Source organism: Paramormyrops kingsleyae, chromosome 24, assembly GCF_048594095.1.
Source record: "Paramormyrops kingsleyae isolate MSU_618 chromosome 24, PKINGS_0.4, whole genome shotgun sequence".
NCBI classification, from domain to species: domain Eukaryota; kingdom Metazoa; phylum Chordata; class Actinopteri; order Osteoglossiformes; family Mormyridae; genus Paramormyrops; species Paramormyrops kingsleyae.
The window spans coordinates 8187183-8426726 of NC_132820.1; the positions used below are offsets into that span (position 1 = coordinate 8187183).

General features: G+C 46.9%; 17 protein-coding genes, 2 long non-coding RNA genes and 2 other non-coding genes across 29 annotated transcripts; 11 read left to right on the forward strand and 10 right to left on the reverse strand.

Moving 5' to 3' along the window:
• Positions 1-239: 239 nt before the first annotated feature.
• On the forward strand, positions 240-3915 carry her7 (hairy and enhancer of split related-7). Its single transcript, XM_023803521.1, has 4 exons — positions 240-366; positions 585-680; positions 782-1207; positions 3739-3915. Exons 1-4 carry the CDS (start codon positions 316-318, stop codon positions 3913-3915), a joined length of 750 nt encoding a protein of 249 aa, XP_023659289.1. The 5' UTR covers positions 240-315.
• Positions 3916-8268: 4353 nt separating this feature from the next.
• On the reverse strand, positions 8269-11315 carry pfdn6 (prefoldin subunit 6). Its single transcript, XM_023803471.2, has 4 exons — positions 11115-11315; positions 10714-10784; positions 10499-10623; positions 8269-8596 (listed from the first exon to the last, which is right to left on the reverse strand). The coding sequence occupies exons 1-4, from the start codon at positions 11176-11178 to the stop codon at positions 8476-8478; spliced, it is 381 nt and encodes a 126-aa protein (XP_023659239.1). The 5' UTR covers positions 11179-11315; the 3' UTR covers positions 8269-8475.
• A 1152-nt stretch (positions 11316-12467) lies between these two features.
• mrps12 (mitochondrial ribosomal protein S12) lies at positions 12468-15191 on the reverse strand. Its single transcript, XM_023803638.2, has 3 exons — positions 15015-15191; positions 14489-14542; positions 12468-13466 (listed from the first exon to the last, which is right to left on the reverse strand). Exons 2-3 carry the CDS (start codon positions 14535-14537, stop codon positions 13084-13086), a joined length of 432 nt encoding a protein of 143 aa, XP_023659406.1. The 5' UTR covers positions 14538-14542; positions 15015-15191; the 3' UTR covers positions 12468-13083.
• A 37-nt stretch (positions 15192-15228) lies between these two features.
• Positions 15229-18329, forward strand: LOC111839577 (uncharacterized). Its single transcript, XR_002837125.2, has 3 exons — positions 15229-15427; positions 15689-15736; positions 18240-18329. It is a non-coding gene; the product is annotated as an uncharacterized lncRNA (long non-coding RNA).
• LOC111839575 (neuronal PAS domain-containing protein 4A-like) lies at positions 17706-24541 on the reverse strand. 3 transcript variants are annotated; one of them, XM_023803637.2, is made up of 8 exons: positions 23918-24538; positions 23160-23323; positions 22786-22888; positions 22384-22675; positions 22162-22271; positions 21796-21931; positions 20017-21692; positions 17706-19525 (listed from the first exon to the last, which is right to left on the reverse strand). In XM_023803637.2, exons 1-8 carry the CDS (start codon positions 24090-24092, stop codon positions 19503-19505), a joined length of 2679 nt encoding a protein of 892 aa, XP_023659405.1. In that variant the 5' UTR covers positions 24093-24538; the 3' UTR covers positions 17706-19502. The 3 variants fall into 3 exon arrangements, with proteins under 3 accessions (XP_023659405.1, XP_072562690.1, XP_023659404.1); XM_072706589.1 differs by having other exon boundaries at positions 17706-21692; positions 23160-23320; positions 23918-24541; XM_023803636.2 differs by having other exon boundaries at positions 17706-21692; positions 23918-24540.
• Positions 24542-33693: 9152 nt separating this feature from the next.
• trnar-ucu (transfer RNA arginine (anticodon UCU)) lies at positions 33694-33787 on the forward strand. The gene is made up of 2 exons: positions 33694-33730; positions 33752-33787. It is a non-coding gene; the product is annotated as a tRNA-Arg (tRNA).
• A 6635-nt stretch (positions 33788-40422) lies between these two features.
• On the reverse strand, positions 40423-49466 carry LOC111839506 (EGF-containing fibulin-like extracellular matrix protein 2). 2 transcript variants are annotated; one of them, XM_023803469.2, is made up of 11 exons: positions 49309-49466; positions 46557-46859; positions 45949-45997; positions 45384-45686; positions 45175-45297; positions 44757-44873; positions 44128-44247; positions 43857-43976; positions 43283-43409; positions 42415-42610; positions 40423-41642 (listed from the first exon to the last, which is right to left on the reverse strand). In XM_023803469.2, the coding sequence occupies exons 1-11, from the start codon at positions 49414-49416 to the stop codon at positions 41481-41483; spliced, it is 1728 nt and encodes a 575-aa protein (XP_023659237.1). In that variant the 5' UTR covers positions 49417-49466; the 3' UTR covers positions 40423-41480. The 2 variants fall into 2 exon arrangements, with proteins under 2 accessions (XP_023659237.1, XP_023659236.1); XM_023803468.2 differs by having other exon boundaries at positions 49273-49466.
• A 16231-nt stretch (positions 49467-65697) lies between these two features.
• LOC111839539 (fos-related antigen 1-like) lies at positions 65698-71649 on the reverse strand. Its single transcript, XM_023803534.2, has 4 exons — positions 70254-71649; positions 69310-69507; positions 67426-67533; positions 65698-66849 (listed from the first exon to the last, which is right to left on the reverse strand). The coding sequence occupies exons 1-4, from the start codon at positions 70365-70367 to the stop codon at positions 66280-66282; spliced, it is 990 nt and encodes a 329-aa protein (XP_023659302.2). The 5' UTR covers positions 70368-71649; the 3' UTR covers positions 65698-66279.
• A 138-nt stretch (positions 71650-71787) lies between these two features.
• On the reverse strand, positions 71788-73422 carry tmem223 (transmembrane protein 223). Its single transcript, XM_023803535.2, has 2 exons — positions 72567-73422; positions 71788-72210 (listed from the first exon to the last, which is right to left on the reverse strand). Exons 1-2 carry the CDS (start codon positions 73246-73248, stop codon positions 71912-71914), a joined length of 981 nt encoding a protein of 326 aa, XP_023659303.1. The 5' UTR covers positions 73249-73422; the 3' UTR covers positions 71788-71911.
• Positions 73423-77864: 4442 nt separating this feature from the next.
• LOC111839541 (cofilin-2-like) lies at positions 77865-83975 on the forward strand. The gene is made up of 4 exons (XM_023803538.2): positions 77865-78004; positions 82181-82491; positions 82602-82678; positions 83023-83975. Exons 1-4 carry the CDS (start codon positions 78002-78004, stop codon positions 83139-83141), a joined length of 510 nt encoding a protein of 169 aa, XP_023659306.1. The 5' UTR covers positions 77865-78001; the 3' UTR covers positions 83142-83975.
• Positions 83976-88908: 4933 nt separating this feature from the next.
• ovol1b (ovo-like zinc finger 1b) lies at positions 88909-94793 on the forward strand. The gene is made up of 5 exons (XM_023803475.2): positions 88909-89034; positions 89342-89482; positions 91561-91766; positions 92029-92269; positions 93003-94793. The coding sequence occupies exons 2-5, from the start codon at positions 89383-89385 to the stop codon at positions 93311-93313; spliced, it is 858 nt and encodes a 285-aa protein (XP_023659243.1). The 5' UTR covers positions 88909-89034; positions 89342-89382; the 3' UTR covers positions 93314-94793.
• Positions 94794-95626: 833 nt separating this feature from the next.
• Positions 95627-108114, forward strand: tmem151a (transmembrane protein 151A). Of its 2 annotated transcripts, none has more exons than XM_023803440.2 (2): positions 95627-96147; positions 104269-108114. In XM_023803440.2, the coding sequence occupies exons 1-2, from the start codon at positions 96088-96090 to the stop codon at positions 105874-105876; spliced, it is 1668 nt and encodes a 555-aa protein (XP_023659208.2). In that variant the 5' UTR covers positions 95627-96087; the 3' UTR covers positions 105877-108114. The 2 variants fall into 2 exon arrangements, with proteins under 2 accessions (XP_023659208.2, XP_023659207.2); XM_023803439.2 differs by having other exon boundaries at positions 95630-96147; positions 104266-108114.
• A 6831-nt stretch (positions 108115-114945) lies between these two features.
• tmem179bb (transmembrane protein 179Bb) lies at positions 114946-126955 on the reverse strand. Of its 2 annotated transcripts, none has more exons than XM_023803502.2 (5): positions 126818-126955; positions 116484-116680; positions 115850-115987; positions 115451-115529; positions 114946-115248 (listed from the first exon to the last, which is right to left on the reverse strand). In XM_023803502.2, the coding sequence occupies exons 1-5, from the start codon at positions 126821-126823 to the stop codon at positions 115099-115101; spliced, it is 570 nt and encodes a 189-aa protein (XP_023659270.1). In that variant the 5' UTR covers positions 126824-126955; the 3' UTR covers positions 114946-115098. The 2 variants fall into 2 exon arrangements, with proteins under 2 accessions (XP_023659270.1, XP_023659269.1); XM_023803501.2 differs by lacking the exon at positions 126818-126955 and adding an exon at positions 118391-118579.
• slc3a2b (solute carrier family 3 member 2b) lies at positions 126834-132486 on the forward strand. Its single transcript, XM_023803500.2, has 9 exons — positions 126834-126959; positions 127698-127953; positions 128246-128436; positions 129110-129283; positions 130159-130253; positions 130570-130697; positions 130902-131238; positions 131363-131419; positions 131718-132486. Exons 2-9 carry the CDS (start codon positions 127733-127735, stop codon positions 132048-132050), a joined length of 1536 nt encoding a protein of 511 aa, XP_023659268.2. The 5' UTR covers positions 126834-126959; positions 127698-127732; the 3' UTR covers positions 132051-132486.
• LOC140582157 (uncharacterized) lies at positions 129788-133985 on the reverse strand. The gene is made up of 2 exons (XR_011985077.1): positions 133646-133985; positions 129788-133225 (listed from the first exon to the last, which is right to left on the reverse strand). It is a non-coding gene; the product is annotated as an uncharacterized lncRNA (long non-coding RNA).
• A 335-nt stretch (positions 133986-134320) lies between these two features.
• Positions 134321-138957, forward strand: calm3b (calmodulin 3b (phosphorylase kinase, delta)). The gene is made up of 6 exons (XM_023803503.2): positions 134321-134478; positions 135755-135785; positions 136145-136288; positions 136427-136533; positions 136755-136890; positions 137129-138957. Exons 1-6 carry the CDS (start codon positions 134476-134478, stop codon positions 137155-137157), a joined length of 450 nt encoding a protein of 149 aa, XP_023659271.1. The 5' UTR covers positions 134321-134475; the 3' UTR covers positions 137158-138957.
• A 795-nt stretch (positions 138958-139752) lies between these two features.
• Positions 139753-225204, forward strand: pcxa (pyruvate carboxylase a). Of its 4 annotated transcripts, none has more exons than XM_072706500.1 (22): positions 139753-139905; positions 149313-149457; positions 151440-151624; positions 153457-153622; positions 154096-154241; positions 154687-154804; positions 155960-156111; positions 163624-163742; positions 166747-166909; positions 176041-176223; positions 192455-192599; positions 193219-193308; positions 194188-194409; positions 194533-194689; positions 195601-195841; positions 196007-196256; positions 198968-199212; positions 199316-199495; positions 200860-201108; positions 201195-201335; positions 201953-202200; positions 225043-225204. In XM_072706500.1, exons 2-22 carry the CDS (start codon positions 149316-149318, stop codon positions 225164-225166), a joined length of 3666 nt encoding a protein of 1221 aa, XP_072562601.1. In that variant the 5' UTR covers positions 139753-139905; positions 149313-149315; the 3' UTR covers positions 225167-225204. The 4 variants fall into 4 exon arrangements, with proteins under 4 accessions (XP_072562601.1, XP_072562602.1, XP_072562603.1 ...); XM_072706501.1 differs by lacking the exon at positions 139753-139905 and adding an exon at positions 140429-140717; XM_072706502.1 differs by lacking the exons at positions 139753-139905; positions 225043-225204 and adding exons at positions 144011-144315; positions 210565-214201.
• lrfn4a (leucine rich repeat and fibronectin type III domain containing 4a) lies at positions 182642-190798 on the reverse strand. The gene is made up of 4 exons (XM_023803512.2): positions 190451-190798; positions 189001-190320; positions 185346-187077; positions 182642-184387 (listed from the first exon to the last, which is right to left on the reverse strand). Exons 3-4 carry the CDS (start codon positions 187052-187054, stop codon positions 183388-183390), a joined length of 2709 nt encoding a protein of 902 aa, XP_023659280.2. The 5' UTR covers positions 187055-187077; positions 189001-190320; positions 190451-190798; the 3' UTR covers positions 182642-183387.
• Positions 215897-221333, forward strand: fkbp2 (FKBP prolyl isomerase 2). The gene is made up of 6 exons (XM_023803514.2): positions 215897-216055; positions 216779-216942; positions 217075-217187; positions 217298-217344; positions 220489-220524; positions 220841-221333. The coding sequence occupies exons 2-6, from the start codon at positions 216781-216783 to the stop codon at positions 220900-220902; spliced, it is 420 nt and encodes a 139-aa protein (XP_023659282.1). The 5' UTR covers positions 215897-216055; positions 216779-216780; the 3' UTR covers positions 220903-221333.
• Positions 221099-232280, reverse strand: ppp1r14ba (protein phosphatase 1, regulatory (inhibitor) subunit 14Ba). The gene is made up of 4 exons (XM_072706504.1): positions 231348-232280; positions 223841-223924; positions 223627-223659; positions 221099-223431 (listed from the first exon to the last, which is right to left on the reverse strand). Exons 1-4 carry the CDS (start codon positions 231543-231545, stop codon positions 223363-223365), a joined length of 384 nt encoding a protein of 127 aa, XP_072562605.1. The 5' UTR covers positions 231546-232280; the 3' UTR covers positions 221099-223362.
• A 4962-nt stretch (positions 232281-237242) lies between these two features.
• On the forward strand, positions 237243-237335 carry trnar-ucu (transfer RNA arginine (anticodon UCU)). The gene is made up of 2 exons: positions 237243-237279; positions 237300-237335. It is a non-coding gene; the product is annotated as a tRNA-Arg (tRNA).
• Positions 237336-239544: the final 2209 nt, after the last annotated feature.

Genomic DNA, 239544 nt, shown 5'->3' on the forward strand with positions numbered 1-239544 from the left:
TAATTATAGGCATATTTCTAGCAAATTATTAAGTCTTGACGCAGTCTTGCAAAGAACTAGTTACTGTTTTCAGCAAAAAAAGAAAAAAGGACTGTTAACTGGTTGATATGCAAATTTTAGAGGTTGTGCCTCTTGTGGGTGGAGCCACATTTCGACACCTGAGCTGTTTAAAAGGACGCCGGCAGGACTTTCTCTCTCAGGAAGGTGCTGTATGCCTATAGCCAGCGTTCGCTGTCAAGATCTGCAAATACGAAGGGCCCTTTTTAAGGTCACGAATTATCAACCAACACCGAAGACACGCTGCTGAATTTCAGAATGAGACTGCCGGGAGGAACTCAAGACGAAGACTTAAAAACCACCAGAAAGGTAACTTATATAAATATTTCCGCAACATATCAAATTAGAAAACGAAAACATGCTTGGCCCATATACTTTATCCGTGGACTACATGAAATCTTAGCAGCCACTATCACTCATGTGTATAAGTAGCCTGGTTTTTAAAATCTTTTATTTTGGCTGACCATTAAAAATATGTCGAGTCACTGTCATCTCACCCCTGCTCATCAACTTTTACCCACTTACAGCTACTCAAACCTCAGGTGGAAAAACAGAGACGGGAGAGGATGAACCGCAGTCTGGAGGCTCTGAGAGTCCTGCTGTTGAAGGACTCCCAACACCAGGTCTGTCCCGCTTGTATCGCCCCTCCTGTCCAGCACATGAGCCAGAGCGCACTTACCAGAGTAACTTACACCACTCGCTGACTCATTACTTCTTGTTACAGGGCAAAATAAGTCGTAGGATCGAGAAAGCTGAGATCCTGGAGGAGACCGTTCTGTTCCTGAAGAAATCCAGTGGGAAGGGAAGCAAAGTTGGCGAACAGCAGCAAGTCCAGGACGGATTCTCCGCGTGCCTGCAGCGAGCTGCCCGGTTCCTGCACGGCAGTGGGGCGGCGCTGCACGTGGATGCGACCCTGCAATCCAAGTTCTTCCACTGGCGCGTGTGCGCCGGCGCCAAAGCTCCGGTCGTCGCTCGGTGCCCCCCCGTCGACTCTACAGAACTGTCTGCGCAGACGTGGCAGCGCCGCATCGCGTTCAGAAGCAGCGCCCCCCTCCACCACAGAGTTGCTCTGGCGTATGGAGACTCCAACGTCCTTCAGCGCCCCCAAAGAGATTCTCCTCGGTCCCCTCACTCTCCCCCAGTCAGCCAGGTTATGTGGAGACCGTGGCCATAAAAACTCTTTAAATTAGGACACTTCTCCGTTTTTACAAATATAATATATAGAATATTTATATTCTGCTTTCCTTAGCAACAAAACTCTGGTCCATAATAAAATATATGTATATATGTAGGATGTGTTTGAAACACCGCTGTATTCCTAAAAATAGATTTAGTTCAAAACTGTTGTATATGTAAATATTCTAAATATGTATTTTAATAGATTATTTTCACCATAATGATTTCCGTTTGACTGCGCAAATGTACATCTCATCCAAGTCTTCGTTTAAATGTATTGGTTAATTGCGAAAAAATGTTTAACTTTGGATGTGTATCATCACTGTCACATAAAATAACTAACAAATGTGTATAATGCTAGATCTGTCAGTGCATGACTTTCCGCATAAATGGTACTCTGCATTTTTACTTCAGTAGTTATATACATACATCTTCTATTTTTGCACAACTATTTATTTTAATATTTTCTATTTGTCCCTCAGCTTATATTTTGTACAATAAAATGTTAAAATTAGCAACTTGTCAGTTCTTCAGATTTGTTCCGCATGTACATTTAGTTTCACCTGGATAGACCTCATGAACGTGACACCTCGCGCGCAGCTTAAATCGGAGGTGCGTAAAAGCCACGCGCCGCGCCAGGTCTGTGGCACCGTTTGATGTTGCAGTTCAAAGGATCAAAGGATCAGGCCGCCATGGGAACGATTCAGAAAAGCAGAATAGCAGAAGATAGACAGTAGGCTACGGGGCGCACTATGGATCGGTATGCCCAGCCAAAAAGTTCAGAGACAAAAAGCTCAGAGCCAAAATGCTGCAATTATTTTACTTATATCGAGAATCATCGTAAAAAGTAGTGGTTTGTGGAAAATGTTGCCTAAGGCCAGATTTTGTGTTTGAGTCTCCCTTGATGAGTTTGTCAAGTTCTCGTTTTTAATCTATATACACGGCTTCCTCTTTGTAACTGGAATTCAACATTAAATAGGTTTATTAAGCTGCTTATGTTTTACATAACATTCTAATAAGCAGGACTGATTAAGTCCCTAAAGAATATATATAAAAATATGATTCGTGTCGTAATGTGAAAATATATGTTCTGGCATTAAGGTCTTTCTGTATACCATTGCGCTTTCCCTTCACTAAACCTACCCTTTTTGAGTGAGTAATATGTACATATAGTGTTTATAATAAAATAACTACTTTGCTGTAAAGGTTCCCCACCTAGAAAATGCCCAATCCGATCAGACTCGTGGAAAACACAATGGGAGGATGCTTTGAGGTGTTAATGCCCGTGTAAGGATGTTTGATCCTCGTCGGGAGACCGAACGTCACGTTTTGGAAACACGTTTTCACAGCCGGGCGCCAGAGTAAGGTGTCAACAAAGTCGTCTGAAAGCGTGAAAAAAGTAAACCCCCGCCGATTTGGGCGAATGAAGCGCATGTCCCGCACACAGTTGGGAGGACTTCCGCAGTCATTTAACAGGTAAATAAAAAGCAAAAATAAATAAATAAATCCACAGGAGTGAACGGAGCCCAACACGCTATCCCACGCTCCCACTTCAGTTCTGGGCTTCTAGCGAAGTGCAATTCTTACTGGTGATCATTCAAGATTAACAGCACTTTTCAAAGTAGGTCGCATAAATTTGCGCAATTTACTAGCGACCGTTTCCTAAAAGCTATCATTGACATTTATGTGTGCGGCTCCTTTACCACATTGCCTCCATTAAAATGAACTGAACCGAGGCTTTATTTGCCATTTGCACTGGCACAGAAGTACGAGTACACTGGAATTCTTGCACGGTTCCCTTAGTCAATATTTAAAAACAGCAAGAAGACTATTCGGGTTTTACTATATAACAGTAAATAATTTAATAGATACAAAGGTTGAACGGTAGATGAATAAGGTGCATTAATTATCATTGGTAGTTAGGGGGGGGCGGTAGAACTGGAAGATTTGGCCATCTCTGTGGGGGGGGACTTGCCCATCTCTGGGGCTGAGGTCACTGAAGTGGTCACTGGTCGAACAACTGCTCGGTGGTAAGGCTCCGGAGGTGAATGAGATTCGCCCTGAGTTCCTTGAAAGCTCTTCATGTTGTTGGGCTGTCTTGGCTGACGCGCCTCTTCAACGTTGCATGAAGGTTGGGGACAGTGCGTTAGGATTGTGGGCCTTAGGGCGGTGGTCCCAGTCTTTAAGAAAGGGGACCAGAGGTTCCAACTATAGTGGGATCACACTGCTCAGCCTCCCTGGGGAGGTCTATGCCGGGATACTGGAGAGGAGGGTCCTTTGGTCGAGTCCCTGCGGGGGCTGCTCCAGGAGTATGGGGTCAGGTCCCTGTACAGATGGAGCTTGGTTTGCGTTGCCAACAGTAACTCAGATTCATTCCAGTTGGATGTAGGTCTGTCAAGGCTGCCCCTCGTCACTGATTCTGTTCAGTTTTGGGGGCCCAGGAACGCATATTGGATTTTTGCGGATGACTTGGTCCTGTCGGCGTTGCGGGTTGGTAACCTGCAGCATGCACTGGAGCGGTTTGCAGCTGAGTGTGAGGAGGCCGGGATGGGGATCAACACTTCCGAGTCTGAGGCCGTGGTTCTCGACCGGAAAATGGTGGATTACCCTCTCCTGGATGGAGATGAGTCGCTGCCTCAAGCAGAGGAGATTAAGTATCTCAGGTTCATGTTCAAGCTGTGAGCTGAGCCAGAAGGCAGAGCTCTCAATTTACTGGTCGATCTACGTTCCCTCCCTCACCTATGCTCATGAGCTCTGGGTTGTGACTGAAAGGATGAGATCGCGGATACGAGCAGCAGAAATGAGCTTCTTCCGCAGGGTGGCTGGGCTCAGCCTTTGGGATAGAGTGATGAGATCAGACATTCAGGAGGGGCTGCTCCTCTGCATCGAAAGGAGCCAATTGAGGTGGTTCAGGCAACTATCTAGGATGCCTCCTGGGCGGCTCCCTGGGGAGGCATGTCCAACCAGGAAGAGACCATGGGGCAGAACCCAGGACGTGCTGGGTCTCGGCTGGCCTGGGGGCACCTTCGTATCCCGCTAGAGGAGGTGGCTGGGGAGAGGGAGGTCTGGGCATTCCTGCTTAGACTGCTGCTCCTGCAACCCGACCCCAGATGGGTGGATGGAGTTGTGGGGGGGGGGTTCAGAGATTTGTGGGGGTGGCAGCTGAGGTATTTCTCTCCATCCTGAACATCCTTTAGCAACTGATTGCTACTGGAAATAAATTGACAGGAAAATGTGTTTTGTGTTAGATGCAGCTCTCAGGTCTTTGGAGCCTAAGGTGAGTGTCATGGATGTGGGGACAAGGGATTAGGACTGTGGGTAATGGGGGACCTGACGACTAGCCAGGTTGCAAACTACTGTGTCCAAGGCACAAGTTTTGTTGCCAAGCCCTGGATGGGGGTCTTTGGCGATGGTCTGTGCCAGAAAAATAACCAAATGGACCCTGACATGCAAAGGAGTCTCTCAAACCTCTCTTCTCACCTCCATCTGTTTCCCACGGCGGCGAGTCCTTTAATCTCGGACATTTTGTAAAGGTGTCACCGCGGGAAAGGCGCTATGTACATTAAACCTTCCCTTCAGCACGTGCGAATGGACCATCGACGTGCATTTCACAGGAGCGCACGCGTATGTCTCCCCCAACAGCAAGTAAGATGACCCGAGCAAAGAAATGATTTAACATGATATGCATTTAGCGAAAATACGGAGAGTTTTAAACTCTGGCCACAGACCCTTTTTTTTTGCAATCGCTCCGCGCGTGTTAATACCCTGCAATATAGGTAAATGCATTACAAAAACGCTTTATATTTGATATTCCACCGGCACGTGGATTACAAGTCAGACTCAGAGGGTGTCTACAACTGCGGAGTGATACGGAGGTGTAAACGCGTGCAGAAGCCCCCCTCCCCCCCCCACACCCCGATCCAAACCGGTTCCCATGACCTGGCGCTACATTTCGCAGCCGAAAATCGGAAGCACGGAGGTGAGAGAAAGGCTGACAGCTGCCGACGCATCCTCTTGAGTCCCCGTTCCCATGACTCAGGAGTCAAAGATGACAGGTAAGACGAGCGGACACCAGGAATAAAGGTTCTCATGCTTTCCCACGTTAACAGTGAATACACTGTCAAGAACAATTCGCATTATATCTTTGTAGGACTAAATCAAATGTGGAATTACTCATTTATGCTACATAAACAGAGTTTTTAAAATATAATTCTTTTTTATTGAAATTTAAATTACTATTAAAAGTACATCTATTATACAAACAGAGAATTTTAAGGGTTTTGTATCATTTTTAGCTCTACGTGTTTCCACAAAGTTTGAAATGCTCAACTGGTCATTTGTGAATGGTAACAGCCTCCAGACCTGCACCCATGAAGCTGAAGTTAAAAATTTCTATGCTGTTAAGACCCAGTCTAGGATTGGGCCGTAACAGAATGAGAGGATGGGTGAAAGAGAGAAACAGCGGAGAACAGATTGTGGTTTGGAGGTGGTTTTATAATGTATATGGCAAACAGACACAGCAGCAAACAGATGAATTGCCAATGCAGCACATGGTGATAGACTTTGAGAGTGACCAGGGGGTTTGGGGTCAGCAGTGATCGATTACGCTTCATTAATCCACGTGGAAAATTTAACTCTATCTTTTTGTTGTTTTTACTCCATCTTGTTCCCCTTACAGATGAGAGCAAGCTGGGGGCCACAGCAAAGGGGAGCGGGGGATTAAGGGCCTCGCTCAAGGGCCCGCAGACATGTGACCATCCGGGCAAGACCGGGTTTGAACGGTGACCCCACATGGAACATAAAATTATAAAATAATACAATAATAATATCAAAGTAAGAATTTTCTCTTTCAGGACATGAACAATCATTGTAAATAGTATTCAGAGTCACAGTGACAGTAGCCAATACTTTCATATTGACAAGTCAGCATAATTACCAGTATTTGACATAGTGGGTGGGGGGGGGGGCAAGCTATTCTGTCCTGGGCCCAAGTTTTGTTGCCACGCCCTGGATGGGGGTCTTTGGCGATGGTCTGTGCTGTAGACCAGCAGCGGCGTGTGTACATAGTCTCAGTGGAGGGCAGAATCAGTAATCCTCTTGCAGTCTTTATGACTTTGGAGAGTTTTCATTTCCTGGTTCCAAACCACACAGTGATGCCTCTGGTGAGGATTATCTCTGAGACCTCTGAAGACACGCGGGAGGCACTATGCGTTAATCTAATTAAATGTAAAATCATCCTCATACGTTACGTTCATTACGCCATTGTTTATTAACATCTATTAATATTTTACGAATTCCAGAAAAATAACCAAATGGACCCTGACATGCAAAGGAGTCTCTCAAACCTCTCTTCTCACCTCCATCTGTTTCCCACGGCGGCGAGTCCTTTAATCTCGGACATTTTGTAAAGGTGTCACCGCAGGAAAGGCGCTATGTACACTAAACCTTCCCTTCAGCACGTGCGAATGGACCATCGACGTGCATTTCACAGGAGCGCACGCGTATTTCTCCCCCAACAGCAAGTAAGATGACCCGAGCAAAGAAATGATTTAACATGATATGCATTTAGCGAAAATACGGAGAGTTTTAAACTCTGGCCACAGACACGTTATTTTCTTTTGCAATCGCTCTGCGCGTGTTAATCTCCTGCAATATAGGTAAATGCATTACAAAAACGCTTGATATTTGATATTCTACCGGCACGTGGAATGCAAGTGAGACTCAGAGGGTGTCCACAACTGCGGAGTGATACGGAGGTGTAAACGCGTGCAGAAGCCCCCCTCCCCCCCCACACCCCGATCCAAACCGGTTCCCATGACCTGGCGCTACATTTCGCAGCCGAAAATCGGAAGCACGGAAGTGAGAGAAAGGCTGACGGCTGCCGACGCATACTCTTGAGTCCCCGTTCCCATGACTCAGGAGTCAAAAATGACAGGTAAGACGAGCGGACACCAGAATAAAGGTTCTCATGCTTTCCCACGTTAACAGTGAATACACTGTCAAGAACAATTCGCATTATATCTTTGTAGGACTAAATCAAATGTGGAATTACTCATTTATGCTACATAAACAGAGTTTTTAAATATAATTCTTTTTTGTTAAAATTTAAATTACTATTGCAATATAAATCCATCCAAATGCTGAAGTAAAAGATAATTTCTATGCTGTTAAGACCCAGTCTAGGACTGACACAGCTGCAAACAGACGAATTGCAAACACAGCACATGGTGATAGACTTTGAGAGTGAGCAGGGGGTTTGGGGTCAGTAGCGATCGATCGGAACTTCTGCAGCCCGTCATTGCGATGGGCTTTGCCCTTTTTTTGTAATTTTTTGTTTGTATTTTGACGATCTTGCTTCCCACGCAGGTAAGATCAGCCTCAGGGGTCCCAGCAAAGGGGCATCCACCTTGTGACCCCCAGGGAGCTGGGGGTTAAGGGCCTCGCTCAAGGGCCCACAGACATGTGAGCGTGCTGGCGAGGCCAAACTCAAACCAGTAACCTTCTGATCACGGGCAGCGAGGTTTTATAAAATTATAAAATAATGTAATTATTCTATCAAAATTGGGGAAATATGCATCACAGAAAACAGGTACTTAGCTGATCTGACAGCTGACATTACAACCCGAGTTACCTGCCGAGTACCTGAGATGTATGAGGATTGTACACAGGAGCAGTGGGGGAACAACCGTACCCCCCCCCCCCCCCTTAATGATGAAATCTAAGTAGCCTCCAAGTATCATTCCCATCATGCACTGCAGCAGTTAGGTTACTCATAGTAACGTCGTAGTAAAATCCCCTCAGCGCAAATTGTGACGGTGAACTCCGGATTCCAGGCGCTGTTATGCATGATCAGAACCACACTGATCTCCCACTTTTCGCAAACCAGCATGGCACCAAAGACACAGGGGATCAGTGTCAGATCAGCGAACAGACCACACCGCTAAGTCAGAGACTACCATGGATCAGTGTCAGATCAGCGAACAGACCACACCGCTAAGTCAGAGAATACCATGGAGCAAAGATGGTGACACATAAGCAAATAAATTACAACTTTATTCATCATAGTAACAAAAAACCTTTCAGAGCATTTTTATTATTTGATGCAGCAGGTCTGCAGTATTATGAAAATTAGCCGCAGTGAACAAAACAAAGATTAATCCCCCCTCCCACTCCCATCAGTCTGACCGCCCTTCCTCTTGCTAATTTTGACTTTGCCCAGCTTTAGGTGTGCACCCCCCACACCTAAACCTTCCCTGCCGCTCGGCCCTGGGCCCGCTGGTACTCCTGCTGCAGGCTCGTCAGAACTTCCCGGTGCTGATCCGACTTGCGCTCCAGATCCTTCAGCAGGGTCTCATAGCGCTGGCTGAATGAGGGAGAAAAAGGAGCCGAAGTGATTGGCCAAAATCTCCCAGAGCCCCGCCCCACCCGAAAAAGGAACTTGCTGCATTACCAAGACACACCAACAGGGGGCAGAAAGAATGGAACTGCTCAGAGGTTTTAATCAATGATTGGAAAGACCAGCTTTTTAAAACCGGGGTCTTCAGTTTGCCGATTGGTTCACAGCTAAGAGCACAGATACGTCGGGGGTAACATGCCCCCCAATGAAGCTACGAAAGGTGAGAAGATGCTGATCAGGTATCTGCATAATCTATAAACCTGTCCTGTATATTAATTTTGTTATGAATGACACACCTGTTTAGTTTAGCTTATAGTACTCTAGTTCTAGTTCTAGCTCTAGCTAACTCCTCACCCCCAGTTAGACCTATAGTGTGAGGTGTACAGCTGGGTGGGGATCGGTGCCATTGGCTTTGGATAAACTGAATTGACAGTGCTGTCACTCTAGCTTCACAATCGCTTGTGGGATTGGAGTGCTGACATTTCAGGGACCCCCCATGCCTGCATTCCCACCTGCCTCTCCCTCCTACTTATGCTGCCATAGCCATATCTGCCGGAGTTTGCACATTGCACTTCATTTTGCACTCATCTAACTTTTAGCACTGCCTATAGTCTCCCTTACTTTGACTAATTGCATATTTTATTTCCCCTACTCCTCCTGGTGGTGTTGCCTGGAGACCTCAGTCTATCAAGATGTCCAGCACACCCTGCAACATGTGACGTCGCCACTACCAATGACGACCGTGCATCCATCCTCCATGTATGACCCGCTGCCTGCCTTCTGGTTGCCTGGCGATTGGAGGGAGCGTTGGCACTGGCTTGTCATCTCCCCCCTACTCCCGGTTGAGACTAATATTTTATGACTTAGACAGTGTGACTTAGCCATCTCTCCGATTTGACTCTCCCTGCTGCCCCCTGGAGGATGGGCTCCCCCTTTGAGTCTGGTCCCTCCCAAGGTTTCTTCCTATGCCTATGGCTTACTCACTGGGGGCTTTGGGTGGGGAAGCGCTTTGACGCAATGTAATATTGTCATAACGCGCTATACAAAAATAAATTTGTTGTTTTGTTTGTTGGAATAATTTTAAATCCTGTCCATCAAAACGACAGACAACGAGAAAGTCTAACGCAACCTCTGCTCCAGACAAAATCATAATTCTGAAATGTAGGAATATCCATACAACAAAATGATGCAATAAGATATTCTGTATCAAATCACCCAGAGGGTCCCAGGTCACCCTCTCAGATTCCCCTGAAAAATTCCACAGGTGCATTTTTATTGATTCCCAAAACCACGTCGAAGCACTATCACCAGTAATGGGTAAACCACAGAAAGAACTTTTTCTTTTCAGGACATAAACTATCATTGTAAATGGTATTAGGAATCACAGTGACAGCAGTCAATACTTCCATAGTAAGAAGTCAGCATTTCACCAAATAGCTTTTAATATTACAATGTTACAGATTTTTGGTAATATCCTATTTCAATAGTTTATCATTTTGAATACCTTCAGGCTATGCATCACAATTAAGACCTTGACTTCCATAATTTTGCAAAAGCGTACTTAACTGGACATGGCGATGCTCAAGAGTTATTAATTCTGCATAAATTTTGGGAAGAGAATGTGAATTTTGTTCAGGTCACAGGAAGGAGCACGACCACCCTTTGAACTAGGTGCACTGATAACAAACGCCTTTTCGAGACCTTGCAGTCCAAAAGGGTACTTTGTTTTGGTGAAACGTTGATTTGTCACTATGAAAGTATTGCCTACTGTCACTGTGACGATTTGATATGGAACAACAAAGTGGCAGGTCTGTGAATTCAGAATATACGTTTCAATTTGCAGGGTATCGAATTTCCCCTGGAACTCACATCTCTCCATTGATGTACTCCAGTCTCTTGGAAACAGTTGCCTTGGCTTCGTCCAAGTCCTGCTTCACCAGAACTGGACCGATGAGCTTGAACACAGTGTTCTCGCTGTCCAGCAGATTCAGCTCCTGCGGCACCCAGCGCAATGGCACAAACATGACACAGCTCGCAAAGGCCCACTAAGCTTATTTTCGTAACACACCGCGTGCAGGACGTACCTCTTTCACGATGTTGTTCTCTGTCAGCTGGGCTTCTAATTTTTGTCTGGCTGACATGCTTTTACTTACATCTAGGAAAGATAAACTGGCCATTACACATTAAGCAACAACGAATTTAATTTTTCCATGATTTTCCCCCAAAAATTCTTCAATACATAATCTCAAGCAGTAGGTACCCGACGAACGTGTTCCTTCCATTAATATGTTTTATCATCATCATCACATATCATGCAATATTCAAATATAATATGAACTACAGCAACAAAAACAATACTGCATGCAACGTTTTACGTTAGACCGTGTAATTTCGTGCTAAAAACATGACGTGTAACAGTTAGCCGTTACACAGTACAGTATAGTCGAGGTTATGAATCCACGACAGTCTCTCTCTCTCTCAGTACCTTTCTGTAGCTGTTGATATTTTTCCAGCTCGGACTGCAGTTTCTTTTGAATGGCTTCAGCCATTATTATCCTTCTGTCAACCTTCTAGTTTGTTAAATACACTCAAATCACAACCACACCACGTATATTACGCAGCGAAGCCGATTAAACATGTAAAGGAAACGTGCCCGTCTCTTACCGGAAATGACGCAGTTTAGCTGCGTCTAATGGTGCTACACTGTCTGTTGCTCGGGTAGCAAAAACCATTCTGTCCTAACCCATTGAAATTGTTCCATGTTACACTGAAAGCTTTAATTTGATATACCGTAAGCGATTCATTTAATTTTCATATATATTTATGCGTAAACTATAGGGACTAGCCCCGTCCTCCATCTCCCCTTCATAGTAACATTAGTTATGTGAAATAGGAACTAATTTCAGAATTACTTTTATTTCAATTCCTGCATGTGCTGTTGAAGCTTTCAGATGAACAATAAGATACCAAAAACACCCCAACTGCATTAAACAGCAGCAATTTAAAGGTATAGTTAATTTCATCCACAATATAATTTGAAAAGCATTATTTAATGGTGAAAGGCCCAGATTTCCTGTCACTTTGATGAGTATCGTCAGAAACGAAAAGTTTAGGTTCAGGAAGTACAAGTCCAGACCAAGATTTTGTTTCAACTAACCAGTTGAAACATCCTTCTAAAGCTGCATTCAAAGACTGAATGCATTACAAATCTGTCCCATTTCGAAAGGTCCTACAAATGCGGTCTAAGAATGCATTCTTCCAGCCCAACATAACCCAGGATTCATTGCAGGGCCCTTCGAAGGATGCAGCCCATGAATTCGAACACAGCCGGAGTACTCAACTGGTTGGTTGAAACAAAATCTTGGTCTGGATTTGTCCTTTCTGGACCTGAACTATCCACCTCTGTGTGTCCCATACACTGCATTTATAGTGACTAGCTAAAGTTGGCCATTATAGTTAAATTCTTTTTGATATATATTAACTTCACTGACTTGTTGCCTTCTCCACCAACAGTGGGAGGATTTGTTACATTTGTATGTAGGATTTGTAAATACAACAGGACATTAGTAACTCCATTAAATTAGCGTAAAAGTATGGCTCCAAAGTAACTAGATACTCGATCAGCAGAACACAACACATTTGAGTGAGTGGCACAGGAAGAGCATGAACAGAGCTTTAAGCTGTGACATTTGCTTTCGGTAAACCTCAGTAACTGCTTGTTGTGCTGTGCCTTTGTACTCTCTTAGTGTCCCTTTAAATAAATCAGTGTTGTGTGCACACTGGGCCGCCGTCTGCTTGTCAGGGTCCCCAGCTCCAACACAAAGCACATGCAAAAATGTGAGTTACAACACATCATGTAATAATACTGCATTTTGTCAAAACGTAACAGAATCTCACATCATTATGTAATAGCACACGCATTCTGTAATAGTCTGTCGCATTTTGTAATAGACAGCTTGAAAGCAGCGTTATACATTTCTGTGCGTTTTGTAATAAATTATTACATATTGCCGTAGTTATTTAAAAAATGTGGGAGTTACAGTTTTTAATGAGAAAAACGTAATATTGTGCATTATGTAATAAACAACCAAAAATTGTAACATTGTAATATTAAAATCTCCATTAAAAGTTTTTAAATAGCTCTAAAGAGCTGTGAAGCAACAGATGCTTGACTAATTTTCATGAACAGGTATGACTGCAAAGAAAAATTCATAATATCATTCTTAAGGATTCTTAAAAATTAACAACCTCCATGCCATAATTAATCAGCAAGAGGCAGAAAACAGCATAACTACAACCACGCACATAGTTCCACGCAAAACAATATTTATTTTCAGGGGGAAAAAAAAAATAGCTGGACACAAATGAACCACCGTCTGTTGTCACGACTCAGTCTGTTCATCCTCACAAGCGGGATGCAAATCAAACCCCATCCGGGAAGCTCTTCTCCATCTTCACTGCTTCTTCTTCACGACATGCGCACAGTCATACTTGCCCCGCACCACTTTCAGCTTCACCCCCGGTAAGTCCTGCGTCCTGCCCCCCTCCACGAGCACCACGTTGTGCTCCTGGAGATTATGTCCCTCCCCGGGAATGAACGCCACCGCCTCCTGGCCGTTGGAGAGCCGCACCCTTGCACACTTGCGGTTCGCAGAGTTCGGCTTTTTCGGCTTCCGGATGAGCGTCTTCAGGACCACCGCCTTCAGCTGGGGGCGGCCGAACGTGGCTCCAATGCGGGGCTGCGGCGGCGGGGGTCGGCCCTTCCGGTGCATCTGATTGAGCGTCGCCATGGCCCTCGACAGGAGGGGGCGGGACCAAGGGGAGATGAAGCCCGGCACTGAAGAGCCAGGAAGGAAGGTTTTAATCAAGACTTACATGTCAAAGGCTGGTCCAAACCCCATGTGATTACAACTTCATCTGCTTGCAATTTGACACTTTATTATGTTTTTAGTGATCCATGCTTGTTTATTTCACAATTATTTTCCATCCATCCATCTTCTGTAACCACACAGCAGAGGCTGTGACCTATCCCAGAGGCTACGGGTGCAAGGCAGGGAACAACCCAGGATAGGGTGCCAACCCATCACAGGGCACAGTCACACACCAGTGGGCAGTTCAGTAACCCCAGTTATCCTCAGCATGCTTTTGGACTGTGGGGGGAAACCAGAGTACCCAGAGGAAACCCCATGAAGACACGGGGAGAACATGCAAACTCCACACACATGGAACCCAGGTCCCAGAGTGTGAGGCGATAGTGCTAACTACCGCACCACCATGCTGTCCCTCAGAATTATTTTACAAAATTAATAATAATTATAAAAATAAAAAAAAGATTACATTGCACACTGTGTGCAACTGGCAGTTCTGGCAGCGGCAGAGCCAGGTTAGAGTAAAAAAAATAAACAGCCTAAATTATTTACTATATCATAAAGTTACATTTCAGGAACATATTTAACATGTCGGCTGATTCATTGTTAGCAGATCAAATAAAACCAGATCAAATCATTTGCTATAATATTAGGCTACAGAGAACTACACTGGACTCACAAGGCATCTGATTTACTACCTACGTAAGACTTTCAAACAGCGTACTGATAATGGCTGCCAGGTAATTCACAGCAATATTATTCTGTATTCCAAGTCAAATTTTTAAACAAAAACATGCCAAGGAGTAAATGTAAACGTATTATTCCAGATGGCTGGTGAATGTTCGCTGCCAAGCTCGCTCGCACCTATATACGCGTCTGAGTGCCATGGAGAGCAAGATTGGGTAGGTGCAAAGAGAATTTCACCACGGGGATCAATAAAGTGTCATTGTCATTTATTATTATTATTATGTAATTTTACTGAAACACCCACCCTGCAATAGAGATGACAACAGAGGTCTGATGCTCCAGAAGGTAGTCATCTCTTCTGCCAAACAGAAAAAAGGGATAAAGATATTTAAAAAGCATTCGTTACAAATAAATGTTGAACGTCTGACAGCATAAAACGAGAGCCATGTGACGTCACCAAGCCGAGAAACTAATGAATTTAACACGGACTTTTAAGAAACGCATCTCCAATAGCATTAATGGTTAGGTGTTAAAAGCTTTAAAACAAAAATGTGAGAAAGTGTTTAAAATCGAGTCAGGCGTTTTTACTGCATGATCCTTCTATATATATGCACAAATCCAAATTTTAACTAATCGAATCTGCAGTTTAACAAAATAAAAATAAATGATTTAAATGCGTCCGTTTGGTTAAAATCAAGTCATGCGAGCCGTCGCGATAGCACATAATCTCTGGTATTTATAAGCACCGGGCCGCACTGGAAAAATTTGACACGTTTTCCCGGTCACCTTGCATGCACTAACCAAAGTATCACCATGCCCTTTGGGGTTACCTTTTAATCCAGAATTTCAGCAAAGACGTCCCTTATTGTATATATTTATATCTATATGAGATACATCTACAAAGAAACAATCCAGCAAAATTAAGGAATAAAATTTCTGGCTGGACCCTTTCCGCAGTCCCTTTAAGAACAGCCGGAAGTACCCTGATGTTCACTATATTTTTCCCGGGTAGATATAGTCAATTGTAAAATGATTCCGGGTATAAAGCTGTGGGACACGTGAAATAACCCACACCATCTATTTGATATGTTGCCTATTCAGACATTATGTAATTGATAAACAAAAGCACGTTCTCATTTTTCTCTTTAAACGAATTTCCTTATCGTCTCTCTAACGGTAATTTTCTCTTCCAACCGCTTATTCAGCACGGGATCGCTGTGCTGGTGCAAAGGTCACGAAGCAGGTAATGCAGAGTATGGCCTGAGTGGTTAATTATAATAGTAAGCGGTGCACGATTTATATCTATAGTATATGATGGCGTAGATACCGTTAGATACAGAGATGACGTTTGAGCTTCACCGTACGCACAATTCTTTGACCATTATTTTTTTTAATATGCTGTTCATGTCCACTCCCCATAAAATGCTTTTGATGTAACATTAATTGACAGTCCAGATCAGAACTGCTTCGCACAACTAATGTTTTAATTTGTGCATCAATCCAGACGTAGAAAAGGACAGCCAGACAGCGTTGCCCGTCCGTCATCAACCACGTGAGTTTGATCGGATGCAGTTTCTCTGCTTGAACACATGGAGGCAGTGTTTGACCCTTTTTTGTAAAGCGCTCTAATTGATAACATCCTAAGCGTTAATGAAGTGTGATAATGTAATGCAATTTAGACTTATTTTGTTTGTTTTATTAATCATGGTGATTTTCGGCGTTTCAGAATCTGTATTTTGGGGTAGAAATACACGGAAACAGTCATCAGGGCATTATTATAGCCTACCAAAAATATTATCCATTTATTTGCTGGCCACCTATCATGGTCAGGGTTGCAGGCCCAAAAGCATCGTGTTCTGTTGAAATGTTTAAATGAAATTACTTTGAGAATGAGACTCAGGGACATTTAAGGTACCGTTTTCAGCCTACTCGGCTGAGTCTTCATATTGAGTACTGCTGTCCGAGGAGGGCAATGGAATGAGATGAGATGTGATGTAATGGGTTGGACAGGATGCTGGATGAAGGGGATTTGGCAAGGGAGGAAGGAGGTGTCTTGTGCATACCTTTGCATCTTGCCAGGGAATTGGGCAGTGGTGGCTTGATGGTTAGGGTAGCGCACTTGTAATTGAAAGATTGCAGGTTCGAATCCTCCACCAGTAAGTCACCACTGAGGTACCCTGAGCAAGGTACTGTCCCCAAGGACTGCTCCCTGGGCGCTGAATTAGCTGCCCCCTGCTATGTCACGAAAGTCACATATGGGTCAAATGCAGAGGTCACATTTCATTGTTGCACAATGTGTGCTGTGGTGTGTTGACACTGATCACTTAATTCTAAATTTTGAATTTGGGGATTGGATTGGGAGGGGGTGGGGGTCAGGGTTGGTGTGGATGTGAGAGAATGAGGCCACAGTCGAGGGAGGGGAGGACGGCCGTGACACCGAGCCGGAGCACCGATGACAGGGAGAGAGGAGAGCGGTGAGAGAATTCTGCCTGAGAGGGAGTGTGGGAGGTACAGGAGTACGGAGGGGAGAGCAGGTACCTGGGGGGGGGGGAGGCTGTGCATCCAGAGTCCTTGTGAGAGTACAAGCACCCCCTCACCATACAGCATAGCCCCCCTGTATTCACTCTTTTCAGACCAGTTTATTTTTAGTTCTGTACAACACTGGACAGCTGCGGGGGGGGGGGGCACAAATCTCATTCAGATGGCTGCTAGAACGAAAGGAAAGACGGCACGTGGGAGAGAGAGCAAGGACATGTGTTAGCTCACAGCTTATACCAGGAGAGGAGGGAGAGAGAGAGAGAGAGAGAGAGAGAGAGAGTTGCACAATAGACTGAGGTAAGAAGATAACAGCTGAAGGAGAGAGAGGGCGAAGCTATTTTTGGCAGGAAGTGGGGGTGTGTGTATGTATTGGGTGATGTGGGGTGGGGGGGCAAAGAAGAATGGATGGGGATGAGAGCTGAGCAGAGAGGGAGGGGGAATATTTTGTTGAATGAGAGGGAGCTACTTTGTTGAATGGTGAGGGGGCGGAGCTTGTAAGGGGAGAAATTGACTGCACAGCAACAGACTCATTTATGTGTTCCTGGCTACCAATCAGATCGAATGCTGGGGTTGTGGGCGGGACATGGGCCGCAGACTCCACCCCTCAAACAGGAAAGCCTATATATGGAAGAAATCCAGCCCTTCGGCGGGGGAGGCGCGCGTGTGCCCACCGACAGCCGCCGTGTGCCCGTATGCCCAGATCCGAGTCCGCCAACAGGAAGGCTGCCCATCCCCATGCCAGAGCCTCTGAGTCAAGGCTGCGTCAGCCAGAGTCAGACGGCCTGCGCCTTCCCGTCTGCGTCAGCGCCACCGCGAACGCAAATGCCGCACGGCAGATGGAGAGGGAGGAGGCGCAGAGGCAGGGAGCCAGGGGCATGTGTGCGTGAAGAGCGAGGAGGCTGCGGCAGGGGTGGGACTTAGGGTAGGAGGGGGGGGGGAGCCGGAGGGAGGGAGGGAGGAAGAAAGTGACGTGGAGACATGAGTCAGTCTTAAGTGCACTTTAATATAAATGCATTTGATTGACATCCAAATACACTTATGAACAACACAAAGAGAACACTGTTCCACAATGTCCATCTTGAGAAATAACATATCTTATGCATATGCATATATAATCGTTATATAATAAAAATCTTATATACACAGATATATTCGTAATACAAATTCATACAATCTTCTTTTTGAGCGACCATACAGTTTATTTACATATCCTGTGAGATATGTTCAAACATTCAACAACCTCCTTTCTAAAACTGTCAGATGGAGAACGTCATACAAATAAACGTTTTTTTTTTGTTTTTTTAATCTGGTAAAGATAGCAGTTAAGTAGCTAGAACGTAGGAATCAATCCTTTACTTTGCCGTAGACAACTCTACGTTAGCGTGTCGACACAACAGGAGAAACGAGGTCATTCTTAATGATTGGTTCGGAGAGATAACCAATCAGAATATAGAGAAGGTGGGTCCAAGCAACTAGAGGAGGTGGGACCAACCAATCAGCTATCTTTGTCTTTTCAGGTCGTGCTTAAGACTGAACAGAAGTACCGCGGAAATAAAGCCAAGCATCTAGTAAATTCATCCCATCTCCAAAAAAGAAGAAACAGTGGTCCGACAGTCACCTGTGCTGTCTGAGCGACGCCCCTCAGGCAAGGTGTCACACACGCAACTGGCAACCCGTGACACAACCGGACACAATCAGCGTCGTCACACCTATGAGGTGGAGTCATTTTGCCACTTTTGCACACACAAAGCAGGTCACCGTGACGACAGGGCAAGGCAGAGTTCATAAACAGGCAAAGTGAACTCGCAACAAAATAAAGAAGCAAACAACTGACGTGCATTTGTAAATACCGGCATCACGGGATCCTGCTCACGTCACTAATACGACATTTTCGCCCGTGATGCATCGCGGCCTGTGACGTCCCACCGTTGGTGGTTGGAGATAGACATGACCAGAGAAATAGTGACACCACATGACAGGAAGTTCGTCGACAAATTAACACCATAAAAAATCCCATCGATGGATTTCCATAAAGGATTGTAGAAGTCCTTGCAGGCACAAACTCAAAACACAAAATCGCCAGCAGTTGAAAAGTGACCGTAACTGTAAATCGTACGTGTTATAAAAGTTATGGCCGCATGATATGTCTCAGATAGTGTTTCCCTAATATTAGAGCTTAACAAACTCTACGGATCTTCAGATCTTGAAGATTTTAGCTTTGTTTGATTGTCCGGTGTCACCTCGTGCCGCTGAGATGTGGCCACCTTTGCCTCTTTAGTGTTTTCAGTTTGCGCCGCGCCACGAGAAAAAGCAGATAAACTGCAGATTGCTTTCTTCTTTAAATAGCAAGGAGAAGCGTTAACAAAGAAATGTCTGTGTTACGATTGTTTTCCCCATACCTTTACAACAGGGAATACTCACTACAAGTGAATACAGATAATATAAGTAATCCATTAGTAAAAAAAAATATCTTTTACAAGGTTACTGATTAAACAAAAGCTAGTGCAATAGAATAGTGTGATGATTAGACCCAAACTCTGTTCAGGTCCGTACAAGCGTTACGTCACACCCCTATTCTAATAGCGATATTAGATAATGAGTAAAGTTAGGAGACAATTTCTGATAGCATTGTAAATGCATATACAGAAGTGACTGTACGTTTGGCTATATGTACAATTTTGTATATATCTATACATTCGATATTGTTCACTTTTCAGGAAAAGTAGCTCCACAAAATATAACAATATGCCATACTTAATGAAGTAAGTCACAGACTTATTTTAGAACGTATGATCACTTCCATCTGAGGAGAAAGAAAGAGACAGAGATGAGAAAAGGTTAGTATGTCATGGTCAATAGACATCAACACTAATTGCATACAGGAATGTGCAAAGCAGATGTATGAATATATGTATTATTAGATTAGTGACAGGAGTGGTTGGTTATCACATGCAGTGTAGATATATGCTCGTCGGAATTAGACTTGCAAAACAATGTTCTGAGGACAGAAGGAAAAATGATTGGTTCACAGAGATAACCAATCAGATTGTAGATGAGGTGGGTCCAAGTAACTGGAGGAGATGAGACAAAGATAGCTGATTGGTTGGTCCCGCCTCCTCTAGTTGCTTGGACCCACCTTCTCTATATTCTGATTGGTTATCTCTCCGAACCAATCATTTTTTACTTCTGCCCTCAGAACATTTTTGTGTAAGTAAAACTCCCATGACCTATATATAGTTGAAGTGTAAGAATCGGATGGTGCTGGCATGGCAGCAGAAGTGCTCCCCTTCTCACCTGCTTGGAAGTCCCGTGGTGGAGAGCGACAGTGGAGTTGATACAACTCAGGTTGTTGCCCCAGGGCAGGGGCAATTGAGGCTCCCGCCCCAAACACGGGTTCCACGGCGGCCAACTCCTCTGGGAGGGGCTGGGCGCGGAGCAGGCTGGGGGAGGCGACGGGCACAGCAGGGGCAATCAGCGGGGATGCTAATACTGAGGAGGTGGCAGAGGGGTAGCAAGGTGGTGAGGGAGAAGCCTCTACCTCCATAGCTCCTTCCTGGATTTCTCCCTCGCCATTGGCTGCCTCTGCATCAGTGCCCGCCGTTGCTCCGCCCCCAGCTGCCAAATTACAGTGCGCCGATTGGACGCTACAGATGTGGCCAAGGCCGACCAGAGACGCCCCCTCGAACTGAGGGGGTGGGCACCAGCACTCTGGCATTGGTGGAGAGGGCGGTGGTGAGGAATGGCAGGGGGAGGGGGACGGGGATGAGGAGGAGAGGTCCTGGAGGAGAGCCTCTATGATGCACTCCTCGATAAGAGCGATGTCATCTGGGCTGAGAGAAAGTTCTGAACTCCTCCAGCATTTGACAGGGTAGAGTTCGAACATTGGAGGGATGAAATCCTGGGCTGGGGTGGGAGGTCTAGGGGACGTCGGGGAGGAGGTCATGAGCTTGTGAAAGATGCCTTCGGGGTAGAATCTTTCAGCCAGAGAGCTGATGTGCTGGGCCAGCAGTGAAATCTCTATCCTCTCCTTGTCCTGCTGGCCATCTAGTGAGAAGAGTGGCTGGCATGTCTGCTCTCCCGGAGAAGCTTCTGGGGTTAGAAGACCTTCGTGTGGGTAAGGGAATGGCCGGCTGGGGACGTCGACAAAAAGAGGCCCCCGGACCTCAGGGAGGGTCATGATGGTACAGTCGCCATCTCCGGGAGTGTCTGGGGTGGGGGGTAGCTTCTCATAGAAGGGCCCGGCGCAGGTCTCCTTGGAAAAAAGCAGGTCTGTGGTGGCCGCTGAGATGGAGAGAGTATGAGGGGTAGTCAACGGTGTCGGCATGGCGACGGGGGGAGCGACCGTGGAAGTTTCACCGATGTTGGTGTCCATGGAGAAAAGCTGGTCGCCAAAGACAAAGCCTCCACCCCCCAGCTGTGGGGTGTAAGGGGGCGTGCAGACGGACTCCTTTCCTTGGTGGGGGTGGGATGCCGGCTGAGGGGGCGGGGAGAGGGGTATCACTGGGAGACGCGGTCCTGTCTGGAGGGGTGGGGAGAGAAAAATGCTCTGGGCCAGGAAGTTGAAGTCGGACATGGGGTCAGAAGAGCCCCCCTGAGCTGGGGAGGAGGCAGGGGGAGGGGGGGTGGCGGCGTCACCAGGACGCGGCGGCTGCTGCTGTTGTGAGGGAGGCTGACTTTGCTGGGGGAAGCTCTCCTCCTCCAATGAGGAGAGGCTGGAACGCGGGTGTCCGCCTTCGGGCTGTGCAAGCTCCGCCCCTCCGCCGGGGGCCTGCTCGGCGCCGGAGCTGAAGTCAAAGGACTGGGCGGAGAGGCCGCTGCTGCTCGGCGTGAAGACTTGGTCCGGGCTGGACAACGTGTCTGGGGACTGCAGTCCCAGGCTGTGCTGGTAGGAGGCGCTAGCGCTCAGCACCAGGGCCAGCTGGTTCTGCTCCGTGCACAGCTGCTGGCGCACAGACCATGCCTCCGACTCACTGCAAAGGGGGCAGAGACGGAGCGATAGTTTGTCAAACACTGTCTCTATCCAGACCTTGACATTCCAAATGTGACTGACTACAAAAAGCACCCTGTTAATACCTGATGACGTAGTTATGGCAGCTAATCGGGCTGTCACCGCCCTCCAGAGTGAGGACCATGTACAGCCACACCCATGTATGATCTGCAGCCTCCATCCGCACCACCATCTCCACCCGTCCTTCTCCGCCTTCGCTGACTTTAAGGAAAAAAATCGACAAACGTTAGCGCGATTTTAGCAGTGACAGCTGTTGGTTATATTACAGTGAGCTCCTGTGGGGGTGTTTTGGCGGCTTGGTTAGCTGCCTGGTAGCTAAAGTCTTCCCACACACGGAGCCATGCTGTGTGGGGAAGCTGGCAGGGAGTCGGCGGGTGGTGGGCTGGGGGGGGGGGGGCGGGGGTGGCAAGAGTCGTGCTGGGCATACTCACGCAGGCGGCAGTGTTGCGCAGAGGCATGCGACAGGTCCTCCGGGTGCAGTAGGCTGTACCAGGAGTGTGTGCGCAGGGTCTCGACGTCGTAGCCCAGGTAAACGTTAATGCTGTGATAAAAGAATAGCCACAGTGAGTTGTGCTGCTCCGTGACGCTCTTGGTTACTGAAAAAGAACAAGAAATCACTCAGGACATAGCGCCAGAGTTCGGTTAGTCCTTACCTGTCCTGCGCCTCCTGTAGCCTCATGTCCCGGCCATGCTGGGAGTGGAAGCAGGCCAGGAAGAAGGCGTGGTCAGCTGGGGGGGTTAGGGTGGGGCTTCGGGAGGGACACGGCTGCAGCGGCTGCGCCTCCAGAGGTGAACAGAAGCACATCCAAACCGGATTGGACGTCCAGTAAGAGGAGGCGGGGCTTGGGGGTGACAGGCAGCGCGCCCTAATTAGCGCAAGTTTGGTGCCGGCGCTCTGCCGACGGACCGACTTGGAGGTGTTGAAACGGCAGCGAAACAGGCGGTCTGTGAAAGAAAAGAATGAAGGCGTTTCATATCTGATTTTAATATTAATCTTAAAAACGAAATTTGTACGTCTGTTTATTAAGGAAGTGATGATAATGTGTTTTTCTTACCTGTGTCAGGTGCAGTTGTAGGCACGAGGTTGCTTCTCATGACAAAGTGGTCGCTCGGGTCAATGATGTCATACACGCTGTCACCCTGAGCAACCAGATCCACCTTAACAAGCCATGAACAACAGAATCCCGCGTTAACCACCGTTTACAATAAAAACGTGAACAAGCACTAGCACTCGGCATAGTTTTACGGATGATGTTTCTAAATCATATGGGTAACGTGTCGTTTTAGGCCCTACTACCATCTGACTGTGAGTTTAAAGTCACTTACTGTATGATATGCGTTTTGGGGAAAATATGTGGTATTGATTTTGTTATATGTGAAAGAAATAGAACCTTTATTTTCTTCTGCAAATCGTGTGAATTTCACTCACCATGGAGTGTCCGAGGTGCTCGGCGACGCTGTCAGACAGATAGAGGAGTTTTCCTTCACTTGTTAACAGCAGGAGAAAGCCCGGGAGTCCGTGGACCAGCTCCGACAGCTCCTCAAATGACATGAAGCTTGCGGTTCCTTCGTAGCCGCCAGCCGCGGCTGCTTCTGCCCAGGGAAGACGTGGGGGGAACGTTAAGTTATGGCCCTTTACTGCACTCTCCGTGCTTTAGGTCACCAAAACGTTTCCAGTTAAACTGCATTTCTATGAAGCGCATCCGTACTATTTTTGCTGCATAGTAATACTTCTAGTATTTCAGCACCACGGACAGCGACACAATCGTCTACCGTTACGGTAGCGTGAGAGTGCAATCAAATCCATAAGAAATTTAAAGTTATTCTTCTTTACAGATCAGATGAGGTGCAGTGTGAACTAAAAAATATGCAACATGACCCTTTTCCGTCATGCCTGGTCCTATTCCAGACCTGTTGATTCCTATTAATCCCCAACGCGACAGCACGAAGACTACAGCAATTTAGAAAGCTTCGATGCGATGTTTTAAACTAATGTAAAGATTTATGAATGAAGCCATAATTTACAGTGTTTATAATTTACAAAGAATTAATATACGGTCTTAGATATTTAAAGAGAGTTACGAGAGGACAGATGAAGTAGAAGATCGAGATGTATATCACCCAATGAGAAGTCATGCGAATACTTTATTATTTAAATAACGAATACGTTATTTTTCTTTCACTTACCCTCAGAGAAGAAGACGGACTTTCTTGTGTACATGCAAGCCAACGACATGATGTGAAGGTATGAGAGTCGAGCCTTATCCGCATCGGATATCGGCAGGAGCTCCTTCAGGCTCCGGATCTCCGCATTGATCTGGTCCCTGCGAGCCTTGGACGCTCCTTTCGTGGACCGGTACATCTCAGCCAGAGCAGCCGGTAAATCAAAGAGCCGGCTTCCGATCTTTTTAAGAGGCTGCCTGGATGCAGAGCAACTCACTTTTCTCCTTTTCCCCTATTCGCGATGAACAGTAGAAAGTTTCGGTCCGTCGGATTTCGCGAATAGTTGTTATTTTGTCGGCGCTAACATCCTCGGACTATTCTCTCTTTTTCGTGAATATATCGATTTCCCGTCCCGGTTCCGCTGGCGAAACGCTCGTTTAATGCCTCCTTCCCCCGACGACAATGAGTCAAACCGCCGCTGCTAGATCCGTTCTTGCCGTGGTATTTAGGTCTCGTTTCTGGTGGAGGGCTTCGCTCGTCCGCAACTTATATAGGCTGAGGCAGTGCTGGCAAAGGGGGGTCCCGGTGAGCTATCACTGACGTAAGGGAGGGGGGTAACAGACTCCTCATCAGTATAGGTAAAGCACATTTTCCCCCTCCCTACTCTATTCAACGTCACCCCCACTTTCTCCTCGCCGGTGACGTTGGGGAGCTCCGTCGACGCAAAAATCCCAATTTGGACAAAACCGAGGACAGGGCGGAGACTTTAGACGGAGTCACCGAGCCCCCGGTGTAGCCGGGAGGGGGGGGGGATCATTATCACAGCACCGGAGCTGCGCAGCATACAAACCAGACACCCACATCTCTCCGCATCTGTTTCGAAATCTATCCTGCATTGTCTCTATTGACAATCTATTTATACATTTAAATAGTCTTCGTGTAAGTGTTGTATTCCAGGATTAATGTCAACTTAAATATCTTTAATCGATATACCAAGGGAGCGTTTTACAGTTGCTTTTAATTCTTGTTATTTAGAATGAATGTTAACGTTTTCCTTCTGGTAAAATGCAGACGATTTTTTTTGAAAGAGGATGGGCTCTGAATCTTTTATTGATGCTGGGATGGTTTCTCCCTCTGCGTTTTTTGTAAAATGCATTAGTGGCAAGTGTATGCCCTCGTTATTCAGCCTGACCAGGCGTATGAACGTGAGCAGTAAATCCGAGCTGCAACGCGTAATTCATAAGGGGCAGTTTTGTGAATGGAATGGATTAGCTGTCGACTCCAATCAGTTTCGCGATTAAAACAAGAGTACAGAGAAAACATGTAATTATAGTATTTCCCCACATATTTTTTTTTATCTAATACGTTTCGATAAAATGCTTCTCATTGTGCGTTTTTTTTTTCGAAATATCCACCACTTTAATCAGTCTTGAAGTGTCTTATAGTTGCGCGTATAGAATAACTCAGTTTTTAAAACACGCTTTTTATTTGCGGTATAGAAATGAATACCGGTAAGTGTAAATGTAATTCAAGTTCATATAATTACAAATCTATGTGGAAGTGGATGTGGCACGAGATACAGTTAGCAATTTCTGAATTTTCTTTTTTAAAAGGATCGAAGTGATATAGCGTGGAAGTATACTGTTGATCGCGTTTTGTTTTATATATAAACTATTAAAATGAGATTACGGAGAAACCCGGACAGAGGCGCACAGATTGGTGTGTTTCTGTTTTTGATATTGGCTCTCTGGTTACCTTAGATTATGCTAATATTAATATTTTGTGACCTTTCCTTTCTAACTCGCTAATATGATTCAGAGGAGAGCATGACACTATTGTGTACGCTGCTTATCTACGCAAGTTATTAAGGTAGCTACAGTGAATTAATTATAATTTATAATCCAGGTTGCCTTTTTTCTTACGACAGGTTTCTTTAAGACCTGGATTATACAAGTTTGCGTAATTACGCACAGCTAGACTTCTGACCAATTTCATTATCAGCCTTGTCAAATTGCTATGATAAATGCGCGCATCTTTCTTTAGAAGGTCGTCATTAAGAAGACTTTTTCGTGTTTTTATTAACCATATACATTTTATACCAGTTAATAATAACGTAAAGTGAAAATGATTTTCGAAGTCTTTTCTGATCGAAACAACTTTGACGTGCATATTAACCACGCCGTGAATTAATATCACTTAGCGAATTCAGAGGCGGAGTCCGTAGGAGGGCAGCGATCAGTGTCTGTTTAACAGGGTTTGAAATGTGCTCCCTCTCTCACACCTCATTCTCTTTCTTCGTGTTTGCGTTTAAACCCGTAGCGTTAACGCTTAGTCGAATCCCGCAGTCTTCTTCTTATGAATGAGTGGTGTAGCCCAGACATCAGTAGGATGAGTGCGCGAAAGCCAAATGTTCATTGTTTTGTGTGTCTACATATTACTTGACATATTAGGTTTATGATGACATATTATAGGTCTGTCATCACGACTGGCAACACAGAGACCTAGTTGCACTCTTTAAGTCCAGACACAGTTGTGCAAGTTTTATTAAGCGAGTTTTAACACAATGTAGCCTAGCTGGTCCCCTACATGAGACTAACTTGCAAAACCACTTGGGACTTCCGAAGGAGATGCAATGGGTAAAATAAACTTACATTTCTTAATATAACGCTTATTATAACGCTTGACCTAATTACAGATTTTGATTTAAAGGTGAAAAGGGTGATTTAAAAGTGACTTTAATTCTAAATGCAGCTGTTTACTAATAAAAATGCTTGGAGCTTGGAAGCGCAGTGAGCGCGTGCGGTGGCGGCGCCGTTCCCCGTCTGCTTCGTGCGCGCGCCGGCGCGTGCCGCGGTGAGACTGTCGCCCGGTGCCGGTGGGTGTGAGATGATGGCCGCTAGCAGGTGGGAGCTGCCGGCTCACGATGCTGACTCTTAGCCGTGTTTATACTGACATGTGGCGGGAAAAAAACAGCGAACTGAACTAAGGACGAAGTTGCCGATACTTAAAATCATGAAAAACAATTAAGGGCGCTAAATAAAGCACGAAATTGAGGTGGGATTTTAGGCAATTTCATGTCAATAATCACTGCCATATTTAAACTGTGACTCAGAAGCAGAAAAGTCATAAAGAATAAATTTTGAAAAATCGATATAATTAAATGTGACTGAAAAGCACATAGGCTAGATTATAATTAGTTCTCAGTAAACAGAAATAGTATACATTCCGCCTGAATTAAGTAAATAACATTGTTGTTGGGACATGTTAATGCATACATTTTACGTCAGGCTGATAATTTTATCCCATTACTAATTATAAAACTGTAATTCTTCTAAGGATTTTCTTAGCAGACACGTGCACCCAAATACTATCTCGATCCAATCTGGTTATTCAATTGACAAAACGTAATCAATAAACCACATCCCTTGTTTGGCAGGAGGGAAACAAGCTGTAATGATCAGTTCTGCATGTTTATCTTGCAGGAGACGTGAACAAAGGATATAGTTTTATGCAGTGTGTGTTGTTTATCTAAGCAACGTCGATTGGAGATGAAGCCGTATGAAATGTACGTCACTTCCCGCCGCGTGTTTAAGTGAACAGTGACGTGGAGGAATGTGAAGTGTCACCTTACACGTCACAGTTAAATGATACTTTTATCTAAAGCAGCCTGCCAGCTGTACGAATTTACTGAGTAGATGGGTTGTACCCAGGTCAACTATCTCTCTAAAGAAAATCGGAGCAGAATATCTCCAGAGGTTCTGAACCAGCGGTACTCAGAATCACTATTTATCGATTCTGGATGGAAAATTGGAGAAACTGTGTAGCTTTGAGGACCAGTATCCCAGATGAGGTGAGAGGCTTCATACATTCTTAAACCGAAGTGTGCATTGACATTGTTAGGTCTTCGTGATCAGTGGGGTAGGTTGTTCTGCTGGCTGGATCAGATACCTGTTATTACGTAATGGTGGGTAGGATGAGCTGGGATTTGAAGGGTAATAATTTACAAAATATTTCCAATTAATCCAGGACCATCTGCCATGCAATATGAAAGGATCTGTTGGAGGCGAGTTGAGCTGTGAAGACACATCATTAATGTTTATTTTGTCCAATGTTTAATGCCCTCTTTTTTCAGTGGTTAAGTGCTGTTGCCTCACACCTCTGGGTCCAGGGTTCGAGTCTCCACCAGGGTTCCATGGGTGTGGAGCTTGTGTGCTGTTGTGGGAGTTTCCTGCAACTACTCCAGTTTGCCCCCCACGATCCAAAAACAGACTTAGGCTCATTGGAGTTACCAAATTGGTAATTGGTGTGAGTGTGCCCTGTGATGGGTTGGGGCGCCATCCTGGGTTGTCCCCTGTCACCTCCCATAGTCCAAAATAGGACACGTGGTTACAGAAAATGGATGGATGGATTTAATGCATGGGTGCAGTTAGCATTTGTGCGTTAGTGTCATTTAAAGACCGATAATGAAAAACATGCCAGTGTATTTCATTCACGTTGACATGTTCCTCAGTTCCTCGTCAGATAAGAAACATACCAGGAAGGAACAACATATGGAGTTAATGAGTCTGTGCTTTCCATTCTGGAGTATCATGCAAACATGCACTAATAGTCAATAAACACAAAGTGACAATTTTACATTTCATGCATAGCTTTGGATGAAGTCCTCTGGAAAGGCAAAATAAAATCTAGCTCCTTGCATAGGTAATAAATGTGCACTTCAGGATCTTTCCTCACTGCACCAGTCATCACAAAAACGACTGAAGCATCTTCGGCCTATTGGACGGCCTGTTCCCGTCTAGTGAGATGCGGAAGATTGTTTGTGTCCTTGAAGAATATTTCAGGCGCAATGCAGACCGCTTCCACAAATGTTCCGCAAAAAGGAGTAGTGTGTGTGTGTGTGTGTGTGTTTGCCACAGGCTTCTTGTGTGCTTTTTTCCTTCAGTTTTAGCAAGGATTGCAAAATTACTGAACTATATGAGCCACGTGTAACTCCAGGCTTGTGAGTAAACAATAACAACAAGATCTATAATCATTTTCATTCATAATGCGAACAAACAATGTTTCAGTAGCATATCATATTCTCAGTTGCAGTCCTTGTATAATCTACAAACGTTCCCTCGGCCCGGTAGTATGTTTATTGTCCTTCATATAGGTCATGCTTTCAAGAGGAAAAATACTGTATATGTTTGTACTGCGTCAAACTCGACTGGCGTGCATGGTTTCAAGTTAACCATAAAACACATCCTGGTACTACCTGGATGTGTCCGATTACAGTATGTTTATTGTGCGTAATAGTGCCAGTCAATGCCCCACTTTTTAAAAAGAAAGGATCAAATGGCACGATAATATTAGATACGCGATTGATTTCTGATATCCACCACCAGAGCGTAATAGTTTGTGGATTCTTTTTATGTGTTTTGGGGGTCATTTTCCATGCGGTCGTCTGGTGCGGGTGATACGGCAGGGCCCGGTGGAGAAAGGACATGCCCGTCTTGTACTGGAGCAGGAAAGGCGGGCCGGCGCAGGGGGCTGCAGAGAGACTCGCTCTCCATCGGGTTGAGGACGGGCGTGTGTTTTCATCTCTGCATCGACGCGCCTGTATTTTTACTCCGGCGAGAGGCCAAGTCTCCGGGCCCGCTTCTTTGAAAAGAATGTAGCGGTCCCGTTGCCTAGCAACCCCGGGCCCCGTCTCCGGCAGAGGAGCGAGAGGAGGAAACAGAGGAGAGGAGGGACGGGGAACGCAACAGAGTCGGATGCAGTGAAGGGATGGAGGCAGGGGGTTCGGACCAAGTTGTGGGGAGAACAGGCGCAGAAACTCTGCTGGAGAAAGTGTGCGATGGACGGAATGGGAGGAGAGAGAGGCCACGCCCTCGTCCCTCGTCTGCATCACGTGGACGGGGCGCCATTGCCGATGTAGTGCTGTTGTAATGCTAGCAGAAATAAAAAGCTTATCCGTTCTGTTAACTAGATGACGACTGGTCAGCTACTCGTCCGCTGTTGCGTGTTCGTGTATGGGGCTTCTGGAGACACGTGGCAACAGCCGGGAGGGTCGGGGAGGGGAGGGGGCATGGGCACTTTCCGAAGGGCCCGGCGTTAACGGCGTCGGCACGCGCCGACACGCGTGGACCCATATATGGAAGCTCAGTAAGACGTGGTCGGCCATGTGACTCTGGGCAATCTAGCGGTGTGACTCTGCTTGTGTTGTGACCCCCCCCAGCCCGTAGCCCCGTGCTTTTATTCATTAATTTACCCATCTTTCCCTTCCAGATTCACGGTATTTTTAGAAGCGGAGCAAACAGCTGCAGGCTCGCTGCTGTTGGCGCTCTCACCCTCCGCGTGTCTCTCCCCCCTGGGTCGTTCGCCGTCGCGCCGTCGCTCGGACCCGGACGGAGCCCCCCCCCCTGCCCAAGAGGGACCTGGAGGGCCTCTGATGGCGGAAGGCACCGGAAACTGTCTTCCCCCGGTTTTCAGCTGTAAGATCTGTGATTCAGATAAGCAGCCTCAAGCCTCAGATTGGCCACACCCTTTACATGGAATTCGAAGCCATTAAGTAAATGTAGGTAAATACAAATCCAGATACTGCGCTTGTGATCGGAAGGTTGTCGGTTCAAATCTTGGAGCTGGCAAACTGATACCACTGTTGAATGCTTGAGCAGGGGCCTCAACCCCCCGCCCCGGCTGACTCTGTACTATGACCCCCATCCTTGCTTCCTCTTGTCTGCGTGTCTCATGCAGAACAAGCCGGAATAAGACAAATAGCCTCTCTATTAATGAAAATATTTGAATATAAAGTTGCATTTATACCTGTTAATAATAATATGTATTTTATTGTAATCTGTTTCATAAATATTTGTGGATTTCCCTGCAGAAGGCTGATTGTCAGACATATTAACTGTAAAGTGTTAAAAGTGGTTAAAGAAGATTTGCATTCCTGTGTGCTCAGCCCTCTCAGGTCTGGTCAAACGTCAGGCCCTGGGAGGAGCGTCTCCGATCCGGCACCGAATGCAGACTGGTTCCACATACTTGCCTTATCTTAGTCTTCACTCTCCTTCAGCAAGCTGGTACTGATGAATTGTTGCTATGGTGATGCGATGTCGTAGAGTTTGGTGACATCACAACGGCCTTGGAGGACAATATTTTGAAAAAAAAAAAACACTTGGTACAGCTGCATCTCTTTCTATGGCTCTACTTTTAAAACATGGTTCAAGGGCCACATGAATTGCATCATGCTGCCATTTATCAACTTCTGCAAGTTTTTCAAGGTGAAAATACTGCTTTATTGACACCTCTGTCATAAGTTCTCCGGTTCTATCACAAAAGTTAAAAATGTAAGTCGATCTTTGTGCCACAGAATGCCAACCTCACGAATGATGAATTGCTCTGCTGACAGTAGGAAGCGAATGCAGATCTTTCTTCTTTTGAAAGACTCTCAGACCGACGCTGACATTTTTTCAAGCTACTCTCACGACGGACTAGCAACTAATGAAGCAAAGCAAAGCGAATGACCAACAAGAAGGGCCATTTCCGACGCAAAAGCATGTAGGAAGTCCAGGTATCATGAGGAGGAGTTTTAGTACCAGTGGTACCAACATGACCATCTGTTTCATGAAAATAGCCATGAACACTGAGTGAGGGAGAGGGTAATTAAAACAGAGAGGGTGCATAAAACTTTAAAATATATATATTTATTATATTCTTCTAGCAATGTCATGATTAAACATAATAATGGTCTTTGAACTGCACTTGAGTTGGTGGTGGTTGCTGGTGTTTGGCTCTGCAGGTTAGGAAGTGTGTCTGAGGTCAGAAGGTTGCTGGTTCAAATCCCCCAGATAGTTGTATGACTATGGACCAATCGGGGGTTAAAGGCCTGAATCAGGGACCTGAGGGAGCAGTCATGCAACTGTCTGGAGGGTTTGAACCAGCAACCTTCTGACCCCAATTGGCCCGCTGTCTGTGAATGGGTGCTCGTTAAAACTGAATGACATATTTTGCAGAAGGCAGGTTCACTGTCCCTGTGAGTTCTCTGCCTCCCTGTCACGTTCTAAGAGTAAAAAGTGTTTTTATTCTGCTCTGTATGGCTGTTTACTTCATGTAGACATCAGAGGTTGAGATTTTGGATCCAGTACAAATGCGGACCAAGATTTTGTTTCAACTAACCAGTTGAGTATGAATAGTCACAGTCACAGAGTACTCAACTCGCTCGTTGAAACAAAATCTTGGTCCGGATTTGTACTCGATCCAAAATCTCCACCTCTGGTAGACATGTATGTAGATGAGGACAAGCCCAGGTATCATTTGGTACCTCTTGTATTCGGCACATACTCATGACATAATGCATGATCTGGTGAGACACTGATTTGACACATCGGTTCAGTTTTAATCCAGCGGATCCACATTCATGTGTTACTTACAGGTAAGACCCACCGATGGCCCCATAACCCAGACAGATGTGACCTACAGTAGCTACTGCATGTCAGATGCATTATGGGATTTGGGTTCAGCAGTGGTCTCAGCCTAAACCACGAACACGATAGCCGGTCTTCTTGCTGTTAACCATGGCTTCCTCCCTCACCTCTGCAGATGCGTCGTGCACAAGCCGGCCAGTTACACAACGTTTCCGTGTCTTGCGACGCACATGTGTGTCATTCTCCCCCGGGGGTGTGGCTGTGTGGGGGCCACACTGGGAAATTCTTAGATGGGGAAAATAGCACCAGGCCGGGCTGTTATGTCAATGGGGAAAGAAAGAAGAGAAGATGAAAGAGGGGGAGTCAGTGAGAGATGCATCCCACCCCCACCCTGTTAACCGTAAAGTATGTGACGCAGTAGGTTTGTATCCCGTCTGTGTGACCTGAAGGTCATTGGTTCAGATCCCTGGGTCAGCAGAATAATTTCACCACTGAGCCCTTCAGCAAGGCCTTTTACCTCCAATTACTCCAGGGACCGTCTGACTTTACTTTCTCAATCGTACATCACCTTGGATTAAAGCTTCTGTTAAACTAAAAATGCAGGGATATTATTGTTTCCTTCTCACATCCTGATTCACTTTTAACGTTCCCGTTTTCTCCTCGCTCTGCCAGCCTTCCTCTGTTGCAGTACTTCAGGCACCAAAGAGACGGGCTGTAATAATAATAATAATACTAATAATAATTATAATAACATCCCAAGATGGCGGTAATATGGACGATAACAATAAGCAGGAAGTGTGAGTGTGAGTGCAAAGGTGATTCAGAAGAAAGGAAGAAAAGATGATGGAGAGAGGTTGCAGAGAAGGCGTGCGGCCGATTTTACCTCAGCATCCGCCCGTTCGTGACAGACAAAGCAGGCGGAGGTGTGCCACAAAGGGTGGGGGGGGGGGCAGTAGGTTTTAAACAAATAAATTGCATTTTTTAAATAATAGAAGAAAGCACTAAATAAAAAGCAGCAAATAAGGAGCAGGGACCCGTCATGCTTTGAGGAGGCTTCCTGCTGCTCTCCTGCATCCACCCAGCTGACCTGACTCGGGAAAACGGCCAATAAGGGGCCAGATGGGCCTCATTAACTGAAGGGTCTGTGTTTGTGATGCTGGCATTCCGTTTCCATAGAAATGCTAATGAACCACCATCCTCAGGCTCCCATTGGCTCGCGGCTTTCAGAGCTGCAGCACTGGTCACTCGTCGGTACTGGTGTCACGACTGAGGAGGCTCAGTGTCCCTTTCATCTTCCGAAATGCTGTCATTCTAAGATGCTGTGTCTTCCTTTGTTTCAGGCCTAATACGTTAACAAGGATGCCACCAGGTAGTTCCAATGGCCCTCTGTCTGTTGGCTCTGTGGCACAATGGATCGCGCATTGGATTTCTAGTTTCATCACTGTGAGAAGTGATTCAAAGGTTGTGGGTTCGAGTCCCACCAGAGTCAGAATTTTGGCAAGAGGGTGGCCCAACTGGTTAGGCCTCTATGCCTATAATCGAAAGGTCGCTGGATGCTTGTGGGACTTTTACTTGCACAAAAAGGTTCTGAGGGCAGAATGAAAAATGATTGGTTTAGAAAGATAACCAATCAGATTGTACAGGTCGTGGGACCAAGACCTCTGATTGGTTCGTCCCGCCTCATCTAGTTTTTGTGCACTTTCACCCCGCCCACTCCTCTCTCCCCAAGCTCGCTGTGCCACTGCTCCCCAAGGAACTCAACATGGACCTTGAGTGAGGCCCTTAACCTCCAAAATGTTCCAGGGTCACCAGGTAAATAGCCTGACCCTGTGCTCGGACCCCATGACGACAGCAGCATAATGGAAAGTAGAGTGCACTCTACAGCATCCACACAATAATGTAACAAAAGAAGTATTGTCCCGCTGCCGTGAGACAAAAAGGAAAAAAAATGACAGGCAACTAATTTAAATATATGATTAAACATCCCTTTTACTCGTTTAAGTGGAAATGAGGAGTTGTTGAAAAACTATTTATTGTGCTGGAGTAAAGCCTGTGTGTGTTGTGGCGACAGTATATGCCTCTCTCGGGGGCCTCGAACCCACAACCACCTGGGCACAAGTCCATCTGCACCCTAAACTCTTATTTTAGCTCTGCCTTTTCCCGCTCGGTCACCAAACTACGGAGCACCTTCTAAAAACAGCCACTTCACATCTGTTTCGATCTGTTGGCACTGCTGCCCGTGTGCGTCAATGCACGTGACGGCCTGCGGTTTCGGACGCCATCTTCGCAACCACCCTCTCTTCCGGAATGATACTTGGGCTGACCTTAAAGCTGCTGGCTAATGTTAGCTAAACAAACAAACTGTGCTGAATTCGAACGTGACTCCAGGTAACTGAACCACGTCTGTTTGATCTGAGCGCCCTGTACTGCCCGCGTCGTCCTGTTGGTGGTGCCACCATGAAGGCTTTTCTGTAATAAGTATGTCACCTTGTCTCATAATGAGAGTTTTTTTGTTTTAATTGTAAATGTACTGTATGTGCATCTATCCTTGAACACATTTGCACAATTATTCTCCAGAGACCATAGCAATTTGCAAAGGAACACTCTTTAATCATATTTCTACTTTAATTATATTTCTACTGAAAAGGGCTTTAGAGCAAAGATGCCGGTGAAATTTGCACTCTTTCATTCTCTGTTTTCATCTCACGTCACATGGCTCAGTCTCACGCTTGGGCCTATTGTGAACTTCTCTTTCTTGAAATCTTCCTTTGTTGGGGGGGGGGCATGCATTCTCTCAGCACAAGCTCTGTGCATCCGTCCACCCACGCGTCCACAGCAACATTGCCGCGGTAGCCTAGTAACCACGGTTACGCACTCGGGGAGGGAGAGAGAGAGAGTGCGAGATGGGGAGGGAGAGCGTGCTTCTGAGTAACATAAGAATAAAGACGGAGGTGAAGAATATTAGTGCCATTCATTTGCATTACAGGAGGGAGTCTGAAATGGAGAGAATCATTTCAGGCCTGAAATCTTATTATTTCAGTCAGTCCCCACCCCCTGCAGAACTAGGCCAGTATGGGGTCTGTCATGAGTAGATCTGCATCTTCAATGGAGTATGCATTCCATATTTCTGCTACTGTAATAATGTAAGCAGTTTACATAACCATAGATGTGTGTTATGGAATGACGTGGTGTAGAGGATTATGGGAAACAGGAACAGGAACACTACTATGTGAAGGATGTGGCCTCCTAGCTTTAGAGATACTCATTGATTCTTTAGAGATTCTCATTGATTCTTTAGAGATACTCATTGATTCTTTAGAGATTCTCATTGATTCTTTAGAGATACTCATTGATTCTTTAGAGATACTCATTGATTCTTTAGAGATTCTCATTGATTCTTTAGAGATTCTTGAGATCCTTCAGTCAGTCTTATGCAGCAGGTTTCCGGGGCTGTTCCCAGTTCTGTAAGTCTTCTTTTGTAGCCATTATTTCGTCTTGATTGGCCGACGAGGAGCAGCTTTCCACATTCGGCAGTGCGTCAGGTCTGGTCTCCTCCGTGGATTCCTGCCCCGGAGCAGCTGCATGTGCCGCCCGTCCCATGTGGCCCGTCCCATGTGGCCCGTCCCATGCCGCCCGTCCCATGCCGCCCGTCCCATGCCGCCCATCCCATGTCACCCGTCCCATGCCGCCCGTCCCATGCCGCCCGTCCCATATCGCGGAGCCGCGCGCCGGTTAGTGGAGCGACGAGACCTTCCCGCTAGCAGCTCATGACTCACCGTCTCCTGACCTCCAGGTGGAGCCGCTCATCTCTTCCTCCATTGGAGGAACGGCTCTGCTCTCCTTCCCGCCAAGAGTGGTCCCCAGTGATGGAGAACGGAGCGGTTCAGGTTGGATCTAAAACCGGGTCGCAGGAGTGCCTGGGGAACAGGCATGGACTGTTTACTTCATTTTCCCTCAACTGGTTTCAAGATGATGGTCATTGAACTCACACAGAAAATGCTTTTACTGGCAACATTCATAATATGTCAAGAATGTGGCGAGAAACGTAGAGTTTTTGTTTTATTCCGTTTTGTATTTGGTGCCTTACTGGCCTCCCGCCGGTGCTGTAGCACAGTCTTGTGCTCCCATGTCCTGGACAAAGTGACTGGAAGTCGGATAGATGGATGGATTCTCCAGCATATTTCTGGTTCTATCTTTTAATTGTATCACGCACACATGGCAATAAACTACCTTTATCCTTGAACCCTGCGGTGGAGAAGCCATAGCAAGGACTGTATAGGAGATATTACTTGTTATCGAAATGCACTCAGCATCAACACGAATATTAGTCATGAATTACAACTTAATATTAGCTAAAATAAATTAAACAAAGCTGGAAGGTAGAGAGCTGGAGGCGGGGGGAGGGGGGGTATGTTTGTTAGAACACTGGTAGACAGCAAATCAGTCCCCCACACTGCCCCACGAAACATACAAGGTCCACCCCCCATACCCAAATCTACGCCCTTACCTGCCGGTGCCTGACCAATCTATTTCTAAGAAGGCATAGTTAATTCAGATTCATCGCTGGATTATATTATAATTAGTACTGACAGCTCGAATTTTGTGAACAAATGTGTAATGATCCATTTTCTACAAAAAAAAAAGACAGATGGAGGAAATGGTGAAAACATTAACGCATATTAATTTGTTGCTATCCTTGTCTGAATATTTCATTTTCAAAACCTATTAAAAAAAAAAGGTGAACTGGCATCCCATCCATGGTGTACCCCTGCCTGGTGCCCTATGTCGGCTTGGATATGCTCTGACTGTATACCAGGGGTGGCCAATCTTATCCAGAAAGGATCACAGTATTATCGCTGCAACTCCCTAATTAGTTTACTAATTAAAGCACTGATTGCCTGAAGAGTTTTCACCTCTGAGTTTGAACAGCTGACATAAAGGTTATCCCATAAACCCACACACACACTGGCCCTTTGCCGATAAGATTGGCAAAGGCGGATAAATTAATTATTATATGTTGACTGCTTAACTGCCTCTAATAACTTCTGCTTAATTTTAGCATGAACTCATCAAGTGGTTTGTTCCTGTCCAACTTTCCTTTCACTGGACGTGCGATATAGTAAATCGCGGCGGTATTAATACACTTCATCCAAAAATAGCGCGCCAACAACACAGCGCGCGTCCCCGTTCGAGCGTCCCCTTTCATCCCCACCTTCGTCCGTTCCGGCCCTGATGAGTCCGCGCGTTCACGCCCTCATTCGTTCACGCGCTCATTTCGCTACACCTCCCGCCCGCCGCGCTTTGATGTGCGGAGAGGGAGGGGGCGGACCGGGCCAGCACTCCAGCTGGGCACGAGCTTCTCGGGCAGGATGTACGAAAATACCCGTGCCCACGGTTATAAACATAAATGGTAAATTTAGAACCGAAAGGGTGAAAATAAAAATAAATTAATTAAAGACGAGGCTATTAGATGTGTAATTGGTGAGGGGTGGCCGTCCAGTGCGTGGAAGGTACAGGTGCATGTAAATCAGTTTGTTTAGGGCAGGGGGGTGGGGGGCTGTTTTCCAAACCTCCACCAGAATCTGATGCAAGATATGTATCAAAATCGTCTCAAGAGACATAAAATTTAGGTCGTTGCAAAATACAGTAGTCTTGTTTACCCGTTAATTGTGTTACATAATTAATTACTATATCTCAAAGAAGTGCTTGATCTTCTTAAGAAGTTGCCCCATTCCTATCCATACCTACACCTATGCACCAACCCTACCCTACCCGTCCTCACCGCCCCCAACGCGTGCCATCAGATCAGCGCCCCCTCAACTGGAAAGTACATGCACAGCACTTTCACCCCGCCCACTCCTCTCTCCCCAGGCCCGCTGTGCCACTGCAGTGAGGTCATTCCCTGTCCAGCCGCCAACGGGAAATGCCCGACGCTCCGGCAGCATCTTCTGAGCAGCACAAACAGCCACCATTACTGTCAATAAGGAGGGGACCTTTGCCGATGTGTGTCCCGCTATCATGGGCCAAAATCGGGAGCGGCTGGCTGACGTCACGCCCGCCCCTACGAGCGGAAAGGCAGGGAGAGCCTTCCAGAAAAAGTTGGTTTTAGGCAGGTTTTCACACAGCTTAGCTGGTGTGAATGAATCACCTGATAAAGTAATAGATATAGAAAGACAGAATAAAATCAGTAGCTGTATTACAGAAGGGGGCAAAGTATCCATCCAACCATCCATCCATCATCGATCCCTCCATTCATCCATCCTGCCATCAATCCCTCTTTCCCTCACCCACCCACCCATCCATCCAGCCAGCCATCAATGCAGGAGTCTCCAACTCCGGTCCTGGAGAGCTACTTTCCAGTAGGTTTTCTGTCCCACTTGGTTTCTGATGAGCCACACCTGCTCCTGGTATTTACCTGAGAACAGGTGTGGCTCATCAGAAGCTGGGTATGATAGAAAACCTACGGGACGGTAGCTCTCCAGGACCGGAGTTGGAGATCCCTGCATCAATCCCTCCATCCATTCATCATCCTTTCTTCCACCAATCCCTCCACCCCCCCCCCACCCATCCAGCCAGCCAACCATCAATCGCTCCATTCATCATCCATCCATCCATCCATACATCCATCCATCCCTTCTCCATAATTCCTGATCTGGGATTGCCTACCCCGGGCACGATCAGAGTCCAAAAAAATGCTAATGAGAATTCGATCAATTAATGTCATTGTGGGTTTGAGAAACATAGGTGTGTCACGTTCATGTTAATCAGTGGTGACGGTTGTAGATGGACTATTACCTTTTTTAGCTTGGTTTACAATGGGCTGTTTTATAGCCATGTGACCGGTCTGCGCCAATCATGTGTAGGTCTACTGATGTGATTTAGAAATAGCAGTTGTACTGTACCAATAGCTGCAGCAGCAGGTCTGCTAATGAGTGCTGGAGACCAGTTCAGCTGTCAGAAAACCTGTTTGAAGCCAATAGAAAACTTATGAAACTTGTGAAAAAGTAGCCTGGGGAAAGAGATGGAACTCACCGACAGAGGCCGATTAACGAACAGGAAGCAGTCTGGAAGTGCCGGTGTTATTAAAACCGTGATGTAACCTTCTTTGGAGTAGAGACCCTGGAGGAACTGGGATGGAGACTGGGATTGCCAGGAGGACAGTGATACACCTTAAGACATCAAGACCAGTTGGGAAAAGCAGGGGGACGTGGGGGGGCTGACTGCGGCTAACACAGGATCGGCGTTATTTATAAGATGTTGATCGGTGGGGGGCGATAGCGAGCTGTCCTCGAGTCTTTTATATGTTTTATATGGTCATTTTTCATTTAGCCACCTTGAGTATAAATATATCAATGTGTGAGAATTTGTGAGATGAGTCCGTCTTCCATAAGCACTTACTAGCCTGGAGACTATACCAGGAAAAGTTAGAAAGCTAGCCAATCCATTCTTGCGTCGGTTATATCTTACATCCTTTTCAAGATAAGTACAATACGACATGGTTTTGCTCGATAGGCGATGATAAAAGTGGCCGCAGTTCCACCCGTCCAGGGAAGACAGCCACTGGGTTCAGTAGTTAATTGGGTTAGAAAACCAGCCGCTAAATCTCTCCGCTGAGCTATTTTTAGCGCGGCGTTAATCTCGAACTCAGTGTGGGCCTGCACCCCAGTGGACACTCGGTGGTACTGCAAGGCAGACAGCCTCCATGCTGGTTATGTAAAACACCATAGTGAATGACTCATCAGGCATATACGCCCCCGTCTGCCCCCCCCCCCCCCCCCAACGCGAAAGGATGAACAGAAGCTGGCTGCAGTGAGTAAGACAGTGAGTGAAATTGTTTTTTTTTTTTTTTCCTTATGCAATTTTTAGCTTAGGGACTGTCATCTGGCATGATCTACAATGACACAGACACGTACGCACGCACACGCACTGTCAAAAGCACAGCGTGCACTTTTTTATCGCGGTCGCAGGAGAACAGAGTGTCCCAATCTCTAAAGACGGAGGGCAGCAGGAAGGTTAGCGGTGAGAAGGTGGGTGGATGGATGGGGGGGGGGGGGGGGGGTTAATAAGCGGATCACAGTGATCGTAAAAAGGGACGAAAAAAAGAAGAAGCATATACCCCTTTTTTCCAAATCCTTTAATTTCATCACTAATTTCTAACAAAAGTACAAAATCTTTAACAGATACACCGCAATTACAAACAATACATAGAACTAAAAAATTAAACTGCAAATTCGATTTGGAGTAATTTGAGAAGGTGGGAATGGGGCTTTTTGCCAGCATAAAGCATAATGCCCATTTTGAACATGGCCGCCCTGTTGATGATTTCATCTCCTGCCTGATCCAGAGGACCCCTTTGCTGATGGATCCCTGTGTAATATATACATTTAATTCAGTTTGGATTTAGCCCTTTATGTCTTTTTGAACGGTCACATCTCCAAAGTGACATACTTTGTGTTATAAATTGTACAAAGGTGTATTTTTCCTGGGTTATTAATGAGAGGGCGTGAAAAAATGGCGGGCCTCTGTTTCTCAACAGCCATTGCTGTCCAACTCTCTATGCCTCTGCAAATGGGGCACTAGTTACCAGAAGGTTATTAGGTCCATGGATGGGTGAGAGAGGGGCCCATTATGTAAACCACAGAGAGCCACAAAAGAGGCTAGAAAAAGGGAATAGGATGGGGATGGAGCGACCATAGTCCTGTCAGAGACTGTGTTCCATTCTCTAAGGGGAATCGGCAGTGGGTTGAGTTGGGGGCTGGTTTTGGTCTTCATCAGGACTGGATGCTAGTCCTGGGTCACCTGCCTAATGTTTTTCCGTCTCTCAAATGGCTTGACTCACCGACGGAGTCTTCGGTGCGTCGCAACGAGCGAGTTTCTGGATTTGACAAGGCCAAACGAGGACGCTGACCACACAGCGCTTATTCGGTTTGAAGCCCACAGTTAGCAGATCTGTGAATTTCACTTTCTTTTGCCTTTTAACCGAAATACAATCTTTTATCTGTACATCAGAACATCTCGCTAAAAAAGTCTGAGCTTGCATTTCTCTCCAGTTCCTACTTTATAATAATTATTAGTACAGCTTGTACTCTGATGCGAAGTCGGTTCTTCTTCCTCCTCCATCATTTGTCCCAACTTGCCGGGAATCCTCCCGATTATCTCACATCCCCCCCCCACCCACGTCTTCAGAAGGCGTGGGGCCCCACGAACACGGTCAAGCGCAGGACGGAGCTGCTCTGGTAGCTCATCAGGGGATTGACGGACACCATCTCCAAATCCAGGACGTACTCCTTGGGTCCGGTGACTGACCGAGCCAGAACCAGCATGGCGCTGATGTTGTTGATTTGCTGTCATGAGGGATGACGCAGAAGAGATAGCAAGTCACTGGTTTTGTAGATACCCATGTTATTAAATTATACTAAGCAGTGTGCGGGATCTTAATACCTTACCACCAGGGGGCAGTGATCACCATATTCTTACTGTGGTGTCATAGCTCACTGACTTTAATGACAGGAATATTAAATTTAAGCAGCTGATGTACAGATACAAAAGGAATAATCATTATCAAGACCTCATGCACCTTAAAATACTGATGTTTTCTGGAAGTTCAGTGAGCAAAATTCTATAACAAGCCAAAGCCTGACAGTTTCTATATCTGACATTACTGACCCAGGAAAATCATACAGCATGTCTGCAAATGTAGAGAACTTGTTTAGAGACTTAACAGCATTGATCTATGTTTTGTTGGTCTCTCCTCTCTTTCTCTGGGCCCATTGTAGGCTCCTTATTCGCACCTGACCTCTGTGTTCCAGAACCTCCGTGTTTGTTACATTTGAGACATTCCTTTGCCATTGTGACATCACAAAGCGCCAATTTCCCAAACCCTGTCTGCCAATCAGAGCCAGCAGTCTGAGCTGAGCCCGGCATACGGGGTGTCAAGGAATATCGGCTTTTGACTCGGAGCCTGGAGTGCGAAAGCACATTCCCGTCGGATCAGGACGGAGAGCCGGAGACTGTCTGGACTTAGCAAAAATGGGATTGGTGGAGCGATGGAAGAAAGAAACCCAGAGGAGTCAAAATGGAGAGATTAGGGTTAAGGGCTGGCAGGGCTGGACTCACCCGGATGTAGAAGTTGTCATTAGCGTCCCCAGAGCGGATGCGGAAGGTGTTGTAGGCCCCGGGGTAGACGCTGGTGGCCTGGACATGGAAGATGTCCGACGGGACCGAGCGCTCAGACACCACGCTCATGTAGCGATGCACGATGGAGAATGGCAGCTCCCGGCAACCGGGCTTGACGACGGGGCAGACACAGCGGCTGCGGTGGGACCAGAGTATCCGGAATCAACCATGCGATATCAGCCAGCCTGGCAGCAAGGGTGCAGGGGAACCAAACTCTTCAGAGGGCCTAGTTCCCTCCCCCCGCCCCCATGACCTTCTCTCAAGGAAGACTGCCTCAATATGCCCGGCTTGGTGTCTTTTACCGGAAGATTCTGCAAAATCTGTTCATGTTCAGCACGTGCCTCTGTGGCACAATCAGTCACTCTGCTGTGAGCCCGTTCCCCGTGAGAAGGCCAGCGGCTCTCCCGACATTTACACCAGCCCACGGCCCACACAATCCTTTCCCTAGTGGTCATGGGAGCCCAAACATCATTTTATAACCAAATATGGAGGCTTTTCTAAAATCCTCAGGACAAGTGGTGCTGGTGACAGAACCCACCGTGTCAAACTTAGAAAAGAGAGCAAGAGGGAAATGAGTGGATTTAATTTCCAATAACAGATGCATTATGGTGGTTTTAAAATGTTCATTTTTACTGGATGGGAGACAAACAGGAAGTATTGCGCACCTGAGCCTCCCGTACATGTGTGCCTGGACCTTAGGTGTGTTTTTGCGTGTGTGCTGCTGCACGTGTGTCTGTGCATGGCTACGTGCGTGTGCATGCATTCTCGCACACCGGTGCGCGTGAATCTCTGTTCTCTGGCTGCTCACTTGTCAGTGACTTGCACGTAGGGCTCCTGGCAACGGTTGGTGTCCACACAGTGGTAGCCCCCGTGGACGTTCACGCAGGTATGCCCGTCGGCACAGTCGTGCGAGCCTGTCTCACACTCGTCCACGTCTGAAAGAAGGCGAGAAGCGGGTGCGATGAATGACACGAGGGGCTGTCGCGGGAGGAACAGGGCTGAAGAATTCTAGAATTCCCCTCTGGGATCAGTAAAGTTCTAATTCTATGATGGCGATGTGGTGTGATAGTATGGATTCACTGGCCAGCAGGGGGCGTGGGGGTTAAGGCACCAACATGTAGCAAAAAATCCCAGGAAACCCTTTAATCTGATGCACAATGTGGTGCCGCATGAGACCAAAATACACAATGCAGAGGTGAAAAGTGTAAGCCACTTAAAAAGTAAATGACAGTCCTGTAAGTATTCACATCTGACAATTAGTACATTAAGTTTGCTTTGAAAAGGGATCACTAATTATTAGAATGATTTCTGCATGTGAGACATCCAAACACAGCAGTGGGCGACGATGACGGGGACGATGACGAATGAAATGTCCCCGCTACCTTGGCAGAGACGCGTCCCCAGTAGCTGGTAGCCTTCGGGACACACGCAGGAGAACTTTCCGGGCTCATTCATGCACCGGTACTGGCAGAGGTAGGTGGAGTAACTGCACTCATCGATGTCTGCCAAGGGAAGGGGAAACGGAAAAGTCCCATGCAGAGAGCATGATTAGGGCCGTGTACATACCGTCTCTCTCCCTCCCTCTCTCTCTCTCTCTCACACCGGTGGGAGTGCCTGTCGTCACAGCCGGACGGGAGGCGACGCCTTGCTTACCGTTACAGGAAATACCGTCTGGCCCCAGCTCATAACCCTGCTCGCAGCGGCACAGGAAAGAGCCGTACGTGTTGTAGCACCTTTGCTGGCAGGGGGTGCCCATCTCACACTCATTTACATCTGGAGGATGAAAAAAAGTGCACGTCCTTAACCATTGCGCCACCTGTTGGTGAATTTCATTTTTGTTTTTTTTGTTTTTTTCTGGCAAATTTAAATATATTTATATATATACGTTACGGGTAAGAGAACATTAGAAGAGCAACATTAGCTTTTAGGTTACAGCTAGGCTGATGACCTAATCCCTACCAGGAGGGACACTATGAGTGAGTTCTTGCTGTGTGCTGATTGGTTGGTCTCATATAGTCATGCATGTGTCACTAATGTTAATGCGAAACAGCTGGATGAGACTTTCAATCAAGCAAACAAACCAGTCAAGACAAACCACACAATTTAGCTCAGTACAGAAGTCTTTTAGTTTTAAATTAGTTTGTAAAGCTTGAAGTAGCTCATAGTATCCATCCTGACATGGATTAGGTGGTCACCCTAGTTACATCTCAGGCTGACAGGCAGGTGAGGGGGCGGGTCCTGACAGATGGGGGCGGGTCCTGACAGATGGGGGCGGGTCCTACCTGTACAGGACCGGTTGTTGCCTGCCAGCTGAAAGCCAGGCTCACACTGACAGGCGAAGGATCCAGGCATGTTGATGCATCCATGCTGGCAGTATCTGTAGCGGCATTCATCGATGTCTGGGGGGGGAGGGGTAGAGGAGAGAAAAAGAGAATAGAAGGAAAGAGAGGAAGAGTGAAAGGGAGAGGAGGATGGCAAAAACAAAAGGAAGGCAGAAAAAGAGGTAGAGAGGTGAAAATGAGAAAGGGGATGAATAACAAGCAAAGGGAAGTGAAGGAGAAGAAAAGAGAAGGAGACGGAGAAGAGGGGGGTGATGGCCAGCACAGGGGATAAACAGAATGAGAGATGACATGAGGATTCCAGGGCATGAAACGTGTCAGAGCATTAGGAGCACCACGTGGTCATGGGATCGCGTCCCACCGACACATTCGACGCCGATCTTGCTGTAGCCGTCGGGACAGTGACAGTTGTAGGTGCCATGGGTGTTGACGCACTCCTGGCTGGGCAGGCAGGTGTGGAGGCCAGTCTCACACTCGTCCACATCTGCGGGGGGGGTGTGGGGGGGTGGATGAATCAGTGGGGGCGTGGCTTGTCGGATGGTGTGGCCCAAACAGAAAGGTGTGACTCACCAACACAGCTTTCCCCTTGAGCCATGTACCCCACAGGGCAGGGATTGAAGGCCTCACTGGGGTGCATAGGAAGGCTTGCTTGTGATTGGTTTGCCTCCGGTCGACTGGACTGGGATTGGCCGAGCTCAGAATGCCCACGCTCTGATTGGCCGAGCTCCGCCTGGTTAAGCTCCAGCAGGCCGGGATGCTCAGGGGCGGTGATGACAGAGGCGGAGCGAGGGAGGCACAGGTAGCCACCATGGTGATTGAAGCACTTCATCTCGCCTTTGCAGGCTTCCGGAAAGGTCTCACACTCATTAATGTCTGATGGAGAAAAATCAGTGAAGGAGAGAGATAGGGGCTTCTATTAATATGGGAAAATAAATACTGTATAATAAAATACAGGAAAGATACGGAATTACGGTAATAATGGGAACTCAAAATCAATAATATGAGATTAAAGTAGCATATGTTAACGATTTAATTTTATTCGTTTAAGTTCTGCTGTACCGGCGCAGTAACACTGACTAAACTCGAGTCTCTGTCATTTTCAGTTTGTGTTTAGCGATGACGTGGCCACACCCACCTCGACAATGTCGAGCCTGTGCGTCCCACTGGTATCCATCTGTGCATTCCTGGGCAAGGTGAGACACACATACACACACCGGGGTCTTGAGGCTTATGTGCAGCACATTTCAAAGCTACATTTACTCACCACTGATTAGCAAAACGTAAGTACACTTTGGTCACATGGAATTCGAAGGGAACGTTTCTGCAAAACGCAAAGACTTAAATGGGTTTCGGCTTTTCTTTGTTTTCTTTATATTCGGCATTTCTTTATATTTATTTCTATTCATATCTTATTTTTATTCTGTTCATTGTTTTTTTTTTGTACTTTTTTGTACGTTTTGTTATATTTCACGCCACCACCTGCACCGAAACAAACTGGTTGTACAGTACTTGTTGTACTTGCCGAATAAAAGAATTTGGATTCTGATTCTGATTTATGGGGATGTAAGAAACGGAGTTGCAGAGTGAGAGGGAGAGAGAGATGGGGAGAATCATAGATAAGAGGCTGAGTGAACAGGGTGGGAAAAGATGATGAAAAACAAGTGGAGGAGCAGATGAGGGAAAAGAGGGAGAGAGACGGGGGGCGGGCGCGGGGATGGAGCGAGCGTCCCCCCTTTCTCTTACCGTGTAGTTGTCAGTTTCCACAGACAGCTGAGAAATAGCACAGGGGGGGAGGAGGAGGAGGAGGAGGGTCACGCGCACGCAGCACCGCATGCGTGCGCTTCTCATGCTCACGGAGACGCGGACAGGTACGCGGACACGTCCGCACGCTCTCTGCCAGACCGGGGGGGGGGGGCTGTGTTTGGCGCGATTGAAGCCTGTCAGCCACTCATACGGTGACACATGCGAATCACACACAGAGTAGGCTGACAGGTAAACAGATGCTGCAGTATTCCTGCTGTTGTGATCGCCGTGGGGGTGTCGAATCTGTAGGAGGGAGAGAAAGAAACAGGTTGGCATTAACTCCAGAATAGCATTGTATGCGGCACTGTATGCGGAGTTCGCCCCCTAGCGGCCGCGATATTTCTACAACACATTGTTCTAAAATCTTGCACGTGCCCTGCGAGGTTCTGGGCTGGCATCCCATCCAGGATGTACTCCAGTCAGGGGCGTGACTAGAAATCCCGGGCCCCCCTGACAAAATGTCACCTTGAGCCCTTCCATCCAAGATAGTCAAAATTTACATGATATAAGTTTAGAATTTTATGTATTCCCTCCCTCCGACCAGGAAAAGCAGTTATATGATTGACGGAAATAAGACAAGTAGAAAATGAGTCACTTGGAAGTACTAGGGGCCCTCACTCTGCATATTATCTCACAAGTTCAGCCTCTTAATGGCCGTGCTACGCTCAGTGCTAGCAAACAGATTGCTTGCATGTTAATGGAAAGATATACCATAAGTGACATCATTCTGAGGGAGACTGGAGATGAATCCTGTATATTGACAGCAGCTGGTAACCAGGGTGGCATGTTGGGCAACAGATGGTGTGTTTATGTCACTTCTCCATGGGTGTGGGTTCAAATCCCGCCTTGGCCGTGCATATGCACGCATGTCGCGTGTCTTCACTGTGTTTGTGGGGGTGTCTCCTGTGGTCTCCAACCTGATCCAGGTATGTTCTTACGTCTGCTTGTCAGCATGGACCCTATCAACCGCCCCCGAGGTTCTCGGTCAGGATCTGAGTCTCCGTGACCCAATCCGGATCAGCGGTTAGTGTAACCGAAATGACGTCGGCTTCCCTGCTACGCCAGTGACTTAGTCATGTGACCGGGCGGTTGAAGAAGTCCGGTAACGAATCCCCCAAATTATTAGTCCGTGAAATTTGGAGTGGGGCGGCCCTGCCATCTATCTAGAGATCGGGCCTGAACTGAACAAGGAGCCTCTGTTTAAGCTTTACAGTACCACTGGTCCAAAGAAAACAGCACACGTCTATGGGCAACAGAACCTGGGTATCATCCTGTCATTCCTTTAGATTCTCCCAGTGGTACGGAGATTAAATAAAAACTTTTTAACCTGGCTAAGTTAAACATCGATGCATCCTCACAGCTGCTTAGCCAATCCAGGGTCGGGGAGGGCAGCGGCAGCGGGGTAGAGGCGGAGCTTATCCCAGGCAGTACATGGCACAGGGCACACAGGATAGGATAGTAATTAAAGATTCCCAATGCAGGATAGGAGAGCGATACAGACTGGGTCAACTCCGAGGAAGCAGATTACGGCTGTAAATTAAATTGGCGTACTGACTACGCAGTGCTGATTCCATGGTTATCCTGACCTGTTTCCCTTTTATTTACACCACAGGTGTGTCGTTCAGAATGTCCTTCAAGGGACGAACAGGAATCCACCACAGAAATCCGCATGACCTCAGCACGTTTGGAAAAGAAATCATTAAAGGCCATTAGGCATGTGGTAAGACACCTCAACACATGGCCTCTTCCCCCAGCAGGAGACAAAAGGGGGGGGGGGAGGGGGGCAGATGGGGAGATAATAAAGGAGAGATGATTAAAGTGACCCCCCCCCCTGGGGAGGAGCCAGAATTGTTGTTGCTGAGGTATTTCATTAGCATAACAAGTATCCGGTCGTTGTGTCGCTTGTGCGCATAGCTAATAAAGGGAAACACTTTTTGTTGAACAACCAAAACCTACCCTGAGTGAGGTACATTTACATTCTAACAGCTGGATATTTTAGTGGGGCAAAAAAAAAACTCACAGGTACAACACTAACTTTCCTTCCAGATTTTGAAATTTTTTTAGATCAGAAATCTATGTACGTTGCTCTATATTACGCATCTTTCACCTAAAGGGCAATAAATGATATTTATTGTCTGCCTCTGTTTACCCAGCATGCCCTCTCATTTCCTGTGATGCATAGTGCAGATGGAACCCCATCGCAGGTACTGATTGACCGCGAGCTCAGCGCCTGAATGATGATTGGCTCAGTCACAGCCAATCGTAACGGGGCACGCAGAGGATTTAGACAGTGTCAGACACTACATGACAAGAGGTGTAATTGTTCAGGGTGCTGGAAATCTCAGGAATTCCTGAATAAAAAGCATAATCAGTTTTGTCATTCGAGGTGGACAGAAGGCCTTTTATGGCACAGGGCCTCGATCGATTTTCAAAGTAACTTTGGTAAATAAATAAAGTGGTTCATAAACACAGCGGCTGAATGCTGCAGCCAGACTGTGATTTTAAGTGATGCACAGTGTGACCGTATTTTAGTAACTTCACAAAAGCGATAACGACGGCTCTTTTCCCCACTACGAAAACTTTCCTGGCACGCTCAAAGCAAACGTTTGTTCAGAGGAGCGGAGAAGATGCACAGAATCGTAGACGGCACACTCACGTCTGCGCGCTGCCGGCCGGAACGTCGCTCCCTTACCCCTCGGTCCGGAGTAAACCGTTCCCTTCTGTTTGCACGGCGATGGCCAAGTGCGCTGCTCCGGGTCTCCGCGCGCTTGTCCTCCGGCGTCAGCGGATGGTGACGCATCCAGGGGGCCTCAGAGCGCAAAGTGTGAGACGGAGGGTTGTGCTGCCTGGAAAAGAGAGGGAGCGGGACGGCCCACCCTGAGCTCCCTCCCCCTCCCCTGACCCCCACTGCCCCATCCTCCACCCTGGCTCCCCGGAGATCCGAGATGCTGATCCTGGGCCCAAATGTCCAGGCTTCTGCATTCCTGATTAATCACCTTCCCGGGTGAGAGAGCCTGCAACTGAAACAAGGAGATCCAGCCCCCCCCACCACCACCTGAATGCAATTGCTCTCAGACAACCCCCCCCCCCCCCCCATTGCCGCCCAGAAACATGCTATCGCAAACACCTCCTTCTGTCCAAACACCCGACAAACTCATCACCCATGGGCCTAATTCCCCACCACCACCCATAATTCTTGCCCCCCCCCCCCACTAAAAGACTTGCCCCCCTCCTTTAACTGCCCCACCCACATTTGCTCCGCCGTAGCCAAATATTTATAGCATGAGAAGAAGAGTGGAGGAATGCGGTGAGATAGGAGGGGAGAGATGGGCAGACCGGGTGTCATTTTGGGCCGATTCTTTATTCCTTTGATGAATATTTAAACTGGACGTGGTTATTGGGCCGCTGAGCGGTGCCGGTGCGGGGGGGGGGGCACGAGCGTGGGAGACCGGGGAACCGAACACGAGAGGTGATCGGCACGGAGGCAGATTCCCACGGAGACACACGTCGACACAGAGCGTCTCCCCCCCCACCCACCCACCCACAAACAGTCGTGGAATACCTGCAGGTAACGGAGGAGGTGCCCCCCACATGTGCAGCAGGTTTCACGCACAGCAGTAGCGAGCTGGCGGGCTTTTCACATGCCGGAAACTTCTGAGACCATTTGTAGTGACCGGGGGGGGGGGGGAGTCACCTCTCTCGTAATAAAAGGGTTTTATTGGGCAATAAAAGCTTCGGCTCAGCTGCCACCCTCCCTTGCTGTACCGTGCCCCCCCCCCCCCCAAAGACCAGCACCACCCACTTCAGACTTTCACCTCTCCGTCCTTGGTGTGCAAACACCACATAAACACCATTATGTTTGTACTTATATCTTTGTGGGGACTCTCCATTAATTTCTATGGGCAAAACCCTAATCCCAATAATGACAACATTAACCCCCACCCAGCCCTAACCTTAACCATAAGTAAACAGACAAAATGCAAGACTTTTGGCTATTTTAGTGTTTTGATTGCAGTCACAGATATTTATAAAATTGAGTTGCACCTTGTGTGGATCAGAAGAATTAGTCCATAACATCAAAATAACAGGTTTTTATCACACTGTGGGGACATTTAGAATAAACTGTTATAACTTGCACAGAGATGGGCCAAAAAAAAAAAGATTTTCTACCGAAATGAAGCACGAAACAGAGGATGGAGTTTGCATGCTGGGAAGCGGGCAAGTAGAGACAGACGCGCACGTACACACACTCGTAAAATAGTCATGGCAAATGTGAGCATCTGCGCGTATGATCCCCACCCACAAGACAAATGAATACACCTCCACAAAGCCAGCCACACCTTCACAAGCGCCCAGGAAGGACACAGAGGTCACAGAGCGGCAAAGACTTTTAATGCTGAGATTATTTAAACAATATCATGGAACTCTGCTTATATTTCATCCACAAGGAAAATTAGATCCCATGTATGAGATGAGACGTAAGGCAAAGCAGGCAGGGATTCCAGTGAAGACTCCTGAAGAGAGATTGGATGGACAGATTCATCCATGGGCTTGGTGTCAAACATGACTGCAGGCTTCTCTCCAGAACACTCTCTCTCTCACACACACACACACACACACACACAGACACACAGGTTTGTAATTATAGCTTTGTGGAGACTCTCCATTCATTTCTATGGGGAAAACATTAATCCCAACAAGATGTCTTTAACCCTGTACCCAGCCCTAACCTTAACCATAAATAACCAAACAAAACGCAAGACTTTTGGCATTTTTACTTTTTTGATTGATTCCCACAGCATCAAACAAAAGGGTTGTATTACATTGTGGGGGACATTTGGTCCCCACAATGTAATATAAACATAATCCACACACACACACACACACACACACACACACAAACCAGCACGGATTAACTTGAAGGAGTCCAGAGTGTGGGGTTAGGGTTAGATGCAGTATATAAGGAGGGGGGGGGGGGGGTCCCTGGCTGTCCATCTGTCAATCCAGCAGGGCTCAATGAACTGTACAGCAGGAGTAAAGCAGGATGGGGGGGGGGGTGTTTAGGGAGGCATTTTTTTAAGGATGAAAAAACTAATTGGAAAGCAGAAGTCCCTCCAAAGCCTGCTACCCAAGACTAGTCTTGGGTAACAGAGTGTTGCAGAGACCATAATGGAAGTAAAATTGGACTTCATACAGGGACTAGAGTCATTTCTGGTTGATGTAACCATCCAGCGTAAACTGAAATCAGCTCCAAGGTCGAGGGGAGTCAGCATGACACACTCTGCAGTCAGGAAAATCCCCCAGATCCCACAGTCGCCCTCTGTACCAGATCGGCGAACGGCTCTGACGTCTTTGGAGAGTCTGGAGAGGTTCTGGAAACCAGAGTTGCGGCAATTAAGGAGGCGACGTCACCGGTGGATGGCGGGATTAGGAGGCTTTTACAGACATGTATGACGGGGCAGCAGATTTCCGTGCGATGCCTGTACTCCGATGGTTGAGTAGGCTCCTGTTTCTTGCTTTAAAGTTCTCCATCTCTTTAACACCTTGATCATACTTCTCATGGCCGCACACACAAGACTGGGACAGGTGAAGGGAAAGGAAATAGCACAGAGGGGCATTTTTGCATCGAATTATCTGACACTTTAATCCAAGGCAATTTAGAGCAGAGGAAAGGATTATAATCCGTGTGCATTCTTCAGGACTTGGGCCCATAACCTTTGTTAGCACAATGCATTATTCATTGAGCTACAGGAGCAGAGGTAGAGAGATCATGGAACAGTACAAGAAGAATAAGATGTGGAATCTTATTGCTAAGCAGGAACTCTGTTCAGGGTGTTGCCATAGATACCATCTCTTCCTTACATTCTCAGAACAGCGAGACACTGCAGGGTGACATCATCCTGTATAGTTTTATTCCGGGTTTCTTACTGTTTCGTGTTTTTTAATTAAAAAACGCCTGGACGATAGTCATTCTTAAGAAAGACTGAACACAACCAGATAGCCATCTACCAAAAAATATTTTTTCAAACCACTTATAAAGGTGAGAGTCACACTAAAATGAATAATAATAATAATAATAATAGTTGCTGTTGTTGTTGTGGGGACCCAAAGCTTCTGACCATACCTACTGCACTCCTGCACACCTCAGGAACACCTACATGTACGTCCAGACCTCTTTTCTTGGTCCAGCATGTCCTTATCCAAAACTAAAACATTGAGGTCCTTTAGACCATGCAAGAACTTCTCCAGGTCCACATCCATGTCCTCTGCCACATCAACTGATGGTCCCAGAGAGTCTGGGGCTGGAGAAGCAGAAGAACAGTAAACGAAAGCTTCTGAGGTCAAAGGTCAGAGCTGCAGATTTTTATCAGCTAAACTGGAGCTGAACTGTCAATATGGTGATGTTTTATATATGAAAGGAATTCACAGGGTGTTTCCCAATATGCATATTTGACGGTACTTGTGTTGCCGCGTACCTGTTTTGTGTCATCTTCCATTGCCAAAGACCCCGGATGTTGTTCTTGTCCCAACCCAAATACCAAGAATGCATCGATTGCATCCTCGCCAAACGAGATCAATCCCATGATTCATTGTGTCCCAAGTTCGTTCTTGGACGGTGAGTTAGCAAGACAGGTCACGCCAAGACCACAAGTACGATCTTTGCGTCCTTAGTATTGTGAGACACCCATTGTTCCATAACTGCTTCTAATTCACAAAAGTTCCAAGCATAATAAAAGCCGTCCGGTAAAAAAGGGCAGGAAATCAGTGGGTGTGGCTACCCAGAATTCCCCTTACCCACGGCTCCCGCTCAATCAGCTGACCACACAGAAGGCAAAACCCTGGAAGGAGAGGTACCGCAGCCTTCTATTGCCGGTCTTAAAACACGTGTTGGCGAAAAAAAACGATATGGCGGCAAAGTCCCAGAGGGAAGACAGAATGCAGAAAAGGAGCGCGGGAAGAGGGGAAGGAGGCAAGAAAGGAGAAGAAAGAGAGAAACGGGGCAGCAAGCACTGCCCTCTCCCCCCCTCTCTGTTAGAAGGTTCTGGATCAATCTAATCTAATTTTACCACAGTGTAGTTTTTGACCAGTCCTATTATGTTGGATAGGGTACTCTCACCTGGTCAGTGCATGAGAGCAGGATGTGTTGATATATATTCTCCACTAGGGGGCCTTTGAGCTCCTCTGCGACTCTGAACACAGGTTTAAAGCCAACGAACTGAAAGAGGGCACCATCGAAAATAAAAGGTGAAACGTACACTAGACTATTAACACAGTATTAATGATTAATGATGGTGCTGGTCGCTCCGCCAAAGGGCGCCTGCAGCTCTCCAGCGCCACCGTGGTCTTGGCAGTGATGTCATCCAGCTCCCCTAGACAGCCCCCTCCCCTGCACCTCCCTCGCAAAAGCATCACTGAGCGTGTTATACCTGCAGGGCGCACGCACGCACACACGTGCACACACGCACACGTGCACACACACAGACACACACACACGCACACACACGCACACACACACACAGACACACACACACACAGGCACATTTCAGGTTACTTTACATGTATCTTCCGAAGTGAACAACAGGGGGCGCACACCGTTATCCTGGGAGATGAGTCATCGCATACCTTTTCTTCCTGTTCCCCGCGTGATCTTTGTTGTATATACAAGTGCACCCCCCGGTAAGAATTCCCAGACCCTGACTCCCCTCCCAGACAACAATTAAAATGACAGACTTTTGTTTTCACTCCCCCCCACCGTTTCTGTTACGCCTGTCTCCACTCTCACCCCCCCCATTGTCCCTTCTGCCCATCCCCGGATTGCATGACTGTCACCACCGGTGTTACAGGGACAAATGGCAGGGAAACTCAACTTGAAACAACAGGTCCAAATCCCAGTCAATCCCCTCTGCATTACTTACCAAGCAACTCCTATAAATGGGGAGAAACTGGAATGTGTCACATAGGCCAACTGTATATAAATCATATAAGAACATAAGAAATTTACAAACGAGAGGAGGCCATTCTGCACATCAAGCTTGTTTGGGGAGAACTTAACTAATATCTCAGAGTTGATAAAATCTTATCTAACTCTGATTTTAAGGAACCCAGGGTTTTAGCTTCCACTACACTAGCAGGAAGACTATTCCATACTCTAACTACACGCTGTGTAAAGAAGTGCTTCCTCAAATTCATTTTTAAAATGTTCTCCCGCTAAGTTCTACCTATGGTCAGGAGTTCTAGTATTTAAACTAATATTGAAGTAGCCATTTTGGCTGAACAGCGTCCAAGCCTGTTAGAATCTTATATACCTGGATCATGTCCCCCCTTAGTCTCCTTTGCTCGAGGCTGAACAGATTCAGCTCAGCTTCATCATAAGACATTCCTCTAAGACCAGGGATCATTCTTGTAGCCCTCCGTTGAACCTTTTCCAAGGCAGCAATGTCCTTTTTAAGGTATGGTGACCAAACCTGAACACAAGAATCTGGGGAAATAACAGAGAAATTTTATATAATTGTCTCCCTAGAAGCTCATGTGCAAATTCTTACAAAATCAGTTTATTTATACAGCTGTTTTTTTGTTTTACCAAACCAGCTCACTAAAATTCCACTCTAATTCCCAGCACCCCCTGCTCCCCCCACCAGCGTATAGTGACCAAATGGCAGCAAATAACATTGTCCACACTGCCATATGCAGATGTGGTCCATGACATCCCCCTTTAAAGCCTGTGTTTACACATCGAATGATGCGTCTGAGGGTGAATCACACAATGTCATGTTAACACTTTGTATTTTATAAGAAGGAAGCGAGGACGAGAGACTGGGAGCGTATACGTCTGCATTTAAGTGTCAGAAACTAAACGCGTGTCAGAAACAAGGTGGGGGGGCACATGCGGGGGTGGATAGGGGCCCCTAGGCCACTATTAGCCTGGACACAAGTGGCCGATTTAACTGACCGTTTCATTTTGCCCTGAACTGGGGGGGGGGGGGGGGGTGGATGTGGTGTTAGCCAAGGCCCTGGGCTAGATCCGGGGATAGGCTATGATTTAATCCAGCCCTGGGGGGATGTGCTGGCAAGCATGGGGGCGGTGACAGTGTAAGAAGAGAGAAAGAAAATACTGAGTGAAACAAAGGAGAAATAAAGCATTGTGAAAGAACAATAATAAGTAATAAGAAAACAATTAATAAGAAAATCAGACAGAGGGAGGGAGATGTAAATAGACAGGAAAGAGTGATGTCAAGAAAGAGAAAATGGGGGGGGGGGGGATTGGCAGAACTGGGGGGCACCGCTCTGCCAGCATGGGCTGCCGCCCGGGCGGGATCTGGAACAGCAGCTTGGCGGGGATTCTGTAGGAGCCGCTCACACATCTGGAAGGCGCGGAATTGGCCCGAGCAGAGTCGCGAGGCGTCGCTGGCTGGCGGGGAGACGCGGGGGGGGCTAACCAGGACGACACAGTGACGGAGAAAGACAGACGTGCCCAGCAAAAGTTGCTAAAACATTCTAATATTAAAAGATCAATTTACCTGGACACAGTTATTTTTTTGCAGTGCTACATGGGAGAGATTCTAGCCTGAAAAGATCACCCCCAACTGTATGTCTTTGGATCTACATCTCCCACAGCCATAAAACAAACCCATCCTCATTTCTGAAAAAGAAAATAACTAGCTATATTAACAAGCAAAGTTATATCTATTTTTTTCTGGACAATGATAATAATTGAAACAATAATTTATAGTAATAACAACACTATGTACTGGAATCCAGTGCTGGGTGTAACTGCTTCGTGCCCAGTAGTCACTGGGATAGGCTCCAGGCCCACTGTCTGCCTGTACTGGATAAGTGACCATAGAACAGATGGATAGATTATTTTCATTCTATTTTCCCAGCTAACAATTTTTCATTCTAGGAAGGGTTTCAAGGCTGGATGGTGTATTTGCAGTGTATACAGAATACAGTATCATTATAAAACGTTTTTCAACATTGTGTTAAAAAGATGTTCAGGTAATAATGTTACCATGATAACACTGACAGAACTTTTGTTAGAAAGTGAAACATGGAAATAACGTTGCATTAACTTTATAGTAAGGATGTTCTCTGCAAACTTTGAAAAGACCGTTACATGACCTTGGCTGAAGGTCTGGGGAGGTTCCCTATTAGCTGATTTAACAAACTCCTTGGCAGAGCCAAACAGGTCTATACCCAGTACTCTGAACATTATTAGAATCTTATAATTCTCATAAAATAATGTGGGCTGCTCCAGGACACTTGAGGTCCTTCAGACTTTGCAAGAACTCCTTCTCCAGCTCCACCATACTGACCGTTCAACTCCAGTTTAACTGATAAAAACCTTTGAAATAGGACAGGATTTGTAAACTATCATTTCAATTAAAAGGAGCGGGAATTCTTGCTGTGTGCCGATTGGTTAGTCTCCTATTGTTACGGTGGGGCATGACGAAGGAGAGATGTAGCAACTCTCAACAATAGGGGTTTATTAAAACAGAACACAAAGGGACAACAAGAAAAGGCACCACGAGGAGTTAAAACAAAACAGGTAAATCGAGACCTAACCACAAGGAAATAACTGAACGCAAGGAAAACTAACATTAAAAATACAACTAAAAATGTGGGGACCAAACAGGAAGCAGAACATTAACAAGACAAATCCTAAGACACACTAACAACTACAATGACCAACTGAGGTACACAACAAAGGCAGGCACTTATATACACTGATAATACTAAATGAGGGGCAGGTGGGAACCATAACCAACTGACCAATCACGAAGGACATGGAGCGAGTGGGCTACATTTACAGTCAACAGGCACAAATAGGTCCATACACCAATGGAAACTAGAACAGGAAAACAGAACATACAGACCACAAGGTCTGTTAAGCCACATAGCAGCCAAGGGAGCAGGAAAACATGTTAGGGTAACACCAAACGGGATGGCCAGCGAGAACGGCTGGCCAAACGCAAAGACACGATGGACAGGGCCAGATGGGCACTGATCCTGACACGTAGAATTGCGTCGCTAATGTTAATGTGAAACAGCTTGATGAGTCTTCCAATCAAGGAAACAAACTAGTCAAGGCACAAGAAGAAGTAACCTACTTAGCCAAACACAGGAGCCTCAGTTTTAAAGTAGTCTTTAAAACCTGAAGTAGCTCAAAGTCTCCTCCCTGACATGGATTATCTGGTCACCCTAGTACTGGGGTCTCCAACTCTGGTCCTGGAGAACTACTGTCCAGTAGGTTTTCTATGCTACCTGGCTAATGATAAGCAACACATGTTCTCAGGTAAATACCAGGAACAGGTGTGGTTCATCAGAAGTCATGGTAGAATGAAAAACTGTCACGAACTCGGATGGATTTAGTGCGCGGGCGTGGTTGCGGCATGGTGTAGGCAGAAATGGTGGACGACCCACGTGCGGCTCACAATCCAAAAACGGGGTTTATTAAATGAACTAAAAGACACAAGAAAACATTAACAAAACAAAGGACCACAAGAGGTCAAAAGTAAATGGGAATAAACAGGACTAATAACAAAAACAGGGCAGGTAAGCAGAATACACATCTAACACTGAGAATCTCAAACACAATGAACCAGTAGGGAACGGAACAGAAACAGGGACTAAAATACTAAGGGGTAACGAGACTAACACTGGACAAGTGAGGCTAATTAACAAAGACTGGGAAAACAGGGCACAGATGAAACTAATTAACTCAAAGGAAGTAAAACAGGGGAACTAAGAACTAAGCAAGAAACAGGGAAACAGAATCTAACACTGGGGAATTACAGACAGGTAAAAACACAAGCAGGGGTACAAGGAACAAAACCAGAACCAAATACAAAATCACCAGACACAGGAACTAGAACAACTTATACAAATGAAACACTAGGGAAGTAAACAGAGGAAACAAGATTCAAATACATGACAGAGGGGTACAGATAACCACATGCTGAACAAGTTGAGCCATGTGGCTGATAGGGACCAGAGGAAACGCTACAGACTGACAACAGGGGAAGACAGGAAAGACTGAGAACACGTGGGACGGGATGACCAACGACGCCTGCTGGCCAAACGGGGAAGGGACACAGAATGGGACAACATGGGCTGACCCGGACAAAAACGTATTGGAGAGTAGCTCTTGAGGACAAGAGTTAGAGACCCCTGCCCTGGTAAATGTTCAGGTTGACCAGAATTTACAACAAAGCAGGGTGTTGACATAGGCGCTGATTCAGATACATTCACTCACATGTAAATCTCGCGATTTAGTCACCAGTAAGCATTGCAGCAGTCGATCAGAAACGCACCCGTTTGGTCTTGGAGAAAAACGCATATATATTTAAAGACATCATGGAAATTTCTTCTTATCACCAGTATATACCAAATTAGTAGGTTTTCCCCACGGTCAATTAAAATATCTTTAAAATATCAGAACAGACAAATAAAAAGAACTGAATTGGAACGCTTCACTCTTTTTACCAACGGAGTTACAGCACCTTTCCCCTCTCTTCCCCCTAAGTAAGCGTCTAACAAGCGGTTCTCACGGTGCAAGATATCGTTTTACCATAATTTATTCTAGTTGCGTAATTAAGCACAAGAAAATATCGCTTGCGTCATTAGCTAATTCATCTCGCTGTTATGAACTAAGTATGAGTTATGCGGGCATTCCTGGAAAGGCAGGAAATTATGAAACAACGTCTCTGTCAACCGTTATCCACTAGATAAACACAATAAAAAAAACGTGTATGTTATTAATAAGATGATCCTATACAAATTTTAAAAATCAGATCTCCAAAACTTTTGAAGTGTTTCAAAAATAACTTTTGAAACACACCAGAAGTTTTACAGACCGTTGAGGTTTTAAATACAATGCCACTGATTCCATTTTGATTTCACCGTCACTGTGGGCACGTTGGCGACACCTTCTGGAAGGCATCCACGCACGGCAGTTGCATTTTTTTAAATGGTCATCTCAGTTTGGACATCAGACTGGAGAGGAAAAGGGGCTGCAGGAAGCCTGGTTCTATGTGAGGTCTTTCTGAAAGATGGATGGATGGATGGATGGATGTTAAAATACTTCAGGGGCTGCTGGGACAGATATGGAGAAGGTTGATCAGCTAAACTTCACAGAACTGTTATTCCTATTGCATTGAGGACTATGGTTCATGTGTTTTGTTATTAAATATTTATACTTAAACGTTTAGGCCTATTCATAATTACATAGCAGCTCCATAATACGAGCCCATCAAGCAACGAGGGAAGGAAGTTAATCAAATTCCTGGTTAACACAGAAATACACTAACCATTGTAATGGTGTGGGTCTCACTATCTAAGCACTTGCATTTTATATGCAAATAATTGATATGCAGAAACACACAAAATATGAGCTGTATGCATACACAAATATCTTAGAGACACTGCCCCATTACTAACAGTAATAAAAGATGAGCTTACAAAATCCATATTGTTATTCACTTATCTCTTAATAAGGACCTTTTTGAAAATCTATAAGGTACACAAAGGTTTTCCAGACTATTGTTAGTATTGTTCTTCTACCTCCAGTCCAAGCCAACATCATCACATAGGAAGTGGCCTCCATGAATCATAAGTGTAGCCAGTGCTGCAAAATTACTTCAGCTACGGTTACGATCCCGACCACCAAATGGCAAATTACGGATCGGTTACTCTAGATGCCTCCCTTCTGTCTCCCAGGAAGCTTAATAGTGGGGAATTTGGTAATCCTGCTCCTAACCATTCCCCCATGAATGTTAAAATGTCGGACCGAAATAGGTGATCCATACAGCACTGTAACTACCTCTCTGGCACTGCCAGCATGGTTGTTACTGTTTAACCCAATTTTGAACAGCCTGGATGGTGTCCAGTAATATTTATGGCATCATTTATGCTGAGTAAATTTCACAGTAATTCCTGGTTAAGCAGCTTTCCAGAGAACTATATATTTTCTCCCATCCACACATCGAGTCCTGCTGTTCAGAGTGCAGTTCTCTTACCTGTTTTGGCACTTATTGTAACCATAATAATAATTCTCGTAGTATTTAAGAATCAAGTATGGGGTTTAATGAACTATAAACCTGCAAAATGGAGGGTGCCGAAATGGCTGTCTTTGGTCCTGTCCAGCTCTCCCATCTTAATTACGTTTCACAATCATCACGAGTGATATCTTCTTGCCCTGTTAATAAAAGATTACAGCACAGTGTATTTGGCAAAATCCATACACATCAGTATTTATTTTATCCATCTGAAACTCATTTAGCCATGTGATGCAGTGCGGAGATAAGGGCAGGGCAACCTTCTCTTCCCCTCGTTTACGGAAGCGGCAAAAACTTGGCGGGATGTAATTATTAACTAAAAATCATATTGTAGCAGGTTGGAATTTGTGACTATGCCACCCTAATTTTGTCAGAGGCTAAGGGAAGTTTCCCATAAACAATACGCTTAAATCACAGATGGAAAAATACATAACTTTTATTAAATAATCAAATTCACATATTATGGGCCTATTCAATAGGCATTAACGCATACGATACACCAAGTTACACTCCAACATTGCCAACGAGTGAATATATTGCCCAGAGTTTGTTCACATAAAGACATCGGAGTACACCAAAGCACAACCTTAAAATACATATTACCCAGCACAGATCACACTACTGGATTACACAGCAACAGGAATATTCATTTGCAATCTAGAACCCGGACTGTATGGGCAAGCTGGTACACACTGCCTAACAAATAACCCAGTATTTTAATATAAAACAAAAAATAAACAAAACCAAGATTAAAAAACAGAACGCTAGGGAGTTATTTATACCTCAAGTATTGTTTACACTCATACCTTTCCGTTGTATTTGACTTGCATGATTGCTACCATTTGCACTGTATTGTTCACCATTTACATAACTACCTTAATATTATTACCATTTACACAATCGCCTCTTCTACTCTTTCCATTTGCACAACTGCCTCTTAAACTGCTATCATTTGCACAACTGACCATATATTTATTGTTACCATTTGCACTTTGTACTATCTGCACTTGCCGATTTGTCTCTGGCCTTGTCAGTTTGTCCTGTGTCTTGTTATCTGTCTTTTTGTATAGTATGTCTATAATTTTTATAATTGGACGGTACGCACACCAGTGAGCGAGAAACGGCATTTCGGTTCTCCTGTATGTCATGCACATATAATGTGAATTGACAATAAAATATCTTCGACTTCGACTTTGACATTTATCCCCGAACTCAACACATCCTACGCCAACTCCGCCAGCTAGCCCACATGTCAGGACCCCCCCCCCCCGCTGTTTTTCCTGCCTGCTCCTTTTATTTTTTTACCTTGCCATCGGAGCATGCGCAGCTATATCATACCGGCTACACATGTCAGGACCCCAGCTGCCTTTCCTATGCCTGTCAACAATCCACCGGCTACAAATTGATCGCCTGTAAAGTTTTATGAAAGCAAATTATAAGACGCTGCATTTAACTTTCGTCGCAGCTGGTGAGAGGATTTCGATACGATTTATATTTTAGGTTATATTAGAATCGTGTGCTGTTGATTTAAAAACGAATGCAATATCTCAACTACATTTAAAATCACAGTGGTGTTGAGTGTACTCGTGGTTTAAGGGGTAGCAGTATAAACGCAGGTTCCTCAGACGAGCAGTGAACTCAGAGCAAATACTTTACGATGGAGCTGCCGGAGCAGTTTAGGCAAAAAGTTGTAGAGAGGCACAAATCAGGAGAAGGATATAAAAAAATTTCAAAGACCCTGAATATCCCTCTGAGTACAGTTGCATCCATCATCAAGAAGTGGAAAGTGTACCACACCACCCAGACTCTGCCAAGGTCGGGTCGTCCCTCCAAACTGAGCAGCCGGGCAAGAAGAAAGTTAGTCAGATATGCTTCCATAAGGCCCATGGCGACTATGAAGCAGCTGAAGGAATTGTTGGCTGAGACTGGTGAAAATGTCCATGAGTCGACGATATCCCGGTCACTCCGGAAAGCTAAGCTGGGCAAAGTGGCACAAAGGAAGCCAATGCAAAAAGGTGCCCATCTGAAGTCCCGTGTGGAGTTTGCGAAGAAGCATTTAACTGATCCCGTTAACGTGTGGCAAAGGGTTTTGTGGTCAGATGAGACAAAACTGGAACTTTCTGTTTCTGGCACAGCACATCCCTCAGGTAGCATCACTGCCTCCGAGCCTGAAGGGGGCAGCATCGTGTTATGGGGCTGCTTCTCATGGGCAGGGATCGGGAGGCTAGTCAAGATCGAGGGAAAAATGGATGGTGCCAAGTACACACAGATCCTGCAGGAAAACCTGCTGCAGTCTGCTAAGCAGCTAAAACTGGGACGGAAATTCATCTTCCAACATGACAATGACTCAAAACACAAGGCCAAAGCCACACTAGAGTGGCTAAATAAGAACAGGGTGACCGTTCTTGACTGGCCCAAGAAGAGTCCTGACTTGAATCTCATAAAAAGTCTATGGAAAGATCTGAAGATTGCTGTCCAGCAAAGGTCGCCAAGCAACCTGAGGGAGCTTGAATGGTTTTGCCAAGAAGAATGGGCCAAAATTTCACCCTCCCAGTGTGCAAAGCTGGTTGACTCCTATCCAGAAAGGCTTGCTGCTATAATCACTGCAAAGGGTGCAGCAACCAAGTATTGACTGACAGGGTGAATAAAGGATAAAAAGGAAAGCGATTCAGGGTTTTTAAATGGATTCCTAGTCAGGTTCAGAAAGTAAAAATCTAGACCAAGATTTTGTTTCAACCAATCAGCTGAATACTGGTTGGCTGAACCAAAATTTTGGTGAGGATTTTGACTTTCTGAACCTGAACTATCCACCTCTGATTCCTGATGAACTCAGCGGTTGCTTTTCAGTTGGGTTTATCATTAATCTAGGAGAGCAGTAATAGACTATTGTCAGTTATTTGGGACATTTTCAGAGATGCCTAACAAACTAGATCCAATCAGATAGAAACGCTACATATTTCAGTGGACATTAACTTGTCCTTTCCAGTGTGAATTGTGAGGACTCACAATATCGGTGTTGAAGTTGCAGTAAATTGACTAATTACTTTCACATGTTTTGATTGGCCAGTGTTTGTTGATACGGTCACATGACATTTCAATTTACTAAATATGGTGCACAAGGCCAGTGAATAGAACAGGTTTACATACAAGCCCCCTGGTCCCTAGTTTTGAAACGCAGCACTGGAGATTTGCTGATCACTGCGTTTATGTTGATCTCTGAGACAAATCAGAGACACCGTTATCCCTGCTGTGAAGAAATTTATGAGAAAACTAATAATTCTTGAGTAATATTCAAAATATCTCAGCTCCTGCTTCAGATTCGGGTTGGTTTTGACTCGCTTATGCTTCTAAGCCTGTTTAGTTGGTCAAGTATGCAAATATGTCTATTTTCAGCTTAGCCATATCGCATAACAGTCCTCTGCTTTTCTACTGACTGTCAAATTAAAAGTCCCAACATACACATGAGGTATGCAATTACTTGCCATGTTCTAAACTAAAGCGTTAAACCCTGTTTAAACTGCACCATCGAGATTTTTACTGCTAAAACTGACATGTGCTCTGAGCCAGTGTGAATCTTCAGTGTCAGTGTTGTTTCGTCATTGTCCATTGCTGATGTCCTGGATACATTCCGTTTTTTTGCCAATTTGCAGATGTATCTGAGTGAAGGCATTTATTAAGCAAATTAAATGATATGTTAAATGTAAAATAATGTAAAATAAAATTATATTAATACTGGAATGGTCTTCTATTCACTTATAGATACTAGGAAATTAGACAGTGGAGGAATTAAATTAAAACATTACTTTGGACAGAAATTTGCACATTTTTCCATTTATTGCATAAACTGCAGATTTTTATTCTTGTTAATGAAAGGCAAATAAAACAAGTTGTAAAACACCCTCTTAACTGGTTGTGTGGTGATGGCATAGTTATAACTGCTAGAGGAAGTTACTTAGATGACTCAAACATATGACGTTTTCTTGCTAATAAAGGCACTCAAACGGTGAACATAATGTACATTTATTTGTTAGCAAAGAATATTGCGTGTATTCTTAGTAAATCTTAAGTGAGTAACATTTAAATGTAGAAAATTGGAGTGTGTGCAAAAACTTTTGACTGGTAGTGTAAGTCAAATCAAACATCTAACCCAATCTAATATTTTTTCATAATTTTTGCATATTAGACATAGGAGATATAAGGTAGGGCTGAATTTACCTGCAGTCTTCGTCACTTATACACCCAGTGGTAACCATAGGAACGGAAGCCTTGATTCTTCAAACTCTACTTACTTTACTAGTGCGTTTGATATGGAGTAACTTACAACATCGAAATTTTTAGCTTTCGGATTTGAAAACAACGCAGAAGAAATCCCAGGAGATTGGCAATAAGTTAATCTGAATGTATGCATTTGGATTGACCTGGATTCAAATACAGACTAAGGTTATTTAATGTAGCAGACGCTTTCGTCCCAAGTGATGTTCAAGCGAGGCAAAACTGCACTTCACAAACATACGGCTGTCGAGGAGTCGACTAGGCAAAAGCGCAGCTAGGCTGAGCTTCCAGTGAAAGTCCAGGTACAAGTGTCAGCAGCACTGGAGCAGGAGCTATACAGCATCTTCTAAAGAAAGCCAGAAGCTAAAAAGACTATTCAAGGAGTAGAAATGCAACATTAAGAATGTTCAGGGAATATGGTGTGGTGTCAGGTTAGTGGAGGTAAATACCAGGAATGGGAGTGGCTTATCAGAAGCCAGGTAAAACTAAAAACCTACTGGATAGTAGCTCTACAGGGTTGGAGTTGGAGACCCCTGTCCTAAGGAATCTCTTCCAGCCTGTTCATTGATGGACCTTTTGCCCACCTAGCACCAAGGACCCAAACCTCTTGTAATTACCGATAAAATTGCAGTTCTTCTTTGTGGTTGAGGTTTAGGAAAGTATTACATCAGTTCATTCATCTCATTTCTCCATCCTCCGCTTGCGTTTTCTTCATTTGTCTTTATTGTTGATCAAAGGCTCCACCAACAGCTCTCTGACTTTCTCGCTCTTTATTGCTGATTGTTCAAAGAAAAGACCTGCTGTTTACACCTGCCTTCTTTATATTTGCATAGCAGAGCAGGAATTCCGAAGTTACGTAAATTACAGGTTTTTATGCATAAATACATATCAATGTTAAAAGTAGGAAAACTGTTAATTTCTCTTATAAAAATAAATAATTTAAAAGCATTTACATATACAGTATATATCTGCATTAGCAAGATTTGATGTTCACAGTACAGTTGTTTAAATATTTTAAATATTCTTGTCACCCATAACTTTGTAAGTCCACTTTTACTCAGGCACAACAGTGCATTATTACAGATTCAATAAATATTATCAGTTAACTTAATATTGTTACTTTAACATAATAAATATAATGGAAATGTAACTTTCTATAGCAAGAAATTCTGAATAAAGTATTCAGCTAGATGCTGGTGATTTTGGGCCCCCAGTCCAAACCAGTCCAATTATGTTCTGAATTTTTTTAGGACCCTTATCAGTTAAGGACATTTGGGATTCTCCTAACTTTGCCCCCCCCCCTTATGCATCATTGTGTTCGGAAGCTTCCGGGGTCTTCACAAGCCAAGGAGGGTGGGGGAGTTGAGCGAGTGATCTGACCACTGGTCCCCGCTGCTGCTGGCACGGCGGTGAGCGACACCGCAGGTCTGGGAGGACATGCCAAGAGGGGCTGAGGATGAGGAGGCCGTTTGGCTCTGTTGGGAGGGAGCTGGCAGTTTGCAATCCAGCGGGGACGTGGGGTAGGTGAAGACCATACTCAGTGACAACGGTGTTGGAGAAGGAGAAAAGAAGAAGAGAGGAGTATAGAGAGACTCAGCCTTTGGGGTCAGAAGCAGAGCAGAAGAGGAAGTGCAGGCGGCAGGAAGGGCTAGTGGGGAAACTTTACTTCTAGGTTTTTCAGGCTGGGAGACACTTGTACTGGACATACAATCACTCAGGCCAGAACTGACGGGCTCAGCCTTGATGTTCTCCAGGGAAACCGGCTTGAGGGCCTCCGGAGCGGCACGGCGCATCTTGCACACGGGTTGGTGGGCCAACAGGATGAGCTCCATCTGGTCCTTCAGCTTCTCCAGCTCGGCGATCGCTTCCTGCAGCTGAGACTTCTCCTTCTCCAACTGCTCAGTCTCCTGAAACATGCCAGCGCGCACCTTAGTACAGATCCCATAACTTACGTATGAAGTATGAGGACGCTTCTAACCAAAGCGGTGTACAGTAGAGAGAGCTGGGTCAGGCGGTCTTTGGAGCAAGTGGGGGTTAGAGCCCTTGCTCAGGGGCCCGATGGTTTCAGCACTAAGCTGACTGGAATCTGAACCATTATGAGTCACAAACTAACATCCTCAACATGCCAAGATGAATGATTCAAAAGTAGTTCTGTGGGATTCCAGTTTTTCGCTGATGACAGCAAATAGCATATATTGTCCAATTCTCCATTTCCTATTGGCCGAGAAGCCAATGCACATATACAAAAATTACACATGCATTATATCTGAATGTGTCACGCAGGTGGGATCAGTTTTACACCCGCAAAAGCATATCCAACCTAGACAAGTCTATACACCAGACAGCTGTAGCTATGCCTACCCGCCATACATGTTACCACAATGATCAGCCTTGAGATTGTTCGGGATCTTCGTAAACCCCTGATTCAGCTAAAAAAAACACCTGCGAATCGGCCGTCATGTATTGAAATCCCTAAAACTCACGTTTTGCAGCTGTTCCGTTAGTTCCTGCCGGCGGCTGCGACACCTGGCGGCCGCCATTCTGTTGCGCTCCCTACGCACTCTCTTCTTCTCCATCTCCTCCGTGAGCAGCTGCAAAGACAAGAGCCAGGGGAACGGAAATGAGGGCGACAGGCAAAAATGTAAGATCCTCCGAAACAGTAGAAAGTAGACGGAGGATATTGTTCTAATCCAACAGGAACCTTTGAATCCTCATTTCCGCCAATCGTCGCTCGCATTCAGTGCTTTTGAGCTGTTAATCACATTTCATTGGAAATGTAACATCAACTTTGGTCCGGAATTAAAGGATAAGGGATGTTTTATTGTCATTTAAAAACATGTTGTACATGAAAGGAACAAAATGAGGTACTCTGGTACTGGTATACATAGTGATTAAGTCCAGTAATTCAATCAATAAAATAAGGTAAAAAATACAGAATAGAAATAACATTAGGATAATGTTCAAGGATTGATTGTATATCAAAGATATACATTGTATATATTGTACATCAAAGATAAATCCTATAATCAAGGATACATTGATGGTTACATTGGTTCCGTATTTGTTTAACAGATTACGTGTTTGAAAGGTCTTCAAAGGGGTTTCACAGCTGGTAAACTGTCAAAGTTACCAAATCCCAGCATAACTGTTGTCTTTAGAAAGCTAACATAACACTATTCTCTTAATCTTTAATGAATGGTCATTGTGCACTGTGTGTTTTATAATCACTATTTTTGTTTTAGCTGAATTTAATATCCATTAAGCAACCTAATAAAATTAAATGGACAGGTCTGCACCAGCATGTGGCTCAGAAACATCGAGCCAAGTAAAATGAAAAAACATGCTCAGTGGAAATTTTAACTCAGGCCAAAATGCCCAGTTACCACCTTCTGGCTTCTGTAAACATTTTTTTTTACTGTGCACTAAGAAAAAATACCTTGGGACACAGCTACATCAGTAAGAATGTAGCATTCATCTAAAAAACATTAAATTCCCATTTAAATTAATCACTGTACATTCGTCATTCTTGATTTTCTTAGTAGAAAAAAAACAATCGGTATGGAGACCCCATATGTGACTAAGCCGGTATTTGACCTCAGTGAGTCCCTGTGTATTTCTTTCTCTTTAGGGTGACATTAATATATTGTCATAACAGCGTCACATTTTTATGCTTCATATTACTTTTCCTCCAACTGAACCGGTTTTTATCAAACCAGATCAAAAGCATTTTCATACTGCCAAGTACTTCCTTGCTCTGCATAAGTTGTGAACCTTAACAAGGTTCATGCGAATTTTATAGTGAAAATTTATGGGGGTGATTACTCACGACAGGCAGGAAGTAAGTTGCATATTTTAATCAGTAAATGCGACTATTTCCTGTTTTTCCAGTAACGGTACTGAGCCCGAGATAATCCGTGTATGTTTCGGTTTTTCCCTGGAATTCTCTTAACGCTTAGGGATCGAGACTTCCTCTCTGTAAATGTTACCCATTATATATATAGTCCACTGTGTTCACATACAAACTGCTCCCACTACGACAATTTGCATATGCGTACGAATAAAACAACTACCGTAAATGTATGCAAAAACAAATTACAGGCGCGGTACGCCCAGCAGTGATACACGCCACATATTACGCGCTGCTCGCCGTGCAATACTAACCGTGGTAATGTACTGTACTGTACTGCGCCACCATCAAAGTCTCATTCTCACGCGTAAATCAGTGCGATTATCATATCCCGACATACGTCAATTTTGACGTACGATGGAACGGAATCCAGTCGTGAGTCAGTAGCAGAATGTTCCTGTGTTTGTGGAGCGTAATGTCAAATGCACTGACAAAGCCAATGTCCACCAGCGGAACTTACTTGTTCATTACGTTGTCTTTTCCTGTCGTTGCTAAATGCCCCAGGTTCGTTCATCATTAACTTCTGCACCGGTACACTGGGAGACCAGGGCGTGCCCGCTTGGCCCAGATGTGAGGGCTGTGGCATCCAGCGAAGGAATGGACTCCGGTTTGATGTCATGCTGGGCTCGAGGCCGCCTGAACAAGCACCTGGCGTCGCCTAAATTAAGGACACACACCGGAGGAACGGGTGAATTATGTATAAAATCTGTGCTGCGATGTACATTACCCAATATCGGGCATCTTCACATGGACAACACAGCCCTGTACTGTATAAGCAGTATAATGATGGATGGACAACTAAGCACTAGATAGATCCGGACACTCAAAGTAAAATTTAAAAGCAAATAAGCCGAACAAGAGGAATAATTCGATGTGGATGTGAACAAAGCAAGGGGAGAGTCATTATGAAGCGGGAATGAACAGGGATGGACACAGATTGAGCGCATTACAGCACAGGAGAAAAAAACATTATTTCATCCATCGTCCTACTGCTTATTTTTTCCCCTCTATTGTACAACACGTATTCATATAGGCCTACCTTTATTTTTCTATTCCCCGCATCTGTTACTACTAAAATAGTACTACAAGTATTAATTCATCAACACATCGGGAAAATACTGATAGTGTTAGTGATATATTTTTTAAGATGTAGGGTGTGATATCATCATCATCATCATCATTATTATTATTATTATTATTAATAATAATAATAATAATAATAATAATAATAATAGTGAGTTTTGGCTACTATTCTAAAAGTTATGACATGCTCTAAACCTGTACCGCGAAACCTGTACCGCGAAAGTTATGACATGCTCTAAGCCAAAACCGTCAGATACAGGGCAAAAAAGTATAGTAGTGAAACATACAATGAGCAATTAAAAATACGAAAACTTCACAAACCTTATGCTGAACTGAGGATACAGTGCACACGTCAAACGCTTTGGAAATTTCATTTCCAAGTGTCCTATTATCGTCCCGGCTATCCCTATTTCTTCTGATGTCGCGATGGTACATATTTTTAAAAGAATAGCCTTTGACAAAACAGTCCCTCTAGACTGGTTACCTATACAATTTGGTACGATGTCAAAAGTTACTTCAGGATACCTCAAGTACGAAACTCTTAAATCATGAGCGAAAACCTCTTTTGTCGCGACAAGGCAAAAACCAATGTATCGAATTCGGAGGATATAAATAATAATATTTTGTACATTCGTTCATGGATTACACTTCAGCTTTCATAATAAATCAACACTTACATTAAACATTAATTTATAAAGCTTCTTATGTTTTATAATGTACTGGCTTTCAAATAATAATATTTATCCCTATATTGACAATTTGGTGCCCCCCATTAAATTTTATAAAATGGTCTCGTCTGTCACGTGCAAAGTAACAGGTCAACGTCAATGCCCAAATTTGGTAAATCATTTCCCACTTCCTCGGGGATTCCTGCTTTGACTGTGTACCTGAGCGCAACTACCATTTCCGTTTCTCTCGTATTCTCATTTTCATTCCAGTAATTTTTTTTCCAGAGAACCCAGTTAATAGTCAAATTTTTAAGAAATATTTACCACTCCATAAACATTATATATATCGTTTGAAATTGTATACGGCGTCAATGCTTCTAAACCAGGTAATCGACAAAGTATGAAGCAATCTCTGGAAACATTACGTGGGAATCGTGAATGAATTCCATTGCGATAAAACGCCGCATTACGCCATACCCACACCGGAGGCTACAATAGGCAGTAACCATTTTAGTGAGCTATTCCGGTAAATAGTGGTGGTTCCAAGTTTACTTTATGACATAAGTCAGATGCGCAGGTGTGTCAGAAAATCAGACAATGTGAATTACGAGAATTTGATGTGTCTTTAACTTCTAATTAAGTAATCTAATTAACTTCTAATGTGCCCGGTCTAGTTTTAATAGTTACGCAACTGAAACAGAATTCGATGAGAAGTGAACATACATTTTTTCTTTTATTGTTAGCATGTGCTAATTTATTATCCGAATGAACACATTCAGTTTCGTAATCCATCATTTATAAAAGTGTGTTAATATGTGTAAATCGTATGTAAAACCTAGGGTACCCCACGTGTTCGTCATTAGAAAGTTTAAAGATTACTTAAATTTGCTGACAACTGAAAGATTATACTGGTTCAGCACCCAGGACAGGTCGTGTAAGGGTAGTTTTCAGGTTACTTGTGTTATGACAAACATGTATTTCTTTATATGAGACATTTGCAAGCACTGCATTGTGGATATCATATAAAGTCAAAATCAAATGTCTCATATATGTGCCTGTGTGTCATAGAGAGCAAGAGGGGGTAAGTGAAATGAAAATTTGCCCCTGGGGAATCAATAAAGTGCCATTAATTATTATGATGATTATTATTGATTTATACACTGGGACTGGATGAAAGTGAATTCAAATCAAATCACAAAAACCTTTATTTTGGATTGAAATTCCATACAGAGTTTTTGCTGTTTTCTGATTTGAAACTGAAGTAGGTGAAGTTAAAATATAATTCCACATGCTAAGGGGTTTCCACGCGCCTCAGAGTGGCCTATATGCCCCCACAGTGATGTCAAACAGTTTGGTGTTGTTCAACTTTCCATCCTTGTCCAAAAGGAAATAGAATCTGTGACCTTTGACCCGAAGGGGGATGAAAGAAGGAGACTCCATCCTATGTGCATGACAGGTCACATGAGACAGAGGTACTGTAATGCATCGGGCCATGTCAACCCCAAACGGTGACTGTGTTTTCACAGTAACTGTACCCCCACCCTTATGCAAAACCACTCGGCTGACAGATCGACGACTGAACAGCACTCCAAGTCCAACTATGGCTCCTCCTGCAAGGACAATGAACAGTCTAATGTCAATGACATTTTATTTCCGGCAGGAACGTTGAAGAGTAGAGAACATTTTTGAGAACAGCCCGCTGAGCGACATGCTCCAATCATACTTGTCTGTGCCTAGTATGTCAATAAAATATTGAGCTGTGTAAAAATATTAAGGTCAACTTGCGTGATTTGACTATTGATTCAAGCATCTACTAAGTATACATAAAGTACAACATTTGAATGGGTACAATGGGAGAATGAATTCCCACTGGAATGGACATATATTGACAGAACCATCCCTTTTGTGCTACTAAGGTAAGTGGTACGGAAGTATTGCAGGAGGCAGCAGGTATAATTGTACTTACCCAGAGCAAGACAGCCGAGGGTGAATCCGAACCTCCAAGTATTAGTACCTAAGGACACGCCGAAAACCGGAAGTCCTTCCTCGCCCCCTGGTTCCACGTCCTTGGTGGCTTTTTTGTTGCCAGTCTTGGTCTTTCGCAGACTGGTAAAAGCGAAGTGAGCCAAGTACGTCCAGAAAAGCACCTGACATGCACAAAACGCTGTCAGCAGGCGAAAAAAACCGGTTCTGTCGTGCTCGAACAGAACCACGTCTCTCGCTACTGCAGTAGAGGTGGAGTACCACCGTGGAAACGCTGCGTTTGCGTTCACGGAAACGTAAAAGCATCTTTTCTGCATCTGCGAAATGGTACTAGCTGGCTTTAAGCCTCTCAGACAGATGTGTTTCCGGGCGATCTCCAATATGCTCGCATCCTCCTGCATACATAATCTTTTCAAAGAGTCCCGCCACACAGAAGCTGAATTTAATCCCAAAGACAGTTTTTGTGACAATCCGTTTGTGATAAGGTTAACTCCCCTAGTAATGTTTGAAACCTTGCTCAATGTTAAATTCCGCGTTGCGTTAGTGTCAAAAGTTCGTATTTGAAGCGAATGAAGTACATGGTAACCAAAAAATTTCCTGCAGCACGGCGTGACTGAACAGGGGCGACAACCTACAAAGGCAAAAAACAAATACCGAGCCCCCATTCTAATTTGTTTGTCTGTCTTTTAAAAAAATATTTCCCACTGCAACTGACTATCTGTTACAATTTAAAGTAGCTAACTTTCTGCAAGGATAGTCTCACTTTTAGCGTGGACATTTGCCAGCCGCCATGTGCAACCGATGTACGGAGAACATGAAGGTCCATAAAGCTTAAACCTGTACCGCGAAAGCAAAAGTCAAAACCATCTACATTTTTATTTGCTATTTTGGTTTATGTGGAACTAATGGTCATAGTGTTTGTGCACAGCGGTGATGATGTATAGTCATTAGTGAAAACCAAAATTGGGAGCCTATACTATAATCGAATTTGTTTACTTTGCTAATATAAAGGCACAAGAATTTAATCATCTGGGCCCGGTTGTTCAAAAAGTTTAATCTGGATCAAAATGACCGTGATATGGAAATACCATGTTTTGCTATCAAGGATCACGTAATACATCTTACTTTTGTGCCAGTTTTGGATTGGATTACCCTGATCCAGATCCATACTTTTCACGATTGCCAAATCTGGATTACCAGTGTTCTAAATGGGACAGCATATCACAATGCAGGCTACTAGCTATGTAAAGAACAACTGCTGGAATAGCCAGCGTGGGGGGGTCACTTAAAGTGTTATGATTGGAAGAGACAGCAAATAGCACAAAAAAATTATGCAAATATCCCCTTCTAGTCAGACCCCTCGTTACACCAAACAAATAAATAAAGACAAATAAACATTATTCATAAATATGAATGAATATTTTGAACACGTATTTCAGATCATAAAAAGGCTAAATGTCCAGTAGTTATTAACAGAAAGGGATGTAATTGTAAGAAAATACTTTTGTCTGGTTCATCTCTGATGATGGTGTCCATGTAATCAATACAGAGGAATGAGTAACAGTTACAATTAAATTATTTTGGTCTGATGCTGGCAGTTATTTGGTGGATTCATTTATGGGAACAAAATCTTTTTCTTAACTTTACCGAATGGATTAATGTAACATAATATCTACTTGATCTACTTTATCACTGTAACGGTTGAACAAATCAAGTGCAAAATGTATTACTTGACCAGTTTTGAAGATATATTATATTTTGTTCCTGAAATCCACCCTGACACACAAACACATATGGGATCAGGGTAATCCTTAATTGTTTTTTTGGATCAAAGGTATCCAAATTCTACTAAAAAGGTTTGATGGTCAGATCAAAACCAAGACTGGATCAAATTATCTAAACCGATTTCAGAATCCTTTTTTGTAACAATCCATTTTCAAAATTTAATCCAATCCCACAACTGAAATCCAATCATATTTACTTTAGAACAACCATGTTGTGTTTTTCGTAATTCTTAATGATTATGCTTACATAGATCTTATAATGGTGGAATAGAGTCTTTCACATGAAGGACACAAAAGCGAGAGTGCTATCATGTGTTGAATCCTGTTTATTCAAATTACAACGGGATCATTATAGTACTTCTGCGGAATAGGAATGCAACCTCCCCTAGTAATGTTTGAAACCTTGCTCAATGGGGTGGAACGGGAACGATCGCAGTGATGTAACGTGGCATCACGTCACGGTAGCTCATACTGCACAAGGCTTTGCCATAATGGGGTCAGGTGCGGGTACAAATTTAAATATAACTTTTCTAAACATGTAGCATCCTATCAGAAAACCACCAATCTCATCAAATCACAAAAGACTGACGGGAATATGATTACAAATGTCTGCAGCGGTTACGTAACCATAATCTCTAGATTGACCATTTACGTAAAACCAAAACCACAAGTATTTCATCACGACTTTTCAGCGAGAATGCATAGTTTACGGGTTTCGTCTGAAAAGTCTAGGACATTTCCCCCCGTGCTACCTACTGTACTGCAAACTGATGGAACAGAAACCTCTCCTTGTATATCCCCCTCCTGCACACCATTGGGGTTAGATATTTTTCCAAACACCGCAAGAGGAGAAGGGCAAGATGCCTGCAAGAGATAGACTTCCAGAGATAAACCTCTGCTGTGAATTTTACCCTGTTATGTAAGCTTCTAGCCTACGGTCTCATCCTTCAGATTATCTTTTATCACGAATGTTTATTCTGTGCACTTTCTAAAGACAACGGGAATTTTCGATTATTCTAACACACCCTTTTTCATTCCAATCTTTTCGTAACATCCGTTGTAAATGCATTCTACGTTGGGCATATAACCAATTCATCATAAATTTCAAGATGAAATTCACCCCGATGAACACTAGGTGGAAGCATTTAATCAACAATATATATATATTTAATTATCGGGGTAGCACGGGGGACTCAGTGGGTAACACTCTTGCTTTACATCTTCAGAGTTGGGGGTTCAAATTCCACTTCCATTCTATGTGTGGAGTTTGCATGTTCTTCACGTGTGACGTAGGTTTCCTCTCGCAGTCCAAAGACAAGTAGCAAAGCTCTAAATTTCCCATAGTGTGTGAGTGGATGGATTTCGGCATATCGTTTACATACAACAAAATTCCCATAATCGAATCGCTGCATTTCACAGCAAATCAGAATAGCTTACACAATAATTGCAGCGTTTAATACAGCAGTACATTTGCATGATATCACCTAAATATTTCCCAATTATTAAATGTGTCAAACCATCAGCAGCAACATTTAAACGACAGGCAGGAAATAACTAATAATATTCCAGAATAAATACCATTATTATTAAGCAATTCAATGGTATGGTCTGAAAATGCAGCATCATCTTCTCTGCATAGGTTGTTTATAGCCCGCCTACTTTTTTCTTTGTCTCAGCCCCTTTCTTGGTCACTCGCTAATCCCAGCTTCCCTGCTCACAGTCTCCTTAGTTCTCCTTCCCCAGCTTGCAGGGCTTGATCCGCGCCTTCCATCATGTTGGGTTTTGCAGTGGAAATGGTTTTGCCCTTATTGCCTTATATGGCGATCGGCGCCGCGAGCCGCCTTAACATGCGTGAAGTGGGGTGAGGCGCGTGCACCGCCACCAACATTCGCTTCCTTATATGGAAGCATGCGCGGCTAACCTTAACGGAGGGAGAGAGGGAGAACAGAAGGAAAGAGAGAGAGAGCGAAAGAAAGGATTCAGTTTTTTATCATGATGATGTTGACGACTTCAGCAATAAAGGTGGTAATAGAAATAAAATAGAACAGGCGACGAACAGGATTGCAGACAGGATTTGAAATGTATGTAGGGATGGATGCGGTTTAGCTTAACTGGATTCTCTGGTTGGCTCCTCCGGCGCCTGACGGCTTCCTGTCCTTTCCACCTTGCACGTCACCTCTTCATTTTTCTCTGAAATTTCCTTGTCACATTGAAAGTTATCTGCTGCTCAGCGCATTTTCGATATAATTATTCTGTTTATACAAGTTATTTATTTATGTTTCAATAAACAGAGTTAAAAAATGCAAAATATATTACAGAGAATGTATTTAAAGCACACTAATAAAATATGAATACAAATTAATGTCGTTTACTCCAGCACATTCACATTTCCAACTGTACAAGCACTTTTTGTGATTTTGTTATTGGGTATTGGTTTTTAAATGATCTTCGGTTACAGTACGGTGGCTGAGTAATTTTCCAATCGGCCCTGTGTCTGCTGGTACACTTTTGGGAGCCAACATAGCTTATAAATTGATTTGCCATTTATCTTCGCATCAATAATAGCTACTTTATATATACACAACAGCTATAATACTAAAACCTGAGTTATAGGTTTAAATATATCCGGCCATCTTGCCAGGTCCACTTATCTAGTGCAAGGTTTTGGCTAACCTGTAGCGTCACCAGGGAAACGCGCCAGGCACAAGGCAGAATATCCCCCGGATATTCTACACACATGCACAGCACACGACGGGAAACCAGCGCATCTAAACCACGCATCGATTGTGGCGAGAAAACCAGGGGAAACCCACAATTCAAACTAAACTGGAACTTTCTATTTAAGAAACGTGTAACCTGTGTCTTGCATTGCTATCATGCTTTCAACAATCTGACAAGCCTGTTCAGTATGAGTTACACATGCCGAATTTCTGAGTCGTATTTAAAGACAATGCAGACGGCTGGTTACTGTTAACGTCCTGTCACGGGTTTAAGTAAATTATCCCTATAGCTTCATTTACCGATGAAAGTGTTTAGTATTCCGGTAAACAGAACGCATGCCTCACATTTTATTCCTGGTACCGGTCTGGTACAAGTCTCCACCCACACAGAAATGTTACAATGGTGTTTTGTAGTAGACCAGGCTGGTTGGAAGTAAATGAATTTTCTACTTTTTTAAATTTAGTAGATGCTGGGTTACACAAAGTTGAGTTAAGCTTGTCAGTTTACTTAAGATATGCAATTTAACTTAATGCTAAACCAAAAGACATATCCAGAGAATATTCTTGGTGTCCAGCTAAAAATTTAAAAGACAAATTCACAATACAGCAATGCATTGCTTTTAACAAACGGTAAATCCGGAAGTATATGCGTTTCAAAAATAGCTAAATCATAGAAAATTAGGCACTTGTAGTTAATTGTCTCTGTTAATTGCTAACATTTTGCACCTTGACAGTGTGACCAAAAACTCCATTACCCATAATGCCCCATGCACGCCCATGCCCCTTTTCAGTGGCTGCCCGGTGTACCGTCATTGCACAGGCGCGCGTCCGTCTCTGTGTCAGTTGTCTGTGCGAGAACGGGACCGCATCGCCTTCCATTCAATTCCGATTAAGACGCCGACACAGAGACAACCATGGTATGTCTGTATTTTTTGCGCAAATGTCTCATTTCTGTGCCTTTAAGGGGTCGAAAAAAATCCACATTCGTCTATTACGAATTGTCAGGAATGGCCGTATTGCGTCCGTTTGGCTTATTTCGTCTCGTTTACTTATCTAATGGTTCCTTGTGTGTTAATTTCGGATGAAATCGCCACCACGGAACTCGCATACTGCATTTTCGCAATTTAAAATAATGCAATTTTAGCGGAAACCAACAGCATTTTTAGGAGGTTCTAATCTGAAGCGACGGATGCACATTTGGGTTTTTTTGGGGGGGGTCTGGTTCTATATCTAATGGTAATGCCGGGATACTGGAAGGAGAGGAAAAAATCCAAGGGGGGGGGGGCACTGGCGCCATTTCCTCCATCATCCTTTTTGTGAGTCCGGGCCTGTCCTCCGTCTAGCGAGCCCGTGATCGCCCCTGTGTCTCCGGGGCTTTCTCCTGCCGGGTAGACGTACTCCAGCCGCCGCACGCACGCCATCTGCTCTATGGCGAACGCATGTAGTAAGGGAATACGAGTCGGCGTCGTAATTTTAAAGTGCTCCTGCTGGATCGGATCCCCTTTGTCGTCTGTGTAGGTTGACAGGGTGAAGGGGGAGTGAAAAAATCCTATAAATGCCATTTAATGGATCGGATGGCAGGTACTCCGTATAGGTGCCGCATCGCGGCTGCGAGCCGCTGTCGTGGCCTTGGGCGAGCAGTTCTAGTTGCATCTTTAATCTTTTTTATTTTTTTTTCCTATCTCAATGCACGACCAGACACCTTCGTAATGGCTATTTGAGCCCCACCCTAGATGAGGCAAGGTTTTATTATTGGATTTTTTTTCACTCGCCCACAAACACTTAAAAATTAACCCTAATAATTTGCAGACTTGGGGGTGACTCCTTACTGCCGCATTTTTTGATAAATAGCCGGCTACGTGACACGGCCGTGGTGCTTAGTCTTTTTTCCCTTTACCGTAATATTTAGTAGCTATTTCCTCCTCCTGCTCACGTCTTTTCCTTGTATCCTAATTACCAGTTCATGCCGAGATGGGCGCACGTACTGCAAAATGCCAGCCATGTACGGGGGGGGGCATTCAGCGAGGCATTATTTATGCGGTCTAAAATGGCGCTTTGGGTCGCTCTCGGGAAAAGATCACCGCCCGGTACGCAGAATCAGGTCGGGTGCCTCCGATGGCTGGGCGGCTGGCCGAGGCTTCCCCGCTGCGGGCGTGATTTCTGCTCTGCGGCGGCCGCGTTACGCACTTTCGCCGGTGGCCATGTTATTCCGCCGCACTCCTCCCTCTTTCTTTGTTCCACACCTTATCTTGAAAGGGGGGGGGTGGAGAAAGACGTTGCACCCAAGCGTACAGAAAACGTGGCTTGCGGGGAACAAGCCCTGCTTTGCCGGGTTTTTAATGGATCTGCCCGGATCTCACTTCTCACTGCTTAAAAAAAAAATAATAATAATAATCAAATTTTCCATTAGAATAAAATGCACGTCCGACAGTCGATCGGGGGTGTCTGCATGGCGGTATGGTGAAGCTGAGTGAGTCGGCCATCGCCTGGCAAGCCTCGGCAGGCGTTTGAAGGGGCAGTCGGCTTGTCACGGGGCTGCGCAGCGGGGTGTGGTTGCTCCGCTCCCGCACATGCGGCCGCATTGATCGGGTCGCTTGGCGTAGCAGCGGCCCTCGCTAGCGAATATAAATTAGGCTCGATCCACCATTTTGTTCCCAGTGTTAATTTTGAACCGGTCCAGTTAGCCACCCCCGTGTTATATTATGTCTTCTGGCGTTCTCGTCCCCTTTGGGCGTATTTCGGCCTTTTGCAGCTACAGCCGCGCTGCCCCGTTACAACCTGCGCCCCCCACTATGCGATTAAAGTTCAGCCCTTATCCGCATATCATAAACCCTTCTTACGTGATTTAAAATCTGAACTGGAAACTGATAAGATCTCATTAGCTTCTCCCTGGGTGTAACGAATTGTTGGTGACTAGTAACTGGTTTTATTGTTAAGTGTCTGTTATGGGCAATGCTGGTGATTAATTTTCCCCACGTTTTTCAGTATTGTAAGTGGCCGCTGTTTAGTGCAGTGCAACTGCAAAGCACCTTGTAGATAGAGGTGCCTTTTGAACATGGGGGATTCTACCCACCAGAGACCGACCCCTGTGCCAAGTACCGTCTTGTTTGACGGATCACTTATTGGTTGCTTTGCTGACTAATTTGCAGGCCACCTGACAGTCTTACAATGCTGAGTATTTCTTGCAGTGTCACTCTTGGTGATTTCAGATTATAGGCCTGTGTTGAACCCGCTCATGCCTAATTAGCAGTGCACTTTAAAGGGTTGTCACCTGGAACTAAAAGCTTTGGGCCTTGTGTTTGACAGTTATGCGACACGTCACCCTGCATGAAATGGCGTACCTTTCCGTTATGCTTCCCATAGAATTCTGTTGTATTTTAAAGGCAAGAATGTGCACCGTAAACACAATTGTAATGATTTTTTTTGGGGAAGGAACATTACCATGTCAAGCCTGGGTTGTTCTTGTATCTTGCAAACCAAGTTGTAGTACTTAAACTGTATGAGTATCATCTGTTAATGCCTAGTCCAGTAACTGTGGTTTGCTGTTCATCTCAGTTTTATTGAGGTTCATTTCTTAATGGCATGCAAGTTCCTTGTGGAAAATTTAGATTCGCAGTTTCCCACAGCCCTGTCAGATGTTTGGCTTTAACGTTGTAACATTTTGGGGCTGTAGCCCACCCGCATTTCTAGTGGCTGTACTCTAATCGCCTTGCCCTGATTCCCACTTACTGCATTTTGAATGAGTGTCTAGCAGAGAAGCGCAGCAATGAACTTGGTGCTAGAACTTTAGCCTTTGGGCCACCTAGTGGCCAGGGCTGATTATTGCACAGATTACTTGTCTGCCACATCAGTTTAGTTTGCTGAGTTTATGTGCTTGAGGATCAGGAGATGGCCAAACTGACTGTTGGTTCTCTGTGTCCTCCCCCCGTGGACATGTTTGTTTGGGGGGGGGGGGGGGGTTGCCAAGTGATGTTCCAGCTGGTGTGTCCGCTGTACCACACACTCCTCGGCAGTTGAACAATTCCAGAAGTTCCGGTGGAAGGAAATCCTTATCTCTGCTTACCCTTGCTGTGACGGTGGTCTTATCCTGGTCAACACGCAGGGTGCGTTTTTGGTGTTGAGTGTGCATCTAATTTTCGACAACATTTTGGCATTGAATTAATTTGACACGTTAGTTGGTCTTCTACAGATTAGTCCTAGTGCAAGCTGTGTGACTAGAAAACTGTCCACACCAGCAAGCTCTTAAATTTGTCTGCATTCTTCCCACTCCCTTCCTGTCTGACCCCACCCTTCCTCTGTAGAAAACACCTTGGGGGGGGGCACTGCTTGCCTGCCTGCCTGCCTTTCACGTCCTGTCAGTCTGCTTTAAGCTGCAGGCTGTTTTTGCTTAAACTTTGATATCAAACTCGAGGATAGGCGGATGTCTGGTCCAGATGACGACTCTTTGCTTAATGCGCAGCGGGTGTTCGGCGCGTTCCGGAAATGCCCAAAGGTCGAAATGGTTACATTGGCACAGGCATCATAAACAAATTTTGCCTCGTTAAGTTTTGGTTTGGCTGTCGTGATTGGGCTCCCATTGCCGTTAAAACTGGCACTGAAATGTGCTGTTGAACGATCACCATAACTAGTTGTCAGCGTGTACAAGCCTGACTCCGCCAAGTGAGTAGGGGGGGGGGGGAATCAAAAGCTTACCACTACATTTTAAGGTATCAGTAAGACTGGTGATATTAGTGTCTTCTGAGTGCAGTGTTTTGTTCATGGGAATATTTTTGACGTCTCCAGTTTTAATACTTGCTTTCTCCAGTCCACATCAGCATGCTTGTTCCAACTGTAGAAACTAAGCCCTTGGAATTGTGGGAAATGGGCAGGATTGTCCATTCCACTTGTAGTTAGACTTGTTTGTCTCTTAATAATAAATGTGTACAAATATTACAAGAAACAGCGTTTGTTCACTGATGTTCCGAAGCTTGTTTGGGGGCACACAAGTGTGAATTTTCTTTCTTTTGCCTGTGGGGGGGGGGTTCTAGTCCTTGCTCTTAGTCGATTTAAGAAATACCCCCTTTTCCTGACCTTTTGCATTCCTCCCATGTCAGGCCTCCGGAGTAACAGTCACCGACGACGTGATCACAGTCTTCAATGACATGAAGGTGCGCAAGGCGCAGGCGGGCGAGGAGGAGAAGAGGAAGCGGAAGAAGGCGGTGCTGTTCTGCTTGAGTGACGACAAGAGGAACATCATTCTGGAGGAGGGCCGTGAGATTCTGATGGGCGAGGTGGGGGAGACCATCCAGGACCCTTACCTGCACTTTGTCAAGATGCTACCGCCCGACGACTGCCGCTACGCCCTCTATGACGCTACCTATGAGACTAAGGAGACGAAGAAGGAGGACCTGGTCTTTATCTTCTGGTGAGGAGGGTGGGCTTCAGCTTAGGCGCTGAGGTATATGGAGAAGTGGTTTCTGTATATGCTGTGTTCTGGATTGAAACCCCCCCCCCCCCCCCAACCTCTTTTCCCAGGGCTCCTGAGAACGCTCCACTGAAAAGCAAGATGATCTATGCCAGCTCCAAGGACGCCATCAAGAAGAAGTTCACAGGTGAGTGCTGGAGCTCCAGGCTAGAGTAGGGTGCACTAGGACCCTGGGGGGGGATAGCTTGTATGAACATGGCTTCTGCTAGTAGACGGCAGTCCCGTGGATGACCGTGTATGTAACTACATTTATGGCTGGTCATTTATTGGGAACACAGAAAAGCTACCCTGCGCGATCTGAGGAATCCTTGACGACCGTTCTTTCAGAATTACTGTGCCAGATCTTTTAACCAATAAACACAATACCCAAGTGTTCTACCTCATTACAGAAGATCTACAGTACTACAGCCACTGTTGTCCTTTCAGAGTCATGGAAACTGATGGATTTTCTTTTCCTCCCCTCTCTTTTAGGTATAAAACATGAGTGGCAAGTCAACGGTTTGGACGACATCAAAGACCGACGCACCCTGGCAGAGAAGCTGGGCGGCCAGTCAGTGGTCACTCTTGAAGGGAGCCCTGTATCAGTCTAGTCCCAGGCTTCAATCGAGGCCTGTAGGGGGTGGGGAAACACTACTATATCACATAGGGTTTGGCTGTTCATTCCAGTTTGGGACATAACGGGGACTGGGAAAACAAGCAGGAGGTGGGCAGGGTTGATGGGGTGGGGATGTGTGTTGGGTTAAACATTTCAATTTCTGAAATTTGAGGCTGTCATTTCAATTCAGATACATAATGGAGGACGACAAAATACAAAAGCGATTTAATGAAGGATGGTAAACTAAGAAATTGCAGTTCTGAAGGGTTGTGGATGACGTGCAGTTCGATGGGCTATAGGATCTGCTACAAAATGAAGGTGAAGAGGGAACTGGGGCAATGAGCTCGTTCTTGAATATTGCTGAACACTGTTTCTTCTTAATTATCTACCTTTTTATTTTGCCAAACTTCTAGTTTTTACATAATTGTTTAGCTGAGATTAGGTATAATTCAAGGACCATTTGCGTAAAGTTTTGTTTTGGTGGGGACATTTTCAGTGGGAGGCTGTATCGCACTTCCATGATTTTATTATTTTTTTTTCCATTAGTTTAACTTTGTGATTTAAACATAATTCCAGTTAAATATTACTTGAATATCATGTGATTCAAACCAAACAAATTGTGTGTTGGGGTGGGTGGGTGGGCGGCAAATGCATTCCTTTTACGAAGACGAATAATGGGTATCAACTGACGACGACTGAAATCTGCTACAGGTAGTGATGATTAGCGGCAAGGGTGCAGAGATGAAACGGCCTGCGACTGAGGTCAGAGAGGAGTGGATGGAAGATTTTGTTTCATCTCCTTATCTCTAATAAAAAAGCACTAAACTAACTTTCGTCTTTTTCTTTGCACCATGCTGTCTGTGACCGTTACCCTTGCTTACACATTCTCTCCTGACTGATTAATGCCAAAATTTTATATCTTTTGGAAGTAGCATAGTAACCTCACACTGTGTTTAGAGTTGATATGTTCTTTTTGGTGTTGTACAGCTGTCCCCTGGGTGCTCCTCCAGACACCACCCCCACCTAGAGCCCAAAAAAATATATAATTCTACTGAAATTGAAGTGTAAATGTTGGAAGGTCGCAGTTTTCCTATGTGATTTTGGCGGCCCCTGGTGGATAGTGGTGGTATTCACTCGTTCAAGGAAAGATGTCGTATGACCTAACTTAACTATGACTCAGGCCGTTTGAATGACCCCAGGAATACTGACAATGAATTCAATGTGCACCAGCGCGAGTGATGGAATAGCTTCCAAATGCAGCTGGTTACCTCGTGATTTGACTTGATTTGATTCTCCGACAAAAGGAGAATGAAGGGCAAGGGAAGAAATGCAATTGGAGTAACGTATAGGTGTGTTGTTAAAAAGAGTTTGTCATACTTTGTGGGAATGTTTTTAATTAGCCGGAAAGGCAATTCCTTTAGCTCGTAATGTATGATATAGAGTTAGGATGGAGTTTCCTTGATGAAACAAGTAAAGATAAGTAGTAGAGACAGATATCAGTTTTATTCCAAAGATCTCTTCTCTATCTGCAAACGCTGATTCTGTTCTGCTCTTTATCCCGATCTGAGCTCCAACTCTATGATAAGCGATGAAAGGTTTGATTAATCACCTTTTAAGATTAGATTCTGTGCTACTTTTGTCCACTGGGTGGCGCCACACTCTTTCCCCCTTTGCAGCAGAAGGAACAGCCACAGTATGGCATAAAAGGGATGCAGACTCACGTATGAGAGTTGTACGTCTCAGTTTTACTTTGCGACTACTATAAATATTTGGCCTAGGCTCATAAGTAGTAGTATCGAGTGTGTCTCGTGTTCAATAAATGGATTGTATACGATGATGCAATCATGACGTAGAATTTTTAAGATACACTGTGTTATTGCACGCATGGATGTCTTCCCTGCACACATGAATTTCAATCTTCCACCCCCCTGTTTTTTTTTTTAATTTTTCTCATTTTCAATATCCCCGCCCCAATTTAAACCATTTACATTTTAATCTTAAGCTGGTGTAATAGCATATTCATGCTTTTTAAGGACTATAATTGTGATGAATACAGTAGGCAAACATAAGTCATGCCCTTGAATAAGGCACGTAAGCAAAATTGCTTCAGTTAATGTATGAAACTGCAAGCTGTGTAAGTCACTTTGACCATAAGAAAAAAAAATCTGTTACGCAAATAAATCACTAGAACTGCTTTCTCAAAAACCTCTACGTGGCAAACAGGAACGATGATGAGGCAGAAAAAGCACTGCATCCGTACCCCAGCTATCACTGGCTGATGTAATTTATTCCGGTCTTTCTTTCCATAGAACCTAACACCGTCTTTGTTGCTTTTCTCTCTGTTACCCGCGTGCCCCGACACGCCTACAATTCATGCTATGAATGGGTGGGAATAGCGAAAACGGCAAGCAGGTGGTTGTGTCCGACCACTGTCCGGTAGAGGGCGCCACATCTCCCATTCCGCGGCATCACAGGTGGGTCCAAAGACTGGAACGTACCTTCAAGTCCAGTCAAATTCAATATGCACATGACGTGTGAAATTCACCGAAAGATACTAGGTTCAAAGTGATGTATTTAAGCTGATGCTATGAGAAATCACAACTTGTTAGCCAATCCAAAGGAAATTCTGGGGTGAACCACTTTTGCTGCAACACCAATTAAATCATTCAAGCGCCAACATACATGGTAGTTTCAAATTACTCACAGCATACTTCCTAAAAGCCACGTCAGTTCTCTGTGATGTACTATACCATGGCAGGAATTCGGATGTTTACTTTGTCAGGCTAATCGTGTCTCTGGCTAAAAGATTGTATCTGGTAAGAGACAAAAACAGCCGTAAATGTTGCAACTACAAAAAGTGAAATTCCAACCGGCTTTTCTCGTTGTTCGGGTTCCACGTCGTCTTTGCGTGAAAATGACAGAGACGATGCCTGCAGGTCGTACCACTGACCATAAGCGGCAATCTGAATGACCTCTGCTGTACAGAAGCGTGACATTAAGAAATTGTAGACTAGGTGTGCTGATGGCAATCATAAATACATGCATTAACATACTATGCTGATGCTCTCTGATAACTGTTAAAACATTTCAAGCGGATATAAAGAATGGATGTGTATAATACTCTTAATGTTATCTTACCTGAAGGCAAACTTAATATTTTAGATTTCTCCATGGGACATAATAACAGAGACAGTGAGAGAGGTAACTGCTGTACAGACACCGATTCCAAACCGATTAGCATACTTTTAACAACATCGAAGGAACACTCACCACTTCCACTCCCTGCTTATTCTTTCGAGAGAATTGTTTTTTAATCCAATTTATCCAACTTCGGTGACAATGTACTCGGTAAAATTATGTAGTAGTGCACTCTCACTTAATGTATTTAACCAGAAATTAAGTGTTAGTTACGTACTGAGCCCACGCTCGTTCATCATTATTCAACATGACGGTTCGTGTATTTTTTTACGATCAGTAGTCATTGTGGACACAGCACAATGTGACATAGCAGGGGGCAACTAATTCGGTGCCCAGGAATCAGTGCTTGGGGGCAGCACCTTACTCAGGGTACCTCAGTGGTGCCTTGTTGGTGAGGGATTCAGACCTACAATCTTTCAATTACAAGTGCACTTCCCTAACCATTAAGCCACCACTGCCCACCATTGCATACTCTTACTATTGATTTGTACTCCAGTAGTAACTGAGTTATTAAGTTACTTGTGCCCCCTCAAGTAATGTGTTAGCCCATCTCCCAGCGTTTCAAGCATATACAAATGCCGCTTGACATAAACTAGTCAGTGGTCGTCCAGTCTGTAAATCCAGCGCAGTGTGTCTCTGCAGATATTTGTATAGTTCAGGGCAAAACTCGTGCACCATCAAATCATTCTCCCTGGAGGAAAATCAGGAGCACATGCAGGACATACACAAAGAAAAATTGGTAAAAATTTGTACCTTTGCTTGTAACTGGGCCTGTATCCTCAAGGGTCTGCTAATTGTACCCTGAGGTGTAGGGAACATTTTGAATGTACAGAAATGGACTCTGGGGAACATTTCTGTACTATTGATGGTACATTAATGTTGTTTGTACCTTTGGATGTTCTCCAGAGTCCAATTCTGTACCAAAGTACAATTCTTGTACTTGTACCTTAAAAGGTACAAGTACAAGTGTACAGCCCCAGTGACATGCAAAGGTACAAAATTTTACCCTTATTTCTGAGAGGGTATAGACAAGACAGACACTGCACAGTGGTGAATAAAATAGCGATTCACAAAGCACTTCGCGAGAATGTTTATTTCCAGGTGAAGACACAAACACAGGTTTTAGACTGAAATTAAAAACGCAAAGTGACGTGAATATGTGTGAAATATTATATGAGAGGAAATGGAAGAAAGATGAAAAACAGTAAGGGGGATGTTAAAAAGGCAAGAATACGGCCAAAAATAAAGTCAAATTCCTGTGATCTTGGGTAAGAAATGTATGCAATAGTTTTAAATCCTGAGAAACAACGACTAATAAAAACAGTGTGTTTTTTAAACAGTACATCTGAATGTTTTCTCTCTTTACATTTACCCTCTTTGGTTTTGTCCTCTTCCCAAAATCCTCATTACTGCAGTAGTATTTTGTCGTGTAAGGAGTAGGCTTAGTGTGTGAGTCTCATTTTGAAGATATTATCACAGCTATTGAAGATATCATCATGCTTTATACACAGTAGTCTCATTCATAAGTCCACCAGTACACTTAAAATTGTGAATTTTTTCCTGCAGTTTGTAGAAACCTTCATAAGTCTTTTGACCCCCTGGTGTTTGGCGTTTACTCCCCCCCCCCCCCAACACCACCCACCATCACAATGCCCCTTGTCTCATTAATTACCCCAAACAAACCCACGCCCTGCTCGCATACACACGCCTAGAAACTGAAACGCCAGAAACAATATCCAACCATTCACGAGTCACAACGGTGCAGATAAGAGACAACAACACAACGCGACGATATGGGTCGGCCATTTTAAAGATGCTGATATGACACGTGGATAAATTATTCAGGAGGGTAGATGTTTGGCATGAGGCAGGAATGATATGGGAAAGTGACGTGACAATTACAAAAAAATAAGGTGATTGCGAGAGAAAAAAATGCATGGATGCTGTAAGGAGTTATGTAGAGCTGTGATGACATTTGTGAATGTGACAAAACACTAAATGGTAAGCATGACAGGTAATCACTTTATCGGATATCACAATAAGAAGTAAACTTTATATAAAAAGAAAAGCATTATTATGTATCTTTCACATTTTCAACCTTGGATGCATTCATTTTCTACTCTTAATTGCGCCAGTAAAGTCTGCTCCATTCAGCTACGTTGCAAAAAATATCAAAGTTTGCACGACTTCAAAATATATTTGTTTTGTTAATTGCAAAATTCAACCAATTATGCAACGATAAAGTATACTAGGCCTATCAAAACCTTCAACACGAAAATATTCCTATTTAAAATATTCCATTCTTATAAAATTTAGTGGCCAAGATTTAAAAGCTCCTAGAAATGAAGGGTTCCCAGAATTAAGCATCTCCGGATGGTGGAGACGCCAAAGCTTTTACCTACCAGCCCAAGTCGTTCCCTTTGACGACTGATTATATCGTCTGTCGCGACTATGTTAGTCTCTAAACATTGTCACCAGCTCCCTCTCCTCGTTTCCAGTAAACTACCCAGAAGAAAAAAAAAACCGGTCGGACAGGTAGAGCTGCAGCAGCCGCCTTGGTCAGGTTGTCACCGTTATTTCCACACGCATGCGCCATGTTACCCTCTTTCCTGCCCGAAGGTGCCTTCGTCTTGCTGGGCTTTAATACCTGTTAGAATGGCGATCTAACTAACGGGATTTCTGCGTTTCAGGTAAACCAAAGACCGCAAATGTGAGGGGGCACAGGAAGGCGGTTTTAAGTTCCCAGCTGAGACAAGTTTGTATTAACCGAGTAAATGGTAGAGAGAGAGAGAAGGATCAGAGAAAGAGGAGAGGAAAACCTTAGAACTTCGCTGATGAATGAAAAAAGGGGGGAGGAGTGTATGAACTAAAGTAACCTAACCTGTGCCGTTTTATTGTACAAAGGAGTTGCGCGCCTCACCTATAAAAGCTGAAAGTAGTTGCTGCGTGTTTTTTCTTTTGCCGATTGCACTTTTCCTGTTCTGGAAAATTGGAAAGCGGGAGAGAGAAGTTAGGTTAGCGGAGCGGGAGATTGAAGGATGCCCCGGGCCTTTATGGTGAAGAAGGTGAGCGTTTCACCTGGAAAGCGGAACTGGAGCCAGCTGCCGGACCACGAACGGGGAGAGATCTACGTGCCGGGTGAGATGTGCAAATAAATGCGTCAGATGTTAAAGTAACCAGCGCAGAAGTCACAAAAAAGTCACATAAAAATTTGTGGAAAATGAGAGAAGGAATAATGTTTTTATTCTGGAGCTAGTTGAAAGACTCGTGTCTTTTATTTTGAAATAAATTCTTGGTAAAAAAAAAAAAAAAGAGCCTAGATAAATCAGATAACGGTGAATACAAAGGGTGCAAATCGCTTTGTGTTGACACTAGGAAAGGTTACCGCTACAGACAACCCTGAAGCGGTTTGAGACTGTAGTTAGTTGCTTAAAACGCAAGAAAATACTCGGGTAACTTATTTACAACTAATGTTGAAAAAACGTTTTACTTATCTGTCCATCTTTAGTTCTGAGAAAGGTGGGAAATGTAATAAATATTGTGTATTTAACAAGGTTAGTGGTAATATGACCTGAGTATTTAGAGAATTTAGTAAAAGACTCGTTTTAAAAGATTTTGGCGTTTTGGATCCAGTTCAGTGGTTCTTGGCTTTGATAACGGCTTCTTCAGACCTGTTGACCTTTTTGGGGAAAATGCCACCTGCACTGTCTTTTGGTTTTGATTTTGAGGGCTAGTTAGGCTTTTTGTGGGAGGTAATTCTCACAGCTGAAGTATGAGACGCGACCTGCAGGTCTGATTCATTCTGTGATGAATGTCTGCGCTGGTTACTTGACGGGTTAATATTTACTGTGCCGAAGGAAATAACGGATCGCTAGCGGTGAGCTCTGACCCAGTTAACCTGCCCTAGTCTTCGGTGTCAGTAATTCTGCAGCGCACTCCTTAAGTAAAATAATGTGTTTTTTTGCTTCACTTAAGTATTACGTAATTAGAATACAGTTCTTTCATTATAACCAGAGTTGTGTCCATTATCCTTTATTTAAGTTTGTGGATGTGAAACGTTTTCTTCCGAATCAGGTCCTGTGTGTGAACAGTGTTAACCATTTACCCATCGCATGATTATCTCGGCAACCCCGGATGGAAAGCAGGAAAACGAATTATCCGTTTCACGACGCCAGAACAGTTTTGCATAGGCCTACATATTTAAATTTCACTCTTCTATTGCGTTCACGTTCACACCCCATTTAAATAAACACTATAATTAAGATGTTGGCTTACGACCATTAACAATCAAACCGCGTTGTGATGAAGTCAGCAGATGATTTCAGTTATGGCAGATTGAAAGCAGGTTTGAGAGCACATTGTGATAGTATTTGTAGTCTTGGAGATAGTAAACAAGACGAGTCTCTTCTGTTAGACCGTTATTTGCAAACTTGTCTGCAATTTAATCTGGTATTTAACAAAGCTGGTTATTGTTTCGCTGCACGAGAATAAATGGCGTGCAGGGGAATTGCTTTTGGAACCTTAGCAATAACTCCATTTCGGTACATGCGATCTTATTTTAAGCATCCCCTTAAAATATTCATTAGTCAAACAGTACAAACAATCATTGGCACAGGCTTTAGATTTGCAGAACAGCGGACTGCGGTGAATGGATAACGTTGGATTATTTTGAACAAATATTTGTACATATTTTAACATTTACGAGGTGGGCACACCCGGATAAGTACACATGAACGGTTTCTGGTGGCATAAATGGTTCTTCTTTCTGTGTTTCGCGTTCATTTGGTTTGCTTGCTCGTACTTCTGATGGTGGCAAACGGGTCCATAGGTTCCTTTACTGCAGCCCAGTCAAATGAAAATTATGTCAAAGTCTAGGAACTTTTCACCGCGTTGTACTTGCACTTGTGACGTCAGCTGCAACACTCACAGACGCCACAAGAGGGAGACAGTGATGCAGTCTGTTTATATCAATTCTGTTTGAACCAGCTAGATGTCGGCTGCATTGAAAATGGGGAATGAATAGATATATATAAATGGCGTTGTGATAAATATTCCAATTTGACTCTATTGACCAGCCATTAAGATAATCTTGTGTAACTGCTTCAATAATAATCATGCTGTACAGAGATTATTGGTCTTTCTGGGTAGCAGAATTCCAGGAGACCAGTAATGGTGTACTGAACCGTTTCTGTTCCTCCTTTGCGTTTCATCTCAAGGTCTGCCCCATGGCATCGAACAATCTGAGGCCAGTCCGGCGGAGTCGACGTGGCGCGAGAGCCACGACAAGCACACGCAGATACGCGAATGCGACCTGCGCTTGCAGGCGGCCGAGTTACCCGCGTGCAGCGCCCTCGGTCAGCGAGCTCCGGGGCACGAGGATGGCACTGGCAGCCAAGAAGTCTTCCTCCGTACCAAGATCAAGGTGAGAGACTGCAAATTATTTGTGTGCCGGAAACGGCACCCCCTAGGGGCTGGTGGGTGCAGCAGAAGTTGTGTGGAAAGAAGTGCAGCATATTTTGAGTGTGTGTGTGTGTGTGTGTGTGTGTGTGTGTGTGTGTGTGTGAAGGAAGATCAAGTGACATACGTGAGCGTGAATCACTCCTTTTAACGTGAAAGGGCTACCAAGAAAAACACTTTTGCCTTCCGTCTATCTCTGACTCGATCTCCTTCCCACGTTTGACCAGGTCACCACGGGCAAGCTGCCCGTCACAGAGACGCCGTCTCCCGCCCCGGCCGCCTTGGCTTCATCTCCAGCCGGGACGCCTGCGCTCGTCTGTCAGGTGTGCCACAAGGGCTTCCAGCAACAGCGTATGCTGAAGCGGCACCTCAAATGCCACAGCGACATCAAGAGGCACCCGTGCAGTTATTGCGGCAAGGGTTTCAATGACACCTTTGACCTGAAGAGGCACATCCGCACGCATACCGGTGAGCGTTTGACCGTCACGTTCCGGAACACGCATCTTTCATGCCCGCCTTCCCACACACAAAGGTATTCCTCTCTAACATCTGCTCGTACACTGATTCGGCACGCGCCTCTCTTCATGTCCGCAGAGTCGCACGAATCGCTGGGCGATGCCGGACGTAAACTAGTGAACCGGTTAGGATGTCAACAGAGAACTGACATTTTAAGCATCTGTAACCAATACCTGTCTTTACCTAGTTTGACCTACACTGCACTGCAGGCCTGTAGCCTGAAATAAATTTCATGGGGGGGGGGGGGGGGAGGTTCCAAGATGAATTTTATCAACCAGGGACCTGAAGCAAATTTTGGGGGGGGGGTGAAATTATGTCAAATCCATAATTTCACTACACGCATACGAGCCTGCTATACAGTTACATTCAGGGCAAAAAGTACCTTTCTGTTTCCACTTAAGTTACCTGAATTACATGTGAAATTGTATTTATTATTGTTAATAATAATAATAATTTATTGATTGTATTATATAATTAATTATAATAAATAATATTGGTGAGAATATGATTCTGCGCCGATTATTCTTAAGGGACATGACAGTATTCACTTTACACGCTTCTTGCTCTCTCGCTTAGCAGCTTGGATGTTCTCCCTCTCCTACCGTCGATGCTCTACTTGCCCCCGCACCCCTCCTCCCCGGAGTCTGCCCCGCTGAGCTGTCCCCCCACCCCCCTCTCTCCCCAGGCGTGAGGCCCTACAAATGCAGCCAGTGTGAGAAGGGCTTCACCCAGCGCTGCTCGCTGGAGTCCCACATGAAGAAGATCCACGGCGTGGCGCAGCCGTACGCTTACAAGGAGCGCCGTAGCAAGCTGTACGTCTGCGAGGAATGCGGCCATACCGCCAACGCGCGGGAGGCTCTGCGGCGCCATCTGGAAACCACGCACTCTAGCGCCGCCCTACTGGCGAAACCAGGTGCCCCTGCAGTTTCTGGTAGGGAAGACGAGGAGGAGAGGGGTCTTTCTTGGCTCCCTGAACTCCCTAAATGGCCGTGCTAAGGTCCAGAAGGAAAGAAAGGGTTAAATGAAGAAAAAAAATGACAATATGGTAACAAGCTGTTACTGAAGAAACCCAGGGAAGAGGAGCGTTTGGCGATGTGCCGAGGAACACCTGTGACGATGTGAACTCAATGTGACACTTGTTAAGCATGAACCAGTAAGGACTGTAGATATGCTCAGAAAGATCTGGAAGCTCAGAAATGTCTGCAAGTCATAAAATCCCTCAAAGTGCCCTCGATACTCTATTACAGTTTGGTTCTGCTGAGTTGTTATTGCAGCACAAATGCAGCTTCCCTTGGGAGCACGGGGCCTGCTCTGCTCTGCCTGCACTGGTGCATCCTGTTAACTGGCCCCTGACCAATATTTGGTCACTATATGAACACCTATATGATTCGGTTACCCTGTAGCCTGGATCTATCTGAAGTGAGGGATTAGATGCCGTGGAAATGTTAGACCAGCATATCATTTGCTTAGGACAAGGAGGGAATCGCTGGCCGGATGAAATCCAAGGTCGCGTGTCTCATAACAAGCACGTGTCCCAACTGATTAATAAAACCCATTAACGGCGACGGCAAGGATTCTGGCTATTTTAATGTTCGTTAATAAAGTCTTGAACTGGATTAAGCTGCGATCAGACACAGTGTGTCTCACACTTCGGGAAGCCTGTATTGTGCGTTGCGTTTAATTTCCTGTTTTCGTAATTGACCCGTTCCGTAAAAAAATATCCAGCTCTATAGAGAGTCAAACTGTGGGCAAAAGTCGAGCTGCTTTGAATAAATTGAGTTTTTACTTTGAAGAGACAACAACCAACCCGTTTCTGGGGGGTCATGCAGCTTCTGGGTGTGTGTAACTGAGATGGCTTTTTTGGGGAAAGTTAGCCGGCCCAGATTAACGGCGATCCTGCTGATTGCATTAAATATACCAAGGGCCGAGAAATTAATTTTTGATTATGCTGGTGTAACTGTATTCTACGATTTTTTTTTTTTAATCTTTGAAGGAAACATGGCAATTAAGCCCCGTTAGCTTTTGAATATACCTCAGTCCGTTACTGTGTCTTTCCTGCTGACAGCCTTAACCTAAAATGACTGTGTGTACTTCAGACAAACAAAAACTGTATACATGTATATGAATGATTTTTTTTTTGTATCCCAATGTTTAGTACTATATGATTCTTTTTTATAGATGAATATATCTTCTTTCGTAAAGGCGTTATGGCCTCGATATCTTATTTTGGTATTTTAGCCCAACGGGAGGTTTTTGATGTAACACTAAGTGGAAATAGCTGGCATTTTCTTAATGTTCAGTCTCGGTACCTCGCACGGTTTGTCTTTTCCTGGTTCATCCCAGCACTTTCTCCACATGTAAGATGTCGATGATGTATAACACTTTTTATTATCGTAATATTTGTGATTCAACATACTGAAAATACGGTGATCCATGCATTTTCTACGGAAAATAAATTTCGGATACTAATGTGTTTGTGTTTTATTTGCACTGGTTGGGCTTAATCATGAATTTATTTGAATTTTATTTTTCAATTTTATTAAAATTGTTCTGGTACCGTCACTGGTACACCTACATCTACTCGTATTCGTAGGTACCCTGTTTATATTGCGCATTGTACATGAAATGATAGATGTATTTTTAAATATTTTAATATTTTGTATAAAGTTAATACTAGTTAATAGTATTTTTAAAATGCATGTCTTTTTACGCTGGTACCAAACTTTAAAAAAAACTTATTAAAATAGCCACGCAGTTTTTTAACTGTATGCATGTAGACAAATTTCCAAAAAAAAATAGCCATTTAAATGAAAAATGATCAGAATAAAATCCAAGACTTTAATGAGATGCAGGATGAGAAACCTCGCGGCGCCATGCATATGCAGCGTAAGGTAATGTGCAGAGTCACCTGTGTAGAAATAACATGAGGTATTATTATGAGGTGGGAAGTTCGGCCACTTGGTCCAGGGTGCTGTGAGATAATGTGAGGTCGATGCTCGCATCGGCACTGCTATTACGGATTTTGCGTATTCTCTCCGTGTTTCCTCCCGAGGTTTGGGGTCCCTGGCGTAATTTTGGTGTGTATTTGTTTATAAGATCTGTGTACTCGAAAATGTGATCTACCGTTGAACATTTATTACTCTGTCGCGTTTCGCACGCGCGTAAAACAATTTTACCCAAATTAATTAGACTAATTAAAACGAAAGGTATTGTTGGCCCGGATACTGATTAAATATTTTCGAGCAGATATCACTCGGGAGACAAGGATTTGTGTAAAGTCCGCGTGTGCTCAGGGAAAGTCGCCTGCCGATAATTTTCTAATTTAACAGTCAATGTGATGTCATTGTGAGGGGGAGACGCCAGGGAGCGTCTTAATTCGCCATCTATTGCGCTCACTCCATCTTCAGTCCATCCCTCCCCCGGCTCCCGTCGGACAGAGCGGCAGACGCACGCACTACCGTCCCTGGACCATTCAGTGGGTCACCACTATCCAAGAAAAACAACTACAGGTGAAAGTAATAACCGTAATAAATAAAGCGGCTGTCGGAGAGGATCGCGGAAAGGGCGACGGAAGAAGGTGGGATATTATTTACGGAGGATAATGCGTGAAAGTCGCCTTCGCTGCTGTCGGAGAATCGGAATAGAGCAAGCGGTGGATGGGGTGACATACCCCACAAGGAGGTGCCGAAGCTGGCCCGCCGGGTGGTGCGCGTCCTGGACCGGTCTCCGGTGCTGACGGGCGAGATCCGGAGAGGGGGGAAGGAGACAGGATGCAGGGGGTGACGGTGACCGGAGAGGCGCCCATTCTGAATGGTGGCGGGAGGGAGGAGGTAAGGGAAATAAGTGTATTTTTGTTGGTTTGTAGATATAGATGTTTATTTGGGTTTGTGTGTGTTTCTCTGTGTGTAATGGGGGAGGGGAATTTGTTTATCTTTGTCCCTGGAATTTTAATCGTCACGTCTGTTTTTGTTGTTGTTGCTGCGGAATATTAAAAATGTATTTGAAATACACTGTGCTATTGTAATCGGAATATTTATTTGGTATCTAGTATGATAATATCGATTACGTTACGAGGTTCCTTCATGTCGTCACAGAAAATGTGCTGCATAGAAATTAGGTGAAGGGGAAATGAATGATGGGGAATGACTTCAAGAGTTTTGAACCGCTGCGATTTTTCTACCTTATTGCGTGCATGTTTCCATATATACGCGATTATCGTTTATCAAATTATTGACATTGCATGTTTGACAATATACATAAATAGGTATATTTTTCACGCGGAGTTAATGCACCTGTTTATGTCATCACTCGTCTATACTTTTTCTAAAAATTATTTCGAGTGGTAGTGGTTGTGGGGTATGGGAGAAGACGGGAGCGCGCTTCTCATCAAACTGTGAACACCGGCTGTATGGGGACGAAGAATCGGGGTCAGCTTTTTCCCATACGAGGTTAATTCGCATGGTCAGAGCAGCTCGCTCTGTCGTCTGTAGGTACCCATAATAATATCTCAGGGGCGCACTTATCGCCTTGGTGCGTCGCTATTGCATCAGAATCACTACGCCGAATGACGGCTGTTCTTTAATCAGCTCCGCCGGCGCTTTGCTGGCTGTTCCCTGTCCTCTTCTCGTACCATCACGCTCCCGGTGTTTCCCCCTCTCATCCACTGCTCCTGCATTGCAGTCGACGACGGTACCCCATCACCGCTACTTCCATTACCGACCCAACGCCCCAATCGCTTTTTCAAACCATAAAAAAATATTCCATGTTTATGTATTGCCTATCATCCTCCTTCACACTGGGACATGGCCGCTGAATGTTTATGTCTGGCTGGCACGAAAATTTTATGTTCCAAAACTACCAATCGAGTAAAAAACAACGCAAATGGAATCGGTCTGAATAATAATAATAATAATAATAATACGCCAGAATGTTGTTATGAGTGGACGTCTGTGGTCTTGGTGAGGACTAGGAGGGGGTGAAAGAATTACAATAAAGATTCTGCAAATATAAATATTAGACAACATAGGCCTAATATTATAACATTGTATAATAACTGTATTTATATTTAGGCATACAGTTAGTACGTTTTTTGGTGCTACCCAGAAATATCTAGTAAACTATAGAGCAGAGCCCAAACATAACTTTTTTTCATAATAACTAGATAGAATTACCAAATGCACATTTTTAGGTGGCTTGTTGCCATTTTTCATCTTGTTTTAGTGATAACAGCACACAAAAGTCCCCTCCCCCAATTTGCCTGTGATTGATGTACATAGGAACCTTTTGTAAATTAGCATAAGAACCTAATCAATATGAATTAAAGAAACCCAGTTCCTTTTGAACCTATGTGACAATTACCACAAGCAACTAGAAGAGTCTCGACCAACCAATCAGATGTTAGCCCTTCCTCATCTAGTTGCTTTGACCCACCTCCTCTACAATCTGATTGGTTTAGAACTTGTCTGACAACTACCACAGGATCTATGAAGCACACTGCTCTGTATCGTGCTTAAGTCCTATTGATCCAATTATGTAAATACAGTGCAGGGAGTAAATGTAGTTCAAAGACTCTGCCAGTATTTGTAGACAGGAATCCACATTAGTTGCTTTTGTCATCACATAATCTGGATTTTTTTTTTGTTCTACAAACTAATGACAGAGGGGATGTGACACAATGGACTTGGTATCAATTGTCAGTCTTTAAAAAGGAACAAAACTGACAGTAACTCCGCATGACGGAAAACACTAGCACTTCTCCCTCAGATCAGGCTTATATTTCCAGAACAGAATCCTTTTTTTTTTTCCTTCTTGTGAAACATTCATCCATTGGACGGAAGCCTCCAGACCGTGCCCGCGTATGTCAGGCGTGCCTCACCGAGAGGTTTAATGTTGCTGGAGTGACTGCATTTGTCTTTGGCCTGGAGCCCAGCAGTGGGGGGATTGAGCTTGACCGTTATGTTAATAACAGGAAATACAAGTGGAGACGAGCTGGAGAGGAGGGACGTGTGAGTCTGCGGTGCAGGACAGAAGGATGTGGGGAAGCGTGCGGCTGATGCGTATGCTGAGTATTATAGGATGTATATATGCTGAAAGCCGTAAGATCTCTAGGAGAGTTTAGTAGTCATGGGAACGGCCAAAGTCACACTCAGAGGTGCCACCGGTGGTGACCTACCTTTCTGGCACAGGTCACACGGTACAGTGACACTGAAAGCGGGGTGCTAAATGAGAAAGGTGGCATTATTGTCACGTCGTTTTCCCTCCAATTAAGCTCCTAGTGCCTCAAGTCAAAGTATCTTCATTGTCATCTTCAGCCACGTCATCCACGGGTCATAGGCTGAGAAGAAATGGAGATGTGTATAGGAGACGGATAAAAGACAGAAAAAATACAGTTGCACAAAAGGGGAATGAAATTGAATGGACAGGGACGTACAATGAATAGAATCAAACTGAATTCTATGTATAATAAATATAATTACAATTTGTGGTCATTGAAACATACACAACTGAAAGCCAAACATGAGTCTCCCTCATACCACATGCTAGTAGGATGATGCTGAAGATCATTTGATGCAGACGAGAGGCCAACATGGAATGGGAATTTTCCATGGCACAGGCTGGATTCAGGAATGGTGGACGAACAAGTGGGTCCAAGCAACCAGAGGAGGCAGGACCAACCAATCAGACGTCTTGGTCCCACCTCATCTAGTCGCTTTAACCCACCTCCTCTACAATGCTTATTAGGGAAGTTAAGGAGGAATGAAAAGATGCTGGCTAATTTTGGGCAGCATAGGACTGGCTAACACTTTGGGTTGTAGACCGCTTTTGTCTTGGAACAATCATCGATAACAAAGGATCCAGCTGTCAAGGAAAATGCTACAGAATGGGACACAGCTGAGCTGACAAGCCTCCAAGAACCTAGAAAGAGAGTCTCTGACAGTACTGACGTGTCTAAAAACAAAGACGAGAATTATTCAGAAAGTGGTATTTTCTGTCATTATTTAAGGATGTGAAAACCGGACAATGAAGGAACAGGGCAGGAGTATTGATGCCTTTGAACTTTGGTTCTGGCTGTAATGGACATTAAGGAAGGCAGATAAGTATATTCCTGACTCTACTCAAAGCACAAAATTACCAGATTGTTCTTATTTTGGGCACAGAATTGGACTATTTATTTGACGAGTTCAAACTAGAATGGTACAATCAGCAACATGACTCAGGCTTTGGACTGGTGATAGAAACTTCCGGAATAATGCTGAGGAGTGTTGTCTGCACAATCACGAGGTGTTGGCTTTGACTTGACAGCAAATGTTTTTTATTAACAGATAAAAATCGAGAGCTGTGACGCTCTGTCAAGGAGATGCAGCATTTACTCTAAATTCCATGCACTGCATTCGTGTGTCGCTTTTTGTAAGTGCGCTGTGATTGGTTGGTTTTAAGTCTTCTTGCAAGCGCCCTATCAATAAAGGTGGATGACCGGTCAGACACGCCCTGCGGGACAGATGAGCGTGCTTCTGATTGATTGGCAGTTCGACTAACAAATCATGCGACAGCTTGGACATAAACAGTTTGAAAAGGTGATAAATGACAGGAAAAATAATGTTCGTCCCCGCTGCACGACGCCACCAGACGCTGTCAGTATGGAAGCAAATAATTAATTATCCAAGATGCATATAAAGTTAAAGAAAGGTTTAAATGAGTCGTCCCTGTGATGCATAGCTGCATGATGTAATGTGCTAAACTATTAGCTAGGGTGTGTTACATATATGCATGCCACTGTATTTTCTCATTATAACCAAGTCTTTCAGGATCGTTCTGAAGTCATGCCACACTATTCCTTAAAATAGATTTCTCTGAGATGGATGAAGGAATGAGAGCAGGGAGGGGATTTGATACAGTGGCAAACAAAGTAGAAAAGCCTTTTTTTTTTATTCTTCATTCCAATTCTCCTCCCCGGAGACACACTTCCTTGACTCATCTCTCCCTCCCTCCTTCCCTCTCTTTCATCCTCTCCTCCGGAGCCTCGAGCTCTGCTTTCTCACTCTCTCGTCTTCCGCCCATGCGCACCCCTGCTCCTCCCCGGCTGCTTCTCGCACCTTCTGGAAAGTCACGTCTCCCGTTTCGTAACGGGAAAGTGGGATCCAGAGGTGCGGCGATGAGAGTTGAAAGTCGGCCATCTTCGCCCTGAAGTAGCCGCATGCCCCCGAACACAAGGTCGACCACCTTGGCCGTGTCTGTCTCTTTAAAACTCTAGACGAGTATTACTCATCATAAACAGAGACATTATACAGCCAAGGCATCATTTCCAAGTAGCTAAAAGAATGCACGTGGGCGTCCTCTGGATTGCACCACCGTCATATTGTATCATGGATGCACAACGTTGGAAATGCAGCGAACCCCAAGCCCTGTTCCCTGTCTGTTACCCAGGGTCACTAAGCTAACTTCGCAGCTTCTGTTACAGCTTGATCAATAGCCAGGGAGACAGAAGGAGAGAGAGAGAGACGGGAGAATGAGGTTCGGAACGTATGATGCTGGGTTTTGCTGCTAATGGTGTGCGGATGCTGCGATTCCCGTCACGCCTCGTCGAGCGCCTTTCCTGCGACCTCTTCCTGCGGCCCGCCGCACCTCTGGGCATGACGCTCGTTTCAGTCCCTGTGGCCCGGGTTTCTGTCAGCTTCCCAGATCTGCCGTCCGCAGGTAAGGCGGTGATTTGCGGACGGTAGAGAGAGGGCACTCGCATCCCGCGAGGGTGCCTCCTGTTGTATCATCCACCAAAACACTCGACCTGAATTGCCCCGGTCATCTATCCGGGTGGCTCAAATCGTCGCTTTTGGCTAAAAGTGTTTTGTTGTGAAGCAGCCGTGCGATGGTAAAATTACAAGCGCGTGGGCGTGAGTTGTTTTGGCGTGGATCGAGGTTCGTTCTTAGCTTCCCCTTCATGGGGAGATTGCTGACTGGCCATTTAGCAGGCGTCCGCCGCTAATCGCTCTCCCTCGCACGCTCGTTTGGCCTCGCACGCTCGTTTGCCCTTCGCTCGTCACCTTGCTTCTGCAGAAGCCATATTTTTGGAGGTCTTTTCCAGGACAGTCAAAATAGGTTGACTCAAAGTAATAGCCTCTTTAACCCCCCCTCCCCCCCCAACCACCAAAAGCTATCTGCACTCTGCCTGTTGTCATAATGTAAATACGGAATATTACGGTTGCTGTGGTGATCAGCGGTAACGCCAAGCATGGATGCAATAGCTAAGAATGCACACAGACGTTCCCCAGCTAGTGAATATATATAATTTTATATATATATATAAAATGTGTGTTTGTGTGTGTGTTTTTTTATCCAAAGTTATTTCTGTTGCCCGCGGATACGCAGGCTCTCTCCAAACAACTTCAGGGAATTACAGGAGAGAGTCGACTTCCACCCTCCAGGAAACTTGAGCCTGTCCTTGATGGTAGAGATGTGGGGCAGAGGCCCTCCCAGGTAGTTGGTGCGCCACCTCTAGGTCGGATGCTCCCATCCTGACCCTTGTATCTGCTCCCGCATGGGGGTACTAATCTTTTCACCCCCCACCACCTCTAAAATAACGCTGCCGAATCTCACAATCCCATCCCAGTGTCTTTGTACCCCCTTCAGGGGTGGTGACCCCTATTTTAGGAACCCCTCTGCTATGGCATGTCAGCCGTATCCTTCATCATCTTCATCAGGAGTTGAAAGCAAGCTGGAAGTCCTCTCCCAGAATGCATTTCTTCTGACCACACCTCTGAGTCTGCCCATATCCACTCTCTTTTAGGAAGGACAAGCCCTCTTAGTCGGATATTGGTGCACACACACACACACGCGTTCGCACTAATGCACCTCTCGCATTTCCTCTCCCTCACATATCTGGCTTATCTCTGCCGTCGGGGGGATTCCGCCACGCAGGATCGACGGAGCCAAGGATCCATCCTAAAAGCAGCTAAATAATTTATCTGCCCGCGGGGCTCCAGTGGCACCCGGCGGCGTGCCCGTCTGCTGCCCGCTGCGGCCAAACCTCAGCCTCGCTCTCGCCCAGACGCCACGGGCTGGAAGCTATAAACCCTGGACCTGCTCTCGTTCTGCTCTCCCAATTCAGATGGGGGCCGTTCACGTTTCTGCCGCGGTTTGGCAAAATCCATAAATGCTATGACTGTGGGTTTGGCACTTTTCACAGTCCGGTAAAAGCCAGGAATCTCCCAGCATGCTTTGGGAAATTCTCTCACCTGTGTGTGTGTGTGTGTGTGTTATTGGCCAGTAGTATCACTAGAGATTTATGAAAAGGGGGGGCTAAGCCTTACCTGGGGGGGGGTATGAATGAGAACGCGCTATTTGAACTAATTGGGGTGGATTTATTCGGGCGGGCCTAAAGCCTCCCTACAACAGGCCTAGCAACACCCCTGTGATTGGCTAGTCTAGGCGTAAGATACGCTGACCCCTCAGGACCAGGGCTGAGGATCACCTGGCGTCGGCAAAGGTGCAGACCGGGGTGGCACAGCCGTCTAACAGCAGAGAGGTTCAGGAGCATGACGTGTGGCTGTTACCTTTGAATTCGGGGGACGGTCTGACTCATGTAAAGGATCTTGAGAAAGGTGGTGGCCACTATTTTTTTTTGGGGGGGGGGGGCATTTTTTCGAGTGTCTCTGGCGTACGGATGCCCATCTCGCTGTGAGGCTGTCATTAAGCCAGACTCTTAATGTCGTCTCGATTAATAATTGATCGACGATAATGTATCCCGCTCTGTTGCGCTTGTGGGGGCGGGCGGGGTTTAGCTGCGACTTTCAGCCACCCTCTGAATAGTACAGCCCGTGTCACTACCTGAATCCTTATACCTCACACCCCTGTTTAGTGACAGCCTAAGGTGTGAAACTGTCCCATAGGGCGGCGATAGAGAGACCCAGCGAGGGGTTCTGTCTTGCTCGCTCTTCATGAAACGCACATTAAGCTGATAGCTGGATGCATCTGAGCCACTGTTTCCGACTCCATGGCTACTTTTACTTTCGTCTTCTGGATTTTTATCTGCTATTTTGAAATTGAGCTCTATTGTCTAAATTGCCTTATAAGGTATCGTCCAATTAAACAGCATACAGGCCACTCAGTTTATCATACATAATGTCAGATTTGGGTTCTGTTTTATCTTGCTTCGTTCGCCCTCCTCCTCCCTCCTTCCATCTTGTTCTCTCTCTCTACCCATAATCCACTTAATTTCATTGATTCACTTTCCCTTTAATAGTCCTGTAGCTGAGCTGCTTCCAGTAATTGCCCGTCATTATAAACATACATGCAAATAGCAAATCAGCATTCAGTTCGAACACACGCAGGCAGAATTAACCTCCCAAATCCGTTCTTTATAGAGTACCTGACAACTCAACCAAGGGCATGCCTCACCCTGGGTGGGGGGGTGGGGGAGGGGTGCCGTTGCCCCTGTGTTATCCTGCATTTCACTGATTGCCGTGGTTTGGGTTACACCGGAGAAGGAAAGTCTTCCATCCTCTGGAAACCGCCCACTGGGGAGTAGTCTGCTTTTCACAACTTCATTTTTCCCTTCCTGTTATCTTTCACAGTTTAGAACATTGGCTGCATGCAAAAGTTTTTCATTTGCATAAAATGTAGCTAAATCACACTGGATTAACACCTTCCCTTTCTCTCTCCCTCTCTTTCTCTTCCTTGTTATCCTGTCTTTTTTTCCCCTGGTCCCTCTTCCTCCTACATAATGACTAACCCTAACCCTACCTATGCCCTCCATGCCCGCATTTATCCATCTTCTTACAAACCCTGCTCACCCTAACCCTAACCCTAACCCTACTTCCTATCCCCTTCCTCGACTTCTCTTGTTTTGCTCCTCCCCATAACTAACCCCACCCAAACCCCGCCCACTCATGTAACCCCACCCCAAACCCCGCCCACTCATGTAACTCCACCCAAACCCCGCCCCTCCCCTACAGCAGCGCCCCCTGAAGCAGTCCCTGAGCGGCTCCTTGTGTCGAGAGTCCCACTGGAAGTGCCTGCTGCTCACTCTGCTCATGTACGGCTGCTTCGGCACGCTGGGCTGGTGCTCCTTCTACCGCGTCACCGTCATGGCAGACGACCACGGCTCCGCCTTCTACTACGGCAGCCGCGCCCGCCTCTACCATGACAGCCCCTGCTCCAACGGCTATGTCTATATCCCGCTGGCCTTCCTGGTGATGCTCTACGCCGTCTACCTGGTGGAGTGTTGGTACTGTTACTCCAAGACAGCCACCCTGGCCAAGGTGGAGATCAGCGACGTCTACGAGCGCGTGCAGCGCCTACAGCGGGCCACGCCCTGCATCTGGTGGAAGGCCATTAGCTACCACTACGTACGGCGCACACGGCAGGTGACACGCTACCGCAACGGCGACGCCTACACCACCACGCAGGTCTACCACGAGCGCGTCAACACACATGCCGCCAGCTCCGAGTTCGACTACATCCGGCACGGCGTCAAGGACGTCTCCAAGGAGCTGCTGGGCCTGCTGGACCACCCGGCGACTCGGCTCCGCTTCACCAAGTGCTTCAGTTTTGCTAGTGCCCGCGCCGAGACCGCCTACCTCACCCAGCGTGCCCGCTTCTTTGGAGACAACGAGGGCCTGGACGACTACATGGAGGCCCGCGAGGGCATGCATCTGAAGAACGTGGACTTCCGCGAGCACATGCTGGCCTTTCCCGACCCATCTCGCCAGCCCTGGTACTCGCGGCGCCACGTCTTCTGGTTGGCGTCCATCTTCCTGCTCTCCTGGCCCCTGCGTGTGGTCTCTGAGTACCGGACAGCCTATGTGCACTACCATGTGGAAAAGCTGTTCGGGGAGGGTGAGGATGCCAACGACAACACACCCGAGGATGGGGGCTTCCGGCCCGGTGGGGAGAGCGGGGGACCTAACTACCGCATGATCTCACGGGTCAACACCGTAGACATGACCGAGCTAGAGTGGCACATCCGCTGCAACCAGCAGATGGTGCCCAGCTACTCCGAGGCCTTACTCATGGACCCGGACCCCAACGCGAACCCTGCTTTACCCACTAGGGGGAGCTCCCTGGCCAGGTTGGGGCCCCACAGTGGTGGCTACTTCCTCCAGAACTGCCCCCGCTGCAGGAGATCCCCCAGTAGCACTTCGCTGCCCTCGAGGGTGAGGGGTAGTGTCTCCATTGCGACGGCAGGGCGACCAGGGGGCCGCGGGGCCACGAGGCTGGCACCAAGCCGCAGCGGCTTCTCCCTGGGCCGCCTGCAGACGTCGCGCCACGCCTGCCTGTTCCACTCCAGGAGCTTGGGAGGCCTAGGAGCCAGGGGGGAGGACGGGGGCGGGGGGTTCCTGGGATTCGGGGCCCGACGGGATGAGGAAAGCCAGGGTGTGCTGGGGAGAGGGGGGTACGGTGATGAGGAGGAGGAGGAGGAAGAGAGGGCGTCCGAGCAGGATGTGGAGAGGGAGACGGACACTAATCGGCAAGGAGACAGACCCCCCGACTACCGCGATGCTCTGTTCTTCCCCTTGCTGATCGTCCACGGGGAGGAGAGTTGCCATGGCGAGGGAGCGCTGTGATGGAGCAGCCGCTGACAAGAACGGGCGTCCGTACCCGGAGAGAGGGACAGGGGAGGGCGAGGGCGGGTCAGGGAGACAGACACGGAGAGGAGAAACATATCGAGCCTGAGAGGAGAGAGACAGGCGGAGGAACGGGACGCGAATGTCAGGGGAGGAGGGAGGAGGAGCTTTCAGAGCTCGGGGGACAAGTAATAACCGTGACAGGCTGTCTTCCGAAGATGGACGAACAGGAGGGGCTTTGCACTAAAGGGAATCACGCGGGTGAGCTAATGGTGAATGCAGAGTGGCTCGGTAAAGCTGCCTGTGAATGTAAACCTCACACCAGAGCAGAAGATGACAGGTCTGACACCAGCTAGTTCTGCAGGTGGAGACTGTCGTCTGGTGACGCTTGAGGTGTAAACGTGAGGATCGCTAATGCAGGACTGCTTCGGCCTACCGTCCGCTGGCATTCGGGCACTTCCCCGGTGGTGACCTTTGACCTTTCGCGTTTAATCTACGCCAAAATGAATGGATTCCACCCCATTCATCTCTGGACAACATCGCCTTAAATCGGCGTCATCTTCAGAACGATCCTGGCCCTTTACGTCACGCTAGACGACTTTTTCGGTTCTGGGGGGAACAAAAGCAGAAAAGTCGTACGATTTGTCGCCAGTGGTGACTATGGTTCGCCCAGAAACTGCTCTCTTTGTGGGGTCGGGAGTGAGCAGAATGAGCTCGGCCCCGAACACATGCACTGTCCAAGACTGACACGTTCACGCAGACAGATTGTACACACATTACTCTGTTTCGAAACGAGGCAACAAGGACTTTAGTGTCTCCTGGATACAGCACAAAGCGTCTGTGGAATAGCACCCATAAAATGAAACGTACAGACTCTGTGCGGAGCAAGTGTAGTATGTGCCTGCAGTGAACTGCTTGGGGACAGGCACCCCCTCCCCCAATCACCACCCCCGGGATCATCACCAGGTGCACAGGGGACGGCTTTTAGGGTTATGGGTTCTCGTTCTCATGCTATGATTTTTTTTTTTCCCCCTGCATTTAAATTGAAATGGTAAACAAGACTGAGCACAGGTAAACGAAACAGACTCTCAGAGGGATAGGAGGATCTGGAATGGCGAAGGAGGGAGAGAGACGTGGGGAGGGAGGGGGGGGGATGAAACATTCTACCCGCTGCCTTGCATAAGCTTGTCACTGCTTTCTTCCGATCTTTTTTAAAAGCGTTCTTTTGTACGTTCCTTTGCTATGCCGTTCAGCTATAAATGTTGTCCGCTCGCCAGGGCTGTAGAATGTTGTGATACTCATGAATGTGGTGAAGCACATGGCTTCGAACCTGCAACCCCACGCACACAACCGCCACCCCCTGTGCCGCACAGTCACCAGTCGCTCGGCCTGCTGGGAAGGCAAGTCCCTCCGGAGCGCCGTGGGGTTCCTTCATACATCAGGTGGTTTTTAGGTCTGGCCCTCGTCCTGAATGCACACGTGATTTTTATACCAGCCAGATGTAGAGATCACTGCTGGTGGTGGGGCGGGGGGGGCATACACCCAGAGCGCCCCCTGGTGGAACACACAGGAATGTCTCGCAGTGGGAGGGGCAGTCCTGTAAGCCCCTCCCTCCAGGAACATCATTCACCATCTCCCAGATCTGTGTTCAGTTAAGACCTTAACACGCTAAGGCATGTTTGTGAATTCGCGCACACACACGTATGGTTAAGAAGCACGAGATGGAGGCTTCCTGTCTCCCTAAGCATGGAGATTAGCCTACAAAACGTATGCAAGCACATGCAAATGCAGCAAAACAGACACAAACAAAGCACAAATAAGCACGCAGGAGGAGTGAGAGTGGGGGCAGTGCCTCTGTGAGCTGCACCAGAAGCTGCGTTCAGAACCTTAGGCGTCGCTGAAGGCCCTCGTACCATGATCACATCACTGCTTCTCTGAACACCGGTAGAGGCCATTAGACCACTTAACATAACACAGATGTTGTCATCTGCCTCCACACATTCTGGAACCTTCCGTGGCCTCTTTTCGGGTTCAGAGTCACCGCGCGTAAAAGTCTCCTCCTCCGAATGCCCATCGGTCCTGTCGGGTCGGCCGACATGGGGTGCGGAGCGGTCGACTGCGAGCGGGCCTTGTGACCCGTGTCACGACCCAGTGTCCTGATCATTCCCAGGATGGGTCCGGTGTGTTTATTGGAAGGGTGTCTTATGGAACGTCCGAAAGTCACTGTAGATCTGGAACAAGACAAAGGAAGGGGGGGGGGGGCAGTGTTTGTGTGTGTGTGTGTGGGGGGGGGGTAGCTTTATAGCTCAGGATCAATACTGTTACAGAGACAGTCACTGGATGTTTTTGCGAGGGAGGGCGAGTTTATTTTTGGGAATGTACTTACAGCTGGACTATAAATTCTCTTTTTCTGGTTGAGTATGAGGTTGGCCCAGTAGCTCGGGGGGGGGGGGGGTAGAGCTGTTGCCTCACGCCTCCAGAGTTCAGGGTTTGAGTCCCATCTCTGTGTATAAGGGGTTTGAATGTTTCATCCATGTTGTTTGTGTTTCATCATGCAGTCCAAAGACACACCCCTAAGTTGTCTGCAGCGTTTATATGTGCCCTGTCTAGGACAGCGTTTCTGAACCCAGTCCGTGGGAATCGCCAGCAGTCCACATCTTATCTGCCTCCTAACTCTCAACCAATCAAGAACTAAAAATACCTGGTAAAGGTGCATCGGGGCTTGGGAGGGAGCAAAAACGTGGACCGGCTGTGGGTCGGTCCACAAGCACGGCTGAGAAACACTGGCACAGGCTATTCCTCAGCCAGGTTCCTTGCATTGCCTGGGACAGACTCCCCTGTCACCCTGAGAATGATAAGCGTTTCCCAGATGGTGGAATTGGGTCTCTGTACATCTCATGGAATGGAAGTTTCTGTAACTATATTAAATTCATAAAACACTACGTTATATGAGAGAGATATTATGTCATTAATTCTCTGCACAGTCACTGACAAAGACAAGATGAGTAACTGTAACAGGTCAGCGATGTTAAAATACCTTTGGCAGTTCTATAAAGCTCTATGGCTCCCCCAGATGGCAATTATGTGAAGCACAGTATATGAATTTGGGATACATCACTCCACCTTCTAGCTGCTGATTTTGGTCTGGGTTGTGTGTTGGGGGGGCATTGCAGGGGGCACAAAGCCAGAGTACCTGGATGGGGTGCCAGGTGTGTGAATTATTAATTATATGAATCATAATCCAATAGTAAAGTGGGTTAATGATAGCATTTTCTGTCAGCGGTTCCCATTAGCAGTGATTGACAGGGTGCAGTAATCCCGCCCACATCCGTAACCACACTCTCGATTGGTTCCCATTAACGGTGATGGACAGGATGCAGTAATCCCGCCCACATCCGTATTCGCACCCATTTCTTCCATCTCACTGCTGGACTCTTAATCACCCTCGACTGAGCTTTTGTTAATTGAATAACACAGTTAATATCTATTTAAACTGAACGCCTTATTCATCCATTTATCCACCTTGTGGTTATTCCAGACAGGGTCACTGAGGGCTTGTATGTCAAGTAGGCGGGCAACTCATCCTGGCTGGTTAGGGCACGAGTACAAGCACATCTGCCATTTAGCAATGCTAGTTAGTCTAACTCTATCATTGGACTGCATGAAGAAACCAGAAGGTTTAAAAATTTCCCCTGGGATCAATAAAGTTTCTCTTATCTTATTAGAACCCCAACACTACTGGTGTGAGGCTATAGTGTTATCTGCACTCATGGGAGTTATACTTACCAAAAATGCTCTGAGGGTGGGAGGAAAAATGATTGGTTCAGAGAATAACCAATCAGATCTAATTGGTTGGTCCCGCCTACTCTAGTTGCTTGGACCCACCTCCTCTACAATCTGATTGGTTATCTCTTTGAACCAGTCATTTTCCCTTCTGCCCCCAGAACATTTCTGCATAAGTAAAACTCCCACAAGCGTTATTCACTCTGTGATGGTACCGCCTGGATGCCTTATTCAGCTTTATTTAAGGACAATTAATAATCAACTCACTGAAATAAACACCACAGTGATATCAATAGTAAATATACATAGCTAAGGTATTCTATTAATAGGATCTTTATAATATTCATTCAAATGGTCAGTGAACCCTGCATGATCTGGAGCTAATGTGAGGGTATACAGACCGCTACTTCAAATTAGTCCTGCCTTGACTGAACAGAGTCCAAGTAGCTTTTCGGGATCTACGTGATGAGACTCAGAGTTCACCCTCTGTGCCTGTGATCAGAAGGGTGTTGGTTCAAGTCTGGCCTTGGCAGGTCCTTGACCCTCAGCTCCCTGGATGCTGTGATAGGTGGCTACCTTTCGTTGCTAACTCGCTTTCACCTACTGAGGTATGAAAGGAATTTTCCCATGGGAATCTATGAAGTTTCAATTATTATCGAAATAAGGCTGTTTGACTGAAACATTATAGGTGCAGCAACTTTCACTAGGAGCTGCTGATCTGTGTGTGTGTGTGTGTGTGTTAGCATATAATACATTATGAACATTTAGTTAAAGTGACCTTGTGAGTATACAGCTGATGTCCATTACAAACTGGCCATAAACAACCCAGAGGAACAAAGGAATCAGGACCGTCGTGGTTAGAATTACGCGTGACCTTGCTGAAGGGTGCAAGCTGTCTGTATAATCGATGTGTAAGGGTAACCTTTCCGTCGAGCCTATTTTAATTTGTAGGTTCCCCTCCAATAGCTCCGCCATGGTTACCGGGCGGCACTGCCCTTGTAGATGGACCGGGACATGAAGTGAGCTCCGCGTGGCTTTCGCGATTTAAACTCGGATTAGCCTTTAACAGCCGTGTCGGGAGACGGCAGCGGACGGCCGATCTGGGAGCTGGCCGGAAGCCACGTTTGACAGTCGGTGATGTGACGCATCGTCACGTGACTCTGCCACATGGACGCACTTCAGCATATAAGGGATTAACATGACGGCAAAAGTAACAACCACCACTGTTATTGTACAATCAATTTATGACAGGTTCTCTTGGCATAAAGAAAAACGCTCATTATTTTTAAATCAAGCAAATGAGTTGAATATTTTAAAAGCTTATAAAGAATTCGTTATTCTAATGAATATCATAATAGCAAGTTGACACCATTAATATTAGTAGTAGTAACATAACTGGTAATAACACTTCAACATATGTATTAAACAAAATTATCCGGGGTCATAGTGTGATTGTAAATTAATGAAGGAAATAAATTATTTTGTGTGGATTTTATGTGTGCTGCTGCTGCTTTCCTATCGGCCGCGACAGATCATGACTGAAATGTGGGAACCGTTTGACCTTTTTTGTACTCCTCTCTCTATAACTCCGTTCCTCCACCTGCTCGCTGAACGAGGGATTGTAGATCGTCCCCGTTTTCCCTCGCCTTCTTTTCTCTCTCTCTCTCTCTCTCTTGCATCCGACTCTGTAATCCGGGTTTAGCGGATGGCCTGGTTTAAGGTTACGTTTCCTGAAGGAGGGAGAAAAAGAGAGAGAGAAGGGGAAGGAGAACGAGCGGCATAAAATTGTACCTGTGCTTCCTTTGATGAATGAGAAACCCCCTGCAACTTTGAGAAGACCACAGAAAGTAAAGCGATAGGACAGAAAAAATACGTACGGGATATAAAGAGGAGAGAGTATCGAGTGTTAATTCTTAAGCTCATTGACATTTTAATATCAGGTTCTGGTAAGTTGAGGAAGCTTTATTGTTAGAAATGCCCAGGTATTTAATATCATCTGCTAGCATCTTATAGCGTATTCTTACATGCTATGTAATAGTCCGTAGCTCTGAGCACCTGCTGTTTGTGTGCATAGTCTCTGTTTGTACGCGGTAGGCTGAATGTGGCAGCCGTCGGCGGTGGAGAGGGTTAAGGCTCAGTAAGCAGCTTGTGGGCGTCTCGGGAAGACCGGATGAGCTGGGCTGGTAGCAGGCGCGCTGCCCGTAGGCAGCAGGGCGCGTGATTAAGGACGAGCCCCAAAGTGCCCCGCTCATGTTCTCGCAGCGGCCTGGGGTTGGACTCCGACCCGATAGGAATGAATGGGAGAAATTGTTCTGGGTCACGCTGAGTCGATATACTGAGAAGTTTTGTTTCACTCGTTTATTACTGACCTCAGACCAAATGAACAGACTGCATGTTTTGGGGGGTGTGGTCATCTTTTATAACATCATATTAATACACACTGCCCTACCTCTGCTGTCTGGGATAGACGCCAGCCCCCCCACGACCCTGACCAGGATAAAAGGTTTGAAGATGGATGGATAGACAGATGGATAGACAGATGGATGGGATAATTTATATATTTATTTTTCATCTCGTCTCTCCTCCACGTCTCACTGCTTGTTGCATTATATTTTGCATTACCCTAATAGTTATGTATTTATTTAAATATTTAAACAACTAGATGTTATCACTGAATCACAGTCCACTCCTCAAAAGTACAACAGTAGGATTTGAGCAGATGGCCTTTGAACTGTGTGGCCTAATGTTTAGGGAAGTGCACTTGTCACCAAAAGATTGCTGTTTCAAATCCCTGACCAGCGAGGTTCCCTGAGCAAGGTACTGCCCCCAGTCGCTGCTACCCAGGGGCTGAATTAGCTGCCCCCTGCTATGTCACATATGGGATAAATGCAGACGACACTTTTCGTTGTTGTGCAGTGGTGTGTCAACAACTGAATTTGGTTTCCATGACGACACCTCTTGGGTTTTTCTATTGGCTGATAGTATGATTGTCTATCTTCCTGTCTCTGCTCTGCCCTGTTGTATTATAACTTTGGTCCAACACTTAATACCCCACTGACCCCATGCTTCAGCAGGGCCACCCTACTCACAGCTTTACTCACAGCCCCACCCTCCCGGCAGCTTGCGGGCGCCATGGCGACAGAGCAGCCGGATGCACTGGTGCTCGGCGCGGAGGTCCTGCTTGCGGAGGCTGCACAGGTGCAGATGCGATGCTGGGAGCAGAGCACGCAGCTGTCTGCTGCGGCCGCCCAGCTGCAGCACGAGAGCCAGGTGCTGCAGGAGCAGTGTGGCGCCGCCCTGGTGGACATGGCTGAGCTGCGCGGGAAGCTGGAGGAGCTGCTGGACACCAAGGCGGCATTTGAAGCCCGGGAGAGGCAGGCACGCAAGCTCAGCAAGCAGCTTTGAGGGGGTGGGGGTGGAGAGGAGGGTGGAGGATATGACAGGCATGCCCTGAGAGGGGGAGAGGTGGGTGACAAGCAAACTCTGAGAGGGAGAGAGGGTAACAGGGAAGCTCTGGGGGGCGGGGGGAGAGATGAGGTAGCAGGCAGGATCTGAGGTGTTGGGGGGGTGGGGGGTAGCGGGCAGGCTCTGAGGGGGTGAGAGGGAGCAAAGGGCGGGGAGGGGGGTAATTGGCAAGAAGATGGCAGGGGACAGAGGGGGTAACAGGAAAGTAGGGGGGGCAGAGGGGTAAGAGGGTCGGGAGGGAGAGGAGGGGGGGTAACAGGTAAAATTAAATGAAGATATATTTACTGGACTAGATTGGTTCAAAGTAAAATAAAGTTTCTATTTACTGAATAATGTGTAGTTTTATTGGGAAATAAACCACCTTTCCATTCGTCGCCAGATTATCAGGTTGTAAAAATAATTTCTCGGAAAAGGTCAACTTTAAAAAGCAAGAAGCTTTCTTTCTATAAACGTCAGTTATCTTGATGGAGTTTACAAGCTGTGATTAATCGCGGTAATTATTGACATTATGGATCAGTTGCCAGTTAACTATTGCAGTTCGCAGTTTTACTCGTTGACGAAGATGCAGTGATTCCTTTGCCTGAAATTCAGGTTTTGAAATGTGAAACTCTAAGATGGCCGACAGTCCTGAGGAGTAATAGCCAGCGGATTTTCTCCCACCCTCACAGGAACTAAGCCAACTTTACAGACCATCTGCGGCTTTCTGTGGCTACTGGCTACTGGCACGATTCAGGTTTCGACTGTCATGTGGGCTGTAGGATTTACTTTGTGTGTTGAGAAATAACTGAATTCATTGTGTCACCCAAGAGTCTTAGGCAACCTTTAAACGAATAATGAGCCATGTAAAACAAAGGGCTATTATATAAATAATAGAAAACAAGCACACAAAGGTTATATATAAACAGAGAAAAACAGATGGAGGACTGAAGTATTGCGCTTACTGAATACGCCTCATCACAGACAGTGATAAGAACAGAATAGCCAATATGTAAATATGCGGGCCATTTTCTGATGTCGTTTACTCAAGTGCACGTATATCCCAAATTCATCGGTAACTCTCTGCTGCCCCCTAGCTGCAAGTTTCCAAACCTCAAGAACAAGATGCTACAGAAACAGTGGCCTGTACTACGAAGCGGGGCTACTGGCTTATCGGGGTAACTTGTCGGATTTAAGGTACCACAGTTTAAATGGATTCATATTCGTTCATTTACATTTTGCACAGACTACCTTAAATCCGATAAGCCAGTAACCCTGCTTCGTAGTACAGCCTCCCGATTTTAGTTTATTCAAAATAAAAACAATAATAAAAAAATAATTACTTTTTTATTTTATGTAGACATTCACATGAATTACTTTCTGCAGTTATTTTGCCTTGTGTCTTTATTCTTAACATGTTGTTAATATTCATTATATATTGTAATTAATTTCTGGCACAATACTTAATGAGATTATATGCACATACTGGACATAATGCTTATAAGTTTTAAATAATATACAAATTTTACATTAAAAAAACATTATAAATAATTTGTTTTAAAGATGCACTTGTGTTTGGGGTTCAGACATTTCCTTGATTTTGCAATATTTTGCACATTTCAAATATTTCCATTCAGCCTTAAGTGCCATGGATAAAAGCGCCATTAGGGTTCGAGAGTCGCTACTAATGGAATTCCTACTAATGTATTGATTAGAAAGTAATGCCGGCTTCTCTGGCTGTTCTATGAACAGTGTAAGGCCTTCAGCTTGAAACAGAAGGGGAGAGGGCTTCCTGTGGCTTCCTTCCACACCATCTACAAGACAAACTACAGCCAGAAGCAGACACAGTGCAGCCAGTGGTCTGGTTTATTCCCAAGTCTCAACAGGTACCCACAGGGGCTGAGATTTAAAAGCACAGTGAAAGAAAAACACAGCTTCCCCAGGAACGAGGGACAAACAGCGCTCAAGGCAGGAGCAGGAGAGGCTCACTGTGGTCGACTAGGTCCTGCTTGACGTGTGGAAGAAGGGCTCGGCTTCGGCCGGGTTCCAATCGGCGCCGCCCTGCCTGTACTCTGAGGTACTGCGCCTCTGCACGGACACCACCACCACCACCAGCATCCAGAAGAAGAAGTTGACCCAAACGGATTTCTGTGGGAGACGGAGGTGAGAGCGGGAATGAGGGCTTGATGGTGCTGGGTGAAAGGATGGAGAGATGGAGGATGAGGAAGATATAAACGGATCTACTGGTGCAATATGGTAGTAATGTTCACTGGGGTGAATTTGGGATGTGGATTTGTGTGATCGCTGACCACAGCCATCAGCTGGGCAGTGACGCGTTGGCAGGACTGACCTCGGCGCTCTCGAAGCCCTGGTAGAACTGCTGCCCATTCACAGGGCTGGTCCATGTCTTATTCTGTGCTACTTCGCAACTGGAAAACAAAGTGTGATGATGGGTTGGTCACATGGTGTCATTCTCAGTACACTAGGGCTGCCGTAAGAGGCTTGGACGGTTGTCAGAGGGCTGAGATCAATTTCGTAAGTCTCAGTGCTCCTGTTTCTGGTATTTCCAGCAGAATGAATATTAAGAAAGAATAAATAGTGAAAGAGAGGATGAAAAATAGATAAATAGGCAAAATATATTAAAATCGACTACGATGAAAATCGGCTTCAATGAGAGTGATGTGGTATAGTGTGGTGAGCTCCGACATGCATGGGTAAGGACCTAATGTCCTGCGGTCGCTCACCTCACCTGTTCACTGCCGGGACGCTGTGCAGGAGAGACTGGCACAGGTGGTCCCTCCCGATCCTCAAGATGCAGCCGGACAGCAGCAGGAAGAAGGAGACGACGCCGCAGGAACCGAGGGACACGCTCATCCAGACGCTGCCCCTAGTGGCCATGAGCGACAAGCGCAGGGAGGTTAAGGCCCATTTACAGAGGGCATCAAATAGTAACGCTGACAGCATTATAAATTAGCAGGCACTTCGATCCAAAGTGACATATATTTGAGAGAGCAGGGTCAGCCAGCCCCTGGAGATATTGTAGGTTAAGGGCCTTGCTCAGGGGGCCAATGGTGACATCACTCTGACGACCCTGGGATTTGAACTGACAACCTTCCGATCACGTCCTCACTCGCCCAGCCACACACTGTCTCATGCATCCCATAACACCCTATTAACACCCTGTATACTATTTACATAATTCCTATTTGTTTTGATTGGTCGATCTGTGCATTTTGTCACATCTTACCCATCAATGTGTCAGAATTTCAATGTCTAACAAACTACAGTTTTTGGGGTTAAAGCAGGAGTGCCAGGCTCAAACTCCGCTCTCCATTGTATCATTCTCCTCCAGCCCCCCGTTATGCAAGGATTCCAACACTAACCGCTTGAACTCTCCGTCGACACAGCTGCTGTAGATCCAGTAGAGGATGAGGGACAGGCAGTAGACTGACACGCAGATGGAGATGGCCGAGACGAAGTAGCAAAGGGAGGGGGAGCTGGCGCTTTCGATGCCGATGGACTGCGTTGACTTGTTGTAGTAGACGCTGCCGTAGAGGACGCACTGCCCGGCGAACTGACCCTGCAAAACAGCGCGCTCGGAATGTTATTACTACACCCGGCCACTAGGGGTTGCCACGGGGCCGCGGAACGCTGCGGGTTTTGCTAAGGGACTGATGATTGTCCAAAAATAAACTGCATATTTTCAGTTTTTTTTACAATCCCGCACATTTGAGCGTCGAACATCAAAAGACTGGGAATCACCGCTCTCCACCAGGTCCGGCGCAAAGGTGTGGTTAGGACGGATTTAGCCCACCCCGAGATTACCTCAAGCCCCGCCCCTCGCCACTGCACCTTGCCTGTCACGTGGCAAGTTTCCTAAAATAAATAAATTCGTAAATATTGTATTCACTGTAAACATAAATTACTAAAAAGCCAAATTAATTCCATGTTGATATTAAAAGTAGCTAGTTTAATACTGAACCGTGAACGAAACAATCAAAATACTTCACTGCTAAAAACGTTAATTTGGAAATGAGCGGCAATAGAAAACTATTTAAACGTGATATACAGATTTAACTTCAGTCAGCGACGTAGATTTAGGGATTATTATTAATAACAGTCTTATTATTATTAGCAGCCGTTGACTTTGTATTATATGCATGTGGTCTTGTGCAAACTAAAATACGATGTACTACATAGAAACAAACTTCACGTTGGTTGTGCTGCCCATGGTTTGCCACTTATAAATGGTAATAATTCATTAATGAGAAGAAAACTGTGATATAACTTGTGTATAATTGTCTAGTAATGATTTACAACGTGTTATAACCTAATTAATAACCTGCTTATAAACCATTTATAATCCCTTTATAAGGGTAGTCTTAATGTAAAGTGGCACCATTAAAACTAATGTTAACCCCCCCCCCCACGTACAATGCATAGGCCGTGTCCCCACTCTTCAAACATAACATAATGCATTCTTTTATCTCGGATTACAATCGCATCCAGAGCATCGCATGCTCTGTGCCTCATCAACTTTGATAATCATCGCTAGATGTGTGTTGGCTTTTCAATGCTTCACTAACTATGATAACATTTTACAATAATAATAATCTGTTCCAGCACAGCCAGCCTGTTCTGGATAATCGTTTTGGCAGAGGGAAATTCATCCTAATCTCGCTCTCGTGGCGATGATGTTAGCATAATGTGTATTACTGCTTTTGCTGTGACGACGGCTCTAAGTTAAATGCATCTCTGCAATGACAGTCACGCCGCTCTGTCTTCTGTGTGCGGCTCATCTGACTCTAATAAACTGCCTGACTTAACTGGAAGCTACGAGCCAGGCGGTCACGTGGCACAGCGCAAATAATGCGCTCTACTGTGGAGAAACTTAAAAACTTCAAGGGGTCTAGGTTTGTCGCTTTATATATTGATTTAAATGTCTGATATTTCACTGGAAGAGAACGCGCACCCCATCCTGTCAGTACATTGAAAGTCACAAGACCATTAATATAACTATTTTAAAAGCAGGCCTTTGTGACTTTTATATACGTCTTGCCTTTTCAATTTCACGTAAAGCCTTGATTTACACTATTATCGTAGCTGGACAAAGTTACAGGTAACGCAAAATACTTAAGATCTTAGTCTTTTTCAATCATTACTATAATTTATGTATCTCCAGTATATTACAGTGACTTTATCGAGGTGCCATGTAACAAAAAGAAGCGTGCTGTTTAAAACGCACGTGCAACATAACCGACTGCACGCGTTTTTTCTTCGTCTGCTTTACCTGAGTCATCGTGAGGGATGCAGCAGAGATAATTCCGCAGATAAAGCAGCCGGAGTAAAGCACGATTTCCAGGGCCAGCAGCCACGGCAGCGCCATCTCCAGCATCGCTCCGCTACGTCCTTTCGGGCGTCTGACCTCCGCACGGCTCGCGCCTTACGTGTGTATAGTTTGGCCCCCTGAAACGGTCTTAAGTATCGCAGGCTTGGGCTTTGCGTGACAATGTCGCCATTCAGCAGCGCCGATGCAGCGCAGTTTTATTGAATGAGTATTGTTAGGGGAACGCATTGCAAACGGAGGGGATTAAGCGGTGTATGGCATAATTGCTGCAGAAATATATTCGGTTGCCTATATATATAACTGCCTTTGTAAATTATGCCATAATCGACTGTACAAGACATATATTAAAGATAATTCCAGCATGGTTTAATGTACTATAAAATGAGTTTTCTGCATCCTTATTACAAAAATCCACTTTGCATTGCTTTGTCAGAAGTTGTCAGTAATACAGCTTGTTACAGCGATTTGCGTGTTTTGGAGCACATGTTAATCTGTATAGGAAATGTGTTTGTTGTAATTTTAAGGGAGCAGGAACAGAAGTATGGTAGCTTCGGCCTGTGTGGGTGTGCAGTTTGCATTGCTGTGCCTGTGATCAGAAGGTTGTAGGTTCAAATCCCAGAGCCGGCAGAGTGATGTCACCAGTGGGGCCTTGAGCACGACCTTTAACCCCAGTTGCTCCTAGGACTGGCTGAACATGCTTTCTCAAAACGGTGTGTTACTTTGGATGAAAGCATCTGCTAAAATAAATAAAACATAAGTGTCATTATCTTAGATTACATACAAGCTTGTGATCTGTCTAGCTACCTGTTGAATGACTGATATTTCAGCTTTAATACTGTTATGGTTTTATTTTCATAAATTATTACTTTAACTTTTTTATCACTATATAAACACCCTAAAACAGAAGTCAGTTATTCAAATTATGGCTGGAATAAACATTAAGATGGATGGTCCTGGCTTGTACTGGACTGTTGGTCTGAGCAGTTTTCTCACCAGAAAGCAGGCAATCGTGTGACTAATCTGCTCTGTAATTTGTCAGAAGGCCAGCTTATGGCGTTGCACAATTTTGCGTACATTCTGCCATTGTTTAAGCGGATGGTCTCACACTGTGCCGATGTTATCAAACTAGAGTTATCCTGGATTTTGTGGGGTCTGGCTTGGGTCTGGCTATGCATCAGCCTTGAGGTTCTTGGCTTAATTGCTACAGCACATGAATTACTGTGACACCTGGAACTTGTTTGCCTTGCTTGTAAACACAAAACAGCACAATATGCAGACCTAACTATAATTAAAATACAAGCCTGGTTTTAATACCACAAGATCAAGTGATGTGGACAATATGAAAACTAAGACTTTAGCTAAATGAACACTATTTTCTGTCCTTCCACTTTAGTAATGATCAGAAACTAGTATTGAAGTGGGAGAAGCATATTCTCCATTTAATTACTCCTACCTATCTGACATTGACGTCAGAGCGTGTTTTAGGGGCATAATTTCTCATTTTTATGTGGCAATTTATGCCTGCAATGTGGACACGGAATGCGGTATGATTCCATAATGTAATGATGTATTTCTCATAAGAACACAGGCATCGGTAAGTAATGGAGGGCAACTCATCAGAATTCCGGTTGTTGACGGCACACCCCTAAATGAGCTTCCTCTTTTCGGTAATGCACTAGAATCAATCTCCGCAGGATTACTTCTCATTTTCATCCCGTCCTCATCACGGTTACAGCCAAATTATGTCTAATAACGATAATAACGAAAATGGATGGCACGATGGCGCATGATGGCTCACAACTAGAGTGCTGAGCATATGAAGAATCCTAGCCTGTTTCGTCTGTGTGTGTGTGGTGGATTCGGATTTTCTCTATAGCAAATCGATTTAACTGCATGTTTTGAAACTGCAGTAGGCAATCCGCATATGGCAGGGGGAGAACGTGCAAATTCAATACACACGGCAGATGTAGGAGGCGTGACGCTGCGTGCTACCATTAGCATTAGCAATGACTATAATACTTCGAGATAAATTATACCGCTTGACTATTTTATTCATACAATTGTATGGGTAAGAAAGAATCGTAATTTCCCTTCAGAGCTGTTACCAAACCACCACCTTAAGGTTATGTAAAGTCAATCATACACTCTAAGTAAGTAATTCTTTGTGGATTAATTCTTGATGTAGCTAGTCAAATCTGTAACCACTCGAGATTTTTATTCATTTATGTGTTTGTTTTCTTATTTATCTATTTTTGTTTGTTTGTTTTCCTATTCATCCGTCTATTTTTATTTGTTTGCTTGTTTGTTTGTTTGGGGGGCGCGGGTTATATTAAAATGAACAACCCGGGGGCCTATCCAATCTCAGAGGGAGGAGCCACCACAAAATGTAAAAAAGAAGAAAAAAACAATTAAATCTACCAAGGGACCCCCCCCCCCCCGGTTCGGAAAAATCTACCAAGGGGGAACCTATCTTTCATAATGTATGTTCTCTGTCCGTGATCTTCTCTGTGATTTTCGTTTATTTCCCTTCCTTTGCTCTGTGGTTCCGAGTCTCGGTGCAATTAACAGAAATCAATCCACTTTTAAAACACCATTAAGCATGCAGTAACCCTGGACTGAAACACTTAAGTGTCATTAAACGTGCTCAACACTGGATACCAAAAGCACTGCTGTAAAATAACCGGTACCTAGCCAGTTTCAGCTGTCCTCAGTGTGAGGTCCAAAGCGCCAAGTAACCAGCATCAACAACAGGTTTTAAAAAACATTTTGCAATTAGGTTTTTTTTTTCTTAGCGTGAACCATGTACCATAAATATTGGGACTGATGCAGTGCTATTCAGGAATAGTGAAAAATAGAAGAGCAGACGAAGCAGTCTTTAACTGCCAATGCGCATGCTCGATCCCTTCATGAGTCCCCGGCTCTGTGCTGCTCTGAAAGGGACCTTTCAGCACCGAGAAATGTCGGACATTTTAATTTACCCGCTGGCACCGGAGCAGTCATTCAGCGCTCAATTGGGTCAGGAATGTAGGCTAGCATTCACTCTGACTGACGCTATTCTTCCCATAGTCTGCACGTAGGAATGAGATTTTTTTTCTCAGATTTATAGAAATATGAACGTATCTCAGGCTTTTGTGGACTGTTTTTAGAAATCCCGATCAATTGTCGTTAGTGTTATTTAATTTTTCGCTTTTCAGTTCATCGAAGTTTCTCGCTTAAATATGGACAAAATAAACACCCAGCAACAATTTATTTGGTAGTTTTGCACAGTGTCAAAAAGTTGCTGAATTATATCGCTGAATACGCGTTTTAGTTTCCAGCCATACCTTGAATCAGTCATGCATACATTCAGTAGAAGTGTCTTTTCTCTCCTTCCCCTAAATTTTGCTGCTCTGTGCACTATATATCTGCGAACGGTGCCCTGAATTATATCTTGAGTGGTTTGCACGGATTAGGTGCTGCTGAAAGTATTTTAAAGAACTGGCGAAGAATGTCCAAAGTGGACTGCAAACTGATCTCGCTACAAAAATGCGTCCTGCGTCTCTCCACCCTGGGATGCTCATAATTCAGACCATCATCTTACTCAACACTGCCAATTTGGTATGTGATTGATATCTGCCAAGTGCTTGGTGACAATGAAACTTAACTGTAAAATTGAGCCGCAATAAATCTAATTAAATTTGACTTCATTGAAAAGAACTGGTAATGATCAGGGATTGCAGGCAACCTTTAGAGTACAATAGGGGATTTTAATCAAGAGTTCCACTAATCTGCTCTGCATAATAATATGCTGCCGACAATCAATCAACTTCCAGCCCAAATTGCATCACATTCACACGGAAACAATGATATGTGATTGATTTCAGCTCAGGGTGAGAAATACAAAACACGCAAAGCTTAACAGCAAACAGTGACCAAAGGCCAGGTCCAAATTCTATTTTGTATTTGAACTGAAGCGGGCAATTCAGATGTCCACAATATGATAGCCAAATTTGAAATCGTCCAACAAAGGTCATTTACACTGTCTCCGACACCGGATCCCAGCCTATAGGTGAAATTTTAATTGTTGTAATCTTTGATGATTTCATATCAAAATCTAGCTGATGCAAGCATGTAAGAACATAAGGAGTATTACAAATGGGAGGAGGCCGTTGGATCCTGAATAGTTGTGAGTCCATCCGCCGTTAGCCTGAATTATGGATGTGCCACGATTTCAAAAGTAGGAAGTTTGATTAAAAGTCTCGCCAATCCTTTGTAAAAATAATAAGAATAATAAAAAAATATTTTCTCTGTTTTGATATTAACCAATCATAGAGCTTGGCGCTTTTGGGGCTCCTTATAAAACGTTTACAGAATTGCAGTGACAGTGTCGTCAGTAAGAAATATATATGTTTTCACCACAAGAGGGTGCTGTGAGTTATATTTTAATGAGCCCTTTGAAAATAAGGGCCACGTGAACTTGTAGCAAAAAGCCTTTCGCCGCCGGGAAAATCGACATTTTTGTGTTTACCAGAACAAAGATAATAATCTTACAATAATATGTTGTCCGAATTATTGACAAAGCAAATACATTCTTTGCAACTCCAAAGCTTTAGTAGTCATATGCATTCATCAAAACAATTATATTTTGTCATTTCTCTAACAAAACAGAAAACAATGTGTGATCTGAAAATGGCTTACTTAAAAGCCACAGCCCCTGACAGAAAAGTAGCCGCTGTTGGATTGTGGTACACAAGATCTTTTTTTAAGGCACCCTGAAACTCAGCCAACCTCAGGGTTACATAATGTAGCTCCACCTGATGTCAGAGATATAGGTCACATTTAATTTAAGACCGGAATCGCCTTGCATTTCTCAAAATGCTGATTATGAGAATAGGCCACCCATCCACCTTCAAACCAGGCTGAGCAGGATAGAGGACAGAAGGCACATGGCATAAGTGTGCTGAACACCCTAAACAGGCTGCCTGTACGTTATAAAGCACATAACTGATTTCAGTTCAGCAGGGAATTGGGAGGGAGCAGAAATGCACACTGTCTGGCAGAGAGCTGGAAGGGAGCAAAAATGTGGACAGTCAGACAGGGGAGCTGGGAGGGAGCAAAAATGTGGACTGTCTGGCAGAGAGCTGGGAGGGAGCAAAAATGTGGACAGTGAGACAGGGGAGCTGGGAGGGAGCAAAAATGTGGACTGTCTGACAGGGAGCTGGGAGGGAGCAAAAATGTGGACTGTCTGGCAGGGGAGCTGGGAGGGAGCAAAAATGTGGACTGTCTGGCAGGGAGCTGGGAGGGAGCAAAAATGTGGACAGTCAGACAGGGGTGCTGGGAGGGAGCAAAAATGTGGACTGTCTGGCAGGGAGCTGGGAGGGAGCAAAAATGTGGACTAGCTGGGGGTCCCAGAGAACCAGGGTGGGAAACGCTGATCTATGCTATAAGTATGTGGACACCCATATTAATTACAGGAAATGTCTAATTAAGCTACACACATCCCTGACACAAGTGTTTAATTAAGCACACAGTCACAAAAACTCCTGCAACAAATATTACTGGCAGAATGGGTGGCTGTACAGGAGAGATTAGTGACTTTCCACTTGGCACCATCATCTGACACCATCTATACAACAAGTCAGTTCTCCACACTTCTGTCCTGCTAGAGCTGTCCTGGTCAACTGCAAGTGAAGCGGTCGTTAAGGTCAGAAGGTCTGGGAGCAATTCAGCCGCGAAGTGGTCGGTCACACAAGCTCAGAGAAAGGGACCTGATCAGCCAACATGAATGGCAGCAAATCCCACCAGAGAGGTTCCAGCATCTTATGGAAATCCTTCCCAGAAACGCAAAGGCTGTTATGGCAACAATGGGCCGAATAACTTCATATTAAAACCCTTGGATTTCGATTGAGATGTTGGAGAAGCTGGTGTCCATATTGTGCATATGAATAAATTAATATACTTATGACTCATGCAAAGTGCATTATAATCCTATTTAAAAATGACTCATCAGAATGTATATCTTGCAGAATAAACCTAACAAACCTAATTATTAAAAAAATGATAATAAACTCAAATGACCGGCAGATTTTACTTTTTAAATTCTGCTCTGCAGCTTTTGACCTAAAACAATGAAGCATAATTAAACAAATAATAGGATCCAAAGAAACCAACTTAGTTTCCCAATAACAATGGTCCATCTCCTACCAGAAGAATATATCGTTCTTTTTCCTCATGCTGGTAAGCAAAAAAAAAAAAAAAAAAACGCTAACAGTTTGACTTCTTCATTAGGAAGTGGGACTCTCTCGTTTCAGTTTAAAAACAGCCTGCAACATGTTCCGCCCATGTACTTATCCGGGGATGGAGGGAAGGAGAGAGGAGGAGGATAGAAAAGCGTAATTTTCCTTGTTTGAGCGATGACCATTAAAATAATGGCTGAACTGTTTTTACTGTACTATTTAAAGGTCCCATGTATTTTTAAAAACAAATTTTCCTTCCAGTCTTTTTTTTCCTTGAGAGCATCCTGATGTTCAGAATTCAGCCTAGGCTATGTTTATGCTTAATATCGTATGAATAAGCAGTACATTTGTATCGAAATTTAAAGATTTGGTGTGTGAAATGTGATGTGCTTGACTTGCATGGTTAAAAAAAAATAAACAAACTTGCAGCGCAACGACTGAACTGCAATGCTGAAAAATTACATCAGCTCGCGCGTCTGAAGACCCCTGGTCCACGTGAGAGCACAATGTGCTCCGATGTGTTTACATGAAATTCGATACTCTGATTCCAAGAACTGGAGCGATCAAGGCAAACTGGAGATGTGTTTTTGCGCGAGTATAAGGCTTTGCATCGTTTTTGTACAGTTACTTCAGCCCTCAGAGGCGTACGGCTCATGTTACAAGTATCCCTGCACGCTGCCAGGACACCGTGTGATATATTCCTAGTTGTTTTACGTTCGGTGTTCTGAAATTCAGGATTTTATGTGCGCCCTGGCTCTGTCCTGTTCTGAAAAACAGTTGTATATCACATACAGAGCGGATGTTTTTCTTTCATGTCGCAACAGGAAATTTGCCTTAATAGATAGCATAAATGTTTATGTGGTATCATATTATGGGATATCATAAACTGCTCCTGTTTGTGGCTCAGAGGTTGTGATTTTGCCAGATACCCTCAATGCTGAACTGGTCCGTATCTCGGTATGGTTACAGAACTCTGCATGAATAGGTGGTTTTATAAAGATAAATGCACAATGACCTATGCAAATATGTAGCATATGTGTTTGGGACAGTCAAGATCAGGGATACACACACACACACACACAAACACATACACACACACATATACACCCCACCACCACCTAATCAGTTATAAACAAAGTCCAAAAAAGTATCCACGTCAAGAATTGTGGATTTGTGGCTAATCTACAAATATAACCTTTGTTGTACACAAACGAATATCTGACACAGCAGAAACTTTCTAACACATAAAATGCACAACATTTCAACCGCCCTGTGACTCTGATCAGGATAAATGGTTTGAAGATGGATAGTTGGATGGTTGGAACATTTTCAACACTGCCAGAAGATGCAAAGTCCTTATATTGGACACAAAATTGCAATGTCTTAGTCTTTTGCCGTAAAAGTGCATCTAATTAAGCAGTAAAATTGAAAGTTCTTTTCAGTCGTTAAAGAGTGGACAATTAACAAAAAGACAGGAGTGCACGGCCACACGGTCAAAAGAGAAAAGGTAAAAGAAAAATTGCTATGGGTAACAAAACCAAAATAACTTGCTATCCCAATTTAGGTCAAAGGTTATGAGTGTGTGTTTGTGCCGGTGTGATTCAACGTTTGGGCTTCAGCTCAATGTGATCTTTTTAAAACAACGTGGACAGAGCTCCCTTTTCATCATCTTACTAAATAATACCTTTGCAATTGTACAAAAAAAGTAGTTTTGTCCAAGACAGCTGTGTGTGTAGCATTGGCGTGTTTGCTCCTTTCGTCACGAGACTGAAATTTACAGTGTCCATGGGTTTCATTGTTTAAAAACGTTTAATACAAGAAGAAAAAGAACCATAAAGTACTTTTCCTCAACTATGTTGTCTTAAATGTATACATCTTTCAATAAGCAAACATACGAATATAAAGAACACAGCTTGTTTATGTAACGGAACACCAGCTCATGAATTAAGGAACGCTATAGATGGGACGCGTAGGCGTGCATCCTAGTTAAGGTGGACCGGTGGAAGACTTTCTATGCGAATCCGTGTACACATCGTTTTTATTTTCTCAGTACGACCTACGACAAACGCAATGAAAAATCGCAGTGAAAACGGTGCCTGTTTGTGAAAGTGCGACAACCTCGGTGCGTTAATTCCTGAAACATAACCTCGCTTACCCACATTTCCACCTTAAGCAGGGGCGGTCCAGGCACTGTTAGAGACGCCGGTTATAAGCGACCATGATCCCAGAACCCCCAAGATTTCTCTGGGTATCAGAGGTATCACTCTTCTTGCTGGGTATCGGTTCCCGTTTTACAGGTATTTTTTAAATTAAATATATAGTTATAACCGCATGTTTAGAAACGTAACGGTCGTTTGCTTGCTTTGATTTATGTGGTCATTTTTATTATTTGTAACTAGCTTGTTATAATGCACGCTTTCCCCCATGTATTTCGTTTGCGTTAGATTACTGAAATATGTTGCCGACGGAAATGGGTTTGTTATCCGGTAATTTAGTTGGTTTATGGAACTAGATGTCTATCAATACCCGAAAACTGGATTCATCCAGTTTTTTCGCATCTGTAATCCTCGAAGGTTTCATTAGGTTGGGTCATTATCTAACCGGTTTTTTTAAACAACAAGGCCACGATTGCGCTTCTGTTGCTGCTTTGTGAAAATAGTCACTCTGATGATTTGACCTTTTCTCCACAAACAGAAGCAAACATTGGGCCCCTACGTCGGTTAAATATAATCAGCAATGTCGTCACGTGAGCCGAACTGGGGATGAAAATGAATTGTGTTTAAACGGATTTTGCTTTCATTTTATCTGGGGTGTAGTTTTTTTTTTTTTTAGTTTTTGAGCGTGCTGCCCCTGTTAACACATCAGAACGGCGTGCACGTGGAGAGACAGGCGGTCATGGGACTGTGACGATGCAATGATGTCACACTGTGACTGCATCTCGTCGCTCCGCGCGCCGCACCGAAAAGGATCGCAAACTGCTAGTTTTGCTTCTTAAAATCTTTTGTTCTATGCAATCCTATTTTTTTCCATCCCAGGTTTAATACGTTAAATTAACGTCAGAATCGTCACCATGAGCAAGGACACCGAAATGGACATGAAGGACGTGGCGCTGAACGACGTCGACCCGGAGAAGCAGCCGATGACGGACGGAGCGGCGGCGAACGACATCGCCGCCTCCCCGACCGGCACCGAGAAGAACGGCTGCGTTAAGGTGAAGATCCCGGAGGAGAACGACGCCAAATTCACCGGTCTTTCCAAAGAGGAGCTCCTTAAAGTCGCCGGAACTCCAGGGTAAGAACGGTGTTCTGACGAGTTGAGCTACTTTGTCGAGTTAGGCTACCGCAGTACTAATCGATAGCCCTAACCATAACCCCCAAACCACCCCTAAAACCCTTACCCTAACCCCCAAAAAAACCCTAAAACCCTAATCCCAAGACGATGGAACTGCACATGCGCAGAAAGGCTCGATAGCACGTCTCGATAGGTAGCATTGATCGATAGAACAACGGCTTTACCGTTCATTTACCACATGATACACTGAGTGCATTTTTTTAAATTAATATTGGCATGCTCTTTATTTCAGGTGGGTGAGGACCCGCTGGGCCCTGCTGATTCTGTTCTGGCTGGGCTGGCTCGGGATGCTAGCGGGAGCCATCGCCATCATCGTTCAGGCGCCCCGCTGTGAGCCTTTGCCGGCCCTGAACTGGTGGAATTTAGGACCTCTCTACCAGGTTGGCGACGTGGCCGCCTTCACGGAAGCCGGCAACCTGAAAGGTAAATTGCTACGTATAATAATTTGTGGACACAGAGGAATGCTGTTGCACACAGCTTTGGTTCAAACTACTACATATGTTTCTCTAACTGACATGATAAAATTAATTGAGAATCGCCCCCCCCTGCAATTCCAGTTTAAAAATGTCCCTCCATGCTTCTTAAGGACTCCTGGGAGTTTTACTTACACACAAATGCTCTGGGGGCAGAACGAAAAAATGATTGCGTGACTTTGCCCCCACCTCAGTTAATTTTATTGCCAAGATTTCAAGATCACATGGTATAACGGTATTACTGTGATTCTGCCTAAGCCTACGCCAGTTCTGCCCCAGTCCGGTTTTCGAGGCAGAAGCCGTAATGGGGTCAGGTTTCCTGGTTACCCACCTCGGCCTGCATACAGGATTAATCCAGCTGATTTGGCCTCATGCTTTCTCAGCAGGAGTTTTTTTGTTGTATAATTCTGCTTATCTGGCAAGATCCCACTCTTCCTGTCTAATGTGCGTAAATGGACTCTGTGTGCATTTTCCCTTTCACACAGCGACTGTGTGACCCAATGTTCAGAGTCCTTATCGTGCAAACAGAAAAATGATGGATTTTAGTAAATAACAGCGTTTGTGCGCCATTCGAGGTACGCGACTTTGGAAATGAAATGTTGTGATTCTCTGCTGCACCACAGGTGTAGAGGAGAAGATGGATGCCCTGAATAAGCTGAAGGTAAAGGGGCTGGTTTTGGGACCGATCCACGTGGCCGACGTGGACAAGCCCTCGACTCTCGAGTTTGGTGAGATCGTTGCTGAGGTCGGGACCCTGGACCAGTTCAAGAGCCTGATCCAAACTGCGCACAAAAAAGGTAAGTCGGATTTGGCTCTTCCCTTGGTCTGCCTGTTGTGATGCTCTGTTCCTCTGTTTAGGCTTCCACCCCTGTGCAGTTTCACGGGCTGTGTAGTTCTTACTCCTTTTCATTGTTTTCTTTACCTTGTTGAGGCCCATAGGCGGCTCCTGGGAGTGTCCCTTGCGCAAAATTGTTCTGAGGGCAGAATGAAAAATGATTGGTTCAGAGACAACCAATCAAATTGAATCGGAGGTGGGTCCAAGCAACTAGAATAGGCGGGGCCAAGACATCTGATTGGTTCCGCCAATCAGATGTCTTGGTTCCGCCTCCTCTAGTTGCTTGGACCCACCTCCGATTCAATTTGATAAGTTTTCGTTCTGTCCTTAGAACGTGTTTGTGCAAGGGAAACTCCCATGAACCCGTAGGCAGCATGAAGAACTGTTTTTAAATTGGCATTGCAGGGGATTAGTGTTCATAATTTATTATTATTATTTATTGACAACAGCAACAAAACAGCAGCAATAGTAATAATGATGATTTTATTTGTGACACATTTCTCACACTCGGTGCACCTTTACGAACGTTACACTGGAAAGAGAGATTTCTGTGTAATAAGCAGAATTGTACAAAAAAAAACCTGATCACATGATGCCAAATCAGATTAATGTTGGTAAAGCTGCATAAGATGGATGGTAAAACTAAAAACCAATCAAGCAGGCATTAATACAAAATATGTAAAGTAATGAATGAGGTTAGAGGCAATGGGGGGAGGAAAGTGTGGCTGGCAAAGTTTTGCATCTTGAGACGCTTGGTTACCTCTGAACCTGCCTGTAAAACTCAGCAAGCCTGTAATTACCAGCTAACCGTCAGCCGGTCTGCCCACGTCCCTCTAGGCATCTCGGTCGTCCTTGACCTGACCCCTAACTACCTCGGCAGTGAGCCGTGGTTCGCCCACGTGTCCGTCACCAACGTGGCTGAGAAGCTCAAGGTGAGAATCCGTAGCTGCCGCCTCGTGGCGGAGACCGATTCTGTGCCGCGCGTCTCCTGAAGTTTGGGCAAATGCCATTCATTTGGTGACTGGAGCAGCTTCCGAAGACTCGCCAACCAAATTGGCACTTGTGCTTCTCAGTAGTCGATGTATAATGGTGCAGAGCCAAGGTTGCAGTGGAATAATTGGACATTGTTAAACCCAGAGACCTGACAATTCTGACCAGGTTTAAATGTTATTTAGTAACATTGTGTCCAGTTGTCGTTCCGTTAATACCTAGAATAGCACCCCCTGTCTGCTCTCTCCCCACCCTCAGTCTGCCCTGGTGTTCTGGCTTGACCAAGGCGTAGATGGGATTAAGCTGTCGGGAGTCGACCGTGTGTCCAGTCTGGTTCCGAGCCTTTGGACGGACATTCGGACTATCGTGCAGATGGGTGAGAAGAGGTGAGGCAGAACTCTTTCCTGTGCTATGCTTGTAAATAGAATTTGTCTGGAACATAAATGATAAATTTAGAACTTGCGTAACACATGTATTTAAATCATGTAACTGGTTTTTAATTTCCTGCCATTGCAATAAAATGCTCAGCAGCACCCTCTAGTGGCAGTACTGATTTCCTGCATCATAATGCAACGTACTCCTGTCATCAGGCTTCTGATCGGTGTTGTGGACCGAATGGACGCCACAGAGGTCTCCAACCTCCTGAACTCTACCGAGGTCGACCTGCTCCTCTCCGGCGTCCTGCATTCCAGCTGCATTCCGAAGCTCGGCGGCGACGAGTCGTACGTGGAGTGTGCGCAGTCCATCCAGGAGCTGTACTCCGCACAGGCGCAGACACGGCTGGCCTGGAACCTGGGGAAGCGGTCGCGCGGTCACCTGGCCTCGCTGGTCGGGCCCGGCCTGGTCAAGCTCAACCAGATGCTGCTGTTTACGCTGCCTGGCACACCTGTGTTCAACTACGGGGACGAGATTGGCTTGGAGGACCAGGTGAGGAGGAAGGGTTGGGGCTAGAAGGACAGCGCTTGAGGGGGGGGGGGGAAAAATCGACTACATCAGGAATAAACTGCTTGATTCAGTTGTGAGTGACAGATGTCGCCTCCCATTTTGACAGGACACAAAGTTTCCCAGGATGCACTGGGACTCAAAGGACTCAAACGAAACTACGCAGGTAATTTCTAAATTAAACCTTACGGCTGGAAATCTGGTGTTTAATCTGCTTCCTGAGACCCTGCTCCAGATCCACTGTAGATGCATTTCCCTAAAACCAGCTGCGTAAAGTCGATCATTTTTGATAGTCTCAACATAATTTCATAACTATTGGAAGCAGGTGGCCCTGTTTAGTGTTGCGTCTTTTACTGTATTTAAAATTAAATATAACCGGACAACAGCCTTGTCTTTAACTGCTGCGCCACCTGCTGTCTCACTTCTGCCTTGCGCTGACCCTTTGTTTTCGCCTTTCGCTACAGGATGGGAGGGTTTCCAGCAGCTTATTCAAGGACCTGAGTGAGCTGCGAGGGAAGGAGCGCTCCCTGATTCACGGCGACTTCGACGTGATCCACAGCTCGAACTCCTCCCTGGCGTACCTGCGGCACTGGGACCAGAGCAGCCGCTACTTGGCTGTCTTCAACTGGGCACCGCAGGCTGTGACGCTCAAGCTAACGGGCGCTGACCTTCCCGCACAGGCCACCGTGCAGCTCAGCACGGACCCGACGCCCCCTAAGGGCAGCACCGTGCAACTAGCGGCGCTGGAACTGGGCCCCCAGCAGGCGGTGCTGTTGAGCTACCCTTATAGCTCCTAGAGAATTAGGGTGATGTGTCCGCCTCAGTGTTAAGAAAATGTTAAGTGCTGCGAAGATAGTGCTGTCATTTTAGGTATTTGTGAGCTCTGTGGGTCTCTGTGTTCTCTGGAGTCCATGCATTGGTAGTGTTTTTTTAATTACGTTCACATAAGATAATTGTAGACATTAAGATGTTACTGTTAGATGGATGTTTATGGTGCATAAAATGTGCTGAAAAGGTCAGTATTGCAAATGTTAACTCTTAACTCCTGTTTGTAGTTTTAAAATGTGAAAATATGCAGTAATTTAAAAGCTGTTAAAAGGCATGCATTCTGTTCATTTACTTCGGCTGTGTACAAATGCATTTTAATGTAAAAGGGAAAAAAGACTAGAGAAACTACTGACATTAAATAATGCCATATGCACTCCAAGTAAAGTAAGTTATTTCAATTTGAAATGACTCATTGAAGCAATTCTGTTTAATTCATCCAAAAAGTCAGTTCCAACCTTACCTGTAGGGTATAATTGGACAATTTCTTCAATATGGCATTGGTCCAGAGGCGTTTTTTTTTTTTTTTTTTTTAAACTTCTCTTCTGAGTTTAGTTTAAGCATTGAGTTAGTGAAACAGCAGTTGAAATGAGTGAATGACAATGGAAAAAAATCTCTACCTGAAATCCAGTGTTAAACCACAAAACAACCAAAATAATTGCAGCTTTATGTATACTCCCAGTATATTTATGTTAAATTTATGTTAAGTATGCCATGTATTGCAAATGCCATAGTCCAATTGGGCATTTAATTTGTAAGCCAGTACACATTATACTTTAATATAAAATATTTACTATTCTGCCCAAGGAGAAGGCACAAAATTGCTCTAGACTCAGATCCAGTTGCGATGTCAGTATTCCAGGTTTGGTCAGCTTGCTGGTTTGCATAAAAGTTTAAGCAAATAACAGGAACACATTTTTTCTGATTATACTTGTTTATGGCAAAAGAAAAACGTTTTTAAAAAGTGCACACGGAAAACAATATGCGTTATTTTCAAATTATGTGGAAGGTGATTTTTTTTGCGGAAGGATCGTCCTTACTTTATTTGCAATTGAAGCTGAACCGGGAACAATGTCAGAGTGTCTTTCTCCTCAACAAAAGCTGTCTGTCTTCTGGCTCGACGCTGCACCTACGGAGTCCTATGGTGCTGAATTGTGAAGGGAATGCGCTGACAGATGAGTTACAAAAAAAACAGGCACTAACCAAGCAGAACTTTGCGCTGGCTTTTGACAGACTGGGTTTTAATAATGCAGCAAATTCTGTTTTTACTACACGTGTCTCTGCCTGTCAGTCCCTCACAAAAGTAGCCCTTACAGAACTTAAGCAATGTTAAGCAAGCGTAACACAGATTATAAAGTAATCATGACCGTTAACATGCTAATCTAAACTTTAAATCTAAATCAGACTACTTATCAGACTCGAGGTACGTGTTATTTGTATTTTTTTTTTAAAACAAAATGTCTTGTTCAAGCTAATGGGCTTAGTTAATTGATGTTGGTTACCTGTGGGGGATCAGTATGGGTTGATTCCCAAACGTATAATTTAACATAGTGTGAAATACACTCACCTTTTTCCTATTAGATGCCCGTTGGCGTTTAGATTAGGCCTGATGCTATATTAAACATTCAGAACATCACGCCTTATATTTTATTAACGTCATGTTGCCTGACTAGTTTATCAAGGGAAACCCATTTTACTGACTACTCCGAGTGGGTCAGTTCATCTAGAGACGTAGACATGTATGTAATTTTATATCGACAAAATACGACAATGTACCAAATCATTCGCTCGCTGGCAGCTGCAAGTAGTAAATCTTACTACTGTATTCCTTTAATGTGTGAGAGCGGTCCCTCCCAAGCGGGAACTCCCTGACGCATTGCGGGTGGCCATCAACCAATCCGGTGACCCTCAGCGGGTCAGGTGACGCACGAAACAGTGCGTTCCCGCCATATATAAAGTTCCGGATTGCAATGTGAAAACATTTTAGGATTAAATAACAATCGATATCAAGCTAATATATACATTTAGTTGTTTGTTTACAAATCAAGCACACATATATAAAGCATGGAATTTTGATTGGTAGACGGAGCAGACATGTTTATTCCAACGCCCTTTCCAATAGGTTAGTCCGTCCAAGTCAAATTCGACTCGCGCTACTCGCCTGTGGCGGTTTTCCCCATTCAGTCGACAGCGCATGGATACCAGCGAAGTTGTTAGGAAGTACGGCGGCCGGCACAGGGGCCGAACAACACACGCGGCTTGATCTACGGAGTGCGAAGGAGCAGAAGTGACAGTAGTTAACGGCGTGAGGTGCGGAAGGAAGCGTAGCGCGCCCAATAGTTCACAGAGAGCTCGTCGTTTTCAAATCAGCAATAAAAAGTTAGTTACCAACCAAACATGGTAGGTATACTCGCCCCATGCCTTATATTTCCGATTATTTTATCGCTTCTGTGTTCTGCAAAGAAGTTTTTAGTTAAACAGCCGGCGGGTGTGGGTTGAGTGGATGAATAGCTGGAAGCGCCTTTGCTAGCTGGTTAGCTGCGAGCACTAGCCGCCGTTGCGTTATTTGATATTGGCCTTTGAAGCTGCTTTTCTTAGGTCTAGTATGTGTATGATTGTACCAGTGCTATAAGTGTAGTTATTAATATGGGATCTAATCCGTGTTTCATTAATTAAAATGTTTACTTTGTCGGATATCTGCGGTTTTTGAAAACATCACGGCTAGTTTGCTACATTACGTAGCTCGATAACTAGTTCCCTGACTCGTGTCGTTTTGTTCGCGGCGTGGGCAGCTAAATTTAATTCCAGGTGATCTGCGGTCCTTACCGCAGCCGTTGTGTCGAATTATTTATGGCTACCGTGGTGTTCAGCCCCCCAACTGGCGACGCCGGGATGTTGGATTCCAATGCAGTTATGGCAAAATAAGTAGCTAATTAAAATTAAGCTCGTCGCTCGCTTATTATATAATAGTGCATGTGTAGAGACCTGTTATCTCCAGGCGTGTGACTTTTCGTATTAGTCGCGGATCCATAACCGACGGTGCCTTAAATGGCTCTCATTTTCCACGCCCGCTGTTAAAGATGGCCTGCAGAGGTGTAGCGTAGCTGGCCGCCTGCGGTGTGCTTGTGTGACAGCGGCCCATTCGTGCCATTGATCGGTATCGCCTTAACCGCCGAATCGGAGGAGCCCGCAGCAGAATATATTTATATGTTGATAGTGAGTGGTGATTCTTATCTGCTGCGAAGGATGCCTTATGCCTAATTAAGAAACCTAAAATTTGCTATTTTTCTTCTGAGAACGGTGTAGGAGTCATGTTTAAGAGTTTTTTTCCATTGACATCATTTTGATTGCTTTCTAGGACACTTGCAGACTGATTTAATAATATGCCTAATGTGATGCAAGAACGCCTAATTTTAGATAAATTAACCATCATGGTGCACACTCCAGTAAAACAATTTTGTCTATTTCTAATTGGCCCTTAGCAAAGTCATGCAAAACACTTTGTGACTCCTCCAGGCCAATGTTGCATTAAATCAGTCGGTCTGCCTCTATCGTATGGCACGTGTTTCTGAGAAGCCTGTCGTGTTTGTAGTGGGAATGATCCTTTGCATGTGCTGGTTTAACAATCTGCTACCCAAGGATGTTCATTTCTTTGTGTTTTCTGTATTTTTTTCAGGCTGACCAGCTGACAGAGGAGCAGATTGCTGGTGAGTGCTTAAGCAGATTTGGGAAAAAAAATACATATGTCTTTACTGTGGGGGTGGTTCAGATCCACTCGAGCCAGACCTGTTAGTTGGAATAGTGTAGGAAGCCCATTCCTCAAGCTGTCTTGCTGTCACCCCTGGTCTTTTTAGCCTGGACACGCTTAGCTACTGCCAGCACTAGTCTGTGTTAAATGTATTATTTGAGATCAGTGCTGCTTTTGATGTCCTATGCAGATGTTTTGTTTCCAGCCAGTTGGTACTGGGACTTCTAGTTTTTGGCAGTGATATCATTCTGAGTCACTATTTAAAATGTGTTATGTATCTTTTTTAAAAATAAATGTCTGGCGTGTTTTCATGTACAGAGTTTAAGGAGGCCTTTTCGCTGTTCGACAAGGATGGGGATGGCACCATCACTACCAAAGAGCTGGGCACTGTGATGCGGTCCTTGGGGCAGAACCCCACAGAGGCTGAGCTGCAAGACATGATCAATGAGGTCGATGCAGACGGTGAGGGATGCACCAGTTCATGATATGGTGGGGGCATGGAGCCAAATGCCGGCAGTGGATTCCTGGGAAGGGGGGACAGGAATCGCCCTTTGGGTTGGATGAGCGACTGAGAGATGACGTCGTGTCTCTGACGTGCAGGAAACGGCACCATTGATTTCCCGGAGTTCCTGACCATGATGGCGAGGAAGATGAAGGACACCGATAGTGAGGAGGAGATCAGGGAGGCATTCAGGGTCTTTGACAAAGTGAGAACTTTTTAAAATTCTGTCACTAGGAAGCCTAACAATGCCAAAGCCATCAGAGCAGAATAGATCCAGAAAAGTCCATTGTGTGCTGGAATAATATGCTGGTGTAAGGGGTGACTGCACAGCTTAGGAGGAGAACCATCATGTCAAGGTTTACAGGTAGACTGCGAATGTGTAAACGGTAAATGTTTACTGAAGCTTGCTTTTGTGTATTTTCCTAGGATGGCAACGGCTACATCAGCGCCGCGGAGCTTCGTCACGTCATGACAAACCTGGGAGAGAAGCTGACGGATGAGGAGGTGGATGAAATGATTCGGGAGGCCGACATTGATGGGGACGGGCAAGTCAATTATGAAGGTCAGTGTGCCCTCTGCCCCGCTTATGGTTTATCTACAAACTGGTCTTATTACTAAGATGACATTTAATAATTCTGGCGGCAAAAATTAAATTAGGTGAGGAGCAATTATTGGGGCGTTTCTTAGGAAAGTAAAAGCTCTCCATGAAAGTCAATCATGTTTGACATTCAATTTTTGTAAGTCGCTTACGTGATGCGGATTAACATGCACTGACTTCTTTCATGCCTTTGCCGTTGCAGAGTTCGTACAAATGATGACTGCAAAATAAAACCGCAGATCGAACGCACTGGGCCAAATGGAGGACGGTACCTTCATTATCAACACTCTACAAGCACTCAGATTTTGCATTTACTATTTACTCTTTGCGTACAGTTTTATTTTTCCATGATTTATTATTTTTGATGCCTTGGTTAATCTATGAAATGACAATTATGTATGTGTATGGTAAATGCGGTGGCGAACCAAGCAAGCTTTTGTTTACTAGGAAAAACATGCATGTTCAGTTCAGGCCTTTTCTTTTCTTTTTCCTCCTTGTTAAACTGCTCTTGCATCCATGTTGTGCGACCTCTGGCTGAATAATGCCCCGCTCTGTCTCACCACTTCACGGGGGAGGGATGTGAGAGAAGGTGACGACCGGCTGAAGTACGCGGGTAATTCCCAAGCTTCCCAGCATCTTGTCAGCAGCCACCTGAATGGGTTGCTTTTCTCAGGAACGTATTTTCGTCTCATACGTGTTGCGGTGGTTTTACTTCAGCATGACATCTATCGGTAACGGCCCAGTTAAGGTTATAAAAAAAAAAAAATCAGGAAAATTTTGTCTCTGCCACATTGAGCTAATTGGCAAGGCTTTATTTCTGAATGACATGTTGACTAGACTCAGACTGAAATCGAGGTCCCCATCAGGTGAAGGGCGGTCAAGTATCAACACAGTGAGTGGAATGTCCACTGAGAGGCATTTTACAAAGAATGCCAATGGTTTATTCAAATCTAACCTCGATTACATGTTTTCAGCCCTTATTTTTAGATTATCTAGCTAAAGTAGGTACCAGTTATGTGTGGAGGGGAGGGTACTGGATATATTTCCATTTGGTCATCTGTGAGTAGATGCTAAAGCCTTAGCCAATGGACGACTCGATGCCTAGGTTTAGTAGAGAATGTATCTATTGGTAATTATTAGCATTGGATATTTCAGGCAGATGTTTTGTGCTCTGTTATTAAAAGGCTATAAATACAATAGTATGAGATGCCAAAACTGCTGGTGACTTGACTTCAGCAGCCTAACCAAGCTACTTATTATGCTCTAATTGCTTGGCTACATGCTTAAGAGGCATGTATGGATACGGATTTACAAGCTTTAGTGATTTAGCTGCAAACAAATAGACAATGTCAGCCCTTTTTTCATTATATAGCTTGCTCCTGAAAAAATTTAAACGACTCAATAATGCAAATTAAAACTTGATTAAATATGTAGCAGCAACATCTCCCTGTTCTCTTCAACTGCATCAAATAGAAGCACATACATACTCCAGTGGATCAATCTCTTTGATTTCCATAAGCTGTAGGAGCTAGTAATGAACAAATTATCCGGGTCATTTTATCACTGAATGTTGTGTGATGAGCCAAACATACCGCTCAATCCTTACATTTCTCAGTGTGCAAATATATATTTTTTTTTGTTTAAACTCTTAATCTCGCACAAGGTCTTGTGTTGTTTTGATGGGCTAGGCACTTGTTTTGGAAATGTCTCCTTCAGCTATTGTGATCTCGGTCATTGATGGGTTTTTTTTAATACTTTTTTTTTTAAGCACACCAAGATATGTACATAAGATGATCTGATTTCTAGGGGCTGTACTGAGTCACATGGCAATCTATTGCAAATTTTCAATGCTGCCTTCATTCTCTTTTGTAAACACGTTTAACTTGATTCTCAGTTTGAGATTTTGAGTTGCCAATTCCACCCCCCGCCCCCGTACTGCTCATGTTGTCTTAAGCATGGGACGTCATGCATTCCATTGCAGATCTGAAGTTAAATTCTTGCTAATAAAACTCTGCGATCAGTGTTTCTAAATGGCCTCTCCTGTCTTTCTTCAACTTGTGCGTCACGGAAGGCTGATTATGACGCAGGTCTTTGCAACGCGATATATTGCCTCCGTAGGAATATTGCTGGTCTGTTAAGTAATTTGCTTTGCTGCGCGATGGGTAGAGATTACAAAGTAATGCATTCTATAGTAGAAACACGATATATCAGAAACGTGGTTGTACAAACGGAAGACGACGAATGTGTCCATTCCACATAAGGGCTTACCGCTTTGAAGATCCACATAGTATTAAGCTAACAATCTGTATTTACATTTTGCGATAAGAATAGTACATAACTTTGCATACACATTCAGATTTTACTTTTTCTTGGTTCATGTCACTAACACCCGAAGAATAAAGCACATAATTACAGTACGATGACTGCAGCAATCTTTTTAATATTACAGAAACTTTAAAGCCGTGAGGTTCAGATAATTAATTTTCACATAGCAAGGACGTTCATTGAGTTTATGGAAGCGACGCATTATTTGAGATTACCAACATTTACAATTAAGAGATCACAGCTCAACCCGACACACCCAAATTACCACAGCTGAATTGTGAATCATAGCACTCCAATAAGTATCAATTTTGCATCAATATTACTCGCGGCCGCCTTCGCATTTCAGCATTATGTCATTATGTAGGCGGGACCTAGGCGTCTAGAAGCTTCACCAATAAAAGGTCTGTGGTCTTCAGCCAATGACTGGTTAGATCGCTCGCCTCAACTGTGACAGATGGCGCATGCAGCCAATTATCGAGTTCGCTGAGTTTCTGACCATGAACAAACGGTTTTCATTTCAAGCCTATTACCTTACAGTATTTCCCGAGTTTATATAGCCTCAGGATGACCTACTAATACGTTCATATTTCGTGTTAACCGTGAAAAGATTTTTCAACGGAGCTGCCACTTGACATTCGGCAATAAAAACTCAAGGTAATGCAACATGCTACAGCTACTCAAGCAGGAATATCTGAATAACTGCCGAATCGACCACTTGGGGAAGCAAGCGGTTTTTTAAATCGCTTTTTTGTGTACGCTTGCGCGAAAGGAACAATCCAACGTATTGTCTAAGGAAAATAGCCTTCTTTCGCTTTTTCATTATATGTGTAAAGCATCCATCCATTACTAATTTACGAATTTCTAATTACGTGTTGGCTCAATTCGTAATGGTCTAATTTACTTTAAATTTAGTAACACTATCTGCATATTTGGTGGTTTCACTTCGACAGTATAATTTAACGAACCAAATAAGATCAGTCGCTCCAAAATAAATATAAACATCGAAAGACCGCTTACAGATGACTAAAGTCCTGGAACCACGCGTTAGTATTTGCGTTGCGAGTTCAAGTGAGATAAATCGTTCAGTGGGCGGGTCGTTGCGGCACGAGATGACTCGCTATTGGCCCGATGTCAGATGGAGGCGTTACGGCCAAGGCCAATTACAAGTTCCCGGCGGTGGTGCTTGGGGGCAATTGATACCTGGGGTTCAGTAGGTAGTTTGGCCTGCCGGCTTTTGACGTCTCCGCTCACAGCCATCACCCCCCCCGACATATCAGGCGGTAGACATATCAGGAGAGGAAGAAACGAAGTCAATCGAGGGTTGCTGGACTAGCAAACTGGCGACATTGAAACCACCCGGGCTAGGGGTGTAACACGCACAATAGGGGCACGTCGCGGCTCTGTCAGTGACACCGGCGTGAGAAACTTTTTTTTAAAGGTTTAAACACGACGCACACGAGGCAAAGGTAACTCCACAGAAACACGAGTGTTGTGTTTAGTAAAACAGTTTACTAAAGAGCCTGTTTTGGCATGCGTCGCCTACGCACGATGGTGCCCAGCAGTTTGTTAGCTAGCGGCTAAATACATCCGGACAGATTTCTCAGGCCAGGGACTAGTTTGCATGTTAACCACGCACGCAGCCAGCCACATAGCTCGCATTGTGGTTAACCGTTGCCAGCAATTATTTTTTATTCGAAATGCAGACCTGGCACTGCATGACAGTTAAGAGATCCTCCGTGTTTAATAATTAAACTTTCCTCGGAAAGCCTTTGATATAGAATATTTAATATCCTATGCGATATTATAAAAATAAAATTTAAATTGCATCCATCCATTCCGCTTTTCAGTCACTGGATGACCAATTAGGAAAGGTTTGTGAGGTTTTCCGTGATCGTGCGGTTTTCTTTGAACTAGATGCCCTTTGGACATAACGCTGAGATAAGTGCTGTATATGCATTCAGATAAGCCATTAGAAGGTTATATGTTCGCATCCCAAAGTTTGGTTTAAAAATGTAACGTGGCTCAGCGAGACACTGTGTAAAATGATATGTGAATGTAATAAGAATGGCCAAATTGGCCCGCATGTTTAATTCTGAGTGAAGTGCTGACACGGTGCTCTTCGTATTCTACTGTTCGTTAGCGGCTGCTGCTGCGCCGTGTACCACGTGCGGCTGTCCGTCTAATTTATTTGCTAACTTGCAGTTGGGTATTACATGCAGTACGTCCGCGCTGAGATTGAGATGCATTTTAAAAGTGTGTTTGATGTTGGATCTTCTGCCAATAACCCTGATGTGATAGACCTTGGATGCATGGATTGGTGTTTTTATTAGAGTAAATAGCCTTTTTTTTTGGAATAAGCTCATAGAGGTCTGCATCAAAATTAAAACGTACATATTTTACATGGTATTGGGTAGGGCTTCTGTACAGTATTCTGTGAAATTGCTTCTTGGAAAGTTAAGAATTGTTTTTCTTTGTTATATGTACCGTTATAGTGTTGGTCATGGATTTCATTCAGATCCCCAACTGGAACCAGTATTCTGGCATGGTTGTGCGGGCTGAAAGTATTTCTTTGAGTAAAGGGCTAACGTCATACAAAAGTCCAAAATATCCGATTTCTCCAGTCAGCATTTATAATGTTGGCCGCCTATCCCTGATGCATTTAAAATCCATGGCACATTTCTAGTGAAGTACTCTTTATATCCAACACGGAAATTCTACCCAAGAGTGGCACATTGAGTGGTTTTTTGCTTTGGGCCTCATCCATAATCTTATTAATGTCCTTTTCATACCCTGAATGCTGGTGCCAGCTTAAAATCAGTGCTCCCAATCTACCTCTATAGCACAAAGTCTTTTTATAACCTGCTTTTCTTGATGGCTTCTCCCATTCATTACTGTTAGGTGTTTAGAAACTTCAAAGATTGGGAGTCAAACTAGGACGGCCAGGAATGCAGAGGTGTAACCTTGCATTAATTGCATACTTTACTTTTTTGCAGCTGTTGCATCGTATACTGAAATTATAGTCTAAAGTCCAGAAAGAGCCCAGACCAATGGTGACTTTTGAATTAAAAATTTGTCATTCTTGTATCTCCTTTTCCTGATCAGTGTTATGGTATGTGAAGGTATGACGGAGGGTTGTCCCAAACAGGACAGGGCCAGCGTGCACCATAGATGGCATGATAGCCCATTTGATAGCCCAGGGGCTGAATAAGATAATATCCTTACCTTCATATGTGTTCTGGTTTGCCTAACCTGTCTTTATGAGCGTAAACGTTTTATGACTCTTGGATTGTGTGAGCGCTCACTGTTTACATTGTGGTTTGTAACCTCTGGCCGTTTTGGTAAATCTTTGTTTGAGTTGCCGTGTGTCTGTGAATCACCCCGTCATCCCTGTCATGTGACCCATGGTCATCAGCGATAGGGAACTGGAGGAGGGAGCTCAGTGATTTTTGTGTGAGTAAGTCAAAGGTAAGAGGTGGGACGTGTCTGTTTGCCCGGTCGCGTGTGGCTCGACACGCAGCCTCAGTATGATGAAAGCAAACACTGAGCTTAGGAGTCGGGCTCGTCCGCCCGAGCTTCATGAGCAGGAAGACCCTGCTGTCATGACAACGATTTCTGCTAGCTGCCCTCAGACTCTGCAACAAGTCTCGCTCCTCATCTCTCATGGTCAAGCTAACTGGGCTCGACTGTGGATCACTGTAGACTCACAAGCTCTCTTTACACAACTCCCTTTTAAAAACTTTTATATGTATATTTCATCTGTATATTTTATGTCTTTTGACTGAGTTTCTACAGTAAATGTCCTCAAGTCACATTCAGCATGAGGGCGACTGCTTCCCATGACTTAAACCTTTGAAACTCATAATTGGAGTCAGGAAGGATGTGGCATAAATTGGTAGGTAAGTGCTGTGTGCTTGAATAATTTGGAGAAGCAGGTATTGATAATTTTTTTTTTCTTATGATAAAGCTGGCTGGATGTTGCCAGATGGAAGTGGATTTGTTCGTACTCACAGGAGAGTGAAACACTTGAGTCAATCACAAAAACACTTTGCCTTTGTGTTTGTTATGACAGTCCAACTTTTGCGCTTGAAAATTGCCGGAAAATGGAAAGCAATTGAGTAGAGTTGTATTTCTTGCCTCAAGCCGATTGGCTGGTATTGAAAGCCTCTGGTTGGCACTTCTGGTAACGAGTAGAGATTCGCCTGTCGTGTGCAATTAGTGTAGATGAAGGAGAATGGGCTTGTGCTCTTTGAGTGTTTTCCCGTGACTTATGGCTGATTACGTTAGAACCGGGGAGGGCAATCTTACCCAGAAAGGGCTACTGTCTGGCGGGATTTTATTGCAACTCCCTAATTAGATCACTAATTAGAGGACTGGTTGGCTGAAGAGTCTTCACACCTGGGTTTGAACAGCTGACCGAAAGCTTACCCCAAAAACCTGCATACACACTGGCCCTTTGTGGATAAGATTGCTGCCCCCCCCCCCCCCCCCCCCCCCGTGTTATAGGAGTACAACTACCCTAGTCTCCATTGGGTCTATGCCTACCCAGTTTGACTCCCCAGTTGCATCTGAAACTGCACCATGTGAGGAACTGCTGAAGGAATGGATGGTTCTCGGTTAATGGGCGAATTCCATTCTGGAAGTATTCCATGTTTTATGCATTTTAAGTGTTTTTTATTTAATTTTGTTGACTTTTGCTTGTGCTTTCTTAATACATCCTCAAGTGTATTTTTCTTTATTTCAAAATAGTGTATTTCAGGCCTCTGTGCCATGGGAACAGTCTTCACCTGTATCTGTGGCTGTGTAAGGAGGAGATCGGCATGACACCACGTCACAAGGTCCCGGGTGTGAGTCACGGGCGGAAACGACGTCCACGCAAAGCACATGTGGACCAAGCGTCATGCTCATTAGCCTTCGCCACCTACTTAGTGACCCCACTACACGTCCACCTTAGTGTACAACGTGACTTGAGCGAAAGTGTAAGATCCCCCGTCAAACCCAGTCTACTTTCCTCAAACACTCCAACATGAAGACCGTGAGAATCTGCTTGCCCACGCTGACATGCAGGTATTTATCCCAGACGCCCTGTATGACTCCTTTTAGGATTTCCGTGCCGCAGAGATGATTATGGGGAGCCTCTTGTGTGACAGTGAGAGTTCCTTGGGTACCTAAGCCTTCACAGACTTATTTTTTTTTGTGTGTGTGTGTGTACTTCAAAGTTTATTGATGTTTCATGGTTGGTGCCGCCCCCTACAAAGGAAGTGTAAGCCCTTGTGTGAGTGATTTTCCCTTTTCTGTTTGCTGCCCCTGAAGTTCTCAGCATCGGCGGGCGCGAGCTCCCTCTTCCTCAGCCTGCTTTTATGTTCCCGCTCGTTGGCCGCTCGTGTTGCCGGTGATGAAATCCATCCCTTTAGTTTCTCTGGTGATGGATCTCTCCGAAGCTACGGAATTTGTCAAGCCGCGGTTATTGGCCGTGCGCTGCCTTGTTTGTCGTCCGCTGTGGCCACTCTGAAGACTTATTGTTGCTATCGAGCCGTTTGGAACCTCGAGGGTATTTTCTTATCCAGGGTCAGTCTGTTTTAGTGAGCTCATTAAATCAACACTGAAAAGGTAAATGGCAGCGTTTGCTTGGCTTTTAGAACCTGACAGGGCTCCTCTATCAGGGCTAATGGCGGGGAGGGCCCACACATGCTTGTTTGACCTTACAGAACCAGCCAATGAGGTTGTAAATAGGTGTGCGGTGATCAAATGTACCTGAAGGTCAAGTGTTGTAATTGGATGACGCTTGAGTCTGGCTCATGGTGGACTTGCGACGCTAAATGCTTAGCCTCAGTTGTTGCATGTCTGCTTCCTAGACCCGGGGGGTGTTCCACAAAACGGGATTTCTCAGGTAGCTGGGTTAACTTAAGCTAGAAGTCATGATTGTCCAATAGGAATGTTCCATACTTAAACTAAGGTGCACCGATCCGATATTTGGATCGGTATCGGCACCGATCCATACCTATTACAAGGATCAGGTATTGGCTATATGTGACAAATCGATTTGTGCAATCAACCGCATGACAGCTTTTTCCCATTTTAGATTAGTAGATTATTGTGGCTTTCAAGCTGAACGCTAACGCTGCCTCTCTTTTTGCCTCTTGTTGGGTGTGAGCACAGTGACTTCCTCCTGCTGTGGTGTCCTGTGCATACCCTTCTCGGTGCGAGGAGCGTAACATCAGTTAAGAAGGTGACGATCTGGATGTATTTTACGCTTTTCGCAGCAGTAGTAGCACGGAGAATTGCAGTCTTCGTGAAAACAACATTTTGAGAGGTGGGAGTAGCATTTAGTGGAAAATCCCTCTAAACAAAGCGCATGCAGTCGTGCTAGACAACGAGAGTAATATGAAAGAAGCAAATGGATGATTTGGGAGTCGCTGGCTTGGGCTGTTTTGCGCTCTCGCTACTGCTTGTGATGCACGAGGGGCTGCGATCGCCGCGGAGTGCAAGTGAAACTGTTGCCAATAGGAGAAAAAATGTGGGGCGTTTTAAGCACTTGGCACTTGCCTATCCCCGCTTGGAAGATATTCAGACTGAACTGCAAATGCCTCAGAAATGCTTAAAGCAAGATGTACAAACCAGGTGGAACACTAGCCTACGTTATGTGTGTTTCTAGTGCCTAATTAAAGATTTTTTTTTGGCATATTTTTTTTTCCCATTTGTAAGAATACATTTATACTTTATTATATTAAAATATTAAAGTAAAAAGAGCTCTTGTATCAGTATCACCAGTTGTGTATCAGAATTGGATCAGAACTGAAAAAATGTGGATTAGCTCATTCCTGCTTAAACTGTTATCCTGCCAAACAAAAAAAGGTTTATGTGCCTGACACGGCATTCAACTAATCAGAGAAAAGGTATATTGAACAATCATGGCTTCTATCTTAACCCAGCAAACTGAGAAGTCTTGCTTTGTGGAACATCGCCCTGGTTTCCTTTGGTGCTCAAAAGTCTGATCCATGACCAGTCACCTATCATGACCTAAAGTTCTCTTCGGGTCCCATGTTGGGGCACCAAGCTTTCCTGACTTTTACTAAAACCAGCTGGCTTAGTTCTTGTTGCACTGCCGGTTACATCTGTGTGTTTATCCCGCGCTGCTTTTCAGCATTACTAGATATTTTGGCTTGTGTATAGTATTAATTTATGCAAGGATTGCACGCCTGTAATTTTAGGCTGGAGTTATTTGACTGAAATATCCAGTCCTGCGCACTGATAAAATGTTCGACTTCAAACTGGGAACCAGTGCTTCGACGGTTAGTAGCCCGTCAGCCTGATTACACCTTTGCATGCTTTCTCCTTTGACTCTCTGCCATTCACCGTCTTCTCTTCTCTCTCAGCTGCCTGCCTCTGTTTCATCACCACGGTTTCTTCCCGCCTGCCTCTCCTCTCCTCCGCCGGCGCCTCCCGTTCAGCTTAATTGACGACGCTGTTCGGCGTGCTCGTCTTCATCAGTAGGAGAGTTTCGCCACGCCGATTCCCGCGAGCGGGTGTCAAGTGGCATCTTGTGACTGTGCACATAGGATGTGTGCTTAGTCACAAGATTCGGTGTTTATCTTATCCCGCGATACGGTGCCACTTGGTCCTACGGCGTCAGGTCCCTGCTCAAGCCCAGTGTGTGTTTTTCCCTCCTTCCCCTGCATTTCCCTCCCTTTCACCCTCTCCCTTTCTTCACCCTCTCAACAGTTTCCACCTCCATAATTAAACCTTTCAGAATGTTCTGTGAGCTGGTTATTGGATTCGTCAATCGTTCATTTCTGTGATGAACAGTGAGCTTTGACCTAGTTCTCTACCCTGAGGTGTCGGGACCCAGTGACCTTGAATAAGCACGATATCTTTTTTTCTGATTAGTTGAATGCCGTGTCAGGCACATAACAAACCTTTTTTTGTTTGGCACGATTCTGTTAAACACTGTAGTTATTAACCAAAGCTCAGTTGATCTCTGGAATCTAAATGCAATGCAAAGCTTTACACTTCAAAGGATAGTTTTACTGTTACTATTTTGTTTAATGCCTCTACAAGGGAATCCTGTCCCACTGAAACCAAGGGACGTCTACAGGTCTTGAAGGATAATCGTCTTAGTGCTTTGGTCTGGTTTCCTGTCTATGATGTTGGGGGGGGGGGGGGGTTGCGCTATCATGTTCTGCCTGTAGGGGGCACCTGAATATATCTTCAAATTGTACAGGTGATTTTTCAAGCTTGGAATTTTTCCAGATATTCCCCGTTGTCTTGTAATTGCCTTCTGTTTGTGTTGTGCTTTTTTTTTTTTTTTTTACTGTAATAAAGGTAAAGTTCTGAGTTTTTATTTAAGTTTTGTTGTTTTCATCAATAGGTCTATAATCAGAATTCAGTCCAGCCTCCTCCTGTTTTGGCCTTTTCTATTTTTTAATCTGTTTCAATCAATTTCAATCTAGTTATTCAGAAACTTGCATTAGTCGTAAACGCCGTGCTGATAGGTTCACTTACTGTGAACGTGTGGTATGAAGAGAGGCGTAATAATGCTTTAATTGCCATCTGCAATTCTCCCGTGTCTTAGACCAGTGTGTGTGCTTATTGAGTAGCTGCCTGGGCCGTCTGTCGAGCTGCTAGGTCGCCCGTTTGAGAAGCGCGATCGTTCGGCTGTTAATGGATTGACCGTGACGTAGCTCTGCACTATCTGCAGTGCTAATTGTTATTCCATAATGTGTGGGGGGGAAAGGGCTGTACTTTTAATGAGATCCTCAACCTGGAGACCTGCAGGGAACCCTTGTGGTTTGTTTACAGCTGTTTCTCGAACCTTTGGCTACATTCTTGCGGCCGTTTTTCTCTATACCTGAATATATTCTGCGATTCCTGCAGTCATCCGTCACCCTGGTGCAGCTCCCAGATCATGGTTGGCAGGATCTCCTGGGTCAGACTGTCCCTCAGTTGGTGAGAGAGGTTCTCCTGGTTCTTTCTACGTTCCTAGAGACCAGTCTTCTGTTCCTGGGGGTTGTTCTTGTGGTCATCGGTCAGTGATGAGCAGACGTTTTTGGGGCGTCAATTTGTTAGTCTTTCCGGAAAGTTTCTTCATCACCCAGTTTAGATGTTACCTTCGAGATGCAGAAGTACCCAGGCTTCCTCGCCGCATGTTCTCCATCACTGCTGGACGTGGCGGTGTCTTGTGGGGTTTTGAGTGGTAGCCGACCATCGGTGTGCCCCTGCAGCTCATCCGAGGCACCGTTTCAGCTGTTTAAGTTGCATTTTCCAGGCTCGGTACCCATCCTGTCTGTCAGGAGCAATTTCCTCTTCCTGCTGCTGTTTGCGATCTTCCTCCGCAACCCCGCAGCTGCCACGCCGCGTCTCACCTTTAAGCCGAGCGCTCGTGGAACGTGATCTCTGCCAGCGCCGGCTCATGGATCTCAACCAGCTCTGCCTCCTCTTAGCAGAACACAGGCCCTCAGAGGAGCCATCCAGAACTTTGTAATTGCTGGTCAGTGTAGCGTGGTTGGGGGGGGGGGGGTAGCTCCCAGCTGACCCCCTCAAACAAGCTCTCGACTGTAGTGCCTCTGCCTAAAGTTCTCCTGATGTTCCCTCCCGGATCTCCTAGTGCATTTGTAATCCTCCCGTGCAGCCAGCTCTGGTATTTCTTCCCCGAAACATGGCAGTTCCATTCCGGCGCATGTTTACGGCCGGCGCTGTGCTGTCACCGTGTCCCCTCCCCCGCAGGAATCGCATTCTGCCGGCCTCCCTTCCGGCAGGTGCTCGGCGTAGTGGAGCAGTTTTTGCATGCGGGCCGGGTGCCAGCCCCGTTCTGGATCCCGTCTCGCTCGCCATCTCACCTCGATTTTGCCTTTTCAGCTCGGCCATTTTTAGTCGCTTCGCGCCTTCTCCTCGCGTGTCTGTTTTTAACTTGGGCTAACAAACTGAAGCTTCATCCTAGCCTGCCTGCCAGTTTCCCAGCAACACGCCTTCACCAGTGGGTGAGATGTTTGAGTTCCTCCTGGCCAGACACACGTCTTTGCGCTTCAAATTCCTTTTCTTCTTCCTCTGCCTCCCCCCCCCCCCAGGTGATGTTCCTTCAGTTGGTGCCTTTGCACAGACCCTTGGGACTGCTGGCGGTCAGGGCAGCCCGAAGGCCATGGCGAGCGAATCAGTGCTTCACCTACAGCGTCGAGCACAAGCCCATCAAGAAGGTCATGGTGGCTAACAGAGGTACATCCCCCCTCACCCCCGTACACGAGCCTCCCTTCAGCATTTTGATCGTTAAACATTTGTGAGGCAATCACACGGCATGTGTACAAAACAGTTTTGTTTCCGAGATTTCCCCAACTGTGGTAAAACGTTTAACTCATTTCCATTTCAGATTTAGAATAATGTGCCACCTGAACCTTGTTTACTGAGAGATTTCTGACAAGGCTTTCATACAAACGCGCAATGGCAGTAAAGGCTTGGCAACCCAGGGAAGGGTGTGATTTACTGTGTGGCGTCAGTCACTCTGCTTGCTATTGGTCTAAGTGAGTGAGGTACATGCTGTGGTGACTGAAACCCGTCATTGGTTGATGATGGACAGTAATCCCACCCCTTGCGGGTTTCAGCCAGTACTATCCTTGGTAAATATTAGTGATGCTCTGATTGATCGGCCACCGATCATGATCGGCCGATATTGGCTAAAAATAGCTTGATCGGCGAACAAAAAAGCCGATCCCTTAAATTACTCGCGCGACTTTTTCACACGTGCATGCACGGCGCACAGGTAAACAACAGAGCGACGCGTACAAGTGGCAACATGAGTTCTCCCGTCTGGAAGCTTTTCAAAATGTCCGATAAAGACGTAAAGTTAGCCGTTTGCAAATGTATGCCGTGATGAAATCCCTCGAGGTGGAAGCAAGCAACGGCATTTTAACACCACTAACATGATTAGGCATCTTGGAACACGCCATACAACTGAATATGCCGAGTATGACAAACTAAACCACTCTGCTCTCGGGGAACATTTCATGATCATGGTAATCGGTGATCGGCCCCAAAAATGCTGATCGGAGCATCTCTAGTAAATATGATGTTTTGATTTTAAGAATGGCTGTTCTTTTTTGATGGGACCCTTAAATGCATGTAATCAAACGTCCTGGAAGAAAAATCCAGGCTCTTTCCAGAGAGTGAGGCCTTCGGTGCTTCTTAATTGTGATGTTTTCAGCTTGGTTTGGCCCTATTAAGAAAACAAATGGCTGCAGTAATCATGAGATAAGTATGCGGTAATCAGTGTTCAGCCTTGAGAGCGCTGGTGGTTCAGTAAATGGGCTCCCAGAAAGGCATTCTTCATCGTAATAATTAGCAGTGTTTTTAGTGTTTTAGCACAGTCCCGGCCAAGTAGTTGAGTGTGCTCCATATCGCCCCCTAGTGTCCCAAATAAGCTAGTTTTGTGGCACGGATTCAGAGGCGAATGGTCTCCGGCAGCTGTGGATGGCAGGCTCTGCCCGCTCTAAAAGGGACTCTGAGTACAGGGGTGGGTCTGTTATTTCTGGGGTCACTTTGGGCCCCTACCACTGCAATGACTCAGGGGCCCCAAGCAAATGCATGGTTTGAGTGGTGGTAAACACTGCTAATGGCTGAATGCATAGCTTGGCACGTACTTCACACACATGCTATTAAGACCTTATAGCCAGTCAGGCTGCCAGTGGAATGCACTGAAATATTTATCATTATGTAAACTGCAGATAATGAGTCACCTGTTGGCAACCCCTCCCCCTAAGTTTAGTTGCCCATTTATTCATTCATTTTTTTTCTCATGTTGTGGCTCTTTGTCATTGGTCGTTGTTTGCTCTACCTTTTCCTTCTTCCCTCGTTCTTTTTTTTTTTTTTAATTTTATTATTTTTTTAACCCACTTTTGTGCTCTTTATGTACATGACACGGCTCTTATGTCAGCTGTATTAGGACATAGTCTGTGTTCATTAGTCTGGGCTGGACTGTTTATCGAATCTCTGAATGACTCATTTGCTGTGTTTATGAAAATCTCCTTTTAATGCCGTATTTTGGGAATAATTTGTGGAACGACTGGTGCATGTAATTAACAGCAAATTGGTGCGATTAAGCCAAGGGATGTCTGGGAGCAGGCGTACGGGCTCTCGCCCGCCACCCCACGCCACTCCCGGTGTTCTCTGCCATCCCGCCAAATCCGCTTAATATCCCGACCCAGGTGAGATCGCGATCCGCGTGTTCCGGGCCTGCACAGAGCTGGGCATCCGCACTGTGGCGGTCTACTCAGAGCAAGACACGGGCCAGATACACCGGCAGAAGGCGGACGAGGCCTACCTCATCGGCAGAGGCCTGCCACCCGTGGCCGCCTACCTGCACATCCCCGACATCATCAAGGTCGCTAAGGTGAGATGCCTGCCTTCCGGGATGCCAGGGTGTTCTTGCTTGGGTTTTGACCCCAAGTCGTTTTCCCCAGTGGCTATATTTACATAGGTTGTGTGTCTGTTTTTATAGTAGGTGGTGTGTTGCTCTGTGGGTTAGGACTCTGATCAGAAGGTTGTTGGATCAAAGCCCATATTTGGCAGCAGTGATGTCCTGAGCCGACATCAGATATTGGAATCGGGGCTGGTCCAGGCATTTTTTAGATTGATTAGTGTTGAGTGTCCATGGCTAATCTTACACCCCTGATATTCGAGTATCTGACAGGGTATGAGTTTCCAGCATCTGCTCAAATTATGTCAGTTGTGCAGGTTGTATGATTCAGTCACCCGCTACAGTACGCTGCAGGCACATGGTCTGAAACTACAAACCATCGAGGTGTCAGCATTGTAGAAATTCTTTAAATTGGAATCTCAAAGTAGGCCAGCAGCTACCTGCAGTGTTTGCGATGCCACCCTTTGGATAGGCAGCAACAGAGCATCGCTTTAAACAACAAATCTCATTAGGCAGAAGCATCATAAGGAAGAATACTGTGAAATCATGAGGCATGCTCAGACCGAGAATGCACTGATGTGTATGTACATTTAAATATTTATTAATAGATTGAACTGGGGCTTGGAATCGGAAACTATAAATATTGACTGGATCAAATCTGGGTACCAAAAAATCAGGGCATCCCTACCTGGCTGAGTGATTTCGCCGTTGGACCCCTGAACGAGGCCCTTAACCCTAATTGCTCCAGGCTAATCCTGTTCTCTCACTTGTACATCGCGTTGGATAAAGCTCCTGTTAAGCCCAATTTAAAAACATTTATTTGAGTGCCATGTTTTGAACTGAACCGCGGGGTGATTCTGTCTTTTGGTTCCATAAAGTACGAGTAGTCTGTCACACTCAGCCGTTAAACCTGGCAGCGGAATTGAGCAATAATGTGAATGAGACTTCCGCGTAAATTAAACCGCTAATTTGTCCAATAAATTGTCACGTATCATTTTGAAACAAGGGGACAGGTTCTCGGTGTTCCAGTGTAGGCGTCGCGCTGCGTTCCCCAATTACACAATTAAAACATCTCCTGATTTGCCCATCCTCTGCGTGACTCACGGCTGAAATGACTGGTTCGTTTGGAACGGGGGAGCGTGCGGGCCTGCCAGAAAGGCCGAAAATAACTCTCAAGGAGGCAGGAGCGCTAGCTTTTGATGGGAACTCGAGAGCTTAAGTTTTGATTTTTGCATGACTGGGAGATCGGAGCCTGGACTGCTTGAAAGCAGCAGTGTGTCATCTGGCAATGCTCTTGGTGTTACAGAAGTTTGACGCCTAAAGGTGCGTTTATACCGGCGCCGGGACGGGCATTCCGACTCGACTGTCCCAGACGATAGGGACGGAATTTCACTCTGCGCTCGTTAGGATATTGTGCCTGCGATCAGAAGGTTGCGGGTTCAAATCCCATCTTGAGTGACAGTCACATATTGTTTGGGCTTTTGATTAAGGCATTTAACCCCCTCAAATGTCCCAAGGGTCCCGTATAAATGGTCTGACCCTGGGTCTAGACCCCAAGCTTCAATCTCAACCATATGTATGTGTACGTCCCAAATAAGAGCGAGGTGGGCCATGCAGATTCAGTTAAAGGATTTCGATGTAATTGCACTCGTACTAGTGCAAATGGCAAAGCATCCATTAATAATTTTCCCTTAATTTTCTTTTATCTCTGTATTCATGACCCCTGTGACCTTGTGCAAAGACCCTGCCCCTTAATGGCGCGCTCTGATCCTCCGTCCGGACCTCCACCGCCTCTGCTCTTGCAGGAGAACCACGTGGACGCCATCCACCCCGGGTACGGCTTCCTGTCCGAGCGCTGGGACTTTGCGCAGGCGTGCGCGGACGCCGGCGTGCGCTTCATCGGCCCGCCCCCCGACATCGTGCGCAAGATGGGCGACAAGATCGAGGCCCGAGCCATCGCCATCAGCGCCGGTGAGAGCTTCGTGCGGCTGTAGGTGTGCCTACTGCCAGTAGATGGAGCCGGTGGGTAGATGACCCTACTCACTAGTCTGTTTGGAAATCAAGCCCACCGTTTCTGACGGCGACAACTGGGGAGAACTGTTGTGCGTCATGGGAGGGGCCCAATGGAAATGATGTTGTCCCGGGAATTATGTGGCCGGTTTGTCCGGAATTGTGCAATGTTACCTCCTGAGTTTAGGATTCGATCCAGTTATTTGGTTTGGATCTCATAAACCTGGAGCTCTAGGTAAGCCGTGTCCATGACCTACAGCCCTATTTGCGTGTTTGTTTGCTTAGCAGAGCGTCATAAAAACAGTGACCTCTGGTGTTTGATGAGAAACGTGGCATGCCCGGCAAGACGCCCCCAACCCTAACGGATGGGCAAGTTCTCTCGAGGGGTCCCTGATGCTGTTTCTTTTTGTGGGGGGGGTTGCTTTCTGTTTCAGGTGTGCCGGTGGTCCCCGGGACGGAGAGCCCCATCTCCTCGCTGCAGGAGGCTCAGGAGTTTGCCAACAGCTACGGATTCCCCATCATCTTCAAAGCGGCATACGGGGGTGGGGGCCGAGGCATGCGGGTTGTGAGAGAGTACGAGGTGATTCGGGAGGGGCGGGGCAAGGGGGCGGAGTAATATTTCGACCGGCACATTAGTTTGAATTTGACTGCTGGGCTATGGGATTTGATTGGCCGTGTTGGGATGTGTTTAAGATGCACGAGTGAAAGTATCCTTGTTTGTTAAGCGGCTCGTGTGGAGATAATGGAAATGGGGTCGCAGGTGAGCTTAGCCGATTGATCTGAAGGGCTGCGTTCTACTCAATTTCCGTCTCAAGTCATTAGATTGAATTGGTAAACAGGTGGCACGAAATGGTCCGTTAGCACGCTGGTCCGCGGGGAGGCGACCTCTTCTAATTGGTGGACAAACCAGGGAGTGAGGGAATGGGCGGAACAGCAGAGGGCGAGGCACGGCCGAGGGCGATGCAGATTGGCTGATCGGTTGGTGGGCACGCACACTGATTGGTCACCTTCGCTGATTGGTACAGGAGCTAGAGGAGAACTACCAGAGGGCGTACTCAGAGGCACTCGCCGCATTCGGGAACGGAGCTCTCTTTGTGGAGAAGTTCATCGAGAAGCCACGTCACATTGAGGTTCAGATACTGGGTGAGTGTGGGGATCTGCTTTAGCTAGTTGACTTCTGACCTCACCCTGCTGTTCTGAAACACTGGGTGCGCATCTGAAATAGTACATAGCAAACAAGTATGCTATGGTCAACAAAGAATACCTGGTACATGTGTGTTGGCAGCGGGGAGGGAGCCAAACCGTAGACTGTCTGGGGGCTACTGAGAACCAGGTTGTGGAACGGTGTTCTAGAGTACGTCTCCTGATCTTTTCAGTCCATCTCTCGCGTGCCCACAGTGCACTCTGTAAATTTTGCCCTCAAGTCTGAGGAAAATGGACCCAAAAAAAACCCTGGGTTCCTTTAAATCTGAGCTAGATAAGATTTTAACAGCTCTGATCTATTAAGTTCTCCCCAAACGAGCTTGATGAGCCGGATGGCCGCCTCTCGTTTGTAAATTTACGTCTTATATTCTTATCTGCGATATAGTATGCAAAGTAAACAGTATGTCTGACTTCTCGGTATGGATGAAACAAAAGGCGTCCAGTACCTGGATGACAAAGTACATTCTGCAAAATTCTGAAGTGTTTCAGATGGAGGCTACAATTTCTCTCAAAGCCACTGGAGCAGCGTAGAACGTTTCCTGCTCAGAAATTTCTCACGATGGCGGATAAAGTGCTGTCTCCGTATAATTTTAAGTAGAAAACGGTATCCATAAATTCACTCAAATGTATTTTTTTTTCATTCATAGTTACATTTTTAACTTTTTTGAGGATCAAGCTGCATCCATTGGTAAACATCCAGGTTAGGTACGGACACTGGCATATCCAAGCGCATGCAAACTATTTCTAATGCATGCATATAGTATGTACTACATTAAGTTGAGTAGTAGGCATCTAGGAAAATTCAGTACATACTGTGCAAGTATTCGTTGCGTTACCATGGCCCCTCGATTATCAGGGGTCTAAGGCTGACCATGGACTGACCATGACAATGGCTTAATTGTCATGTCCCTGCCAGAAAAAGTCCTTATCTGCTTTATTGTCAATTTAAATTGAAAGGGACATAATGTGTGTCAGACTCATTACATCCCCCTCATTCAGCTTCAGTATTTCTTTCTTTTTTCTGAAGCCTGGATGCAATGACAATGTTACCGATGATTAAAATGTTCTTTTATTGAGATTCTCGGTCTTTCATAGGCGATAAGTACGGCAACGTGGTCCACCTATACGAGAGGGACTGCTCCATCCAGAGGAGACACCAGAAGGTTGTGGAGATAGCTCCAGCAGCTCAGCTGAATCCACACCTGCGGGACAGACTGACCGCCGACTCCGTCAACCTGGCCAAACAGGTACAGCTCACACTTTTGTCCGGAGACCTTCAGTGTTCTTTCTCTCTTTCTTTCTCTCTTTCTTTCTCTCTCTCTCTCTCTCTCTCTCTCTCTCCCCCTCTGGCAGTGGCCTTTCGATTTCATTTACACATAATACATGAGGCCCTTTCGGGACTTGATCTAATGCTATTTTGGTTACATTTTGTCTTCTGAAGCAGTGTTGCTCGATCTTGGCACCCCCATGACAGTCCACATTTTTGCTCCCTCCCCACTCCCAGCCAATCAGCAAACAGAATACCTGGTACAGGTGTGTTGGGAGCTGGCTGTACTCCGTAAATTTTGCCCTCAAGTCTGAGGGGGAAAAAAAAAAAAAAACCTGTAACTGGGGAAGAATGGTCCTGAGCTGGTAATATGCCACCTTGTGTGTTCAGTGCTGCCCGGTAGGTGACACGTCAACTATGAGCCAGCAACAAACATTCTGGAAAATGTCACCCCAGTTTTTCATGGCACTGGTATAGGTGTCCCTGTGATTTTTGCCCTAGCTGATTAGTTAATTTCGTAGCAGTTAGCGTAAGATCCTGATTATCCCAGAACCATATTCAGACCATGTGCATCAATAATAGGTGTGAAAGTATGCCGTACAGCTGCGTACGCAGCCCGAATGGTAACTCGTCGAGTTCTGGTTAAAAATTCTCTCAGCAGCCAGGCAGTTGTTGCACTTGGGTGAAGAGATGCGCGTTTTCAATTGATGCCGACAGTGTTTTGCGCTCAGATCTTTATTTTAATCATTTAAGATGTGAGCTGTTGCCAACGGGTCACGCCTGTGTGGCTGTTCATCGCCCGAGGCCTGGCCAGAGGGCGCCAGTGAGACCCACATGCGATGCCCTGCTGGGCTCAGTGTCGGAAGGCTAATGCACATGCTCCTTTAAGCATCGAAGATGAACCTGCACTGGGGCGATAGGCTGGAGGCTTTGGGGGTTATTTTAAGGGCTTATTTCTGCATTCTGCTGGGGTTTCATTTTTACATCTTGTGTAACAGACTCTTTCATCCATGGCATTTGAGAAAGCATGGTCAGTCCCTGGAGCAATTGAAGGTTGTGGGGTTTGAACCAACAACCTTCTGGACGTGGGCGTCAGTGCCCAAAGCTGCTGAGCCACACATTCTGCCAGTAATGGGATGTAAGCCCATGACCCTCTGACGACGGGCAAGGTGCTAAACCACAAAGTCGTGCACCGCCCCCAGGCAGGTGTACGGCGACACCATCTTATACATGAACCTAGAGCTGGGGGACAGTGTGTAACTCTATGGTTTAGGACTGTATTTGTCATCAGAAGGTTATGGGTTCACATCCCCTTGTTGGCAGTGTGATTTTACACTGGACCCTTAAGTGGGGCCCTTAACCGTAATTGTTCCAGGGAAACTTACTAGTTCTGCTCTCTCGCTTGTGCACCGCTTCAGACGAGAGTATCTGCTGAGTAAGTAAATGTACATGCTTGCATCTGTCATCCTTTGATCCTCTTGACTACCTACCTGTAAATGCTGATGATCTGTTAGTACCCACCTGCCTTCTCATTACCAGAACGCGGTACTTGGCAATTAAATGATCAAGTTCTCCTTTTTCTGTCCTCCTAATGTGTTTAATTTTCTAATTAGATGTCTTTGCGTGGAGCTAGTAGAGGTTAAAAATGAGCCACAACAGGGGATGCAAGAGACCTGCGATGCATCCCATAATAAAAACAAAACAGGGAAGGAACCTTCAAATGTGTGCCTCTTGTCGGGGGGGTTGTTCTTCAGGTTGGAGGTGTTTGATCATTAGTTCATGAGTCATCTGTGATTTTTGAGGATGAGCTCTTAATCTGGTTTAGCTGTTCGGTTGTGGTTCAGTTTTATCACCTTGATGTGGTTTGTTGTGGCAGTAAATTCTGGCTCACGGCTTGAAGGGGGGAAACGGGAACTGCCACGACTCTGCCGTTAGGGGGGATCGAAGAGCTTTTAATCTGTGGCATGCGTGTGTGCAGTAACACTTGTGGCTGCTGGATAGCGTCCTTCATGTGACGAGGACCCAAGCCCCAAGGCACTATGGGGAGTCGGTCAGCACAGTGTACGCTCAAGGCCCGCTAGCGCCTCTGATTTCTTCTTCCGTTGACGTAGTGCCGTCATGGCAACATGATCTGGGATGACTGTGGCAGCGTGATGCCCGCACCGTGTTCATTGTCACGTCTTCCGGACAACGACAAGCCTTAGGCGGGACCCACATGGTGGAAACCGTTCTGGAACTTTCTGCTCGCGCTCTGCAGCAGGCCATGCCGTAATTGCCATGCTACTCCTGCCCACTAGAGGGTGTAACCTCCTCCAAACTGCCCGGCAACACGGAGCGGCCAGGCCCCTTGCTGTGATGTCGGTTTAGCGGACACAGCGGGATATAAATGATGAAACGCGACGGCGCTCGTGGGGTGGAACTTTGGTGGAGAAAAACGAGATGTGTGTTAATTTCCCATCAACAGGATCATGGGAATGCAACTCTTTGGGGGGGGTGGAGCCTGTTTCTGAGGAGTTGTCTGCTGGGTACAGCAACTGGGGCAGAGATCAACCTCTGGCATGATTGGGTCCCTGTGTCATGGGCGGGACATTGGTGTGGGCGGAGCCACCCTTGCCATTGGCTGGCTGGCTTTAGGGGCGGAGATCGTTATACCTCTGCTGTCCATGAGGTTACTTCACTCTGTAAGCAAACTGGAGCAAAACATATGGCGGGTAACAGTTCTGGGAGTGAGGGGGGCGGGGGGGGGCATAGGGAGGCCTTGTACAAAATACCTCCTCCTATAATCATGAGTCTGACACCCACACGGTATTGAGCCCATAAACACAAAACCGATATAGACAGTGTGAAGGTAAACAAAACGGCTCTGCTGGAAAGGGCCACTTTATTGAGCTCCAGTCAGATGTCACCTCTGAGTCGAGTACGAGTTCTTGGGTGCTCGAGTATTGCCCCCCCCACCCCCCGCCCCAGGAAGCTCGCTCCATCTCTGCTGCGGTAGAGGTATCCTTATCTGCAAGCAAGTCCTACATCTCAAACTCTTTCTGTTTGATCTCCGGAATCGATCCTCATTTGATCTTTTGTGGAGTTCTAGGCTCACCACTGGGCTCCCCCCCCACCCCACCCCACTGGCTGGGGGGAGGGCGGGGGGGGCTGCATATTTATATTGATTCTCCTGCGTGATTTTCTGGGGATGGTTTGATGGTTTGCCTTGTGTTGACTGTGCGAGCCACTGGAGTTTGCAGTCCTGCGAAGTTTAATTCGGGGGGGGGGGTGGACATGGTAGAGCTGTGAAGACTCCCTGGGCTGTACATGAGCCTTGGGGGGGGGGGGCTGCAGGTTCGTGTTGCTGGACATGTTTGCCTATTTTATGTGGCCCCCTAAGGATGATATTTCCCAATACGGGGGTGGGTGGTAGCTCAGCCGATCAACACTCGTGCAGAAACGGAAGGTTCCCCGGTGCTCTTTAAAGGGTTTAGTGGCAAAGTCACTCTGCCAGCCTCGGGATTTGAGGCTATAACCATCTGATGACAGGAACAGTCCTAAACCAAAGAACCACACACCAACCCCAAACGGTCCTGTGACGACACTGTCTATTGGATAAACCAAGAGATGGAGCAGGTGTGTGGCTCAGTGGATTAGGACACCGTGCCTGTGATCAGGAGGCTCCTGGTTCAAATCCCAGGATTTATGTAGCGTTTTCTCCATTCCATCCTTTTTCTGTGAAATTGTGTCCCGCCTATCGCAGAGCTCAATCCGGGCTGGGCTTCTCCCCTCAGCCGAGCCGTCCGAGGAAGTGTCAGCCCCCCTCAAACCTGGGCAGTGGCGTTCTGACCCCCCTCTCGTGTGCAAACAAGCTTGTATTCTAATGCCTATTTATAGAGCCCTCCCCTTGGGGGGGCGCGGTGCAGTCATTAATTAAAAGCTTCTGGGTGACAAGGAGGAGGCAGAGCGTCATCTGCGGGGCGCCTTGCCGGTCAGCGTCACCTCTGCCGGTGGAAGTGGAAGTCTTAGTCACAGTGTGTTCTCCTCGTGCAAAGGGCCAGACTGCAGTGCCACCGTGTCAAAAGAGATCTGAGAGCTCCTGAGCAGGCCCCGTAACTCTCCTCTCCTCACCTCCCTTCCTTATCTTTTGTTTGCAATCTGTTTTTGTTAGTTTTTGTTTGTTTTTTTTGTTTTGTTTTTTTCCCACCTCCCCCCCTTATCTGCTAACCCTGAGTGTGTTTGTTTCTCTCATTGTCTTGCTCACATTTCCGCTTGGCTGCCTCCATCTTGTCATTAATTTTCTGATAAGTTGAGGAATTGCTTTTGTGAGGTGGGAACGGCGGCCAAGCGGAGCGCATGGGTGTGTGTTTGCACGCGTGTGTCTGCTTGTGTGTGTGTGTGTGTGTGTGTGTGTGTGTGTGTGTGTGTCCTTGCTTGTGTGTGTGCATGTGTTTGCGGTTGCACATGTCTGCTCGTGTATTTGCACGTGTGTGTCCCAGCCGACCTTAATCTCCAGCTCGTCTGTTTGCTGTGGCCCATCCATGGAAAATCTAGCAGCTCTGCTCCCCCCCCCCCCCCCCCCGTCGTAACACCGGCTTCCCGGGAATGCTGGGGACAGCTTTTGTGGCATTTCTGTTTTCCTAAAGGCCGTGGGCGTTTTCCAGATGTCGCTCTCCTGGGCACCGTTTAATTAGGCCTGTGTGAGAAACTTGTGTGTTCTTAGGTTGATTACCTTGCTTATGGTGATTTTCTAGGATATAAACTTCAAGCCTGGATGCAATCACCTGTCCCCACACGGGGACATTGTCGCTGTGGTAACGGCGCATGTTACATTCTTTGGCGCATGTTTGCCCGCCAGCAAACAAATCACTTTTTTCTGCAAAATGTCCAGTAAGTGTCTAGCTTTTGTACGTTTTTTTTCACCATCCAATCGGAGGGTAACTCAAAGTTGGGGTAGCCAATGAACAGACACTGCCGACGCCCCCCAGCCCTGTGCCCCTCACTCCTCCATATGGGCCCACACTTGTTGCTGGTGGCTGGCATGTAGGTAAGCAGGTTAGGGTGCTGTGTCTGTGACCGGAAGATTGCTGGTTCACGTCCCAGATTCGGCAGAGTGATGTCACCATTGGGCCCAAGAGCAAGGCCCTTGACCCCCCCCCAAATGCTGCAGGCTGACCATGCATCTGCTAAATAAGTATAATGCAAATGTAAGCCCCCCGCCCCCTGTTATTTATTTTATTCCTAATATCCCCATCTCATGCTTGCGATCCGTGTTCATCTGTTCACTCATCTCTCTTCCCCATGAATCTCTCTCATTTCTCCGGGAGACCTGATCCGCTCGCGCCGTTTCCCGCTTCCCGTCCCAGGCTGTGTCAGACCCATCTCTGGCATCGTGCCCCCGCTCTCCCGACACCCTCACCGTGCCACCTGCTATTACGTCGTCTCTGCTTTTCTTCCCCCGGAAAGTTCCATCTCCCCGCTAACGAAGGCTGTCGGCGCGGGCTTTAACGTGCGCTCGGCTCATTAAGAGCTCTGGGCTCTCTCCGGGCGATTCAGGACTTATTTTTCACTTTTTTTTGTTTTTTTTTTTGTTTTACTAATTGATGTGTCAGATGCGGGCTGGTGAAACCAATCCCGGATCAGTGTCTGACATGTCAGTCTTCCCGTAATTAATTGCAGTTCAGTTGCCAGCTAGACTTAAGCCACCGGTGTCAGACATGCCCCCGACAGGTAAATCTCCAGTCGAAAATATCACCAGCTGCCTCCTCTCGGATTTCTAATGGGAATCCGCTGGTTTTATACCTCTGCCGACTGTGGCAAGATGTTTAGCTATGGGGCCGTGATTATTTTAGAGTCTAAAGGAGTTTAAGAGGCAGGTCAAAGTTCGCCACGGTGAGAAGTTTTACTGCTCTCTTACAATGTTGTGAAAATATCGGAAGGGTGGAATCGTCTGGGAAAGGCTTTCTGAACTGGGGCTTCATGTCTGAGATGTTAGATGGGGGAAGGAGGTTATGGCTGGTTTTTGGGGAGAGATGTTTATTGATTATTATTATTTTGTTGGTTTAGCGAAATTGTGGTGCTGTGTGAATGCCGGTGATGTATCTGAGAGGCGGGTGTGGGAAATTTTTCAGCGAGGGGCTCGTGTTTGTGTATTCGTCTTGCCCCCCACCCATGCTGTATATGAGGGATGATCTGTTTGCGGGAGCTAGTGCGACAGCAGCGGGTCAGTAGATGCATGCAGATGAGAATGTTCCGGGTGACGATTCATCAAAGCCGCACTTCCTCCACCACCACCACCTCCTCGCCGCCGTCGTACTCCCCAGCTTCATAGACGCCGTATTCGGCTTCAGAGTCCTCGCTAATTCTCCTCTTCTGTCACGTGTCGCCCACCTGTTCCTGCACCGATTTGTGTTCCTGTCATACCCCCCCCCCCCCCCCAGTTTGAATTTATCTGAATGTTTCTCACCATAATGAAGCAGAGAGTTCAGCACAATGGATATAAATGATAGTTATTCTCTATGTGCCACCTGGAGATTTATTTTCATGGAGTCTGGTCCCTGCTAGTTTTTTTTACTGAGCCTGTTTTTCAGACTCTAATGGCACATCTATGGCGCGCAGCGGGTAGGAAGACCTGCATTAAAGGGGACCCAGCTACAGTACTTTGCTAGCCTTCCACTTTTCATGTCATGGTGGTTCCTGTCATCTTTAATATCAAAGGAATTATTTGCATACTCCTTCACCTTGCATGGTGTTCAGGTGTTAAGTTTTTAATTAAAATGTTTCCAGACTCACCATACTCTGGTCCTTATGCTGGATGGTCCTCAAAGATTAGATCTAATTATTATTTTTTTTGCTCAAAGAATGAGTATAGTGGTGACTCATTTTTATTAATGCTGCTAATAAATTGTTTCCGGGGGGGAGGGATTTTTTTTTTTAGTTCCAATGAGCCTGTATCTGTTTCATCTTGGCAGCGGCTGATAAGGATGGGATTAAGAGGGATAGATTGGTCGTCGAGGAAGAATTGGATCAGATCGCGGTGATTTTTGGCAGGGAGTTATCGCCGTCGCCGTGGGGATGGAGCTGGTGGCGAGAGGCGGCAAGTTTCGGGAACAGGAAACCGAACAAGGAGCCTGCACTCCAGAGGGGCATTCCGGAACTTTTTATTACAATTTACCTATAACTGCTTGGCAGACACCCTCATTAAAGGGAACCTATTAGGCTCAAAGTGTAATCGGCCGGTTAACGAAGTAAACTCACCCCTGAGATTCCTGGCAATAATCCTGCCCATCAAGAAAACGTCATTGAAGGATGCAGGAGTGTGGGCTGGAATTCCAGGCTTTTTTCGGGTCCATCTGCTGTGGGGTCAGATATCCCCCCCACACCCCCGCGCCATGTCACTAATGCTAGCGCTAATGCTAACATAACCTGCAAAGGGGGGGCATTCAGGCTTCTCCGCATATAAAACCAGCCCCAACCTCCCCCCCATACTGACTGACAATGTCTCTCTGCGCAGGTGGGCTACGAGAACGCCGGCACAGTGGAGTTCCTGGTGGACAAGCATGGCAAGCACTACTTCATCGAAGTGAACTCCCGCCTGCAAGTGGAGCACACGGTCACTGAAGAGGTCACTGAGTGAGTGCCCCCCGCCCCGCCCTCGTCCTCATCGCCATCTGCAGGACACGTCCCTCTTTTTAATGACCAGTTTTGATATTCTAGCACTTTTGGCAAAGAAAGTTTCCACCTGTCAAAGATCTCAGACGCAGTGAGTGCCGGTTTCGTAACGAGATGAGCTTGTGGCGTGAAGTTCACCAGATGGCTGTTATGATTTTCGAAATGCGGTATCAGGAGCTGTCACTGTCCTCTGGATCGTCTACTCGGGCCTGGCAACACAAGACTCTTCCACTGTATGAAATGTGAGGCACTGCCTTAGCCTCGTTCCTAGGTACCAGTCTTTCCACACGTGAAATACCCTGTGATCTATGCTTTCCACACACCCATAAACATTTGCGTTGTTCTGATTCGTTTAGCAGCCGCTTTTATCCAAAGCGACCGGGTCAGACAGCCTGAGCAATTGGGTGACTAAGGGTCTTGCTCAGGAGCCCAACAGTGAAAGTCTGTCGACACTGGGATTTGAACTAGTGACCTTCTGGTCACAACATCTTACCTGGCTAAGTTACGTACCAGTGTGCCTTGTTTTGGCAAACACCCCACCACCCCCCCCTCCATACTCTCTGGATTGCTCCAGATGCACGATTCACAAATACATTATCTACCCAGCCTTTCATGGTCCCACTTGCCCATTACGAATCCCTTTTGGCCCTGATGGTAAATTTGAGGAGGTGACTCACTGTCGCTGGCCTTTCTGTACATGCAAGCTAGCACAGATTGTGACCCCATAATGTGGCTGCAGGACCTTAACCCTGCCTGCACGCTTTCCTGCTTACATCTGCCCGTTAACTGGCCCCCCCCCCCCACTCTCCCGGGTACACGCTTCTTCCTCCTCGTTGAGTCAGAAAAGCATGAGTAGCTTGGAGTGAAGGGATCCAGGTCCGTTTCGTTCTGAATATTAGCGGTGACGTCTGGGCCAGATGCGGCTGGATGGGGGTTGATGGGAAATGGCGGGCGTGACGGACAGCGATATTGGGGGTGGTGTGGGGCCCGCGTCTGAGCGCTGCGGATGCCGATGCGAGCCGCTCCTGCGTTTAACTTCCTGTTTGTGAAAGCAGAGATGAATATCGCTAGCAAAGTGCGATGGGATGGAACAGTATTGCAGTTTCCCGGAGTCACATCCTCCTAAAGGCCTTGCGGAGCTGCTGAGCCGCGGACCCTCATGACGGATGTTTGGCTGCGGCTGTTTGGTCTGTCACTCTGTCCCCTTACAGGTTGTCCCGTCACATTGCCTCCACCATCTGGACAATCGGCAAAATGGGGCAGGATGTTCAGCTGCCTCTTTTTGAGATGCGTCTTAAAATAAGAGAACGTCCATTCATACCCTGGAAATAGTAGCCGCTCGCCCTATTGATCACTTCTGAATGCCTCCAAATATTTCTGGAATCTTCTAAGAACATTGAATTCTTTTTCGAGGCCTGTTTTCTTTTTTTGTTTGTTTCTTTTACAATTTATTATTGCTGTTTTTGTTTTTATTTTGTTCTGGAGCACTCGGGTAACACGCGGTTTTCTGAGAAGTCAACGTGTGCGCAAGTTCCCCACCATGCAGACAGGGGGCAGTAGCTTCTCTGCTTCAGATGCTGTGAGAATCGACTTCCGCGCGCCTACCCTCTTTGCCCCCTATCCTTGGCAGCTGTCCCTCGCCTGTCATATAAACCCTGAGAGTATCTCCCGCGGATCAGCTGTAATATCGTCCCACCCGAGCGATTTGCCGGAGAGGCGGGCGCCCTTTGACTTCTCCAGATTGGGAACTATTAAAAACAGCCCAGACACACAAATTCGTATCCTTGGGGGGGGGTGGCGTAATCCAAGAATGTGTAGAAACTCCATCCGGAAGCTTCCCTGGACACTGGGCATCTATCAATTCAGTCAAGCCATCTGCCAGTTGGGATTTGTGACTTTAATGGATTGTTTTTGTGGGGGGGTGGTAAAATTTTCATTTCTTTTGACAGGTAGTTTTGATGTAGCTGCCATGCTCACAGCAATTTATTATTATTATTTTTTTTAAAGATTCCAGTAAATGGCCCCCGTTTTGTACTTAAGCAGCATCCTCTGTTCCTGTATGCACCCCCCCACCCCCCCCCAGCTCTATTTATCAGGGGGGTGTAAAAAAGTAAGCCGTATAAGTGCGGCTAGGTGCGTGTACGGGCCTGAATAATGCATCACCCTCAGAAGCACTCGCAGTCGAAGGGGAAATTAAACTCAAATTTGTCTCCTGCATATGAAAACGTTGTCGGAAAGTGATGACTGGCGCCGTTCTTCCTGCGGGGCGTGTGTGTGTGTGTGTGTGCGTGTGTGTGGCAGGAATATCAAACCGCTATGCATACATTGTGTAAGAGATTAGTTAGTCAGCGAGGTGCATGTATAAATGTGGGAATTCTGCACTGCGATTTGTGTATGTTACTGTTTCCTGTGTATGAACTATGGGGGAAAACTTCTTCCTCTCTTCTCTCCCGGAGTATTGCGCATTCCCACTGCGCTCAGTTTAAGCGGTTATTCAGTAAGCGGTTCTAAGTGCTGATTTTTCTGTTGTCTTTAGCCACCGAGGGCTATTCTGGGAACTCTGGTGCTCAGACGTTCTCCATCTTCATCTCCAGCTGCAGTGGACTGTCGGGGATGGGGAGGCCGTCAGTAAAATAAAGCATAAATGTATTTTATTTTTCATTGTGTGTGGCTATGAAGTGGTGAGGTACGGCGGGGTCTGGGGGGGGGCAGCTGGGTTCGCGTTTTACTTTGCGACTCGCAATACGTGGGCGCCTCCGTCTGGCCGCAGCTGCTGCCTCCGCCAGGCTCGCTCGTGCGGCAGGGCCGGTCTGTTTAAATGCGACGCCCCTCCCCCGCAGCCATGCCAGGTTCAGCCAAGGTGTTGCGCTGGAACCGTTTTGTATCATACGGCTGTGAAGTCCGGTCAGCCAATGAATTTGCTGTGTCTGTGACCCCCGCTTCCCCCCCCCCCCCTCCCCCGCAGCGTGGACCTGGTGCATGCCCAGCTGCACATCTGCGAGGGCCGCAGCCTGCCGGACCTGGGCCTTAAGCAGGACAACATCCGCATCAATGGCAGCGCCATCCAGTGCCGCGTGACCACCGAGGACCCGGCCCGCGGCTTCCAGCCCGACACGGGCCGCCTAGAGGTACGTCCATCTGCCCTCCGTCCATAACCCAGGGCCTCCGTAGGTGGTTGCTAGGGTGTTGCTAGGTATCGCTACATGGTTGCTAGGGTGTCGCTATGCGGTTGCCTCACGATCTGGAAGTTACCGGGTGCAGCCTGGTCCACCCTTAAAGCCGTCCCCGTAGAGTTAGACCGGACGGGGGGTCCGGGAAGGTCGCAGCATGCAGGGGGAGGGGCCGCCGATTAGGTTGCATTTTTGCGTTGGTGGTTGCGGGATTTTCACGATGGCGTATAATTAGGCATGAGTCAGTCTGACGTGATGGATGGGCTGAGATGGTGTGTGTGTGTGTGTGTGTGTGTGTGTGTGTGTGTGTGTGTGTGTGTGTGTGTGTGTGTGAGATGCGATGCGGCCCAGAGCAGCTGCCGGGACGAGACCCTGTGGTTTCCACATCAGCCACGACAGTCTGTTAGGCTCGGACGCCGCGCTGTGGGGTCTGGCCTGCCAGTTAGCTTTCGGATGATTCAGGAGGAAGGGGGGGGGGGGGGCAGTGACTGGTTGTTTGTGGGTGTATTCTGGTTTAATGGGAGCGATTGTCAGGAAGGCAGTTAGAGACAGACTTGTGGGGAGATGGAGAGTGATGGAGTTTAAATGGAGTGTCATGTCCCGTCCCCCCGAAACGCTGTACCAGGAAACGGCAGGAGTAGGCTGCCTTCCTCCGATACGCATTCCCGCCAGCCACAACCCATCGTCAAACCCCCCCCCCTCTTTGTGGGGTGTGGTGGGGGGGGGCAACATGGCCCCAGCGTCATCTGCATGAGGAGTGTCTTCGAAAGTGCTCCTCTGTCCCGTGCACGACACGGCCTTCGTAAATACACCTGCGTTGTATCTGACCCCCCCCCCCCCCCCCAAAAAAAAAACACAGCGCTCTGATCGTGATTCATGGTAATTACATCATGCTAATTACATCGTGATTCATGCTAATTACATCTATGCCACACAGGGAGTTGGGAAATTATCGCATGCAGGAAAAAAACGGCGGGGCGTCCAGGCGGCACGTGTGGATTAGCAGGCGTCAGATCGCGCTGCTGGGGGGGGGGCAGTGTGTGACCAGTCACATCCCCCCTACCGCACTCCCCGCTACCCCAGCATGCTGAAAGCTGTGGGCATTGCTGCTGAAGTTGTTCTCCCTAACTGGTTCTGGCACCGAGACACACTCTCTCTCTCTCTCTCTCTCTCTCTCTCTCTCTCTCTCTCTGTCTCTCTCTCTCTCTCACACACACACGCACCCCCCCGCCCCCCCACCTCCCACACTTTTTCGCTCTGTCAGCACGGACAGCGCTGGCCACTCTGTTCCCCCAGAGAACACCACCCACCCGTCTGCTACTGCGGCGGTGGGAGGACAACCCCCCCCCCCCTTAGCTCAAAGACATCTGGCCCCCCTGTATCCTCATGAGTGGGCTGTCGAGCCCAGCGTGACTGTCATGTGACTGCCCTGAGTGGGGGGGGGCTGCTCAGACTGATTTCACGCTGGCCAGGCGGGTCGGGCCCGAGCTACGCCGAGTGTGGAGAGACGGGAGTGTTTATCGGGGGGGACGCACAACACTGTGGCTGTGTTTACAGCGGCTTTACAGCACGCCCTGCACTGGGGGGGGGGGGGGCAGGGAGAGTGGTGGTGGCCACCCGGGCTGTCCGATAAGCGGCGAGGAGTCACCGGAGGCTGGGGGGCGTTTATGGCGGGGTGCTGGCCCGGATCTCCAGCGCGTTATCTGTAGTAGGTGTGTGTGTGTGTTTGTCTCTTGCATCCCGTTCACACCTCAGCCAGCGTGAGAATGTGGGCCGTGATGCAGCCTAGCCCAGACTGACACACCTTTCTGCTGCTATCTCCTCTTTGCAAGGCCTTCGTCTGTTAACGGTGCGTGTACGAACCTCCCCGAAGACACAACGGCTAATACCGAGAACTGTGCCGTAATACGACTGAAAGCCTTTATTATTATTAAGCAAAAGAACAATATTTTTGTAGAGCTGATTGGATCTGCTCAAGATGGATGGATGGATTGATCCCCAGATTTGGCATTGATTATGCATGTATAGGACTGACCTTGAAGTTGGCTGAAAGGTGATCTTGTTTTCTGGTGGATGTATACAGCTTTCAGCTGATTGGCCCCCTGAGTTCCCTCTCCCCTGTCACTCGGCGATTCGCACCGTCTCATTGGATGATGATAATGTCCTGCCGCATCCCATTCAGTGGGATGTCGAATTTCCTCCCCCAACACGTTAGTGACTCCGAGTGCGGATAATGTCTTGGGGTGTCTGCTACGTAAACAAAGGCTCACACAATATAATTAATGCGGCCGCTCGATTCCACCGGGCTGTTATGCAACAGTTAAGCCGAAGACGCAGCCGTTTGGCTGCATCGCTTCTCCCCCGTACGCGAGCTTCACAATCACGCCCCACGTGGGCTCATTTGAAGGCGAATGCGTTGCAGTACAGCCCGGGTCCGTCATTTGCATTTAAATTGTCTGCATAGCTACAGATGTGAGACTCCTCCGTCTGAAGTAACGTTAAGATAAAGAAGAATTGAAGCACGTATTTGTGACCCGTGGCGGTTTACGGGGGCCTTTAATAAAGCTGGTTGCTTAATGTTTTTTTTTTTGAGAGTATAGTGTGGGGTTTGGAATTCAGGCAAAGCGCACGACCTGTTTTTCTTGCGTAATCGATGGTTTAGCGTTTCGACAGGACGACAAGTGGAGAATCTTTGCCGTTTTTGCCAATTAACATTATTAGCAGAGGTAGGGATACGTCGGTAGTTACGGCAGAGGTGGGACCATGTTTTCGTAGCTCGTTTGAAGGAGTCGTCTATTCCGCGGATTTGAGGGGGCGGGGTTTCATCCGTGCAAGCTCCCGGCTGACAGGGATTTTAAAATCAACGCGATGTCTCCGCTAAACGCTGGATGTTATTCACTGACATGCCGCACATCTGGCCCCCCTCCCTCTGGCTGACGCCGGAAGGGCTCCCGGGACTCCGGCGATTCACAAATCAGCGGGTGTTTGTCTCCGGAGGAGGAGAGGAGAGGGCCGCGACCACCCGAGGCCGCGGATCTGAGCAGGTCGTTCGCACCGAGCTGCTGAAGGACGTCCCTTCTCTGGTCCTGCTTTTACGTGCTTTAATGCTGGTTTTCTAAATAAGTCTCAGAAAAAAAACAGAAAGCTTCATACTGTTTAAAAAAAAAAACAAAAAAAAAAAAACAACGAAATAGGGTGTATGTTCTCACAGTTCGAGAAGTGTATTTGCAGATCATGATTCCACCTGACATCCAATCTCCCCCCCTCGCCCCTCCACTTGGGCGCTCTCCTGCCCCCCCCCAAAGACGGCATGTTCAGTCACGGTGTAGGATGATGGCAGGCAGTGAGATTTTCTTATCCCCTGTCTGGGTTTGGATGGTTCCTGGATCTGCCTTTAGTGTTTTTGTCTCCGGATGGGGCTGAATCAGGCTTCAGATATGCAAATGTGCACCCAGTAGGACATTTTTTCAGTGGGAGTGGAGCCATGCAGGCAGAATTTACCGGAACGGCTTTGGTCTGGGGCGGGGATTTTGGTGTTCTTCGGTGAAGTCATATTCAGTGCTGACGAACGCAGGTGCTAGTTGTGTTTTTCTTCTTTTATATTTTTTTAAGATCTCAGCTCCTTGGGTAAACGGGCCTCCTTGGCACCGGAAGGTTATCAGATCGCGGAGGTTAATGCGGCTGGATTAAAGAGGCCAGGGTCAGTCTGCGTGGACCGCCTTAAGGGCACCGGTAAATATCCGGAGACGGCGGCCGCGGCTGTTGGCCAAAAGCGGCTAATCGTTAAGGGGTCTCTCCGGGGCCGTAGCAACCTATTTAATGCGCGACTGTAGAGCTGCAAGCGTCTGCGGGTGGAATACGGCCGGCGAGCCGAGCGCCGAGCAGGGAGCGGGGGAAGCGGGCCTCCCGCGGACAGACCTTCAGCTACTTAACCTGAATCCCTGCCGCTGGAGGGGCAGCTCTCGATAAAGGCTTCGGCTGGACCAATCACCCGCGAGAAGAGTCTCGAGGCGGAGCCACGCCTCCCCGGCTTAAAAACCCCAGCTTGGCTGTGTGATCGTATTAATGGTCATGTGATCATTAAATGCTTCATTATATCTTAATGGGATATTCAGTTTAAGTAATAGTGTCCATGTTCCTTCATCTTTGATAGACCTTCTGCTCTCCCTCTTCTTTTTTCCCTTTTTGGTAGCAGGGGGGGGGGGGTTGGCATCGCGGGCAAGCGTGCGCCTCGCTAAATCATACACCCACCACCCACATGGGTCGTGTGCCCGCACCTTTAAATAAATTGCCTGTTTTCTCCCAGTCCCGCATCGTTGCCGGGGACGCTTCCACGCTCTGACAGAATTCCTTCAGGCCCTCCGATGGACTAGAAGCGGCCCGTAACAGTTTCCCGTGTCGAGACGGCCGTCATTACCCTCCCGCAGCCCAGAGCGACTCGTACTCCCCGGTCCGTAATGAAACGCTCTCCAGACTCGCACTCTCCATCGGGGTGGGGGGGGGGGGGTTTAATGAAATCTCCTCGTCTTTCGCCTTTTTACCGTCGCTTGTTCAGTCCATTACTGAGCCTGTGTATCCTCACCCCTCCAGTCTCCTCTTCTCTCTCGCCTTACTTTCCGGCACATTCTATGTACTTAGCGGAGCCTCTCTTAAGCATCATTCTTCCATCCGTCCTCTTTAGTGATTCTTTTTCCTCCATACATGCCCCACCCCCTTCCTCCTCTCTCGTGTCTCCCAGATCCCCCCCCCCACCCCCCCGCCAATCTATCCCGCTCCACTGATCACCTCATTGGCCGTATGCCACGGATCGCCCCCCCTCCTGCCTTCATTTCCAGGCTGTCCTACCTCCGATCCCAGATGCACGTCTAATCTAATTAAGAGTAATATTTACATTACCACTAGAGTCTCACTGGTGTTTTTCTTCGACTCATTAGTTTTTTTTTTCCTGCACGATGGGGGGATGTCTCCCCCTCTCCCCCCCCCACGTAGACAAACACCAGGGTTACCAATGGAGACGGAATGCGGTTCTGCTGCTCCGCTTGCGGTCGGCCTTTCTGTGGTCATCGGTGCAAAGGGCAAGTGTCTGGCCGCATCTACCGAGACGCGCTGGTGCCCTAAGCATGGCGATCCGGCGAAGAAGGGGTCCGGGGAAGGGCATTGTGGGTAATCTGGAGCGACAAGGCTCAGCTGTGCCGAAGATGCTCGTAACACCTTTACAAATGTTTATGTGATGCTTATGGATGTTATCTCTGGATGTGGCGTTGCTAAGCAACACGTTTAAGGGCCCATCTAGCACCTTTTGGCAGTGTCACGCTTTCATAGATATTAATTAAAACATTCATTAGTGAGGCTTAGATTAAAGGGCTCTGTTTGACATTCTCTGCTAAAGTTGGATTTTCTGAAGGTCGTTTTACGTCATTTCTGGCCTGAAACTTCTGTTCCGTTACAGAAAATGCTGAAAGGCCACAAGCCACAAGGTTGTGGGTTCAAATCCTGAATGTGTGCGTGTGGTGTTTCCTTTGGGTACTCTGGTGTCCTGCCTATTTCCTGCATGCGTACGCCTGTCATTCTGTCCAGGGTGTCCCATGCCTCGTACCCTCTGATTCCTGGGATGGGGTCACAGCGGGTGAACCCCAGCAGGAGGGCTTGGTACAGCACCTTCGGACACCAGCCTGTTAAGGCCAGATCATCATCGTCGTCTTGCTGCCTTGGTGTTCTGGTCCACAGACTCTTGTCTGTCACGTTGTCAGTGATGGTGCCGCAAGCTCTGAACGTGGCATCCTTGGACCTCAGTCACCCAGCTGTGTAAATGATATCCACTGCCTGGTGGCTGAGGGAGAGTGCCCCCTAGGGGCTGAGCTGTGTAAAGGCACTCTGTTTGTTTTTTTCCCTTTAGCTTGTTCCCAGCGAACAAGGGCCCAGTGTTCCCCGGCTCTCTGTAGCTACAGCCAACAGTGGCCCGGCTTGCTTGCCCAGTGCCACATTTGATGTCTTATCTGAGGGTTTTGGGGGGGGGGGGGTAGGCAATGTGTTGTGGGAGGGGGGGGTGGTTAGAAAAGCTGAATATGAGGCGGCTGCTGTAGCTGTCAGGAGAGGCAGGGGGTGTCGTGACCTACTTTTTTTGGGAGGGGGGGGGCACAGATGGATTTACGAAGAGGAAGATGGGATTGGCTGCCGGCCATCTTGGATTGTCTGGTTGCCATGGCGACCGGGATGTGTTCTGGTCGGCTTGTCACGCGCTCCGGCACCTATGCTTTTTATTTTATCTATCTATTTATTTTTTTTTGAATTTTTTTTCTTTTTTACCCCCCCCATCAACCTCGTCTCCCTCCATGTGCGCCTCCGGACTGCTCTCAGTCTGTTGCGATGCCACTGCCCACTGGTCTGATGGAGTGACCATGAGATGCCGATTGGCATGACAAGGAGATGGCCTTGGCTCCCTGAATGCCCCCCCCCCCCCCCCCCCCATCACCCCCGCCATCATCTGCTCGTGCTGTAAGACGCCCTCACTGCGTATCCTAACCATGCATATTATTAGCTTGTTCTCAGATGTTCAGAGATGAGAGGGTTCAAGATTATAGCGTGTGGGCGTCCTCCACACTGTTCCCATAAGCACTGCTCCGCCAGTATACGGGGTTCATTCTGAAGTCTCCAGCTTTCTGGAAAGTTCCCAGGTTGTTGCTGCGTTACTGACTAAGTGGGCGCTATGATGTCACTTGATCCCACGGGCCTTGCATGCGGAGGAGGACGTAGGTTTAACTCACCCACTCCTCCCCCTATGCCCCCCCCCGCACTGATACGCACCTCTGTCTTCAATAAGCGACAGCACGCCCGCCCGACAGTTTGGCAATGGCGAAGGGCAAAAAAAAACGGTCTTCCGTTTGACCCTCGAGGCAGCCGGTGACGCTCAACTGGGCCGTGACGTTGCTGGCATTTTTTTTTCCCTGTGTCAGGCAGCACTCAGGCCTGAGGGAATCGAGTGGGTCAGCGCCAATGCTGATGTATGTGGAAGTGTCGCATTAGGAGGTACTGCAGCTCCAATGTCATTAAGGGAAGCCATGTTGAAACAAGCCTGGGCGAATTGGTGTGGATCTATATACTGGGACTGAGTGTAGAACTGTCCACATAGAGGTGGGCAGATTGTGTAAGCCCGGAGTTCTGTAACGAGGCTTTACTTCTGCTGGTCCTGCACCTTCACACTAACCGGCATCGTTAGATAAGCAGGGCCCGGACCTCTTAATGCCTCCAGTTGGAGAATCAATTCTGGAGTCTGTCCCGAATTTAACCGGCAGTTAATGAAGACGCGAGCAGGTTTAGCATAATCGTGTTTTGAGGGCTTCGGCCAAGGTTCCTGAATTTTGATTCATACCTTCCCCCCCCCCACTCCCGCCAAAGCATTCCAGTGGTCTAATCTGCCACCCTCCCGCACACACTCTTAACCGTACCTGGAGCCATCTGGCCAGAGATGATCTGATGTCAGCACCAGTTTGAAAGGACCAGTACTAAGCATGAAGTTGTGTGGTCTGAGTGCTGAGAGCAGCACGTTTTTTTAAAAAAAAATTTTTATACTTACATCATGCTAGTAGTAGGACAGTCTATTCAGGACAGAATTTGCTCGCTTAGTCCCAAGGCGGCTGTGGATGATGTCACTAGGTGTGATCGGAAGGTACGTCTTATTTGCTAGCATGCGAATGGGCAACACTCAATTTGGTGTTTAAAGAAAACAAAAGCCAAAGCTAAGGAATATCACGCTCAATACGTCTAGGCGTATAAATATTGTGTTGCCCATCAGAGGATAGTGGACTGGAGTCTGCAATGTTCAAAGCAATTTGAACTGTGCCCAGGACAGAAGCTGGAGAGGAACATTTCAAATATTTATGGGTCTCTCTTTATTTTTTAGGATGAAATTTTGGGTTTACTGCTGTCCTGTGGCTGAGCTTTAAGTTAAGGTCTGACTGCAGGCACTTTGAGTGTAGCAGGTCCTGATGATGGTTGAAATTATGTCCCAGTACAGCGAAGTCTATTCCTAGGAGGTGGACTTGTGGTCGACCTCCTAGGAGTTTAGTCTGTGGTCTCCTCCTTTCTTTGCCAATTGTTGGTAATTGTGGGACAAAAAAATAAAGACCACTTCTGTCCAGCAGACCCAATCTAAGCAAGTTTCATCTGAAGGTGCAGCGATTGTTGACCTCCATGGTGGGGGTCATAAGAAACTGCCCCAACAGCTGGGAGACCGGAGTTTTTGTTGAGATGTGAATTCACTTCAGGAAAAATCCCTTGATCTCAGTGGCTCTTGGAATTGCAGGAAGGTTGAGTTGCTGCAGGAGCCTGTTTGAGAGGAGCCAACTACCGTACCCATGTAAATCTTAATCAGTGGGAGCCGGGGACATCGTAGTCAAGGTAGAGGTTATTCTTTAGCACCGGAATGCTCGCTCTCTTGATGAGGATGGACTATGCCTGCAAACTCGTGACAGACCACTTGCACGGCCGCGTCCACAAATGGCATTCCCGCGCTCCATTTCACGTCTGCCGTCTCCAGGCAGCATGCCGTGACATTTTTATGCCCCTGATTGGCTCCAACTGAGTCGTCGTTCCTTGCTTGGGGAACTGGCAGGGGCGTGGGCGCTCTATAGACGTACTTCCTCGGTTCTGAATTGACCTCCCTCCGGTTAGGCTAAATCAAACCAATTGTCAGGGTAATTGAGCGAAATTGGTGACTCTCGGGGCTATAAGCTCTACTGTTCCTTTATCGGAATTTTGAAACGGAATCGTGTCAGCACTTCCGTATGGATAAGAGTGGATTGGATGAAGGATGAAGGGAGAGGAGGAGGAGAAGTCAGCTGGTGAATCTCTACCGACTTTCAGCTAGCTTTTTCTAGCCCCCCCCCCCCAATGTGACCTACAGAGACACGCCTCAAGTCAATGAAACTATCATGATAGATGTTCACAGGAATCTGCTTGACATTAATCAAATGTTACCTTGTTTAATGTGAGGAAATGCTGGCTGCCTGTGATTGGGCCATTTCTACCCTTGCGTGGTAGCTGTGGAGTTAACCCTTGCCTTGCCCATTATTCCTCCCCCCCCCGTCCAGGTCTTCCGCAGTGGAGAGGGAATGGGCATCCGGCTGGACAGCGCCTCTGCCTTCCAGGGTGCAGTGATATCGCCTCACTACGACTCCCTCCTCGTCAAGGTCATCGCCAGCGGCAAGGACCTGCCCACAGCGGCCGCCAAGATGAGCCGTGCACTGGCAGAGTTCCGCATCCGCGGCGTCAAGGTACACCCCCTGGCTCGGATTAGCTTGCGATTGGTTTGATGCGGCTCCAAAGAACTGGCTAATTATCAGATCGGGGTTCCACCTGGATTTCTGGCCTGTTTGGTAATCTAATAATTAGAGCTCCTTCATGTCTTCCGAGAGGCTTGTGCAAGTCCACGTGGTTTGCTGTCTAAATTGAGATGCAGCTAACTGGATTTTATTAAAATAGTTTGTTCTGTTCAACATTGATATTGTGCAAATAAGCCTTTTAAATATAGAAGCATTATATTTTTGGGAATGGGTTGACAGTCTTCTTATTTCTACTTTATAAGTACTGCTAACAAATACACCAGGTCCCAGGACTGAACCCTGAGGGACACCTTTTAAAAAAAGCTGCTGATGGACACGTATCCTGCAGTCAGGAACTCTTCACTGACCTTCTTTACTGACTGGCTGTGAGAATGAGTGCATCCTGCCTAATGACACTGTGCACTTAACTAGATCACTTTATTTATAAAAGCCTGTCCCCCTGGGATCAATAAAACGTATCTCATCTTATTATAACGTTCTCAAAGAAACAGGTTTTTTGAAAAAGGCCATAGATTTAAAACTAGTTTACGGTGCACATGTTTCATGGCAGGTAATTTCCCATGTTGTGATTTAATGGTGCTCTCCTGCTGAATTTTATCCTGGGAAAACAGGGAAAATAACATTTAAAAATGGAAAACTGAGATCAGGCTTTACAAACTGCACACAACGAGAGAAGTAGGGGCCCCCAGTATAAGTGTGTCCTTATCGCACGGTAGTAAGAGACCTTATGACAGAAATCCATCGTGGTGGGAGGGGCGGGGGGTGTCACGTGACATGTGGAGGAGTGTCAGAGCCATGTGCGGACAGCCCTGTGATGTTGGGTCTCTGAATAGGTGTCTTGTTAGCGTATCGCCATGCTTTTAGCAATGCCGTCTCTAAATGGACTCGACTAGGTGACAAATTCACATGCAGTGCAGCCACCCCCCGAGCCATGTGACCACGCTTCCATGTGTATTACGCGCAGTGCTTGGGGGGGGGTTTGGTGGAAAAGGGACAGCAAATAAGGAATAAAGCAATGATAGGGGTGATGGGAACTCGGGTAGTGTTAATGGCATTAGGTAACGTTATGCCGGGGGGGGGGGCGGATTTGTGTCCTCCCCAGATGTCTTTTTTATGAGGTTTTTTTTTTTTGTCTTTTTTTAATGTAGCCCTGACTCGTCACTTTAGGAGCAGGTGACTGAATTTTTTAAATATTTTTATTTTAAAGTCCTATCTACATCTTGCTTGTCAGATCTTTTTTTTTTCTCTTCACTTGTAACATCCCCCCCCCCCCCCCCCCCACCTGCTCTTTCAGCCTCCTCCTCCCCACCCCCCCATCACGAATCCCTCACATCCAGGTTTCGCAAAACACCCTACTGTTCAAATCTCCATCTTCTGTTTTGGTTCCGTATGAGCCGAACCACGCCTGCTGTCGTGACCGGGGTCTGCGCGGAAGCTGAGCGCTCCGCGTTGCGCCGTTTCCCTGTCAGTGCCGCGTTGCGCGAGTGTAGTGGGATTCCGCGCCACGGCTGAGTCACATGCCAGCCGCTCGCTCGCTCGAGTCCCTTTTTATGTGCGTCTCTTCCTCCGTCTCCCTGCTCTGCTTTCCTCTCTGTCCTCTTAAGCTGCATTTTTTTTTTTTTTTTTTTTTAAGAGCTCAGCAGTCAGTGGGGGGTGGGTGGGTGGGTGGGGGGGTGTAGTCGTGTTCCTGCTTGTTGCAACTGGGTGTTTTTGTTTGGTCGGTTCTGTTTTGTTTTAGATGATATCGCAGCCGCTTAACCGAGGGGACTGTCGGTAAGCAGTGTCATTTGATTCTGACATTTGATTAATGTCATATCCCCTTTTCGGTACGCTGTGTATATTCAGTGGGGCTTCGAGTTTCTTTTGTGGGGCTGGTTCGGGAGTCGCAGTCCCCATGTTGTACTGTAGAAGGGGGAGGTCTGTTTTAGAGCGGACTTAACCCCCTAATACCAATGACAGCAGTATGGAGTGGAATTGCCCGACTCATAGCCGGGGGTGTGGTTGTGTCTGGGCTGGAAGCCCTCAATCCAGCCGCGGTCCGGCCGCCGACTGATAAGCGAGGCCTCGCTTCTGCACAGCGGCCATGGAGACGTGGCGTTCCCTGGCACAGCATGGCGAGGGCACCAGGCGTCCTTTCCAATATAAATGTAAATCGCATCTTGTGGAAAGTAAACAGTCGCAAGCGCTTGAATGTATGATCATACTGTAACCCATATTAACCAAATGTCAGTCGGATTCTCTTAAAATTTTTTTATAAATAACTGTTTTTTTAATTATTATTTAATTGGATTAAAATTCTTCTGGGCCTTCAACTAGCACTGAAACTTTTATGCAGCGCAAGCAGTAATATTATGGCCAGAAGGCAAAACATATTTTTTTGCTGCAGCAGATACTCTACCTGAGCTGCTGTACCGCTGGTTTTGTGGACGTATGTTTGTCATATGGGTGAGGAGAGGCTCTCGAGGAAAGGTTCTCGGGCTGTGTGGTTGTAGGTTTGAGTCCCGGCAGGCGCCCTCTCTGAACGCGTCAGCATAATGTATATGTTTGTGTAGAAGCTCCTCGCGTGAATCACGCGGTTTAAGAGAAGCTCAGTAGGAGTCAACGAATGCAGAGGATGCGCTTTGGCACCGGTCCCTGCGTCATACACGTCTGTTTGGGCCACGTGGTCAAGGCGCTCTGATCTCTGCTTGCCCCCCCCCCCTCCAAATCAAGGGGTCGGCCATTTTGTCCTTCCGTCCTTGTTGGGGAGTGGAGTTGACCCCTGATGTCACAGTAGGGGGGGGGCACTGACAGGGAGCGTCCTATTGTCACCTCGTAGGGTTATTCGCATGCAGGGCGTGTTTGCAGAGTCTTTACTTGGCCTTTTGGGGGGGGGGGGGGGCTTGGAAATAGACGAGCGCAGGGCAGGTGGAAAAAGGATCCTGCCTGCTGTCATTGACGGGGTGACGCGGCCCGCATGTTAATTAAGCGGGACCCTCCCCTTAGGCCCCGTCGTTAGGACTAATCGGCATGCCGGACGACATCAGCGATCGGCGAGTAAAATCTCCAGCTTGCCGTTTAAGTTCCTTCCCCCCCGCCAACCCCCAGGGCCATCATTTACATCCATAAAGGGGGGGTTGAGTTTATCTAGAGACTAAGGCTGACCAATCATTGGAGTTAGGTGACTCCATAATGATGGCATTGTGGGGGTCTGCAGGAGTCTGTGCTCGTCTTGGGCGGGAGAGGTGAAGCCTGTGGTTTTGTGGATTTAAACAACTCCTCTCTGTTTGAGGATCTCACAAGTTCTAATTCAGGTGCTTATGTTCCTCTCCTGGGCCTACCAGGAGCGCTGTGCAGATCCATGTGTGGGAAAAAAACATTCAGATCTTTTCAGAAATGGCAGTTTGTGTTTGTTGGGCAATTTTGAGTACAAGTTACTAACCAGAAAAGTGTCCAAAGGGACTGATTTGTGCTTTTTGTTTTGTTCCTTGACAAGCTGGATGCTCGATGGCTGGCGAGAAAATGTATAAAAACATTTTGTTGCACTGGGTTTTAAAAAAGGCAGAATTTCTGACAGCTGGCAGTGTTTTGTGTTGCCTGAGGAGTGACCGATCCCCCAGAGCGCATAACCTGCCAGAAACGCTACCGGGAAATGAAAAGGGCGTTATTGAGATTTCCCATCTGAGGTGGTGCAGTTCTCTCCGTTCCTTGCGGCCGTGCCGTACGCTCGGGTCCGGAACGGCGAGGCTTTGAAGCGTTAATCGGGGGGGGGGGCGCACGGCCGGAGAAATCGCCGTGACCGCCTGTGAGGGGTGAGGGATGGAGGCAGGGCGGTTCCGGCGTTTGTGGGAGGACTGTCGGAAAGAGAGGATGGATGTGAAAAAGGAGGGATTGAAAGGTGGACCGGCGTCGAAGGCTGAGTTCTGTGCAGGTCTAAAAATACAAGCGCAGTGGAACAATGTGATTAGTTTGTTCAGGGGGGGGGGGGGGAGGTTCTGTGCCCTGGGTGTGAGGTCCCCCCCTCCCTTTGTCTCTGCTTATTCAGTCCATCTCTGTTTTTCTGACTCTATTGGCAGAATGTCTTTTTTTTTTTTTGTTTTTTTTTTCCCTACTATTGCCTGTATCTGCCCCCCCCCCCTCATTTGGGCTATCTGAGACACGGCTGAAGGCCTCTGAAATGGATTTTGTGGGGGGGGGGCACCCTCCGCAGGGAGACGGTGTCTGGAGACAGGCGGCGACCTTGGGATCGGCGGGTTGGGAGCTCAGTCGGAAGCTGAGGGGCGAGGGAGGTGAAGGGCGTGCTGGGAAAGGGGTTGGGGGGGGTTACTCTTAGTTCAGTGTAGATACATAGGCAGGTGAGAGACATGGGGCTGGTTTGTCCAGAGAGCGGCTCAGTGGTGCCCTGGCCAGAATCAAACCCCTTAATGTCACGTCATAGCATATCAGGTGACTTGGCCCCTTTTGGGCTTCCGGTGGGGCGGTTGACTACCCCGGGGGGCTCACTGTCTGCCACATGCCCTGACTAGCAGTTGAGTCACCAGGATAGCGGCTGGGGAGCGGAAGACCACCAGAGCATTCTGGGTAATTTACACAGTCTGTGAGGTTTGCTCTCCCCGTTAGCTGTACTGGCGCGTGGAAATGCTTACTAAGGCTTTTGCCCGTCTGCTCTGCATGCCTCCTGGCTCGGGGGGTGAGGCAGACCCTTGTCTCGCACCGGTGGGTTTGGACAGGTGGGGAAGCCCACCCTCTGCCCCCCCTCCCCCCCCCCAAAAAACACCCAGCCTGGCTTTGGAGTTGACAGGCTGCCGGGCTCCATGCCACATCGGTTGGGGGGGGGGTGTTACCGACCGCTGTGGCATGATTAAACCCCCCCCGCCAGCCTGGCATCTCTGATCAGTGTCTGCAGGCGGTGCTGTGCCCCTGCGGGGGGTGTCATTGCCCCCCACCACCTCCAAAGCTGCTGGTGCTCTCATCTGCAGCTTCCATACCCCCCCCCCCCACCCCTCATCCTGTCCTGCAGGTGACCCTGGGTGCCTCTACACTGCAGGGAAAACCAATATCTGCTATATCAACTCTTATTGGGCGAAATGAGGCTGTGGGTGAGACTAAGTGCTGTCAATCACTGGTCGCAATACGTTCCTATTGGTTAGTCCTTGCCGAGTTAAAGCAGGACATGATTGACACGGTGATCCCGCCCACCACCGGCTTCCAGCCCTTGTTCTTCCCAGGATTACGAAACGATCCCTGATACCATTTTTATACTCCCTCCGCGCCTCTGGTGTGGCTTCACAGCGGGGGCCGCTGTTTCTCAGCGTTGTGACACCCCCCCGTGTGCGTTGGTCCTGGTAGAGATAACTGCTGAGGTGTCTCTGATGTCACAGCATCCGTGATTCTATCTGTGAGGCTTGGACAGCCCTCGAACCATCGCCAATTGGATCATCTCGTACGTGTGCATTCCAAAATAGTCGGAATCTGACAGCTGCCTAACCCGAAGACGGCCGTTGTGAGATTGTCTCCTACTCCGGGTCTATAAACACACCTATCCGACATAAGTTTACTGCGTCCCTCTTGCGGGCCGCCTCTCTGCACGGTCCTGCCCGCAAACGATAGGGTTCCTTGACCCGCTAATAGTTCTTTCAGTGGAAATCTGGAAATCTCTCTCTTCAGTGCAATTAGGCCCAGCTTTCTGCTTCTTTTAATTTACCGGTCGTCACAATTTCTGAAGTATTTACGCATTACTTGTACTAAAGACAAATAAAGCGTTTATTTTTTTTAAATTGTATTTTTATTATTATTTCATTTCGCATTTTAATACCTTTGGTGGTAAATTGGTCTAATGACGCTTTGCCCTGTGGTACAGATTCCGCTGGCACCAGATCAGGTAAGAAATGATCTCTCCGATTCCTCAGGAGAATTGTCCTGTGAAAATGTACCCTGTTAAATGTGAACGGGCTGCTTGACAGGGCCCTGATGTCTCCTGTGGTCCCAGGTGTCAAATATAGGTATGTAAGGGCTGCCATTTTACTTTTTAGCGAAGACAAAAGAGGCTTCACATCCCAGAGTGGGAGGAATTATCCTAGGCTGTCAGTCAGCTCATCTAATCCTGACACCCATTGAATCCTATTGGGTTAAATCAGGCTGTAATTGACAGCATACAATGACTCTGGCCACGGTAATTAGAAGCTTCTTCCCTGTGTGCTATTTAACGGATTTCATCGCACGTCGTTTAGAAGGGTAACGCTTAGTTAGGATTGGATTATGGTGGCTTTCCAGTCATGCTGTGTTTAGCTCATTATACCCCAACAGTCCCGACACCTCTGGCATTGTGGGTAATGGCATACCTGGAGTAACCGCGACAGGACATGACATGTACCGGGGGCAGCTCTTAAACCAATCCACTTTAATCAACCAGAATAGTAAATTGACAGAAACATAACTGGCAAATTAAGAACACATTGGAAAAGAAAACCACAGTTATTCATATTGTGGGGTGTCATTCATAGTTACACTGTACCTTGATCCGTGTGACGATTATTCAGGAGTTTCGTTAACATTTTCTGTAGTAGTAAATTTTAAAAAGTTCTACATAATTTTACATAATCTTCTATAATCTTTGAGATGATACCTGCACATGATGTATTTATACAAAGGAAAACAAATGTCGTATTCTTTGATGGAAATCCATCTTCTGCTGTGAATGGATGAACTCGCCCAGCGGCATGGAGAGCAGCTTCATGCTTGTGCTTCACACAAATGTTTCCTCGCTAAACATTGGCCTGCTCTGCTCGCTTCCCGAAAGTTGTCCCGTCAACCTTATTTTCAGTCTCTGCCAATATTGTCCTTCAGCTCTTTTCCAGATGCTTGTTCAAACATGAATCACAGCTGAGCAGGCATGTATGACCTGGTATGCGACGGCTGGTGTTTGTCTATGGATCGACGCCCACGTGGGATTTTTCCACTCTTTGCACGTGCCTCCGTGTGCTTACTAATCCGGGCGTGCTCACATTTCTCACTTTCACACTTCATCGTAGCCTCTCTCTCTCCACTTTCATGAACCCTGTCTTTCGTGAACCTCTGCGGCCTGGGCGCCTCTAGCGCCCCCTGGTGGCAGTCCTCCTAGACGACCGTCTCCTCCAGGTCGTCGGCGTCGGCCTCCACGCTGCAGTTGGAGTTGGAGTTGGAGCTGTTATAGGCGCGTAGGTAGCCCTGCCTGAGCGCCTGCGCATAGTGCTCCGGCCCGCCCCCAGTGGTGGCCGCGGCACACTGCACCAGCATGCCGTGCAGTGATTGGCTCCGCCGTGTCCAGATCACGCTGAGCCGCTTGGCGTAGCTATAGCAGGTTGCCGTGGCGATCTCGCCCATGTCGAAGGAACAGCTGCGCTTGGCTCCCGCAAGGGTTAGCGACGCCTCCTCCGGGGAGGGGCTTCCGCCCCGCTTAACCAGTGCTGCCCCGCCCACACTGGCCCTCCGAGCAGTCACCCTGTACTGCCCCCCAGTGGCTGAGGTCGTGCATTTGTCCCTAGTTTTGTCCCTGTGCTTCCTGGTGCCACAGGCCAGCCGTGGCAGGGCTGGGGTATTCATGGCGGAGTAGTAGAGTGTGAGCCTCTCGCTCTCGGCGCTGTCCCCACCCTGAGTGCCCTGCCCTGGGCTTTTAGTCTGTGGAGGGGCTTTGAGTTTGTGCTTGGGGGGCTGCCCCTTCCCCCGGGGGGGTGGCAGAGCCCCGTTGGGCACCACCACCATTACCACGCCCCCATTGCCGTTGGTCTGCAGGCAGACATCCATGGCTTTGCGCGGCATTGGCGGGAAGGAGGCCCCGCCCACGTCGCCGTGGTGACCGCCGCACGCCCTGTGCCGGACCATCATGGCGACGGTGAACACCAGCAGCGTCACCACCACCACGCCGCCCACCATCACCGTCAGGGTGCCGCCCAAGAAGTGGGCCTGCAGCGAGCGGCATTCTGGGTAGCCGTCCTTGGTGCTGAACTGCACGCAGCCCAGGACGGCGGTGGAGGCCATGGCGCTGATGCCGTCGAAGATGGCTAGCACGCAGAGGCTGTAGTCTGCGCCGGCAACCAGGTTCCTCAACTGGAAGCTGCTTGTGCTCGACGGCAGGATTCTGGGGGGGGGGGAAATGAGACGGATATTACAGCTTGAGGGCAGGTAAAGTCGCTTTAATCGGCGGACGGGACCGTCACGGATCCCAGGGCTAATCGACCGGATGGCTGGCTTTGGGAAATAATTATCAGGAGCAGAAATTAAAGGGATGATCTGAGAAGAGGGTGTGCTGGGAGTGGGAGGGGGGGTGTCGATTAGAGTCTGTGATGTGGGCATGCTGTAATCCCCCCCCCCCCAACCACAACGCGGCTAAAGGTTTGTAAACAAACTGTGTTTCCGTGTATCACTTTTCTCGAGCAGTTAAAACCCATTAGATTCCCCCCCCCCCCCCCCGGCTTTTAATTCGCTCCCTCCCGTCCTCTGCCCCTTCGCGATGACCGGCCCCTTCACTCATCCTTATGTTTTACACGCCGTCGGCCTATTTTTGGCCCTGCCATCCTTCCGAATCAATCCATAAAATATGTATGTCTTCAGTTATTTATTTTTGCTGCTTTCACAGCCCCCACATTATGGGGTTGAGAGCTGCGTGCGTGCGTGCGTGCGTGCGTGCGTGCGTGCGTGCGTGCGCGCGCGCGCGCGGTCACTCTCTCCCGCTGTGAGAATGACCATCACCTCCATGTCGACGCTGAAAGAAGCTCACTCCTGCGTTTATTTTTCCTTTTTTGTACTCCGCTAGCGTTCTTTAAAAACACGGGTTTCATGCAGGTGCACCCCTCCCTCCCCCCCCCCCCCATGAGGTGATGCATATGGAGGGGGGCAGTGGTTCTACCCAGTAGGCCAATAAGCGGGCATCTGTCCCTTCCCTGTCATGGGGACACAGCACGCTGTGGGTTTGGGGGGGTGGGGGGTTAAGGCCAGTGCTTCACCTGCCTAAGAGTTAAGAGCGTCATGGCCATCTGAGGCTCAGGACCAGCTGTTCCGTCAGCCTGTCCCAGATGGGGGGGGGTCGCGACTCTTACCTGTACACCAGGGTCTCGTCGGCAGTGCTGTTGTACTGAATCTGGTACATCCACACCACGTAGCCCCCCGAGGACCTTCCGAGGTGCCAGTGCACCTGCGCCGTGCTCGACGTCACCCCCAGCACCCCCACTCTGCTGTCCCCCCTCCCCCAGGACTTGTCCTGCGCTGTGATGTTGCGGGCCACAGCCGAGGTCCCGGGTCCGTCGGTGCCTCCCTTGCCATTAGTGATGTCAGAAGAGGCGGGGTCTCGGCCGTAGACACGGGGCGTGGTGCCGTTGCCACGGTGTGGCAGTGGGATGATCTTGAGGTCCACCAGGGCGGTGGCCTCACCAGCAGCGTTCATAGCGATGCAGGTGTAGGCGCCGTCGTCACGTGCCCGCGTCACCAGGATGTCTAACGTGCCGTTGCGGTACGAGCGGGTGCGGCTGGTGTTGGCCACAATGCGGTCGTCCGGGGATACCCAGTGGATGACCGGCTCGGGGTCCCCGATGGCACGGCACTTCAGCGCAGCGCGTTGACCCTCGAGCACCCAAAGCTTATTGGTGTGCCGGGTGATGAGGGGAGGCTCGCAGGTGAACTCCTCCTCAGGGATGGACCAGAAGTAGCGGCCAGCAAGGTGCGAGGGTGTGGCACACGTCTCCATGTCGTCCTCCCGTATCAGCCTGCGCAGCCACAGGAGCTCGCAGTTGCAATGCAGTGGGTTGCCACCGAAGTTGAGGCTGATGATGGTATTGTAGGGGGTGGGACTAATCACGCCTGTCTGCGAGCGGGCGAACAGAGGGTCAGGTGGCAGAGTCTGCAGCCGGTTGGAGGTCATGTCCAGCCGGGCCAGCTTGTACATCTCGCCGAAGGAGCCCTCGGCGATGTGGTCTATGAGGTTGTGGTCCAGGTTGAGCGTGTGCAGGCTGGCCATGTTCTGGATGGCGTCCCAGGGCACCTTGCGCAAGTTGTTGTAGGATAGGTCTAGGTCCTCGAGCGTGGGCAGGAAGTCGTCGAAGGCCTCGCCCGACACATCGGTCAGCTGGTTGTTGTTGAGGATGAGGTGCTGCAGGTTGAGGAGGCCTGCCAGGTCGCGCGGCCCTACTACTGTCAACCGGTTGGTGTCCAGGTGCAACGAGCGCAAGCTCTCCAAGGCAGCGAAGGCCAACGGCCGCAGGGCGTGGATGGTGTTCCGGGACAGTGTCAGGTCAACTAGGCCGGTCATGTTGGCAAAGTCGTCACCGCCAACCTCCAGGATGAAGTTATCAGCTAACCGGAGCTCAACGGTGCGACGGTCGATGTTGGGTGGCACAAAGAGGAGACCTTTGTTGACGCAAAGCGTGCTGAGGGATTCTGAGAGGTTCCGGCACACACAGTGGATGGGGCAGTGGGACACCATGCCCCAGGTCTCGCCCGCCAATATGGGGGCCGGCAGAAGGCCTGTACAGGTCACTAGGGTCAACAAGACTGCACAAGGGTGGAACCTAGAGATTCCTAAGGTTCTCTGCTGCTTTGGGGAGGGAATATTGGGCTTTGGACAGAGATGAGCTTTATGCGTTAGGTGGAGGTCATCATCGGGTTGGCGGATGGGTGTGTCTCTGTCCAGGTGAATCAGCTTTGGAGGGCGATGTCGGGATAGCGGGTGTATTCGTGACTGCCTGGATGGGTGGTCCAGGGTCAGGGATGGGTGTGGTTCTCCAGGAGGGTGTTGGGGTGGGACGTTTGGCATGGTAGCCTTAAGTGTCCTCGAACCTGTCGGCAGACAGAAGCAGAGCTAGTGAATGTTAGTCATGTCAACATTGCTTTTAATTCGTTAGCTAATTATGTTCCAGCTACCAGAGGGAATGGGCATTGACCTCTTTGAAAACCCAGAAGGAAATGATGTTATGTTAATATCGAGCTGAAGGCAGGGACAGTTATTTTAAAAAGGTTATTGTATTGCATTTTGTTTGCATTTTCTGGGTTTGTAATTCAAATGTGGTGTTTTGAGACCTGCCATTTCATTGAGAGAGCATTTGTTCTAATTGAATAATGAATTAAATTGGATTTCAATCTGTGGTGCTGTTCACCTTCAAGCATTGTAATTCAAACACAGAGGGTGATGAGAACCTGCGGGGTCAGTGGGATACTGATAAGACCGGCACCTGGGCTCTGTTGGTCTCGCTCGGGGCCCAGATGCGGGTTTACCGACCCAAACAATGCCAGCCTGCATCCCCGGAGCCCGGAGGAGTTACAGTGATACCACTGGAGGAATTACACTTAAAGCATTTGTAGGTCTGAAGATCCTTTTCATGGTGGAAATCCTGCGGATAAATGAAATCTGAGACGAGCCCGACCTGTATCCGACCCGAGGCCTTAGAGGCCCGAACGGAGCCCCCCCCCCCCTCCCATGTTCGTGCTTTGTAAGGAATTCTGTACACTTTACCCATTGATTGGCCATGAGTAATCGCAAGCATCGCAAGTCATTTGAAATGGAGCCAGAGAGGCTCCAGGTTAATTTCCAATCTAATTTGCAACGTCTTGCTCCACCTTCTATGGGTCTTGCATTATACATGCATTTCCCATAATGCTTAGCCAGGCCTGGGTCATGACGAGCATGGCCATACACCTGCACACTGCATTTCCCATAATGCTTAGCCAGGCCGGGGTCATGACGAGCATGGCCAAACACCTGCACACTTCACACCAGTCAATAAAATGGGCAGCTTTAGACGCAGGGCACGGGCCGCCTTGTGCACGATGCCAGTCGCTAACGACGGGCAGTTTATCGTACGGCCTAAGGACCGAATCAGGGTACATTTCTCTACACATTGCACTTGTATAACTGTGTATATGACAAATCAAGAATCTTAAGTCTTTAGATAAATTCACATAAACTGCGGAAATCATGAGATGAAAACTCTAAGAAAGACTGAGTGAGGGTAATTGGGACTCAAACTCATGACCTTGTGGGTCTGAGTCTACAGTGCAGCCTTGTTAGTCTTCTTTTTCCATGTGTTTATGGGAGATCTCTGTAGTGACACGGCAGCCTCCCATCCAGACCCGTAGCGTGTGTCTGTGTGTGTGTGTTTCAGGCCCCAGTGAGCCTGTCCCATTATAATTTTTTAATACACTGCTTAAAATTCAATCACGGAGCCAGGCTGTAAATCAGGGAAATTGTGAGACGTGTAACTGTGCCTGTCAAGCTAAGGAGAAAAAGGCGCCGAATGTTTTTACTTGTAGAAGTTTGATAATTATGTTAAATGATGTGTTAAATAAGACTGGTCTGCTTGCTTTTGATTCACATCTGCTAATATTCACGTAGCTAAAAACGTCGCGTCATGCGATTTACCACCGGCGGTGTGAGGTTCGGGAGTGTGTGCCCGGCAGCGGTGGGGGGGTGGTGGAGGGGGGAACCCTAGGGGAATGATAATGAAGCAGTTGGGTGTCTGAAGATGAGACTGCACGTGTGTGTCTGTGAGCATGTGGCCCCCCGGCAGTGACACACGGATTCACGTGTCCCTCCTGGGTGCTCTGTGGTCCCGCAGTGGACTACGTGGGGCACTTGCCTGCCTCTGCTTTCCCCTGAAGCACCCCCACCCACCAAGAAATGTGCCCCCCACCCCTCCCTAGCAGCAGATGTGGACTTTATCGGTGCCCCCACCCCCCCAGGTTGGGAAGTCGCGGATACTCTACCTCCGGCGTCAGGATCTTCGCATGGGCTGCGCGTATCGCCGGTTCCTCCTGAGTCGGGGAGCGCGGCACATCCCCTGGATGTGGAGGTGCTGCCGTCGCTTTAGGGAGTGGTCACATTCACCACGTTACGCCGGAGTGGAAAAAGATGAAAGAGAAAGGGAGGGGAAAAAAATCCCGTTTTCCGCAAGAGTGTCCGGATCCGATGCGGCCGGGACCCCGTTTTAATCCAGACGGAATCGAGAGTACGTTTTATTCTTTTTTTTTTTTTTTTTTTTACGGGAATCCTAAGTCCCACTCAGCTGAAGCTGTGTCAGGAGAAGCGTTAATCCCACAAGGAAACGGTCCCATGGTCGCCCCAAATAGGCTTATGGAGTCTCTCGGTCCCTGAGCGGCGCCGGTTGGTCACGGCGGGGGGGGGGGGGGGGGGGGGCAGCTTATTGTTCTGTCCCCTCCACTTTTCCTCGCCGCTGTCGTTTACTCATTCCCGCGCCGCCTCCTCTTCTTCTTGTCCTCCTGCCTGCGCAAGCCTCTCGCTCCGGTTCGTTATCATCGTTTGCTCAGGGATTTTCTTCTTCTTTTTTTCCTTTTTTCTTTTTTTGCTCTCTCTCACCTGCCTGCTCCTATTTGTTCCCTTCGTCGCTAGAAATCGTTTGCGGATGATTCCGGAGCCGAATGACAGGAAAGAGCAAGAGCTGACTTGTTATAATAGTCTGTTAGACTTCTCTGACCATAAACAAACTGTGCAGGAATAAATCAGTCTTCCTCATCAGCCTCCGATCTACGGGTCACTCCTGTGCACCTTGACCCCCCTGGTATTTCGTCCCTCTCCACAAGGGCTATTAAGAATTGGAGAAAACGTAGCATTCGAACCCGGAGCTCCCCTGTTGCCCCATGGTGCCCCCCTTCCGAGCCCCAGCATGTCGTAAAGCACACCGGTCCGACGTTTGCTTGTCTGGGGGGGGGGGGGGGGTGTTAGCCACCTGGGAGTGCTGAAACGTCTCTGTGGGAAGTTCTCTGAGCTCGGCGTCAGTTGGGCGTCGCTCGTCGGAGGCGCCGGATCAGTCAGTCTTCCCGGCAGAGCTGAGCTCCGAGCGCGGAGTTCCAGGTGCCGCTCCCGCTGCGCTCCGTGGCGGTTTTTATCCTCGTTAGGCAGGGGGCAGCGAGCATGTGCGTCTCTCACCGCCGCTGTCGAAGTCCCGCCTGCTGACAGCTGGGGGCGCTTTACCTGCCTCCGTCCAGCAGGGCGCAGCGCTGTCCCATCCAGTGGCCCCCCAGCTCCAGTCCCCGGCTCCTCCGGCACGTCCTGTCGGTCTCGGTCATCTGAGGTGGGGAGGGGGGGAATACAAAGAATATCCGTGGATCCCCTCTCCTTAGAGAGCTGTGCCCCCACCCCCGAAAGCTGTTGCTCGCTGTATCTCTCTCACTCCCCCCCCCCCCATAACAAACCAACCGTCAGCGATGAGACATCCGATCTCGTCCGTCTTGGTCCGTGCCGATTCCCTCTCTCTCCATCCGAACCTGGCCAGGGAGGGAGGGGGGAGGTTTGCACTAACAATGCAAGCTAGAAAAATAGCGATCCGTGCACACCGGTTTATTTTTATTTTTTTTCCAACCCCCAGCCCCCGTCGGGTTTTGTCGTGTCGGCTCGCTGTGCTTCCCCCCCCCCCCCTTTACGTCTTGCCTCCGCTGTGTGAGTCGAGCTTGTGATTTGTGGCTTTTGGTGCAGGGAGCGAGTGTGACTGCAATGTTGCTTAGAGAGAGAGGAGGAGAGCGAGCGAGCGAGAGAGCGAGAGAGACGGCGGAGGGTGGCCGAGGCAGTACTGGGTTAGGAGCGGAGGAAGGAGGAGGGAGGCGAGGGAGTGGTGGTGGGGGAGGGCAGAGAGGGGCAGAATTTTCGGAGGCTGTAATGTGCCCAGATGACAAATAAGATGGAGGACTTGAGGCGTGGTCTCATCTGGACTCTGAAACATTTTTTTTTTAAATGCATTTCTGTGCCCCCCCCCCCCCCGCCCCACCCCCACAGAGTCTTGGTTCATTTCCTGCCGGTACCGGTCCCGAAACCTTTGGGAGCACAGAGACAGTCGACGGGGGTTAATGCAGATGGTCTGCGTGGCTCTCTGCCACAAACTCGTCCCCTTGATCTCGGATGAAAGAGGGACTGTTAGGGCAGTGAAGGGATACGGGGGGGAAGAGGGAGGATAGAGCCCCCCCCCCAGCCTCCCGTCTGCGGGGCGTGTGCTGTGCACCGCCGTGTCTCGAGTTAAACCAGCCCCCGTTTTCTTTTTTTTTTATCTGCATGGACTGGGCCGAACACACATGCTTCGCCGTCTCGGACCCTAGGTGGGCCCCTGACTCGGGACCCGCACTGAGCCGGTTTTAAACGCAGTCCAACACCTGCTCTTTAGGTTTTTGATTTCCTTGGTGTTCTGCAACTACTCCTAACCACCGATTTGCGCCCTAATGCCATATAAGGAATGCTAACAGTGGGATCGTCAATACGCTAAGGGTCAGCGTTAAGCATTCTGGGAGAATAGCTCGTTTATTCAGGCGCCGTAATGGGGACGGTGCGGATGCTGGCTGCTCGTGGCTTAGCGTCTGTCTCCCTCGGGATTCCCGCAAAGCCGACCCGTTATTACTTTTCAAAGTTATTAATTCTGTTTTATCACCCTTTGGTGACGGAAATTCTGCTGGAGACTGACAAGTGGCCCGTATATATATATACACACACACACACACACGTGCACAGAAGGTTACGTGGCAGTTCACCAAAGCGTGTCTAAATCGATTATAAGGTAGCGGCGGGGGTGGGGGGACGGGGGCGGCGAATCTGTTTTGTCAGCCTTTTGAGTCGTTTAGTGGGCCGGCAGCTGGAAAGTGATGAGCGAGCCGTGATGTGTGCAGTCCTCTGGAACGAGGCCTCGCGGAACACTCTAGAAGGGCTCGCGTTTAAGCCCCCCGGACGCTGGGGGCCGGGAACTCGCCTTCACTTGCTGATTTACTGGAAACTCTTACCTGGAAAAAAATGTTCCAGAGTGTTCTAGAGCTGCCTGCCTGGCATTTCAGCTGCTGGGGGGGGTGTGGGGTGTCATTGCGCCCCCGTGTGTTGGCCGGGTCAGAGCCATGCACACACACTGATGCAGGCTGCCGATTAAACATTGACCGCTTCCTGTGGCGGCTGTTTTAACGCTGGTTAAATTAGCACCCCCCCCCCCACCTCATCATTAGGTCATGGCGGGTCCTCCTGCCTGTGTGTCTCTGCCTCCCCTTTACTGGGGGGTCTGGGTGGCGTGTGGTAATTTTCCTGCCCCACCCCAGGTTAGGTAAGTCAGCTTTTTACTGGTTCCTCTGAACTGTGATTGTACCCAACCCCATTTCCCAGGGGTGCGGGACTTTGTTTCGCTGATCTAATTTTTTTTTTTGACACGCCACCTACTCTTTCCCCCCCATCCCCCAGACGAACATCCCCTTCCTGCAGAATGTCCTGAGCAACGACCAGTTCCTCTACAACACCGTGGACACACAGTTCATCGACGAGAACCAGGAGCTGTTCAACCTGCGGCCCGTGCAGAACCGGGCCCAGAAGCTGCTGCACTACCTGGGTTCGTGACCCGCCTCGCTCTGTTACCAGCACCCACCCCCCCATCCACGCATGAGATGGCCTGCCTGTAGGGATCACTGTGCTCAAGTTGGGGTGCATAAGAGGGCCATAATGATGCACGCAGGACCCACTCATATTAGCCAGTGAGGTGCTTTGAATCATTGAGTGACAGGGGAGGGTGCGCTTCAGGGGCCAATCAGCCTTCAGCTGGGGCTGCTGTCCCTCTGGCCCCGCCCCTGCATATGTCACTGATCATTGGCCTCATTACTCAGACCCATAACCTTGGGGGTCACGATTTAATGAATCCCCACTCCGCGAGTTCTGTTTGAGAGTTTAGTGTCCCCCTAACCCCCCCCCACTCGCCTGAATCGGGATGTCCCCAGGGAGTATCGACACCGCCTTCCTCTAAGGGATGTTCTCGTTCCGATTCGATACGTTAAGTGGCGACGTATCGACCAGCTGCCGCCAAAGCGAGGTTCCCTTTGGTGACGCATTGCCGGTGCCGTTACCGCAAGCTCACCCGAGTGTCTTACGGCGAGGATGGCGGCCGCGTTTGCCAAGAAGGGGGGGTGTGTCTAAAATGGCTGCTCTCCCTCTCTTTCCCTCCATCTCCTCCTCAGGTCACGTGATGGTGAACGGCCCGACCACGCCCATACCTGTCAAGGCCAAGCCATCACCCATTGACCCCGTCGTGCCCATGGTGCCCCTCGGTGAGTAGGCCCTCCTCTCCCCTCCCCGTCGCCCCTCTTTGGCACATGGCGCGCGACGCACGATGCGCAACTACTCATAACCCACCCACGGACCAGTCGTGTGCTCACCCGTCACTGGCCCCGCCCCCTGTTGCTCACATTCACCCATGAATGTTTCATGTCTCCCACATGGGCCAGGATTCTTGCAGGGGGGGGGCCATCTATGGCTACTCCTGCTCCCCCTGGTGGCTCCGAGAGGAAAATCTAGCTTGTTTCTAGACTTTACTCAGCTTGAACCATCATCCGTGGCGTTACAGGTTCATGATTCAGGTTCATGGAGGTTGTAGGGTCAAGTCCATCAAATCCTTGTTCCCTACCTGATGTTTGTGCCCTAGTTGCAGATACAAGGAGGGATCAGTCTGACTCATCTTGCACGTTTTGCATTAAAAAAAAATTCAGCACCTTCACAGACCCAGTTGCAACACTCCGTATGTCACTGTTCAATTTTAATCCCTTTTGTTGACGCCCCACATTTGAGACGTTCATGGCCGCTCGGATAAAAAGCCAATTACTTGCTGGCATGGACGAGACGGAGCGGAGTCAGCGGACGGATGCCCGCGCACCGTCACTCGCGCGTCTAAGCGGATTAAGAGCTGCGTTTAATGACAGTAATGCAGCTGTAACAGGCTGTCCATGTTGCCCTGGTGCCTTTGGCAAGTGTATCGAGCCTTTCTGCTTGGCGGATAAGAGGCAGAGGACGCGCAAGTTGCCGCTAATTGATTTCGCTCTAGGATAACGTCGCCCCGTCTCCCTGCGGCACGTTCATATTTTTAGAGGTAGCTTTTTATCGCCGCCCCCCAGTGGTGGGTTTCGGTAATGACCGGCTGCTGTGGTTCGCAGGCGAGCCGCCGGGCGGCTTCCGGGACGTGCTGCTGCGGGAGGGCCCCGAGGGTTTCGCGCGGGCAGTTCGCTCCCACCGCGGCCTCCTCCTCATGGACACCACGTTCCGCGACGCGCACCAGTCGCTGCTGGCCACGCGCGTGCGCACGCACGACCTCAAGAAAATCGCCCCCTTCGTCGGGCACAACTTCAGCAACCTGTTCAGCGTGGAGAACTGGGGTGGTGAGTATGGGGGGGGCGTGGGCAGACGGTCGCTTAGGATCTTACTTGGAGTTCCAGAGTCGTGAGCACAGATTGTGCAACGTTATACCCCGACAACCAGCACAACTGACCCCCCCCCCGCAGGTGCCACCTTCGACGTGGCCATGCGCTTCCTGTACGAGTGTCCCTGGCGACGATTACAAGAGCTCCGGGCCCTCCTCCCCAACGTGCCCTTCCAGATGCTTCTGCGGGGTGCCAACGCCGTGGGATACACCAATTACCCCGACAACGCCGTCTACAAGTCAGTGAACGTGTAACCTCACCCCTAACCGCCTTCCCATGATTCTCTGCTCTGATGTCGCAGCATTTTTGCCAATCAACACCTTACCTTGTCAGCTGTGTCTCACACAACCCAAATATTGTCGGTTTTGAGGACTTTCTGTATCAATTTTGACACCAGTTGCCCCCCCCCCTCTGAACTCAGGGGGTGGCCCACTGTTCGTGGCAAACGCCCCTGGAGGGATCTCCGAACACACGAAGCCGGATGAGGGTCTGGGACTGGCTATAGATGTTTCGGCAGCCGCAAGGGATTGTTGGGGGGTCGGGGGGAGGTGTTTCTGTAAGTGTCCGGAAGCTGCGTGGCGAAGACATTTGGACCCCACTCCTGATTTTTCGGAGTGTGTGGTCCCAGACGGGTCTGGAGAAAAGCAGAAGCGGTACTGCCATAGCGCAGACAGTGCAAGGTGACCGTGCTCTGATCACGGAAGGTCATGTACCTCATCTGGGACGGTCCGGGATGCCCTTGCATTAACGAGGTGGCTCAGTGAGTAAACCGCACGTTGGTGACGTCCGCGGCCTGTCCGCCCTGCACGTTTTTCCGCACGCGTGTGATTTACTGCGCTTTTACTGCGCCGCATGTTTGACATGTGGTCTGTGAAACCGGAGGTAAGTTACAGGCAGCAGCTGGCAAAGGGGGCACTGGGGTCTGGTGTGCATAAGGGGGGGGGCTCAGCTGGCCGGGGGGGTGTGAGGCGGGTACGTGAAAAGGGGCACGTGAGACTCGACACACCTGCTCCTTCACCTCGGCCGTCGTCAAGGCGATGGCATATTTCTGGCGCTCTCTCCCATTTGCTATTTTTGTTTTCTTCTCCCCCATCCCCCTTTTTTTTTTTTTAATCTCACCCCGCCCCCAAAAAAACAAACCAAATCCAGGTTCTGCGAGGTGGCCAAGGAGAACGGCATGGATATCTTCCGCGTTTTCGACTCTCTCAACTACCTTCCCAACATGATCCTGGGCATGGAGGCGGCGGGGGCAGCGGGGGGGGTGGTGGAGGCTGCGATCTCCTACACGGGCGACGTCGCCGACCCCATGCGGCAGAAGTACTCGCTGGAATACTACCTGGACCTGGCTGCGGAGCTGGTTCGGGCCGGGACACACATTCTAGCCATTAAGGTGAGGGTGTGGCCAAGGAATCTGCCGTAGCCGGCCGCGACCCCTCCCCCTGCCGTAGCGGGCCGCGACCCCTCCCTCTGCCGTTCTCATGGTGCTCTGTCAGTCAGTCAGATGATTATGTATTAATCATGGCATTAATAACTGACCCCCCCCCCCCCCCACCAGGACATGGCCGGCCTGCTGAAGCCCACGTCGAGCCGCCTGCTTGTCGGTGCCCTCCGCGACCGCTTCCCGGAGGTGCCCATCCACGTGCACACGCACGATACGGCGGGAGCGGGCGTGGCGGCGATGCTGGCGTGCGCCGAGGCGGGGGCGGACGTGGTGGACGTGGCAGTGGACTCCATGGCGGGCATGACGTCGCAGCCCAGCATGGGGGCAGTGGTGGCCTGCACCCGTGGCACAGAGCTAGAGACTGGTGAGTCTGCCCCCCCCCCCCCGAGATTGCAATGGTGTGTCTTCCCTGTAGATTATCTCGGTCACTCAGAAGTTTAATCGCTCCCTCTGGCTAATTTGCTAAACGATTCGCATCCCAGGAGAGTCCAGGTCTCCGGGCTGATTAGCAAACCGAGTCGCGTCCTGCTAATCGCTCTCTGCCCATCGATCGCGGCGACGCGGGATGCTATCGGTACGGCCGCTGCCAACTTCTCCGGAAAGATCCGCCCGGCTATCGCTGGGGCTTCCCGACTCTGCCCGCTCCCTCCAGCTCGGTGGTCACCGAAACGCACCAGCAGCTTCCGGAACACTCCGTCCGCTGGGTTTTCTCTGCACGGTTCTTACCGTGGCCCCCGAAGAAGCTTCGAGGTCCGTTCTCGGGATCGGAGGCGGCGACCTTCCCGTCACGGGTCCGGCTCGCTAATCACCAGGCCAGGTGCTGGTGCCGCTCTCGTGACCCGGAGCTCCGTAAGCTCCGGCCCCCCGGCGCCCCGGCTCATTGGCCGATGACACGTTGCTATGGTTACGCCAGGCCCCTGCCTCATCCTGTTCGTCTTTAACCACATAGAAAACGTGCCGGAGGCTCACAGTCAACCGAATGTAAATGGTAACCGGACGTGGCTCGTGCGGGCGGAGGGTGTGGCGGGCGGGGAGGTGCCCGTGGGGGGGGGATTCAGCAATGTGTGGAGCAGGCAAGCAGGCAGCCGGGCCCGGGGGGGGTGTCCCGGCTGGTGAGTTTGCCTTGCTACTTACATGTGACCTGCTGACACAGCCTGCCCCCCCCCAACGGTACCAAGGGGATGGAGGTACAGAACTGGCACGTGACCCATAACTGCAGGAAGGGGGGGCCTTATTAATGCCGGGAGTGAGTGTGTGTGTGGGGTGGGCAGGGGGGGTTCATGTGTCTATTATATTCTGGGTACCAAATGTGATAACCTGTAATTTTGACCTTATTTTTTGGAAACTCACTTATTTTTATAAAATTGACTGCAGTCAAAAAACTGAAAATGTCAAGTTTCCGTCTGCCTGTATGTCTGTGTGTTTCCGTGTGTGTGTGTGTGTGTGTGTGTTTGCATCTGTCTGCCCCCCTCCCCGCTCGCACTCTGCCTCAGCCCCCCACCCCCTCCTCGCACCTCCACACCCCCAGGTGGCGCCGTGCCCCCGTGTGAGCCCACGCTGTTAATTGAATTGTCTGCGAGCTGTCAGTGTATCCTGCCTGGCAGATGCGCCGTCTGCTTCCTCGCTCTCCCCCGACAGCTTCCCCTCTCGTTAAACGCTCTCCTCTATATTTATCCGTTTTGCCCATTTGAGCCGCTATTTCTCTGTTTGTCTCTTTACCAATGAAATACGGCTCATTCTCACTCATCTTATTCTCCACAAGCTCTTTTCCCTAAACCACACCCTGCTCCAGCTCTTCTCAAAGGCACAGAAGGTATTTCCCCTTCCAGGACCAGAAGCCGAATCCCTTTTTTTTGTTTTGGAGAATCCATCATTCATATTAACCACACACACCGGTGCTGGGGGTCACATGGTCTGCTGCCATGACGACTCCACAGCAACCCGGGCAGCGGATCTGTCACATGACATCATACTTACTGTTGTACCTTTGTACCCAGAAGGCAGTTAGTCGGCTTTGCACAACCCCACCCGCAAATGGCAGAAGATTCCGCTGACCTAAAAGTGCATCCAATAGCCAAACGCGTTCATGCTGCAGCTTCTGACTGATGAATCCCGGGTGGGGGCGGGGGGGGGTCACCCGTGGGCTGTGACAGCAGTGGAACACATCTGTGAACGTATGACATGTGGATGACAGGACTGTCTGGCAGCTTAATGGCTTGGACCTGTCTAGAGGGCCTTGGAGGTGTGTGTGTGTGACAGAGGTGTAACCAATCAGCTGTGGACTTGGTCATAAACTGCAGGGTTGGGTCCTGGGTTTAAAAAATGCTTCTAATACAGCTTTTCCTCTCAGAATTTATTTCCTGTAAGTAAACTGGGCTGAATAAGCGGCCTGTCATCGGTAATCGCTACATAACGACGCGGCACATTGGTAATCACCGTGGTGATACGCAGCCCCCACCCCCTCTCCGGAACCCCGCCGAACGCCCGTAAAATATTAACGTTTTAAACCTTCGAGGAGTCCGTGAGGCGGGCCTGCGGCATTCTGGCCTTCCTTACGAGCTGCTCTCGTTTGCATGCCGTAAACTTAATGTCCCCTGTCACTGCTCTGCCTGTCCCAGAGACGCTGCTTAACGGTCCAACAGAATGTCTCTCGATGGAGCGTCCCACAAACCTGCAAGGAGCACAGGGAATGGACAGGGGGGGGGGGGGTCCTGGTATTCCCAGGGAGCATCTGTGTGGCCGCTTCTCTCGAAGAATCCTTAAGCTTTTGCGGAATCTGAGTGAGACTGAATTCAAACACTCAAGGCAGGAGGATCCCGTTAATTCGTTAAGCCGTTAAACCCTAATTAGTTTTGTGTGTGTCCCTGCGCACCTGGGCGTTCCTGTCTGGTGGCGTGAGCACTAATCGTGCAGCAGGTGATCAACGGGTGGCATTTTGTTTTTTGGGGGGGCACTAATTAGCCGACACTATTAGTCAGAGTGACGTCGCTGGCAGCCAGCAGACGGTTCCATACACTGGGCCGTCCATCTTATCCATTCCCCATTAACACCCTCCCCCCCCCCCCTCCTCCCCAGGCGTGAGCCTGGAGAAGGTCTTCGACTACAGCGAGTACTGGGAGGCTGCGCGGGGCCTCTACGCCGCCTTCGACTGCACAGCCACCATGAAGTCGGGCAACGCCGACGTCTACGAGAACGAGATCCCCGGCGGTCAGTACACCAACCTGCACTTCCAGGCCCACAGCATGGGGCTGGGCCACAAGTTCAAGGAGGTGAAGAAGGCGTACGTGGGGGCCAACAAGCTGCTGGGCGACCTCATCAAGGTGGGGGCGGCCGGGCAGGCTGCTACGTTGATATGTCAGGCTTCACGAACCCCCCCCCCCCCCCCCCCCCCTTCCACTTTTTAATGGTGTGTCTCTCCCTCAGGTGACCCCCTCGTCTAAGATCGTGGGCGACCTGGCGCAGTTCATGGTGCAGAACTCGCTGACGCGCGCCGAGGTGGAGGAGCGGGCCGACGAGCTCTCCTTCCCGCTCTCTGTGGTGGAATTCCTGCAGGGGTACGTCGGGATCCCCCACGGGGGCTTCCCCGAGCCCTTCCGGTCTAAGGTGAGGCGTCCGGCGTCCTCGTCCCGCTCCCCTGAGCCCCTGTGATCCGGGGTAGGGCCACCCAGTTGGGTTCCGGTGATCAGCGTGATCAGGGAACATGCGTGGAGAAGAGATTCTCTTCTTTTCTTTTTTTTTTTCGCCCCCCCCCGCTGTCGTGCTCTGGTTCCAGCGAGCGCCGGCGGGAATGTTAACGCCGTCCCATTAGCAAACAGGTGAAGAGGCGTGTGAACAAGCCGTCCAGCCGGCCAGTGCCGCAGTTGGCCAGTGCCCTCTTTTAGCCTCATTAATAGCAGTAGCCGGAATTAAACTGACGGACGGCACTGCAGCGTCGGCTAATCGCTCTTTGATGCTGCCAGAGGCGTTTCCAGATGTTTACAGTGGGAATTTCGCATCTTGGGAAAGATGGGGGGGGGATTTGGATCGTTGGACATAGCTTCCCGCCGCCCCGGAACGCTGAGCTTTGAGTCTCGAGCTTTCTGAGAATCATCTCATACTGGATCTATATTTAAACACATCTCCGTAGCTCTGCCTCTACTCCGCCATCCTCCTCCAGCCTGAGGCCTGGCGGAGGTGTCGGCCTTTTGTTGTCGTGCTTCTGTTCCCGTTCCGGCACTAATTATCCGCGCTGCCGTAATGGCTGCTAGCTACACCGGCATGAAGGAGATCCGGCAACAAAGCTCGCTCTCCGACTCCGCGACGCTCAACTTCGGTTGCCCGGCGTTTTTCTGTGTTTATCTAGCCTTGGCGCGGATTTGAGGGTCAGGCGCAAGACAAGCCGACGGTCTGTTTCACCAAGGTCCTTAACAGGATGCGTGGGTGTCAACATCAGCATCGAAAGATCCAATAACATTTAAGACACGTTAGTAATCGGCTGGTTCGCTCTGTGTTCTTCTCTCTAATACGATAAACCTTTTATTGATCCCAGGGAGAAATTCTTGTGCTAACAGCAGCAAAGGAACATAAAGTTCCGGCAAATAAATGTGAACTGCAGAACAAAACAGGGCGCAGAGACAAGTACGCACAGTGCAGAGAAGTAAACAGAAAGTACACAGTACACACATATCCTGAGAAAGAATATTTAGGAAGATATATGAAACAGATTGCATGAAAAATGTGAAAGGGAGGGAAATTCGCTTTCCGTCCTGTGTGACCGCAGCGAGGTGCTTGTCCTGATTCGCTTCAGCGTTTTGTTACTCAAGGACGGGCCCACAAACTTGCAGTCATGTGACCCCCGTGCCCGCTGTAGCGTGCCGCCCACCCACTCGCACCTTCTGTCTTCGGGTCGGTCGTCCACGTTAGATCTGCGACCCGGCCTCCGGTTCCGCACTTCACGCTGTCTCCTCCCCCCCCCCCCCCCGGCACAGGTGCTGAAGTCCCTGCCCCGTGTGGAGGGCCGCCCCGGGGCCTCTCTTGCCCCCATGGACTTCGACGCCCTGGAAAAGCGGCTGCGGGCAGCGCACAGTGATGACATCACCCCCGAGGACGTGATGTCGGCCGCCATGTACCCGAAGGTCTTCCAGGAGTTCCGCGAGTTCACCAACACCTTTGGGCCAGTGGACTGTCTGAACACGCGCCTCTTCCTGGATGGGCCCAAGATTGCTGAGGAGTTTGAGGTCACCTTCAGCGCCTCCCTACTCCCGGTGGTAGTAATTGCATGGATTCAGACACGAATAACGATGTGCTTCTCTCTCTCTCTCAGGTGGAGCTGGAGAGGGGAAAGACTCTCCATATAAAAGCCTTGGCTCTCGGAGACCTGAACAAGGCCGGCCAAAGGGAGGTCTTCTTCGAGCTTAACGGTCAGCTCAGATCCGTCCTGGTCCGGGACACCTTGGCCATGAAGGTACCGCTATTGCCCCCTGCTGGTCTCGGATTTATTGCGCCTTCATCTGCCGTTTTATGGTGCCCCTCCAATTAGATAACTCTAGTCGTTCTTGAATTATCTAATGTGTAATTCAAAACAAAGCTGTGTGTCATTGAAAGGTAGCACCTCCCGATTGGAGGACGTCGGCCAGCCCACGTTCTCTCTAGCGATCAGTCGTCCGCGGTGAAGATTATTTAAAAATGTCCTGAGGGGTATAGGCGTCACCTGGAAGGGGTTAAAGGGTGGAGGAGGGCCGCCGCGTTCCAGACAAATGCTAACCCATTAAAGGAGTGGAAACGCTGACGTACGACGCAGGTATAGGGTAATTAATCTGGGGGGGGTATTCTGCCTACGGTGTAGACACTTTCCGGGTCGTCGGGAACATGCCATCTAGGGGGGCGTCGCCGTCCTCGGTGACCTTGTGACCTTCCAGCGTAAGCGGAGGTCAAACATATGTCGTCATAGCTTTAGTGTTTAGAGTGACTGTCATAATTGCGATATTTACCCATGATTCAGTGCTGCATGGACTCTGGTGCCGAACAGACCCCGCGATAGTCCCTGACGCGCACCCCGCCCTTACCTCCGCCTCTCTGCAGGAGATGCACTTCCACCCCAAGGCCCTGAAGGATGTGCGGGGCCAGGTGGGCGCCCCCATGCCGGGGAAGGTGGTGGAGGTGAGGGTGAAGGCCGGCCAGAAGGTGGAGAAGGGCCAGCCGCTCTGCGTGCTCAGCGCCATGAAGATGGAGACGGTGGTGAACTCGCCCCTGGCCGGCACCGTGGCCAAGATCTACGTCACGCCGGACAGCAGTCTGGAGGGTGACGACCTCATCCTGGAGATCACAGAGTAGGGTCCCGCCTGAAGGGGCGTGACCGGGAAGGGGGGGGTGGGGGGGGGGTTCTGCTTGTCTCATAAGTCCCTTTTCTTGTTGTTTACCTCCCCCCCCCGGCATCCAGGGAGTTCAGTATGGCCTCCACAGGATTGGTATGGGAGAGGCTCTTAGTCTAATGACTTGGCTAATGAGAATTAGCGCAAATTAGCACATTAGCCTATGAGGTGCATCTCTAATGGTGACGGGGCCCCAGGTTCCGTGATGATCGATGGTCATCCCCCTGCGTTCCCCATTAACGTCGTTCTCAGAGCTATTCGCCTCTTTTGTAGTTTGACTGCTTGCTGTGAGGTTCTCTTGTGGTTTTTTTTTTTTTAAATCCCTGTCCCCCTCTGCCTTTGGTGTGTCATTCTCATCTTTTTTTTTTTTGTGGGGGGGGGGGGGGGGGTGCAGCCGTTTAACACGTCGCGCACTGTTTAATCCCTCGGGCATCGCAATATCGATCGCAATTAAGGCACGAGGAGTGTAATCACAGCTAAAAGCTCAGTAAGGCCCTCGCTTCGCCCTAATGGCCAGACACGCGCCATTTTAAAGCACCTCTGTTTTCCTGTCACGTAACGTAGCTACATTGAGTGGTCAGCGTCCCTATGCTAATAGAATCCCAGCAATGAATAGAACGTTATTCATAGATATATTCTAATTTAAAACGGTTTTTCGTTACAATGGATTTTAATCTCCTCAGTACTGGATACTACTTTGGCTGTGATGGCTCTTCATGTCTCTGTCGGCATGGAGATATATATCCCAGCCGAAGTTGAAATTTACGACTTTTTGCACTCTTTCGTCCCAGCTACCCACACACACACGTACGCACTGGTACTTCCTGTTTGTTTTTTGTCATGTCAGCCTTCAGACGTGAAAATGTAGCTAAAATCACGTGCTGCTAACCACTTTCACACCTGTTTACAAGCACAATTGCCGACCGGAGGTCAGTCTGTTGAAGAATCAGCTCTGTGTAAATCCCGCGCTGCGGTAAAGCGCATCAAACATTCCGCGGTCCCGCCTCAGGCGCAAGTGTGACGAATCGAACCGGATCGAACTGGACCAAACAAGTTCTACCCATGGTCTGATCTGTTTCAGGACAACTGACGGTTGAAGACGTGGTCTGTCTTCAGTTAGTCTTAAAACTTAGTGATTTACATGGACGTTAATGAAACCTTAGTCGTTTGTTTTCCATAATTGCACTAAACATTATTCTGACCACTGAAGAATCTTTTACATTAAACTTTAATGGGACTAAATATCTGCAAATATGGCACAAAAAAAAACAAAACGGCAGCGACTGTCCATTTTGCAGCACATGGCCACATTTACGGGGTGTGATGTCACTTCCTGGCTGTGTCTGTTAAATGCGCATTCGCTATTCCGTCTACCTCCCTGGGGACTGAGATATGCGCACTGATACTCTCAGTACTAGCCCTGCGCAGCATGGATTCACCAGCCTTCAAAGCCCCATCGCTGGAGCGAACCGCGTGTCTCTTCTGGATTATAGATGTATTTCACAGATCCTGAGATGTTCGTCATTTTTTTTGTTTACACGTGGAGTGTTTCCGTAGCGATTTAGAGCTTGTGAAAGTGAACCTGAGAGAGTGACAGTGTGGTGTGATGTTTTCCGTAAAAAAGGGTGAAAGGGTTGGAACAAAAGTCTGTAGATGTCTGAACTAATTCAGGGGAGAGTTACTTGCAAAGACCTGGCTGTATGGGTGGGTTTGCACGTCTGGAAATGTACATTTTCTATGCTTTTTTTTTTTTTTTTTTTTTTGTAAAAATCCAGCAGTCAGCTGTCAAAATGGTTACAGCATCACAAAGTGTTCATACCAGCCTCTAAACTGGCTTCTGGTTAACAGACCAAAATGTAAGCTTCAGAATGGCACACTGAGGAACATGACAAATTGACAAGTAATAGACTAATCGTTTGCAAGTCATTAATGAAAAATAACAAGCTTGGCATATGGACATGTATCGTATATTGTGGAATCTCTAATTTCCCCCCCCCCCGTTATTTAACCTTAATGTTTTTTTTTTCCTTCAAATGTGCGACATTTTGGAATTTAAAACTGTAATATGTAAAATAAAGGAATTGAGCAAGCTACTCCTGTGCTTAGTGCTCTGTGTGTGTGTGGTCTTCACTGACATACTAACTGACGGTTAACAAAGTGAAACCGATTAATGAGTTACCCTTTAAAACGGCTGTCTCCCGCTTGTTGTGTGTACAAAGTCTCTCTCTCTATGCCCATAATCCCTCCCCACCGCATTTTTCTTGCTTGTTATGGCGTTTTGCGGGGCGCCCTCTTTGTAGCTCAGGGTCAGCCTTTGAAACCGTCGCCCTGGACGCTTCCTGGTATAAATCAGTGCTCTGTGCGATGATCTGCTACACTGGCCACTTAATTCCGTTTCTGGATCCTGCCTTTTGGCTGAAGGTTTAACGCCCTTCGCATCCCTGCCGATCTGGGCCCTTCGAGTGACGCCTCCTCGCTTTTAGTGGCGTTTTTGCTTTCATTCCGATGTAATTCTGAGCAGGTCGTCCTCGCTATGCTCCGCGCCGCCACACCGGCGTAGCCGTGGTCGGGTTTCGGGGATGGAAAGGCCAGGTTTGACGTGCCAACTGGCTACTGATGGCTCCAGCGGGTCGGCGAGGCGGTAGGTCGTCCGTGACGCTGCCTGACGGGAGAGTGAGCTGGACCACAATATGGGGGGGGGGGGGGGATTTAAAATGTCAGCACCCCCGAAAAGACAGCCGGGAAGTTATTTGGCTTGAATATGTTTCATGGGAAGAGGTCTGGCTGTGATCTGACCCCTGTTTATCCCAATCTGAAGCAGAATAGACGCTGTGATCTCTTGGTATCAACACGCACTCTGGGATTAGCATCTGGCATTATGGGAGACAGAACTATAATGCATCGCTGTGCATTGGTGCTCCTAAAGGAATGAACAGTCCACTGCTCGCCTGTGTGTGCAATAACATGGTTAAGTTCAGATTGAGACCTGGGGGACTAATTCTGCGCTAAAGAACCACAGACACCGCGACAGAGACCAGCTAGGGACTGAGACCAGGACTGAGCGTTTCTTCACACAGGAGATGTAGCAGGTTAGGAATAAAGCAGTGTCAGTCAGACCAGTTCTGGGACCAACAGACAAGATCATGTTTTTGCTCCATCCTAATGTACCTGTACTAGGTATTTGGGTTTTGATATTTAAGGACGCGGATCTGGGATGGGCGTCGGCACGTCCTGCCCCCCCCCACTGCTACCGATGCGTCATCAGGAGTTACCAAGGTCTCCACTCTTCTCATACACATCCTTGCTGATTCAGACCACTAACAACCCCCCCCCCCCCCCCCCCCCCCCCCCGTATCTATATATAAGATGCAGTCATCGCAGAAGTTCATGCAACTGTCCTCCAGTCAGTTATTTATCCCCAAACAATGAAGCTTTTCCTTTTTAAAAAAAAAAAACCTGTCAGTGGGGTTACCACCTGCTATAACGCAGGGGGGGTTGGCGGCTCCCCAACCCTCCCCCCCCCCCCCCCCCCAATGCTAAAGTGGCTATTTGCCAGCTATCAGCCAGGCTGTGCTTTGGATTGCTGCCAAGGCTTCGCGAGTCTGCTGAGTGCATGTTCGGGGTGGGTGGGGGGGGGGGGGGAGAGGGATGGGGTCTGATTTAGTGACGCGGTGACTCTGTAGCCCCCCCCAGCAGGGCGTCTCTTTCGCTGGCTTCCTGCAGGCGTCTTCCCACATGCCCGACGTCGCGCTTTAGGATCGACGCGCTCACGTTCCTCCAGTCACGCTTAAGCACACGCATTTCCAGCGTGTTCTTCAGACAGCCAGTGTTGACGTCCCCCCTCCACCCCCCCACCCCCGACGTGGCCTTGCAGTGTAATTTCACTCATCAGTAAACCCTGGGATGTGATGATGGTTCTGCTCACGCCGCTGTCTGGCAGCGTGACTGCTAAGCAAGGCCCTTGTTTACAAATGCCATTACAGTCACGCCACGTCCCAGACACGCGAATAACTCCTGCACCGATGGCTGCGTTCCTCCCGTCGTCCTCGATCCTGTCCTGTGTTACCTGGGATCAGAAAATTTGCCCAGTTGAGACACCTGCGCCAAAACTGGGAGCATAAAAACGCCAGTCGGTCGCTCTGATGACACTTACGCAGCGTCCCGTTCCGCGAGAGCGTTTTTAAGGGACCTGATTGGCACTCGGGAGTCACGTGACTTCATTCCTGTCGGCCCGTCAAAGCTCTCAGGCGAAAACAATTAGGCTACAGAGCGCGATCATTCTCTCTGGCTGTTAGGGATCTGGGTAAACCTACAGGAAGTGGCGTTGGTGTGACGCCCCCTGGAGGATGGACCAGCGGGAGACGCTTTTAGTCTAACTTTTTGTTATTTTTGTCTGAGAATGTAGCACGGCGATGGTTGTTTTTATTTTTCGTTCTTCCTCCGGGCTAAGTGAGTTCGAGAGCGCCAACCAGGAGGGAATTCCCCTAGTGGCTGAACTGAGACACTGCAAATGTGTGTCTGTCACCTTCAGCTTGAAGGTGACCAGTCTGCGTAGGGAACAGTCTTCGGTTCAGAGAACGCCAAATGGATGTCAAAATGACTCACCGATTAGTCCTGTTTTTTTTTTTTTTTTAAATGGATCACACCAGTCATTGTGTAAAATTATATGTTTAGGGTGCATTTGGATTATAGGCCAGGCACTGCATGTGTTTCCGAATAGCCATTTCCCCTTGAATCTGTGTAGGTGGCTTCTGCAGTGCGATGACGTCCGTGGACTCAAACCTGCAAATCAAGGTGCGAAAATGCAGGGGCGATTCTAGGATTCTTCAGGGACGGGAAGCATAAGAGGGCTCGTAATTCGTAAGAGAAGGGTCAAAACCTTACCAGCCAATGTCATGATTAGAATCGGTGAGTGACAGAGGAGATGTCACTCCGGGGACCAATCAGCTTTTAGCTTGGGAGTGTGCCCATGTTGCCCCGCCCTGCTAAAATGCCTCCTATATCGTATCCTTCATTCCTGAGGCTGTACTGAGAGATAGCGACTTGTTAGCTTGGGCTTTTTGGATGTAAATAATTCTGCACCCAATGAAAGCCGAGTTTTGATGCTTCTATATCCAAACTGTGACTTTAATTTGACAGCCACAATGAAAGCCCTCGAAACGTTGGTTTCGGAGGAGGCTGCAGGCACTGTCGGTCCCGTTAGACTGAGCTACGGTTTGTCCCATAAGCTGCTTTATAGTTAGCATGTGTTGATGGGGGCCACCATAAACCCCAGCCGCGCTACAGAGAAATGCAGCCGTCTGAATGTAACCAGGGACATTTTTATGCATGGACTTGTGTTTAGCCCTTGAGCTTTCAAAAGCGTATTCCCACTCATCAGCCCCTTACTGGCACGGAAAGAAGGTTAGCACCGTCCGCCATCTGCAGCAGCTGCAAATGTCAGCTCACTAATTTTCACTGCGGATCGAGTCGAGCTAGCAATTATGGAGAGAACAAAAAAAACAATAAAAATCTCTGAAAAATGTTCCTGTCTAAAGTTCCAGGAACACCTAAACATTTTTTTTATCTTTATTTTTTAAAAGTATTACAGATTCATCAAATTTGTATGAGGTATAGAGGCTGTGTGAGTGTGTCTGGGCACTTACAGGTGGGAACGGTGCGGAAAATGCCGGAAAACTCACAAACAGACGCGGCTCTTACAGGGTGGATGGAGATAAATGAGGGGAATCATCCTCAGAAGGAGATGGAGGCGAAATTTTATTATATATTTATGAGGCATTTTTTTATGGAATAGAAAACCAAAACAAATGGGTGAGAGGGGCTCAAAGGATGCAGGAAGCTGAGGCTTGTATGTAAATTAGCGCCACTTTGTTTGTGTTTGTGAAGTTTGTGCTAATAACTATTATTCAGATCAGTTTCCCGTCCCTAATGATGGGGCTGCGGGGAGCTGCGATTCTTGCCGTTGTTTTTTTTCTTTTTTTCCTCCAAAGTAATAATCTAGAAACCTAGAATCGGCCTCCCGCACGCATGTTTGGGAAGCTGCCTCTCTGTGGATCGTTCGCTTCTGCTTGACCTTAGCGCCACGGAACTGAAACCTACCCGGTTTCTTTTTCAGTCCGGCTGAGCATCTTCTCCATTCCCCCCCCCCCCCCCCCCACCCCGGATGTTTTGAAGCAATGCAGCCGAATCAGACAACAGTCCCTTTCATCTCCTGGAATCCTCTTAACGAGCCTTTAGAGTGGATCAGCGCTGACTAAAGGACTTTCAATTAGGCCGGAATAATCCAAAGGAAATCCAAAAACGCCGCCTTGTGAGTCATCGTCTCCCACCCCCCCCCCCCTCACCCCCACTGGCGCCAGTGCGGCTGGCCCGCGTGGCTCGGACAGGGTGTGCTCGGAACAGGCTGCCTCTCCTGTTAAGGGGATGTTGGGGTCATGTCAGTAAATCTGCCAGCATGCATCCCGGAGCGATTCTAGAGGCCGACCTTAATCATTAGCCAATGATATGCTTGGAATCTGTGAGTGACAGGTGAGGGGGAGCTCCAGGGGCCAATCAGCCCCACCCCTGCATCACTGCCAGCTTCGTCAGCTGTGAACGCGCAGTAATCAGGCATTGACCCCACAGCTTTTGTGGTCAGGAATGGAAATGGGGTTTGGACCCAGGTGGGATATCTGCTGTAGGCTCTCCGTACCTCGACTTAATGAAATGTCACTGAAATCCACGCAACTGACACTCCCTCAATGTGAGGCTGTCTGAGGCCTGCCCCCCCACTCCTCCAATCGGCGAGGGTTTGGTCCCCAGTACATGTAACCCCCCCCCCCCCCCCCCGTAGAACATCCATTAGCTGGATATTCTGCAGCTGTTGTTACTATGCAACGCAGAACCGGGCGTGTGTGTGTGTGGGTGTGGGTGTGTGTGGGTGGGTGGGTGTGTGTGGGTGTGTGGGTGTGTGTGGGTGTGTGGGTGGGTGGGTGTGGTGGGGGGGTGGGTTTGTTGTCTGCTTGCCTTCCAGAACAGCCCAGAGGTAATCCCTGCCCTGTTTCTCCAATAGCTGCATCTGCATGGTATTTGATCACAAAACGATTCTCGTCTCGAGTTCTTACAATCATCCGCTTTCGCTAAAATCCCATTGAAGGGCTCGCCTCCTCGAGGAAACATCTGGTAATTCTCGTGGTGAAGGAGCATTTAAGGGTGATCCGTCACACGGCACTTAAACAGCTACTCAACAACCCCCCCCCCCCCCCCCCCCCCCCCCCCGACATCTGCTGAGATGCCTCTTGGCTAGAAAGGTAAAGGTAAGATGTTTCTGAGGAGGAGGAAACTGGAAGCTGCACTGCGAATGATGGAATTCCCAACTAAAACTTCTCCCAACTAAAAAAATGACCTCTATTGCACCGTCATCTGTTTATCCTGCTCGTGCGGTTTCATCAGAGCCTCTGCATGGCCCTTTATGATGGCAGGCAGCAGTTTTCAGATGTATCCTGACTGAATCCCCCCCCCCTCCCTCACCGCTGACGGCCTTGGAATTTGGCGGGCCTTGATGGATGTCTCTGTCGGCACGGGCACTGCCGTGGGCAAGCAGAGCGTGGCAGGTTTATAGCTCGCCGTGATGGATCTGACGCTGGGGGGGGGTGGTTGGGGAGGAGGGGAGGCTGTGAATATTGTCTCTCTTTACCGCCACCTATTTGCCCTATCATAAGCACCGATATCACAGAATCATGTGCTTTATTTAAGTTCCACACAAGTGTGCGGATTTTTATCAACTCTGGTTGACGCCGCAGCCTTACCGTGAATAGAGAGCACCTACGCGTGATGAAGGGGGCCCCGCAACATGCTACACGTACACGGAAGGGTGACAGGGGGAGGGGGGTGTCGCCTTCAGTAGCTCCTGTAGGAGGGGCCAACTTTATCAGCCAATGACATGATTAGAATCGGTGAGTGACAGGGAAGCCGTCACTTTGGGGGCCAATCAGGTTTTGGCTAGGGACGGTATCACTGTGGCCCCACCCCTTTAGAACTCTAAGATGCAGGATCCTTTATTTCCGAAGGTGTACTGACAGAGTGATACTGAGAGATAGTAAATGATGAATTTGTTGTGGCGTAAATCTGTAATAGCGGTCAGATTTAGCTTTATTGTGTTTTGGTGCATCGGGAGCTGATAGCGGCTATGATGTAGCACAGATTCCAGGTCAGACACTGTGCCGTAACACTCTGATGCTGAGTGTTACTTACCTAAGTCATCAGTAGCACTTTTGGTCAGTTGTTTTACCCACGATCCCATCCCATCTGGTCCCCCCTCCCCCATCCTCTGTCTCCTCCCAGGCTTCTGGAAGCTTCCGCCACCTTCCCAGTTTGTCACCGCTCGTCTCACACTCTGGCCGCGGGGATGAGCCGGCCCGCTCTGGACCCGTGATCCGTGGGATCTGCTAGCTTCCTTAGATCATGGACGGCCCTTGGATGAGAACCGGGCTGGAGGCCGGACGGGTTCACGCTGGGTCAACTAGGATTCGGACCTTGGCTTGCGATGGATTGGAGAAGGCTTTGGACTATTTAAATAGGACTGGCTTCAGTGTCAGTCTGGGACCAGCACTGGGCCGGGCTGTAATCTGGCTCCCCGCTCACGTGTGAGCCTGGCCCACTGCGGTGGACACGCTGGACCGATTCTCTGCTTGTGGCACCAGGAGGAAGGTGACCGGGCCGGTTCAGGAGCAGCAGATGGTGAGATCTCTGATCCAAGCCATCCCCCCATGCCCCGAGGTCGCTCACCACGCTTCTCCCATAAAGCCAAATATTCAATTAGGCCTTTTACAGTCCCTTTCGCTCATTACTATTATTAATATCCCCCTGTACCCAGCTCTAAGTTTTCCCCGCTGAATTGTTAGCCTGGAATCCAAGCCCACGCATTGATGCTGTATTTTCTTATGTGCGTTGTCTGCTTTTGGCAGGGTTACTGCCTTCTCCATTCCTAATCACACTTCCAGGGCTCGTTTTAAGCCTGAGACGCAGAGTGGGAGATACAAATGTGCTCTCCGCTATCATTTATGTGGATGCGGAGTCTATCCCCATTCGGACAAACTCCCACCCTATGGGAAAACCTCTTAAAAACATACACGCACACACAAATGACAATATTTGTGCTGGAGCAGCCGCATTATAATCATGCGTTTGATCCTTTGTAGCGCGAATGAATTAAGCGAGCGTTGGGGTGCCTTTTGGCGGTACTTTACATGCAACAAGAAACGAGATTGGGGCGCAAAGCATTATGGGAGGAATATATTAAGAAAGGCGACGAGGCTGATCAAACAGGAAGAAGTATCGGACGGACAGGTACGACACCCCCTACCTGCTCGCTTAGCATATGCTAACCCGAGCGATTAGCATAAATTCCAATAAACCTCCCCCTGCACCGTTTATAGCATTAAGGCAGCGGGGTTTGTGTCTCTCTCAAAGGTACAACTGCAGTTAACAGCCTGGATTGAGATCCGAACATAAGGGTGGCGTCCTCCGCCCTTCTGGGCAAGAACTCGACCCACATTGTAATCCCTACATGCTCCGGCGTGTAAATTATTAATCTGTAAATTGTTGAAAGCTATGCAAATTGCCCCAGTTGAACATATCAGCTGAGAGAATAAATAATGTATCGTGTTTTAATTAAAAAGAAAAAAAACAGTACATTTTTCCTCAAGTCACCGATCCAAAACTAAGCCCAGATGCAAATTACATATTTGTTCTAGAGTATAAAATTCCTGTAGAAATGCAGCCTTCCTGACCTACCCAAAATCTATTATGCATGGCAACTCGTTAAAATTTATCTACTCTTCTATGCCACTACTAGTAATTAATCTTTAAGGTCATCCATAACGCCTTAAAGGGCACCTCACTGGACCAGCAGTGTGGTTACTCTGTAATGGACAAATATAATATTTACAACAAAAACTTAATTATAAAACACAGCTAATTTCTGATGCACGCGCTATAGGGAATAAGAGGACCGTTTTCGGTTTTATCTTGAGTCTTTCTCCAAGTTTTCTGCCCCCGATAATGGGGCAGCCGAATCAGTTTAACCCTCCCACCTCGCCAACTGTGACTTAAGCTTGCTTAGTTAATTACTGTCATTTCCGGCCCATTAACTCCGGCGCCTCGCACCCGCGCCTCACCGCTCGGCCCCAGCTGATTGGTTAAAGAGCGGACGTGTGTAAGGTCGGTTCTGCTGCGTTTCCTGCTCGCCGTCCCGGAGATAGCCCTGTCTCCCCCCGTCCCAGAATGCAGAAGACATGGAACACCACTTATGATCGAGTGCAAGGCACATACATGCTAAATCACAAAATAGGAGCAGTTTAAACCCCCCCCCCCGAGTTCACCCAATCGGCATGATTTTCCCTGGACCACATTCTCACACACATACACACAGAACCTGAATCAAGCCCACATCTCTGGAGATGAGAGGCCTCATCGCTATACATACAGCGCGATCTCATGATATCGTGTTGTATGCACACATATGCTATAAAAGACGCAGACGCGCTTTAATATTTCAGCAGCTTTTGTCTGGGAATGAAATACAATATGAAATATTTTCGCTCTATTCTTTCAGCACTACAGTGAGAAAATAATGAAGAGCTCCTTATCTGAGTAGGGTGGGATGAGAGGTTGAAAAAAATCTATACCTATATTAATTAAGCGTTCGTTTTGTGCGCAGTGCCATACCTTATGGGAGAACTATTCAGCAAATAATAAAATCATAACAGTGATATTCTTTGATGGGTTAGGAGTGGACTGTCATTTGTCGTTTAATAATGTGCTTCGTTGCTTCATAGGGCTTTCATTTATAGACTTAATAAACCCTCAACGTCGGTGGTAACTGAAAAAACTGTATAATTGCGAACACAAAAGAGACCGCGTGTGCTCTGTACATTGCGGAGCTTTTATTGTATCTATTAATGTATATGTCGAATGATTTACTTCCACATAATTTCACAGCCATCGGTGACGCCATGTTCAAGGGGTTTGAGAAGGGCTTGGCGCCACCTGCTGGATAAATGTGGTGGCTGGCCCTCAGCCTTTGTTTTTTTTTGGTCGTTTTATTTGTGTTTTTCCTCTGGCATTCCATTAATCTTACCGAGCCACACTTCTGTACTGTCTTCAGTCATTCCCGCCCTGGGATGTGTGCTCCGTTGTTGTCGCGTGATGTTTAGCATAACTGCTTATGCAAATAAGTCTATGTTGGGGAAACTTAGAGCGTCGGGGGCGGTTTGTGGCTCAGCGGGTTGGGACGCTGTGCCTGTGATCGGCACGTCGCCGGTTTAAATCCAAGGGTCGCCAACGTGATTTCACAGTTCGGCCCCTGAGCAAGGCCCTTAACCCCCCCCCCCCCCAATTCTTCCACAGGCTGCCTAACCCTGCTTTATCGTCTGTCACTTTGAATAAAAGAATGTGATGAATAAATAAAGCGCAAGGCAGAGAGCACAGCAGATGGTATACCAGTCTCATTTATCATACGATTAGGAGGAAAAAAACTCACAGGAACGCTTGTGACCAGATTTAGACTATTAAACCCTTGGAGTAGTGCTGTCCATTGAGCCTCTGCACCACCTCCAGGTAAATTAAGTTACACACTCATTGCATGGGAGTCATCAGATTTGCATACACAAATGTGAGAGTACTGCAGGGTGGGATTATAGCTACGGATGCTTTGTCTGGCTAAGTTAACTTGACTGGCTGTCCCACAAGTGCCCCCTAGAGGTCTGTCATGCACCTACAGGACGACGATGCTGAGTGTCAACAGTGTGAGACGCTCATTTGCATTTATATTTGCACTCCTGATACAATGTGACCTGCAGTGTGTACTGAAGCCTGAGGGTGGGTGAGAACGGTTGACATTTTAAGCGAAACATCAAAAATATCAACAAGAAAGAAAACACAAAGGCTATAAACTTGTGTCAGAGAAGAAAGGATACTGGTAGGCACTTTGTGATTTAAATCCCTGCTTTGAAAAGGCAATGTGTGACCTTTCTGGCGGTTTCTTCGTTGAAAATTTCATCCAAAGAGAGAATTGTACCAGTTTTGTTTTTATCTTAGATGTTTTACTGAGGTGGTTCAGGTTTAGAGCCTGTAATCTTCCGGTCAATACAGCAGCACTGTACCCTGTAACACTTGATTCAAAATGCCGCAGCGCATTTGATATTCAGTCAGCCCGAGCGTTCCCATGATGCATCTCTCCTGGTCTCGCTTCACTGGCTCCCTGTGGGCGCTCGCGTCAAGTTAAGTCCTTGGTGCTGGCTGACAGGTTCATCATTGGCCAGACACCCATCTCCTATATGTCCCGTCTCGCCCCTTTGGGTCACCAATCCAGTGCCATTGGAGCTCCCTGCACAACGCGAGAAGCGTCACTCCAGACGGTTCTTATATGTGGCTCCACATTTATGGAATGAGCTGCCAAACGACATCTGGTCATCGGCTTCCCTCTCCACCTTCAAGAAAGTCCTCAAGACCCATCTGTTCCATAAATTCCTCTACTAACCTGATGCCTTTTTACGTTCCCCAAATGCTCTTATATTGCAATTATGGTCCTTGAATAGTCTCATAAGATTCCTGCTTTGCCGGAAGTTGTTGTGTAGATTCTGCTCCTGGTTACACTCAACAAACTAATCTGCTAAATATGTAAATACAGACTATAGCCTCCAATTCATTTAATGAGCAGAGTCTTTGTGAGGATCTCAGACAGCACAGGAGATGTCTTTCACTTCGTTCCCTTCCTCTCTATCCTCTGCTATACCCTGCTCTATAGCTGTGCATTATTTGTAGTAAACAAGATGGATCCAGTACAAACTGAATTTTTAAAAATACAGTCTCTATCTATGGAACCTCACATCAGAAATGGGAACTTCGTAAATAGAAATGGAAAAACTGAAATATCACAATACAAATTGATGCTGTTACTGGTTTTCTTTATAAATTTTATACACGAGGGGCGGTGTAGCACTGCCGGTGGTACCGTCACCTCAGAACTCTGCTAAACATAACTCTGGGGCGCCCTCTAGCGGCTACGAGTTTCGTCCATGTTTTATGCATTTTCTGTAGTATGTTTCTATAACTAGAAAGAATGAAGTACGTACAAGATGAGTGGAGACGTAGCTTGCTTACACGATGTAATTAAGGACTGCCAAGAAGAGACCAAATGCCCTACAAATTGCTGACAACGTACTATGAATAATTTATCTTTGTTCTAGAGATAAATAAAAAGTAACTTCAGAGCTACTCGATCCTCGGTATCCGTTCATTCTCTGTACTGAATGAAAACCTGTTCGTCCAAATAGGTCAAATATATTCACTGAATAAGAATGAAGGGTTTAAGTCAACTGTGACAATTTCAGGTGGGCTTTTTAAACACTGATTAGGTGTAGAGATCCATATACTGTTAATGTTAGTAGTGATTTGGGGCACCAGGTAGCAGGGTAATTAAGAACATTGATTTAGTTGTGAAAAGCTGTCATTTGATTCCAAGCAAGGGCTTGAACAAGGCACTGAATTTCTCCTGCTGCATAAAGTTACTTTGGGTGCAAATGTCAGCTAAAGCTAGTATATGCTGTAGTAAATCTATTGGTGAGATCGCCCGTCCGGGAAATTCCATCAGTGATATACAGCTGAGCGAAAATCCGGCACGACGGTGAATCATGATGAACCAGAAGCAGATCCCATGCTCCTCGGAAACCACTTCCTTCGGGTCACCCGGAAGATACCGCCGTGCGTCTTTTCTTCGGTCTGTCATCTCCACCACCATCATCCTGAGGTTGCAGGTCGTCTTTATACAAAAGTAAGTGACCGTCAAAGTAACCGTGTGCCTGCATGGACCAGGAAGATCACCGCTCGCCTGGTCTCCTACCGCGTAGCGTGTCTTTGCGTTTGAAGCGATTAGCCAGTATTACGAGCGACGGTAGCACCGGTTAGCTGGGTTTTTTTTTATATCAGTTAAGTGCCAGGTCTTTTATTTGTAACCTTGTGCATTTTAGAGATTTTAAAATGTTGACTTTTACACCACCCGATGCGTCACACTTACAGCTACGTACTTCTCTAATGCACGGAAGAAAAGGAACTACTGTTACTTCCAAACAGTAAAATGGCTTGTTCAGCGAAATTTGCACATAAATAGGGTTTGCATGGAAATTGCATCGCCGTTTTCATTGCGGTACAAAATACATTTTTTTCTCTTGTATTTTTTGTTTTGTTTCCGTTTCATTTTCCGAAAATGGGAAGTTGACGTGTCCTTCCCGAAAAGCAGGTACCTACCTCAGTACTGGATCATCGGTATTTTCGGCTTCCCTTGTCTCCAGATAATGTATTAAATTAATGATTTTGGGGTAGTTAAACCCCAGTGGTTAATTCTTTCATCCTGCGTATACGTCGCTAATATTAGATTCTCTGTGACTAATGACTTTTTTTTTTCATTTTGAGACCCATAAATGAGTTCGGTTCTGCTCTAGTTACCTTAGAAAACCTTCATATTAAGGTCACTTGCTTTTTTTATTCTCCGTTTCAGGAATGAGGCTGTACTTGCTGTTAGCGGTCGTCACCCTGCTTTCTTTTGCCCCGGGGGCAGTTCAAGGTGCCGACAAGAAAAAATTGCAGATTGGGATTAAGAAGCGAGTGGACAACTGCCCTATAAAATCCCGGAAGGGAGACGTACTGAACATGCACTACACTGTGAGTAAAGTCTGGGAACGAGGCTCGGAGCTAGTGTTATGTGGGTATCAGGCTCTGGCTGTGGGTGTGTGTTTGAGCTCTGCTTGGTCCGTTTGGTGTATGATCCAGATGGATTTGTGTGGAATTTCATAGGGAAAGCTTGAGGATGGGACAGAATTTGACAGCAGCTTACCCAGAAATCAACCATTCACTTTCACTCTGGGGACTGGACAGGTCATCAAAGGATGGGACCAAGGCCTTTTGGGGTGAGTAAACCCCCCATTATGATGTCTCCATTCAGCTTTAAGGGCCAGTATTGAATGTGCTGTGATACGTATCACTGAGGAATTCTGTCGTTCGCCTTGCTTTTCTGTAGAATGTGCGAAGGAGAGAAACGGAAGCTGGTCATTCCTTCAGAGCTGGGTGAGCCGCTTGTTATACCTCTTTACTAGGGTTGCAAAGTGGTGGAAAATTTCTGAAAACCTCCATTCCATGGAAAGTTTAAGCTGGGGAATTTTTTAAATATCCCATTAGGCCTGGACGATATGGCAAAAATTTATATCACGATATATTTCTTAATTTTGGTCGATACGATATAATTCCGATATCGATATGGACAATATTAAAAAGCCTCAGGAAAAAACTCCCGAGGACACGCACAATGGTTGTCTGCAAACTGAATTTGCAAAGTCTATAATACCTCCAGGCTCCTCCTATTAAAATTATATAATTTTTTTTTTAATAAAAACAGTACAAAAAAAAAAGGTTCACTTTTTTTTTGTATTTAGCCTTTACAAACAAGAAATGTGAAATAAACTATCAAATAAATAAAACTCTCAGACTCAGCTTATTAACAATAATATATTTCCATTTAAACTAGAACAGGCTGATTATTCATATACAGTCGAACCCGGTTATGTCGCCGGCCTAGGGGGTTGCCAAAAAGCGTCGAGATAACCGATGATCGAGATAACCGAAAACCAATATGGCAGCAATATATTAGCATGTGCTTGAAATGTATTTATGTGCGTTAATAACTGAGAATGTACATGCACGGGTTTTTGGCATTGCCGCGATTTGTTTGACGCGATCGGCATGCTATAAATATGTACATACATCGGGGCCGGTTCTAGACATGCATATATGAGGGGGCAGACAGAAATGTGAAGGGGGCACATGGTGGCGACAAAGGCGGGAAAGGGGTGGGGTGGTGCTCTGGATAACTGTTTTTGTCATGTAATTGGATTGCACTTTGTCAGGCCTCTGCCCTAAGACCTGTCCAACTTGGGTGTCCCACCTGAAGGCTAAGCTTCTGCTGGTGTAGCTCTTAGGGTCACTGAGGCACGCAAAGCCCCTGACCACAGTAAGGTGGCAATCCCTCAGGGGGAAAACTGAAAAGTAAAACATAAAATAAAATATTCCTCATCAGATTAAAAACAAGACATTTACCTTAATTGGATGGCCTATATCAAACATATTTGAACCCAACAAAACACTTTTCACTATTGCCAATATTACCAAAACTAAAAAGGGTAGGCTAAGTTATGAAAAAGAAAAAATCAATTCACCGAGTCTTGAAATATAAAACTGAAAAATAGGATTGGTCAGGGTTCATTTCACTACGTGTTGTACTTGTTATAACTATGTATGTGACGAATAAAGAATCTTGAAATCACAACGAACAAGTCGCTCAATGAGAATGAATGACGTAACCGACTGGCAACTGGTAAGCTGCTTCTAGCGCCAAGGTGGTTCAAATGGTACGATCCACACTAGGGGTGTCTGAAATCGTTTTACATAAAATGTTCCTACAACGTGAGGTTCTTTCTTAAAAAAAAAAAAAAACAACAAGAAAAATGTTAATACCCCCCCCCCAAACTGCTATTTTTGTCTATTTGGGGGGGGTCTTGATCGGGGGGTACTGGGGGGTACAGTACCCCCCGATCAAGACCCCCCCAAATAGACAAAAATAATTCGAACCATGATCTCACTAGTCACTATGATTTTGACGAGAGAGATTGCTGTTTCCTCCAAACCTTCCGCAATCACGCAGCTCATTTCGCTTTGCCCTGCCTACTGAGAAACTGGCTCATTTGCATACTAACAGTGATTGGATGTTTAGCTGGGGGGAGGGTGAGTGGGGGATCTGCCGAGTGCTGCGTGAGCCCGCGCACAAACAGAACGCGGAGGGAAAGAGCGAACAGGAAGTGAAACTTATCATCTCGTTTGTGCCTTTTTCAGTGGATTTTTCAGCTACTGTAGTAAATCTTGTCCATATTCAGTTTGTGGGTAATTATTATTTTCTTCCTCAACTTCTAAAAGTTTGATTTAAGGGGGCAGGACGTTTGCTTAAGGGGGCGTTGCCCCAGCGTAGAGCCGGCCCCGACATACATGTTGGCTAACAAAAGGCATACCACCAACTAACAGCAGAGATTTACCAGTATACAATAAAAACCACCGTCGTTTCTTGATACAAACCTTTAATTATATTCTCCAACATTGAAAACACAAAGATCGCTCACAAAATCACAAAAAACCTGCGGGGTGTACTGTAGTTCGTTTTCACAAAAAGCTAACCAGTGTCAAAATTAAATTCACGAGTCATTTCCCTCTGACGCAGCTCTGAAAAGTATCATACACGTGGTTACTATGGTTTCTTTACAAAGTCTAAAATGCTTTGTTGCTTTTGCTTTTAACAGTCTGCTTGAAAACAAATGCTTCAATATTATTTATGCTGTCTAAAAAAGTTTTACCTGGATCACGTTTCACAGCTGCGTTGTTCAGCAAATTACCATGCGAATGCGATTTGAATACGCGCTGTTTAGCACTTGTGATACATTTTTAAAAGCCGGTGAATATATATAATATTCAAATGTATATCGAAATATCGGAAATGTGTTTAAAAATCGTATCACCGTTATCGAAAAAAATTATATCGCGATATATATTGATATCGAATTATTGTCCAGCCCTATATCCCATGTTGGAAACTTTCCATGGGACTTAACAGGAATATATGGTAATTAACTGGATATTTCCCAGAATTTTGCAACCCTACTCTTTACTAGGTCTGGAAAGTGATTCTGCTGTGTCTGTGAGAGCAGAGAAGCTTAGGAGTTTATAACCCTCAAGCGATTAGACGACTTAATGTTAATTGACACTTTGAATTTATATTCTCCATATTTATGCACCTCACTCTTTGATGTGCTTTTCATGTCTCTGCTTTTACTGTTTATTATGGTGGATTTCACCACATGTCACTGCAGGCTGTAGTCTGACTGTGTACCTTGCATGTGACAAAATCTTATTCTTATTAATTAGGTACTTTATAGTGATGGATGAACAGAACCTATAACTGATTTTAGTCGTAGTTATTTTTTAAAAGAGGGTCAGAGTTGGTCATTTCCTCTCTCTTCATGCTGCTAACGTTACATTCTCTACTCCTAACCGTCATGAACTCTCAGGGACTGAGCAGACCAGCACACATTGTGTCGTCTTGCAGTCCCACCCCCGCCCAAAAGGTGGTGCTGGTGATAATCGTTTACATCTTTACTTTCTCTGTTTCAGGCTATGGAGACAGGGGAGCACCCCCAAAAATTCCAGGTATCAAAACCGGAATTCAGTATCCGTCATTACGAAACTTTCGTTATCTGAGACTATTGTTTATAATGTTATGCTAGTACATGAAACAATAGGTGTGTATATCTTAACAAGATAAAACAACTGGTGCTTGAAATGAACCATCTTTAGTAACTATATTATTGTCATGCATTTACATTTGCTATATTTAGTATCCATCACTGATTTTAGTTTAGAATTTAATTTAATATGTAGCCGCATACATTTTTTAACTGTTACATTATGAAACGAAGAGAGAGCTATTTCTGAAAGGTACTGGAGTGGTGTTCTGTTTCTGCAGGGGGCGCTACACTCATTTTTGAAGTGGAATTATTAAGCATCGAAAGAAGATCTGATTTGTAAGGAGCCTGTTTACCATCTGAAGATGCCATACACTCAGTACTTAACCCAAAAACATCTTCGCTCATCTGGACCGGGCTTCTGTTGCTGCTGGTGAAAGTGCAGTACTTTACCCCATGAGAGGTTTATGGTCTCGATTTAAGTTCGCGATCACAAACATGAACAGAACTTGAAGGTTTTTGATTGGTTTTTTGAAGACTTTTGATTTAAAAGGCACTTTGTTCCCAAAATGTCTGCAGGATTCTGGATCTTTAGAAGGAAGGCATCTCCCAGAATTCTAAAATTCAAACATTTAATTTAGAACTTGGATTGATATTCACTGTACTCATTTGCAAAATAATTTTACCAATGTATTTTTCTTATCAAAAGTCATTTCAGGTTCTTTGACTCAGGGGGGTTGAACTGAATTTAATAATAAAAAAAAACGAGAAATGCGTTGCGTACGTATTTATCCAGTGACCAGCATAAGCTGCACCCAATTCAGGGCCCCCCTGGGGGGACGACCATCTTTCGGTGGAAAGACTTTTCCAGCTCATCTGAAATGCCAAGGACAGATTTTTCAGAGAATTAACAGGCAGAAATTGACATTATTTAAAAAAAAAAAAAAAAAAACTTTATTAAAGTTGAATAAAAAGCGTTACAAAATTATCAAGACAGAATGGTACCTATTGCTACACAACACTTCAACCTAAGCATTCAGCACTCACTAAACGGCATCATTTAAGGTTCCCCCACAACAAGTTTCATAAAGGACATCTGATACATAACACAGCATAACTGACTCATACTACAGTTAATGTGACCTTTATAATGGTCTAATAGCTACTGCAGGTTTGAGTGCTGGTCCTGGGCACACGTTTTGTGCCACATTAACTGCTACACGGACATAACGAGGTTACTGGCTACTGTGACAGGTCTTGGGATTAGAATGAATTTGAGGTGCTTTCAAGCTGTGTTCCAATATAGTTTCAGCCCCCAAAAGATTACTATTACTAGATAATCCCTAGCCAGCGAACAATTAAGTGTAAAAATAAAAAAATCTTTTTTTGAAGCTAAAACTACAGAAGGCAGTGAGGCCTCAGGACCAAGATTCAGTAAACCTGCACTACTGCCTGCCCCTCAAACTTAAGAAACAGCTACACTCTCACCGACCAACAACAGCAAAAAAACGAAACAAAAAAACGTTTGTTCATTCTTTAAAGACCAGTCACTCCTAGGTGCTATTTCAGTTCTTAGTTTCTCTACCGATATCATAGGGTTAACGTAATACCGCCCTAAGGCAACATCAGTTTGCTGAAGAATATTTTGCAACTCGCTGAAGAGGAGGGGGTTGGGGGTGGGTCAATGTGGCAGGGGTCAAAGGTCAAGGTCACTATGGGTCAGGATGCTTACAGTCAGTCAGAATTAGGTCTCCATTTTCAAATGGCGGAGAAGGGCACTTTCCTACCACAAAAAGCACTGGACCAGTTCTGGCTGTCACGTGGGACTGACCGGTACTGAAACAGGACAAATTACAGAATTCAAAGCTAAAACTATTGATTGATGTGTTCTACAAAGTCACCTGTTACATAACCATGTTAAATGAACGTCAAAGGCCTAACGCATTTAGGCTTACAGTACTTACGTTAAAAGTTCCCATACAAATAGCATGTTTTACGAATGTCATACGTAGACAGAACTGCCAAAATAACCCCACAGCTCCTAGCAGTGATTTTATAAACTCAAAATAATTTACGCGAAAGGAGTCTGTATTCCTGCTCAAACCTTTGAAAAAAGTGGTACTTGATTACAAACGAAATAGCGTAATTTCTCTTTTGCTCTTATAAAGAGTATTATTACATTACAACTGATTTACACCTTTAGAAATACAGCATATGAAATTACTAGAAGTCAGTCATTTTCTGTCTTCCTTGAGTATATTTGTAATGTATTCACTACAGCCGGTTTACACATTTTAATTTTAACGTAATTTAGACTGACAGTACCAATGATGGTCGCAGGGGACGAGCTGAAGGCACCCTGAATTGGACCGTGGTTGATTCCAGATGTTAGTCTGCTCAAACATGTGTTAATGAAGCCCTTAAATTGCCCACAGCCGATTAATTTAGTGACAATATGGCAACATCTCTGCTTCTCTCGCTATTTTTGGACTTACTGATCCCCCATTTAGTTAAGCAGGCTTCACAGTATAGCGTAAGCACCAATAGAACCCAGTCATTCTAATAAATTGTACTATACATTACTACATATCAGTGCCTCTGTGTACAGCACACTGATATACAAATAAATAGATATACGAGAGTTTCAATCCCAAAAAGCCGAAATGAAAATAGACAAGTTACAGTAGCCCTGCAGTGGATCGTTTGGGTTCCGGACTCCTTCGTTGTGTCTTTAGTCACACCAAGGGGATTCTGGGAGATCCGGCATGGCCACAGCGCAGAACGTAGGTATGGGAGTGGGGGATCACTTCTTCTGGGGCGTGCTGAGCTTCTGCATCCCTCGGATCTTGTCCAGGAGCTCCGTCACAAAGTCCTTCAACGCAAAAAAAAAAAAAAAAAGCCCGAAATTAAAAAATAACAATGGAATGCGGACAGACGGGAGGATACCAGCACCTGGGACGTGGGCAGATTAAGATATATGACGGCATGCCGGAGGTGACAAAAAGAGCAGGTCAAAAACTCAATTCAAAATTCAGAGAAGCTGCTTTACAGGAGGCCGCCAACTTACATCAGTAGGTTTGTAACAGTCGACCAGCAGACCCTGTAAATCGGCGAGAGGAGAAGGGCGACCATGAGATTACTGGTTAAACAGAACGAAGGCGGATCAAAATAAAAAATATAAAGCGCGTTAAAAAGTGAAATGCAATAGAATAGACGTAAGCTATTCACAACGTAAGCTTTGGTATGACAGTGGACTGTAGGGATGGACGTTGCCATGGCACCTTGACCCTGCAGGCCCGGTCCGCGTCAGTTGGCATGTCCAGCAGTTCGTCCACGTCGATCTCTAGCTCTGGAATCGCTTCCTCCTGAAATGCACATGCAAGGGTGGGAAAATTGCTGTTTAATTAATGTCAACCAATCTGATGGATAAGCTGTTTAAACTGCTGTTTTTATGGAGAAATCTCATTAATGGTGCCTAATATCAATCGTTTCAGCTCACATATCATTGATCACAAAAAAAGTGTTGTAGAAATTCAAAATGTCTCACATACAAACTGGAGTTGTGGGATATTCCGCTTTTCACCGGTAGGTGTCAGGCTTGCACTCATTCTGGTGACCTAGTTGCGTATGCCAGTTTGGTAATGGATATGCCTATTCCTGATTGGGTGACAGCTGAATGCTTAGCCTTGACTGAATGAGTTTTTGGAGTACTAACGTCCAACACGTCTCCGGGGGGGGGGGGCATGATGTGCGGCTTTCGGTCTAACCCGCATCTTAATTAGAATTGTTAAAGATGCTGATCTACATGTCAAATCTACTAATAGCTGGAATCCCTTTAAAACCTATTCCTTGTGCGCCAATGAACAAAAAAAATGTTTCCTTTAATTTGGCTTATTGGTGCTTCTGGAACAAAACCAGTCCTTTTTTCCCAGCTGATCAGTCGTGCAATCAAGGAATACGGAACGGCTAATTAATGAACGACTTAATAGATGGTAATGAACCCTCGGTCTTGCACGGAAACCATAAAACAATGTCCTCAGAGTCAGAGGTAGCCTACTAATCTAAGGAATGGATAATTAACCTCAGAAAAACCGCGAAGGCGGCGGCGCCGCGCTGCTACCCTGTCAGGGGCCGGCTGCATTCGGCCGTCTCCCGTTCACACCTCCTCCATCCATTTTTTCCCCTCCTTTCCTCACCGGCGTCTCCCACACTCCTCAAATTAGTGCCAGGAGACTCTGCAGCGTCTGCAGGTTTTCTTTTTCTTTTTTTTTTTGTTCGGCTACCGCTAAATTAGCAGCTGATTTAGACGCCGCGGTGACCCGCCAGTTTACTTCCCGTGCGAGCAGCGAATCAATCATGGCAAGGAAGCTGGGTGGTAGATGGAGCGCTGTCACCATCCCAGAAAGCTATCCGCAAATTCTGGCTATACTAATCACCCCCCCCCCCCCCTCCCCTCCCCTCCTACTTCCTCTATGAACAACAGGAAGGACCAAACCCCCACCAGCAGGACCGGAGAGACGGCAGAGAGCGGTCATTCTCCTCCAGTCTTTTCTCCGTGGAAGAAGCGCGCACAGCTAAGTGTTATTGCCGTAATGGCTCCCTATTAAACCAAGGGAGAGCTAAATTGAGAACTGATGTAAATGAATATCTCGCACTTTGGGGAGGGGAGGGGAGGGGAGGGGAGGGGGGGGGGCACCGTTTTCTTTGTTTCCTCTTTTTCATTCAAGACTGTTTTTGTGCTGCATCCCCTCCCCACACTTTTGCCACCCCCAGCACGAAGCTCTCCAAACCAGCTGTCACTGCACCTGCCCCTCCAACTGCCCCCCCAGGTCGCTCACACGCGCGCTAGCTGCCAAAAGCACACAAAATCCTCCCAGTCTTCATCACACACACACACACACACACACACACACACAGCGTGCTGCTTATTCAGTCACACCTCACATGGCAGATAATTCTCCCACACAAAAGTAAAACCAAGCTCCTTCCTGCACACTCTCTCCCATCCACACCTCCAACACCGGTCTGGACGGCACCGACGCTGGTGGAGGAGGGAACTGCGATAGAGGAGTCGCTGCTCAGGCAGCTGCTCCTAGACTAGAGTCTCCAATTCTTCCCAAGCGGAAAAAGTCAGCAGCTGAGTTAAGATGTAGACAAGGGTGACTCTCACCATGGCAACACAGGCCATTTGGCTGCAGGAAATGCATCAGCTAGCAGGAATGGGGGGGGGGGGGGGGGGGTTAGATGAAAAATTGAACTGTTCGCTGCCTAGTTCTAGAAAAAATAAAAAAAATACCAGCCTAATTACTAATCTGAACATATAATAAACTCACATTCTCAATAGCGCCCCCTGGGTCGCCCATCTCTCTGACTGCACACTGTGGCCCAGCCTGAAAGTTCACCACTAATGCTGGAAAAGAGCAGATATTGTTATACCAGAAGAGCTGGGCTATGGCTTCAGGTCCTGCTTTCTGGTACCTCTCATTAACAGAAGGGGGCCAGACAGCAAGGATCCCTCTGGGTGTTAAACCCGGAGTTAATCTTTAATGATCTCGGCCATGTTATTGACACCTAGTTCACAGAGAGCTTGGACTAAACAAACACATTAAAGGTTCTGTTTTAAGCTCCGTCCTCGTTTCATTAATTCCTATTTCAATGTCTCACCCAAAATGCAGACACACGACCCGAAAATCCAAACACGTCCTGGGTGCATTGATTCCGTGCCCAGACATTATCTTAGGGTCATTCGAAAAGTCTTGGTAGTGACACGGACAGGGTAAAGATAATAAGAGGACAGGCATTCTGTCAAAAACGCAATTCAGGTGCTTCGGGAGGCCTGCACGACGCAACACAGGCCTGCACGAGTCATTCTGGGCGCTGAGTAACCTGACAGCGATGATTCATGATGCTGGTGATGGCGGCGCGAGAGCAGCACCGATATCATTCTTTATTAAACAAAAGAACAAGAGAAACGATCATTATTCCCTCCAGGGAAGGAATGGCTAGCCAAGGACAGAGGATGCAGGACAGTAGCAATCTGGGCTATAGATAGCAGAACAGAGCTGGAACACAGGTATTTTCTGAATCTCTCTCCTCTAACTGGGAAAGATTTGGGTGTGGATTTGGTAAATTAAATCATGTGACATGAGACTAACTGGGACAACTGTTTTAAAAATTCAGAAATGCCTCCCAGTTGCTGTTAATGTAATCAAGTATAACGAACTTCATCAGCTTTTTTGTCTTGTAGACTATTTTTAATCTATTTTGACTAATATTAACGTTCTTAATCTCTGGTTCTGGCGGTACAAAAGTCCAACAGACCGTACCGAGTGTGAACTACACAGCCTCGATGCCCTCTGAGGCTTTTAATGACCGAAACCTCCCACAGACGAGGTGTCTGGCCCAAGGCAGGGGTGACAAAATTCCTCCATCCAGGCTCAGATATGGCTCACACACGCTCACGCCTCTACCCATCAGTCATCTGGCTGGGACATGCCTCTTCCTGTTACCAAGCTCGTACCGGTGACTGCATAAAAGTTTCCAAATGTTGTGCGAGGGGAAGGGTGGGGTTTTTAAAAGATAAAAGAAAATAAATGTGAGGGAATGCAGTTATAAGACCTGGGCAAGGCGTTCAGGAGAAATGGCAGCTGGGGGGGGGGGGGGGGACAAGGAAAGATTCTCACTCCAAAAAGAGAGTGTCACTAGGGAGGGAGGGGGAGAATGAGAATGGAACAGCAGCTTCAACAGGAAGTGAGTCCGGGAGACTCACCCCGGCCACAAAATAGCTGTGAGTCAAACTTCAAACTTTCAATAACTTCCGTTCTGACAGTTAGCCCAACACGAGCAGGGCAGGAAAGCCGAGAGAGATCGACAGTGCTGTACAAAGTGGAGCGTTACCATCTGAACAGGGAATCACAAAGGGCGAGCTACATTAATATTATGGCACAACAGTGAACAACATAAGCTAATCTATTATGACAAACTGCAGAGAATGGATTCTAGTTAAGTACACAGGAGATTAGCTGATTTATTTGTCATTCCATTCCAAATACACAAAGATCATGACAGAAGGGAATCATCCATGCGGGAGACGTGAGGGAAGCCCTGTGATTGGATGGTGCTGTATCCACTGACGATGGGGAGGGCGACCGTGCAACCCTTCGCGGTTTGGATGGCGGCTAGAGAAGCGGTCCGATGGGGACAACAAAAAGCTGCAGGGAGAGCCGTGAGAATGCAGGGCAGCCCCGAGCCCTGGTACTGACCCAAGGACATCATGGGAAATCTGTGCGCAAAAATTACACGGGGTATTTTTAGCCCTTGCCGTACGATTTTGCTGTCAATGCATCGGAAAGGCTTGGAGGACGAGTGAAGATTCACCCTATTGCACTGCCCAACCAGGACAATCTCCTCACCTTCCTATACAGCAGCCCCTCCCTCATCCCAGCGGACCCAACCCGACCCGGCACAATCTGTCTTGAGCTTCTCTGCACTCTCTGGGGGGTCGTTAAATTAGTGGAGCGGACAGAACCCCAAGCCAAGCCCGAATCCAAGACATCCCCGTCTGTCACAGTCAGAGAAGGCGGCCATACATCCTGATGGGGGATCCTCTGCGTTACTACGGTTACATCTGCTGAGTAAAGCAAATCCCCCCCTCCCCCTTTTATACAGTGGAATATTCCACTGGGGTAATTCAAGGTCAGGTACCTAATCAAGGGTATAACACAAGAGCCCTTGGGACGCGAACCAACAACCTAAACCCTGGAGTCCATGCCCTTACCCACCCTGTCAACTGCTGCTCATCAGGGGCTTTAGCTCATGGTGAATTAAGTATGGAAATGTGACGGAGAGCTTCTGATTGCATAAATCAAAGAGAAGGACATGATTAAAGATGATTTAGGATCACGTTGCATTTTTTTGGTAACACTCTTTTTCGAAAGATTCAGTTGCGCTGGCAATTCCGGAACACTCTTAATCAGATTATGAGAAGGTTACATTTTGAACACCCTTCCCCATTGCTGGAAAGCAATCCAGGTCTTAAAGGAACAAGCTTTCCCTTAGGTTGAAACTCTTTGTTCCTCTCCACCAATGGATTATATTATTATGGCTCAAAATAAATTAGCCTTGTTGGCTCAACCAGTCAACGTGAAGGTTGTACCTAAAGTGCCACGCTCCAGACATAGTCCACTTGCACAGATGACTGTATTAATCCTGAAATACCAACTGGCAGGTAGATAAGGGAAAAGGATTATGGGAGGTAATCCTGTGGCGTGTATGGTAATCCATTTACGAGCATATTTGTATTGGCGCTTTGCGGAAATCTACGAAGTGCCACGGCCTTCCGGCGTCAGAAGAATTATCTCACAGGCAGACCGAGGCCAACACAGCGTTAAAGAATGAGACCGTCAGACCATCCAGGAGTGGGGCATATATAGCTCGGTGGGAGGGTCACTGCTCCTAGATGAAAGCTGATTGGCCCCCTCCCCTGTCACTCACTGATTCAAAATATATCATTGGCTAATAGTAAGTTTGGCCCCTCTGTATGAATTACGGCCCCTCTTTTGTCCCCTTTAAAAAAAATCCTAGAGTCGCCCACAATTTGGGGAAACGTTTGAGGCTATCGGGGTCCAAAGGGAAGTACACCAATAATTTTCTATGGCACTGACCAGGAGGAAAGAGCCTTTTATCTTGCAGTGTGGAAAAAAAAGGACTCACAACTGGACAGGAAATTGGTAGAAAATGGATCAGGTCTTAGGGGCACCATTGAGTTCCCATCCATGACCGGCTCCTCCCACAGTCCAAAAGAATTTGATTAGACTAATCAATGTCTCTAAATTCCCCACGGTGCGTGTGCCCTGCAATGAACCAGCATCCCATCCAGGGAATCCCCGGCCTTATGTCCTGTGCTCCCACAGATTGGCTCCAGGCACTCGGTCACCCAGTATTTGTGACGGAGGATCGGCGGATGATAGATTTACTTCACTCCCATCTGGATCTTGAGTGTGAGACCTCACTTAAATACCGGGTAAGTTTTACCATTTCATATATCAATCGTGTCCGGTGAGAACTGATATTTTCTGTCATATATAAATTATTAAAAACATAAGCGAGCATGTTGGGGCCAAAGGATAGGGTTATCTGGGTCATGAACTGATACGCCTCATATTCTGAAAATGAGTATATTTAGCAGTAGAAAAAACCTCTGATCATACCGTAATGATACTCCTATGAGTTGCCAGTAACAGGAACTATATGCATTGATCCCTGACAGGATCTTGTGTTGTGTTTTTGTGATTGTAAGTAAGTGGGTAATCCTCCATTGCATAGCCAGGATTACTGTAGCACGTAAACATCCTAATATGACCCCTACCCCACCCACGCATTATCTATCTATTATATTCAATGACTGTTTATCTCATTAGGGTCACAGTGACCCTAGGCCTATTTCTAGAAGGAAGCCGGGATTGCTTGGAGTGGAGGCCAATCCAGGACACGCACTTTCACACACGCGTGCTAGGAGTGATTTCTGATCCCCTCCCACAAGAGGGGAACTAATGGCACGAAAACACATGCTAAGGACAATGTAGAGGCCCCTTGAGGGGAAAACAGGCAAAATACTGGGGGTGGGCATACATCTTTCCTCGCTGTCCCTCCCTCCATCTGCCTCTCCTCCAAAACATGCCATCACACAACACAGCCAGACGGGTTATAGCATTTAAACCCTAAGAAAATTACACAGTTGAACCCCCCCGGGTAGAAATAATCCACCAAAGGGCACCTATCACTGCCAAACTCCCATCTCAATTCAAATCTCCAGCAATTCAGGCTCAGGTGATCTCAACAATAAAAACTCCATCTTGTACAGTGGCCTAGTTTTCAAATGACTTTTTTGTTTATGTATATGAAAAGTCTTGCTCGAGAGTGACGTCTCCTTCCGATCGCCATCGTTAATGATCTCAACAACAAAAAAGATGATTTAGCGGGAAATGCAGCGGATTGGCTTGATGATCAAGTGGGATGATGCTGTTGTGCACAGTTGACTGGGGACCGCTGAGCCAGCGCCGCTCGTTGAGAGCGTGGCCTCCGCGAGGACATCGGCCCGGGCGCACCGTTGGTGCCTTACGTCACAAAGAGATACCGGTGGGCATGACGTCATCTCACCGGTGTATTTTCCGGTAAAGCTAATGACACCAAAAGCCCTTTGGGAGCTGCTCTGCTGTACATTTACACTGGGTTAAACCTGGAAATTGATCTGAATCGAAATGGAAAAGTTAGCAATAGCGATTCTGCCCTGTAGCGTAGCATACACCTGCAGTCACAGAGATGAGGCACAGTGGAGGAGGGGGGACCTGCCCACATGTTCTTTTGTCAGTAGCAAGCCGGCCCTGCCATCTCCCATTTTCGGTTTGTTTAAGCAGGTGTACCTAAGGAAGGTGTAACGATGACACCCAGTAGCTGCAATTATATCTGACCGCGAGTACTAACCGCTACATTAATAATTCCATGACATTCAGCTCTACCTGTACACACCTTTTTAAATGCTGAGTCATTTGTAATTTTCAGCACAGACTAGCATATACACCCTTGTGCTTTTTAGTTATTCCCAAATCACCTTAGACAAAATAAGGTAGCAAAAATTAAATGGGCAATTATGATGATGTTACTCATAGAATTTCAGCGAATTGTGATCGTTAGAAAAAAAAAGTAGTGAAATAGTAGCTTAACGCAAACCTCCAGCACCATAAAGGGGTATATGGATCGGCATGTAACTGATTGGACATGAAATCGTACCTCGCAGTCGTAGAGATCAGTGAGCTGGTCGATAATCCACTCTTCCAGGTTCAGTCTCTTTCTCAGCTCTTTCCGGTCGTATTTCACCGTCACTCTTCCCTGCTTCCGAACCGGCGCGTCCGTCTCTTCTGTGCCGGGAGGCGTTTGAAAATATACCCGAGGTTGAGGGCTCGCTTCTTGGCTCGTTACCGCCGCCATAGTCCGCTAAAAGCTTCAAATCGTGCGGGTGTGAAATTTCGGCGGTCCCTCGTTTTATTGTTATGGCTTTTCAAGATGTAACAGTGTAATGCGCTATTGTTCCCGTCACGCAAACTCACTATTAGTCTATTATTACCGCTAGAAAATCGGGCTACGGCAACTGGGTATTAAAGCTACACGGCTCACTAGGCATTTCTTATAGGCTGTGTAAAAGATTGTTTTTAATCCCTAGATCAAACGCAAAAAAGAGAAGAAATCTTGATCTGCCCTTTGCAATTTATCGGTGCTGTAGGTCCTGGATAAATTAATGACTTGGTTAAAACAATTCCAGCTTGATGCCTTTCTTCGTTGTGTTAGTCAAACAGTCCTAATTCGGCGTGCCAGCTTCCTTAGGGGTTTAGGAAAATGCTCCCTCTAAATGGGTTTAAATAAGTGCCGAAGATGCCGGGATTCCGAACTCCACCGGTGTGAGTATAAAACAGTAGCTATACCGTTAACAGATTTTTTTGCACAATCTCTCTGTTGTCCCGTCAGATTTTGTCCTTCCCCTTCCTTCCCCTCTCTTCCTCTTGTCTCTCTAGCCAAATGTCAGCATTTGACTCCCCCCTTTCCCCAGCACTCCGTGAATCCAGCGCTCTCCGTATCTAATGCCACATGTAATGCTTGGTGTGTGCGTGTCTGCGCGCGCCTGTGCGTGTTTTAGACACGGAACCAAACACCGACAGAAGCTCTGTGCTGCAAACGCACATAAATGTAATGTCACCCCTGACAGGCACATTATAGGCTAATGTTTTGTAACGGTTTCAACTTTCCACAAATACTTTTACGGTTTGCTGCGCTCACTGTGAGTTAATAATGCATATTACTTAGAACAAAATGCACAAGTGTCCAAACCCGTAAAAAAGATATTTCAGTCACAAGTGTTCCCAGACCAGGAACTTGCGACCTTAAATCTGAATCTGCATGCCAACTGATATAAATAAATATCACTCACAATGTGTAATGTCTGTTTGTTATTCCTGTATGTCTTCACCTTCAAACCCTGCCAAACAGTTTTGGAATGGTGCTTCCCTTTGGGAAATATATGTACGCAATATATAATCGCTTCAGTGAAGTGTTATGAGGTATCTCTAACATTATGGAGGATCGTTTTTGGACAATGACAGGGTAAAAGTAGTGAGGTCGAAAAGAATAGGATTTATTACAGGAGTCAGAGAAACGAACACTGAAAACCAGCAGCATATCTAGCTGGTTCAATGTGAATACCTCTTAGCTCTTTGGCAACATCCTATATATATGCACCCACTCACCAAAGACTCATAAATCAGAGCAGGGTTTCCCACCATGACGACCGGCCCGATAAGGGTCACCGCAGCTGTGAGTTTCCTGGGTATCAGCTCACGATACCGCATTATATGTCGACTTCAAAGTGGAGAGCTTAAAATTGCGGACAGACAGATACTGCACTCGAAACTGCTTATCAAATAGCACAGCAAAATGTGCGTCAGCGTGTCTCAAAGTAAATAAAACCTCTAAATCCCCCGAGTTTGCCTTTTATTTTTCTGTGAAATTATACACACTGTTTTAAATTGGTCAGTGTAACAGTATAGCAAATATCTCTGCTGTTACATCATATAAATAAATATGGTGTAAAGTGTCGTTCAAGTGTTACAAAGTAGGTATGGTGCTGCTTCGTTATACATGACTCCAACTGATAAGTTCCTGTTTAGTTTAGTAGTTTCTTCTATTTGCTTGGACAATGGTGGCCTAATGGTTAGGGAAGCTCACTGGTGCTTGAAAGGTTGTTAGTTTAAATCCCCAACCAGTAAGGTACCATTCCCCAGGTGCTGAATTAGCGGTCCATTTCTATGCCATATATGGGTTAAATGCAGACGACCCATTTCATTGTGGTGCGTCAACAATGAATTGCTTTTACTTTATCTATGCAATGCCATCATCCCACTGGTACTGGGATTCTGGGTGAAGAAATCCACATGCAGACCCACACATAGCAGATAAGAACAGTGATGTATTTCTGGAGCTGTCTGGCTCGATAAGTGACTAAAACCGTAAGCTGTGTGTGTGTTTGTGTGTGTGTGTGTGTGTGTGTGTCTACACCCTGCAATGGACTGACATCGCCTCTAGGGGGGTCTCCTGTAGTACCTGGAATCTCTGCGACTCTGTATTGATAAGTGGTTACGGATGATGGATGTACGGATGCAAGTCACGTGGGGCAGCTCTGATAAAGGTCTTGGCTGAACAACTCAATAATATTCTGCGATGTAACGGTTAATCAGACACATCGCGTTAACTTTAGGAGAATTGTAAAAATGTGAGGCAGAGGTGCAGCTTCACGAGAGTTAAATATTCCTATTGCGATGTCAGCGTGGCTTTGGGCTCCCGCGTAGGTGTTTGCTGTGTCCCCTTATGAATGGGGCGTGCGCCGGCCTTATGGGGCTTCCTTCAAATGTTATCGACATTTTCATTTCCTCTGTCAAGGTCGGGACAAGGGCGCCCCTCACACAAACAAACAGAGATAAAATCCGTGCGAGGCCGCATCGATTCGATACCGTTAGCGCGTCAGTGTGAAGAAAACACGGGCGTGCCGCACTTCCTTTCGGCTCGGATCGCTTTTCCAGATCCGCCGAAGCGTCCAGACGCTGAAATACTCCGCCTGGTACAGCTCCTCCACTGGGCAAAGCAGAGCATAGGCAAATATTAAGACTTGCTAGGCAACCATCTCCCTCCAAACTAGGACCAACTGAGGACATCGCCTCCCGAGGGAGGAGAAGACGAAAGAGAACAGCAGCGCATAGGTGCAAAATAATGGGAAAATTAATGAGAACAACTTACAGTAAACTTATCTTACATTAAACACACAAAATATTAGATCGTATCCAAAACGTTACACTGCGAGACAATTGAAAAAAATATTAGTCTAGTAGGCCTGAGCTTGTGTAAAAAATACAGAATAAGAAATAAAATACTGTTGTTTTCACCACGTAAATATAACCATCTAGTTTCCATATCTGTGTACCAGGACATAGTCCCGCTGAGCCAGGTCCGGGAAACATAGGGCACAAAGCAAGAGAATAGAGTTATCACATTATTAACAAATTTATAACACATTTTAAAAATCGAGACTTAAAATCATAAATGTTAGAAATTCTCCAGTTTCCAAATATAAATGATGCAAATCTTAGATCCTCGTACTGGCAGTATCATTGTCACTGTCCTGCCAGTAGAGGGCAGACTGCGGCTGTTTAATTTCAGAGCCATCCGCACAGGCTGCTGTAGGCAGTTAAAATACCGATCGAGGTTTTAAGTGCCTCCTGAGCTGACGAATCAAGAAAGTGAAGCGTAAGGATTACCTTTTATGGTAATGCTGCGTATTATAATAATGATAGAAATATTGCCAGTAATTTAGCACAAATTGAATTATAGGCCTTAATAATTATTTAAATGTGTATTAAATGAGATAGATAGACAGACTTACAGATCTGACTGGGTAAACTGTATTTCAATGCAGTGATTCAGGATAAATGCTGTTGTTAAAGGTGCAATGGCCGGGCCCACAATGGGACTCAAACCAGCAACAGAGCTTTAGAGCCCACACCCTAAGCTCTTCAGTACAAAATTTAAAGATAAATTCATGCTGTTGTTTAAGGTATCGCTCGAGACGGCAGCAAGACTGCATAGCAACTATACCACATGAGACAGTAGGGCCTTGGGGCTCTAAGGACAGTGTGCTGGGCTTTGATTAGGTGCATCTACAATGAAATCACTTTTCTAGGTTAAAGCTATGAATCACAAGCATGTTTGATTCAAATCTTCTTCTCGCTGTTGGCTCTGTGGTGCGATGGGTAGTGATTTGGGCTTTTAAGCTTTGAGTGGGTGAGGTTGTTCAAAGGTTGTGAGTTTGAGTCCCTCCAGAGCTATGCGCTTTTGCTGTTGGCATCACTCGATTCTGCTTTGCCTCAGATATCAGATACAGAAGTAAGCGAACCCAGGTATGACATGCATGTTTAAGCATCTTTCTGAGAGGCATATTGGTTGGCCCTTTGCTGTGGAATCTGCCATTATGTTCTATCAGGATTACATGCTGCCGCAGCCGAATCACCTTTCTGGGTTAATGCTACGAATTACGGGCATGCTCGATTTGAATCCAGCTGGCTCCTTTGTCTCTGTAGTGCAATGAATAGCATATTGGACTTCTAGACTTTGACTGTGTGAGGTCATCCAAAGGTTGTGGGATCAAGTCCCATGAGAGTTATGTGGTTTTGTCATCAACATTGTTCAGTTCTGCCCTGCCTCAGATGCAGAAATAAACTAAGTGTCTCTATCAAGGAATCCTTCTGAGAGGCAGATCAGTCGGCCCTTGGGTGTGAAAGCTGGTGTTCCACCTCTTCTAAATCTGCAGTGAAACCTTTTCTAAGGTAACACTATAAATCAGGGTTATTCAACTCATGGTCCTCGAGGTCCGAGCACTGCTGGTTTTCCAGCCTTCCTTTACCTGTCAGTCAGGTGTGAAGTCTCTGACCAATCAGAATCAGTAATTATTAAACAACTACCTGGGAGAACTGAAAACACGGCCTGGATTTGGAATCGAGGTCCAGAGTTGAAGAACCCTGCTATAAATCATGGCCATGTTTAGTTTTAATCCATGCATCTTGTTTTGCTCTGCGGTGTAATGCAGAGTGTGTTGGACTTGTAGGTGTTGACTGTCTGAAGTTGTTCAAAGGTTGTGGGTTGAAGTCCCACCAGAGTCATGTGTTTTTTTTTGTCTTCAGCATTGTTCAGCTCTGCTCTGTCTCTGATATGTGATGCAGAAGTAAACAATCCAGGTGTGACATTTATGTGTTATATTGGTTGCCCATTGGTTGTGAAAGCCGATCTGGTCTATCAAACAAGCAGCGCTGCTGCTGCTGGCCTTGTAGTGCAATGGATAATGCATTGGCCTTCTAGACTGGGTGCGGCCGTTCAAGAGGTCTGGGCTTGAGGTTTGTCATTTGCATTGTTGAGTTCTGCCTCCGATCCAGAAATAAACAGATACAATAAATAATCCTTCTGAGAAGTACATCAGTTGTCCGCTGGTTGTGAAACCAGGTGTTCTATCAATCAATGCATCTGCACTGAAAACTCTTTTCTAAGTCAATGCTATGAATCATAGGCATTTTAAATTTGAGTCACTCTTTCCCTCTTGGTTCTGTGGTGCAATGTAGAGTGTGTCGGCCTACTAGACTTTCGCAAAGTGTCGGCATAGGATGGTTGTGTGTTTGAGTCCAGTCAGAACCTTGTGGTTTTGTCATCAGCATTGTTTAGTCCTGGTATGCCTCAGATACCAGATGCAGGTGTTAGATAGCTGGTGTTCTGTTATAAAATAGGATGATGGTATTTTTCACCTACCCTATGTTTCTGTCCATGACACACAGACAAGAGTAAGCTTGACAGCAAAGGGGAGCCACCCATAGCAACCCCCACAGAGCTGGGGCTTAGGGGCCTTGCTTTTTGGCCTACAGACATAACTGTTCTGCTGAGGTTGGGATCAAACCAGCAATTTTTGAATCACAGGTACAGCCCACTGAGCCACACCCTAACCCCCATCACTTTATCAACCTAACTGCATCTGCTGTGAAATCACCTAAGTTAATGCCATGAATCATGGGCATGATTAATTTGACTGCAGCCAACTCCACCGGCTCTGTGGCGCAATGGATAGCGCATTGGACTTCTAGACTTTGACTGTGTGAGGTCATTCAAAGGTTGTGGGTTCGAGTCCCACCAGAGTCATTATGCTCTGCCTCAGATTTCAGATGCCAAAGTAACACAGGTGTGATGGTTCCATCAAAGCTGAAACCCTTTATGAGGCATATTGGTTCACACTTCCTTGTGTAAGCTGGCTCTCCTTTTGGACCTGCATATGGTTCAGTGAGTTAGGATTCTGTGTTGGGATGGTTGTCAGCTCAAATCCCAGTAGTGTGACTTTATCATTGAGCCCTTGAGCAAGGCCCTTACCACCCCAAACTAGTCCAGCAACTGGTTAATTAATTCTCAAAAGCTTACCTTGCTTTAGATATGAGTGTGGGAAATGCGTGGAACATTTTCCCACCCAAAGTGGCATAATGTTACTGCATCGTGGGCAACCTGACGCTGCTGATGCATTAGTACTCACACTGCGCTGATGTGTTAGTACTCATACTCTGCTGTTACATCAGTTCTCATACTGTGCTGATGTGTTAGTACTCATACTGTGCTGATGCAATAGTTTTCATACTGTGCTGATGTGTTAGTACTCATCCTGTGCTGGTGCATTAGTACTCATACTGTGCTGATGTGTTAGTACTCATCCTGTGCTGATGTGTTAGTACTCATCCTGTGCTGGTGCATTAGTAATTATACTGCACTGGTGCATTAGTACACGTACTGCACTGATGTATTAGTCCTCATACTGTACTGATGCATTAGTACTCATACTGTGCTGATACATTTAGTTTTAAAAACACAAAAATATCACAAATCATTAGCATTCCCTGCCATTTGTACGGAATAATACTACATAAAAAGTGGCCTTCGGATCCCAAACAGGACAGACAAGGAAACTAGCATTGCCACATAGCATAGCCATCGTTTACCCGCAGTGACTAGATGAGTAGATGTATGGGTAATCGTTTGATAATGCCTGTGCCAATGACCAAAATGAAGTTTCTAAAATTTAGATGAGCTGATGTTGCAATTTTCAGATTAAACATGCTGCTTAAGGGTACAGCAGTGCTTCTTCTGAGACTCTCACATTATTGTCACCAAGCAGCTGGCTTGCCTGAACGCCCCCCCCCCCCCCCCCCCCCCCCCACGCTGAAGGTGTCACCTCACCCATTAAGCCACAGTGCCACCATAAATGTTCATATATAACCCTACATGCCCATGCAGTGCCCCTAGCAATCTTACTCCAGAAGTGTTGAGGAATTCCATTATACTGTCCTGTTGTAATCTATACTGTGGTAAACTGAGGCAGACTTTGTGTTTTCAGGGCTGTGCTGCCTCTAGTAAATAAATTATAGGTGCTGGTCTCAGTGGTTTCAGGTGTAAAATATTAATTAAGATAAGAGGTGGCAGCTCTGCTGTTTCCCGGGAAATAATTTAGCTGCTGGAAGTTAATACTTATTTTTTTAAAAATCTACCGCAGATCAAAACATATTTAAAAGTAAAATTTTGTTTTCAAACACATTGTTCGCACCTTGAAATACTTTGGCTTATGGTAAATGACCTACCCTCACTAAATACATTATTCATATGTAAATATTATTCTCAGTAGTTTGTGGTACTAATGCATCAAATTAGAACAATCACCTACATAGATTATAAATATATACTTTCCTATATTTTATTGGGTATTTTTGTATGTAGGAAATGTTCACATGGACCGGTTTCTCCTGCATATATCCATCCATCCATCCATCCATCCATAACCAATTTTTCAGAATCACAGTGAGCTTGGAGCTTATCCCAGAGGACTCAATGGGACACCCTGGTTGAGATGCCAGTATTCTTATAAATATGTCTTATATACAGTATAGTTACATCCAGGCCACATAGACAAATAACATGGCATAGTGTATATTTACCCACACATTTGACATAAAGGTAAAAGAGGTGGGAAGCATGAAAGTGAAGATGTGCTTCACCTGAATCCTGCCAGTGAAGTACAAAGTCATATAAATTTGCATGATTGTTAAGCGATGCTAATATGAGGAAAGTAATGCTACATGAAATGGGTCCGTTTCTTGCAAATGCACTGATGTAGCGTCTGGGCCTGGACCTTTGTTGCCCCTCTCAGCCACCGTCTTCTCTTGGCCGTGCATCCCGGCACTGCGACTCTCCAGCCGGGGGCGATTTTCTCAGTCTGCGGCCTGAATGAATAAAACATTGCTCTCTCTGGTCTTGGCCCCCGGGCTTCACTTGAGGAAAGGCCAGCTGGAGGCTCAGGCGTAGGAGGGGCCCG

What these genes read in the sequence shown, in the direction of transcription:
- her7 (XM_023803521.1), top strand. Translation starts at nt 316, where the DNA reads ATGAGACTGCCGGGAGGAACTCAAGACGAAGACTTAAAAACCACCAGA. An exon ending in TGAAGGACTCCCAACACCAG is followed by an intron (nt 681 to 781) that starts GTCTGTCCCGCT and finishes TTCTTGTTACAG; the next exon opens with GGCAAAATAAGTCGTAGGAT. An exon ending in ACTCTCCCCCAGTCAGCCAG is followed by an intron (nt 1,208 to 3,738) that starts GTTATGTGGAGA and finishes GGTAACCTGCAG; the next exon opens with CATGCACTGGAGCGGTTTGC.
- pfdn6 (XM_023803471.2), bottom strand. Translation starts at nt 11,178, where the DNA reads ATGGCTGAAGCCATTCAAAAGAAACTGCAGTCCGAGCTGGAAAAATAT. An exon ending in AGAACAACATCGTGAAAGAG is followed by an intron (nt 10,624 to 10,713) that starts GTACGTCCTGCA and finishes TGGGTGCCGCAG; the next exon opens with GAGCTGAATCTGCTGGACAG. An exon ending in GAGTACATCAATGGAGAGAT is followed by an intron (nt 8,597 to 10,498) that starts GTGAGTTCCAGG and finishes TCCCTCATTCAG; the next exon opens with CCAGCGCTATGAGACCCTGC.
- mrps12 (XM_023803638.2), bottom strand. Translation starts at nt 14,537, where the DNA reads ATGACTACCTTCTGGAGCATCAGACCTCTGTTGTCATCTCTATTGCAG. An exon ending in GTTGTCATCTCTATTGCAGG is followed by an intron (nt 13,467 to 14,488) that starts GTGGGTGTTTCA and finishes CTGGCTCTTCAG; the next exon opens with TGCCGGGCTTCATCTCCCCT.
- LOC111839575 (XM_023803636.2), bottom strand. Translation starts at nt 24,092, where the DNA reads ATGTACCGGTCCACGAAAGGAGCGTCCAAGGCTCGCAGGGACCAGATC. An exon ending in TACAACTGCACCTGACACAG is followed by an intron (nt 22,676 to 22,785) that starts GTAAGAAAAACA and finishes TTTCTTTCACAG; the next exon opens with ACCGCCTGTTTCGCTGCCGT. An exon ending in TGCCATAACTACGTCATCAG is followed by an intron (nt 21,693 to 21,795) that starts GTATTAACAGGG and finishes CCCCCTTTGCAG; the next exon opens with TGAGTCGGAGGCATGGTCTG.
- LOC111839506 (XM_023803468.2), bottom strand. Translation starts at nt 49,416, where the DNA reads ATGCGTCACCATCCGCTGACGCCGGAGGACAAGCGCGCGGAGACCCGG. An exon ending in GATCGGCGTCGAATGTGTCG is followed by an intron (nt 44,874 to 45,174) that starts GTGGGACGCGAT and finishes CTCCCCCCCCAG; the next exon opens with ACATCGATGAATGCCGCTAC. An exon ending in ATGACAACTTCTACATCCGG is followed by an intron (nt 41,643 to 42,414) that starts GTGAGTCCAGCC and finishes CCCTCATGACAG; the next exon opens with CAAATCAACAACATCAGCGC.
- LOC111839539 (XM_023803534.2), bottom strand. Translation starts at nt 70,367, where the DNA reads ATGTACCATCGCGACATCAGAAGAAATAGGGATAGCCGGGACGATAAT. An exon ending in AAAGACAACGTAATGAACAA is followed by an intron (nt 67,534 to 69,309) that starts GTAAGTTCCGCT and finishes TTGTCTTTGCAG; the next exon opens with CTGCTCACGGAGGAGATGGA. An exon ending in TAACGGAACAGCTGCAAAAC is followed by an intron (nt 66,850 to 67,425) that starts GTGAGTTTTAGG and finishes GGCATGTTTCAG; the next exon opens with GAGACTGAGCAGTTGGAGAA.
- tmem223 (XM_023803535.2), bottom strand. Translation starts at nt 73,248, where the DNA reads ATGGGGGCTCGGTATTTGTTTTTTGCCTTTGTAGGTTGTCGCCCCTGT. An exon ending in CCTCGGCTGTCTTGCTCTGG is followed by an intron (nt 72,211 to 72,566) that starts GTAAGTACAATT and finishes TTGTCCTTGCAG; the next exon opens with GAGGAGCCATAGTTGGACTT.
- LOC111839541 (XM_023803538.2), top strand. An exon ending in GACCTGGTCTTTATCTTCTG is followed by an intron (nt 82,492 to 82,601) that starts GTGAGGAGGGTG and finishes CTCTTTTCCCAG; the next exon opens with GGCTCCTGAGAACGCTCCAC. An exon ending in CATCAAGAAGAAGTTCACAG is followed by an intron (nt 82,679 to 83,022) that starts GTGAGTGCTGGA and finishes CCTCTCTTTTAG; the next exon opens with GTATAAAACATGAGTGGCAA.
- ovol1b (XM_023803475.2), top strand. Translation starts at nt 89,383, where the DNA reads ATGCCCCGGGCCTTTATGGTGAAGAAGGTGAGCGTTTCACCTGGAAAG. An exon ending in GGGAGAGATCTACGTGCCGG is followed by an intron (nt 89,483 to 91,560) that starts GTGAGATGTGCA and finishes TTTCATCTCAAG; the next exon opens with GTCTGCCCCATGGCATCGAA. An exon ending in GCACATCCGCACGCATACCG is followed by an intron (nt 92,270 to 93,002) that starts GTGAGCGTTTGA and finishes CTCTCTCCCCAG; the next exon opens with GCGTGAGGCCCTACAAATGC.
- tmem151a (XM_023803439.2), top strand. Translation starts at nt 96,088, where the DNA reads ATGCAGGGGGTGACGGTGACCGGAGAGGCGCCCATTCTGAATGGTGGC. An exon ending in ATGGTGGCGGGAGGGAGGAG is followed by an intron (nt 96,148 to 104,265) that starts GTAAGGGAAATA and finishes CCTCCCCTACAG; the next exon opens with CAGCGCCCCCTGAAGCAGTC.
- tmem179bb (XM_023803501.2), bottom strand. Translation starts at nt 118,495, where the DNA reads ATGCTGGAGATGGCGCTGCCGTGGCTGCTGGCCCTGGAAATCGTGCTT. An exon ending in AGCGTCCCGGCAGTGAACAG is followed by an intron (nt 115,530 to 115,849) that starts GTGAGGTGAGCG and finishes TTTGTTTTCCAG; the next exon opens with TTGCGAAGTAGCACAGAATA. An exon ending in AGGGCTTCGAGAGCGCCGAG is followed by an intron (nt 115,249 to 115,450) that starts GTCAGTCCTGCC and finishes CGTCTCCCACAG; the next exon opens with AAATCCGTTTGGGTCAACTT.
- slc3a2b (XM_023803500.2), top strand. Translation starts at nt 127,733, where the DNA reads ATGAGCAAGGACACCGAAATGGACATGAAGGACGTGGCGCTGAACGAC. An exon ending in AAAGTCGCCGGAACTCCAGG is followed by an intron (nt 127,954 to 128,245) that starts GTAAGAACGGTG and finishes TCTTTATTTCAG; the next exon opens with GTGGGTGAGGACCCGCTGGG. An exon ending in GGAAGCCGGCAACCTGAAAG is followed by an intron (nt 128,437 to 129,109) that starts GTAAATTGCTAC and finishes GCTGCACCACAG; the next exon opens with GTGTAGAGGAGAAGATGGAT.
- calm3b (XM_023803503.2), top strand. An exon ending in CAATGAGGTCGATGCAGACG is followed by an intron (nt 136,289 to 136,426) that starts GTGAGGGATGCA and finishes TCTGACGTGCAG; the next exon opens with GAAACGGCACCATTGATTTC. An exon ending in CGGGCAAGTCAATTATGAAG is followed by an intron (nt 136,891 to 137,128) that starts GTCAGTGTGCCC and finishes TTGCCGTTGCAG; the next exon opens with AGTTCGTACAAATGATGACT.
- pcxa (XM_072706500.1), top strand. Translation starts at nt 149,316, where the DNA reads ATGTTCCTTCAGTTGGTGCCTTTGCACAGACCCTTGGGACTGCTGGCG. An exon ending in GTCACTGAAGAGGTCACTGA is followed by an intron (nt 163,743 to 166,746) that starts GTGAGTGCCCCC and finishes CCTCCCCCGCAG; the next exon opens with CGTGGACCTGGTGCATGCCC. An exon ending in GGGACACCTTGGCCATGAAG is followed by an intron (nt 201,336 to 201,952) that starts GTACCGCTATTG and finishes GCCTCTCTGCAG; the next exon opens with GAGATGCACTTCCACCCCAA.
- lrfn4a (XM_023803512.2), bottom strand. Translation starts at nt 187,054, where the DNA reads ATGCCAAACGTCCCACCCCAACACCCTCCTGGAGAACCACACCCATCC. An exon ending in GACGAGACCCTGGTGTACAG is followed by an intron (nt 184,388 to 185,345) that starts GTAAGAGTCGCG and finishes CCCCCCCCCCAG; the next exon opens with AATCCTGCCGTCGAGCACAA.
- fkbp2 (XM_023803514.2), top strand. Translation starts at nt 216,781, where the DNA reads ATGAGGCTGTACTTGCTGTTAGCGGTCGTCACCCTGCTTTCTTTTGCC. An exon ending in TACTGAACATGCACTACACT is followed by an intron (nt 216,943 to 217,074) that starts GTGAGTAAAGTC and finishes GGAATTTCATAG; the next exon opens with GGAAAGCTTGAGGATGGGAC. An exon ending in GGTCATTCCTTCAGAGCTGG is followed by an intron (nt 217,345 to 220,488) that starts GTGAGCCGCTTG and finishes TCTCTGTTTCAG; the next exon opens with GCTATGGAGACAGGGGAGCA.
- ppp1r14ba (XM_072706504.1), bottom strand. Translation starts at nt 231,545, where the DNA reads ATGGCGGCGGTAACGAGCCAAGAAGCGAGCCCTCAACCTCGGGTATAT. An exon ending in CTGATCTCTACGACTGCGAG is followed by an intron (nt 223,925 to 231,347) that starts GTACGATTTCAT and finishes TGTGCATTTCAG; the next exon opens with GAGGAAGCGATTCCAGAGCT. An exon ending in ACTGTTACAAACCTACTGAT is followed by an intron (nt 223,432 to 223,626) that starts GTAAGTTGGCGG and finishes TTTGCGTTGAAG; the next exon opens with GACTTTGTGACGGAGCTCCT.